This window comes from Gorilla gorilla, chromosome 1, assembly GCF_029281585.2.
Source record: "Gorilla gorilla gorilla isolate KB3781 chromosome 1, NHGRI_mGorGor1-v2.1_pri, whole genome shotgun sequence".
Taxonomy (NCBI): domain Eukaryota; kingdom Metazoa; phylum Chordata; class Mammalia; order Primates; family Hominidae; genus Gorilla; species Gorilla gorilla.
Window position 1 is genome coordinate 105,065,863 of NC_073224.2, and position 287,198 is coordinate 105,353,060.

The 287,198-nt window shown below is 44.8% G+C and overlaps 5 protein-coding genes, 1 long non-coding RNA gene, 3 other non-coding genes and 1 pseudogene across 31 annotated transcripts; 3 read left to right on the plus strand and 7 right to left on the minus strand.

Moving 5' to 3' along the window:
• Positions 1 to 11,214: 11,214 nt before the first annotated feature.
• Positions 11,215 to 11,318, plus strand: LOC115932191 (U6 spliceosomal RNA). The gene has a single exon (XR_004068513.1). It is a non-coding gene; the product is annotated as a U6 spliceosomal RNA (small nuclear RNA).
• A 17,759-nt stretch (positions 11,319 to 29,077) lies between these two features.
• On the minus strand, positions 29,078 to 45,357 carry RIIAD1 (regulatory subunit of type II PKA R-subunit domain containing 1). 2 transcript variants are annotated; one of them, XM_063695158.1, is made up of 7 exons: positions 45,220 to 45,357; positions 44,365 to 44,473; positions 39,210 to 39,302; positions 36,733 to 36,809; positions 31,269 to 31,315; positions 29,996 to 30,123; positions 29,078 to 29,400 (listed from the first exon to the last, which is right to left on the minus strand). In XM_063695158.1, exons 2-6 carry the CDS (start codon positions 44,383 to 44,385, stop codon positions 30,053 to 30,055), a joined length of 309 nt encoding a protein of 102 aa, XP_063551228.1. In that variant the 5' UTR covers positions 44,386 to 44,473; positions 45,220 to 45,357; the 3' UTR covers positions 29,078 to 29,400; positions 29,996 to 30,052. The 2 variants fall into 2 exon arrangements, with proteins under 2 accessions (XP_063551228.1, XP_018878203.1); XM_019022658.3 differs by lacking the exons at positions 39,210 to 39,302; positions 44,365 to 44,473; positions 45,220 to 45,357 and adding an exon at positions 37,275 to 37,934 and having other exon boundaries at positions 29,282 to 29,400.
• On the plus strand, positions 42,060 to 64,390 carry CELF3 (CUGBP Elav-like family member 3). Of its 11 annotated transcripts, none has more exons than XM_055359173.2 (14): positions 42,060 to 42,142; positions 42,916 to 43,021; positions 44,218 to 44,300; positions 49,502 to 49,550; positions 49,944 to 50,072; positions 50,215 to 50,294; positions 51,357 to 51,500; positions 51,644 to 51,785; positions 51,998 to 52,147; positions 52,559 to 52,624; positions 52,932 to 53,066; positions 53,325 to 53,468; positions 54,123 to 54,260; positions 55,852 to 64,390. In XM_055359173.2, exons 4-13 carry the CDS (start codon positions 49,502 to 49,504, stop codon positions 54,248 to 54,250), a joined length of 1,167 nt encoding a protein of 388 aa, XP_055215148.1. In that variant the 5' UTR covers positions 42,060 to 42,142; positions 42,916 to 43,021; positions 44,218 to 44,300; the 3' UTR covers positions 54,251 to 54,260; positions 55,852 to 64,390. The 11 variants fall into 11 exon arrangements, with proteins under 11 accessions (XP_055215148.1, XP_055215154.1, XP_055215113.1 ...); XM_055359179.2 differs by having other exon boundaries at positions 49,947 to 50,072; XM_055359138.2 differs by having other exon boundaries at positions 42,094 to 43,278.
• On the minus strand, positions 45,726 to 48,375 carry LOC109026000 (uncharacterized). 3 transcript variants are annotated; one of them, XR_010129691.1, is made up of 3 exons: positions 48,228 to 48,375; positions 47,297 to 47,456; positions 45,726 to 45,822 (listed from the first exon to the last, which is right to left on the minus strand). It is a non-coding gene; the product is annotated as an uncharacterized lncRNA (long non-coding RNA). The 3 variants fall into 3 exon arrangements; XR_010129690.1 differs by having other exon boundaries at positions 47,920 to 48,375; XR_002004996.4 differs by having other exon boundaries at positions 47,915 to 48,375.
• Positions 60,222 to 148,699, minus strand: SNX27 (sorting nexin 27). Of its 3 annotated transcripts, none has more exons than XM_055359078.2 (12): positions 148,173 to 148,699; positions 121,614 to 121,845; positions 104,751 to 104,943; positions 102,316 to 102,380; positions 100,911 to 101,015; positions 97,170 to 97,248; positions 94,864 to 95,027; positions 75,822 to 75,911; positions 66,686 to 66,835; positions 66,231 to 66,359; positions 65,789 to 65,848; positions 60,222 to 65,679 (listed from the first exon to the last, which is right to left on the minus strand). In XM_055359078.2, the coding sequence occupies exons 1-12, from the start codon at positions 148,481 to 148,483 to the stop codon at positions 65,671 to 65,673; spliced, it is 1,587 nt and encodes a 528-aa protein (XP_055215053.1). In that variant the 5' UTR covers positions 148,484 to 148,699; the 3' UTR covers positions 60,222 to 65,670. The 3 variants fall into 3 exon arrangements, with proteins under 3 accessions (XP_055215053.1, XP_055215042.1, XP_055215071.1); XM_055359067.2 differs by having other exon boundaries at positions 60,222 to 64,899; positions 148,173 to 148,658; XM_055359096.2 differs by having other exon boundaries at positions 60,222 to 64,899; positions 148,244 to 148,334.
• Positions 131,239 to 131,345, minus strand: LOC115932154 (U6 spliceosomal RNA). Its single transcript, XR_004068477.1, has one exon. It is a non-coding gene; the product is annotated as a U6 spliceosomal RNA (small nuclear RNA).
• A 27,111-nt stretch (positions 148,700 to 175,810) lies between the features above and the next one.
• On the minus strand, positions 175,811 to 219,116 carry TUFT1 (tuftelin 1). 7 transcript variants are annotated; one of them, XM_019022513.4, is made up of 13 exons: positions 218,956 to 219,099; positions 197,246 to 197,320; positions 196,729 to 196,830; positions 195,417 to 195,503; positions 194,793 to 194,882; positions 193,179 to 193,244; positions 189,648 to 189,761; positions 185,014 to 185,142; positions 184,407 to 184,501; positions 180,581 to 180,686; positions 179,662 to 179,745; positions 178,353 to 178,453; positions 175,811 to 177,752 (listed from the first exon to the last, which is right to left on the minus strand). In XM_019022513.4, exons 1-13 carry the CDS (start codon positions 219,013 to 219,015, stop codon positions 177,689 to 177,691), a joined length of 1,173 nt encoding a protein of 390 aa, XP_018878058.1. In that variant the 5' UTR covers positions 219,016 to 219,099; the 3' UTR covers positions 175,811 to 177,688. The 7 variants fall into 7 exon arrangements, with proteins under 7 accessions (XP_018878058.1, XP_055214966.2, XP_018878066.1 ...); XM_055358991.2 differs by lacking the exon at positions 218,956 to 219,099 and adding an exon at positions 197,555 to 197,578; XM_019022521.4 differs by lacking the exon at positions 197,246 to 197,320 and having other exon boundaries at positions 218,956 to 219,116.
• Positions 201,439 to 203,911, minus strand: LOC129526026 (small ribosomal subunit protein eS10-like; annotated as a pseudogene).
• A 1,570-nt stretch (positions 219,117 to 220,686) lies between the features above and the next one.
• On the minus strand, positions 220,687 to 248,783 carry CGN (cingulin). 2 transcript variants are annotated; one of them, XM_055358979.2, is made up of 21 exons: positions 248,429 to 248,783; positions 240,026 to 240,912; positions 239,150 to 239,250; positions 238,933 to 239,002; positions 238,724 to 238,819; positions 235,826 to 235,953; positions 235,029 to 235,161; positions 234,501 to 234,713; positions 233,599 to 233,747; positions 232,275 to 232,407; positions 229,818 to 230,027; positions 229,262 to 229,468; positions 228,631 to 228,888; positions 226,800 to 226,970; positions 225,241 to 225,402; positions 224,249 to 224,338; positions 223,697 to 223,780; positions 223,482 to 223,600; positions 223,035 to 223,143; positions 222,487 to 222,650; positions 220,687 to 222,178 (listed from the first exon to the last, which is right to left on the minus strand). In XM_055358979.2, exons 2-21 carry the CDS (start codon positions 240,896 to 240,898, stop codon positions 222,037 to 222,039), a joined length of 3,612 nt encoding a protein of 1,203 aa, XP_055214954.1. In that variant the 5' UTR covers positions 240,899 to 240,912; positions 248,429 to 248,783; the 3' UTR covers positions 220,687 to 222,036. The 2 variants fall into 2 exon arrangements, with proteins under 2 accessions (XP_055214954.1, XP_030858041.1); XM_031002181.3 differs by lacking the exon at positions 248,429 to 248,783 and adding an exon at positions 247,926 to 248,100.
• Positions 231,448 to 231,555, plus strand: LOC115932350 (small nucleolar RNA SNORA44). The gene has a single exon (XR_004068639.1). It is a non-coding gene; the product is annotated as a small nucleolar RNA SNORA44 (small nucleolar RNA).
• Positions 248,784 to 287,198: the final 38,415 nt, after the last annotated feature.

Sequence of the window (287,198 nt, forward strand, 5' to 3'; positions counted from 1 at the left end):
CAGGCATGAGCCACCATGCCTGGCCTGAAAGTAGATAGTTTTCTGTAAGTAAGTTCAGAGTTTCATTAGTAGAAAAAAACATTCATTTTCAGGTGGATTGTGCCAAGGTCACTCAAATACAATGTGAGGTCATGCAGTTTAGGGTAGTAAAGATGGGATCATTGACTCCTTTGCTATCCATACCAGACATTGGTTTCTTTCCTATTTGAGCTCACCTACCACTCTGAGTCAGTTAAACACTTTCATCCCATCTCAGCTAATGAGAAAGTCTGTCATCAGTAGTTGCACTGATAACTATAGCCAACTTCATACTTGACAGAGCTCTGTAACTCAAGTGTGGCACTGGCACTATCTGAAATTTAGCATTTCTCCCCTCCCCACCCTTTTCTTTTCTTTTCTTTTTGAATGGGAAAATAACATTATTTCACATTAGGGAGTAGGCAGGCATCCAGACTCAGAACTGGAATTGCTTCTTGGTGGCATTGGGGACCATGAGCATGTTGAAGTGTACCATCTTGCTCATGCTGGTGCTTACCCAACCATGATGATGTTGCTGATCTGGACATCCCTGATGCAAGGGGATGGGTGCATGAACATGTTCTTGTGCTTCTTGAAGCAACTGTACTTACACATGTAGTGGAAATAGTCTTGGTGGATGATGTTGATCTTTTGCATCTTTTATCTTGGTCACCATGCCAGACAGGATCCACCCTCAGATGGAGACGTTACCAATGAAGGGCAATCAGTGTAAATATAGGTGCCCTCATAGCCTATTTGGGCATATTGAAGCACAAACTGATTTTTTTTTTTTTTTTTTTTTTTTTTTTTTGAGATGGAGTTTCGCTCTTGTTGCCCAGGCTGGAGTGCAATGGCACGATCTTGGCTCACTGTAATCTCCACCTCCCGGGTTCAAGCGATTCTCCTGCCTCAGCCTCCCAAATAGCTGGGATTACAGGAGCCCGCCACCACGCCCGGCTAATTTTTTGTGTATTTTTAGTAGAGACGGGGTCTCACCATGTTGGCCAGGCTGGTGTTGAACTCCTGACCTCAGGTGATCCACCCGCCTCGGCCTTCCAAAGTGCTAGGATTACAGGCATGAGCCACTGCACCCAGCCCCAGACTGATCTTATGGTCCTATAGGAACTTCTCATTGCCAGTATCTCCCAGCAGGACCCTCTTGTTTTGAAAGATGGTTGACTGCTTTTGGTAGGTACACTCAGTCTTGGATTTAACAGAACTTCCTGAAAGGGTTGAGCCTCCATTAACTTGCAGAGACCCCAGTGTTTAGGAAGCGCTAATCTAGATTGAAGCAGATGCATACACTTCTGTACCCCAGTTAATCCCTAGTGAGTTGGGGACACCCAGAATTAACCCCCAAACTGAAGCACAGAGTTCTGCCATCCTGGACACGCTCCTGAGGTTTGGGGAGGACCTGCAGCCTCGGCATGAGCACCAAGCCCACTGAAATTTGCCATTTCAATGATCCCCATTCCTATTGTCCTTGAAATGGTAGGCTAATTAAACACACACAGCATCTCTCAACATGACCATCACGAAACTCTCTGAAATTGAGCAACGAGCACACATTTCACACAGCTAACCTTAAAAAGCATTTAAATACCTGCCATAGGTTGAGTTCTTGGCAAAAACACTCTGTGTTGGAGATTCACATGCAGGAAGTTTATTGGGAGGAGTTATCTGCATCAACACCTATTGGGGAGTAAAGGCAGTAGAATTGGGTAGAGGGAGAAATTGAGCTGATGCAGTCTTAACAAACGCCTCAGTCAATCAGGAGATCAAACTAGGATGGCTCTGCAGGATGCCCCAGTAGGGTAAGTGGGCTGGACCTTATCTCCCCACTTGACCAGGAAAGGGGTATGATCTTGAGTGAGGTGGCTAACTTCAGCCAAAGGCGGTCCCTGGATGGGGCACAGGTGACAGTTGTCAGCATTCTTGCAGCTTCAGTCCTCAAGGGGAAAATATGGGCAGCACACCACAGTCAACACTACAGTCCACCCTTTGCACTGCTCAGACTGATTTGTTTCATTAGTTCTGGAATGGTTTCTTCAGGATTCTAATGGATCTCTTTCTGGGGAAACTTAAAAGAGGAAGGTCTGGAACAGGCCACAGCCTCTGCTGCTGTAGCTTGAGTTTGCAACTGGCATTCACCTCCCTTCTCTACTACCTATTGTTGATCTTTCCCCAATCCCCGCTGAGGGGGTTGTACCTCTGGTTCATGTGGGTTACCAGATGAGGTACCTGGCCATCATGCCCTTCTCAGACTATGACTGCACTTGTTCATTTATCATCAAAGTTGGGCAATGAGAAACATACTCAAGTGGATGATCTGGGTGCCAGATATATTCTTCCCTGTCCCCACTGTGTAATAGCAGCCCCACCTCCTGATAATGACTCATTTCCTTGCCTTGTTTCTTGGTAGTGATTTGGAGTAATCTAGTGCCTGCCATAGCTTAAAGTTTAGTGAGATTCAGTGTGTTCACTGGTGCAAATATTCCCCTTCTGGGAACCAGGACTTCTAAACCCTTAGAGACCAGAGTTGGGATAGAAGGCACAGTTTCTTCAATTGGGTCACTGGGAGTGATGATAATGCGGGCTGCTCCTACACCCACCCTTTGTTCCCCAGAGCCATATATTTTCCTTAAGGATACACTATTCAATGGCTATTGGTCTCAGGTATGTATTGCATCATGAAGGATGATGCCTTCTCCTTACTGGTTATCATCTCCAATCCGGTGCCTTAGCTGTGCTTTTAACAAGCACTCTATCAGGGAGCAGCTTCTGCATAGTATGGTATGTGATTAAAGCCAATCCTACCATCATGTGCCCAGCATTGTACCTCCTTGCTATCAAGTGGGTCTCTTGGTTTGATGCAATGTTACACAAGATTTCAGGCCAATGGATCAAAATTTTGTAAACCTTTGGATGGTGTTGCTGACCGAGGCTGTGCAGGCAGGAAAAGCAAACCAGTACCCATAATATACATCAGTGCCCCTTCAAGATAGAACACTTCCCCTTCCAAGGTAGCAAGGATACAGTGTAATCAACTTACCACCAAGTGGCTAGACGGTTTCCTTGAGGAATGGTGACATCAGGCTAAGTGTTGGTCTCTGTTGCTGGCAAGCTGGACATTCACTGATGCAGTAGTTAGATCAGACTTGATGAGTCCGTGACGTTGAACCCTTGCATTTGCTCCACCATGGCTCCTCCATTCATTGATCACTTTGCCAGCATTGGGGTGCCAGCAACAAAGCCTGGTTAACATTATTTGGCTAAGTCATTCCATCTACTTGGTTGGTACCTTTTCTGTGGTGGATGTTTTCTGATGGGAATTAACCTGCAATACAAAAATCATCACACTGTATACCCATTCTCGGGTATGTTATGTTCCTTTTCCCCACACTTCCTGTTTTTAATCTTCCAGTTTGCCTTCCAGGCCCATGAGTCTATATATATTCTTACTTCTGGCAGGTACACAGGCCATCTAAGTGGGGCCATAGTGCAGCCACAGTGTATTTCCAGCCTACTTTCACCTAATGAGACAACCAGTACATTAACCAAGCTCAGCCTTTTTCCTCTTCTGTCATCAGGTCATGAGGGATCTCCGATCCATGTGGCTACAGATCTAAACTGAGAAAGCACCACCAGTGCATCAATAGTGGGTGACAGGGGATCTGGGTACCTGCTTATGTAGCTCACTTTTGCCTTCCAGCCCTGCTTGTTCCCAATTCTACATATGCCACTTTCATTTTATGAAGGATGACCGGTCGGCCTACCCAGCCTTATGACTTGTGGGTTTGACAGAACCCAGGTTATAATACATCATCACTTAACGTCCCATAGGTAAGCACGTTGTCTCAACTAGGCCTCAGTAGCATTCCAGGAGCTATCTTTTGAAAGGTGTATAATGCTCTGTTTCAGATGGCATGGCATTGCTCCAGCACTATAGGGGGCTGTGTGTGACTTACTATTGGGATTTATCACGAACAGTATATGATCTTTTCTCACCACTGACACCTCTAATATAATATGGTGTCTTGTGATCCAAGCCGCAGGGCCATTTGCACCACAGTCTTGACCTGCTACAGAGCTTTTACCTGCTCTGGGACCCACTCAAAGTTGGCAGCCTTTTGCGTCACCTATGATATTTGTGTCAAAGCAACATTTCCAAGTATGGAATATGCTAGCAATAGACCCCAAGACATTTGCAAGGCATTGTGCTTTTTAGTGGTGAGAAATATGAGATGCAAAATTTCTCCTTATCATCTTTGGAGGGAATGTCCTGGTATGCTTCAGACCCCTGGACTTTTAAAAACTTCACTGATCTGGCAAGATCCTGAATATTTGTAGGATTCTTGCACTACTATTTGAAGAAGATTTATCCTACCAAGGCCTCTGATACAGGTATCATTTCAGGTTCATCCTGTACAATTACCATGATGTCATCAGTGCAGTAATGGGATGTCCTATGGAATGTCCTAATGGTCCAGGTCCCTTCAGACTATATTATGACAGAGGCAGGAGAGTTTACATGGTCCAGAGGCAAAACTGGAAATGTATATTATTGCTCATCTCAGTGAAAGCAAGCTTTTATGATCTTCCTTTCTACAAGGATGAAAAAGGGTGCATTGTCCAGATCAATACATACCATGTAGGCTGCGTTAATCTTTTCCAGCAAAGATATCACATTTGGAACAGCAGATAGAATTAGCATTATTTGTTGATTGAGATTGCAGTAATCCATACTCATTCTCCAAGATCTGTCTGGTTTTAGCAGTTGCCAGACTAGTGAATTAAATGGCAATATGATGGGCACCACCGCCTCTGCATTCTTTAGGTCTTCAGGCGGGGCACTAATGGAGTAATTTTTATTTATTATATTGGTCTGGAATGGTGGAGGCAGTTCCAGACACTTCATCTTGGCCTTCCTCACTATGATATGTCCTACCTCACAAACCATAAAACCAACCTGGTGGTTCTGCCAACTGTCAAATATGTCTATTCCAACTGTCCATTAAGGACTCAGGAAATAACCACTAGGTGAGTCTGTAAACCTGGTAGACCTACTGAGAGTCAGAGCTGGAGCTGGAATACAATTATTACCTACCCTCCACACCCTGCAACTCTAACAGAGTTCCATAATGGAGTTTCCAATCCTAGGGTGTCAGTGTCAATGGACTCTATCCAACAGTGCTTTAAATGTTTGCATAGTCCTCTTTCTCTCCTGTGTCTTATGAAAATAAAAGGTCATAAGTCCCTGTGGGTTAGGATTGGGAAAATTACTACCTTATATACTTGTCATGGTGTCTCAGGGTCCTTTCTGCTAGAGACGTAGCCTCTTTAACAAGTTGTTTCCAGCTGAAAAATTGGCCCAAGAAGACTTCCACTTCTCCCAAGAAGGAAGTACAGCTACAGAAATTGCCTTCCCACTATACAACTATGAAACCAGATAAAATTATGAAAGAAATATTTATAGACAATGGAAAGCCAGTAGTGCAGAATTGTAACTGAGAAAAGGGAAACAAGGTGAGCCACATCATTGCCTCAGCTTACTGCCTAGAGGCAGTTTCCTGCACTGCAGAGAGGGGAGCCCCAATAGAGCCAGCAGTCTCATTGAGTGGAGAAAACAGAGATTAGAGTTGGTGGAGAATGCGCTGGCTAGAAATTAAGAGGGAAGGCTGGGCATTGTGGCTCATGTCTGTAATACCAGCACTTTGGGAGGCCAAGGCAGGCAGATCACCTGAGGAAGAGAGTTCGAGACTGGCCTGACCAACATGGAGAAACCCCATCTCTACTAAAAATACAAAATTAGCTGGGTATGGTGGCGCATGCCTGTAATCTCAGCTACTTGGGAGGTGGAGGCAGGAGAATTGCTTGAACCCAGGAGGCAGAGGTTGCGGTCACCCGAGATTGAGCCATTGCACTCCAGCCTGGGCAACAAGAGCGAAACTCCATCTCAAAAAAAAAAAAAAGAAAAGAAAAAGAAAAGGAAAGGAAAAAAGGGAAAACACTGGAGACGAGGGAATGACACAGAGCACTTTGGAGATCTGCCAAGAGGTCCCAGACCTCAAAACTTTGGCTGAATACTGATATGTACATTAATGAGGCAAAATTCCACAAGGCAGGGGGTTAAAAACAACAACAACAACAACAGAAAATGAAAGGCCAAACAATTCTCAGAACTTACACAGGATTGGGAATATTTTGTTTGTGTTCCTCACAGCCCATATGAATAGATCCTATAATACATGGGGCATCATATAGAGACTTTAAAAGGACTCAGTAGTGGACACTAGAATAAAGGCTACTCTGGAGCCACCATGCAAAGCTTGAAAACAAACACTGATGATCGAGCTGATACCAAGCATGCCAGAACCAAGTCCAACACTCATTAGAGAAATGCAACAAAACCTATCACTGAACAAAATAAAATTCCCAAGGTTTGACATTCAATTTAATATTATTGTACTGGATGTGGTAGCATGTACCTGTAGTCCCAGCTACTCAGGAGGCTGAGGCAGGAGGATCACTTGAGGCCAGGAGATTGAGGCTGTAATACACTATGATCACACCCAAGAAGAGCCACTGCACTTTAGCCTGGGCAACACAGTAAGACCCCATCTCTTTAAAAAATGATTATAAAAAGAGATAAGAAAACATTACCCAGAACCAAAAGAAACAGTCCCAGAAATGTCAGAAATGGTGGAATTAGTAGACAGGACATTAAAAGAGATATAAATATGTGTTGTTGTTGTTGTTGTTTTGAGATGGAGTTTCGCTCTTGTTGCCCAGGCTGGAGTGCAATGGCGTGATCTCAGCTCACTGCAACCTCCACCTCCCCGGTTCAAGTGATTCTCCTGCCTTAGTCTCCCCAGTGGCTGGGATTACAGGCACCCGCCACCATGCCCAGCTTATTTTTTTTAGTAGAGATGGGGTTTCACCATATTGTCCAGGCTGGTCTCAAACTCCTGACCTCAGATGATCCTCCCACCTCGGCCTCCCAAAGTGCTGGGATTACAGGTGTGAGCCACCACACCTGGCCTGCATGTTCTTAAGAATTAAATACAGGAAATGAAAGTAGACCCTTATTTCATACCATATATAAATATCAACTCAAAATGGGGAAAAGACTTATATGTAAGACTGGAAACAGTAAAACTACCAGAAGAAAACAGGGGGAAAGCTCCATGACATTGGTCTGAAAAATGGTTTTTTAGATATGAGCCCAAAAGCACAGGCAACAAAATCAAAAGTAGACAAACAGAATTGCATCAAAATAAAAAGCCTCTGCACAGCAAAGCAAAAAATCAACAGAATAAAGAGACAACCTATCCAGTGGGAGAAAATATCTACAAACCGTACATCTGACAAGGGGTTAATATCCAAAATATATAAGGAACTCTTAACAACTCAATAGCAAGAAAGCAAACGACCTGATTTTAAAAATGGGCAACAGGCCAGGTGCAGTGGCTCATGCCTGTAATCCCAGCACTTTGGGAGGCCGAGGCAGGTGGATCACTTGAAGTCAGAAGTTTGAGACCAGCCTGGCCAACATGGTGAAACCCCATCTCTACTAAAAATACAAAAATTAGCCGGGCGTGGTGGTGCGTGCCTGTAATCCCAGCTACTGGGGAGGCTGAGGCAGGAGAATCACTTGAACCTGGGAGGCAGAGGTTGCGGTGAGCTGAGATCATGCCATTGCACTTCAGCCTGGGCAACAAGAGCAAAACTCCATCTCTAAAAAAAAAAAAGAGAAAATAGATTTTACGTGCTCTTACCACACACAAAAAATGATAAGTACAAGAGGTAATACATATGTTAATTAGCTAGGTTTAGCCATTCCACAATGTATACATATATCAAAACATCATGTTGTACCCTATAAATATATGCGAGTTTTATTTGCCAATTAAAAAAAATAAAAACAGACCAAGTCAGGAGAAAAAGTTAAAAAAAGGAGTTTGTACTATTAACTTCACCAAGGCGTCAGAGGAGACATAGTATTTTAGTTCTGAACTTAAAAATATGTGAAACTAGGGGTTATAGAAATAAATATTTAGCCATTTTCCTAGTTGTCTTTTTGTAAAGGTTAACAGTTTCATACTGAATTAAATTTAAAATGAACATATTTAATCTATTTGTTAAATAATGTAAAGAAAAACAAAAATATAATGAGGAGAGAAATGGAAGGTATTTTTAAAAGACCAAAATGGAACTTCTTGAGATGAAAAATATAATATCTGAAATGGAAAATACACTGGATGGAACTTCTGCCTCTGGGAGGATGGGGTAATGTACTTTGACCACTCCTAGAACAACCATAAACCCTGGAAATTATTTATTAAACATAAGAAGACTTTGAAAGGTGGAGAAAAGAAAGCAGACTGGATAGAAACCTCAAGACCCAAGAAACACCACAGTGGTGAGTTCTCCGAGTTTTCTTTTTGCTTCATTTATTCCACACTTGGAGCTGAAGAAACCAGCAACCAGGAAATGTCAATGGGCACAGACCAAAAAGAAAAAGAAAAGCTCCAACAAAAGCCTGTTTCTGCTAGCCAAAGGCAAGGGGCAGTCTGCAAGACAGGAACTTTTAGCCATGCTACAGGGTGCCTAGATTAAACTTTATTCTGGGTGGTCTGTGAGGTGTTTCTGGATGAGATTAGCTTTTGAATCCATGGACTCAGTAAAGCAGATTACTCTCCCCAGTGTGAGTGGACATCATCCAATCTGTTGAGGGCCTGAATAGAACAGAAAGGCAAAGGGAGGACAAATGTCCCTGTTTTGCTTCCTACCTGCCTACTTGAGCTGCGACATCAATCTTCTCTTGCTCTTGGACTGGAATTTATACCACTGGCTCCCTTGGTTCTCAGGCTTTCAGACTCAGACTGGCATTACACCATGGACTTTCCTGGGGCTCTAGTTTGCAGATGGCAGATCATTGGGTTTCTCAGCCTCCATAATCACATGAGCCAATTTATACATATATTCCATTGGTTCTATTTCTCTGGAGAACTCTATTACCGTGGCCCTACCCCAACCCATGCCAAAACTAAGTGGGAAACCTAGACTTCCACTCTCTCAAGGTTGTAACAGGCCACCCCAATACCCTTACTAGAGTGGTGTCACACAAGGCCAAGTAGGGAACTGGGACTTTTGTCCCAGCCAGCCAGTAATGAGCCCTCCTCTCTGTGTGCATGATGGCAATAAAGACCGTGGTGTCAGTGGGGAACCTGGATATCCATCTGGCAGAAATGAGGTACCCCTCTGCTTTTCTGCTCAGTTGGTATCAGAGGAGGCCTAGTAGAGAGTCAGGACTTTAACCATCACCCAGAGGTAATGAGGCCGCCTCTACCACAGTATCAGTAGACACCATGTGGGGCTGGAACAAGCAGCCCTATCCAGCAGTAAGGAGGAGACCTGTCCCGCTTGAGTATCAACAGAGGTACAATGGGAAATCTGAACTTCTGCCTTCACCTGGCAGCAATGAAATGACACCCCCTCTCATGCCAATGCAGTGACAGACAAAGTTAGTTAAAACAAAAGTTTTAAATTAAGATCCAAAGTCTTATAACATAATACAAAAATGTCCAGATCTCAAACTGAATGAAAAAAGACAATAGAGGTCAACACTGAGATGGCAGCTATATTAGAATATCTGACAAAGATTTTAAAGCAGCTATGATAGAAATGCTTCAAGAAGCAGTTATGAACACACTTGAAAAAAGTGAAAAACTATACAACTTCAGCGAAGAAATAGAAAGTATAAGGAAGAACCAAATAGAAATTTTAAAACTATAAAATACAATAAACAAATAGAAAAGCTCAGTGGATAGGCTCAATGCCGGAATAAAGAGAACAAAGGGAAGAATCAGCATACCATAAGGTAGAACAATAGAAACTACTCAGTCTGAACAACGGAGAAAATAGAGTGAGAAAATGAATAGAGCCCCAGGGACCTGAGAGATGGTAACAAGAGATCTAACATTCCTGTCACTGGAGTCCCAGAAGAAGAAAAAAAGAAGGCAGGGCTGAAAAAGTACACCAAGAAATAATGACTGAGAACTTCCCAAGTTTGTCAAGAGACATAAACATAGTGATTCATAAACATAGTGATTCAAAAAGATGAGGAAGGCCGGGTACAGTGGTTCACGCCTGTAATCTCAGCACTTTGGGAGACAGAGGAAGGCAGACTGCTTGAGGCCAGGAGTTCAAGACCAGACCGGGAAATATGGTAAAACCCCATCTCTAAAAAAAACCAAACCAAAAAAAAAACAAAAACAAAAAAAAAGAACCACACACGCAAAATATTAGCCAGGTGTGTTGGCATGCACCTGTGGTCCCAGCTGTGAGAGGATCACTCAAGCCCAGGAGGTCAAGGCTGCAGTGAGCTGTAATCACACCACTGCACTCCAGCCTGGGCAACAGAGTGAGTCTCTGTCTCAAAAAAGAAAAAAAAAGAAAAAATGCTGAGGAAACCTCAACCAAGATAAACCCAAATAATCTGTGCCAAGACACGTTAAAATTAAACTTCTGAAATCAGACAAAGAAAAAAAACTCTTGAAAATGTCACTATAAGGAAACAAACAATTGAGTGACAATGGATTTCTCATCAGAAATCATGGAGGCCAGAAGGGATTGGTACAATATTTTTCAAGGGCTGAAGGAAAATAGCAGTCAACTCAGAATTCTATACCCAGAAAGAAATAGAATTCTATACACAGAAAGAAAAATCCTCCAGGAATGAAGAGGAAACTAAGACATTATCAGAAGTTTTCTTAGGAAAGCAAAAAGAGTTTGTCACCAGTAGACCTACTCTAAAAGTGGCTAAAGGAGATTCTCTAAACGGAAAGGAAACAATGAAAAAAGAAATCTTGGAACATTAGGAAGAAAAGACACAGTTAGCAAAAAATATCGGAAAATCAATAGACATTTCTTCTATTGAATTTTCTAAACTATGTTTGACAGTTGAAGCAAAAATAACACTTTCTGATTTTATTCTAAAGGTATGTAGAGGGAATGTTTTTAGAAATTATAAATTAGAGAGGGAAAAGGGACAAAGAGAGGGTTTCCATACTTCACTCATACTGGTAAAATAATGACAGCAGTAGGCTATAATAAGTTATGTGTATATATAATATAATACCTGGAACAACCAATAAGAAAGCTATACGTATATACTCAAAAACACTGTAGAAAGTGCTCACTTCAGCAGTACATATATTAAAATTGGAATGATACAGAGATTAGCATGGCCTTTGTGTAAGGATAACATGCAAATTTGTGAAGCACTCCATATATTTTTTAAATGCCATAGATAAATCAAAATAGAATTCTAAAAAATGCTCAAGTAATCTTTAGGAGGTAGGGAAAAGAAAACAAAGAAACAAAAATCGGAAAAAAACAAACCAAAACAAAAAATGGCAGACTTAAGCCCTAACATACCAATAACTACATAAAGATTAGTAGAATGAATTAAAAAGCATGACCCAAACTATGTACTCTCTACAGGAAACTTACTTTAAATATAATGATATGGGCAGGCTGAAAGTAAAAGGATGGGGAAAGTTATATCATGCAGACATTAACCAAATTAGCTGGGCTTGGTGGCAGGCACCTGTAACCCAAGCTATTCAGGAGGCTGAGGCAGGAGAATCACTTAAACCTTGGAAGCAGAGATTGCAGTGACCCGAGATTGTGCCGCTGGACTCCACTCTGGGTGACAGAGTGAGACCCTGTCAAAAAAAAAAAAAAGCCACAAGTGGAGGCTCACACCTGTAATCCCAGCACTTTGGGAGGCCAATGCAGGCAGATCACTTGAGGTTAGGAGTTCGAGACCAGCCTGGCCAACGTGGTGAAACCTCATCTCCACTAAAAAATACAAAAATTAGCTAGACGTGGTGGTGGGCGCCTGTAATCCCAGCTACTCAGGAGATCGAAGCACAAGAATCACTTGAACCCGGGAGGTGGAGGTTGCAGTGAGCCAAGATGGTACCACTGCACTCCAGCCTGGGTGATGGAGTGAGACTCTGTCTCAAAAAAAGACAAACATTAACCAAAGGAAAGCAAAGCGGCTATACTAATAACAGGTAAAGTAAACTTCAAAGCAAAGAAAATTATCAGAGACAAAAAGGATCATCATATAATGATAAAAAGGGTCAATCCATCAATAAGACATAATGATCCTGAATGCATATGCACCAAACAAAGGAGCTGAAAAATGTGTGAGGCAAAAACTAATGGAACTCAAAACAGACATAGACAAATCCACAATTATATTTGGAGACATCAACACCCGTCTATCAAAAATGGATAGAACAACTAGACAGACAATCAGCAGGTATATGGAAGAACTCAACAATATCATCAAACCAACAAGACCTAATTGACATTATATAGAACACTACACCCAACAACAGCAGAGTACACATTATTTAATGCTCTCACAGATCATATACCAAGGTGGACCATATCCTAGACCATGTAACAAATCTCAACAAATTAAAAAGGATTACGCTATACAATATGTTCTCTGACAACTATGGAATCAAATTAATAATAGAAAGATAGGAGGGGGCGGGAGCAGTGGCTCACGCCTGTAATCCCAGGACTTCAGGAGGCCAAGGCGGGCAGATCACCTGAGGCCAGAAGTTCAAGCCAGCCTGGCCAACATGGTGAAACCCCATCTCTAATAAAATACAAAAATTAGCCAGGTGTGGTGGTGGGCACCTGTAATCCCAGCTACTCGGGAGGCTGAGGCAGGAATTGCTTGAACCCGGGAGGCGGAGGTTGCAGTGAGCCAAGATCACACCATTGCACTCCAGCCTAGGTGTCAAGAGTGAGTAAAACTCCGTCTCAAAAATAAATAAGATAGGAGGAAAATTTTCAAATACTTATAAGTCAAACAACACACTTAGTAAAAACCCATGGGTCAAAGAGGGAGTTTCAAGGAAATTTTTAAAAAATACCTTGAATGCCCTGAGTGCAAAGGCACAAACCTGAAGTCTCAGCTTCTCAGGTGGCTGAGGCAAGAGGATTGCATAAACCCAGGAATTCTACTGGATGATTTAAGAAAAAAAAAAAAAAGAGTTTTGAAATACATTGAACTGAATAAAAATGAAAACACAACCTATCAAAATTTCTGTCACACAGCTAAAGCAGTGCTGAGGGAAAAATATGGCATTAAATGTATACATTAGGAAAATCAAAAACTCCAACATCAATAATCTAAATTCTCAACTCAAGAACTTAGAAAAAGAAAAGCAAACTAAACCCAAAGCAAGCATAAGCAAGGAATAATGAAGATACCAAAAAGAACAGGAAATCAATGAGATTTATTTTTTAAAAACCAATGAACAAAATCAATAAAACAAGTAACTGTTTCTTTGGAAAAAAATTATTAAAATTGGCAGGCCACTACCAAAACTGATGAAAAACAAAAAGATACAAATTACCAATATCAGGAATGAAACAACATATCACTATAAACATCAAAAGGATAAGGGAATACCATGGATCTATACACTTAAATTGACAGCTTAGACAAAATGGACCAAATCGAAAAACACAAATACCACAATGAACACAATATAAAATGTATAATTTAAATAGCTCTGTAACTATCAAGGAAATTAAATTCATAATTTAAAACTTCTCCCACCCCCTAGGAAAGGAAATCTCCAGGCCCAGACAGTTTCACTAGAGAATTCTACCAAATGTCTAAAGAAGAATTAACACCAATTCTACGTAATAGAAATAGAGGAGGAAAGAACACTTCCCACTTCATTTTATGAAGCCAGTATTACCCTGAGGGGGAAAAAGACAAAACAGTATAAAATAAGTACAAACCAATATCTCTCATGAGTATTGATGCAAAAAGCATTAACAAAGTATCAGTAAATAGATCTCAGTAATGTATAAAAAGCATTACACACCATACCCATCTCATTCCAAAGATGCAAGGCTGGTTCAATATTAAAAAATCAATCAATGTAATCCATCCTATTAAAACTCTAAAGAAGAAAATCACAAAATAAAATCAAGTAATGCAGAAGACTCATTTGACAAAATAACACTCATTTGTGATTTAAAGAAAAAAACAACTCTCAGAAAAATAGGAATACAGAGAAACTTCCTTAACTTGACAGAGTACCTGTAAAAAGCTTACAGCTAACATTACACTTAATGGTGAAAGTCTGAATGTTTTTATATTCAACATAGTGCTGAGGTAGTACAAAGGTACTACCTCAATTCAATGAAAAGGTACTACCTCAATTCAATTTAAAAAAATCAATTCACTGGAGGAAAGCTAGCCTTTTCAACAAATGATGTTGGAGCAACTGGACAGCCATAGGCAAAAAATGAAACTCGATCTAAGTCTAATACCTTCTATAAAAATTAGCTCAAAATGGCAAAAGACTTAAATGTAACACGTAAAACTATAAAACATATTTTTAAAACAGAAGAACACTTTCAAATTCTAGGATTAGACAAAGAGTTCTTAGACATGATACCAAAAGCACAATCCATGAAAAAAAAAATTGAGATTTTGGACCTCTCAAAATTAAAAACTTTTGCCCTTGGAAAGCCCATGTGAAGAGGGTGAAAAGACAAGGTACTGGGAGAAAATATTTGCAAATTACATATCTAACAAAGGACCAGTATCTTCAGTATATTAAAAAAGAAACCCTCAAACTCAACAGTAAAAACAAAACAAAACAAAAAAAAACTGCCTGTAATTCCAGCACTTTGGGATGCCAAAGTAGGAGGATCACTTGAAGCCAGGAGTTGGAGAACAGCCTGGATAACATAAGGAGACCCCATCTATACCAAACATTTAAAAATTAGCCAGGTGTGGCAGTGCACACCTGTAGACCCAGCTACATAGGAGACTGAGACAAGAGGATCACTTGAGCCCAGGAGTTCCATGTTATAGTGAGCTATGATCGTGCCACTGTACTCCAGCCTGTGCAACAGAGTGAACCCCTATCAAAAAAACAAAACAAACAAACAAAAAACCCCACAAACAATCCACTTAGAAAATGGGCAAAAAACATGAATATACATTTCACCCAAAAGAATATTCAAGCATATGAAAAGATGTTCAACATGATTAGCTATCAGAGAAATGTAAATTAAAACTACAATGTGTTACTACACACCTATCAGAATGGCTGAAATAAAAAATAGCAACAGCACCAAATCCTGCTAAAAATGCAGATAAACTGGTCATACATTGCTGGTAGGAATGCAGAATGGGGTAGGAACTTTGAAAAAGAGTTTGGCAATTCCTTACAAAGTTAAAACATGTACTTACCATTTAACACAGCAATCCTATTCCCAGGTATTTACCAAAGAGAAATGAAAAGTTACTAATGATATGTGAAAGTTCATTGGAGTTTTATTCATAATAGTCCCCAAATGAAAACAATCCAAACATCCATCAACTGCTGCAAAAACAGTGGAATACTACCCAACAAGAGAGGGAACAAATGATATGTACAACAGTGATAAACCTAAAAGTATAATGAAAGAAGTTGAACACAAAAGACTACATGCTATATGATTCCATTTATGTGAAATTCTTAAAAAGCAAGACTATAGTGGCAATTTATCAGTGGTTGCTAGGGGCCAGAGCTGAGGATGGGAATTGACTGCAGAGGGTAATGAGCAGCGGTGTCCTGGGAAATGTTTAACAACTGGCTCTTGGTGGAGAGGGAGCCTGGTTTGTAGCATTTGCTGATTTCCATGGTGTAAATACCCCTCCATTGCCAATTTCAAATTACCGATGTGACATGACCGAACATTTAGTAGAGAAGAAAGGCTAGTTAACAGCTGAATCTCCCAAGGTGGCATAAGTGGGATCCAGCGCACCACTGTCCACAAGGAAATTTGGGGGCATGATGGAAATGTTGCATATCTTGTGTTAATGGCTGAACAACTGTACATATCTGTAAAACTCATTAAAGTATATATTTAAAATGGGTGAATTTCAATGTAGGTAAATTGTACCTCAATAAAGATGAATTTTTTTTTAAGCTGAGCGGGTGCAGAAACAGTAAGGAATTGTAACTTTTTATCAGGGTGGCTGCCCTCCACCTCCTAATCATCCATCCTTAATTTCTTTTTTTTTGTTGTTGTTGTTTGTTTTTTAATGCATTGAACAACGTATTTGTTGAGTGCCATCTATCTTGTCCCCAGGAAGCCATGCTCTATTAATGATCGCCAAATTTCTCTGCTGGTCAGACCCTGGCTACCTCTCCAAACTTTCTGCTCAGCACAATAATTCTGCTACTTTGACTCTGGCATCCTATTGTCCCTCTGCTACTAGTAAGCCCAGCTCTGTGACTGTATACCCTATGTCAGCCCTGGCCTACAGAGAACAGCTAACCCTGAGCTTCTCTTACCAGCACATTCTTCATCACTTCAAGAAATTGAGTATTCTTTCCACGCCCAGCCTCGCATGCCCACTCTTTTGAGCCTTTTAAAGAAAGTGAATATTCTTTGGGATGTCTGATGAAACATAAGCATTTGGTGAGTTTTCTGACTTTACATATTAATTCTAGCATACCCACTCTTTTTTTTTTAAATAGAGATGGGGTCTTATTATGTTGCCCAGGCTGTGCTTGAACTCCTGGGCTCAAGCAGTCCTCCTACCTCAGCCTCCCAAAGTGCTGGGATTACAGGCATGAGCCACCACGCCCGGCCTAGCAGGCCCACTCTTTTGAGCCATTTAACACCTCTTCCACTATATGCCACAGCACTCCTCACACGCCTACTTCACTTAATGTGGGCCATGACTTTCTCCAAGCTTCCCAGAGCCATCCCACTGTAACCAAAACAGGTTCAGTTGCTTGCTGCTTACAGAGTCCAATTAACAAAAGCAAGGTCTGGTATAAAGAAAGCGACTTTTTATTCCAAAGCTAGCTTAGGGGAAGAAGGTATAGCCTCCGGCTTTTAGGGTACCACTTCGCTTTTGGAGCAGAAAACAGGTGCTTTTAAAAGGGGACCTGGCATGCTGACATGAATGGCATGCAGGGCAAGAAGCAGGCAGCTGGGGTGCCTGCATACTCGCTTTGGTGCCTTGTCTACTGGGTGGCCGAGCTGGTGACTACTGGCACCTTCATGGGCAGGACTAGGTTGCCAAAGCAGCCAAAAACTCTCCAGGTGAGAGAGTCTCATAGCAGGCATACATTGGCTTGTAGATGGACTTGTAGGTTGTCTCTTCAGGTAACCTCCTGCTTGGGTGAGAGTTCTGCTCTGGGACTTCTAAACACACAGTTAGATGAACTTGCTCTGTAGGGAGTGTCTGGTGAAGAGGAGGTAAAAGGCTATAACTGCATTTCTAAATGTAGTTATAGGGGAAAAGCAGAAAAGAGAAAAAGAGAGAAAAAAGTAAACTATCTCTTGGAAAATGGGGTACTCAGTTACACTATCAGAATGTTAGCAACATCTCTTAGGGTCTTTGTCAGAGTACTAAATCCCATATCCTAAGAATGGGCTCCCATAGGCCAGGCGCAGTGGCTCATGCCTGTAATCCCAGCACTTTGGGAGGCTGAGGCGGGGCGGATCGCGAGGTCAGGAGTTTGAGACCAGCCTGGCCAACACGGTGAAACCCCGTCTTTACTAAAAATACAAAAATTAGCCGGGCATGATGGCAGGCATGTGCCTGTAATCCCAGCTACTCAGGAGGTTGAAGCAGGAGAATCGCTTGAAACCGGAAGGTGGAGTTTTCAGTGAGCTGAGATCACACCACTGCACTCCAGCCTGGGCAACAAGAGTGACACTCTGTCTTAAAAAAAAAAAAAAAAAAAAGAATGGGCTCCCATATCCATACACTCTCCCTTATCAAACTTTATGTCCCACCCTCCTTGATCCAACACCCTCAGAATCCAGTCCCATACATCTCCAACCTGTATTTGCTAGTTAGGTCCTCTTGAACCTCCAGGGCATGGTGCATTTTTTCTCTTAGGGGAATCTTAGCTGAGTTCTAAAAGTACTTAATCCTAGTTATTGGTTTGCAGATCAGGAGAGGAGGTGGGGTAGGTTTTGAAGGGAACCTGTGTGGTCTTGCAAGCCAGAGGCTTCTCTAACATCCTTAAGCAAGGAAGTAGTGATAGCCTTTACCAGGAACAAGTGGGCACTTTTGCAGGCTCAAAAGATGGAGAATTTAAAAATTCAAGATTTTTTAAAGCATTAACCCAGCTGCCCCCACTCCTATGTCTCAGGGTCTCACTCCTTCTTGCCAGTGTTAAGAATTCAACCTTCTTTGGAGCCCTGCTACTCTTACAATTAAATATTGGACCTTATTCTCAATTTTGGGGGGCCTCTAGATACAAAAGATAAAAAATGTCTTTTAAATTGCTAAGGAGGGCCTTGGGCTTTCACTCTTAGCCTTTATTTGGTGATCAATCACCCTCAACCTTTCATTGCCTTTGTCCAATGCATTGATTGCCTCCAGCTAGCCATCCAATTCCATTGTCTTTATAAAACCTGATATATTTATCAGACCTGATATATTTCCCCCACTAAGCATTGCTTTCCCCCAGGATCACATCCCAGTTCAGCACTAGTGAAAGCTTTGACAGTTGCACTGATACCTTGCTGGGGAATCTCCATGCTCCACCTACTGCCACTGGCCCTCCCTGCCAGCGGCCAACAGGTATTTCCAGTTTAGAATCTCATTTTAGAATCTGCTTCCTCAGCACTCTTGGCACTGACTGTCAGGCTGGGTTCCTCGGGAAACATACTCTCAGATGGAGATTTGAGTAAAAGAAGTTCATTGAGTCGTGCTCTCAGGATCAACAACACTGGGAGAAAATGAAGGCCTTAGAACTGGACAGCAGGAACTCAGGAACTGTTGTGGCCCTGCAGAGTTGTCCCCCACTGAGACAAGGAAATCAGAATCATGCAGGGGAATATACTTCCACATTGACCAGTAGATGCAGACTGTCTTAGGAAGGCGCATAATCTTGAATGAATTTTCACTTAAGGGTAACTCCTGGAGGAAGCCCAGCTGGGAACTGTCAGTCACCCAAATTCTTGGAAATGCTGGTGCAACCGAGAACTGTCAGTCACCCAAAATTCCCAGAAGTGCTGGGGGGAGGACAACGATGAGTGCTTCAGTCCTGATGGGGGTGGGTATCTGGGTGGCACAACAGTATGCACTATAGTACCTTTTTTTCTTTTCTTTTTCTTTTTTTTTTTTTTTTTTTTTTGAGACAGAGTTTCACTCTTGTTGCCCAGGCTGGGCTGCTATGGTGCAATCTTGGCTCACTGCAACCTCCACCTCCTGGGTTCAAGCGATTCTCCTGCCTCAGCCCCCTGAGTAGCTGGGATTACAGGCATGCACCACCACAGCCGGCTAATTTTTTGTATTTTTAATAGAGACGGGGTTTCACCATGTTGGTCAGGCTGGTCTCGAACTCCCAACCTCAGGTGATCCACCCATCTTGGCCTCCCAAAGTGCTGGGATTATAGACGTGAGCCACCGTGCCTGGCCTATAGTACCTTTAAATATGAGAATGGAGATATATTTTTTGATACTTCTCACCTAGATAAGTATTTTTTAGATATTTCTTACAGCTCTAAACAGCTACTCTTTCTTCCTAGTTGGTTTGGTTGTGGAATTTCACAAGGTTACTTTACCATGTTACTTTGCCATTGAAGGGGCATCACAGAGGAAAAGAAATCATATAGTTTTGTATTTCAAAGCCAAACAGACATTGTGTTTGGATTTTATTCAAGATTAGTCCTGGCTAGGTGTGGTGGCTCATGCCTGTAATCCCAGCACTTTGGGAGGCTGAGGCAGGTGGATCACGAGGTCAGGAGATCGAGGCCATCCTGGCCAACATGGTTAAACCCCATCTCTACTATAAATAAAAAAATCAGCTGGGCATGGTGGTGTGTGCCTGTAATCCCAGCTACTCAGGAGGCTGAGGCAGGAGAATCGCTTGAAACAGGGAGTCGGAGGTTGCAGTGAGCTGAGATCACACCACTGCACTCCAGCCTGGCAACAGAGCGAGATTCCATCTCAAAAAAAAAAAAAAAAAAAAAAAAAAAAAAAAATTTGGCCTAACGCAGCTATAGCTATTGTATTAGTCTGTTCTCACATTGCTATAAAGAAATACCTGAGACTGGGCAATTTATAAAGAAAACAGATTTAATTGGCTCACAGTTCCACAGGCTGTACAGGAAGCATGGCAGTATGTGCTTCCAGGGGGGCCACAGGAAGCTTCTAATCATGGCAGAAGGCACAGTTGGGGAGAGCATCTTACATGGCAGAAACAGGATCAAGGGTGGGGAGAGGTGCTACACACTTTTAAACAACCAGCTCTCACAAGAACTCACTATCACAAGAAAGGCACCAAGGGGATGGTGCTAAACCATTCATGAGAAACCCTCCCCTGTGATCCAATTACCTCCCACCTGGCCCACCTCCAACACTGGGGATTACAATTTAACATGATATTTGAGTGGGGACACAGATCCAAAAATATCATTCCACCCCTGGACCCTTCCCAATTTCATGTCCTTCTCATGTTGCAAAATACAATCATGCCTTCCCAACAGTCCCTCAAAGTCTTAACTCCTTCCAGCATTAGTCAAAAGTCCAAAGTCTATCTGAGACAAAGCTAGTCCCTTTGACCTATGAGCCTGTAAAATCAAAAACAGATTTGTTACTTCCAAGATACAATGAAAGTATAGGCATTTGGTAAATATTCCTGTTTGAAAAGGGAGAAATTGGTCAAAAGAAAGGGGCTGCAGGCCCCACACAAGTCTGAAACCGGGCAGGGCAGTTATTCAATCTTAAAACTCCAAAATCATCTCCTTTGACTCCATGTCTCACATTCAGGGCACACTGATGCAAGAAGTGGGCTCCCAAAGCCTTGAGCAGCTCTGCCCCTAAGGCTTTGCAGGGTTCAGCCCCTATAGTTGCTCTCATGGGCTGGCATTGAGTGACTGGAACTTTTTGAGGTTGAGGGTGCAAGCTGTCAGTGGCTCAAACATTTCAGGGTCTGGAAGGTGGTAGCCCTCTTCTCATAGCTCCACTAGGCAGTGCCCCAGTGGGGACTGTGTCAGGGAGCTCCAACCCCACATTTCCTCTCTGCACTGCCCTACTAGAGGTTCTCTGTGAGGGCTCCACCCTTACCAGCAGGGTTCTGCCTGGACATCCAGACTTTTCCATACATCCTCTGAAATCTAGGCAGAGGTTCTCAAGTCTCAGCTCTTGCACTCTGTGCACCCACAGGCTTAACACTACATGAAAGCCACCAAGGCCTAGGGTTTGCATCCTCTGAAGCAGTGGCCCAAGCAGTACCTTGGCCCCTTTGAGCCATGGCTGAAACTGGAGTAGCTAGGACATGAGGAGTAGTGTCCCAAGGCTACGCAGGGCAGCAGGACCCTGGGCCTGGCCCCTGAAACCATTCTTCTCTCCTAGGGCTCCGGGTGTATGATGGGAGGGACTGCATGTGGAGGTCTCTGAAATGCCTTCAAGGCATTTTCCCAATTGTCTTGGATATTAGCACTTGGTTCCTTTTTACTTATGCAAATTTCTGTGGCCTGCTTGGAATTTCTCCCCTGAAAATGGGCTTTTCTATTCTACCACATGGCTGGGCTGCAAATTTTTCAAAAACTTTTATGCTCTACTTCCCCTTTAAATGTAAGTTCCAGTTTTACATCATTTCTTTGCTCATGCATATGAGACAGGTTGTTAGAAACAGCCAGTCCATATCTTGAATGCTTTGTGGCTTAGAAATTTCTTCCACCAGATACCCTAAATCATCATTCTCAAGTTCAAAGTTCCACAGATCCCTTACGGCAGGGGCACAATGCCACCAGATTGTTCACTAACATATAACAAAGGTGACCTTGCTCTAGTTCCCAATCAGTTCCTCATCTCCTTCTGAGACTTCATCAGCCTAGACTTTTTGTCCATATCACTATCAGCATTTTTGTCACAACAATTTAACAAGTCTCTAGGAAGTTCCAAACTTTCCTTCATCTTCCTGGCTTCTTCTGAGCCCTCCACACCACACTCATCCAACCTCTGCCAGTTACCCAATTCCAAAGCTGCTTCCACATCTTCACGTATCTTTATAGCAACGCCCTACTCCTCAGAACCAATTGTATGTATTAGTCTGTTCTCACATTGCTATAAAGAAATACATGAAGGCCAGGTGTGGTGGCTTATGCCTGCAATCCCAGCACTTTGGAAGGCCAAGGTGGGTGGATCACAAGGTCAGGAGTTTGAGACCAGCCTGACCAACATGGTGAAACCCTGTCTCTACTAAAAATACAAAAAATTAGCCAGGTGTGGTGGCATACACCTGTAATCCCAGCTACTCAGGAGGCTGAGGCAGGAGAATCACTTGAACCCGGGAGGCAGAGGTTGCAGTGAGCCAAGATTGCGCCACTGCACTCCAGCCTGGGCAACAGAGCAAGACTCCATCTCAAAAAAAACAAAAAAAAACAAAAAAAAACAAAAAAAAACCTACCTGTGAGCAGGTAATTTATAAAGAAAAATTGGCTCATGGTTCCATAGGCTGTACAGGAAGCATGGCAGCATCTGCTTCTGGGGAGGCCTCAGGAAGCTTCTAATCATGGCAGAAGCAAAGATGGAATGAGTATCTTACATGGCAGGACCAGGACCAATAGAGAGTAGGAAGGTGCTACACACTTTTAAACAACCAGATCTCATGAGAACTCACTATCATGAGAACAGCACCAAGGGGATGGTGCTAAACCATTCATGCGAAACCACTCCCTAATCCAATCACCTCCCACCAGGCCCCACCTCCAACATTGGGAATTACAATTTGACCTGAGATTTGGGTGGGGACACAGATCCAAAACATATTAACTATTGAATACATGTAATCAAGAATACACTGTACATCTTACATTTTACTTTTGAAACTGTACTGTGATTATCTATGTATCTATGTATCTGTCTTCACTCACTAGACCATGAGTTCCTTGAGGAGTGTGTCTTATTCCCAAAACTTTGCATCTTGAGTACATAATACGCCCTAATATTTGTTGAATGAGTGAATAAGTGAATGAATAAATGAATGAATAATCAATTTACAAGGTTTCTCTTCAGATACTTTAAAGAAGTAAACATTGAATGGGTATGGTGGCTCATGCCTGTAATCCAAGTACTTTGGGAGGCCAAGGTGGGCAGATCACTTGAGATCACAAGTCTGAGACAAGCCTGGCCAACATGGTGAAACCCCATCTCTACTAAAAATACAAAAATTAGCTAGGCATGGTGGCACATGCCTGTAATTCTACCTGCTTGGGAGGCTGAGGCATGAGAATCACTTGAATGCAGGAGGCAGAGGTTGCAGTGGGCTGAGATATCACCACTGTACTCCAGCCTATGGACTCCATCTCAAAAAAAAAAAAAAAAAGAAGAAGTAAACGTCTAAGGTACTCATTGAAGCAGCACTGCCCAGGGCTAAGGCCCTGGTCTTTGTAACATCTAAAGAACTTTCTATTACAGGAATCTGTGTGTTTGTTACTATTTTCCCACTCCCAGCCCAGCCTTGTTTCCTCTTCTCTCCCTCCTGCTGACATTCCACTCAGGCCTTGAGCAGGCATTCTCCAAACAGCATGTCAACTCTGCAGACATGCCCAGGAGAGGGCAGCAGAGACCAGTCCAGCTAGACTGAGAGTGGCCTGCTTTCCAGACATTGCCCTTCCTTCCCACCCCGTGGACACAGCAAGGCAACCACACACTGAGGCAATCCTTACTGCAAGCCTAGGGAGAGCTACTGCTCCAATTTCAAAGATCAGGAACCTGACACAGAGGGGTTGCTGAAGGTCACTAGGTGGCAAAGCATGCCTGCCTGTAGCCAGCTTATTAGCTCGTGTATTTGCTCTCTGGATATCAGATCCAATCTGAGCAGCAATTCCAAGACACTCCTAACTTTAGCTTAAAAGTAAAATATATCAGAAGAGATGAAAGCGTCCAATTACTGGATGCTCAAGCATCTCCCATTACAAGAAACCACCCTTGACCCTGCTTCCCCCTCCAACTACTGCCCTTTCTCCATTTCCTCTCCCATCCATGCTCCTAGAAAGCTGTCTTCAAGGGCAGTGTATATCTACTTCCATGTCTTCATCTCCCAGTTACCACCAAGTTGACCGCAATCTGACTTCTGCCTACCCCACTGAAGCTATTCATGTTCACATCACCATGACCCAACTGCAAACTCAGTGGAAAACTTTTGGCCAAAATTCATCTCCCCATTTCCCCTGCCCCTACCTGCTTCCCCTCTGTATTAGTGAATGATTCCAGCATTCCTCTTCTTTCCCGTGCAAGAAACCTGGAAGTCATTCTAGAATCTACAACTTCTGTAATAACTCCACCTCATTCAAATTACAGGTCCTGCCAATTCCCCTTCCTAAATATGTCTAGAATTCACCGCCTGTTTTCTTGCCACTGCATATATCAAGGCCTCATCCTGCAGTTCAGTCTTCCAACATCCCATCGATTTATCATTCAGCAAATGCGTACTGAGCAGCTGCACAAGGTCAGGAGATCGAGACCAGCCTGACCAACTTGGTAAAAATACCAAAATTAGCTGGGTGTGGTGGCACACACCTGTAATCTCAGCTACTCAGGAGGCTGAGGCAGGAGAATTGCTTGAATCCGGGAGGCGGAGGTTACACTGAGAGTGCAGGAGAGGGCATACTCTGATTTCAGTTTCTTAAAAGATCATTCTAAAAGATCGCTCTGTCACCCAGGCTGGAGTACAGTGGCTCAATCTCAGCTCACTGCAACCTCTGCCTTCTGAGTTCAAGCGATTCTCCTGCCTCAGCATCCCAAGTAGCTGGTATTACAAGTGTGTGCCACCATGCCCAGCTAATTTTTTTTTGTATTTTAAGTAGAGATGAGGTTTCACCATGTTGGCCAGGCTGGTCTCGAACTCCTGACCTCAAGTAGTCCACTGCCTTGGCTTCCCAAAGTGTTGGGATTACAGGTATGAGCCACTGCACCCAGCCTACAAAAATTTTTTTTAAATTAGTGGTGGCATATACCTGTAGTCCTAGTACTAGGGAGGCTGAGGTAAGAGGACTGTTTGAGCCCAAAAGTTTGAAGTTACAGTGAGGTACACTGTACTCCAACCTGAGTGACAGAACAAGACTGTCTCAAAAATAAATAAATAAAACTTTAAAAAAAGAATTATCCTAGCTGTTACATGGAAGATGGATCAGAAAGTGCAGGTGGGGCAGATGCTGATTTGGGGCTGACCCAGCAGTTTCCCTCCTGTTCCTGGTCTCTGTTGAGGATGGGCCGCAAGACCCTGGTCTGGCCAGTGAGGGAGAGGTGGGAGACCTTCGGAGAAAGCTTGTCTTTGCTGATAAAAAGGGACACAGTCAGCTGGTGCAGCTCTCTGCCCTTCTCCCTGCCTGAAATGTAAAGAGGACACCTGAGAGTGCAGGAGGCCTCACAGCCATGACGGGACAGGCTAAGGCTGGCAGAGTGAGGACAGAAAAAACCTGGTCTGGGTACTTGTCAACATCATTGACCCTTTGACTCTTGCCTACTGCTGAACTTGTTAGGTGAGAAAAATGACCCCGTATTTGTTTAAGTCACTATAAATTTGGTTTTCTGTTACCTACAGCTAAATACATTCTCAACTGAAATAGTGGACAGAGAGTCAGCAAAGAGACCAGGGTAAGAAGCAACTGAAGTGGTGCAGGTGAGAGAAAATGACAGCTTGGACAATTATAAACAAACAAACAAACAAACAAAAACACAGAATCTCACTGTTGCCCAGGCTGGAGTACAGTGGCACGATCTCAGCTCACTGCAGCCTTGACCTCCCAGGCTCAAGCGATCTTCCCATCTCAGCTTCCTGAGTGGCTGAGAACACAGGTGTGCGTCACCACACCCAGCTAATTTTAGTGGGTTTTTTGGGTAGAGTCAGGGTTTCGCCACATTGGCCAGGCTGGTCTCGAACTCCTGACCTCAAGTCTGCCTCAGCCTCCCAAAGTGCTAGGATTACAGGCATGAGCCACCATGCCTGACCAGCTTGGACAATTATGATCGTCTCCCTACAGGTCTTCCCATTTCTAGACTTAGTTTCCCCTAATTTGTCTTCCACGCTATTATACTTTCTCAATGCAAATCTCTTTATAAATTCCCCTCGGCTTACAATTCTTTGCTGACTCTCCATTGCCTACATGATGAAAACCTAACCTCCTTTGCCTAGTACACAGCACCCTTTGATTTGTCCTACCTTCTCATCTGACTTTTCCTCACCACCCCTACCCTTGTACTTCATACATCACCAGGGGGCACGCCACTAGCAAACACCTCCCATGCACCAGGTACTGTCCATTCTTTATCTCTAATCCAAACGACCCGGAAAGGTGGGTATTGTAGGTCTTATAGATGAGAAACCCAGTGCTCAAGGAAGTGAAGTGATTTGGACAAGGCCAGACATCTAGTAAGTGGTGGATCAGGATGTAAACTCTGGTTTGATTTTGAAACAAAAGAGATTCACTATTCTCATTTGCCAAGAAGTCTGAAGGTAGGTGGGTGATTTCTGGGCTGTTTAAGTGCTCAAAAATGCCATCAGGACCCCAGGGTCTCCCCATCTTCCCTTTCTGCTGTTTTAGAGGTCTGGCTTTCACCCTCACACTGATTACCTCATGGTCTTAAGATGGCTGCTCAGGCCGAGTGTGGTGGCTCACGCCTGTAATCTCAGCATTTTGGGAAGCCAAGGTGGGCGGATCACATGAGGCCAAGAGTTTGAGACCAGCCTGACCAACATGGTGAAACCCTGTCTCTACTAAAAATACAAAAATTAGCTGGGCATGGTGGCACATGCCGGTAATCCTACCTGCTCAGGAGGCTGAGGCAGGAGAATCGCTTGAACCTGGGAGGCAGAGGTTGCACTGAGCCAAGATCGCGCCCCCGCACTCTAGCCTGGGTGACAGAGTGACACTCTGTCTCACGAAAAAAAATGGCTGTACAGCTCGAGACATCACATTCAGGTCCAAATCAGAAAGGGAAGGGCTATTCCAACCTAATCTGTTGTCCCCAACTCCGGTTTTTCATTAAGAAAAGCAAAGGTTTTTGTAGAACCCCCAGCACACTTTTACCTCTAGCTTATGAACAAATGGCTGCCCCAAGCTGCAAGAAAGCCCGGGAAGTCAGGGAATGCCATTGTTACGGTTGGCCCAGGTCAAATTCCATCCACTACCTGGGGCTGAATCCACTGCTGCCCTCAACAAACCTGGAGTTCCATTAGCAAGGAAGAAAAGGATAAGGGCGAGCAGGTGACAAACAGGACCTGCCACCACCATCCTGCTCAGCAGAGTGGAAGCACCAAGGTGCTCTTGACTACCCTCTTCCCAGGTCTACCTGGCAAACTTTTTTTTTCTGAGACGGAGTCTCGCTCCGTCGCCCAGGCTGGAGTGAAGTGGCGCGATCTCGGCTCACTGCAACTGCCGCCTCCCGGGTTCAAGTGATTCTTCTGCCTCAGCCTCCTGAGTATCTGGGACTACAGGCGCGTGCTACCTCGCCTGGCTAATTTTTGTATTTTTAGTAGAGACGGGGTGTCACCATATTGGCCAGGCTGGTCTCAAATTCCTGACCGCTTCGGCTTCCCAAAGTGCTGGGATTACAGGTGTGAGCCACCGGGCCTGGCCAGCAAACCCTTTCTAATCCATCACGTGCCAGTTCTCGTGGGATTGACCTCACCCTCCCAGGCAAACCTGGTGCTTTTTCTTCTACCTCCCCTTATATTATGTACCTACTTCCATCAGAGGTATGTAATTGCCAATATAGCAATTGATGTAATGCGACTGCTCATTCAATTATGCAGGCATCATTTTCTCTGCAAATGCTTGCTGAGTTCCTGCTATTTGCCAAAGACTGCTAGGAGTCAGGAATTCAGTAGTGAACCAGTTAGATTTTTAGGTTTGCTCCCTGCCCTCATGGAGCTTTCAGTCAAATAGGTGAGATATTCAGACAGAAAAGAAGCCCATCTCCTCAGACTATAAACAACTCTATGGCGGGACTGTCTTTATGTCTTGCCCCCAGGACATAGCACAGCATCTCACACAAAGCAGATGCCCTATGAACATGTGCTAAATTCATTCTTTACTCAGGAAGGCATTGAAATGTACCTTAAGTGTAAATATTTTAAAAGAAATGCATTTCTTATTTCTGCCAGGAAACCACCCCAAGAATGAACCACTATAGTCTCCCAGTATTAAATCATGTGCTACAGCATCTTGGAGAACACTTCGCTCTCTCCCCACATTGTTCCAGGTCTCTTTCCCCAGGAAAGGTTCTCGCATTGTCTAATCTAACACTCCACATCAGAGATCCTTAGTAGGTGTGTGTTTTTTGCTGAGGGGTTCGTCTGGATTTTCTAAAGAAGGGTATCTTATTGTCAGTGCCATAGCTCCCGAAGTGTGACTCTGAAGGCACTAAAAATAACTCCTCAGGTTCCTATTCCATAGCTTATTATGTGTAGTTTTAATAGTTCTTTAAACACCCTGTTTTGTTGCCCTTTCTACTACTGCAAGTGATGGCAGCTAGGAACAAGGCCGACAGAGACAAGGGAAATAAAAATAATACAACCCCTGCTTTGGTCTGGGCTTCTGTTGCTACGGTGATGTTGACAAGTAACGCACACGTGAGAGGTTCTTTCTACAGTGGAGCCAGTGCATCGTGCAGGCCAGAGGGGTAGGACATAACCATGAAAGACCCCTCCCAAGCTCCTAGGCCTGAAAAGGACTTACTGAGGCCATCTGGTCCACTCCCATACCTCTTACCTGAAATCAAGTGGATGGGCAGCAAGTTCCCAAAAATCCTCAAGAACAAAGCCCACAACTCCCAAATCCCTTGTTGGGCACATATTTCACAATATCCATGACCCTGAATGGGTTTTCTGTGGCTAATCTCACATTCTCTTGATGTCCTTCCAGCCCGATTCCTCTTACAATTGCTTCTATGGAAATCAAAGTTAATCATCACCTTACACTCTGTACAGTAACCCAGGAAGTAAGATAAACAAGAAAACAAAACCACAGCTGAAGCATGGACTCGCTTGTTTCTGTGCCCCCGTGATCAGCTGTGTTCTTCTCAGGGGGTGGGCACGACAGCCCACTGACCCAGCAAGAGGCCCTTGGCCGCCCTGAAAGCAGAAACAGGCCAGCTGCCTCACACGTCAAAGTGGGGCACAGCAGCCCTCCCCTGAAGGATGGCTTCCTCCTCTTGAGTGAAATAAAGCAGAGAGAGCAGGAAGGTCCGTGTTTAATGAATATCTTTAAAAGCTTTTGCGACAGTAGACAGAGCCCAAGGCAGCTTGGAAACCCACACTGATGGCAGTAGGGCTCTCATGCCTCCAGATGACCCTGCAAAACAGAAATGGTTCCACCAAATTAGGAGTGTGACCTTTTCCCACCTCACATTTTTTTTTTTAAATCCCAGCTTTCAATATCATTTCAGGAATCATTCTGCCTGAAAAACGTGTGGTGGCCTTAATGGCACAGCCTGGCTTGAAGATGAGGCAGGAGTGGGAAAGTGCCCAATCCAAGAAGCAAGGAGGGAAACTGCTCACACCCCTTCCAGAAGCAATGGAATCGTCTCCCCTCTCACCACCAAGGTCACACAGGAAAGGCCACCAGCAGGAACATCATCTTGATGCTAATGGCCCCCTCCCCATTTCCCTGTTGCCATCTTTACCCCTGAACTACTGTACTTCCACTTCCATTCCCTTAATCCATTCCACTACATTAAGAAGCTTCCTGCTACTGACATGACAGATCAACCCTGGGCCTCTCTTCACAGTCTCTAATTCCCCAAAACAGTAGAGGAAAAACTAAACATTTACATTAAACTTCTCTTTAAATTCTCCACTTGATTTCTTTCACACCCTGGACCAATAAACCAGAGCTTATTTTCACAAGAGTAAAGAAGCCTCTGTCTGTAAGTGAGGTTAATACCCACCCCAAGGCTGGATTCTGTCTGGTCTCTCCCAACAGCTGAGCATCATGATTTTGCTAATTAAGCCGCTTTCTTGTCTTTAATTAGCTGCATGTGAATCTTGTTGGGAAGTCTTGGATCCGTGAAGTAGTCTGGGATAAAAATCAAAAAGAAGACATCATCTATACCCAAAGGGAAAAGATTTACCCATGGAAGGAGACAGCTTACTCCACCAAAAAGTTAGGATGGCTTGGTACTAGCAGGACTGCTACTACTGGTGGCCCTGCTTTACAATGTAATATGGTAAAATGAACGGTCACTGCCCCCACCCGAGCAGTTCTGATTCTGCCAGCTCCAACATTCCCAGGAAGGGCTCCCAGAGGCTGGCTGCCGCCCCTCCACGCTGTGCCTGCCCCCACCCCCCACCTATCCCCAGTCGCACCGTTTGCTCCTCCGCCTGCTGACGCACAGAGAGCCATCAGAGGGCTCAGGGATTCTCTGGGTTTTCTGCTCCAGGCCCATCTTGGGGCCCAAATAAATGCCAAGTATTATTCTTGTCTCAGCTCCGCTTGCCAGCTCCTGTCTCTGAGCTATCACGCCTTCTCTGAGAATACCCTCTCAGAGGAGAGCCAGGCTCTCGCAGGATGACGCCAGATGAGGGTTTTTATACACCCAGCATACTGTGAATCAGAGGCAGCATCTGCTGCGCTAGCAAAGGCGTATTGAGATTCTGTTAGCAATGGTTTGAGGTCTGGGATGTAACTAATTCTCAGGACTAACAGGAACCAAGAAATCGTCCAATCCATCCCTTTCCCTCTAAATACCATTGACCTTAAGGCATCTCGGGCAGCCAGTCCATTAGAATCACCTGGGGAGTCTTTAAAGCTATGTATGCTGGGCCCCACCCCAGACTAATTAAATAAAACTCTCTGGTGGTGGGGACTGAGCATCAGTAGTTCTAAAAGCTCCCCAGGTGATTCTGATGTACAGCTAGGGTTGAGAACCCTGCTTTAAGATTCCCAAGGGAAAAACTGCCGATATGTTCCTTTGGGAATCTCAAAATTCTTAACAATCCTCACCATGAGGAAGTTCTGCCTCATTTCTTGTCTGTCCTCATTTTGAGGAAATGATGATGGAGGAAAGAAAAAGCTGAAAAAAAGCTCCCTTTGGGGACATCAGGTGAAGGAGTACCCCAGACTCTGCAGGGAGAATCCTGGGCTCATTCAAGTCTAAACTCACAATCATGCTCCCTGCGCTGGCTTTGTCAGATACCCAAAACCGACGCTGCCTTACTCACCTGCAGCAAATTCTAGGATGTTGTCTGGTCTTTTCAAAAATATTTCTCTGGAAAACATTAAGGGATAGGATGGGAGGTAAAGTAGACTTTAAGGCAGGCTGTGGCTACTGCTTCAGGTCCTGTACTTTCACAGATGAACCTGAGACACAACCATCTTGGGAGTCAATAAATCCGCAGACTCCTGACAAAGACCCTTTCATTCATGATTTTCCTTCAACTCCGTATCTAAGGCAAGGAGTGAAGCATCCTAAATGGCAATACACTAGGATATTGCTTACGTCGAGAAAGAGCTGTGCTGCAGCCAAGTGGGGCTTGTCATTCCGTCAACAACCTTGTTTATGTGTGCATTTATTTATTTATTTGAGACAGGGTCTTGCTCTGTCACCAAGCCTGGAGTACAGTGGCGCGATCAACCTCCCTGGCTCAAGAGATCCTCCCATCTCCAGCCTCTCGACTAGCTGGGACTACAGGCATGTGCGATGGCTAATTTTTTTTTGTAGCGGCAGAGTCTTACTATGTGGCCCAGGCTGGTATCTAACTCCCAGGCTCAAGCGATCCTCCTACTTCAGCCTCCCAAAGTGCTGGGATTACAGGCGTGAGCCACGGCACCCGGCCTCAAGGATCATTTTCACTGAACCAGATCTCAAGCCAGGGGCAAGAGGCAAAGATGAAGAACATGCCGGCCGGCCCACGAATGGTGGGAGATATGCAGCCCCACAATGTCCTGAGTAAGCTTAACCATGAATTCAAGGGGCAGAGGGAGATACAATAAACAGAGCTAAAAGATGGACCGCAGATGGTTATTGGCCCCTCAGTCCAGCAAGGAGACACTGTGGTAACACCTGCAGGGCCAATGCCACTAGAGAGTTGAAAATGCCTTATATTGCATAGAGTTTTATGGTTCATAAAGTATGTTCACAAATATTGTCTCACTTTACAACAACCCTGTGAAACAACCATTATTATGCCCCCATTTTACATCCAAAGAAACCAAGCCTTCAAAAGATTAATGATTTGCCCAAGTTCATAAACTTGGTAAATAAAGTAAAGAGGGCCCAGGTCTTGTGACTCCAAGGTCAGTGCCCTCTATAATATGTTCTCTTGGCCAAGGCCTCCCAACTCCCCAAGAAGCCCCTCCTTCCTAACCTTCAAGAATTTTGCCCCCCTTCTCCTTCAATTCATTTTGATAATTATTGGGCACAAATTATGTGCAAGTAATTGCACTAGATATGAGTGATTGCTTTTTTCAAAATAAAATAAAATATAGCCCTACCTCAAATAATTTACAGGTAAGTGAAAAGGAACAGGTTAGTTTCCAAATGTCCAAAAGGCCAAGGAACCTCTGACAAGCGCTAAAGAGGGGTATTAAATAGTGCTCTGGGAGATCAGAGTGGGGAGAGAGGTTACTGAGAGGGGGACCCCAACAATCTTCACAGAGCAGCTGGCATTTGAGAGGACCCTTGAAGTACACATGGGATTGTAGTAGGCAGGATGAGGGTTGAGGGACAAAAACATTCCAGATCCAGGGAAACAGCAAGAGCAAAGGCCCAGAAAGAGAAACAGTTTGTGTTCTATAGACTATGACTTCCTTGAGAGTAGGAAGTGGGTTGTAGACACCTTTCTATCTTGAGTCCAAAAGAGCACTCAAGAGGCATCTGTGCCTGAGCTCCATAGGGTCAGCATGAGCAGAAATGTGGTCTGGCTTGAGTGAGGGACGCATGCAGGGAGTAGTGGGAAACAGAAGAGGTTCTATTACGGAGAGCCTTGAATGCTGGGGAGAGACATTTACACTCAATCTGAAAGACAATGGAAATAGACAAAACATGGCATAACACATGCTGGAATATTATACAGCAGTGAGAATGGAGGATCTACAAGATACGACTGAGCAAAAGAAAACAGGCACAAAAAAGCACATAGTGTAGAATTCCATTCATATAAAATACAAAAGCGCACAATAAATCCGTGCTAGTAGAAGTCAGGATACTGGCTACTGTTTTAAGGGGAGTGACTGGGAGGGGCACAAAGGATGTGAGGTGTTGGTAAGGTTCTATTTCTTCATCTGAACAATAGTACCATGTGTATTTTCACCCTCTGACAGTTCATCCAGCTTAGGATATGTCACTTTTCAGTATATTTCAATAGAATTTTTAAAAACAAACCCAAAAAAGCAACGTTGTGGAACTACTGAAGATTTTTCCAGCCAAGGAAGGACATGATTACTGCTGTATTTGTAATCCCAGCACTTTGAGAGGCCGAGGCAGGCAGATCACGAGGACAGGAGTTTGAGACCAGCCTGGCCAACATAGTGAAACCCCATCTCTACTAAAAATACAAAAAATTAGCCGGGCCTGGTGGCAGGCACCTGTAATCCCAGCTACTTGGGAGGCGGAGGCAGGAGAATAGCTTGAACCCAGGAGGCGGAGGCTGCAGTGAGCCGATATTGCGCCACTGTACTCCAGCCCAGGTGACAGTGGGAGACTTCGTCTCCAAAAAAAAAAAAAAAAAAAAGGCCAGGCGCGGTGGCTCATGCCTGTAATCCCAGCACTTTGGGAGGCCCAGGCAGGTGGATCATGAAGTCAGGAGATCAAGACCATCCTGGCTAACACAGTGAAACCCCGTCTCTACTAAAAAAAAAAAAAAAAAAAAGCAAAATAATTAGCCGGGCGTGGTGGCGGGTGCCTATAGTCCCAGCTGCTCAGGAGGCTGAGGCAGGAGAATGGCGTGAATATGGGAGGCGGAGGTTGCAGTGAGCTGAGATCGCACCACTGCACTCCAGCCTAAGCGATAGAGCGAGACTCCGTCTCAAAAAAAAAAAAAAATACTTTCTACAATTTCATACCTGGCTATCTATCATATCTGCAGCACAAAACCTGAGGTTTCTGTGTACCTTAAAATAAGTCAGATTCCTACTCTTTCCATTTTTCAGGTCCAAAACTCAAGGTGTTAAGAGTTTGGTACACTGTATTTACCAATATAGGCTGGAGAATTGTGGCTGAATGGCCATAAATCATTAGGATCTAAAAAACCCAAGTGGGGAGTTTGCTTCCCAGAAAGAACCCTTCAGAGCTTCTTTTGGCTTGGAATGTATCAACAGCAGATATCTGCAGAACAGACAAGGACAGGCACGGTGCTCAGGACTCTGCCCTCACTTCTCCCTTCTTCTTTTCTCATAGGAAGGACCATGTGAGGTGGCCAGCAGGGACAGAAGCTGATTCTGGTTCATCCTGGTACCAATCAAAGGGAACAATGACACCAAACAAACCAAAGTAAACCCTAAAACTTCAAACACTAAACCCTCTGCAAGCTCCACCCAGGAAAAGAGGTCAGAAGAATTTCAGGTAGAGTAGCTTTAGGGACAGCAAGAAGAAAAACCTGGTGGCCTACCTGGCCTTGACAGGAACATGGTAAGAAAGGAAAGGAAGTATCTGGGGCTGTTCCCACAGCAGCCAGTCCCAGATACCCAGGCTGCTCCTGGAAACTGTTCCTGGACAAAGAGAGAATCAAGGCCATCCCTGACAGGTGACTGAAACAACTCATTCTTATTCATCAACCCCAAGCATTCTAATCCTGTTGTTTGTGAGCAATGCAAATGTTGATTTAGTTTCAGCTTTTAACTTCTATCCCCAATCTCTCTGCTGGAACTACTACTAACTTGGAGAGCAAGCTCCCCAGGATAGGAACGATATCATCTTATTTCCCTTTAGAAGAAAAGTTGCAAAAGGTGACGGCCTGATCCTCAGGTCTGATATTAACAGAGGATCCCTAAACTCTCTTTTGCCCAAGGCTTATCCCTGGCCAACCTTCATAACTGGATAGGTTTCAGTTTTCTCTGTCTCCTTCCCCTATCTGCCCTCTGAGAATTTGTTGCCACTTGGAGAAACGTCTATAATATGAATAGTGAGTTTTTTTAATTTTTATTTCATGAGATAGAATCTTGCTCTGTCGCCCAGGCTGGAGTGCAGTGGCGCAATCTCGGCTCACTGCAACTTCTGCCTCCCGGGTTTCAGCGATTCTCCTGCCTCAGTCTCCCAGGTAGCTGGGATTACAGGCACGTGCCACCACGCCTGACTAATTTTTGTATTTTTAGTAGAGATGGGGTTTCCTCATGTTGGTCACGCAGGTCTCAAACTCCTGGCCTCAAGTGATCCACCCCCCTCAGCCTCCCAAAGTGCTGGGATCACAGGCGTGAGCCAACGCATCTGCCTGGCCAACATTTTTTTTGTTTGTTTGCAATGGAGTTTCGCTCTTGTTGCCCAGGCTAGAGTGCAATGGAGCAATCTCAGCTCACTGCAACCTTTGCCTCCTGGGTTCAAGCGATTCTCCTGCCTCAGCCTCTCAAGTAGCTGGGATTACAGGCATGTGCCACCACACCTGGCTAATTTTGTATTTTTAGTAGAGACGGGGTTTCACCGTGTTGGTCAGGCTGGTCTCGAACTCCCGACCTCAGGTGATACACCCACCTCGGTCTCCCAAAGTGCTGGGATTACAGGCATAAGCCACCTTGCCTGACCTTGCCAACTTTTGAGAAGACAAGGGAGGGCCCACCTCTGGCTATAAGCACACAGTCCAGAGGGGAAATAGGGACCGACTGCTTACAGCACAATACAGTGGGAAAACCAGGGGTTTGAATCCTGGTTCAGCAACTTTGGGAAGGTACTTCACCTTTCTGAGCTTAAATTTTCTCACTTATAAAATGAAAATGACAATCACCTGTCTTTTGTGGAGGTGCTGGGAGGATCAGCAAAAGTGTTCCAAGATGCCACACACTGCGTGGGCACTGGGAACACAAACACACTCCACAAGCTCGGAGCTTTGGACCAGTAACAGAAGATTGACAGCTCAATTACAATACAGTGTGGTAAGTGCTAATGTAGGGAAACAGCACAATGCCTGGAGATGGGTGCCATTATAATTATTTAAACCTTGTCTATTTGTCTATAACCAAACAGCATTTGAGATAGCTCTATTGTTTTCATCCACTGATGCTCCGTGATTTATTTGTTTAATTCTCCTTCTTCATCCCATTAGGATATGTTTCCATTCAAGCAAATGCCAGGCTGAAAGGAGGGTGGGGGAAGGAAAGAACATATTCCAGGATACGCTGGTAAATTGTCTTCTCTTCCCCAAGAAAAGAGTGGCTTCCAACCCTTGGAATTTTTCTACAGTAATGTTTTCAAGTAGGGAAGGGCCAACCAGACAACTGATTTTTGTTTTAAGTTCAACTAGTGATTTTGTTAAGCTCCTATGGTTGAGAATAGTGTTCTACACCCAGTGGATGGCTGTTGGGTTTCGCAACGCCAAATTCCCTCTTCCAAGTGTCATAAGGTATGTATTTATCCTTACGGTTAAAGTAAATGAATAGACATATTTTTAAGAATTTAGAGATAACTGAAGGAAACCTCTAGAGATAACGAAGAAAACCCTGCATGCCACAAATCCCAGAGCCTGGAAAACCACCTACCTGAAGAAACCACTTATGAGCCACTCTACTTCTTTGTGGGTCCTTAGGTACTTTTCGTTAGCAATCCGAGTCTGAATCTGGGGGGCAAGAACAAAGGGTCACTTCCATTAGGAGACAGATTCAGGGTTCAGCCCTGGAGATGTGAAGGGCTGCGGAAAACGGCGTGCGCATTTAACCGAAGTCTTTCTCCAGGATGCTTGAAAGTTTAAGCCACCCATCTTCTTACAGATAAAATATCATTCTGCCGCCTGTTCAGGATGAGGGGCCTTAACTAAGGTCGGATGTGTCTGGCAGTAATTTCGGCCCATTTCTCTGGCCGAGTCCCTGAGTTAGTTCTTCCTGCACTCTCAGATGCCCGTCGCGCTCTGTGCTGGGATCAGACGCCTAGAGGTCCGCCGGGGGTCTCCCCTGCGCCCTCCCCACTTTATCAGGGAACAGGCTCCCGCTCCCCTTCTCTCGGCGGCTCTCTTCCCAGTCTGGGGCCCCAGTCCTGGGGGACCTACACTTTGGTGGACGCTGGATGGGGGCGCGGGCGCACCCACCTTGAATTTTCGCAGCTGCTCCAGCTGCGCTGCGCTAAGCGCCCCGGGGTCCGGCCGCTGCAGCAAGCCTGGCAGCGTCTCCATCTTGCTGAGGTCGTCAAGGCGACCGGCCGCGAGCCGGCGAGGCCCCGCCCCCGGCCCCGCCCTGCCCCCAAGCCCGGCCCCTTCAGCGAAGCGGGGGCGAGGGGCTGAGGGAACTGAGGGGTGAGCTCCGGGGCGGGGGCTTGGGGGGCGGGTCTCTAAAGGATCGCCTTTCCCGGATTGGGGGACTGATTTCTGGACTTAATTGTATGTGGAATGAGCCCTTCTTGACCCCACCCAACTTCAGGGTTTTTTTGTTAGCTCTAGAGTAAAACAGGAAAAAAGGTCTCCCCGAATCTGCTTCCAGACTCCCTCACTTGGACAGAAGCTAGAGGAAGCCTAGTACTGGGGAAAGAGAACCCAAGCTTCTTCCCTTTCCACTGGCCCAGAAGCCAACCCGTCCCTCTGTCCTGTACACATTCGACACTGGAGCCGTGGATTCTTCAAACAACGTGGAAGCACCCCAGAACATAGAGTGAGCTGAGTTCTGCAAAGGAAGGAACGTTCTGTCCGACTAAAGATGCTGGAAAGGACCTGGGGAACATTCTGCCAGAATTTCCCCCTCTTGTACTGACTTTTTTGTGTAGATTAACTTTCTCTTCACCCTGGGCTCCTCATAAATTCTAAATTATTTTCTTCCACTCCCAACTGAATACGGGAGGAGAAAGGGAATTTGGTCTTCAAGATTTGTTCTTCTAGTATCTAATTAAGAAGAGAAAGTGAAACATAAAGCCAGAGAGCTGAAAATAGCCACGAGAAAGGGCATGAGCCTGTCTGTCAATACACACATGCCGAGCTCCTACCCCCACAGAGATCGTGCTCAGCAGAGGCCTTCTGAGAAGCAGGAGAAAAAAGGGAAGCTGTCTTTTCAGATTTGTGAACAACTGCCCTAAGGAGCAAGAGAATACCATGAGAAACAAGCTCAGCATTAGGCCCTGGCCGTGGAGGGGTTATCATTGGTCTGCTTCTGTCCTTTCCAGCAAAGACTGAGGAAAAGAAGTGAAAGTGTTGGCAGTTCCCAAGCAAGGGAAAACCACAAGAAGTAAATTAGGTAGTGGGCTACAAGCCACTTCCCAGGAACCCCATCTTGGTTAGTGATCATTTTGGTTGATTGTCTTTTTTTAAGAGAGAGAGTTAATAGAGTGAGAGAGAGATAAGCTGCCATCTGTCAGAAGTGATTTTTTTTTTTTCCCCGGCAGGAGCAAGAGGTTAACCAGAGATAATGGTTCCTCTTGGCCAAGATCTGTCTTTTCTCCCCACACTCCCTCCAGAGAAGCTGGTGGTGGCATCTCCAGAGCAGTGCCAGCCAGTACAGTCACCACAAGCCACCTGTGGCTCTTGAACACTTGAAAAGTGGCTGTAGGTGTTAAATGTGCAGCAAATATAAAATACACACAGGATTTTGAAGGCTTGGTGTGAAAAAAATCTCATTAATAACATGTAATTGATTTACATGTTGAAATAGTATTTTGGATATATCAGGTTAAATAACATTTATTATTAAAAGTAATTTCTCTTGTATCTTTTTGCTTTTATATGTGGCTACTAGACATTTTTAAACCATATATGTGGCTTGTATTATATTAGACAATGCCAGAGCCTGGACCAGCAAACCTACACACTCAAACACACACAGGCATGCACAGTGTTCTCTACCTCCCCACCTCCAAGTAGGAAATGATTGATATCCTCTGTCTGCCAATCTGTGATCTTCTTGTGCTTTGATAATCAATCAAGCCTTTCTTCACTGATCACATCCTATGACCCAAATGCCCATGTATGAGAGGGGCTACTCTTTGTTTTTTTAACAGCGTCTCAGTACTCACTATTATGTATTGTGTTGGCCTGTCTTACCTTCCACTTGAGGTGGAAGCCACTTGAGGGCAGGAAGGTTATAGAATCAATTCTTTGTGCACTCTCATAAATTCTGCTGCAGATGTCTTCACTCTGTATTCAATCAGGGAAGCCAGTAAGTACTTCATGACTAGCCACTCTGCCCACACATACCGCCACATTTTGCCCTTTCTGAAAAATATCCCAATTATCCAGCATTTCTCATTTCCTAAGAATCTAAAGCCAGGATCAGACTCTCCCTTTATAAATTCAATAATCTTTTTATGTAGGGCAGCCTAGCTTTGACTGCAGAGGAATAAAAAAGAGGGTGAGCTTGGGGGTGGTGGGCAGAGAAAGTATCCTGTAAGCCTCTCTCCCTCCTAGAGAGAAACTTTCCAGAATAGGCATCTGAGTCTCAGGGCTCCCCTGCCTTTACCTCACAGGACTCCCATCCCATGGCCTGAAAGAACACCAGAGATGTGTTCACAGTCACTCAGCAAGGAGAGTCTGATGAGTGGTACCACTCTTCTCCCCTAAACCCTGCCTCTTCTCTCAGACTGACACCTTTGGGGACCACAAACTAAGCAAAGGACTGGACACATTTTGCTGTCTGCAGCTGTCTCCCCAATTACTGACTGGGAGGAGGAGTGAGGGGAGTTCATTTTAATTCATTTTTGTGAATGTTTAATATTTCAATTAATATGATTAGCCCCAAGCCTGAATAAGCAGCAGGGCGGCAGATCTGCTGAGAAGACATAGAGTAATGAGATCAACAGGGCCATAGGGTCTTCCCCTTCTCCATCCTCAGAGGACATGATCTGTTTAGCATCTCCATAAATACCAAGATCAGATTAGAAGGCAAGGAAAGGAGCAGTGGGGGTGGGGTAGGTGAGTGGAAAGTTACTTTCAAGATGTGTTTGCCCTTCTTGATTCCCTGGCTCTGCCATCATTCACTTCTTCTGAGCACCCACCACTGAGTCCTCTAGCACCTCCCCCCACTCCACCCCATCTTAGGGGCCCCTACTTGGGGGACCCGGGCATCCATGTGATGAAGTGTAATCAAGTCTACACACATACACATTCACTCAAATGCAAGCACCTGCCAGAGCGTGGCTCCAGGCCACAACAAAAAAACAGGCTAAGGAAGGATGGGAGGTGGTCCACAGAATCAAGCAGTAAAAAGAAAGACTCTCTCTCATCCAGGGCTTAAATGGAGACAGAAGAGGAAGAAAGGCCAGACTTCACCACTGCTCCCATTCTCAAGAGGAATGTTTGATGTGGGAGTTAAATGCGTGGACTCAGGAGCCAGACTGCCCAGGCTCCAGTCTCAGCTAGACCTCTTTCTAGCTGCATGGCTTTAGGCAAGTTATTTCAGCTCTGTGTCTTGGTTACCTCCTCTCTATTTGGAGATGACAAAATCTACATCATAGGGGGGTGGTGAGGGTTTAGGAGTTAGTAAATATAAAGCACTTGGCACAAAGCCTGGGACACTGTAAGAGCCATGTAAGCACTGGCTGTTACTATTATTTCCCTTCCAGAAGAGAAGCCTGCCTGCCGTGATAGCTCAGGAATGGAGGCCCCTGGGACTCAGCTGGGACACAGTTTAGAGACACGAGTGCCTCTGTGGAAACAGCAGCCCTACCCCGGGGGAGAAGAAGGGAATGGCAGGAAGACAGGGTGCTCTACAAAAGCCCAGAGCCCCAGGAGAGCCCCCGTTGCTGAGCACTGACAGAAAGCAAGGGCTGCCACCACTGACAAGGTTTGATGTCCACAGATAATCCCTGCACTGAGGGCGTGCTCTGAGTGGGCCCAGTGCATGGAGGGGTCACGCTCCCTCCAGATTGTGGAGCCTGCCAATCATCCGTAGAAGTATCCATGGTCAGGGGAGCAATGGTCCCCGAATGTGCCTCCCCTGCTCCTCTGTGCTACCTGGCTCAATTTGAGTCCAACTCAAAGAACCCAACTGAAGAAAGAAGCAAAGGAAAGAGTAATTGGGTTTCTGCATCCTAAGGGGAAGCTTGACAGCTGTGGTTCTTCCCACTGAAGGAATCAGGAATCCACTGTTGTCAGAGGTTGTTTGCATGGAGTATTTGTTAAGCTCCTGCTACGCATGAGCAAGACAGGGTGCTAGACACTGTGAACAGTAAGATGCTGAATTAAACGGTGTCCTGGTCTTCAAGGAGCTTACAAGTGAGAGCGCCCGCCGCGCCGCCTCCGCGGCCTCCCTGCCCACGCACTTATACACACAAACCCCCCGGAGGGAGAGAAGGGGGCATCGGCAAATGCCAGAAAGCTATCGTTTTTCTTGGTTCCTTTTCTGGAAAATATACAGTTCTCTTTCTGCATTCTTCTCATCCTGCTCTCCCCTTCCCCACGTCCCTTTCCATTTTTCCTCTCTGCATTTTTTCTTTTTCCCCCAGACTCTGCGACCTGCTTCCCTCTCCATCTATATCTCCTTTCCCTTCAGCCTATGCAACCGTCCTTTCTCATTTTTCTTTCCCCTGATTTCTTTCCTTGACTCTCTACTCTTGGGGCTCCCCAGATGCCGGGCTCCCCTCTTTCCCCGCCACCCCCCATCTGCTGAGTCTTCCAGCACCGGGGACAGCTCCAGCCCCCGGAACAATGGACCCCACTTTAGGGTTCCTCTATAAATTCTCCATCTTAGTGCTTTGTCCAACTCCTGACTGGGGAGTAAGATGGGGGAAGGGTTATTATCAACAGGACCAGCTGCTCTTCTGGGGGCGGGAAGGGAGTCAGGGAGGATGGAGATAGAAAGAGGGCGTGGCTCGTGCCCGGATTGTGCGTCCCTCTCCAGGGTAGAGAATTTGTATTCGACCCCTGAGACTGACATCACTGATGTCAGGGGAAAGGAGGTGGGAGTGGGGAGGGGGGTGTGGAGGGGGGAGGTTTTTGTTGAGGAGAGCGCGGCCGGAGAGCAGAGCTCCGGGACCCAGGTGACCGGGAAAGCAGGCAGCCCCAGCGGCGGGAGCAGCCGGCAGCAGCCCAGGCCCGGGGACTGGGGTGGGGGTGGGAGGGGGGCTGAGGGGAGGACCTGAAGGGGGGCGGCAGGGCAAAAGGGACCCCTGGAGCCCTGCCGCCATCAGAGATCAAGCATCTGGCATCAGGGATCTTCGGACCCAGCAGAAGGATCCGCCACAGGGGAGGTGTCCTCCCAGGGAAGCCAACGAGAGATTCACCTGCCCCACATCAGGAGTGGGCCCCCCTCACTGACGCTGCTGGCAACCATAGCAGGCCCCTTAACCCCTCAGTCTCCTCCCCATCACCCTCCTCAGGCCCTTTCCCCGCCTCCAGCTCTCATCTCAACTCCCAGTTCCCAGCCCTCTAAGCCCTAGCACCCCCGGCTACCACCTAACCCTCCAGGTCTTGGCCATACTCACCCCCATCCTGGGACATTTGCCAGATCTCTGGGAGGGAGATCGTTTGTTTGGGCGATGCCCCCTGGTGGCATGACAGCGTCTGCCTAGACCCCTGACCCCTAGCACTCAACTCCCTGGGCCTCCTTTGTGTGAAGAGCCGCCCCTCTGCTTAGCAGCGTGGTTGGGGGCCAAAGGGAAAGCCAGCCCCGGCTGGACCCCCGGGCCCCACCACTTATCTCCTTGCTGGGCAGCTCCCCTTGGCCTTTGGGCCTCTCCCTGCTCCCCTCGGCCCCTCCTCCTGGGCCGCCTCAATGAAGGAGCCGGATGCCATCAAGCTGTTTGTGGGGCAGATCCCGAGGCATCTGGAGGAGAAGGACCTGAAGCCCATCTTCGAACAGTTTGGTCGGATCTTTGAGCTGACTGTCATCAAGGACAAGTACACCGGGCTGCACAAGGGTGAGGGGTCGGGCAGGCTGAAGAGGCTTCGGGGTGGGCTGGGAGGCTGGGGGAAGTTAAGCCAGGCTGGAGGGGTGGAGCCGCTGGGAAGGGCTGATGTGGAAGGAGAAGAGTTCAGGCCTGAGGAAAGTGGATGGAGGAGCTGAAAAAGAACTCAGCTAGAGTGATCAGGAAACCCCGGTGAAGGACTAAGGAGGGCCTCTTTTGGCTGAAGAGTTGTCAAGACGGCTGCAAAGATGTGGATCCCAGACATATGGGTGTGTTGATGTCATGGGATGAACTCAAGAAAGAATGGAGGGACAAGAGAGCTGGTTTTGGAGATAAGCAGCTGGGTAGGGGTGTGTGTGTGTGTGCGTGTGCAGCAAGACTGAGAATCTGAGCAGCCTCAGATAATATTGGGATGGGGTTCAGGACACAGGGTCAGGTGTTCAATGTGGAAAGCGTGGAGCTGGACTGGGCAGGGCAGCTCCAGGACTAAAGAGAGGGACTAGGAAGCAGGGCATGAAGGCTGGAGATTGGTAAAGATCTGGAAAGTGTGGGAGGCTTAGAAAGTTAAGAGAGTGGGGGAGAAGGGAGGGTGCTCCTCAGGCCTATCCAAGGGCTGTGCGGCTAAGTGGGGGCGGTCAGGGTCAGCACTTGGGAGAGCTCCACGCACCGGGGATCCCAGGGGCCACACTAGCTCCCCCTCCACCTGGCACAGGGAAGAGGCACTTCCGGCTAACTGTTCTTCCCTTCCCTTCTTTATTTCACTCTCCATCCTCCACCTACCTATGGTGGAGGTGGGGAGAGATGAGGAAATAGGGAAAATGGGAGAAGAGAGGGATGATGGTGATCAAGATGGAGGGAGGTGGAGGTGAGGGAGAGAGGGGAAAGGAGAACAGCTCAGCAGGAGAGAAAGCCACACTACTTTTACTTGTCTGGCGGTCACATGGTCCTTCTCTCCCTACACAAAGCCCATCTCCTGACAGCCCAAGTGTCCTCCCTCTCCCATCACCACCAGTATTTAGGCCTCCAGGTGTCTGCCCCACTTCTGGGGCAGAGTGTCTACCCCTTGGAGACACCTCCCTACCCCAGCAGGCAGAAGATGACAAGAAGGGAAAGCTTCCCATTTGTCAGTCTTTGGAAGGGAGCCTTTCAGAGAGGGGAGATGGAGGACTCACCCCCCGCCGTGTTTCTCTGCCCCTGCCCCTCCTCAGGATGTGCCTTCCTGACATACTGTGCCCGGGATTCAGCCCTGAAGGCCCAGAGCGCCCTGCACGAACAGAAGACGCTTCCAGGGGTGAGTCCTGCCCTTTGCAGGGCCAGGGGGCTGAGAAGGACCATAGAAGTGGCAGGAGGCTCACCACCCTCCTGACACTGAGCATATTTTCCACCTCCTCTCATCACCAGAAGTCCCCCTCTCTCTCTGTAGCATCCATCTTTCTTGCTGTAGATGCATGCATTTCTTGTTACCTGGAGAGAAGGAAAGCAGCGATTAGTGGCGTAAACATGACTTTTACCAGGAGCAGATGCAGCCCCTTCCCCACTTCCCAAGCTGCCCATGGGGCAACACTAGAGGGAGGACTCGCTGGTTGGAAGGTGTGGGGAAAAGTCTCTGGACACCAAGTGTGGATCAGGGTGAGCAGGGGGCACCCAGGCACTCTTTTGTCACTCTGGAAAGGCAGGCTGGGTGGCTGTGAGATGAGGGAGGAGTGCCCGGAGAACAGGCAGCTGGTGCCGGATAGATTGGCATCTTGTTGCTGGTTCTTGAGCTCCCATCTCCCTTCTGTCTCCCAGGAAGAGTCCCAGGAACAGAGCCACAGAGCATCAGGGTAGAGCAGGGCCTGGGCAGGCCTGGGCAGGTCTGGGCTGGAGGTAGGCCTGGAAGTAGCAGGCAAGGGCAGGGACAGACATTGTAGAGGATCAGGCCTGATGCCACCAGGTATGCCCAGGGAGGCAGGGGTGGCCTCAGAGGTGGCCCCTCTCCTGCAAGGTCCTATCTCTTTGTGTCTTCTTCTTCCCAGCCAGCCTTGCTGATTGTCCCAAGCCTGGGCTGGCAACTGAGGGCAGGAAGAAAGAAACTTGGACTGTCCCCCTCCCCCAGTCATGGAAGCTGGGGGGAAAGGATGCCCCCACTCCCTTTGCTATCTGTCTGCCCTGCCTTCTCCCAGACTGTGAATCCCAGCAAGTGCCTTCCTGAGACCTAACTCCGTCCCCACCTTCAGCAAACATTTGCTCAGCAGGGTCTGGGTGCCAGAGACACATCTGTCCTGGCCTCTACTCCTTCTCCAACATGGGAAGTGGAGAATGCTGCTGCTCACCCATCTCTTCCTAAGAGGGAAATAGAAAAAACAGATGGGGAAAGGGCAGGTGGGGACCCGGGAAAATTAGAACTGCTGCAACCACCCCCAACTTCAAACCCTGCATAGATCCATGACCCAGCCCTTCCATGGCCTCAACCTTTGAGTACTGCTAGGAAAGCAAAGCCAACTGCGGCAAATCCACCCAAACCCCCACCCCCACCAACGATCTTATCCCAGTCGGTGTCAAGAATAGGCATTGCCTGTCACAGCCAGAGTTAAGGGCCATGCACGTGTGTGAGCTGCAGGACCCAAGGCGAGCGTGTGTTTGTGCACACAGGCATGTGAGCTCTTGACAGGCCAGATGTGTGGGGTTTGGGCACACGTATCCCTGGGAAGCCTGGTCCCCATCCAGTCCCAACTTGCCTTCCCTGCTTTCCTCTGTGGAGGCCCCTCACAAATCAACAGTTTTCATCTCCATCACCGTTTGTCTTTTTCTGTTGTCTCCCTATCTCAGAGCCCCTGCAGAAATGAAAGGGGGTCAGAGGAAAAGGTAGATAAAGAGGACTGGAGTGGAGACATGGATGAGAGACAGCCTGGGGATGGGCATGAGCCCCAAGGGTCATGTGTACCAGCTGCAGGTGTCCACCCTAGGTCTGTGCCCCTCCAGCTGCCTGGCAGCTCAGGCAGAGCTCCATCCTGGGTGTGGAGAGGCACCACCTGCCCTTCTTGAGGAAGTCCAGCCCAGGGTGGGGGTGAGGAAGAAGGGCGCCTGGTTAATGATTGTCTAGCCCTGCTCCAGAGCTTCTAGGTGACGCTGAATTCTCCACTTTAGCCCTTGTCCCAGGGGACAGAATCCAGAGGGACCTGACACAGCTTCCAGTAGGAAATGAGGGTTCCATCCTCCAAGAGGGACCCCCATCCAAGGGGTTTGAAGGAACAGACCCAGGGCAGTTGTGGGGAGCAGATGTCTGTGACTCTTTGTCTTCCCTAAGTCTTCTCCTGCCACCTGCATTCTCCCCTCAGTGTGTGTTTGCACGTGTGTGTGCATGCAGTGTGTGTGTGTGCATGCATGAGTATGTGTGCATGCACACGCATGTGTGTGCAGTGTGTCAGCTCCTGCATAACTGTGTTCTTCCTACTGTTTAATCTCCATGCCTTCCTACTGCAGGTTTTTTTAAAAAATCAGACGTTTAGCCCCCTCTCCTTGCTCCCCATCTCTGTCACCCCAAAAATCTAGAAGGTGCTACCATACTAGGGTGATATTTTGGGCTGCAGAAAGAAAGAGAAAGAATGGGGGCTGGGCCTATAGCTGTTGAGCCCCATTTCCTTTTCTCTCCCCTAAGAGTTCCCAGGAGTGGCTCTGCCACAGGTCCCTGAATTTGTCCTCTGAGCAGGGTGTGGCCTCCTGGAGGTGGTGGAGCAGGGGTTGCCCTCTGTCCAGCTCTTCCCCCTTCACCCTGAACCAAAATCCCACTTGGGGGACATGGGCCTTCCCTGTCGGTCTGCAGTCAGGAAGGTGGATTCTGGCCCCACGGAGAGAACCTGTGAGTGGTCTGGGACGCCGGGAACAAGTGTGGAGCCAGGAATGGCAGGACCCCAGGCTGTACCCTCAAAAGAATTAGATTTTGTGAGAACTGTGAGGTCTTCTTGGAAGTGGGGTTTTTGCTATTGGCGAGAAAGATGAAGGCCTTAAAAGTGACCGTGGTGGAGGGGCTCGGCTATACTGGGTTGGGGTATAAATAGCCACTCCTTCTTTGGGAGGCCCGAGGGAGGGCTTGTCACCTGGTGGGTAGTAACTAGGGAGGAAAGGTGCTGCGCCTGGTTGCCAGGTAAACAGGGCACAGCTGGACTCAGGGGAGGGGGCAGGTGTGTCTGAGCTGAGCTAACGAAGCCTGAGCTCCCCACAGGAAGTGCCAGGCCACGAAAAAGGAGGCTGGGAAGGGGACACTGGGGCGCCAAGGGTCCTGTCTGTGAGGGTGTAGGGGGAGCCTACCGTCAGCACGGTCCTTGCTGTGGTCTGTACACTTGTGTGTCTCTTTGTGCGAATCCACATCAGCCGTGGGTATTTCTCGAGATGCTATTTTTGTGCCTGGGAGCCTATGCCAGGAGGGAACTGCATCCTTTCTCTCTGGGTCCCAGGTTCCCATCTCCATCTAGAACAGCAAATCCCCAGGCCTGCTGGGAAGGGGGCTAGCGCCAAGCGTAAGAATCCCCCAACCCTGGTTCTGATTCTACTTCTTTTGGCGTGGGTGTAGGGGTGGGTGCCTGGCTGCGGAGGTGCCTGTGAGGGAATTTACTGAGTGCTTTGGCTAGAGCACAGGAGAGAAGGAGGTGAAAGCCCATGCACCCTGAGCATCTGCCCCCACGACACGCTTTGCTTGCGCATGCGCACCCGCACACACATGCCTAAGGAGATTGAGCCTCCGATGGGATAATCCCAGATTGGCGGGTGATAAAGCTGGGGGCAGATTGGCTGGAGGATTTGTGTGACTGTTACCCTCCCTCCTCACCACCTGCTCTCAGATCCAGAGATTTGGGGGGCGGGGGTGGGGCCCTGGGAAAAGAGTATCAGTTGAGGTGGGGCTTAGGTTTGGTCCGAGGCCGGGAATACCTAACTGGTGGAGTCGGCCAGACTGACTGGCATGATGCGACACCTGGGTGAGGATCCAGGGTGAGAAGGGGCAGGGGCAACTGTGACTTCTGCACTTCTCGGCGCTAAGTGATGCCACACACAGGATCTCCACATGCTGGAGCCTGGAGCTGACCGGAACCTGATTAGACATCGCCCGGCCCACCCGCTTGTTTTACAGATAAGGAAGTTGAGGTCCAGAGGGGACTAGTGGCTTGTCCAAGGTCGCCCAGCTAGTAAGTGGCAGGGCAGGGCTAGTCCTCAAATCCCGGTCTCCTGACTCCCAGTCCAGTACCTTTCCTGAGGGTACCTCTAGCCTCACCCTCAGAATGTAAATGGAGGTTTAATTTTTCTGGTCACTGGAACTACTGCCCCACCATCAGATGAGTGGGGCAACCAGGTGTGGTCCCAGCTGTCAGAGTCCTCAAGAGCAAAATATTTTCAGACACTAAATACTAAGTCCTTCTCCTCTTTCTCCAGTTCCTATAATACTCCCCACCCTGGTTAAGAAAATCAACCTGCAGGAGTAATTTCCAAGTCCTCTCACCAGACAAGAACATGGAGAGTGGAACTAGGAATTTCTCCATTTCCACTGAAGACTGAACAAAGGGAGATACTGCAGGGGTCGGGGAGAGGTTAGAGCTCTGGAGGACTTCCGTGCACAGGGTAAATTGCGAAGGAGCACGGGACAGCAACTCCTCCTTTAGAGCCCTCCAGGCACCAAGGATTTGCTCTGGAGGAGGGAGGCAGGAGAAGGGATGGGATGGCCCCTGCAGGGCCTGCTCTGCAAGCCTCCCTCCAGAATCAGGAAGGTTTTCTGGGCCCCTCCCCCACCTCCCAGCCCCCACCAAATCCTCCACCCCCAGCATACCCTGTTACCACCCCCCACCCCACTCCTTCTCTGGGTGTGTGGAGCAGCAGAAGTGATGACGTCACCACGGTCGCCAGGGCGACGGGGACGGATAAATCAGGCTGAGTGGGCGGTTGCCATGGTGCGCATTCTCCCGTTGCCACGGAGACTGGGCATCTGCTCCCTTTGTGCTGCCCGAGTGCCTTCCCCCTGGGGTCAAGGGGTATAGGGGGGCAGAAAGAGAGACAGACACACCTCTAGAGGTCAGAAGGAAGTCTGGGCCTCTGTGGGGTCTCCCTCGGTCTAGAGTCCTCCTTGGGGCTTCTTCAGAGTGGCCTCTGTTGTGCCCACTTTGTAGAATTGAGGCAATTCTTATTAAATAACTCCTTGGTCGGGTTCTCTCTCAGGCCCCGGGTCCTATGTGCAGGCCCCCTTCTCCCACTCAGGACAGCAGCACCCATCCCTGGCCAAGTCATCAGGAGCCCAACCTGAGCCTGGAGCTGTGCCCATGAGCCTCTCCCTCTACATCCTGTCTCTCTGTGCCTCTGATCCCCTCAGGCCTTCATGCTGAACAGTATTAGGCCCTGTCCCTTCCTTCCCATCAGAAACTTAGAGGGCCTGGGGCTTGCCCCTCTAGTCTCTCTGCAGGGCCTGGCCTGGGAGGGCTCTTGGGTGTTCAGAGGAGGTCCCCAGCAGCTGCCTTCTCTTCTCTCCTTCAGATGAACAGGCCGATCCAGGTCAAGCCAGCCGACAGCGAGAGCCGAGGAGGTAGGTTCTGTGCCTTTGGACTCTGTCCCTCTCCTCCCACCCCCAGGCCCAGGGCCTGGAGTTGTCGAGGGGTAGCCTTTCTTGAGGGAGAAAGCCTGATGATTCTGAAGAGTTCCCAGCTGCGGTGAGATAGGAGTCAGTGTGGCCAGAGGGGGTGAGATCTGGGGGGGGTACAGATGGCAAAACTGAGGCCCAGGGTGGAGTGCGAGTCCCTCAGAGCTGGGATGAGCACCCTCTGCAACTATACCCCATTCCCCAACCATCAGCCCCTACAGCCATTGGACCCTAGGGTAGCGGAAGTAGTGTTAGGAGCTCCAGGGAAGGGCGGAAGAAGGGCTGGGAAGGCAGCCAGGAGGCCCTGAACATGCCCTCCTCCTGTGCCCTACCACCCAGAAGACCGGAAGCTCTTTGTGGGGATGCTAGGGAAGCAGCAGACAGATGAGGACGTCCGGAAGATGTTTGAGCCCTTCGGGACCATCGACGAGTGCACTGTGCTCCGGGGGCCAGATGGCACCAGCAAAGGTAGTCCACCCACTTCCCCCTTCCCCACCGGGCCCTTCCCCTTCCTGTTCCACCCCCAAGGCTCCCTAGGCATCGGGTTCCACCGCGGGGTCCCGCGGGGATGGGTGCTTACCCCTCTCCTCCTCCATCTCAACCTCTCCAGGCTGTGCCTTCGTGAAGTTCCAGACCCACGCTGAGGCCCAGGCGGCCATCAACACCCTTCACAGCAGCCGGACCCTGCCAGTGAGCCCCACTCCCCTGCCCCCAGGCCTCTCCTTCCCACCCTGCCCACCTGCCAGGCCCTGGCCCAGAGAAGCAGTCCACTCAGGATTGGCTATTTGAATTTACTGGAAAGGAATGTCCTGGCAGAAGAACCAAACTGCTTAGGGACACCCTCACATTTCAAATGGCACTTCCCCACCTCCCCACTCCTCCCCTATTCCCCATCCACCTTCAGCCAAATTCCTTCACATCCCCCTCCTTCTCCCTCCATTCCCCAGCCCTCCCTTCACCCCCATCTCTTCTCCAGCCTTCCCATATCCCCCTACCCTCATTTGCTGGGGTGCCAGGACACTTGCTTAGAGACCCCACGTGCACCCCTCTTCCCTGCCCCTGCACAGCAGCGTTAGGTCAGTGACCAGTCTAGAGCCCACCTCTAAATTGGAACTGGCTGACTCAGAAGGCTATGCACTTCCCATAACTCACAGCTCTCCAGCAAAGGCTGGGCAGACATTTCACGGGGACTTGGTGGAGGGGACACAGCATTGGGTAGAGAACTGTGTCCAATGACCCTATGCCCCTTCCAGCTTTGAGATTCTAGGATTCTACCATCATCCTTGCAAATGCTCCAATTTGGTTTTTATTCAGCTCAGACTAGTATTAAGATTTGAGGCACACCATGAGGACTGGGGTGTGGGGGCAGGAGTCGTGGTAAGGCACACAGGGCAGCTACAAGGGAAGACTAGCCCGAGATTAAACATTTGCTGTGGCGACCCAGGGTGGGGATGATTTCCAGTTCAGAGTCCTCACAGAGTAGCCAATGATGCCCTTTTCATTCCAGTAGGCCTTTCACTTTCCAAGCATGTGCCTTCACATTCCTCATTTTTTCTTCTAGGCTCTTGCACATCCTAGCATAGGGAGAGAGTGGGATTAATATCTCCCCATCTTTCATACGCAAAATGGTGGCCGCCCTCTCAGAGAGGCCAAGCCATGCCATGGGGGTGGAATGGAGACCAGGTCCTGAGGGCTTTGGGGAGGAGAGACCCTGACTCTGCACCTCTGACCTGTGTGTGGGCCCGTGCCCAGGGTGCCTCGTCCAGCCTGGTGGTGAAGTTTGCTGACACCGAGAAGGAGCGAGGTCTCCGCCGCATGCAGCAGGTGGCCACCCAGTTGGGCATGTTCAGCCCCATCGCCCTCCAGTTTGGAGCCTACAGCGCCTACACCCAGGCCGTGAGCACTGCCCCTGATGCTGGGCCAGCCCTCCTGACCCCCTGTATCTTGCCCCCACCCTCCCGATGCCAAGGCCCCGGGCTGGGAGGGAGCCAGGCTGGGGCACAGGGGGCCTGCCCCACTCTCCTCTCCCCTCCCCCCAGCTGATGCAGCAGCAGGCGGCCCTGGTAGCGGCTCACAGTGCCTACCTCAGCCCCATGGCCACCATGGCTGCCGTGCAGATGCAGCACATGGCTGCCATCAATGCCAATGGCCTCATCGCCACCCCCATCACCCCATCCTCAGGTATGGCCTGGGCAAGGCCGGGCAAGGGAGCTAAGCATGGTAGGGATAGGGAGGGGCACAGGGCATTGCTCAGGGAAGCCTCGGGGTCTGGGAGGGACTCAGGGGTCAGAGAGGCCTGCTTCCTCCCCTCTGCCCACAGACTTGCTGACTGGTTCTCTGCCTCTGTGTGTGTCTGCTCCTCTGCTCTCTCTCTGTCGCTTTCTCCTCCCCAGGAACCAGCACCCCTCCTGCCATCGCTGCCACGCCTGTCTCTGCCATTCCGGCTGCCCTGGGCGTCAACGGCTACAGCCCGGTGCCCACCCAGCCCACTGGGCAGCCTGCCCCTGATGCTCTGTATCCCAACGGGGTTCACCCCTACCCAGGTGGGACTCTCTGCCTGCCCACTCCGTCCCAGCAACCATCTAAGCCACCACTCCCATTAGGGAGGCAGGACACACCTTCCCTCCCAGCTTTGGGGGTTACAGGTGCTTCCTCCTGCCCTGCCATCCTGGACGGGGATGATCCTTCCTGTTGGGCTCGGCCAGGAAGCTGAGGTGTAGAGCGGTGAAGCGACCTGTCCAGGGTTGCAAGACAGTCAGACCCAAGTCTTCCTAATGCTGGGCTCTTTCCCCTCTTCCCACTGCTTTGTGCATTTCCGTCTTCTCACTTCACACCCCATGCCCAGAGAAGCTCTGCTCCCCACCTGCCTGGCCTCGGCCCAGAGGCCCAGAGAGGCACTGAGGGCCCCCACTGCGTGCCAGGTCCACGCTCATAGTCTGTGCTGCTCTCCCCAGCCCAGAGCCCCGCGGCCCCCGTGGACCCCCTGCAGCAGGCCTACGCGGGGATGCAGCACTACACAGGTGAGGCGCCCTAGCCAGGGCCCCTGCTCAGGTGGAAGAGGTGGCAGGAGGAAAAGAGGCCCAGTAACTGGGGCTGGGCTTCTTGGCTCCCTGCCAATCACCCTCTTCAGGCTTTACTGACAAGCCCAACTGTGGGGAGGGGTCTTTAAGGGCAGCACACCCAGGGGTCTGAGGCAGCTCCTTCCCTGACCACCTCTTAGCCCTGCAGGTGCCACTGGCCTGGGCTAGGGGAAGAGAGACAGGGTTGGCTGGGAGGGCTCAAGAAGTCAGGAAAGCCCCATCAACCTCTCTCTTCTCCCCACCCCAGCAGCCTACCCAGCAGCCTACAGCCTGGTTGCACCTGCGTTCCCGCAGCCTCCAGCCCTCGTCGCCCAGCAGCCCCCACCACCGCCTCAACAGCAGCAGCAGCAGCAGCAGCAGCAACAGCAGCAGCAAAGAGAAGGTGCTGGCTGGGGCCTTGGGAGACAGGAATGCCCTCGTTATGGGCTTGGGGACTCCCTATCACCCCGCGCTGAGCCCAGCTCTTGCCCACGTGTCAGGATGAAAGCAAGTGGGGAGGGAGTGGCTGGAGACTTGGCCCACACTGTCAAGGACTGGGACTGGAGGGCACTCCCAGGATCTGCTTTCCCTGGGACATTTGCTTCTAGGGTGTGTGCCTCCCAGTCACTGAGCTCTTTCTTCTGTCTCTGTCGCCACCCAGGCCCTGATGGCTGCAACATCTTCATCTACCACCTGCCCCAGGAGTTCACTGACTCAGAGATCCTCCAGATGTTTGTCCCCTTTGGCCACGTCATCTCAGCCAAAGTCTTTGTTGACCGGGCCACCAATCAAAGCAAATGTTTTGGTAAGAATATGGTATGGCACATTTTTTGCCATACTCCAAATCAGGACAAGGTCTAATATATTTGAAGGCATTTATGGTCACAGTGGACCCAGTATTTGAAATACTGATTATCCAAGAGTACAAAAGAGCCATTTTGACACACCCAACATGCCACACCCAGCTGCTGCCTCGGCCCATCTCTTCTTCCTTCAGTGTTTCTCTTAAAAACTGGCCAAATTCATGTCCCATGAGGTCTGAAATAGGCTTATGGTCCGGGGATGTTTGGTTTGCAAAAGGTGGGCTTGGGGAGTCAGTTTTAGCTGCCTTCACATCTTTGAAAGGCTTCCTCAGGGGGAGAAAGGGAATGTTCTTCTCTGCTTCAGAAGCCATTTAGGGTCTGGAAGTGGCCGTTTTCAAAGGGCAGGCTCAGAGCTATCCAGGCAGAGGAAGGGGTCACCGGCACAGAATGCTGGGAAGAATGTGGTAGTTGGAGTGGCTGGACTGGATTCATCCATTCAACCCATCAATCAACAAATTCCTACGGAATGCTGCTATGTGGCAGGCAGCTTTCTAGGCATTTGGGACACTTGGGAGACATAGGGTAGTGCCAGAGGTCTCCTAAGCACGGAAGAGCGAGGTGGGGCTGGGCCGGGCCTTATGCCCCTCTCACCCCAGGCTTTGTGAGTTTCGACAATCCGGCCAGTGCCCAGGCTGCCATCCAGGCCATGAATGGCTTCCAGATCGGCATGAAGCGCCTCAAAGTCCAGCTAAAGCGGCCTAAGGATGCCAACCGGCCCTACTGAGGGCCCCCAGGTGGGTCCCGCTCCTCTGTTGTGGCCTCCCTCCCCAGCTTCACACACTGCAGCCAGGGCCCTCGATTGGACTACACCCCCCACCCCTGTCCTCCACCACCCTCAGGGATGCCCACCCCACCCTTGACCCTGGGCACTTGAAGCAGGGGGCTGGGGCAGCTCCCTCAGCTGTTTTTCAATAATCTGAGTCACTCTCTCTCTCTCTCTCTCTGACACACACACCCTCCGTGACCCCAGAAAGAGCCAAGTCTTTGTATATATGTGTCCACTCCCTGGACCTTCCACAATATCTGGTCTCGTTTGTCTGGTCAGCGTCCATGTCTGTGTGTGTCTCTTTCTGGTTTTCCTTCGGGTTAGAGTGGAATTAGGGGAATAGGACTGGAGGATTAAGGGGTTGGCTGAGGGTGCCAGAGGGCCCTAGAATCCTTGGCTCCTAGAATCTCTGTTGTCCTGAGAAGTGAGGACATCAGCCCTGGTTTCCCTGGACTTCAGGCGATTTTTCCCATGTAGCAGCAGACCCATGGGGCAGCAGAGTGCACAGGACAGACTGGGGGAGCCCATTTCCAGGCCTCTTGGGAGTTGCTCTGGTTTAGGTGGAAGAGGTTGAAATGTCGCACCGCCTGTGAAGTTTACTTATCAGGTCTCCTCCACCCCATTGCTGGCCACCACCTCAACCTCATGGCCACAGAGCTGTGAGCCTTGGTTACTTTCGCACTGTTTAATCTCCTTTGGACCAAACCCTTGAGAAAACACAACCCAAGAAAAATACCCACATTTTCTGTTTCTCCCCTTTCCCCCCAATCCTGGCTGCTTAACTCCCCCCACCCTGGGGGCCCCCCCAGCCCAGGGCCCGTGTCCATTGTCGGCCGAAGCCCCCATCCCCGGACCCCTGCTCCGGGCCCCTGTAAGTTGCATGGAACGAGCGTGTTGTCTTTGGAGCCGATTGTTTGTTCTTTGGGGAGGGGCCGCGGAGGGAAGCACCCCCAAGCCCAAGGTCAGGGCCGGGGGCAGCTCGCGGGACGTGCTTGGTCTACAGTGGTTGGTGACTGTGGTCTGTGTTCTGTGCATTTCTCTCTTGCTTTCTGTGTTCCTTTCCAAAAAGGAATGAGAGCACTAACTGGGGGCCGGGGGTGGTCTCACCCCATGAGACTCCATCCCTGAGCCGTGACCTGGGCTCTGCCCTGGCCTTCTCTGCGGATGTTCCCTTTCTTTTTCCAGGTGTCTGTCTCTTACACGCACCCCCTTCTCTGTCTCTCTCTCCATTTCTCTGCCTGCCTGTCTGTTGTCATCTCTTTGCCTCTCTCCTCCTCCAGTCTTTATTTTTTTCATGGGCTGTCTGACTATTTCCTTCCTAATACCGTTTGGTTTCCTGTATGGTTTGCCCCCTCCCTCCTGTCTCCTCTATCCCTGCTCTCATGGCTGGGGGGTGGGGGCAGATGGGTCCGTTTGGACTGAGGCCTGATGATCTGCCTTCCTCAGGCAGCCCCATCCTAGATGCTGTCGCTCACTCCAGCCCCCTCCCCTCCCCCAGAGCCCGTGATCCGCATCGGCGGTCTCTTCCCCATGCTTCACCCATGTTTCTTCCTTCACAGGTCTGGAGATCCCAGAGGAAGGGGCGCCTCACACCCTCTTCCCACGACTGGCCCCGGCCCTCTCCGCACACCTGCCCTGGGCCTTGACTGGGTTCTGGGGCAAACGCTGCTTCGTGGCCCCCGGGGGCACAAGACACCGGCCCCTCCCACCCCCCTGCCTCTCTGAAGGGCCGTGGCTATGCTTCCCTGGCTCCAAGGGCCCATTTCCTCCTAGATGCCCTTTTGGCCTTTGTGAGGGAGCGAGGAACAGGCTCGAAGGTTCCGGGGTATCTGCCTTCTGCTGGGCTCCTGTGACAGGCCTTCTGTGCCCAGCGTTTGTACTTGCCTCCCCCAACAGTGGGCCTGTTCTACCCGTGCAGGCCCCAGGAGAGCCGCAGGGGCCTGCCACACACTCCCAGCTCACCCTCACCCCAGCCTCTTCCCCACATTAGGGGTTTCTTGGAAGCTGGCTCTCACTCCCCTCCACCCTCAGCTAGAGGTAGGATATCCCTGATTCCTGGGCTCCCAGCCCTAAAACTCACTGCCTCCCCCAAGGGCCCCCTCTAAGGAGGGTGTGGGGGAGCCCTGAGGGCTGCCTCTCTGCCAGCCACAGAGACCCTCCTCCTTTCATGAGGAAAAGACCTTCCCCTGAACCCCTAAAAATGTTTACAGTCTCTGCTGGTTCCCTCTGTGTAAATACCACTACCACCCGTGCGTTATCCAGCCCGCCCGGCCTGGCCCGGACGCTGCCATCTCTCTTTCTGGGAGTTTAGACAATGTTGCCCTTGGATTTTTTTCTCTCTCTTAATTTCTCCCTTTGCTTTGGGGGGTAATTGGGTATTGGGAGGAGGGGTGTGGGGAGGGGTCAAGGGGTTTATTACCTGTTCATTTTCTTTAGGAAGAGGTTTTAGGGAAAAGAAAATGGGGTGGGGGTGGGGGTGGTAAGGGGAGACCGGGGAGTCAGTTTCAGACAGTTCTCTATGCTTAACTTATTTATTTATTGCATTTTACTTTTAAAGAGTTGGTCTTTTCTGTCTAAATAAAGAAAAAAGTTTAAAAGCATCAAATAAGAGTCTTGGAAGGTTGAGGGTAGGGGATTGTTCCCTACCCACACTGGGAAGGGGGAGGGAGGTAGAGAATGAGGTTTGAGAGAGAAAATCCCATCAGGGAAGGCCGGGCCCTTGCTTTTGAGCAGCATCCAGGCCTTGTTCATGGCTTCATGATCCTGTCCTTCAGCCCTTCTTTGGGGCTTAATTCTGGAATGTCCTGCAGAGTTGGGCACAAGGAGATCTCCCCTGTCGGGGGCTCTCCCCTGTATCCAGCTCTGTCCCTCTGAAGGCTGAGGACTTGCAGTCTCACTTCTGGACCTCCATTTCTGCACAGAGGCCAGTGTGGATACCGGGAGCCAGTTGTGACACCACCATTTACTAACCACTGCTCCATATGTGATTCTGTTCCAAGTCCTTATTGTGCATTTCCTCATTTTACCTCCTAACAACCTTGTGAGGCAGGCTATAGTTTATTTATTTTACTTATTTATTTTGAGACAGGGTCTCACTCTGTCACTCAAGCTGGAGTGTGATGGTGAGATCATAGCTCACTGCAACCTTGAACTCCTGGTTTAGGGGATCCTCCTGTCTCAGCCTCCTAAGTAGTTAGGACTATAAGTGGCTGCACCACCACTCCCAGCTCATTTTTAAAAATGGTGTTTTTTTTTTTTTGTAGACAGGGTCTTGCTATGTTGCCCAGGCTGATCTCGAACCCCTGGGCTCAAGCAAACCTCCCGCCTTGGCCTCCCAAAGTGCTCAGACTACAGACATGAGCCACCACGCCCAGCCTAGGTAGGATATAATTTTATAGATGGGAAAAGGAGGCCTGGAAGGTTAACTAACTTCCCTGGAGTCATAAAGCCAGTAAGGCATGGCTGTAGGAGTTGAACCCAGTTTGTCAGATTCCAAAGCCCATGATGTTCTCTTCTTACCTGTTCTTTGACCTGAGGCAAAGATCCCAAGAAGTAGCAAGCAGGCTTAGGAGTGAGTCCTTCAGGTAGAGGGTGGACTGCATAAGCCCTAAGTCCCTCCACTTCCTAGATTCTTCTCTGTGAGCTGCTTTAGGGCAGGCTCAGGATCACACAGGTGTCTTCTTTGACTTCACAGAACATGTGCTTCTAGGCTGCTACCCCACCCTCAGTCTTCATCATTAGTAAGCAGCACCACTAGGTACCTACTCAAGCCAAAACTTGGATTACACCCTTTCTCTCATGTCTCCTCCCCAATCCAACTGCAAAGCCCTACTAAGTCTACCTCTAAAGTATTCAGCTGATTTACTTACTCATGTCTCTGCATCTCCACAGCCATCAACACTGTCCACGTCACATTGCTCTCATCTGTCTCCATGTTTCTTTTCCTGCTCTCCTACAATTTGTTCTCCCAAGAAGCCAAGAGTCATCTTTTAAAAGTTAATTCACCAACATTTACTACCCAGTCTGCTTTGTCCAGCACTGTATCCTGGTCACCCTAAACAGTGCCCCAAATATTAGACATTGCTTAGTAAATAAGAAATGACTGTTGGACATCTATACTGGATTTCCCATCCGTATCTACATCATCATAGGGCCAATGCTAAAACTTTCTCCCATAAAGTCCCGACTCATATATTTCTATTTTCTAGTCACATAGACAGAAAACCTCAAGAGTTTTTAGTACTTTCGCATAAACTCAATGGTATTAAATCATTTAAGATTTCACTTCCACAAACTTTCTCATATCATTTCCCTCTTTTCAATTATCGCTGCCTACACTTATTAACTGAGTAATCATAGCAATTTCCTAATTGGTCCTTCTGTCTATGTTCTGAAGCATCAATCTTTCTAAACTGCAGCTAATAAAAAACAAAACTTCTCTGCTGCTGTTTTTTGTTGTTTTTCATAGAACACCTCAGCCTGGCATTCAAGGCTCTTCGAAGCCTTACTTTCCACTTCATTCCTACACATACCCAAATAGAACTATTCATTGTTCTCTAGGCAAGTTTGGTCCCTTTTCTCCCATGTCTTTTCATTCCCAGTTACTACAGTGTCTGGCACATAATGGCTCAATAAATGTTTGTTGAATGCCTTCTTGTTGAAATCCTTCTCACACTAAAACAGTTCACCTTAAACACTGCTTTCTTCATGAAAATCTTAACGGCCCTCATCCACAGGTCTTTCTCCTTCCTTTTCTAGTCCTTATGGCACTTAAACCTTTCACTGCTGTGTATCATGGCCATGCGTAAGTGTCTCATTCTTCTGTGAGCCTGTAAGCTGGCAGAAATGTTTCTTTCTTTGCTTTTGTGTCTGTTGCAGTATCTCAAACAATCTCCCCACCCCACCCCCAACAGCAGATACCTAATAAATGTTTGACTTTAACCACTGTAACTCTAATTCTGGAATTCCACTTTGTTCTTCTTTATGGACTCTTTGCTTAGGAAAGTTAACACTTCCCCCCTTCATTAGCACAGTAGTGTTTCTTAGATTTTAAATATCCAAAGCTAATGGGTGGGTGAATGAATGAGCCCCTGAACAATGTCTCTTCCCAAACTGCCAAACAAAGTGCCACAATGGTCCTTGGTCTTATGGTCATCAGTTAGGGAACAAAAGCGTGTGATCGGAAGTTGTAAAAATAATAATAAATGGAGCTTTATAAAAAAATTAAAATGTCTCACCCACCACAAATGCTGAGCTTTTCAGACCAGAGTCAGCTCATAAACAAATGTGCAGAGAGGAACAGGTACTCTTGAGAGAAGGTAATTAGGCCCCAGCCCCTCAGACGCCTCTGTAAAAGCAAAAGGCAGTAGGACCACCCTTCTTCTCAGGAGTGTGGGAGCAGGGGAGAGTAAGGCCACCCACAGTGCCTAGTTTTGTGCTGGACAGTTCAGTAGTCATAATGTGTTCCTTTCAGTCCAGATCCCAAAGAGAAAAACTTTCCCGATTTACCTGAAAAAGTATATACCTGTTGCTGGGGGTGGAGAGGAGGGTCCATTGCTAAGATCTGTACCAAAGGCTCTGCCAGGCTCTATCTGCATGGCAGAGAAAGGAATCCTGTGAATCTTCAAAGGATTTTTGTGCAAGCTTGCAGATGGGAGGGGTAAGCCCAATCACCTCTGAGATCTGAAGGAGAAGAAGGAATTTTCAAAGGAGCCACTGGGAAGAGAACTGCAAACCAAGGGCCTCCTGTGGCTTCTTTCCTCACCCTTCTCCATTCCCTGTACTCAAAAAACTGCCACACTAGTTACCTGGGGAAACTGGTTAGATGTTTCTTCTTTTCAGACTGACCACTCTGACTCAAATCTCAAAGGTCCCTGTTCACTTCTTCCCACACAACCCAAAGGATTTGTAGTCTAGGAAACCAAAGAAGTGTTTGATCAATAAATCAATTTATTTAAAAGAATATGTTACAATTAATTACACTAAGTGACATTACCAAACAATTTTAGAGTGGTTAGCTCTAGAACAAGGAATGAAAGAAACACTGTTAGCCATTATTGTGTCTGTGTATTTTCTCTTCACATTTCTTAAATCACAAATAAAAAATACAAGATACTGCAGTGAAAATACAATTAGAGTTTCTCTGAAATAAATTAAATGTGCATGGCCTGGGAAAAACTGAAGCCCAGCTCACTGGCTTAAAAGGGGGTCATGATATAAAATTAATGTCCAAGTTTAGCAGGCGGCCAAGTGCCCCCACCCCGTATCACTCCCTTCTTTGATTCTATTCCTTACCACAGCCCTGACCTTCCCACATACCCTAGATTATTGCTGAGGAGTGAGCTGATGCTGTCCTGGCAGCAAAGAGGCCTGGCGTGATGTGCTCAGGTTTAGGGGAACAGGAAGTCAAGAGGTGGACCTGGAAGATGGGGAGCTAGAGAAGCATACCCACTACCTCTCTTCTCCCTCCCTCTCTCTGAGTGTTCTATCACATCATCCTCCCAAAGGAAGCTACTGTGACACAATGAAGCTGGTGAAGAAACAGCAGTATGCTGGGGTCAACGGATCAAAGAGCTTCTACTGCTGAATGAATCTAGCCAAACAGTATGATGGCGAGAAGGGAGGGCACAGCAGTCCCTCCTGGTCTGGAAAATTCAGGTCAACTAGGATGCAGTCCCCTTCAAGAAAACTACCTCCTAGGAGCCCAGCCCAGAAGTTGGCAAATTCTGAGATAGGAGAGAGTGTCATCTCCTGTCAGTGCCCTATTTTGCTGCTCCAAGTGCTGGGTTTGGAGCTACAGGAAGGGATAACCCAAAGCTACTGGCCTGGGTAACTAAAGGATGAAACTAAATGGGCCAGGCATGAGGATGTTGGAATATTTATCTAATTCCTCCCTGAGAGCTCGGTCCAGGCCTAGGAGCTGCCCTGAGCACGCACACATCTGTACCTGTGTTTAGGCCTAGGGTAAGGACAGGGTGGAAAAATGGAGAATAGAATAAACATATAAAGAGCAGAGGGCCCAAAGCATGGCCCAAGGGAACCTTTCTGCAGGGACAGGTTTCTCAGGGTCTACATTTTCTCCTGGGCCATAAAAAGCTCTGAGCTTCTACCCCAGAGGATAGAAACCAAGTGTGGAGGAAGGCCAGTGAGAGACCAGGAGGATCCTGCTGGTTCTGCTGGGATGAAGCTGGGGGCACTGGGAGACCCCCTCTTCCCAGGGACAAATTGCAAAAGAAGTCTGGGTAGAAGCCTCCCTGGGCAGAAGCTGGGACTAAGAAGAACAGTAGGGATTACAGAAAGGAAGTGCAGAGGAAGGGGAGAGAGAAGAGTCACAACTAACACTGCTTCATGCAAAGAAGGGCTTGATCCTATGGGATCCACGCAGCCACGGGGAACCCGCCTCCATCACCCAAGGCCGTGCATGGGTGGAAGAGAAGGCGCTGTCCTTTGGGGTGCTCTCCTTCCCCACCTCCTTGCTGCAGCTGGGTGCTTTGTTACTGGGACACTTTCAAGAAGGGCTGTTCCTAAATATATTCTGCCAACAGGCCAACTACCTATAGTACCCTCACCTAATCTCCAAAGCACCAAGTGAATGCTATGCCAGAAAGGGAACATAACACCATCTACCCATTCTAAGGGGCCTCCAAATCCCTATGTCTCATGTCTGAAGGTCAGCATTCAAGCTGTCGCATGGAATCCCAGCTCTGTTCATTACTGTCCCACTCTGAGCGAGTAGGGGCAAATTGCTATTTTTACAGTTTGAACAAAGCTGGTGCCACGTCTCTTTAGCATCTAGGAGTGGGAAATCAACATGTCTTCTTTTCAGGGTCCTTTGGCTCATTTTAAATTCATTTAAGTCAAAAGAAGTTAGTTCTGTGTCAAAGTCTTCAAATTAGGGATCCCTCTGAAACTTTACACATTCAGCATTCTTACGTTTTGTACTCTGTGATTTCACCTAGATTTGGAGAAGGTGAGGGAGGAAAGGCTGTCCTCTTTGATCCCATACCATGCAGGGGCAAATGGCTGCCAGCATAACAAAATAAGAAAGAAAGAAAGAAAAGTGGGCCAGGCGCAGTGGCTCACTCCTGTAATCCTAGCACTTTGGGAGGCCGAGGTGGGCAGATTACTTGAGGTCAGGAGTTCAAAACCAACCTGGCCATCATGGTGAAACCCCGCCCTACCAAAAATACAAAAAATTAGTGGGGCGTGGTGGTGTACGCCTGTAATCCCAGCTACTTGGGAGGCTGAGGCAGGAGAATCGCTTGAACCCAAGAGGCAGAGGGTGCAGTGAGCCGAGATCGTGCCACTGCACTCCAACCTGGGCGACAGAGCAAGACTCTGGAAAAAAAAAAAAAAAAAAAAAAACAGAAAAAAAGGAAGGAAGGAAGGGGAAAGAAAAGTGGCCTCACAATGATTTGCAACAACAAATTACAAAAAAGAGATGAAAGAAGGAAAGCAAAAGAAGGAAAGCAAGAGAAAGAAAGAAAGAAAGAAAGAAAGAAAGAAAGAAAGAAAAAGTGGCCTCACAATGATTTGCAATAACAAATTACAAAAAAGAGATTTTCCAACCACCCCAACACTGCTTAGTAGAACTGACTACAACCAATTATGACTGTCTCCCAATTAGAGCAAAAGATGCCATCCTAGGAAGGTTTTTGTTTAGAAAGGGGAGAAGGGAAAAAGAAAAGGCTCAAAGATGTGTTTTAGTTGCATCTGAGCCTGACTTGGTGCTTCTTATGCATTATCTACAGAGCTTAGGGGCTGGGAATATTGTCCTACCCCAATTAGCCCTGGCTTCTGATCCTGGGATGCAGCTCTTAAGTCTCAAAGGGTCTAGCTGCAAGACCAGATGAGGAGCTCTTTAACGGACAGAAAGCAGAAAGGTTTTCCTTCAGTCTCCTTTCAATTAAAACTTGGGAGATCCAATCTAATCAACCATATTCCTACTACTCCTTCCTAGGTCCTCAGCTGGCTTGGATGGGGCTATCGTTTGGTTGGCACAGACCACTGACCCACTGCAAGTTTCCCCAAGGCCTTGAAGATACTATTGGATCCCTTCCCATCACTGCTGTTTAAGGAAGTCACAGAGAATGCCGTAGTTATGGGTGGTTATTGGTCAGGAATGGAGGAGGTAAAACCTCATGTACATAGGGCGTTGCTTGCTTTCTTTCCTCTATTTAAGTCCAACCTGTGTGCCTAAGGTATCAGCTTAACTCTGGTCCTGAGTACCATCCCTGCTGCAAAAAAGGCAGGGAAGGACACAGTGGCTCATGCCTGTAATCCCAGCACTTTGGGAGGCTGAGACAAGAGGATCACCTGAGGCCAGGAGTTTGAGACCAGCCTGGGTAACACAGTGAGACCCTGTCTCTACAAAAAAATTTTAAGAAGAATTAGCCAGGTGTGGTGGTGCACACCTGTAGTCCCAGCTACCCAGGAGGGTGAGGCAGAAGGATCACCTGAGCCCAGAATTCAAGGTAACAGTGAGCTATGTTCATGCCACCACATTCCAGTCTGGGCGACAGAGTAAGACCCTGTCTCAGAAAAAAAAAAAAAAAAAAAAAAAAAAGGCAAGGAAAACAGGAAATTACTACCATGAAGTGTTTCAGGTTCAGGTTCCCATGGCATCAACCTCCTGAGCCAGGGTCGGTTGAGGGAAAGCATACCGAGGCTCTAGGAAAGCAGGAAGGAGGTGCAGAATGTGGCTAGAAAGCCAGGAGTGAGAGAAATAGATGGATCAAAAAAATTGTCACGGAATCAAGAGACCATACCAGGACTTCAGGCTCTCCCTGCAGAACCACAGCCTGTTAACCTTGAGAAACACACCTCTTTCTCCTCCCCAACACCCTCTTGGAAGATAAAGAAACTATACTCCTTGTTCCTAGACTCTATGGCAACCCATGAGCCGGAATCTATACTCAATACAAAAAAAGGGGCAAAAATCCAAGCAGGTTGTAAACTTTTCAAGTCCTTCATGAGGAGAGGTATTTTTCCCGGTAAAATGCTTTTTTTTCCTTTTTAAAGTTTGTTTCAAAAGAAAGAGAGCACAAGAGAGGTCATGGATTCTAGTGAAAGATGTGTAAAAACACAAGCTAGAAAAGGTACTGCCATCAATATGAAATTTAAAAAGAAATATATATATGTATATACGTGCAGCTAATTTGTGTATATATAATTTTTACATACATACATATATATGTCTGAACAGTGCAAATGGATGAAGTTCATAGTTCCAGTTTTAAAAATATAGTACAAGGAGAGGCTGTTGGTATGAGGCCCAGGTGAAAGGACAAAGATACCTTTGGCAAGTTGGTTGGGCTGATTTCTTTTTCCTGCCTTAACTCAGTTGACTTCTGGTGCTGACCGATCTGCTGTTCACTACCACCTCAATTCCAGAGACATGAAATTCAGAGGGGGTTATTAATAATATTTAGTTTAGGGCTTTTGAATATAACGACTTTAACTTTTTCTCTTCTTTTTTGTTAATGGTTACTCTGTCTGAAATGGGACATGAAAGGAGTAAGAGGATGGGGGTGAAGGGAAGGGAAGGGGATAAGGAAAGGCTAGGTGGCCACATCTCTCTGCTGTGACCTCGCCATCTGGAAAATGTTCTGAAAGGAAAAAAAAAAAAAGAGTTATTGGGAAGCCACATCTCCTCTTATCTGGAGACAACTCCTCAAACAGAAGCTAAAAAGGTATGCCTGGATGACTCAATCTGACTGGCCACATCTTTCTTGATATAACTTCTCATCTAGAATCATAGCCTTTTAGAGCCGGAAGGGACCTTGGATATTAATTACGTGGTTCAGTCTTCCTGTTTCACAGAAGAGAAAACTGAGAGCTAGGGAGGCTGATTTACCCAAAATTACACAGAGGGAAAAAAAAGCCAGGAGAAAACCCAGATAAAATTCCCAGAGCCCAATGTTCTTTCTACTGTACTAAGAATATAAATTTTCATGTTCTTGACTTGACCTCCTGATTCTTTCAAAGATTTTCTTTGAGAATAAGTAACTAATTATTCAGAATCTTCCAAATTCTGTTCCAGCACTGGCACGTACAGACAGCAGTAAAGCAACAGCAAACACCTTCCCTCACACAAACATTCTTGGTTCGCCTAGAAAGACTGCCAGGACTCATCCAGTCAAGACGGCTACAACTGAGGACAGCTTCCCCTGTGGGTCAGGAACAACATGGAGGGTGATCTGATTTAAAAAACTGGCAGAGGAGGGTCCATGAAGTCATGAGAGATGGAAGAGCCTGTAGCCAATGTCCACCCTCTAGACAAGGGAAGAAGCAGGGCTTTTTTGCACAGCCCGTTCACCATCCAGAGGCCAACCTTGCTGGAAGAATGTCCTGGCTCACATGAGATAATCAGTCTCTAACTAATATTCCTAGAAAGACAGAGATGGAGGTGAGGGTCCCAGGTATTTGGCCACAGGCCTATAAATTTTAAAGAAACAAAAAGATGAAAAGGTCAATTCAAGGACTGTTCAGAATTACCTCTTTTCTCCACTTGAGCTCGCAGAACACCCTCTCGAAGCACTCATGCATGTAATTGAACTGAAAAAAAAGGTGATAACACTCACTAACTTCTCAAGAGCAGGCATCTCAGGACTGTGCCTTTGAACTCCTGTCCCCAGTCATCCCATCTTCCAAACTCAGTCTAGAGAAAAACCCTGACAAGTACCATAAAACCCAGGCCTGGTTCATCCACTATTCTCTAGCTCCTTCTAGTGGTAACTACGAGACAAGTGGCATAGGAAATTGCCAATTCCAGTCAGGCCTAAAGCAAAAACAGGATGAATCTGGGGGCTCCAGGATTCAAACAGGTTCAGATCTCAAGACAACTACTAGCTCTATCTCTCTCTCCATTTATGCATTTAGCTGGAAAAAAACAAAAAAACAAACTAAGTCCCAGTTACTTTCCCCAAATTGCACTCACATATGGCGTGAAGATTTTAACCCATCGGGGCTTCTTCTCTCCTCGTGCATATTCGAAACAGAAGGCCATCCCTTCTTCATCTGTGTCCCATCGCTGCATCTCATCCCATTCAAATGCAATTACCTGGTTCTGGACAACCAAGACAAGGGAGTAAGGTACAGTCTGTGTTTCAGAGTGCTGGGGAACTGAGGTAGGGGGTTCTGAACCAGGAGACAGAAGAGAAATGAACGGATGTCTGCATCGCTTCAGAGAAAGGACTGTGATAGAAGAATACAAATCAGTGGAAGCAGCCAATGAAGTTGAGGATCAGTGTGGATTCCATGCCTGTTTATTTGCCCCAGTCAAAATACAGTTTTGATTTCATTTCCCCCTAAAATGGAATTAAAACGTCACAAGCAAGTGAGCATCAAAGTATCTCCAATCCTCGTAGCCAGAGCCCTATGCTGAAAACTCACCTCCAGCTGTCCTTCTTCAGTGCAGGCATGCAGTTTAAAGTGCGTAATGCTGATGGCTGTGATAACGTGCCCCTTCCTCCTGGAGTCACAGGCACAGTGGGGAAAGATGATTTCATTGTAGCCCTCACAAGTCCTTAGCATGTTGAGGTACTAAAAAAAAAAAAAAAAAAAAAAAAAAAGGAAGGAGAAACAGGAAACAGGATTACTATGGTATTAAACACAATAAAGAGCTATTGAGATGTGGTGCAAGAAAAAGAACAAAGAGTATTCTCACCCAACAACCTGAAGACCTGGCCTCTGGTCTCACACCCATCTCTAAGTTGGGAAAGGACTCTGAGACAATTCTTTTCTTTTTCTTTTTTGAGACCAGGTCTTGCTCTGTCACTTAGGCTGGAATGCAGTAGCATGACCTTGGCTCACTGAAACCTCAACCTCCAGGGCTCAAGCAATCCTCCCACCTTAGCCTCCAGTGATCCTCCTGCCTCAGCCTTCCAAGTAGCTGGGACCACAGGCACACACCACCATACCCAGCTAATTTTCTGATTTTCTATAGAGACAGGGTCTCCCTATGTTACCCATGCTGGTCTTGAACTCCTGGGCTCAACTAATCCTCCCACCTCAGCCACTGAAAGTGCAAGGGTTACAGGCATGAGCCACCGTGCCTGGCTAGCAATTCTTTATCCCACTTTCAACTTCTACTTTTTTTTTTTTTTTTTGCCATAAGTAAGGAAACAACACCTTCATACTTCTAACCCTCCTTTCTCTACTTCAAAAAGATACAGGCCAGGCGCGGTGGCTCACGCCAGTAATCCCAACACTTTGAGAGGCCGAGGCGGGTGGATCACGAGGTCAGGAAATCAAGACCATCCTGGCTAACACAGTGAAACCCCATCTCGATGGAGTGCAGTGGCATGACCATGTCTCACTGCAGCCTCAAATACCTAAAAATACAAAAAATTAGCCAAGCGTGGTGGCACATGCCTGTAATTCCAGCTACTCGGAAGGCTGAGGCAGGAGAATCGCTTGAACCCAGGAGGCAGAGGTTGCAGTGAGCTGAGATTGCACCACTGCACTCCAGCCTGGGAGACAGAGCAAGACTCTGTCTCAAGGAAAAAAAAAAAAAACCAGAAAAACAAAAAGATACACAGATGAAAACCAGAAGATATACTATAACCAGGACTCACAGGGCTAGAAGGGGTCTCACAATTCTGTTTAGTCTGATCCTCTATTTTCATTGTAATCAAGGGATGGGCATCTAATCTATCCTTACAATTAAGAAAGAGAGTAAATATTTCTCTTTTTTTTTTTTTTGAGACAGAGTCTGGCTCTGTCACCCAGGCTGGAGTGCAGTGGCACATCTCGGCTCACTGCAAGCTCCACCTCCTGGGTTCACGCTATTCTCCTACCTCAGCCTCCTGAGTAGCTGGGACTATAGGCACATACCACCTTCTATTTCACTTTCTCTTTTTTATTGTCCTTCCTAGATCAGTGATAAACATGGATACTGCTTAATCCTGCCATTGGCACTATAAACAAAATAAATCTCTGACTCCTATACTTTGGTAAATATGACAGGGGTGGGTGGTATAGAACAGAACTCTTCTGGGGTTATAATAAACAGCAATGCCTGAAACACAGAGGAGTGAGGAAGAGGCCCAGACTACCCTGGGCTTGAATCCTGGCCCCATTAGTTCCATTACTTCCTAACTGTGCAACCTTGCGCAAGTTACTTTAAGGCAGGCAAATTACTTAATCCCAGGTGCCTCAGTTTCCTCTTCCATAAATGGGAAATAATAATAGCATCTAAACCACAGTGTGATTTGTGAGCATTAAATACAGAGTATTTGGCTGGGCATGGTGGCTCACACTTGTAATCCCAACACTTTGGGAGGCTGAGGTGGGAGGATCACTTGAACCCAGGAGTTAGAGACCAGCCTAGGCAATATAGTGAAACCCCATCTCTACAAAAAAAAACAAACAAAAAAAATTTGCCGGGCACCTGTAGTCCTAGCTACTTGGGAGGGTGAGGTGGGAGGATTGCTTGAGCCCAGGAGGTCAAGGCTATGATGGAACCACTGTACTCCAGCCTGGCTGAGACTGCACCACTGCAATCTCAAAATAAGTGACCTGTCTCAAAACAAGAAATAAAAACAAAAAAGATATTTAACATAGTACTCAGCCATAATTAGGCATTTAATAAATGACAGCTAAAAAAAAAATTTTAAAGTATCTGGAAATTACTTTTAAAAATTCCTGGGGTGAGCTTCAAGTCAGTGACAGTAAAACAAACAAACAAATCTCCTGAGGGGAAAAAAGCATGTGAGTGAGATAGAGGCAACATGAATGGCAGAAAGTCGAAGGCTATCGAAGCTGGGTAATGGATACATGGGGATTAATTGTATTTTTCTTCCAACTTCTTTATGTATTTAAAAATTTATACAGCTGGGTGTGGTGGCTCATGCCTGTAATCCCAGCACTTTGGGAGGCCAAGGCAGGCAGATCACCTGAGGTCAGGAGTTCGAGACCAGCCTGGCCAACATGGTGAAATCCCATTTTTACTAAAAATACAAAAATTAGCCATGCATAGTGGCATGCATCTGTAATCCCAGCTACATGAGAGGCTGAGGCAGAAGAATTGCTTGAACCTGGAAGGTGGAGGCTGCAGTGAGCCGGGATTGTGCCACTGCACTCCAGCCTGCCTGGGCAACAGACTGAGACTCCATCTCAAAAAAAAAAAGTATATATAGATACAATAAAATGTTAAAAGAAAAAGAACAGCCTAGCAACCAGGCCTCTGGCACTCAATCCAAGCCATCTTCCTAACATAGTCATCAGAAACTTTACATGCTCGATAAGCAGCAATTCTGCTCCAGGACACTTAACACCTCTGTAAATGCCAGTGGGTGTTGTTGACCCTTGAAACTAGTACTACTCATGTCCTTTAACAAAATAGGATTACATACAGCATATCTGTTGAGAGTTCTCTTCGTTGAGAGGTACCACTACTGTTTTGACAAATATTTCTGCCACAATCTCTAATTGGGACTTTTACTATAATAGATCTTTTAAAAAGAGAGAAGCATGCCGACAAAGGCAGGGATTTGGGAAAAGAGATCAGAAGAAGCATGGAGCTCTGAGTATCTTAAACTCTCTCTTTGTGACCTTGAGTAAGTTACTCTACCTGGGGTCTTCTCTTCCGCCATCTGGAAATAAAAGACATTGCTGCTATCCTGTCTTCCCTGATGCAGGGAAAAATATATGCACTGGAGCCTGACAAAAATGGGTTCAAATCACATTTTCAAATTCTAGTTCCACTTCTGAGAAACTACGTCATCTTAGGTAAGAATCTTAATCTCTCAGACTTCACTTCTCTGTAAAGTAGGAATAATACCTGCAGGGTTGTTATAAGGAGATAATGAGACTTCATATAAAGTGCCTAGACCAGTCAGGCACATAATACGTGCCCTCTCCATCCCCTCTGAATCAAAAGACTAATTTATCCCTCCGTATTCAAGAATGTAGTCCTTGAAAGCAAAAGACCTTCAGGGGACTTCTTAATGGCATAAGCTCTAAAAATAACCCAAGTGAAAACTAAGGGCACCTGTGCCCTTGGTGAGCCGATAAAGGTAAAGTCTCATTGGAAGACAAGGTTTTCAGAGAGCTCAGATTGGGCAGTATTTATCAGCATTAAGTGGGCAGTCTCTACATTCTTGGGCTTGCACAAAGCCTCAAAGAAGAAACATTTAAAATTTTACAGGAGAGGATCAGAAAAAACACCCAGGTAGTATCATGCTTACTACCTGGGTGACAAAATAATCTGTACACCAAACTCCCATGACATGCAGTTTATCTATGTAACAAACCTGCACGTGTCCCTGAACCTAAAATAAGTTACAAAAATTTTTTTATATAAATCAAAAATTCGTAAAAACAGGTGAATTTTTTTTTTTTTCTTTTTGAGACGGAGTCTCACTCTGTTGCCCAGGCTGGAGTGCAGTGGCATGATCTCAGCTCACTGCAACCTCCGCCTCCCGGGTTCAAGCAATTCTCCCGCCTCAGCCTCCTGAGTAGCTGGGACTATAGGTGTGCACCCCCACACCCAGCAATTTTTTGTACTTTTAGTAGAGACGGGGTTTCACCATGCTGGCCAGGCTGGTCTCGAACTCCCGACCTCGTGATCTGCCTGCCTTGGCCTCCCAAAGTGCTGGGATTACAGGCGTAAGCCACCGCGCCTCACTGAATTTTTGCTTTTAAGTATGTTTACATAAGGATATTTAAAAGGGTATTTGGTATTTAAAACACCAAATCATCCTGCCCATTCTCCTTTCAGGGACTTCCCACTTCAAGTTGATAAATACTACCCAACCTGAGTCTCTCTGACCACCCTGTCTCCCAGTGAGACTTTACTCTGTTGTCTCACCAAGGACACAGGTTCCCTTAGTTTTCACTTTAAGTTTTGAGTAACTAAATATGTATCCCGAATTATCTGCCTTTATTCATGTATCATGTAGAAAGTGGCCCATTTAAGCCAGAGAATTGGACAGGTATAGTACAGGATATTTTATAAATGTTCAATATTCAGCAAGACAAATAAATACAGACATAGGGCAGTTTGTTTTTTTTGTTTTTTTTTGAGACAGACTCCGCTCCGTCGCCCAGGCTGGAGTGCAGCGGCGCGATCTCGGCTCACTGCAAGCTCCGCCTCCTGGGTTCACGCCATTCTCCTGCCCCAGTCTCCTGAGTAGCTGGGACTACAGGCGCCCGCCACCACGCCCGGCTAATTTTTTGTAGTTTTAGTCGAGACGAGGTTTCACCATGTTAGCCAGGATGGTTTCGATCTCCTGACCTCATGATCTGCCCGCCTCGGCCTCCCAAAGTGCTGGGATTATAGGCGTGAGCCACCGCGCCAGGCCGACAGTTTTTAAAGCAGAGACTCAATGTTTAACAGAGCAGAACACTTTAGGTGAACGGGTCAAGGTCCACTCCAGAGAACTCTCTGTTCTCCCAAACAACCTGCTAAGGGTCAAACCAGGTCCAAAATAGAAGTAAGGGACTGAGAGGAACTTCAAGAGCCAACTCTCCCAAAACCAGAATCAGAGTAGTGATTCTGAAGCACCTAACGTTCCAGAATCACCACTGTGCTTTTTAAAAATAAAGTTCCCTAGGTCCTACCCCCAGAGATTCTGGCTTAGTAAATGTGGGGTGGCGTCTAGAAATCTGCATTTTAAGCAGCTTCAAAAGTGTCTTCCATGTAAGTAGACTGGAGACCACACTTTGAGAAAAACTGACATACATGCTGCCTTGTGTGAAATCAATACAAATTATGTAGAGAAACACAAAAGCTCTTTATTTATCTGTTCAACAAGGGCAAAATCAGGCCACTTCAACATAAGAAAAGCATAATTTACACATGTCTACTGTTTGTGTGAGGAGACAGAAAGGGAGGGAGGGAGGAAGGAAGAGAATAGAAAACATTGTTTCTTGTATATTATATTCTCATCCATCCAAATTTGAGATTCAGTCTAACTTTGTAAGTAAGTAAAAAACAAAAATGTTTTTGATCACACTGGGTATTATAAACTATGCACAGACGTGAGCTCCCTTCTGTATTTGAAGATTTGGAGGACAGGGGAACTTACACAAAGCTTATTTATCTTCCAAGAATCTTGGTGTATTTTGTCAAGATTCTACTTCATAGCTGATAATCGGAATATCCCCATTTTACAGAAAAGAAACTAAAACTGAGAAGTTCATTGTGTTGCTGCAGTTCTCACAGTGATGTGACAACTACTAATTGTAGTGACCTGGCCTAATCGTAGGCCTGTTCACCACACTTAGTTGCTATGGTTAATGGCATCAGGACCTATGGGCTCAGAAGGCCCATGTGAGAAGTTTCAATGTATTGACCATGACCTAATATTGGCTAGGCTAATGCCTTTGAACACTGATACTTGAATACATATTATACTTATAAAATTCAAACTTTGATGAGCCTTTCTTCAAAATCTGACTATCATTATCATGTGGCTAGTACACAGAAATATGTTGGCACTAGGTTTTCAAGACAATCTAATTCCACAAATGTTTAAGCATATTTTATACACAATGGCAAAAGACCATGGGGAAACATATCTGTCTATCGACTATACTTGAGTTTTTACCTGGGTGATTACAAAATATAAACAAGTCTAAAAATGACTTCATAATAGATTACTGTGTTTATTAAATTCAGATTGTCTATATTTTGCCAGAGCACAATGCAAACCTATGTATTTCTCTCACACCTTGCACTGTGCCTGGCATGTACTTGGTACTCAACAAATATGTTCTGTTGAATATATAGATGGAAAGATAATGTGTTTGGAGTACTATAAATGCAAAGAAACAGATGTATTCCACACTGGTATTATCAGAAGACCTTATGAAATTATTTTGATTCTATTAACTTTACAGAAACAAGAAAACTCTGTTGGCTTTAGCAAAGGCAAAGGATTACTGCAGAAGTTGATGGCCTGTTAGTATTTGGCCCTTTTCACCAAAAAGATGCAAATGTATTGGTCAGAATCATGCATTAATATATAGAAGACAATGCCATTATCTTAAAGAACAGGTGGAAGTCATGTTTTAAAATTCTGTCTCACACATAGCAAAATTCTCCTAACCAAAATTCTGCCAAGATTTAATTACATTTAAAAGATTTTGCATTTTCTATGTCAGCCTGCTGATAGGTAGAACATTGGTAAGATGGCTCCCTGATCTTCGGCAATTTTCTAAGGTATAGAGATTTATTACTTTTCATCACGTAAATGATTAAAATAACTAACTTAGCTAGATATAAGATTACAGGCTAAGTTCAATGGCTGACTGGTTTGCATTTTTTGTTGTTGTTGTTGTTGAGACGGAGTCTTACTGTGTTTTCCAGGCTGAAGTGCAGTGTTGCAATCTTGGCTCACTGCAACCTCCGCCTCCCGGGTTCAAGCGATTCTCTGGCCTCAGCCTCCTGAGTAGCAGGGATTACGGGCACATGCTACCACGCCCAGCTACTTTTTGCATTTTTAGTACAGATGGAGTTTCACCATGTTGGCCAGGCTGGTCTCGAACTCCTGACCTCAGGTGATCCACCCGCCTCAGCCTCCCAAAGTGCTGTGATTACAGGTGTGAGCCACCGTGCCCCGCAGCTGTTTGCATTCTTATTCCAACCCAATTAATGTACATGAATCAATATTCTCTCCTGAAAAGTACACAGAAGGTACAAAAGAATTCAAATGACCTATCAGAATCACTACTAAAGAATGAAAATGATACAGACGGTCACTAACTTACAATGGTTAACTTAATGCTTTTTTGACTTTATGATGGTGTGAAAGCAATGTGTGTGCAGTAGACATTGTACTTCAATTTTTTTTTTTAACTTTTCTGCTGTCTTTACAAGTATCTCAAATTTTTGTTCAAAACTTTAAATAACTTTAGGCCTGGCACGGTAGCTTACGCCTGTAATTCCAGCACTTTGGGAGGCTGAGGCAAGCGGTTCACTCAAGGTCTGGAGTTCGAGACCAGCCTGGCCAACACGGTGAAACCCCATCTCTACTAAAAATACAAAACTTAGCCAAGCGTGGTGTTGGATGCCTATAGTCCCAGCTACTCGAGAGGCTGAGGCAGGAGAATCGCTTGAGCCCGGGAGGCGGAGGTTGCAGTGAGCTGAGATCACACCGCTGCACTCCAGCTGGGGTGACACAGCAAGACTCAGTCTCAAAAAAAAAAAAACAGTTTAAATAACTTTATTCTAAAATGGGCTTTGTGTTAGATGATGTTGCCTGACTGTAGGGTAATATGTGTTCTGATCACATTTAAGATAGGCTAGGCTAAGCTATAACGTTTGGTAGGTTAGGTGTATTAAATGCATTTTTGATTTAATATTTTCAACTTAAGATATGTTTATTGGGATGTAACCCCATCGTAAGTTGAGAAGCATGTATAATTGAAAAAACTTCGACTGCATGTGAATCTGCCAAGAGAGAAATTTTAAAATGTTATAATGAGTAGAAATTTTTATGTGTTCTTTACTAATTTTATTTTTGACAATTTCCATCCCTGTATCTATGGCAGATACAAATTGAAAATGAATTTAAAGCCATTTAAGGAATACTCTAGGCAGCCCTGTTCGGCAAAACTTTCAGTGATGATGAAAATGTTCTATACCTGCACAGTCCAATATGCTAGCTATTCACTGTGCACATATGGCTGCTTAGCATTGAAATGTGGCTAGAGCAGCTAGAGAACTGAATTTTAAATTGCATTTAATTTAAATGAATTTAAATTTATATTTAAATACCTACATGAGTCTAGTAGCTATTGAATCAAATAGCACAATTCTAGGATGATATACTAACCAAGAGCACTACGGAGCATAAATGTTTAAGCGACTGCAGAAATGGAAGCTGTAAAAACAAATGATTTTGCTATTGCTAAATCATGACTAAAATAATTCCTAATGTTAAAAAGCTAAATATCAGGTCTTATACAATCTTATCTATATCCTATTGTAATGTTTTACACAACTTTTGTTTTAGCATTTTTTAACCAAAAAATAGTTATTATTAATAATAAAATTATGGGCCAGGCTCAGTGGCTCAGTCCTGTAATCCCAGCACTTTGGGAGGTCGAGGCAGGTGGATCACCTGAGGTCAAGAGTTCGAGACCAGCCTGGCCAACATGGCAAAACCCTGTCTCTACTACAAATACAAAAATGAGCTGGGTGTGGTGGCACATGCCTGTAGTCCCAGCTACTCGGGAAGCTGAGGCAGGAGAATCACTTGAACCCAGGAGGCAAAGGTTGCAGTGAGCCTAGATCGTGACACTGCACTTCAGCCTGGGCAACAGAGCAAGACTCTGTCCCTCCCCCACCCCACCCCCCAAAATAATAATAAAATTACGTACCAATATACAGTAATTCAAGATCTTTGTGTGTTAAATGGAGAAACACAATGGACTTTGCATCAAGGTCCCTACTCCCCTCCTTTTTTAAAATTAGTTAAGCCACTAACCAGGTTGTAATCCTTTCAAAAATGACTAGGACTATACGTTTTAAAGGTAGGAAGGGACATTTTATAAAGGGATTATGGGGACATAAACTTACCATGACCATTTTTCTTTGTTCGTATAGCTTCTGTAATTGATAGGACTTTTCTTCTGCTTTGATGTAACCTTTCTTCACATCATCGACTGCCTATCACCAAAACAGAAGTAGAGAAGAAAGGAGTGTAAAAATCATTATTATGTACATTCTCGATGAAAACAGACACAGACGCATTTTCAGAAAATCTCTTATCCACTTGGACCACCATCATTACCAGTGAACTCTGCCACATGTCCAGGGATATGGTCTGGCTCTGTGCCCCCACTCAAATCTCATCTCAAATTGTAGTCCCCACATGTCGAGGGAGGGACCCAGTGGGAGGTGACTGGATCATGGTCTGGTTTCCCCATGCTGGTCTCGTGATAGTGAGGGAGTTCTCACAAGATCTGATGGGGTTTTTTTGTTTTGAGACGGAGTCTGGCTCTGTCACCCAGGCTGGAGTGCAGTGGCACAATCTCGACTCACTGAAACCTCCGCCTCCCAGGTTCTAGCGATTCTCTTGCCTCAGCCTCCAGAGTAGCTGGGACTACAGGCATGAGCCATCACGCCCAGCTAATTTTTGTATTTTTAATAGAGATGGGGCTTCACCACGTTGGCCAGCCTCGTCTCCAATTCTTGACCTCAAGTGATCTGCCCGCCTCGACCTCCCAAAGTGCTGGGATTACAGGCATGAGACACCGCACGTGGCCTAGATCTGATAGTTTTAAAAACAGCAGTTCCCCCTGCATGTGCTCTCTCTCTCGTCACCTTGTGAAGAAGGTGCTTGCTTCCCCTTCACCTTATGCCATGACTGTAAGTTTCCTGAGGCTTTCCCAAGCCATGCCAAACTGTGAGTCAATTAAACTTCCTTTCTTGCACTTTGGGAGGCTGAGGTGGGTGAATCACAAGGTCAGGAGTTCGAGACCAGCCTGGCCAACATGATGAAACCCCGTCTCTACTAAAATTACAAAAAATTAGCTGGGCATGGTGGCAGGCACCTGTAATCCCAGCTACTCGGGAGGCTGAGGCAGGAGAATCGCTTGAACCCAGGAGGCAGAGGTTGCAGTGAGCTGAGATCATGCCACTGCACTCCAGCCCAGGTGACAGTGCGAGACTCCATCTCAAAAAAGCACAAACAAACAAAAAAAAACCTTCCTTTCTTTATAAATTACCTAATCTCAGGTAGTGTCTTTATAGCAGTGTGAAAATGGACTAATACATCCAGTAACAGGTATACTTATTGGAATAACTAGCATTTAAAGAATATCTGGCACACGCTCAAGCATTGTTTTAGGTATATGTGAGAGATCTGGTTTCTCGTGTCAGAGGACTTAAATTCCAGTTATTTTATACATGTGTAAACAATTAGAGAGCACTGAAAGACAGTATATAATGCTGCATTACAATGAAATAGCAAACATGTATGGTACAGACAGTGATATAGGCAGTCAGAATGGAAGCACTTATTGATAATTACAGTTATCAGGGAAGCCTTAGGTGGATCCCCAAAGAACAGAATGAAGAAGAGAAACTATAAGCTAAAGATAGGAAACAGGAATGAGTCTGTGCTTAAATACTTTGAGAAAACAGATTTGCCTGATTTAAATTAGGGAACAGGAGACAATTAAAGATAATGCTGGATAGGCAGACTAACACCAGATTATGAAAAATCCTAAAAAGTAGGCACAGGAATTTAGACTTAAGGAAATAAACAACAGGGAGCTAAAATAAGCAATAAAAAATGGCTCCTTCTTTATTAAAGAAAGTTTGATTTGTGTTTGAAAGCCACATGAATTAACCTGAAGAGAGAATGAAATAAGGAAGATCAATGATGTTTGGTACTCAAGGTAGAAATCACTTCCCAGAGTATTTTAAGGAAAGATAGTTGGATAGGCAAATGAGTTCAAGATTAAGTCAAGAGGGCCAGGCGCGGTGGCTCATCCCTGTAATCCCAGCACTTTGGGAGGCCGAGGCGGGCGGATCACGAGGTCAGGAGATCGAGACCATCCTGGCTAACATGGTGAAACCCTGTCTCTACTAAAAATACAAAAAATTAGCCAGGGAGAGGTGGCAGGCACCTGTAGTCCCAGCTTCTCAGGAGGCTGAGGCAGGAGAATGGCGTGAACCCAGGAGGCGGAGCTTGCAGTGAGCCGAGATAGCACCACTGCACTCCACCCTGGGTGGCAGAGCAAGACTCCATCGCAAAAAAAAAAAAGATTAAGTCAAGAGACTAATTCAACTTCTAGTTCTGTCACCTACCAATGTGCACTTGCATAAGTCATGTAAACCCTTTCACTGTGTAAAACTGGAATATCTCATAGATGTACAAGAAAAAGATGACAGATGTTAAGAGTTTTGTAAAGTATATATCAGTAGCTATTATTAGTACCATTTAGCTATTAAGTTCTTCTAAGAACCGTACAAGGATATGAATGTCCTGCCAGGAAGTGACTAATAGAAAGATTATGCCGGTCTCTCCCCAACCTGGCCATACAAGTGAGGGCTCACTTAGGCACCGAGGATTATAGCCACAGAGGGGATGTTCAAGAAGAATCACGATGCAATGTCAGTGTCCTGAAGATCCTGAACACTTTCCTCTTCATCACCAAAACACTGTACTGCTCCAGCCAAATTTAAACCAATTATTGAAAAGCCAGCAGAGAAGTAGAGGGGGGAAATAAATAAACAATACTGGTCTATCCAGTTTCCAAAGAAACTTACAGTGTTATTTAGCTCAGGGAAAAGGCTTTACAACTATTTTTCTTTATTTCTGTATTGTTTCGATGAGAATAAAAATATAAGAATACTGTCTTTCTGTTTTGTTTTTACCCCTAATGCCTAGAACTATGTCTGACTCACAACAGTACTAATATTTGATGAACACCTTCCCAAGGCAGAGGTGGGTCACAGTGATTATCTACTCCAGCAATTCCAAGTGAGCTCTTTTACACATGGGGCAGTAAAAATGGTCTTCTTTCATTTCTAATCAAGAAATTGCTTACCCAGGTGTGGTAGCTCATGCCTGCAATACCATCATTTCGGGAGGTGGAGGCGGGAGGATCACTTGAGGTCAGGAGTTCAAGACCAGCCTGGCCAACATGTTGAAACCCCATTTCTACTAAAATACAAAAATTAGCCGGATGTGGAGGAGGGAGCAGGTAATCCCAGCAACTCGGGAGTCTGAGGTAAGAGAATCACTTGAACCCGGAAGACGGAGGTTACATCTCCGTGAGCCGAGATCATGCCACTGCACTCCAGCCTGGGAGACAGAGCAAGACTCTGTCTCAAAAAAAAAAAAAAGATTACACTGCTTGATTAAGTGGAAAACATAAATATCACCACCCTAGTTTCCTTTTCTTCTTAAATTTTTTTAATTAAAGTAAAAGATGTATATAGTTTAAAAAAACAAAACATATAGTACTAAAAGGCTCCTAATAAAAACAGCAGCCTCTGATCCCAGAGCGTCATTCCACAAAAGCAACTACCTTTAGGCACTTTAAGCAATTTCTTGTGATAATCCCTCCATAATTCTAAATGGCATGCTTACATTGACAATTCCTGACTTACCAATTTTAGACACTGTTGACTTACTGTGTTGAAAATATTTGGTTTTAACTCTCTTGTAGCACCCAAACACTCCCACTTCCTCTTCCCCCAACTTCTCAATAAAATATTAAATACTCAATAACTGCATTATTATAAATATGTAAACACTATTCACAACTAAGCTATATACTATGCTATGACTTCCTTTCTTGCAAAATTTTTTATTTCCTCTGAGGTTAAATGCCTCGTGTTTTTGTTTGTAACCTCCCATGTACCTACCACCAATTTTTCCTCCACAATAACCAAATATCAAAACTCTTTTACTTAGACATTCATTTTCTAAAAACTGTCAACAGTTGTCATTTGTTGTGGTATCCTCCCTTGTTCTCTTTGTCCTTGCAAGTTTACGCTTTTTAAAATTCCAATACTGCTACTTTTGTGAGCTTTCAGGAAACAGCAGCTTAAATGTGTGTACACTTTGCCAGGTTTAGCCAGAATTTAAATATAAATGATTAATTTCTACCTTATTAATTTTTAAGGAAAAGGCTCATTATTACCATTAGCAACTAACATATAATATCTCACCAATTTAAATGAATACATTATTTCATATTTTAACATTTCTGAAACTGGGATGTATCTTACAATCAATGATGTATCAGTTTAACTGACAGCTTTTTTCTCTTATCAATACATAAAATAATGGTGCATCTTATAATTGATAACATTTTAGAACTGTGAAATTCATTAAATATTCCTACCATCAAAATATGATACAAAAATAATTGAAATTAAGTAAGAGAAATTTAATATACTTTTCAAAAGATACAGTTGTTTACTTAGTCCATCAAAAAACAGCTGCCAGGCACGGTGTTTGTGGCCAGGTGTGGTGGCTCATGCCTGTAATCCCAGCACTTTGGGAGGCCAAGCTGGGTGGATCATTTGAGGCCAGGAGTTTGAGACCAGCCAGGGCAACATGGTAAAACCCCATCTCTACTAAAAATACAAAAATTAGCTGGGCTTGGTGTTACGCAACTGTAGTCCCAGCTAGTTTTATACTTCAAAAAGGCTGAGGCATAAGAGTCATTGGAACCCAGGAGGCACAGGTTGGAGTGAGCCGAGATCATCCCACTGCACTCCAGCCTGGAGACACAGCAAGACTCTGTCTCCAAAAAATAAAAAACAAAACAAAAAAATAAGTCATTTGAGATGGTGCAGTCACTATGGAAAACAGTATAGCAGTTCCTCAAGAAGTTGAAAATAGAACTGCCATATGATTCAGTAATCCCACTTCTGGGTATATTGAAAAAAGGATCTCAACAAGATATCTGCACACCCATGTTCACAGCAGCATTACTCACAATAACCAAGAAATGAAAGAAACCCAACTGTCCATGGATCAATGGATAAATTAAATGCGGGATATACATACAACATATTATTATTCAGCCTTAAAAAGGAAGGAAACCCTGTCGTATACTACCACAATATGTATGAAACTTGAGGCCATTATGTTAAGTGAAACAAGCCAGTTATTACAAAGGCAAATAGTGTATAATTACACTTACATTAAATATCTAAAGTAGTCAAATTCATAGAAACAAAAAGTAGAATGGTAGTTGCCAAGGGGGAGAGGAAAACGGGGAGTTGTTTGATGGGTACAGAGTTTCAGTTTTAATCTTTTGCAAGATTAAAAGAGTTCTGGGCCAGGAGCAATGGCTCACGCCTGGTAATCCCAACACTTTGGGAGGCTGAGGTAGGAGGATCGTTTGAGGTCAGATGTTCAAGATTATGGTGAGCTATGATCGCAGCACTGCACTCCAGCCTGGGTGGCAGACTGAGATGCTGTCCCCTCCTTTAAAAAAAAGAATTCTGGAGATCTGTTATACAACATTGTGAATATACTTAACACTATTGAACTATACACTAAAAATGGCTTAGAAATTTAAAAAATTATCAAATTGTATACTTTAAATATGTACAGTTTATTGTATGTAAACTATACCTCAATAAAGCTGTTTAGAAATCATTTGAGGCAATACGAAAGTTCAGAAAAGTTGCTGGATATAAGATACTGCTCCAAAAACATTAACTTTTCTAAATACTTAAATACTTTTGTCTTCTAGTTTTATACTTCAAAAAGCAATTTCACATGCTCTGCCCTCACTTAAATTTTGATAAGCATTAAAAAAAAAACAGCCAGGTGTGGTGGTTCATGCCTGTAATCTCAGTGCTTTGGGAGGTCAAGGTGGGGGGACTGCTTGAAGCCAGGAATTCAAGGCCAGCCTGGGCAACATAGCGAGACACCTTCTCAATTTTTTAAATAAAAAATACATTTAAAATAAAATAAACAAACCCACCTATGAGACACACCACTGTTCCCCTTTAACAGATGAGGAAACAGATCTCAGCAATGTTATGCAAAGGATTTGCCCAATGTAGAGCTTATACTTGAATCAGATATTCTGACTCCTAGCTAATGATTTTTCTACTCCAAAAATACAAAGATAAAATATTCCATTCATAATAGCAATAAAAATATAAAATCCTTGGTGATTAATTTAAGGCGGCATTGATAAAACATAAAACCATGTAACTTTTTTTGAGGAAACAAAAGTCAACTTGAATAAAATAGATACTTTATGCATCTATTATTATAATACAACATTTAATTAAAATGGTGATTCTTCTTCAGTAAACTATAAATTTAACAAAATTCCAGTTGGAATAGTAATAGGATAGATACTTTATAAAGTGTTATGAAATGAGTTAAAAATTATTAGAAAACATAAAATGGGAAAGAATATCAAGACTTTTAAAAAAGGAAGGCTTAGCCTTACCAGATATTAAAATATATTATATAGAAACAATAATCAAAAGGGAATACTGAGTCAAAAATAGAAATACAGATTAAGAGCAGAGAGATGCTAAACACAGGCCATATACACACACACACACACACACACACACACACACACACACACACCAGACAGATATAAATTTAATGAAAGACAAGTTAAGCATAATGTATTAGAAATGAATCATTTAATGTATCCTGATGTGCTATGTGGATAGCAATACCAAGAAAATTTAACTTAGACCAACCATTCATACTACACACCACAATAAACCTTGGGTAAATTAAAGCATTAAATATTAAGAATAAAATATTGTGATAAAAGCACACTAAATATAAGTGTGCTATTGTCCTCTTATATTGAGGAAAGAAAATGTTAGTAGAAATCACAATGGAAAAGATAGATAAACATTGTTATACTAAATGTTAAAACTTCTCTAAAACAAAATTTCTGGCCGGGCGTGGTGGCTCACACCTGTAATCTCAGCACTTTAGGAGGCAGACGCAGGCAGATCGCTTGAGCCCAGGAGTTTCAGAAGAGCCTGGCCGATATGGCAAAACCCTGTCTGTACAAAAAATACAAAAATTAGCTGGGTGTGGTAGTGCATGCCTGTAGTCCCAGCTACGCAGGAGGCTGAGGTGGGAGGATCACTTGAGCCCAGGAGGCAGAGGTTGCAGTGAGCCGAGATTGTGCCACTGCACTCCAGTCTTGGCAACAGAGCCAGACTCTGTCTCAAAAAAAAAAAAAAAAAAAAAAAATTAATAGCACTAAGATAAAAAGAAAAACAATGGAACAGAGTAAATATCTATTAAAATGGCAAAGACATAAAAGTTTAACAAAATACAGCAATTTTTGTACAGCAAGGTACAAAAACACAATCAATAAACAGCTGTATTCAAAAGAAAAATTATCTCGGCACAGTGGCTCACACCTGTAATCCTAACACTTTGGGAGGATTGCCTGAGCTCAGGAGTTCAAGACCAGCCTGGGCAACACTGCAAGATCCTGTCTCTATTTTTTTTTTAAAGTAAAAATTAGCTGGACATGGTGGTGAGCACCTGTAGTTCTAGCTACTTGGGAGGCTAAGGTGGCAGGATCACCTGAGCCCAAGAGGTAGAGGATGCAGTGAATTATGATCACACCATTGCACTCCAGCCTGGGTGACAGAATGAGAGCCTATTAAAAAAAGAAAAAAAAAAAGAAAAAGAAAGAAAGAAAGAAAGAAGGAAGGGAGGGAGGGAGGGAGGGAAAGAAAGAAAGAAAGACAGACACCAAAAAGTGATATTACAAGAGTTAATCACAGCATCATTTATAATCACATACTCAAAAAACACCCTGGCTCTAGCCAGGCACACATGTAGTCCCAGGCACTCTACTTGAGAAGCAGAGGTGGGAGGATTGCTGGAGCTCAGGAGTCCCAGGCCAGCCCCAGCAACATAGGGAGAGCCCATCTCAAAACAAAACAAAACAAAAAAACTCTGGAACAAATAACAGGGAATGACTAAACAACATATACTACATTAACTCAGTCATAAATGACATATAAAAAACTGTATGAAAAAGGAAAAAAGAAAAGAAAAAGGTTGTATCTGTATTAGAATTATAACTATGTAAAAATTATACATCCATATAAAGACCCAAAGCCAAATATACATGTAAATACTTGTAGGAAAAGTTCCTAAAAGAGGGCTTCCAATTAGGGATGGCAAATTAAAAACAAGTATCAACTCTTACTTCCTCCTAAAACCCCATTAAAATTTCAGTAAAGGAATAAACCCATGAGATCAAAGAGAAACAATCAGAACCAAATTTTGTAATCTGGAACACGGATATATAAGTAGTAACTTACAAAACCTGAAAAAAAAAAAATGGATTCCCTACCCAGTAGTAGGAAAAGTAGAGAACCACTCAAATTTATATCACGAAATTCCCAAAAGACCGAAGAATTTGTAGCACCAGGTGGCCATCTAGGAGAGGTGGTAGATGTGGGTGGCTAAAATAAGGAGGACTGACCGAAAGCATATTTAAGAAACAATCAGTGCCGGGCGCGGTGGCTCACGCCTGTAATCCCAGCACTTTGGGAGGCCGAGGCGGGCAGATCACAAGGTCAAGAGATCAAGACCATCCTGGCCAATATGGTGAAACCCCGTCTCTACTAAAAAATACAAAAATTAGCTGGGTGTGTTGGTGGGTGCCTGTAATCCCAGCTACTCAGGAGGCTGAGGCAGGAGAATTGCTTGAACCCGGGAGGCAGAGGTTGCAGTGAGCCAAGATCGCGCCATTGCCCTCTAGCCTGGTGACAAAGCGAGACTTTGTCTCAAAAAAAAAAAAAAAAAAGAAACAATCAAATTCTGAGATCCTTTCCTTTATTCCCTGGAACCAGATGACTGCCCTCTTCAATGCCAGTAGAAGACTAGTGATTTGGCTAGGCAAGATGGCTCATGCCTGTAATCCCAGCACTTTGTGAGGCTGAGGAGAGAGGGCTGCTTGAGCTCAGGAGTTCAAGACCAACCTGGGAAACATGGAAAATTCCCATCTCTACAAAAAGCACAAAAATTAGCTGGGCATGGTGTGCACACCTGTAGTCCCAAGTACTCAGGAGGCTGAGGTGGGAGGATCACCTGAGCCCAGGAGGTCGAGGCTGTGGTGAGCCATGGTTGTGCCACAGTCAATAAGATGTACTCACATGCTGAGCTCCCAATCAGCTGTGCAGTGTCTCAGTCTTAAATTTGAGCAGATATCTGTGTTAGAGGAACACTTCTAACATGTACAACAGAGACCAAAACAAACAAGCAAACAATAGCAGGAGGAAAAAGATAACTTCAAAATAAAAAAGTATATCAATTTTTTTTTTTTTTTGAGACAGAGTCTCACTCTGTCACCCAGGCTGGAGTACAGTGGCATGATCTTCACTCACTGCAGCCTCGGCCTCCCGGGTTCAAGCAATTCCCCTGCCTCAGCCTCCTGAGTAGCTGGGATTACAGGTGCCCATCACCACACCCGACTAATTTTTATATTTTTAGTAGAGACGGGGTTTCACCATGTTGGCCAGGCTGGTCTCGAACTCTTAACCTCAGGTGATCTGCCTCAGTCTCCCAAAGTGCTGGGATTACAGGTGTGAGCCACCACACCCAGCCTAAAAAAGTATATTCTTTTTAATATCTTCAGAAAGCCAAGAAAAAAATACCATACAAAAGAACAGAATACTATATATAAAAAAGGATATTCAGAGAACAAAAGAAAACCTTTAGAAATTAAAAATATAGGCCAGGCATGGTGGCTGACACCTGTAATCCTAGCACTTTGGGAGGCTGAGGCAGGTGGATTGCCTGAGCTCAGGAGTTCAAGTACAGCCTAGGCAACATGGTGAAACCCCGTCTCTACTAAAATACAAAAAAAGTTAGCTGGGTGTGGCAGCATGCGCCTGTAATCCTAGATACTTGGGAGGCTGAGGCACAAGAATTGCTTGAACCCGGAGGCAGAGGTTGCAGTGAACCAAGATCGCACCACTGCACTCCAGCCTGGGTGACAGAGAGAGACTTCGTCTCAAAAAAAAAAAAAAACCACACACTCACACACAAAAACTGGCATATGTAAAAAAAAAAAAAAAAAAACTTAAGAGGGCTAGAAGAGAAACCTGAGTAAGTTTTTTAGGAAGTACAGCAAGAAGACAAAAAAATTAAAAATATTAGAGAAGATAAGATGATGACGGGGCAGACCAAAAAACTGCACATCAGAATAATAGGAATGCCAAAAAGAGAGAACAGAAAATGAGAGAACAAATTGTCAATTTAACAATTCAAGAAAATTTGCCAGATCAGAAGTACAAATTTCCCACAGAAAGCCCAACATAATAAATGAAAATAGATCCACAGCAAGGCACACGATTGTGAAATCTGAGACCCATGGAGACAAAAAGACCTCAGTTTCTGGAAAGAAAAAGAGGGTCACATAAAATGGTACAGATATAAGATGGCTTTTTTTTTTCTTAAGGTCTCATTCTGTCTTCCTGGCTAGAGTGCAATGGTGTTATCATGGCTCAATGCAGCCTCAAACTCCTAAGCTCAGGTGATCCTCCCACCTCAGCCTCCTGAGCAGTTAGGACTGCAGGTGCACACTACCATGCCTTGGTAAATTTTAAAGTTTTTGTAGAGACAAGGCCTCGCCATGTTGCTCAGGCTGGTCTCAAATTCCTGGGCTCAAGTGATCCTCCCACCATGGCCTCCCAAAGTGCTGGGACTACAGGCATGAACCATCACACCTGTTGGTGGAACATAATTCTTTAAAATTCCTGAAGTTAAATCATTTTCAACCTAGTGTTCTATACAGAAATGTGACATTTACCAAGTGTGAGGGTAGAATAATGGCATTTCCAGGCATTCAAGATTTTTAAATGTTGTCTTCCCATGTACCCTCTTCTCACGAAGCTCTGAGAGGACTTGGTTCTTAGATGGCATTTCTGGACTTGCCCTGGGCCAAAGGGGAGCCCACTACCCTGAAGGGAGAGTTCCAGGCCAGGCAGCATTCACCACAAGCTGACTGAAGAGCCCTTGGGTCTTAAGGGAACACTGTCAGGAGTCTGGCAGTACTCCCCATGGGCCTGAGGTGGCAGTGTCCATGGGGTGAGGCTTCTCTGCCTTTGAAAAGAAGAGAGAAGAGTGGGAAGGACTGTCTTGTAGTGTGAATGCCCGCTCAGCTGTAGAACAGTAGAACACCATGTAGACTTCTAAGGTTTTTGACTGTAGTCCCTGGCTCCCAGATGGCACTCTGGAACCTCCCAGGGTTTGGGGGAACTCACCACCTTGAAGTTTAGGACACAGGACTGGCTGGTTTTGCCACCTGCTGACTGACTGTAGAAGCCCAGAACCTTCAGCAAACATAGGCAGTAGCCAGGGAGTAGCTACAGGCCTTAGGCAAGACTTGGTGCTGTGCTGGCTTCAGGTCTGACCCAGCAAAGTCCCAGTGGTAGTGGTTATGGGGGTGCTTGCGTACCCTCACCCCCAGCTCCAGACAGCTCAGCACAGAAAAGACAACATTTGTTTGGGAAAAAGTAAGAGAAGAGAATACGAGTCTCTGCCTGGTAATCCAGAGAATTCTGGATCTTGTCCAAGACAACAAGGCAGTACCTCTAAAAGTCTGCAAGAACCACAGCATTATTGGGCTTGGGGTCCTTCCTAAAGCAGATATAGCTTAGATCACAAGACCCAAGTCCCTTCAAATATCTGGAAAGCCTTCCCAAGAAGGACAGGTATGAACAAGGCCAGACTGCAAAGACTACAATAAATACCTAACTCTTCAATGCCCAGAGACAGACAAACATCTGCAAGTATCAAGACAATCCGGGAAAACATGTCCTCACCAAAAGAACTAAATAAGGCACCAGGGACCAATCCTGTTGAAAAAGAGCTATGTGACCTTTCAAACAGAATTCAAAATAGCTGTTTTGAGGAAACTCAAAGAAAATCTAGGTAACACAGAGAAGGAATTCAGAATTCTGTCAGATAAATTCAACAAGGATGCAGTAAGCCAAGATTGCGTGACTGCACTCCAGCCTGCGTGACAGAGCCAGACTCTGTCTCAAAAAAAAAAAAAAAAGAGAGAGAGAGAGAGATTGAAATAATTAAAAAGAATCAAGCAGAAATTCTAGAGCTGAAAAATGCAATTGGCATACTGAAGAATGCATGCATCATCAGAATCTTTTAACAGCAGAATTGATCAAGCAGGAGAAAGAATTAGCGAGCTTAAAGACTGGCTATTTGAAAATACATGGAGGAGGCTGGGCGTGGTAGCTCACGCCTATAATCCTAGCACTTTGGGAGGCCAAGGCGGGTGGATCACCTGAGGTCAGGAGTTCGAGACCAGCCTGATGAACATAGCAAAACCCCATCTCTACTAAAAATACAAAATGAGCTGGGTGTGGTGGCGTGCACCTGTAATCCCAGCTACTCAGGAGGCTGAGGCAGGAGAATCGCCTGAACCTGGAAGGCAGAGGTTGCAGTAAGCTGAGATCGCACCATTGCATCAGCCTGGGCAACAAGAGTGAAACTCTCTCTCAAAAATAATAATAATAATAATAATAATAATAATAATAATACATGAAGGAGATAAAAGAAAAAATAATAAAAGAAAACAATGAAGGAGGCCTACAGGATCTAGAAAATAGCCTCAAAAGGGCAAATCTAAGAGTTATTGGCCTTAAAGAGGAGGCAGAGAAAGAGATAGGGGTAGAAAGTTTATTCAAAGAGGTAATAACAGAGAACTTCCCAAATCTAGAGAAAGAAATCAATATCCAAGCACAAAAATGTTATAGAACACCAAGCAGATTTAACCCAAAGAAGACTACCTCAAGGCATTTAATCATCAAACTCCCAAAGGTCAAGGATAAAGAAAAGATTGTAAAAGCAGCAAGAGAACAGAAACAATATACAATGGAGCTCCAATACATCTGGCAGCAGACTTTTCAGTGGAAACCTTACAGGCCAGAAGAGAGTGGCATAACATATTTAAAGTGATGAAGGAAAAAAAATTTTTACTCTACAACAGTATATCCAGCTAAATTATCCTTCAAACATGAAAGAGAAATAAACTTTCCAAGATAAACAGTAACTGAGGGATTTCATCAACACCAGACCTGTCCTACAAGAAATGCTAAAAGGAGTACTTCAATCAGAAAGAAAATGATGTTAATGAGCAATAAGAAATCATCTGAAGGTATAAAACTCATTGGTAATATTAAATACACACAAAAACACAAAATATAACACTGTAACTATGGTATGTAAACCACTCATCTTCAGTAGAAAGACTAAATGATGAACCAATCAAAAGTAATAACTACAACAACTTTTCAAGACATAGTACAATAAGGTATATATAAATAGTAACAACAAAAAGTTAAAAAGTGTGGGGATATATTTAAGGCATGGAGCCTTTATTCGTTTTCTTTTTGCTTGCTTGTTTGTTTATGCAAACAGTGCTGTTATCAGGTTAAAATAACAGATTACAAGAGAGTATTTGCAAGCCTTGTGGTAACCGCAAACCTACAAACATACAACAAATACACAAAAAATAAAAAGTAAGAAACTAAATCATATCACCACAGAAAATCACCTTCACTAAAAGGAAGACAGGAAGGAAGGAAAGAAGGAAAAGATGATCACAAAACGACCATAAAACAAGTAACAAAATGGCAAGAGTAAGGCCTTACTTATCAATAGGAACACTGAATGCAAATGGACTAAACTCTTCAATCAACAGACATACAGTGGCTGAATAAATAAAAAAAAACAAGAACCACTGATCTGTTGTCTACAAGAAACATACTTCACCTACAAAGACACACACAGATGGAAAATAAATGGATGGAAAAAGATACTCCATGACAATGGAAACCAAAACAGAGCAGAAGTAGCTATACTTATATCAGACAAAATAGATTGTAAGACAAAAATATAGGACAAGACAAAGAAGGTCACTATATAATGATAAAGGGGTCAGTTCAGCAAGAGGATGTAACAATTTTAAATATATGTGCACCCAAAACTGGAGCACCCTGATATATATTTAATATCTAAAGCAAATATTATTACAGCTAAAGAGAGAGACAGACTCTAATACAGTAATAGCTGGAGACCTCAACACCCAACTTTCAGTACTGGACAGATCTTCCAGACAGAAAATAAACAAAGATACAATGGACTTAATCTGCATTAAGAATTAATGCAGAATTAGATTCATCTGCAAATGAATCTAATAGACATTTACAGAACACTTCATCCAATGACTGCAGAACACTCATTCTTTTCCTCAGCACACAGATCATTCTCAAGAGCAGACCATATGTTAGGTCACAAAACAAGTCTTAAAACATTTTTTAAAAATGGAGTATCAAGTATTATTAATATCAAATAATATCAATATGATCAAGTATCTGACCATAGCGATATTACAATAATATCAAGTATCTGACTATAATGGAATAAAACCAAAAATCAAAAATGAGGAATTTTGGAAACTATTCAAGTACATGGAAATTAAACAATATACTCCTGAATGACCAGTGGGTCAATGGAGAAATTGAGAAGGAAATTTAAAAATTTATTGAAATAAATGATCATGAAAACATAACATGCCAAAACCTATGGGATACAGCAAAAGCAGTAGTAAGAAGGAATTTTATAGTTATAAATGCCTACATCAAAAAAAAGACAAAAAATTTCAAACAATGATGCATCTTAATGAAATAGAAAAGCAAGAGCAAACCAAACCCAATTAGTAGAAGAAAAGAAATAATAAAGATTAGAGCAGAAATAAATTAAATTGAAATGAAAAAAATACAAAAAAAGAGCAATGAAACAAAAAGTTGGTTTTTTTGAAAAGTTAAACAGACAAACCTTTAGCCAGATTAAGAAAAAAAAAAGAAGATCCAAATAAAATCAGAGATGAAAAAGGAGATATTACAACACTGAAGAAATTCAAAGAATCATTTGTGGCTACTATGATTAACTATATGCCAATAAATTATAAAATCTAAAAGAAATGGATAAATTCCTAGACATATACAACCTACAAAGATTGAACCATGAAGAAATCCAAAACCTGAACATACTAATAACAAGCCACAAGATCGAAGCCATAATAAAGTCTCCAGTAAAGGAAAGCCCAGAACCCAGTGGTTTCACTGCTAAATTCTATCAGACATTTAAAGAAGAATTAATACCAATTCTAGGCAAACTATTTCAAAAAAAGAGAGGAGGAAGGAATACTTCTAAACTCATTCAATGAGGCCAGTATCACCTTGATACCAAAACCAGACAAAGACATATCAAAAAAGGAAACTACAGACCAATATCCCTGATGAATATTAATACAAAAATCCTCAACAAGATATTAGCAAAATGAATTCAACAATACATTTAAAAAATCATCATGAGCAAGTAGGATATATCCTTGGGAATGTAAGGATGGTTCACAAACACAAATCAATCAATGTGACACAGCATATCAACAGAGTAAAGGACAAAAACCATATGATCATTTCAACTGATGCTGAAAAAGCATTTGATAAAACTCAACATCCTTTCATAATAAAAACCCCTCAAAAAACTGGGTATAGAAGGAACCTCAACATAATAAAAGCTATATATGACAGATCCACAGCTACTACCATCCTGAATGGGGAGAAACTGAAAGTCTTTCCTCTAAGATCTGGAACACAAGGATGCCCACTTTCACCACTGTTATTCAACATAGTACTAGAAGTCCCAGCTAGAGCAATCAGACAAGACAAAGTTATAAAGGGCATCCAAATTGGAAAGGAAGAAGTCAAATTATCCTTGTTTGCAGATGATATGATCTTATACTTGGAAAAACCTAAAGACTCCACCGAAAAACTATTAGAACTGATAAATAAATTCAGTAAAGTTGCAGGATACAAAATCAACAACAAAAATCAGCAGCATTTCTATATGCCAACAGTGAACAATCTGAAAAAGAAATTAAAACACTATGAAAGAAAGGTGAAGAGAGGACACCAACAAATGGAAAAAGTATTCCATGTTCATGGATTGGAAGAATAAATATTGTTAAAATGTCCACACTACCCAAAGCAATCCACACATTCAATGCAATCCCTATCAAAATACCAATGACATCTTCACAAAAATAGAAAAAAAAAAAACTATCCTAAAATTTATATGGAACCACCAAAGACCCAGAATAGCCAAAGATATCCTAAGAAAAAGAAGAAAACTGGGTGGGGTGTGGTGGCACACATCTGTAACCCAGCAATTTAGGAGGCTAAGGCAGGAGGATCTTGAGCCTAGGAGTTCAAGCCAGCCTGGGCAACACAGCAAGACCCCCACCTCTACAAAAACTTAAAAAATCAGTCGGGAATGGTGGCATGGGCCTATAGCCCCAGCTAGTGGGGAGGCTGAGGCAGGAGGATAGCCTGTGCCCAGGAAGTCAAGGCTGCAGTGAGTTGTGATCACGCCACTGCACTCTGGTCTGGGTGACAAAGCGAGACCCAGTCTCTGAAAAAAAAAAAAAAGAACAAAACTGGAGGAATCATATTACCTGACTTCAAATTATACTACAGAACTATAGTAACAAAAACAGCATGGTACTGGCATAAAAACAGACACACAGACCGATGGAACACAATAAAGAACAGAGAAACAAATCCACATACCTACAGTTAACTCATTTTCGACACAGGTGCCAAGAACATGTACTGGGGAAAAGACAGTCTCTTCAATAAATGGTGCTGGGAAAACTGGATATCCATGTGCAAAAGAATGAAACTAGCCCCCTAACTCTTGCCATATACAAAAGTCACATCAAAATAGATTCAATAATTAAATCTAAATCCTCTAGCTATGAAACTACTACAAGAAAAAATTGGGGAAACTCTCCAGGACATCAGTCTGGGCAAAGATTTCTTAAGTAATACCCCACAAGCACAGTCAACCAAAGCAAAAATGGACAAATGGGATCACATTAAGCTAAAAAGCTTCTGCACAGCAAAGGAAACAATCAACAAAGTGAAAAAGCAACTTACAGAATGGGAGAAACTATTTGCAAACTACTCATCTGACAAGGGATTAATAATCAGAATATATAAGGAGCTCAAACAACTCAACAGGAAAAAAAAAGAAATGCACATAAAAACTACAATGAGATACCATCTCACACTAGTTAAAATGGCTTATATCCAAAAGAGAGGCAATAACAAATACTGGCAAGGATATGGAGGAAAGGGAACCCTTGTTTACTGTTGGTGAGAATGTAACTTGTAAAACCACTCAGAGAGCAGTCTGGAGGTTCCTCAAAAAACTAAAAATAGAACCATCATACGATCCAGCAATCCCACTGCTGGGTATATACCCAAAAGAAAGAAAATCAGTATTTTGAAGAGATCCACATTCCCATGTTTGCTGCAGCACAGTTCACAACAGTCAAGATTTAGAAGCAACTTAAGCATCCATCAACGGATGAATGGATAAAGAAAATGTGGTACTTATACACAATGGAGTACTATTCAGCCATAAAAAAAGAACGAGAGTCAGTCATTTGCAACAATATGGATGGAAGTGGAGGTCACTATGTTAAGTGAAATAAGCCAGGCACAGAAAGACAAACATCACATGTTCTCAATTATTTGTGGACTGTAAAAATCAAAACAACTGAACCCATGGAGATAGAGAGTAGGATGGTTACCAGACTCTGGGAAGGGTAGTGGGGAATTGGGGGAGAGTCAGGGATGGTTAATGGGTACAAAAAAAATAGGTAGAATTAATGAATAAGGCCTAGTATTTCATAGCACAATAGGGTGACTATAGTCAATAATAATTTAATTGTACATTTTTAAATTACTAAAAGAGTATAACTGGATTGTTTGTAACACAAAAGATAAATGTTTGAGGGGATGGATACCTCATTTTCCGTGATGTGATTATTACACACCATATGCCTGTATCAAAACATCTCATGTACCCCAAAATATATACACCTACTATGTACCCACAAAAATTAAAAATAAAAAATTACATATATAAAAAGAGGAACAGCTCTGAAAATGTATCCTACAAAAATATGGGAGTAAAGCAAAACAAAACAAACAATGTACTCTCACACTGGAAACAGGAGATGGTGGTAGTGAAGGGCAATCCCAGAAGGCCAGCTGTGCACCACAGTAGAGATCTGCCACTTCACACGGGGATAGAGGAAGAGGCTCCACAAGAGATTTCTTCAGAAAGTGGAAATCATGAACTACCTGATGGGTCTGAACTGAATGTCTTTAGAGGAAATTTAGACAACTGGTGAAGAGTATGGAGCTAAATTAATTGTAAGTACACAGAAAATTAAGCAAATGAAAAAGGAGGGCAATAATTAGCTGGGGAAAAATAAAATGTAAAGAAAGTGAAAAGTAAAGACAGTGTTTATTATATGGCTCTGTTGTAAATTTCACTATTTACAGTCATAATATTGTAAACACTGCATATTGACCTTACAAATATTATAATTTGACTATATTAAGGGGATGGGAGAGATGAAAAAGGTATGGGTATATGGTAGGAATGGAGAAGGAAAGACAGCTGGTGTCTCATCTTCAATAATGGGAAATGAAGAGATGCTGCTGGAATCTGAAAAATTAAGTAGGAGCAATATAACCAAGTTATAATGGAGACATAGAAGTAAATACCAAAAAACAAACAAACAAACAAACCAATAAAAAACAGAGCTAAAAGAGGTGAAGATGGTTGCCTATGGGGGGAGATGGAAATAAGTAGGGGCAACTACTGTTTTTCACAATAAACTGTGTAGAACTATTTGATGCTTTAAACTCTATGTATGTATAATATTGGTGGAAAATTTTTGAACAGGTACACAGCCACAATGCTCATTTTCTATTGTTTAAAAATATTAGAATACATATTTTAAAAATATGTATTTTTAAACTCCAGGATATCTTTACTTCTAAAACTTATCTATTATTTATCTTTCGTGAAATGGGATAGAACATTTTACAAATGTAATTCATACCCAGGAGCAAAGCAGCCTGTCTAAGGATTCACAGGGTACTGTCTAAGGATTCACAGTACCAACTATATTCAAACATAAAAAGAAATTGTGCCTTTCAAGAAGATCAATTCACCTACCTGATGAAAGAAGTAGGTAACAGCAAGGTCATTGTCATTTAAGAGAATTTCTTCTTCTGTTGTAAAAAGCCACTTTCGAATGGTCAAGCAGGTGCCTGGCACAGCTGATGTATAATTCTGAATGTAGAGTTTGTGAGGAAACTCATTAGGTGCCAATTTACGTACTAAAGGAAAGACAAAACACAGAAAGCTGGAGTGAAAAGATATAAGAAATTTCCCTAGTATAAACTATGTAAGGCAGATCAAGAATGGTATGTTATCGTTAACCAGAACATCATCTCAAATCCACCAAGGAGTTCTGCCTTGGGAGCACAAAACAGCCTTATCTGTCCAGCCAAATATCCTTTCTAGCTATGACCACGGCCAGTCAAGTCTCAAGCTAACTGAAACCTATCACTTGAATGACAAGTGCTGTGGTTTGGATATTTGTCACCCCGCAAAGTTCATGTTGAAATTTGATCCCCAATGTTAGAGGTGGGGCCTAATGTGATCTCTACACACACCATAAGTGGAAGAAAACAGCCTGAGGACCTTACCAGATGCCCAATTTTGAACCCAGTCTTAAAGATGTTTGGTAGACATCAGCTGAAAACCAGCAGAATCATGAAACAAATAGACCTTTTTTCTTTATAAATTACCCAGCCTCAGGTATTCCTTTATAGCAACACAAAATGGACTAAGACACAGATCAGTTAACATGACAACTCTGCAAACAGCACCAACTCCAAATTTAGTTAAAATATCTAATCCATTAGCTAGTTACAGCTCACGTCCACTAAACATCTTTAAAGCAAGCCTCTCATCTTACCCAGCTATGGTACATTCAGAGTCTCTCATGTGGCAGTTCTCAATGAACTGCTTTTATTGTTAAGGCCAAAAGGTTTTTTCCAGCCCACCTCCAAAAATCCTACAGCATTCCTCAAACTGAAAAGTGTCTTCTGAGTAATGTTACTTCCTCTTTCTAACAGCCACTCAAGCAGGATAAAAAAACTACCACTTTTAATTTCTAAATTGCCTTTTTGTGGAAAGGCTGAGAGGCTGAGTTTTCTTTTCTTTCCTTTTTTTTTTTTTTGAGACAGGGTCTCACTTGTTGCCCAGGCTAGAGTGTTGTAGCACAATCATAGCTCATTGTAGCCTTAACCTCCTAGGCTCAACTGATCCTCCTACCTCAGCCTCCTAGCTTGGACCACCTGCATGTGTCACCATGCTTGGCTAATTTTTAAAATTTTTTTAGAGATGGCAGTCTCACTATGTTGCCTAGGCTGGTCTCAAACTCTTGGGCTCAAGCAATCCTCCTGCCTCGGCCTCCCAAACTGCTGAGATTACTTCCTCTCTCAATGTTTACTTGACTTTATAACACTACAAAAGACAGATTTAATATTTTCCATTTTATAGAAAATGAAACTAAAGCTTAGAAAAAAAATAAGGTTAGAATCCAGATGTCCTGGTACCTTAGTAACCCTTTGTAACATAATTTACATCTGTCTAGTTACACTGCTGTGAGTTGGGAAGGAAAAAAAACATTAGGGAGATGGCTGCTTTAGGGGAATCAAAGTTATTCTACTTGGACCTGAGATAGCAAGGCAACCTAAATCTACCAAACTCTACCCCTTTCTGGGATAAGGAAGGTCTAATCAACCAATATCTATATCAATTTTGGCCTTAGCCCTGTATAAATATATATGATATGGAAGAGACCCATAAACTGTAGGAAATCTATGTCATTCAGAGAGAGCCCTCAGACTCTCTCCCCTTTGTAGTCTCAATGCAACCAATGTGACCACCATCCCTAGCTTTTATAAAATAAAATATAAATTTCCTGTCACCACACAATAAAATTTCCTTGGAAGAGGAAATTTATTCACACAGAAACTTAAATGTATGCATTAAAACAAGGCTTTTAACCAACACATATCTTCCTAACTTCTGAAAACAGACAGCTACGCTTAAGAATCTTTACAAAAATCCTATAAAGTACACTAAAACAACATGTGGCTAAATAGAACATCCCATTTTTAAGCCTGTTTTATTGGAATATATGAATTTTGAACCTCAGATTTAAAAGAACCTCATGAAAGCATCTTCCGATTCATTGCTAGTTATAACCTATACTTACAAAAGAGGAAAAAGAATCAACAGTGATCAGACATGCTTATGACCTGAGTTTAATGGGATATGCTTGGTCTGATTGTTAGAGACAGTTCTAATGAGTGGGATCTCCCCTTGTCTTCAAGCTCTTCTCTAGGTAAATGTTTCTTTCTCATAGTATTAGAAAACAAAACTTAGTATCAGCCACTGGTACTTACCAAAGGAGTGACTGATCACTTCAAATAAGGCAAAGTAGTTCACTGTCGTACTGTCCATGCCAACCTTTGCTGCAATAGCCTAAGGTTAAACAGGATAGATTGGTTTCAAGAAAATTAAGTCAGACAATGCTGTAGGAAAAAGCAGGTGTATGTCTGTGGAGGAGGGAAAGGGGAGAGGTTCTGCCATCTTGGCCTCACAAAAATTGCATTAATGGTCCATAGCTATCCTTCTTTGTATGTATGTGTACATGCATGCACGCACACATATATATGAAAGAAAAGGGAAAAAACACCTGTATCTGCCCCAACAGCTATTATCTCTAAATACGAGTTTCTCCCTTCCAGTGTAAGCTGATAATAGTCTCTCCTTAAATATCAGCTTCCCTCTCTAAAATAACTTCATTCTATTTTTAACACCACTTACAAGAAATGTACTTAATAGCACAGATCTTAAAAAGAAAACAAATTCTTAAATATCCAGTTTCACACATTCAGCCTACATTTAATATATTAACACAAAAAAACTATATATTTGATACTAGAGCGTAAAATATTGTTCGTCAATTATATGCTGGCTAAACAAAATTTTTTTGTTTACATTTTAGATGATCCATGTCTCATGTTGGGATCATTAGGCACCTTCATTTCCTAAGAATTACCATCATAATATCTACATAAAATAGCAAAATGCTGGGACAATAAAGGCATATTAAACAAGAATCACTCATTCTCTCTAGGAACTCAGGTCCTAATATGACAAATAAAAAAGAAATTGGAAAACTGTGTGCAAATAAATGACAATTACATACAAACAACAACAAAACATAAACTGGTAGTAACAAAATTTCCTTTCAAGATCAACCTCAATATAAGTAAGGTATCTCTTTTTCATGCCATTGTTTTGTTGATAAAACAAAGATAAAACTGTTGATTATTAGTATCTCAGTAAGCCAAATGTGATTATATCCCTTCTTCTCATATCTGCTCACATACGAGGCCTAGGTTCATCCATGATGTGATAGAGGAACTGCACATTACAAGCATTCTAAATTACCATTGTATATTGCACTGGATAGAAATTAAAATGCTTTCAAGGTTTAGAAAATAGTTTATAGCTAGAAGTCTCAGTAACAGAGTTGGGAGGAAAGTGTAAAAAACCTAAGCCTTGCTAGAGGAACACTGGAAAAAAGCAATCAAAACAAAACAAAAAGATCAGCAAGCTGTAAAAATAGTACTTTTCTTGAAATTCCCTACCATTGTATAATTTCGTAAATGCCTGAGATCCTGCATATATCATTTGCTATAAAATACAGTGGATGAATAAATGTATGGGGGATAGATTTTTTAATGTTTGCTACAAAAGAGAAATATAAGCATTAGTACCCAGAAACCTGCTTGTCTCCCTGAAAATTCTGATCAAGTTAGGATTAAAGGCCAATGAAAAGGCATATACAGGCAATGATTACACCCAGCACGCAGATCATGATCTCTAAATACAGTTTCTCACTAAAAGAATAGGACTCCTTAGGGAAATGTCCTATTCTAGATATCTAGGGTAAGAAATATACAAAGATGAGGCCAGGACATCTTATTGTACCAAAAAGCAAGGATAATATGAAAATACTAGGTTGCATCAAAAGCATACAGGAGCAGACATGAAGGAGCATTCATTGGCCAAAGATGGAACAATCTGAGAATCAAAAAGATAATATATGTTATCGATTAAATCACATTGAATCTAAAAACCCGAGACTAAATTATTATATATAATATATACTATTTCATAACGCATTATATATTAAATAATATATATTATTTGTATATTATTATATTATTTAGTATATTATATAATTATATATAAAGTATATATTGTTTAATATGTAACATATCTTATATATTATTAATATATAATTATATTTATATATAATGATATGTTTACTCTGAAAATCAGCAATGAAAGGAAAGGCTTAAATATGTATCCTGTATTTCCCACAAACTGGGAAATTATCTATTTCAAGATAATTAAATAGCGTTAGTTGACAAGGAAAAGTTATTTTCAGAAGAATTCTAGCTAATCAGTGGAAGAAATGAGAGTATTAGAAAATCAGCACTTTGTAATCTTTAATGAAATCACTGGTTAAGGCAATAATCATCAATGGATCGATTCATTTGATCAAAGATCAGTGGTGAATTTTACAAAGAAAAGATCAGATTTCACCACCTAAACCTACTGGTTAACCTCAGTACCACTAAAATGGGATAACCCAGTATTGTGTACTTGTTGTTGAGAAGCAATATAAAGTATACAGGACCAATTATGAAGTATTATTAAAAAAGCAGAACCTGAATCTAATTGAGCCTCTAGAGCAAACTTCCATTTATAGAAAATATACAGACACAGAAGGACATTATTAAATGACACCACCAGAAAACAAACAGATACATTCAGAATATGGGTCATTCCACAGGACACTGACCCATTTCTGCAACAAAACAATGGCATGAAAAAAAAATGGGGAGAAGTGGGGACTGTTCTATATTAAAACAAACATAAAAATCAAATGTAAGGCCGGGGTGGTGGCTCATGCCTGTAATCCCAGCACTTTGGGAGGCCAATGCAGGAGGATCATGAAGTCAGGAGATTCAGACCATCCTGGCTAACACAGTGAAACCCCATCTCTACCAAAAATACAAAAAATTAGCCGGGCGTGGTGGTGGGCGCCTGTAGTCCCAGCTGCTCGGGAGGCTGAGGCAGGAGAATAGCGTGAACCCAGGAAGTGGAGCTTGCAGTGAGCCAAGATCGCACCACTGCACTCCAGTCTGGGCGACAGAGCGAGACTCCATCTCAAAAAAAAAAAAAAAATCAAATGTGATCTAAGGACCTTGTTTAGATTCAGATTTTAACAAACCAAATGTAAAAAATCATTTTTAGACAATTGAAAAAATGTGACTATGGAGTAGTTATTAGGCAATACCAAAGCAATAGTGCTAATTTTTAAGGTTTGATAATGGCACTGTGGTTTTGTAAGAAGATGCATACTGAAGTACACACAGGTCCGATAACATGGGATTTGCCTTTAAATACTTAAAGGAAAAGAAAAAAGACATACATAACGCAAATGTGGCAAAATCTTGATAATTATTAAATATAAATGATTACTATATGGAGATTCATTATACTATTCTGTTTTCATGTGTGTTATGGTTTTTTTACAATTAAAAAAGGAGGGGTTGGCCAGTGGTGGCTCATGCCTGTAATCCCAGCACTTTGGGAGGCCGAGGTGGGTGGATCATGAGATCAGAAGATCAAGACCATTCTGGCCAACACGGTGAGACCCCGTGTCTCTACTAAAAATACAAAAATTAGCTGGGTGTGGTGGCGGGCACCTGTAGTCCCAGCTACTCAGGAGGCTGAGGCAGGAGAATCACTTGAACCCAGGAGGCAGAGGTTGCAGGAGCGGAGATTGCGCCACTGCACTCCAGCCTGGGTGACAGAGCAACACTCCAACTCCAAAAAAAAAGGAGGCGTTAATCACAACTACTACAACCTGGGATATTTACCGTACCTTTCTTTTAAGGAGGGCAAAGTACTTTCACATTAATAATAACAATAGTAGCTAACATATAATAAACGGATTATGTGCCAGACACCCTAAGCACTTTATATGTATTGACTTATTTAATCTATCTTCCTTAGCTTCACACCATCCAATGTCAAGTCTACGTGTTCATTTAATTTACCTGATATACTTGGTCTGTAGTACTGTTCTTTTTAACCCTGACTGTAACCGTTGTTCCATCTGGTAATGCTACTCTCAGCTCTACGTCGGACACACCATTGTAGTTCTGGGGGAAAAGACATAGAGAAATAATTTATGGCCCAGTATATCTTCACTCTCCCTGTAACAAGCTAGCTAGACAATAACCTAAAACGTGGTAGAGAAGAAGTGAGTTCCAATGAAAACAGGAAAAAAATCAATACATTTACAAGTCATAAAGCTGACTTCAGGGCTGCAGCAGAAGTTAATCTTTAAGATAAGCAGGAAGGAAAGAAACACGTTGAAGCCAACGTGTTCACATTTCAAAACAGGAAACTTGCGTGAAACAGTCTAGGTCAAACACAGATGAGATTTTTGATTCGCTTCCCTTTCCCCATTCAGAATTCACAAATGAGAGGAGAAAACAACTGAAAGCAGTAGTTTCGATGTATATTCTCTGGTATTAATGGTCAGGCATATAGACTGGATCAAGAGATATACTAAGTTTCTTTCTGAACCCTGAAATAATCAGGAGATTGTTAAAAGAAAAAATGGATACCTGAGTCTCATCCATTTTTCCTTTCAAAGTTAGCCTGATGCCCAATTTTCTTCTAGCAAAAGGTAAACAATTCTTACTCTCCTTAATTCAAAAGAAATCCTCTTACTGCTTTTGATGATTAACACATTCCTCTAACCTTGTAATTTTTGACCTTGTAATTTTTACTAGAGAGAAAATTATTTCAGACCAAGTCCATTTTCATTTACCACTTTTAAAAAAGTACTACTCATTGCCTGAAACAATCATAAGCATTGCTTTATTGTAAGCCCTTGCCTATAAGAAATTTATAATCTAGTGGGAAAACAAGGCATATACATATAAAATAAGTAGTGGATAACACACTACTATATTAGCATTAAATATTCATTCTTCTATTCAATTAATATTTATTAAGCACCTACAACATGCTTGATGCTGTGGTAAGGCACTGGGAATATAAAGATGGTCAAGATTTAGCTCTTACCTACAGGTAGCTCACACTCTTGTAAAAATATAAAGCGACAATCTGATTATATGTACAAAAATTAGAGAATGAGATAGCAACATGTGATCACTGAATGGAACTAATTGCAAAAGTTTTTGGTGGAATGAAAAATTGATGAAAACTCATCAGGGATGGTTTCAAAGAGAAAGTGGACCTGGCACTTCAAAGAGAAAGTGGACCTAGGTCTTAAAGGATAGATAAGTAGGATACATATAAAAAGGAAGTAGAAAAAATGGAGTCCTTTGGAGAGCTTATGGAAATTTAACGCATAATCAATACCTTTAACTTATTTTCCCCCACAAGGAGCCAAAAGGAAAATAATCACTAAAGGAGATATTCACCTACCTCATCGGATTCTGATAGGAATTCCTGCATGATGTCACTCTCACCAATTACTCGTATTGAACACACTGTAGAAAATAAAGATAAAATCTGGCATAAGGCCTTAAAATCAAGAATATAAAGTCAAAGACGTATCAAAGTTTTAAGTTTAAATCATCAGTTTTAAGTTTAAATCATCAGTAGCAGGCAATAATGAGGCAGCAAACCATGTCTGGTATATAAGATTTTAAGGCATGACAAACATTCATCTAAATATGATCAGAACAAAGAAATAATAGAAAATACAAAGATGTAGCTTGCTAAAATTAGTAAACATAACCAGAGGGAGAAATAAAAGTTCCGTAAATATAACTTTGCAGTCTTGTGTGACCTATTAACAAGCAGAACAACAGAACATGGGGTAAAGAGGTAGTGGTAGGGAAAGATTAATCAGGAATAAACCAAATATAAAATTGAAATACTAAAGGAAAAATATTTATTTGGCCTAAAAACAGGCCAGTCAGAGAACCACAAAAATTAAAAGCTATTTTGGGAAAACTGAGGTAGGTAATTAAGAATTCACATAATTTCACCTTACTGACTTTAACTTTAGCTTCAAAACAACAACCAAAAAAAAAAAAAAAAACAAAAACTGGGGGGAGGTGATGGGATAGGAAAGCAAGCCGGCAGGTAAGGTAGGTAGCTAATCCTCTAAATTTAAGAAAGTTAATTTCCTGACACTCTCATGAGAATGGTAAATTAAACTGGTGACTTTACTTCGTTTGATTTTTAAAAATTGTACCCTTTCTCATTTCCCAAGGGCTTTGTTCAGAGAGGCCAGTCCATGTTAGAAAAAGCTAAAAACAGATAAAGAAGTTCCACTACCTTCTATGGGGAAAATGGTTTCTCTTCACGATAAGGCTCCCTACAAAAGTTTTTAAAATATTCAACTAGGTCAGTTAGTTACAAGGAAATAGAATGACTACATATCACGTAAAACTGTTATTCTATAAACCAGTATTTTAGAGAAAAACCTACTGAACAGCTACCAAATAATATAACTTTATAATGTAGCAAGGAAAGGTCTCTTCCCTGAGCCAGAAGATGAGCTATCTTATTGAGGAGATCTGTGTCATTTCCCTGCCTTTCTAGACAAACAAATGTTTCACCATCCACATCCACAGACTCCTGATGTATCATTTGGAGGTACTGAGATAACAAGTAAATTTCAATACAGGGCCAGGTGCAGTGGCTCACGCCTCTAGACAAATGTTTCACCATCCATATCCACAGACTCCTGATGTATCATCTGGAGGCAGTGAGATAACAAGGAAATTTCAATACAGGGTCAGGTGCAGTGGTTCATGCCTGTAATCCCAGCACTTTGGAAGGTGAAGACGGGCGGATCACCTGAGGTCAGGAGTTCGAGACCAGCTTGGCCAACATGGAGAAACCCCGTCTCTACTAAAAATACAAAAATCAGCCGGGCATGTGGTGCGCTTCTGTAGTCCCAGCTACTCGGGAGGCCGAGGCAGGAGAATCGCTTGAACCTGGGAGGCAGAGGTTGCAGTGAGCCAAGGTCACACCACTGCACTCCAGCCTGGGCAACAGAGAGAGACTCTGTCTCAAAACAAAACAAAACAAAACAAAAAATTCAATACAGAAGTATTAGTATCTACCTTTAGCCTGCTTAGAACAAGGGCACTCTAGATTACCTACAACTCAGCAAACCTATCTATGAATACCTGTAAAATGAATAAAGTTTTCATGTAGGATACAGCAGTAAGCCAAGAATCATTTTAATAAAAATGTCTTAAATATTTAAAATGTCTTAATATTGCCCACTTAGTTCCCAAATCAATTCAGCATATTGCTGAGTCTATATGTGTTTGCTGGCAGATAATATAACCCTAAAAATAAAGGTCCATGTAATCCCAGCACTTTGGGAGGCCGAGGTGGGCGGATCACGAGGTCAAGAGATCGAGACCATCCTGGCCAACATGGTGAAACCCTGTCTCTACTAAAAATACAAAAATTAGCTGGGCGTGGTGGCATGTGCCTATAGTCCCAGCTACTCAGGAGGCTGAGGCAGGAGAATCACTTGAACCCAGGAGGCAGAGGATGCAGTGAGCCGAGATCGTGCCACTGCACTCCAGCCTGGCGACAGAGCGAGACTCCGTCTAAAAAAAAAAAGTCCATTAGGCATCAACAAATGCATCAAAAACTAAATATTCATTTTTCTGTTGTTGTTAAGCATTCAACAAACCAATGAAACAGGCTACTGATCACTGTACTGGACATTTCAGTTTTGCCTTCAAAGTTCAGATCATTCAATACTTAGTCAGAAACCTGACTTACATTCACTATTGAGGTTCTGGAAATTCAGCTATGCAGTTTAGAAGTTGCATATCTAGAACCTACGTCTACTCAATATAGTAGAGTTTGATGGTTTGGATTACCTTTTTCTAGATATTCTTCCAATCCCCGACGTCGGGCATCTAATTGTTGTTCTGATAATGAAAATGGCCACTTCCCTGGGAGTCGAGGAAATGTAAAGTTGGCAAACTCTCTCTTCAGGTTCTGGTGTAGGATAGCAAACTCCCGGTACCGCTTAGAACACAGCTGCCTCCCTGCCATGTAAACATTATATACCTGGTGAAGGAGAAGAACAAAAGAAAAGCATACTTAATACAAATTAAATCACAAAATCATCTAGTCAGGCTTAGATGATATTGGTTAGATGCATTCTGCTATGCATTTAACAAAGACTATATTCAAGGTCACTTTAAAGTAAGACTTACTTTTGACAAACATGCATAAAGTTATATGCATAAAAAAGGACTACCAAAGGAGCATGATCTTGTTTTTGTTTTTTGGGTTTTTTTTTTGAGATGGAATCTCACTCTGTTGCCCGGGCTGGAGTGCAGTGGCATGATCTCGGCTCACTGTAACCTCCGCCTCCCGGGTTCAAGCAATTCTCCTGCCTCAGCCTCCTGAATAGCTGGGATTACAGGCATCCGCCACCATACCTGGCTAATTTTTGTATTTTTAGTAGAGAAGGGGTTTCACCATGTTGGCCAGGCTGGTCTCGACCTCTTGACCTCAGGTGATCCACCCACCTTGAACCACCGCACCCAGCAGGAGGAGTGTGATCTTATTTTTGCTATTAAAATGACCTCTAGCATACTTTTAAATATCTTCAAAGGCAATTATCAGTTTTTAAAGGTGGATTTTATTTTCAGAAAGTTAAAAGTCATTTGAAGCCAATGTGGTAAATATAGTGAGTCAATAAGCAAGCAAATTTGAAGGGAGCTGAAAACCTAGGGTTGATTATAAAGCAATGTAACTGATACTCGTGTGTGGCCTAAACTGGCTCTAAAGTTGATTCCAAAGAAAAGGCTGCCTCCCTTTTCTTGCTAAAGTTGATTCCAAAGAAATGATTTAAGCGGCCTGGGCACGGTGGCTCACGTCTGTGATTCCAGCACACTTTGGGAGGCTGACAGGCAGGCAGATTGCTTGAGTCCAAGAGTTCGAGACCAGCCTGGGCAACATGGTAAAACCCTGTCTCTACAAAAAAATACAAAAATGAAGCTGGGCATGGTGGCATGCACCTGTAGTCCCAGGAGGCTAAGGTGGGAGGACTGTTTGAATCCAGGAGGCAGAGGAAGCAGTGAGCCACGATCCTGCCACTACACTCCAGCCTGGACAACAGAAGGACACACTGTCTCAAAAAAACAAAATGATTTCAGCAACAGTGGAATTTTTGTTAGTAAACAGATAATGTGAAAAGCAAAATAAAAGCTAAGCTAAGATCTTGAAAATAATTTACTTTAAACCATATAGTCTCCGCCTCCTCTATTCCACATCCTTATGTCCCTGTTTCTCTGACCGCAAAAAGTTATTGTATCCAACCATGTTCATGATTCCCTTGCTTTTCTTTTTATATATTTTTTGCATTTATATATAATCCTTAAATTTTTATTTTTATTCTAATTTTAAAGGATATTTTGGTTTTATAAAAATAGAGTATCAAGATGAATGATACTTCAAAGGACTTACTTTTTTCAGTTAATATTATACTATAGTTTCATCACAACATTATATGTCTTTGTGGTATACTCTGCTGCATACAGCATTTTGTTGTGTGAATATATCATAGTTGCTCGTTTGTTTTTAATCTGTTCTCCCACTCATGAGCACTTGGGTTGTTTCTGGATTTTAGCTACCGTGAATAATGCTGCCATTGACATTTGTATAAATGCCTCCTGCTGTACATGCAAAAGATATTCTTCTGAGTATAACCCTGAGTGAACTGCAGAGTTATATGCATATTCAACCCCAGGAGATAATGCCAAAATGTAAGCTAAAGTGGTTGTACCAATTTATTCTCTTTCAGCAATATATAAAAAGATCCTCTTAATTCTGCCAATAGAATTGGTGTGAAAAGATTTCTGTGATCCTAATTACTAATGATGTTCAATATCTCTTCATATACTTATTGACCATGTGAGTGTCATTTTTTGTAAAGTACCTACTCATGCGTTTTGCCTACCTTCATATTAAGTTTTTTGGCTTTTCTTATTGATTTGATTTATGGAGTTCTTTATATATTGACATAATCTGTTTCATTTGTGTGTATTGTGAATATCTTCTTCCAGTTTGTCACTGGTCTTTTTTTTTTTTTTTTTTTTGAGACGGAGTCTCGCTCTGTCACCCAGGCTAAGAGTGCAGTGGCACGATGTCTGTTCACTGCAAGCTCCGCCCCCCGGGTTCACGCCATTCTCCTGCCTCTGCCTCCCAAGTAGCTGAGACTACAGGCACCCACCACCATGGCCGGCTAATTTTTTGTATTTTTAGTAGAGACGGGGTTTCACCGTGTTAGCCAGGATGGTCTGGATCTCTTGACCTCGTGATCCACCCACCTCGGCCTCCCAAAGTGCTGGGATTACAGGTGTGAGACTCGTGTCCAGCCAAGAGCTTTTAATTTTTTGTTTTGTCATTTAAGTCCTTAATCCATCTGGAACTTATTCCTCTACATAATATGAAGTAGAGTTCCACTGGCATTTCTTTTAAAGCCAAGAATATTTAAAATCAACTTTTAATCAAATCATCCCTAAATAAAAAACATTCTCCATTTACAGAACAATCTGTGGACTTCCAGGTGGTAATTAACCTCCCATTAAATACAACCAGAAAACTGGACACAATATAGGCAACAACTATTTTCAGACACTGGACAACAGGCAGCTAAGAACGGTGATCCCTGAGAAAAGGGAAGCAAACAAGATGATCCCTAACATAATCTCAGCTTTCTGCCTAGAGGTAACTCCTAAACTGCAGCTCAGGGAGGGGTACCCAAACAGAGTTTGGCAACTTCACTGAGTTGAATAAACAGAAACTGAAGTTCGAGGAGGCCAAAGCAGCTACAATTTGCAGGACTAAGCATGCAAGAGGGAGCTAAAGCAAGACATAGCTCCAGAAATCTGTATTAAGTTCCCTTGAATTTTGACTGAATAACGATCTAAGGAAAGAACTATTATCAGCCAGGAGCAGTAAATAAACAATTCCCAGAGTTCACACAGGTTATGGAATCATTCAACTTCCCTCCAGCCAGAATAAAAAGACCTCCCTAAATCTGCATGGAATTTAGAAGGGAACTCAAAAAGACCATGCTTTAGGAATGGAGCTAAATTGGTTCTAGAGTAAAAGATACTCTAAACTACTCAAAAAGAGCTTAAAAACAAAGCTAAAAAGGACCAAAGTAATCTTTAAGTAGCTTAACTGTATGCCAGGAAAAAAAAAAAAAATCCAACACTCTTTAAAGAAATGTAACAAAATCTAGCACCCAATAACACTGCATTCACAATATACAATATCCAATCAAAAATTACTAGACATATAAAAAAGCATGAAAATTTGACCTATGACCAGGATAAAAATTAGTCAGTAGAAACAGGCTCAGAAGTTACCAAGACAAAACAATCAGTAGACAAGGACATTAAGCAGCTATCATGTATTAAGAAGTGGGATTACGAAGTATATTAAGAAGTGGGATCTTTAAGAGGTAATGGCAAAACTCTCATGATTAATGTCATTATTGAGGCAGTGGGTTATTTATCTCAGGAGTTTGGGCCCCATTTGCTCTCTGTCTCACATGCACTTCCCCACCAGGGAATGCCTTCCTCCATGTTATAACACAACAGAAAGGCCTTCACCAGATGTGGCCCCTTGATATTAGACTTCTCAGGCTCTAGAACTGTAAGCCAAATAAATCACTTTTCTTTATAAATGACCTACAATCTGTGTTATTCTATTAAAGCAGTGAAAACAGGCTAAGACAGGCAGTAAATCCTCTCATTCAGAGTGCACAGGCAAAGATCCACTTCTTCAGGGGAAGGAGTAAAAGTAAAATACTCTATACCCCTGGGGAGAGGCAGGAAACCATATTAGGCCCAGGTTCCTCCACTGTTAACAAGCAGAGGTTGGCTATAGCTGAGGGAGGGACAGGAAACGCCTTCCCAAGACTAACCACAGATACAAGGCCGAGTTTGGCTGCAATAAGAAGGAAGGGCAAAAGAATCAGGACACAGAGACACAGATTCTGCCTAAGGCTAAGGGTGAACTACACAACATCTACCTCTACCATGAGTCTAGCCCAAGTAAAAAGCAGGAGTAGTCTACCAGTAGCAGAGGGGTAAGAATGCAAAGAGAGAACTTGTCTGTGGTACTGGTATGCACAGGTGGCTGAAAGCCTGAGGACAGAACACTGAAAAAAACCCTCCAGGGCCGGCCGGGCACGGTGGCTCACGCCTGTAATCCCAGCACTTTGGGAGTCCAAGACGTGTGGATCACGAGGTCAAAAGATCGAGACTATCCCGGCCAACATGCTGAAACTCCATCTCTACTAAAAATACAAAAATTAGCTTGGCGTGGTGGTGTGCGCCTGTAGTCCCAACTACTAGGGAGGATGAGGCAGGAGAATCACTTGAACCCCAGAGGTGGAGGTTGCAGTGAGCCAAGATTGCGCCACTGCACTCCAGCCTGGTGGCAGAGCAAGACTCCATCTCAAAAAAAAAACAACAAAAAAAACTCTCCAGGCTGGGCACAGTGGCTCTTGTCTATAATCCCGGCACTTTGGGAGGCCAAGGCAGGAGGATCACTTGAGCCCAGGATTTTGAGACCAGCCTGAACAAAATAGTGGGACTGTGTCTCTACAAAAAGTAAAAAAAAAATTAGCCAGATGTGATGACATGTGCTTGTGGTCCCAGCTACTTGGTAGGCTGAAGCAGGAGGAATGCTTAAGCCAGGAAGTCAAGGCTGCAAAGAGCCATTATTGTGCAACTGCACTCCAGTCTGAGTGACAGAAGGAGAGCTTGTCTCAAAAAACAAAAAATAAATAAATGTAAAAACCTTCAGAACCCCAGCCCTCACTCTAAGCACAAGGTAATAGCAACCCATTGCTAGAGAAACTTGAGGCCTATGGCACAGTAAAGGTAATGATAGCTATAACAAAATTCAAGCCCAGCTTAACTGACTACATTCCCTAACAGAAGAGTATTGCCCATTTCCAAGTTCAAACACTATTTACTTCAGTCATCTCTACTATTATTCTACACATGATGCCTGACATTGTTAAATATTACAGAACAAAAATGGAAAAAAAACAAACAAACAACAACCAAAAAAAACAGGCTGGGTGCGGTGGCTCACACCTGTAATCCCAGCATTTTGGGAGGCCGAGGCAGGTGATCACCTGAGATCAGGAGTTCAAGACCAGCCTGACCAACATGGAGAAACCCTGTCTCTACTAAAAATACAAAATTAGCCAGGCATGGTGGCACATGCCTGTAATTCGAGCTACTCAGGAGGCTGAGGCAGGAGAACTGCTTGAACCTGGGAGGCGGAGGTTGTGGTGGGCCAAGATCGAGCCATTGTACTCCAGCTTGGGCAACAAAAGCAAATCTCCATCTCAAAAAAAAAAAAAAAAAAGAAACCCAATATTATGTCAAGAGATAAAACAGTCTCAGAGATGATCCAGATGTTGAAATTATCAGGCAGCATATTATTGGAATAACCGTGATTAACAATGCTAAAGATCTCATGCAAAAGGAAAAGGCAGAAAACATGTATGAACAGATACAGAATTTCAGCAGGTGTGAAAATTACAAGCAAATAACAAATGAAAGTGACAGAAATAAAACGCATGGGCTGGGCGCAGTGGCTCACGCCTGTAATTCCAGCACTTTGGGAGGTCGAGGCGGGTGGATCACAACGTCAGGAGTTCAAGACCAGCCTGGCCAATATGGTGAAATGCTGTCTCTACTAAAAAAATACAAAAATTAGCCAGGCGTGGTAGCGGCTGCCTGTAGTCCCAGCTACTCGGGAGGCTAAGGCAGGAGAATTGCGTGAACTTGGGAGGCGGAGGTTGCAGTGAGCCGAGATCACGCCACTGCACTCCAGCCTAGGTGACAGAGCAAGGCTCCGTCTGAGAAAAAAAAAAAAAAGGCGTGGTATCAAAGATGAAGAGTTCCTCTAACAGTCTCATCAGCAGACTGGACACAGCTGAGGAAAAAATCAGCAAACTTAATGATAGGTCCATAAAAATTATCTAAAGAGAAAAATAAGAGCTAAAATAGAATAAAACACCCAAAAGCTCTAGGACAATATCAAACAGTGTAAAACACAGGTAACTAGAACCTCCAGAAAGGCAAGAGAAAAAGAATGGGCTGAAGAAATGTCTGAAAACATACTGGCTGATAGTTTTCCAAAAATAATAAAAGATATCAAACCACATATTCCTCAAGCAGGACAAATAAGAAACAAACACCTAGACATGTAAAAATGAAACTCTGAAAACTAAAGATAAGGAGAAAATGCTGCAGGCCAGGTGCAGTGGTTCAGGCCTGTAATCTCAGTGCTTTGGGAGTCTGAGGAAGGAGGATTGCTGAGGCTGAGAGTGTGAGAATAGCCTGGGGAACATAGCAAGACCCCATCTCTACTAAAAATTTTTAAAATTAGGTGGCCAGGTGCGGTGGCCGACACCTGTAATCCCAACATCTTGAGAGGCTGAAGTGGGCAGATCACTTGAGGCCAGAAGTCCAAGGCCAGCCTGACCAACATGGTAAAACCCTGTCTCCAGTAAAAATACAAAAATTAGCCGGGTGTGGTGATGCACACCTGTAGTCCCGGCTACTTGGGAGGCTGAGGCAGGAGAATTGCTTGACCCTGGGAGGTGGAGGTTGCAGCGAGCCAAGATGGTGCCACTGAACCATCTTGTCGCCTGGTCAGTGTCATCTTGACACTGAACTGTGTCGCCTGGGCGACACAGTGAGACCCCATCTCAAAAAAATAAAATAATAAAATAAAATAAAATATAAAAGTTAGACAGGTACAGTGGCACATTCCTGTAGTTCCAGCTACTCGGAAGGCTGAGTCAGGAGGATCACTTCAGCCCAGGAGGTCAAGGCTGCAGTGGGCTATTATCGCACCATTGCACTCCAGCCTGGATGACTGAGTGAGACCCTGTCTCTGTTTTTTAAAAAGAGAGTAAACTTTGAAGGTAGCCAGAGAGGGTTAAAACAATCCATAGAAAAGACCAAAAAATAAAACAAGCAGGCTTCTCATCAGAAACTATGAAAACCAGAAGACTGGAGTGATTTTGTTTTAAATTGAGACAGGGTTTAGCTCTGTCTCCCAGGTTGGAGTGGAGTGGCATGACCACAGCTCACTGCAGCCTCAACCTTCTGGGTTGAAGTGATCCTCCTGCCTCAGCCTCCCAAGTAAGTGGGACTACCGGCATTGTGTCACCATGCCCAGCTATTTTTTCATTTTTTGTAGAGACAGAGTCTCAGTATGTTGCCCAGGGTGATCTCAAGCTCCTGGCCTCAAGCAATCTTGCTGCCTCAGCCTCCCAAAGTGCTGGGATTACAATGGAGTGATTGTTTTTTTCTTTTGGTACTTTAAAAAAATAAATAAATAGAAATTAAAAAAATCGTCCAGGCACAGTGGCTCACGTCTGTAATCTCAGTACTTTGGGAGGCCAAGGCGGGTGGATCACGAGGTCAGGAGTTCAAGACCAGCCTGGCCAACATGGTGAAACCCTGTCTCTACTAAAAATACAAAAATTAGCTGGGCGTGGTGGCGGGCGCCTATAATCCCAGCTACTCGGGAGGCTGAGGCAGAGAATTGCTTGAACCCGGGAGGCAGAGGCTGTAGTGAGCCGAGATCGTACCACTGAACTCCAGCCTGGGCAACAGAGCAAGACTCTGTCTCAAAAATAAATAAATAAATAAAAATAAAAAGAAAAGAAAAAAACAATCCACCCAGAATTCTATACCCTGAAAAAATCTTTCAAACATAAAGGTGAAATGAAGACTTTTGCACATCAACAAAAGCTAAGAGAATTCATTGCCAACAGACCTGCACTATTAATGCAAGAAATATTAATGCAAGTTCTTCAAGCAGAGGGAATCTAATGCCAGACAGAAACTAGATTTACACAAAGGAATAAAGTGCATCAGAAATGGTAAATATGGGCTGGGCATGGTGGCTCACGCCTGTAATCCCAGCACTTTGGGAGGCCAAGGTGGGCAGATCACCTGAGGTCAGGAGTTCATGACCAGCTTGGACAACATGGAGAAACCCTGTCTCTACTAAAAATACAAAATTAGCCAGGCGTGGTGGTGCATGCCTGTAATCCCAGCTGCTCAGGAGGCTGAGGCAGAAGAATTGCTTGAACCTGGGAGGTGGAGGTTGCAGTGAGCCAAGATCGCGCTACTGCACTCCAGCCTGGGCAAAAAGAGCGAAACTCTGTCTCAAAAAAAAGAAAGAAAGAAAGAAATGGTAAATATGTGATCAAATATAAAATAACTCTTTTCTCATGTTTAATCTCTTTAACGCCAGGCGTGGTGGCTCATGCCTGTAATCCCAGCACACCTTGGGTGGCCAAGGCTGGCGGATCACTTGAGCTCAGGAGTTCAAGACCAGCCTGGGCAACATGATGAAACCCCATCTCTACCAAAAATACAAAAAATGAGCTGGGCGTGGTGGTGCGGACCTGTGGTCACAGCTACTCAGGAGGTTAAGGTGGGAGATCACTTGAGCCTGGGAGGCAGAGGTTGCAGGGTGCCAAGATTGCACTACTGCATTCCAGCCTGGGTGACAGAGTGAGACTCCACCTCAAAAAACAAAAACAAAAAACAAAAAACAAAAAAAACCCGACTCTTTAGAAGGCAATTGTTTAAAGCAAAGATAACAATGTATCATTAAGTTTATAACACATATAGAAGTCAATGTATGACAACAATAGCACAAAGGATGGCGGGGGGAAATATACTCTTGTAAGTGTCTTAAATTATATATATAGTGTGTGTGTGTTTGTGTGTGTGTGTGTGTCTGTGTCCAGCCTGGGCAACAGAGAGAAACCTTGACACACACACACACAAAAGGTATTATGCTAAGTATCTTCTATAACTACAATGGGGTAAAGTTAGAAATTGGTAACAGAGGGAAAGCTAGAAAACTCACAAATTTGTAGGAATTAACATCTGACAGGGGGACAAAATGGCCAATACAAATATATATTATATATTTATATATTATAAAATTAGATATATTAGATATACTTACCTATATACAGTGTTATACTATATATAATATATATGTACTATATATTATGTCTATACAACTACAAATTCAAATATATAATTTGAAGGTAAATGTTCATAAATTACAGATATATACTGTAAACCAAGAAAAAAAAAATTATACCTAATAAAACAATAGTAGAGATAAAATAGAATCATTTAAAAATACTCTATCCATCCAAAAGAAGGCAGGAAATGAGGAAAAAAATAAATAATGATACAACATAGATAGCAAAGAACAAGATAGTAGATTTAGCCTAACTATAGCAATAATTATACTAAAGGTAAGTAGTCTACACATTCCAAATAAAAACATTGCCAGACTGGATAAAAAAGCAAGACCCAGCTCTAAGCTTTCTATGAGAAACCCAGTTTAATTATAAATGTATAAATAGGTTAAATGGAAAAGATAGCAACGAAAACAATAACCGAAAGAAAGGTGACATGGCTACTAGTGGCTATATGTTAGCGGCTCATATGTTATATGAGAGAAAGACTTCAGAACAAAGAATATTACCAGGGATAAAGACAGATAGATATATTACAGATAGAGACTTATATAAAGAGATAAATAATGTTAAAGGGATCAATTCATCAAGATATAATATTCATTATAAATAAAGAAAAACCTGACAGAACTGAAAACTCCATTTCAAGTAGTGCATACACTTCCTGTAGACCAACCCTTCTGCTGTAACCACTATAAATTCTGGACAAAATACAAAAACAATTATCTGAGGAGTCTGAATTACACACTAAAAGCAGGCAGACTGTGGAGGGGACTCAAAACATGGAGCAATGATGCACAGGGTGGGGTACACTCCTGTATTAAGAGGGCTTTGCCCTGCTTGTAGGCATAAGTTACAAAATAGCACAATTTAAGTAACTAAAACTCAGAAAGTGACATCTTTCTGACTCAAACATATAGGGAAAAGATTCTAGGTAACCATGGCTGCTACCAGAGTGAGCGGAGAATCCAAGACAAGAGAAAACCAGAGAAGGTGATCCTTAATTCTAAGAATAAACACCACACGTATCTCAGACTAATCCCTTCTTGGATGTATACAGACTCAAAGTAGCACAGCAAAGGCTGAAAGAATTAAACTGAGATTTGAAGTTTAACCCACAGAAGGCGACACAGCTTACAGCTTATTGCCAGCTAAAACAAAAACATCGATACTCCTCAGAGGAATATTACAGAACCCAGAGTCTCCACAATGTAACATTCATAAATATGCAAGATACAATCCAAAATGACTCAATATACAAAGAACCAGAAGAATATGACCCATTCTCAAGGGAAAAGACATTTAACAGAAACCAATCCCAAAATGACACAAATGTTCAGACACATAAGGAACAGACCAATGAAACAGAGTAAAAAGTTCAGAAATAGAACCACACATAGTCAATTGATTTTCCACAATGATGCCAAGATATTTCAATGAGGAAAGAACTTTCTTTTCAACACAGGTTGCTGTGAAACAACTGGATATCCATATAAAAACAAAATCAAAAACAAAACCTTGACCCTGGTCAAGGGCTCACACCTGTAATCCCAACACTTTGGGAGGCCGAGGCGGGTGGATTACCTGAGGTCAGGAGTTTGAGACCAGCCTGGCCAACGTGGCAAAACCTCATCTCTACTAAAAATACAAAAATTAGCCGGGTGTGGTGGCGCATGCCTGTAATCCCAGCTACTCAGGAGGGCTGAGGCAGGAGAATCGCTTGAACCCGGGAGGCAGAGGCTGCAGTGGGCCAATATTGCGCCACTGCACTCCAGCCTAGCTGACACTCAAAAACAAACAAACAAACAAACAAAAAAACCTTGACCTTTATATCACAATATACTAAATAAATAAACAAATAAATAAATAAATCCCTCAAAATGGATCACAGACCTAAACGTCAGAGTAAAAACTATGGTACAGCCACTTTGGAAAACAGTTTGGCAGTTCCTCAAAAGGTTAAACCTAAAGAGTTACCATATGACCCAGCAGTTCCATTCCTAGGTATATATCCAAGAAAAATGAAAACACATATCTACACAAAAACATGTACACAAATGCTCATAACAGCATTATTCATTATAGTCAAAAGTGGAAAGAATCCAGATGTCCATCGATTGAAGAATGGATAAATAAAAGTGGTATATCCATATAATGGAATGTTAAAATGAAGTACTGATGCATGCTACAACTTGAATAAGCCTCAAAAATATTATGCTGAAAGAAGCCAGTTACAAAAAAAACCATGATTCCATCTCTATGAAATGTCCAGAATACGCAAATCTATAAGACAGAGGATAGATTAGTGCTTTCCTAGAATTGGAGGGGATGGGAGGTTTGGAAAATGATGGCTACAAGGAATGAGATTCTTTTTGAGGTGATGAAAATGTTACAAATTTGTTTTATGCTTCAAAAGTGCTAACTTTGAGTCATAAGACATGTAAGAAGTTGAAATCAAGGTCACATCCTAAAAGTAGAGCAGACTGGATGTTGAGACCTTTTGGGAATTACCTAAAACCTTGGGAACTTGAGAAAAGGAATGAAATTACTAATTGTACTTTTATTTATCTATTTTTTTTTTGAGACGAAGTCTCACTTTGTTGCCCAAACTAGAGTGCAGTGGTGTGATCTCAGCTCACTGCAACCTCTGTGAACACACTAAAAACTAAATTGGCCAGGCGCGGTGGCTCAAGCCTGTAATCCCAGCACCTTGGGAGGCCAAGGCGGGCAGATTTCCTGAGGTCAGGAGTTCAAGACCAGCCTGACCAACATGGAGAAACCCTATCTCTATTAAAAATACAAAATTAGCTGAGCATGCTGGCACATGCCTGTAATCACAACTACTCGGGAGGCTGAGGCAGGAGAATTGCTTGAACCCAGGAGGCAGACGTTGTGGTGAGCCGAGATTGCACTATTGCACTCTAGCCTGAGCAACAAGAGCGAAACTCCGTCTAATAAAATAAAAAAATAAAAAAACCCCTAAATTGTGCACTTTAGGTGAACTTATGGTATATAAATCATATCTTAATAAAGTTCTTATGGCTGGGTGCAGTGGCTCACACCTGTAATCCCAGCACTTTGGGAGGCCGAGGCAGGCGGATCATGAGGTCAGGAGTTCAAGACCAGCCTGGCCAACATGGTGAAACCCCATCTCTACTAAAAACACATAAATTAGCTGGACGCAGTGCTATGTGCCTGTAGTCCCAGCTGCTGGGGAGGCTGAGGCAGGAGAATTGCTTGAACCTGGGAGGCCGAGGTTGCAGTGAGCCGAGATCGCACCACTGCATTCCAGCCTGGGTGACAGAGGGAGACTCCGTCTCAAAATAAATAAATAAATAAATAAATAAATAAATAAAAGGCCAGGCGTGGTTGCTCATGCCTGTAATCCCAGTACTTTGGGAGGCCGAGGCGGGCGGATCACTTGAGGTCAGGAGTTCCAGACCAGCCTGACCAACATGGAGAAACCCTGTCTCTACTAAAAATACAAAATTGGCCGGGTGTGGTGGCACATGCCTGTAATCCCAGCTACTCTGGGAGGCTGAGGCAGGAGAATCACTTGAACCCAGGAGGCAGAGGTTACAGTGAGCCAAGATCACACTGTTGCACTCCAACCTGGGCAACAAGAGCGAAATTCCGTCTCAAAAAATAAAATAAAATAAAACAAAAATAAAAAATAGGCCGGGCGCGGTGGCTCACGCCTGTAGTCCCAGCACTTTGGAAGGCCGAGGCAGGTGGACCACAAGGTCAGGAGATCGAGACCATCCTGGCTAACACAGTGAAACCCCGTCTCTACTAAAAAATACAAAAATATTAGCCGGACATGGTGGCAGACACTTGTAGTCCCAGCTACTCGGGAGACTGAGGCAGGAGAATGGTGTGAACCATGGAGGCGGAGCTTGCAGTGAGCCAAGATCGCGCCACTGCACTACAGCCTGGGTGACAAAGCAAGACTCCATCTCAAAAAACTAATAATAAATAAATAAATAATAATAAAGTTCTTACAAAAAAAGATAGCTGAAACTATAAAACTGTAAGAAAACATAAAAGATTGGTGTCCTTGGGTTAGGTAGATTTCTTAGAACACAAAAAAGCATTATCCATAAATTTAAAAACTGATAAACGAGACTATATCAAAATTTAAAATTTCTGTTCCTTGAAAGATACTGTTTTAAAAAATGAAAAGGCAAGTCGCAAACTCAAATATTTACAAAACATCTATCTAAGTCCCTTTTTTTTTTTTTTTTTGAGATGGAGTTTCACTCTTGTTGCCCAGGCTGGAGTGCAATGGCACGATCTCGGCTCACTGCAAGGTCAGCCTCTCGGGTTCAAGTGATTTTTCTGCCTCAGCCTCCCGAGTAGCTGGGATTACAGGCTCCTGCCACCACGCCCGGCTAATTTTTGTATTTTTAGTAGAGACGGGGTTTCACCATATTGGCCAGCCTGGTCTCGAGCTCCTGACCTCAAGTCATCCACCGACCTCAGGTGATCTGCCCACCTCAGCCTCCCAAAGTGCTGGGATTACAGGCATGAACCAGCGCCTGGCTTATCTAAGTCCTTTTTCAAGCTACTGGAAAATATATCATATATATCTATATCTGATATATATATATATCTCATATATATCTATATCTGATATATATATATCTCATATATATCTATATCTGATATATATATATCTCATATATATCTATATCTGATATATATATCTCATATATATCTATATCTGATATATATATCTCATATATATCTATATCTGATATATATCTCTCATATATCTATATCTGATATATATCTCTCATATATATCTATATCTGATATATATCTCTCATATATATCTATATCTGATATATCTCATATATATCAGATATATATAGCATATATATGATATATATGTATTTGATATATCTATCTGATATATCTGATATATATCATATGCTATATATATCATATATATGCTATATATATCTGATATATATGAGATATATATCAGATATATATGATATATATATCTGATACATATATATCAGATATATATGATATATATATATCTGATACATATATATCAGATATATATGATATATATATCTGATACATATATATCAGATATATATGATATATATATATATCTGATACATATGATATATATATCTGATACATATGATCTATCTATATATATATATCTGATAAAGGACTTGTAGAACCCGAATGTATAAAGAACCCCTACAATAAAATAATAAGACAAACAACCCAATTTTTTAAACAGGCAAAAGAGTTAAACAGCTACTTCATCAATGAAGACACATGAATGCCCATTAAGCACACAAAAAGCAGCTCATCATCATGAGTCATTAGGTAAATGCAAATTAAAACCACAGTAAGGTATCACTATGTCCATGAGAATGGCTAGAATTAAAAAGACTGAAAATATCAAGAGGTTATGGAACCACTGGAACTCTCCACTGCATATGAGAATGTAAAAATGATATAGCCACTTTGGAAAACTGTTTGGCAGTTTTTTATAAAGTTAAACGTACACTTACCCTGCAATTCCACTTCTTGGTATATACTCAAGAGCGATGAAAACATATGTCTACATAAAGACCTGTACATTTAATATTATTTCATGGCAGCTTTAGTCATACTAGTCCAAAACTGCAAGCAACCCACATGTGCATGAACAATGAAAGGATGAACAAACTGTAGTAAATCTATACAATGGACTACTACTCAGCAATTAAAAAGGGACAAATATTTGGTATAAATAACAATGTCTGCCAATCTTAAGCACTATACTAACTGAACAAAGCCAGATACAAGAGAGTACAAATGGCATGATTCCACTTATTTGACATTCTGGAAAATGTAAAATATGGTGACAGTAAGCTGATCCGTGGTTGACAAGGGCAGTGGTAAGGGGTGAGGACTAACTGTAAAGGGCATGAGGGAACTTTTGAGGGTATGAAAATGTTCTAAATCTTCATGGTGGTGGTGGTGGTTATAAGACTATGTACATTTGTCAAAACTTGTAAAAGTGGAGACTTAACATGGGTGAATGTTAATATAGGTAAACTATGTTCAATAAAGTTGATTTGAAAAGTACAATTAGTGGGCTGGGCGCAGTGTCTCATACCTGTAATCCCAGCACTTTGGGAGGCTGAGGCAGGTGGATTACCTGAGGTCAGGAGTTCGAGACTAGCCTGGCCAACATGGTGAAACACCATCTCTACTAAAAATACAAAACTTAGCAGGGCATGGTGGTGCACACCTGTAATCCCAGCTACCTGGGAGGCTGAGGCAGAATTGTTTGAACCCGGGAGGCAGAGATTGCAGTCAGCCAAGATCACACCACTGTACCCCAGGCTGGGGGACAGAGTGAGACTTTGTCTTAAAAAATATATATAATAAAAATAAAAATAAACAAAGGTACAATTGGTAGTATTATTCCTTTTCTCAAGTTTCCAAGGTTTTAGGTAATTCCCAAAAGGTCTCAACATCCAGTCTGCTCTACTTTTAGGATGTGACCTTGATTTCAACTTCTTACATGCCTTATGACTCAAAGTTAGCACTTAGGAAGCATAAAACTCTAAATTCTGTGTGTGGTTCTAAGACTACAGAAGTCCATGCTGAAATAAAACCTATATGCCATTATCTACAGCTAATTACAGATGCAACCAAGCATTATTTGATCCTCTGCAACTTTTTTTAGCTTCCTTGCTTTTCTTATCTCTTCACTAAAAAGAATTTACCATAAATGTTTAGTAGCTCGTTCCTATGCAGAGGATAAATCTCAGTTTTAGAGACTGTAACTTCAGTCAACTGTTAAGCTTTAAACACCTGTAGTCTGTTTGCCAGCATCTAACAGAACCCACTGCATTTTCTACTAAGAATAATGAACATTTCTCATTATATCAACACTCCACAAATAATTAAAGGCAAATAAAGCATATTGCAACCAAAAGAAAAATTAAGTAGACTGAGCTATCAGTGGCAATTAGGCTTTGAAGAACAAAGGCATTCAGCAAAGGGGCTAGCACACATCACTAAAAATTCAAGATGGGCTTTCCTGCATAGCTACAACAGCAACAGATTAGAAATGTGTGAAACAGCTCATGGGAATTGCATTCAGGAAACTCGTGGGAAAAACCACAGTTAATCATTCACACGGATATCTCCAAAGAAAATGAAAAAGAACATGATGTGGAAAGAAGAATAGAGACATCTAAGTTCTGAAATGGGCGAACCTCTCTATTACCCAAATATCTTGAAGGACACCATCCCTTTAAATTAATCTTGCCCTATAGCACCACAGAATCAACAGTAAATAAGATACTATTAGCAAAGAGATACGGCAACCAACAAAAGAACAAACAAAAAAGAAACTAAACAAACAAAAACTCACACGTTTACGACAAACCAGAATGCAAACTTGAAACTATCTAAAAATAAAATGGAATTATACTCAAGCTGAGTAGGACTCTTTTCCACTACTGTAATTCACCCCCTGCAATAAATCAGGGTCAGTGTCTTTTATTTATGTGTGAACTCATCCTCCTGGTAGACAAACTGACCTAGGTTGCAGCCTTTTATCTACCACTATAATAGTTTCATAATTATAAGACTAGGGGAAACAAAGCTAGATGTTCGAGGATCGAGTTGGGCTGACACTCACCACAAACTTCTCACCATTCTGCTCCACATGTTTGTATCTGGGGACCGATATGGGCACTGCTTGCTTTTCTGTGTAATCATAAAATGATTGTCCCAACGAGTCGTCACTGGGATCTAGGTTATCTGCCTCATGAGGAGGTACAGATAACACTGTCAAGATCAATTCCTTCTCGCCTGCTCGAATCAGGTCCACCACCTGCTTGTGTGTCGCCCCCTCAACATTCACGTGGTTCCTAAGGGGAAAAAGGGAAAAAGACAATCCCATAAACCAGAAGGGTCCAAACACCTTGTATCTCCACCCTCCTGCCCCCACTCCAGTGTCACACGGTATGAACCATGAAGTCAAAAGATTAATTTGGTTCCAGAGAAGTTGTTTATGTTTTAACAGTTTCTAATGTGAAAAACTTTGTGAACTTATGGCGGGGGAAAAAAATGGAAAGAGGTGAGAAGACCTCCCCTTCCTCTATACTAATATCCCACACATAGCTTCAGGAACGCACATGGAAAGAGGCTGAAGCTGAGGAGGAAACAAAGCTTTTTCAGTCAAACAGTCCAATTTCCTCATTCTAACTAAGCATGTATACAATTCAATCAAAGTGGCTTTTGACAGCCCTGCCACTTGAATTGTACTTTGTCCTTTTTAAACCTCAAAGGAATTCTGTTAAAAGAACCTTCACAAAATAAATTCTCTTAATTTGTAAATAGAGACTCAAAAGAAGTTATGACTGAAGATAATTCCTTTACATTTACATCCAATTTCTCTCCATATCTCAAATCAGTCAACTTAATTTTCCTTTATGCCAAGGTTCATTACTTTGGGAGCTAAATGGTATTACTCTTCACATACACTAGTTTCCAATTCAATTAACCTCTTGGGATTCCATCAACTTTTTTCCTGCTCTATGCTATCTCATTTAGAGTCCTGTGTAATCAGTCCAAACTAAAAAATATACACCCATAATTATATGGTCAGCCTACTAATTTTCCTTCCTGTTTTGCTGTGTACAAAAGACTGAAATAAGGCAAACAAAGTACAAGGTTTAGATGAAGTATTTTGTCAAGAAAGATGCTGAGTCTCACAAAACTCCCTCAGCAAACCAAACTACCTTCCAGAATGCTGATCCAGCTGCTCTCTCAGCAAAACCCACTGGGCAGCAGGCCTGGAGGTTCCCTCCCATGGCTATCCCAAGAGAGGTAGGAAATACACACCTGACCTTAATCAATTTAACATTTAAAGCTTATCTACCCTTTAGAGTTAAATTCTTTTTCAGTCCTGTTCCAAACCATTAGGGATTTTCCTTCCTGAAAAATGATACTAAATTTAGTAACAAGCCTTCCATAAACTTTTCAGTCACTGAAATTGTCTCTGTCAGAGTCTGGTATCTGAAATATCCATTTATATAAACAGAACAGTCAGGAGATCCCCCAGCTAGCCTCCTGGGATTTAATTTAGGGTTTAACAATCTAGCCAGTAAATTCAGCACTCCTGACATTTCACATCCTACAAGTCTAACTTATATACAAAAAAATCAGTAATTTTACAATAAGCTAGCTATAGAAAAAAATAAAGAGCCCCTTTCACTGATGGAAACTTGGGCTTTGAATTCATTCAGTCAGACCTGTGATCAAAAAACATGATCAGGGGCCGGGCGTGGTGGCTCAAGCCTGTAATCCCAGCACTTTGGGAGGCCGAGGCGGGTGGATCACAAGGTCAGGAGATCAAGACCATCCTGGCTAACACGGTGAAACCCCGTCTCTACTAAAAATACAAAAAATTAGCCGAACATGGTGGCGGGCGCCTGTAGTCCCAGCTACTTGGGAGGCTGAGGCAGGAGAATGGCGTGAACCCGGCAGGTGGAGCTTGCAGTGAGCCCAGATCACGCCACTGCACTCTGCACTCCAGCCTGGCGGACAGAGCAAGACTCTGTCTCAAAAAAAAAAAAAAAAAAAAAAAAAATGATCAACTCTGATCATACACCAGCATGGTAAAATGGAAAGAAAATGGGCTTTGGAGCTACTTACAGGAGTTTAAATCCTGATCCTGACTATTAGTACCAGAATTGGTCTTGACTGAGTTTTCAACCTTTCTTAGCCTTGCTTTCCACATGTGTAAATGGAGACAATAAGTTCCTAACAGAGTTGCTGTGAAGATTAATGTAATAAAACACGTAGAACAATTCCTAAACATTTATATCAGAAGGTTTAAGAAGTAAAGAGGTACTATGTATATAGATTTTGATTAAAGAAGAAATGGAAATCCTAAGTAAGGAACTGGCAAAAGATTTTATCTAAGTATTTGGCCTTACTAGTTCTGAGAAAATGATTTGATGGTATAAGAAAAAAATGAAAAAGCAAGTTTAGAAATCACCATACATTCTTATATATCCCTAGGAACCTTAGCTAACTCATGAATATCTTTTTTTTTTTTTTTTAACAAAAGTGGCAAAGACTGGCCAAAATACTAATATCTTGGATACAGGCTAGGCACAGTGTGGCTCACACCTGTAATCCCAGCACTTTAGGAGGCCAAGGCAGATGGATCACTTGAGTTCAGGAGTTTGAGACCAGCCTGGGCAACATGGTGAAACCCCGTCTCTATACAAAATATACCAAAAGATTAGCCAGGCCTGGTGGCACGTGCCTACAGTCCCAGCTACTTGGGAGGCTGAGCTGGGAAGATCACTTGAGCCTGGGAGTTCAAGGCTGCAGTGAGCTAGATCATGCCACTGCACTCCAGCCTGGGTTACAAAAGAAGATCCTGTTTTTTAAAAAATGAAATAAAATAAAATCTTAAATACCAAAACAAAATTTCTGTTAATGCAATCAATTTTATGAAATGCACATTTGTGAAAAATAAAAACTGATGCTCAAATCTTACTTTTCAGTTCCCTGATTTTTTTTCCTTTAAAGAATTTTTTATCTAGGGCACTCTGTTGGTAGACTTGAGAGTCACTGGACCTACAAAATTTGTATGTAAAATTCTTTTTATGTGCCTATTATGCGTTTTTTTCTGGGGAGTTTCCCTAGCTTTCAACAGCTTCAAAAAGGAGTATATGAACTCCAAAAAGATTCAGAACTACTGCTTTCAATACACACCTCCACCCATTCAGTTTTCAAATCAAAATACACCGTTCCTTGGGTCACTCACAAAAATAAACCCTGAAAATCGTCAGAGAAACTTAAGTGAGACTTATACCAAGAGCCATCAGGGAGCAAGGGAGCTCACTTAGGTTTCACTTCTTTATTAGTAAGACCAAGTTTCAGATTGACTATAATTCCAAAAACCTCTTTTAAAAAAAGACAGGAAAAAACTTCCAGTGTCATATTCTAAACAGACTTGCTAATATTTATCTGGTTCAACTATAGAAGGAATGCTATACATTCCATGACTTACTACAAAGTGGGAAATTCCTTCATTCTTCAGAGAATGAAATAAGGTCAGTAAAAACCCCAGGATGTCTGATTTGAAAAAGGGCCCTCCTTCCTCAAGAATTAAGAGGTCTTCACAGTCATAAAAATGTTATATAATTTTTTACAAGAAGGCTACTATACCAGACTCAAATTTGGTGTGGCCCAATACTTTGTATAATTCTGAAGACATAAATTAATGCAAAATATAAATTCTTCAATAAGGAGAAACTTTCAGCAGTACAGACTTCAGGTTCAAAGTATGGGTTTGGGAGTCAAACAGACTTGGGTTTGAATACCAATTGTGCTGTTTAATGGATGAGCCCTTAAGTAAATTACTTTATCTCATTAAATCTCAATTTTCTAATCCATAAAATGGGGTTATCATCGGCTAATGGAGTTGTTGTGAAAATTAAAATGAGAGGAAGCTCTAGAACATGGTAACTACTCAATAAATGGTAGCTATTTGTGCTATAGTATTTGTATCAATTGGGCAAACAAGTTGGTAGTATTTTCACCTCCTTGATGATACAAACCTTTTCTACCAGCAATTTCCCTTGCCTTTCAATTCTGTCTTTGTAACATAATCTAGCTGAAATTCATTTGAAAATAAATAATTAAGCTCTCAACCAATGATAATGGGGTTCACAGATAGCCAGCTTCACAAGACCACTGGATCAGTGAAGCACTAATTCTCTTATCACACAAAAGTACTGACTGCCCAGTAGGATCTACCAATATATACTGCTTTTATAAAGAAAGGCAGCAGCTTAAATACATCATCAAAAATGTCTAACACATATGCGATTAAGTAAATACAACAAAATGTAATTATAGAATCTAGGTGATAGGTATACAGGTATTCACTGTACGATCCTCTCAATTTTTCTGTAGGTTTGAAACTTTTCATAATAAAATGAAGGAAAAAATTAAGGGGGCCAAAAATTCCAACAATCCACAAATAAGATGAAAATTTGCTTTAGTTACACAGATGATATCTAATTTATTTTATGTCTTTGGCATTGTAAAGATACACTCGATAATTTTAATAAAATACTTACTTTTACATAAGACCAACATTTGGCCCCAATAGAGAGAGGCCTTAAGCTAGCTAATGGGAATGGCTTCAAATAAGACTTCTATTCAACCAAAGTTGGCCAGCTAGGGAAACTGCAAAGCTAACATAAACATTTCCAAAAGCAGGAGAAAAAGCTCTAGTCAGGATTTGTATACCACTTGTGAAGGAAGCTATATACAATGAAAACTAGGTATAAATGGAAATATGACAAACCCAATCACTATATATACCACAGCAAAAAGCCATTCTACATAGTAAGCAAAATACTATTTTGACCCTCTGTGACATGCACGAAAGTAATAAAAAAGTAATTAGTCTCTCAGAGGCAGCCCATTAAAAATGGATAATAAATTCCTATAACTGCAAGTGCTAAGACATACATTTCAATTTTGTAGATGGCTATATGCCTACACAATGGCTACATGTCTATAAGAATGGCTAAAATAGAGTGGCAATACCAAGTTTTGCCAAAGATGTGGAAGAAGTGCCATTCTTATATACAGCTGATAAGTGCATAAAATAAAAACAATCTAGCAGTTTCTCATAATGTTAATCATACATTTACTACAAGACCCAGCAATTCCACTCCTAGGTATTATCCAAGAGAAAAAAAAAAACACACACACACACATCTACACAAACAACTGTAGTTGAATGTTCACTGCAGCTTTATTCAAAATAGTACAAAACTAAAAACAACCCAATGTCTATCAAAAAGCAAATGGATAAACAAGTTGTGGCATATTCATAAAGTGGAGTATCACAGCAATAAAAGGAAAAAGGAATAAAAAGGAAAAACTACTCATCCCCAACAACATAGATAAATCTCAAAAATACACTCAGGGGGAGGAAAGTGAGACAGAAAAGAATCCGACTCATTTGACTCCACTTATTTGAAGTTCTGGAATAGACAAAACTATTCTTTAGTGGTAGAAATCAAATCACTTGTTGTCTGGAGGGGAGGGGATAGTACTGAATGCAAAGGGGCACAAAGAAACTTTCTTACGTGTCACGCCTGTAATCCCAGCACTGTGGGAGGCAGAGGCAGGGGGGATCACTTGAGCTCAGGAGTTTGAGACCAGCCTGGGCAACAAGGCGAAACCCCGTCTCTACAAAAAATACAAAAAATTAGCTGGGCATCCTGGAGCAGGCCTGCAGTCCTGGCTACTTGGGGACTGAGGTAGGAGGATTGCTTGTACCTGGGAGTCAAGGCTGTAGTGAGCCAAGATCTCACCGCCGCACTCCAGCCTAGGTGACAAAGTGAGACTCTGTGTCAGGAAAAAAAAAAAAAGTGATGGAACTGTCTATATCTTGACTGGGGTGGTGGTTAAATGGATGTATACTTTTGCCAAAACTCAAACTCTACGCTTCATATGTGTGCATTTAACTGTATGTTAATTAAGCCTCAGTAAAGTTTATTGGCCGAGCGTGGTGGCTCAAGCCTGTAATCCCAGTACTTTGGGAGGCCGAGGAGGGCAGATCACGAGGTCAGGAGATCAAGACCATCCTGGCTAACACTGTGAAACCCCATCTCTACTAAAAATACAAAAAAATTAGCCAGGCGTAGTGGCGGGCGCCTGTAGTCCCAGCTACTAGGGAGGCTGAGGCAGGAGAATGGCGTGAACCCGGGAGGTGGAGCTTGCAGTGAGCCGAGACTGTGCCACTGCACTCCAGCCTGGGTGACAGAGCCAGACTCCGTCTCAAAAAAAATAAAAAATAAAAATAAAAATTATTATATAATATCCACATCTGTAAGTGTGAAATAGGAGTCCACCATCTGGGTGAAAAGCATAACCCCTATTCTACTTTTAGATTACTCTGAATGTTTTGCTATTGTGAATAAATTTGTTAAATATCTAGTGGATGAATCTGTACATATCTGCAGCATAAAACTGCTTAAATAAAATATATGCTTTTTCCTTCACCTCCCATGTCTTGTGGAAAATAAGCTAAACTTTGGCTATTTCCAAGTCTTACAAGGTTATTTCATGGAGGTAATGAAAAGAAAATTAAGCCACAGCTAGTTTACCTCTACTTCTGCTTTGACTTTTTTGTCTTAATCTCCTATAAACAATAGGACACATATTTCAAACCTAGTATAGTTAAAAACCTCAGCAACGTGGCCAGGTGCGGTGGCTCATGCCTGTAATCCCAGCACTTTGGGAGGCTGAGGTGAGCAGATCACAAGGGCAGGAGTTCAAGACCAGCCTGGCCAACATGGTGAAACCCCGTCTCTACTAAAAATACAAAAATTAGCCGGGCGTGGTGGCGCATGCCTGTAATCCCAGCTACTTGGAAGGCTAAGGCAGGAGAATCACTTGAAACTGGAAGGCAGACATTGCAGTGAGCCGAGATCGCACCACTGCACTCCAGCCTGGGCAACAAGAGCAAAACTCCATCTCAAAAAAAAAAAAACAACCTCCGCAACAAATTATAAAGTTAAGTCAGATAACAGCAGCATCTCTCAAGTTTATCAAAGCCATAATGTAAGGGACAAAAGTTAAATTCATCAAACACTGCAAAAATACCATTATAGTGCATTACAAATATAATTCAGATTCTTTTTCTTAGGAGGCCTAGATTTCACTTGTTAGATTTTTAAGGGTCAGGCACAGTGGCTAACAACTATAATCCCAACACTTTGGGAGGCCGCAGTGGGAGGATCACTTGAGCCCAGGAGTTCAAGACAGCCTGAGCAACATGGTGGGACTCTGCCTTTACAAAAAATATTTTAAAAATTAGCTGGGCCTGGTGGTGCACACGTATTGTCCCAGCTACCTGAGAGGATTGCTTGAACCCAGGAGGCAGAGGTGGCAGTGAGCTGAGATTGCGCCACCGCACTCCAGCCTGGGTGACAGAGGAGATCCTGTCTCAAGGAAAAAAAAAATTTAAGCATTTAAGATTGTAAAGCATTTTCTTCTGACCAAGTATTTGAAAAGTAATTTGTTCAGCCAAATAATATCCAACATTAGAGAAACCTGTAAAGACACTGAGGTACATCAAACATATGGACTATAAACATCTTAAAAATATTTATGAAAACTATATGGAAACATGGAAAAGTTCTTATGTTAAATGCAAAAACGAAGATTACAAATTGTTTCTATTTTAGCCCATAAGGCACATTATGTAAAATACAAAAATAGTTGAGTTAGGGTGACTGGAACTATGTTTAAAACTTTAACACAGCTATTATATCATCTCCTCAATTATACAGAGCTTTGTAAATGAACTCCCTACCTTCTCCACAACATATCTTCTTAAAAATTAGGAGATCTCTGAAGTTGAAGGAAAAAAGACCCCTGGCATATGAGAAGAGAGACATTTCCTTTGACTTTTCACTGGTTCACTGCTGAGTTGTTCAGTACAACTGTACTAGAAACTACACTGTAAAGACAAGGAACTACTCTACCAAAATGTAAAGGTCTGTCCTTTCTAATTTTTGCAGTTAAATCATCTGACTGGTTCAGTTTGTCTCCTTTTCATCTCCGACTCTGCCTCCTTGCTATCTTACTTAGGCAAACAAGTGGAAGAATATTCTTTTTTTTGAGACGGAGTCTCGCTCTGTCGCCCAGGCTAGAGTGCAGTGGCACGATCTCGGCTCACTGCCAGCTCTGCCTCCCGGGTTCACGCCATTCTCCCTCCTCAGCCTCCCAAGTAGCTGGAATTACAGGTGCCTGCCACCACACCCAGCTAATTTTTTGTACTTTTAGTAGAGACGGGGTTTCGCCGTGTTAGCCAGGATGGTCTCGATCTCCTGACCTCGTGATCCACCCACCTCGGCCTCCCAAAGTGCTGGGATTACAGGTGTGAGCCACCGTGCCCGGCCAAAGAATATTCTTACTGACTAATTATATAAGCAATCATACCATACTTTGCCCTTAAACTCTTGAGATATAAGATTAGACATGTGTAAGCAATGAATGCAGCCAAAATAGTTGTGAAGCTTGAACAGATTTAAACAAAATTTTCATTCTGGATCACTAAATATCAAAGACATTTGGAATGTTGTTTTAGAAATAATAATATTTTGCCCCTCACATCTTAGAGCATCTTATTTATTGATGGATGATAAAAGCACAACAAGAGAAAGTAAATGGCCAAAGTTTTCCAAAATGCTTGCATTTTCTAATAAATAGTAAAATCTGGTCAACAACTTTTAAAATAAAAAATTATTATCTTAATTATTTTTAATATCAACTTTTATCATCTAGAATATGAGATGGTTTTATAAATAGGTAAAATCCTTTAGAAAGTAATTTCACTAGCAATATGCATCTAAAGATATAAAAATGGTCATAATATTTTAACTAATAATTGTATTACTGAGAATTTATCCTAAGGCAATGACCAAAATATGAGCTTCGTAAGGGCAAAAATTTTACAATGGTATGCAGAACACTCTCAAGCATTTCTTCTAAGAATAAATGAAATAATCCCAAACACAAAAAAGTTTCTTTTTTTTTTTTTTTTTTGAGACAAAGTCTCACTCTGTCGCCCAGGCTGGAGTGCAGTGGTGCGATCTCGGCTCACTACAACCTTCGCCTCCCGGGTTCAAGCGATTCTCCTGCCTCAGCCTCCTGAGTAGCTGGGATTACAGGTGCAGGCCACCACGCCCTGCTAATTTTTGTATTTTCAGTAGAGACAGGGCTTCACCACGTTGATCAGGCTGGCCTCACAAAAAAAAAATATATATATATATATGGAACAGTGGCCGGGCACATTGGCTCACGCCTGTAATCCCAGCACTTTGGGAGGCTGAGGCAGGCAGATCACCTGAGGTCAGGAGTTCAAGGCCAGCCTGGCCAACATGGTAAAACCCCGTCTCTACCAAAAATACAAAAAATTAGCCGGGCATGGTGGGACGCACATGTAGACCCTCAGGAGGCTGAGGCAGGAGAATCGCTTGAACCCAGGAAGCAGAGGTTGCAGTGAGCTGAGATTGCCCCACTGCACTCCAGCCTGGTCAACACAGTGAGACTCTGTCTCGAAAAAAAAAATTATATATATACACATATATACACACACATATATACAAACATATATATACGTATACATGTACATATATGGGTATATATACGTATACATGTATATATACGTATATATATACGTATATATACATGTGTATATATGTGCATGTATATATATGGAACACTTCACGAATTTACGTATGATCCTTCCACAGGGGCCATGCTAATCTTCTCTGTATCGTTCTAATTTTACTATATGGGCTGCTGAAGCAAGCGCCTAAACACAAAAAAGCTAAGCACAAACATATCCATTATTATTTAGGTTGTTTCCAAATTTGTTTTTATAAAAAGTCAATAGGGGGATGAAAATCTAAGAAAATTGTAGTACAATAATTTAATAAACTAGAAAGCAATCATGTAAAATTGTAAACATGAAGAACAAAATAATCTAGAAATGTTTGAGCCAATGCTGCCTAAAAGTGGATTACAAAAATACAAATCTACAAAACTTCTAAAAGATAACATAGGAGAAAACCTAGGGGTTGGCAATGAGATCTCAGCTACAACACCAAAAAGCATGATCCATGAAGGAAAAAAATTGCTAAGTTGAACTTTATTAAAATTGAAAACTTCTGCTCTGCAAGAGACACTGTTAAGAGAATGAAAAAACAAAACAGACTAGGAGAAAATATTTGCGAAACACATATCTGATAAAACACTTGTATCCAAAATATACAAAGAGCTATTAAAACTCAACAATAAGAAAACAAACAACCCAATTTAAAAATGGGCAAAATATCTGGACAGATACCTCACCAAGGAAGATATACAGATGGCAAATAAGCATATAAGATGCTCAATATCATTCATCATCAGGGAACTGCAAATGAAAACAAGATACCACTACACGCCTATTAGAATGCCTAAAATCAAAAAAACTGATAATACCAAATACCAAATGCTGGTGAGGATGTGGAGCAACAGCAATCCTCATTCACTGCTGGTGGGAATACAAAATGATAGTCATTTTGGAAGACAGTTTGGCAGCTTTTTACAGTCTTACCATAAGATCCAGCAATCACATTCCCAGGTATTTACCCAACTGAGCTGAAAACTTACTTCTACACAAAAACCTGCACGTAAATAAATGTTTATGGCAGCTTTATTCATAATTGCCAAAAAACTGTAAGTAACCAAGATGTCCTTCAATAGATGAATAAACAATCTGTGGAAGAGCCATACAGTTGAGTATTATGCCTCTAAAAGAAGAAATGAGCTATTAAGCCATGAAAAGGTCGGACGCAGTGGCTCATGCCTGCAATCCCAGTACTTAGGGAGGCCAAGATGGGTGTTTCACCTGAGGTCAGGAGTTTGACACCAGCCTGGCCAATACGGTAAAATCCCATCACTACTAAAAATACAAAAATTAGCTGGGCATGGTGGCGGGCGCCTGTAATCCCAGCTACTCAAGAGGCTGCGGCAGGAGAATCGCTTGAACCTAGGAGGTGTAGGTTGCTAGGTTGCAGTGAGCCAAGAGTGCACCACTGCACTCCAGCCTGGGCGACAGAGTGAAATTCCATCTAAAAAAAAAAAAAAAAAACAGTCATGAAAAGACATGCAGGAACCTTAAGTCCATGTTGCTAAGGGAAAGAAGCCAGTCTGAAAGGCTACTATATATTATTCCAATTATATGACATTCCAGAAAAGGCAAAGATCAGTGGTTACCAGGGGCCTGTGGAGAAGACAAGGATGAATTAGCGAAGCACAGGGAAATTTTAGGGTAGTGAAATTATTCTGTACGATACTGTAATGGTGCATATATGACATAATGCATGTCAAAATCTATAGAACTTTATAGAACAAAGAGTGAACCTTGGCCAGGCGCAGTGGCTTACACCTGTAATCCTAGCACTCTGGGAAGCCAAAGGGGGTGGACTGTTTGAGCCCAGGAGTTCGAGACCAGCCTGGGCATCATGGCGAAACCCCATCTCTATTTAAAAAAACAAAAACAAAAAACACCAAGAACAGTGTGAACCTTAATATATGCAAATATTTTAAAAATCAGTTAGTAGGTTGAAATAATCCCAGACTGTGACAAGAGAACCTAACTGTATTTCAAAGGTATTTTTAAAAACCTTACTAAAGTGAGTAGAGGAAAAGTTATGGATCTAAGTGACTGTAAAGGAAAAGAGTCCATAAGACTAAACGCAAAAAGGACTACCAATAAGTACTGTACTTTAGTCAATAAAGTTGTTTTCCACGAGGGTACTCGTTAACAATTCTGATACTGCTAAACAAGTGTATTGGAAATTGAACAATTAAGTAAATGGGTGGCAGATGGGAAAAGCCAAGTTTCTCACTGTGGAATGGAAACTCACGGAGGATCAGCAAGGGGAGGAGGCTAGAATAATCCATGTGGTAATGCAGTAGAGATGAAGAATCAGAACTCATGTTTAATTTAATATAATACAGAGGGTTACATAGAGAAGTATTTATAGATATGTATATACACAAGAGTTAATATACACACACAAATTTCTTTGCTGTCAGCCGAAATGGCCTAAAAGAAACCACACCCTAATGCCCAGAATGCCCAGATCTTGGTCTGTAAAACCAATAAAGGAACCAGGGACCTTTAAATAAATGGTTGATTCTAGGACTACAGCAGGAAATATACAAGATGAGCCTGGAGCACTTTACAGTATTAGAAAACAAAACAAAACAAAAACTATCTTGTCTCTCTTCAGTCATGATTTAGTGTAACCACTGCCCAGCCTTAGCAACTGCCTAAATACAAGTGAGCAGAAAACAACAACCTCAAAGTTATAGGGTCCCAAAATTTCAATCAATTTAAGTTTTCTCTTCTTCATTTTACATTTATTTATTTATTTATTTATTTAGACGGAGTCTTGCTCTGTCACCCAGGCTGGAGTGCAGTGGCACGATCTTGGCTCACTGCAACCTCTGCCTCCCAAGTTCAAGTGATTCTCCTGCCTCAGCCTCCCAAGTAGCTGGGACTACAGGGGCGCGCCACCACACCCAGCTAATTTTTTGCATTTTCAGTAGAGACAGGTTTCACCATGCTGGCCAGGATGGTCTTGATCTCTTGAATCTCATGATAAAACAGTATTCTCTTCCTGATTTTTAAAACCATTATCATAAAACATTCTTTTAATGCAATAATTCTGACAAATTATTCTTTTTTAGAAAGAGACAGTATAAAAGTGTCTTGGCTCAAAATAAGTCCAAAAATAAAAACAAGCCAAAAAAACCTTCATTTAATTCTAATTAGGTCTCATCTTTGGCAAATGTAGGGAAAAACAAAAAAAAAAGTTAATCACATACAGACCAAATTGAACAAATTTCCAAGATTTTATAGAGAGAGCTTTACTTCTCAAATCCTTTGGTACCTTTTTTTAAGTATGAAAAGTAAGATTCAATCTTTTTTTATTTTTTTATTTTTTTGAGATGGAGTCTCGCTCTGTCGCCCAGGGTGGAGTGCAGTGGCGCCATCTCGGCTCACTGCAAGCTACACCTCCTGAGTTCACGCCATTCTCCTGCCTCAGCCTCCAGAGTAGCTGGGATTACAGGTGTGGGCCATTGTGCCCGGCCCAATCTTTTATTTTTATTTTATTTTATTTTTGTGACACAGTCTCACTCTTGCCCAAGCTCTGGAATGCAGTGGTCTGATCTCGGCTCACTACAACCTCTGCCTCCCAGGCTCAAGCAATTCTCCTGCCTCAGCCTCCCGAGTAGCAGGGATTACAGGTGTATGCCACCACACCCAGCTTTTTTTTTTTGGACACAGAGTCTTGCTCTGTTGCCAGAATAGAGTGCACTGGTGTGGTCTCGAATCACTGCAACTTCCACCGCCCCGGTTCAAGTGATTCTCCCGCTAATTTTTGTGTTTTTAGTAGAGATGGGGTTTCACCATGTTGGTCAGGCTGGTCTTGAACTCATGAGCTCAAGTGATCTGCCCCTTCGGCCTCCCATAGTGCTCAGATTACAGGCATGAGCCACCGCACCTGGCCAGATTCAACCTTTATATCAATATTTTTTTATTTATCTTTTTTTTTTTTTGAGACAGAGTCTTGCTCTGTCACCCAGGCCGGAGTGCAGTGGCGTGATCTCAGCTCACTGCAATCTCCATCTCCTTGGTTCAAGCAATTCTCCTGCCTCAGCCTCCCCAGTAGTTAGGATTACAGGTGCATGCCACCACACCTGACTAATTTTTGTATTTTTAGTGAAGACGGGGTTTCACCATGTTGGCCAGGCTAGTCTCGAACCCCTGACCTCAAGTGATCTGCCGCTTCGGCCTCCCAAAGTACTGGGATTACAGGCGTCAGCCACAGCGCCTGGCCTACACCAGTATTTTTAAAGCACCTACGTCCAAAAATTTAACACTGAGCAAAAGCGCGTATTAATAACAATAAAGTTTGCCCCTGGCAAAGCTGAGAAACTGAGAAGTATGTTAATTGGCATCTGGTCTTCCCAAAAAGGAAAAAAAAGAATAAATAACTTGTCAAATAAGTTGCTTACCATCACTGGGACTTTTTACCTTTGACTGGGTGTTCTATTTACAAAGAATGCTGCCTGAGGCAGAAGAAGTACAAATAAGACTCATCTGTTCTTCAACCTTAATACCTCCAGCCAGAAGTAACAAGAGTTTATTACTGGGGAAGAAAGAATTACAGATTCCTCAAACCTTCTAACTCCAAGGCAATCAGTATACAAATATAATCAGGTAGATTTATTTCCAAATAAATGAATCATACTTGTCATTCAGAGAAAAAAGTATAATAAGGCTTAAGGATTTAAGATATTTAAAAAATAAATATAAAAATATAATCAAGCTGGCCGGGCGTGGTGGCTCATGTCTGTAATCCCAGCATTTTGGGAGGCCGAGGTAGGTGTATCACCTGAGATCAGGGGTTCGAGACCAACCTGATCAATATGGTGAAACCCCATCTCTATCAAAAATACAAAAATTAGCCGGGCGTAGTGGCAGATGCCTATAGTCCCTGCTACTTGGGAGGCTGAGACCAGAGAATTGCTTGAACCCAGAAGATGGAGGTTGCAATGAGCCAAGATCATGCCATTGCACTCCAGCCTGGGCGACAGAGCAAGACTCCGTCGCCAAAAAAAACAAAACAAAACAAAACAAAAAAACATATATATATATATATAAAATCAAGCTATTCAGAAAAAAAAAAGCTCATTTATTATCTGATCATTACCTGAAAAGCCAATGTAACCACTTGTCACCAAGAATAAAAACAAATCTGTCCATTTCACTCTTAGTAGAATACAAAATTCTAGTTTTAGAATTTTAGGCCAGGTGAGGTGGCTCACTCCTGTAATCCCAACACTTTGGGAGGCCAAGGCAGGAGGATGGCTTGAGCCCAGGAGTTTGAGACCAGTCTGGGGAACATAGCAAGACCCTAACTTTACAAAAAAATTTTTAAAAATTAGCTGTGTATGGTGGCACACACCCATAGTCCCAGCTACTCAGGAGGCTGAGGCAGAAGGATCACTTGAGCCCAGGAGATCAATAGCTGCAGTGAGTTATGATTGTGCCACTGCACTCCAGCATGGGTGAAAGAGTGATACCTTGTCTCTAAAATAAATAAATAAATAAATTTTTAAAAAATGTAAGCACAATGTCTTTATCACATGTGAGAGGCTAAAGAATTACCAGCGAGGTCTTAAAGTAAGTTCTGATGCTCCAAAAATATACAACACTGATTTATTTTGTCTGGATAGGATTTTTTTTTCATTTTTATCTTTAAAAACTTGATCAATATACAGCAACCCTATAGTTCTATCCTATCATAAAGTAGACATGACAATGGGTTACTTCTTTGTACTGGAAGACAATAAATGTTAGAAATGGGAAAGGGTCAGGTGCAGTGGCTCATGCTTATAATCCCAGCACTTTGGGAGGCCGAGGCGGGAGGATCATTTGAATCCACAAGTTCAAGACCAGTCTGGGCAACAAAGTGGGACCTTGTCTCTACAAAAAAAATATAAAAATTAGGTTAGGAGTGGTGGCTCATGCCTGTAATCTCAGCATTTTGGGAGGCCAAGGCGGGCAGATCACTGAGGTCAGGAGTTCAAGACCAGACTGGCCAACATGGTGAAACCCCATCTCTATTAAAAAATACTGGGCGCGGTGGCTCACGCCTGTAATCCCAGCACTTTGGGAGGCCAAGGTGGGCGGATCACGAGATCAGAAGATAGAGACCATCCTGGCTAACAAGGTGAAACCCCGTCTCTACTAAAAATACAAAAAATTAGCCAAGTATGGTGGCCCGCACCTGTAGTCCCAGCTACTCAGGAGGCTGAGTCAGGAGAATCACTTGAACCTGGGAGGCAGAATTGCAGTAAGCCAAAATCGTGCCACTGCACTCCAGCCTGGGCGACAGCGAGACTCCATCTCAAAAAAAAAAAAAAAAAAAAAATATATATATATATATATATATATATATTAGGCGGGTATGGTGGCATGCGCCTGTAATCCCAGCTACTTGGGAGGCTGAGGCAGGGTAATCACTTGGACCTGGGAGGTGGAGGTTGCAGTGAGCTGAGATCATACCACTGCACTCCAGCCTGGGCGACAGGGCAAGACTGTTTCAAAAAAAATAAGTAAATAAAATAAACAAATAATATAAAAATTAGCCAGGTGTAGTAGCACATGCATGTGGTCCCAGCTACTTGGGAGGCTGAGATGGGAGAATCCCTTGAGTCCAGGAGGTCGTAGCTTCAGTAAGCTGTGATCGCACCACTACACTCCAGGCTGGGCAAGAAAAATAAATTAAATTTAAATTTTAAAAAAAAGAAATGGGAAAGAAAGTTGCTAATAGCCATGATGATTTTCCTAAAGTAACTCATTTTCCTCCTACACATTTCTGAGGATCCCCCACTCAGTTGTTCACCACCAAAACACAACTAGTCCTAAATCATTTCCCAACACCAACTCAGTGTTTGAGAGCTGCTACATTTTGAATCATTGTCAACATGGCCAATTTAAATGCTACCCCCAGATGATTTTAACTTGGTATACTGACCACAGTGAAAGTTAATTAAAGAATAAAATATACTTGTTTTATCAATAACCTTGGTTTGCAAGTCAAGTAAATCATCAAAGGAAAAAAAATTTTGATATTTCTGAAGTTCTATTACACTACTATTTCTGAATTACTACATAATGTAATTAAAAACATTATCCCTCATGTGATCTGGTAAATTTGTTCTGGGGCCGCAACCTGAACCCTGAATCTCAACCACCCATTTCCTATATATTCAATTAATCCCAAGTGGTCCTGTACATGAATGTGAACAGATAGTGTAATCTATCATGACAACTGAAAAAAACAGCTGAAATACCTTCATTTATGAAAGATAGTCTTTACAAATTAGCAACAAGATATACTTTTGAAGGGATATGACCCCTTGACGATCAAATACCATCTTTTAATCCAAATTAAATTTGAGCAATTTATTTTGGAAATGAAAAACACAGACTACAATTTCTGTAAGTCTGTAGTCCATTCCAACATACTGAAAGAGAAGAAAGGTACAGTCGGACCTTTTCTAAATGAGGAATATAAAAGATAACTGGGTAGGACAGGGAAATCTAAAATAATCTACTAGCACATAACTCACAAACGAAACTTCAGTGTCACATTTCCTTGACACAAAACCTCAGGTAGAGAGAACAAAACTCATTGCTGTTTCCAAGTAAAGACAGGCAGGAACAAACGTTCTAGATGATTAAACTGATCAGCAAAATAAGTAGAAAAAGTTTCCAAAATTCTCAGAGGCCATCATGTTTTCCAAGATCTCCAAATACTCATTTAATCAATCTCCCAATTTTTAAAACATAATAAATAAATATAAATAAAACTAGATCAACACATAGATATAAAAGTACTGTGGTATTTGCGGGTGGAAGAGACAACCTTCCTAGTTAATAATCTTATTGAAAGTTCTTTAAGAGTAATCAGCCTCTTGAAAGCAGCTGGGAGAGCATGCACCAGAGCAGCTGACTCTCTGCAGACTGCCTGTACTTTTCCAGAGGGAAGTAAGCTAATTCCTTGTGTATCAGGCCTGTAGAAAACATAGGCCTATCATTCTGGTCTTGCTCTGAGGTTTGACACAAGAATCTAAAAAGTTTCAGATAGCTTAAGCAAAAACAGACCATTTCTTAAAAGATGTTTTCGTATCAGTGGAAGTTCACTGAGGAAGTACACATAAGAGTACTCAAATACAACTCCTTATTCAGCAACTCAATACCTTGCAGAAAGGCACATTTCCTCAATTATGAGAACCTTATTTAGTTGGCAGGGAGCAATAAATAATAAACAAGAGACTACACACATACTACCTAGCATTTGACTAATACCATACCACAAAATTTAACCCTGGAGTACGAATATTATGAAAGAAAGCAACAATTCACTTTGTGATCACCACCAGGTCTTAAACTTATTTGAAGGAGCTTCACATGAATTTTCATTTTGAAGGTAGGTATTAGTGTAAACTTTAGTACCACATTAAGTTTCCCCCCCTGTCTTCAGTCCACTCAGCTCCCAACATGCTGTATGCCAAAATAAAAGATTTAAATTAAAAGAAGCATCTTCGGCCAGGTGCAGTGGCTTATGCCTGTAATCCCAGTACTTTGGGAGGCCGAGGTGGGTGGATTACGAGGTCATGAGTTCAAGACCAGCCTGGCCAGCATGGTGAAACCCGGTCTCTACTAAAAATACAAACAATTCAGCTGGGCATGGTGGTGCACACCTGTAATCCCAGCTACTCAGGAGGCTAAGGCAGGAGAACTGCTTGAACCTGGGAGGCTGAGGTTGCAGTGAGCCGAGATCGTGCCACTGCTCTCCAGCCTAGGCGACAGAGCAAGACTCTGTCACAAAAAAAAAAAAAAAGCATCTTCAAATCAGAGGAACAGACTTGGAGGAAAGTAGAGCTAGAAAACAACAGGCTTGTAGCACACAAGGATGAAAGTTATCAATTGTAAACACAATAGTAAGTATAGTCATTTAAAACAGAAGAGAAAGAGAAAGGATAACTGAGAAGCTGGATTCGATTGTGAAATAAAATACAAACACAAGTTAAAGGCAACCAGCTCCTCACCAGCTGTTCCCAGTTCTGGGTGTCAGAGCTTAGTTGTTCTTAGTTCCCTTCTTTATATAGTACAAGACAGTCCAAGAGACTAGATGGCTCTGAAATTACTCTAATAGTGATTTTCCTCTTTCGCCTTGGAAAAGTTATTCAACTTCTTCTGGTAAATGATTATATAAAACTGAATTCACAGGAAGTCCTGGGTATTAATGCACACACAGCTATATTCTGAGCTCATAGAGAGAAAAAAATCCAAACTTCTTGGGATTACATTCAAAGCCATCTTTTTAAAATCTTACTGCAACCTTCCTTTCCAGTTTCTATCATCACAAATGTCTACAGACAAACAGCAACTTTAAGCCCCTTGCTAGCCTAAGAGCTTTTCACATTTTCCCCTCTTTGGTCACAGTTTTCCTCAACCTATAAAATCCTTGCCCCTTCTCTGAAGTTTTATTTGTTCTTCAATCCAGTTTAAAAGCCTTGTATGAGCTGTCTCCCCACCAGTCTTCTTAGGCATATTCACTCCTGCCTCTATACTTCGATTGTGCTTTTCATTTATCTCTATTACCTCGTTTAGCTTTACACACCGTAAATTGTTTACCTTCCCTACTGCAGTGTAAGCTTCTCAAAGGCAGGGATGCAGAGACCCTGTGACTCATACAAGCCAAGCAGTTCTTTATATACAGTGTGTGCTTACTTGTGGAACCAAACTGAGTATGAAGTAATATTTAGCATGCCAATATCAGGAAAAGTGATGCCCTAAATTACTGTTTTTCAGACAGTGGATCACAACCTAATGAACTGTGAAATTAATGTACCAGGCCACCACCAGCACTCAAAAAAACAGAACAAAGAAACTCAAAATATGAACAAACTAAAAAATACCAGAGTGGGCCCGGCACAGTGGCTCACACCTGTAATCTCAGCACTTTGGAAGCCGAGGCAAGCGGATCACTTCAGCCCAGGAATCTCAGACCAGCCTGGGCAACATGGTGAAACCCTGTCTCTACAAAAAATACAAAAAATTAGCTGGGCATGGTGGCATGCGCCTATGGTCCCAGCTTTCTGGAAGGCTAAGGTAAGAGGAAAAAAGAAACCAAAAAAACTGTATTTACTGGTATCATGCACTCTGGTGTATGGTTTTGTTTTATTTTTGAGACAGGGTTTCTGTCTCCCAGGCTTGAGGTCAGTGATGTGATCATGGCTCACTGCAGCCTCAACATCCCAGGCTCAAGCAATCCTCCCACCTCAGCCTCCTGAGTAGCTGGGACTATAGGCATGCGCCACCACACGTGGCTAACTTTTGTATTTTTTGCAGAGATGAGGTTTCACCATGTTGCCCAGGCTGGTTTCGAACTCCTGAGCTCAAGTGATCCGCCCACCTCGGCTTCCCAAAGTGCTGGGATTACAGGCGTGAGCCACTGTGCCTGGCCAGCAAATATAATTTTTGTGAAGCTTATTTCAGGTGTTTTTTTTTTTTTGCATATATATTAGGTTATAATGTAAAATGTATCTCTTACTATGAGCTGCAATTTTTTAAAAGATATTTTAAAACTTCCTAAAATTTTTTTCCAAATGTGGGCTGAACTGTACCAACCCATCCATGGGCTCTTACTGGATTGCCCAAGAAGCACAGAAAACATCTGTATAGCTGAGGTGGAAGAAAAGAATGAACCTAAATGGCTCTAACCTAAACCACCACAATATCCTTTTGTCAGCAATGCCATCATCTAATGAATGAACTTGCCAAAGATTATGCTCAAAAAGCATTTTGAGCAGTGATCATAAATTGTTAAGTGTCTGCTTGTCAATTAAGTCTCTTTGCTTATCTACAAGGTCATAAGAATTATTCCCAATGGGACTTACCTAGAAAAATAATGATCTTTGAGAGCATGGTAACAGTCCCTCATCTGAAAAAAACTGGTCAGTGGTGGACGGAAAAAGAACTGTTCTTCACAATAAGTTAAAAGACCCAGACAAATCGTTATGCTACTAATAAAATATATTTTCCTGGTTACAGCAATTTGTGGAAGTGATTTCTGAGGGGAAGGTAATGCTATTTTCAAATTTAGTTTTATTTGTTTGCAACCTCAACTACCTGTGAAATTAAAAGGAATTTAAAAATGATCGTTCTGCTGTCTTCACTGATAACCAACAGGGTAAAGATAGCAATAATAAAGGCAAAGAATGCCTGCTTTAGTCCCCTGTCTCTCATCCAATTTAACAATGGGTAACAGTGAGTAAATAAAGATATAAAATAGTTACATTTCACAATAGTAGAACCAAAGTTCAACCACTATCGACGTTTATACGAATGTAACTGAATTTTAAGCAGCCAGGTGCTCAAGCCTGTAATGCCAGCAGTTTAGGAGGCCAAAGTGGGCAGATCACTTGAGGCCAGGGGTTCAAGACCACACTGGGCAACACAGCAACCCCATCTCTACAAAAAAAAAAAGTACAAAAAAATTAGCCAGGTGTGGTAGTGCATGCCTGTAGTGCCAGCTACTCGGAAGGCTGAGGTGGGAGGATCACTTGAGCCCAGAATTCGAGGACAGCCTGGGCAACATAGTGAGACTCGTATCTCTTTAAAAGGAAAAAAAAAAAAAAACAGCTCTAAAAAGAGAAAATATTCAAGATCTAGAATCCAAAGATCTGGATTTAATTCTGGTTGCCATTCATTGGTACAACACTCAGTTTCCATTTCCTATCTTATAAAATAGGGATAATACTCATATATTCATTTGGCAAGTATTTATTGAAGAATACTTTCCATGTGCCACCAGACATTTGGCTAGGGATACAACAAATACATAGTATTTGATGTAGTCCCTGCCCTTGATGAGCTTATAATCTTCCTATCTCACAGGACTGTGTGAAGATCAGATGTAAAAACACTACAAACTGACTGGGCGCAGTAGCTCATGCCTGTAATCCCAGCACTTTGGGAGGCCGAGGCGGGCTGATCACCTGAGGTGGGGAGTTTGAGACCAGCCTGGCCTGACCAACATGGAGAAACTCCGTCTCTACTAAAAATACAAAAATTAGATGGGCGTGGTGGCACATGCCTGTAATCCCAGCTGCTTGGGAAGCTGAGGCAGGGGAATCGCTTGAACCCGGGAGGCGGAGGTTGCAGTGAGCCGAGATCGCACCACTGCACTCCAGCCTGGGCAACAAGAGTGAAACGCTGTCTCTAAATAAATAAATAAATAAATAAATAAAACTACAAACTATAACACACTATACATGCTGCAAAGCAGTAAAATGATTATTATAACTATTAACTTGTGCTGCCTCTTAACCATCCATCTTTATTTCAAGAGCTTAGCAAGATCTAATAAATAAAGTATAGACGATCAGATAGAACAGTTAGTATTTAACTGATTTTCCACTTAGGTTGGAATTCGAGAGCCTAACAATTCACTATTTGTTGGTATAACCTTAGCTCATTACTCTCAATATAATCATGAAGATAAAATGAACTGAGAATCCAAGGCCTACAACCTACTGCATCACCCTGGGCATGTAACTGAGTATGTGCGTTGCATTACCCACACCTGGCAAAGGAGTAAAAAAATAAAGATTTCTAGGCCCTATGAAAGATCTACTGAATCATAACCCTTAAAAGGTGAGCCTGAGAATCTGTACTTTAGATAAGCACACCCAAGTGCTTCTCATGTACCCTAAAGCCTGAGAACTGCTGCCAAATTTCCTTTGATCAATAACCATGATTTCATTATTTCAAACTACCAAAATCTACCTAGAAAATATCAGCCAAATAGAATTCAGTTGCAATTGAGAAAGCGGCTTTTGAGACAGTACTTAGTCTGTGTTACATGACTCACACTTAACTCATAAAAATACTTCTTGTGGCACCAGCCTCTTTAATTCATTTTCAAGCTCTCACATAAAATGAAGTTAAAAAACTGACTTTCAAAAAACAAATTGATATACACAGTTTTATTTTATCTTATGACTTTAATGAGGGAAAGCTGATGGGTCTATTATCTGGTGGCTATCAAAGAGGAAAGCATATATACTGACTAGCATAAATATATCACGATTTTGAATGCTTGCAAGCCAATCTTAGTGGTCCATGCTTAAACTAATCCTTCAAAAATACAGACAGTTTTATATCCATATCCACCGCACACTAAAACCTTCCAGCAGCGTCTCTCGAGAAATCAATCAAGAGTCCTTGGAACTACTTTAACCTTAAGAAAATTAACCTGAAATCAAATGTTACTTCACATACTATATAATTAGTGCAAAGACATATTTATTTTGGTTCTGTTTGTTGAAAGCATTCTTTACTCATTAGCCTCCAGGTACATACACATCAAAGGGAAAACACTCAGTATATGTTACACTGGGAAAAATTACAAGGTGGAAACCAGCGTTGCTAGTCAAAAAAACTTTCCATCTGCAGTAAAATTTAGAGCCCAGAGGGCTTGTTCATACTGCAGTACCAAGCCCTGTTAGAATCTAGACAGTTTTGAAAGGAGAAAAGGCAAACTGAACCATATGGGCTCCAATTTAGTTTCAGGACTAAAGATTAGGACAGAGCCTTAGTAAGCCGACTTTAAAAGAAACAAAGAAACTGAAGCTCTTGTGTCCAAGTTTGTATGCCCTTAAATTTCAAAGTTACTCTGTTCTTTCACACCTCTGTCAGTTGTCCAAACAACTGAAAAATACGAAAATTGCTACAAAAACAATTTGTAAACACAATAGAAGAATCTAAAATAGGGAAAAGTCTTAAATAGCAATTATCAAGGTCCATACATTCACCTATGACTTGATACAAACTATATCCACACAATGATAATCCACCTATCCCTAATTCTGACCCCACCTGGCTCTTCAGCAACATGCAAAGCTTTCCTGGCACAACAGAGGTAAACTTTAAGAACTTGGAGGACAGACAAAAGCTCTAAGGAGTATTGCCTAAAAAATGCTTTAGGAAAATTAGCATCAACCTAACCAAGATCGAGACAAGTAGCGGGCACAGATATCCCTCAAGAACCACATCTATTTGGTTGCTGATTTCCCCTCTCACTTGAAACCCTAAAGAGAAGGCGCAGACTATCGAAGAAAGGAAGAAAAAAAAAAAAGAAAAGAGAAAGACACTGTATAGTTGGGGTCTCAGAGAATGTACCACTAGCTTGGCTTTGGGCTGTAATTATCATTACTTCCCCTATAGTACCAAAGAAGGTTCAGAGAATTTGGAAATCAAAATACAGATAGTTGGAAGAGTGAGAAACCAACGCCAGGAAGATTTCTGATTATCACAACCTTCCAGAGAGGTCTTCTAGGCAGAGTATTCTTTTCCCCCGCCCATTAAAAGTGACAAAGTTCTCTACTTACCACAAAGGATGTGCCAAAAAGTAATGTTTTTTCTCTAGAAGGCAAAGATTTCCCAGCTTCCTAGTCTGGAACCTGAGCCTAAGGCACGTCCTTCTACCTTTCCTAGGGGATTATCTGAGGTCTCCTTTACAGTTTATATCTAGGCTCTTGGGCAGAAGCCACAATAAAGGCAAGAAGCCACTAACTATGTATGTTGGGATGTGTGTGTGTATCTGCAAAGATAGATCATATTAACTATAGTCTCCTACAGAATTATTCTTTTTGGTTTAGTTCCTTTAGATCCTGTGAAGAGTAAATAATGTAGAACTTCATCATAAATTTATAATTATAAATGCTTTAGTTTTAAATTTAAAAATAAGAAGCTGAGTCCAAAATTAACTTCCAAAGGGAAAGGAAAGTGACAATTCCGAGACCCTCTATTGGAAGAAAACATCAGCCACAAATTTTGAGTTATCTAGAAAGAAAATAATTAGGTGCCCAAGTATAAGAAATCTGAAAGTCATTATTGTAATCCCAGCACTTTGGGAGGCCGAGGCGGGCGGATCACCTGAGGTCAGGAGTTTCAGACCAGCCTGGCCAACATGGTGAAACACGTCTCTACTAAAAATACAAAATTAGCTGGTCATGATGACACATGCCTGTAATCCCAGCTACTCAGGAGGCTGAGGCAGGAGAATCGCTTGAACCCGGGAGGCGGAGGTTGCAGTGAACCGAGACCGCGCCACTGCACTCCAGCCTGGGCGACGATCAAAACTCCATCTCAAAAAAAAAAAAAAAAAAAAGAATATATTGTCAGAGAATACTAGGAATACTAGGAAACAGTATGTAGGACATTAATGAAACAAGAAAGCATCTATTTACAGAAAGGACAGAGGAAAGGTATACTGTCTCCAAACACTGGCCTAGGTGAGCAACTATTTCTTTTTTTTTTTTTTTTTCAATCAACTCTCCCAGGTTAAAACCAACTATTGCTTGAGGTGGAAGAGGTGAGGAAACAGAATGAGTGGACACCATAGAGTAAGAATGTCAAGGATAAGGGTAGATGGCACGAGATGAGTAAGAAGGAATGGATTTCTCTATAAGGCAGATTTTCAAAAAACTATCCCCTTTGCAAACCTACTGTTTTACAAGAGGCAACAGAAGGTTGCGGAAATTACAATTAAAATAAAATTTATAAAAAATGAGAACGATTTCAAGTGGGCAAATCGAAATATGGAGGGAGAGAGTAAAAGTGTAAAAAAGGAATGCACAACATAGATTCAGTAAGCAGAAACACAGCACTGAAGACTGCTGAGGAGAACGGAGACAACGCGAGCACACACCACCTGCAAGTCAACCGGCAATCACTATCCGAATTTCAATACGAAGTACAAAAAGGCAAATGTAACACCTAGATTAGGGTAATGGAGGAGGTGTGCACAGAGATTGCAAGACAAGGCAGCATCCCGCAAGAGCATGGAGGGATGTGGTGGGGGAGGCGTATGAAGGGGGAGGGACTGCAGCAGGGGAGAGAGGGTGGGCTGCAGCAGCAGAAGGCGCCTTAAAAAACAGAAGAAAGGAAAAGCAGCCTAGGGGAGGGAAAGACTAGGACAAAGTCAAGTGTGGGATCACAGGAGGATAGAGTAGAAGAGGCAGCAGAGACGGGCATGCCCTAAAAAAGCAAAGCGGTCAAAGACCCAAAAAGGGCTTGAAGTAGTTTTGAAGGAGGAGGAGTTACAAGGGGTCTACCATAAACCTGACTAGGAGGAGGCATGAGTATACAGCAGGAGTGAAGGCAGGAGGCCAGGGAAGGGATGCTCTCAGAGGGGTGTGCTGATGGAGACGCTAGATTCCAAATTAGGGTGTGATACGGGGCCAACCGAGAAGAGAAACTACAGTGTCAAATCCCACGCCCCCCACCGCAAAGGCATGCAAGGGTCAGAAAGCAAGGTAAACTCTTGGAGTAGAAATACAAAAAGGAGGGGGAGGAAAGGGGCACACGGTGGGATGGAAAAATTTAGGGGCAGCGTAACCATAAGGAGAGGGTAACTAAGGAAAGAAAAAGGAGACGAGCGGGGAGGGATGGTGTTTCCGGAGGAAAAGTAGGAGCAGACCAGAGGTCCTGCCTACTTGGTCTGGAGGGCAGAAGGGGCAGTCCACGGGGGCGGAGGGGAGTGGTGGAGAACGAAACTGCGATGCTGAAGATGAGAACTTGGGGAGGACACGGTACTGGCTGGATCAGAAAACGAAACGCCGTCAGTAAGGAGCAGATGAGGTTCCTTCTGAGCAAGACGAGGGGGAGTGAGGAGCAGAATGCAGCACGCCAAACGGGAAGGCAAAGGGGCGGAGAAGAGCCCAGAGTAATCGGGGCACAGGGAGGAGCACTGGGGGCGCAAGGGCATCAGCTGGAGACGACGGGGTGGGAGACCGGCGTCGCAGAAGCCCCGGGGCGGGTGGTGGGAGGGCAGCCCACAAGGAGGGGCCCGGCTGAGGAGGCCTGAGGGGCGGGGGTCCGGAGGCCGGCTCGGGGCTCGGGGGAGGTGCGGCCTGGGGGTGACAAGGGCAGCGAGGAGTGCAGGGGCAGGAGGGGCGCGGGGAGGATGGGGCGGCGGGTAGCCCCGATACTCACACCTCCAGGATGCGGTCCCCCTTGCGCACCCCGGCCCGATCGGCCGCCCCCCCGGGCAGCACGGCGCTCACATGCTGCAGCGGCGCGTACAGCTCCCCGTTGATGCTCCGCAGTTGCCCGCCCTCGCTCACTTGGCCCCGCACGTTGAAGCCGTAGCCGGACTCGGACTTGACGATGCGCACGACCCGCGGGCCGCCGCCTCCCCCGCCGCCGTTCCCGGCGCAGTGGAGCCCAGACCCCCCGCCGCCGCCGCCACCTCCGTTCCTGTGAGGGGCTGAGGGGTGAATCCCTTCCCCGTCCTCGTCCGCCATCTTGCGAGCAGGCGAGCCGTACCCCCGCCCCCTACGCCTCCAAGGCCTCCCGGCGCGTGCTCGCCCTGCCCGGCAGCCGCACGACCCCCGACGCGCGCGCCCGATCCGCCGGCCGCGGGACCGACTCGGCCACCGAGCTGCTGGCGCAGGGTGAAGAGGAGGCAGGGGGCGGGCGAAAAGCGGACAATCGGGCACCGTGGGGCCTCCTGGGAGATGTAGTTTATGGGCGGCGGGGGCGGGGAGCGGTCTGGGCCCGGGCCTGAGCCGAGGTTATAAGACACAGTTCGGAAGCAAGGCCTGCCGGGAGTTGTAGTTTATCTTTCATGCTGGGTTAGGAGTTTGATCTGCTGGGTGGGGAGAGTATAACCCAGCACCCAGCGTGGTAAAATGATTCAGTTCTTGATGCGGGCCAAGTTTTCGCCCCCCCACTTTCATTTCATAACCTCTAAAAAACAATAATGTTAGAATAACTTAACGTTTATGATTCAACACAGTCTTAAATTATATCAACTCATTTTTTGGCACAGTAACTTATATGTTGACCAGGGCCCAACAACCTGTGAGGCAACCGGATCACGATTAGCTTCCCTATTTTACGTTATTAGGAAACAACCTTAGAGTGCTCAAAGTCATCCAGCTACTAAGTATCAGGAACTAAGGCCCAGTTATTGTGCAACTTTCTTGTCCTGTATTGCAACTACAGTCATGTGCCACATAAGGACGTTTTGGTCTACAATGGACTGCAAACACGAGGGAGGCCCCCTAAGGTGATAATGGAGCTGAAAAATGTCTATCACCTAGTGACACAGTAGCCACCATAAGGTCATAGCACAAGCATTACTCACATGTTTGGGGTGATGCTGGTGTTAACAAACCTGCACTGCCAGTCATGTGAAAGTATAGCACATATGATTATGTACAGTACATAATACTTGATAATGGTAAGAACTATGTTACTAGTTTATGAATTCACTGTAGTTTTTATCACTATTTTAGAGTGTACTCCTTCTACTTTTTTTTTTAAGTTAACTGTAAAGCAGCCTCAGGCAGGTCCTTTAGAAGGTATTCTAGGTATTCTAAGTATTGTGATTTTTTTCCACGTATTCCAAGTATTGTGTTTTTTTGTTTTGTTTTGTTTTTTTGTTTTTTGTTTTTTAAGATGGAGTTTCGCTCTTATCGCCCAGGCTGGAATGCAATGGCATGATATCGGCTCACTGCAACCTCTGCCTCCCAGGTTCAAGTGATTCTCCTGCCTCAGCCTCCCAAATCCCTTGCAATTAAAGGCATGCGCCACCATGCCTGGCTAATTTTTTTGTATTTTTAGTAGAGACGGGTTTCACCATGTTGGCCAAGCTGGTCTCGAACTCCCGACCTCAGGTGATCCACCCACCTCAGCCTCCCAAAGTGCTGGGATTACAGGTGTGAGCCACTGTGCCTGGCCCCAGTTATTGTTACCATCAGATGACAGCTCTGTGCATGTTATTACCCATGAAGACCTTCCAGTGAGACAAGAGATGGAGGTGGAAGACAGTGAAATTGATGATCCAGATCTGGTGTAGGCATAGGCTATGTTTGTGTTTAAGTCTTAGTTTTTAACCAAAAAAAAAAGTTTAAAACATAAAATTTAAAATTGCCTTAAATAGAAAAAAGCTTATGGAATAAAGATATAAAGAAAGAAAATATTTTGTACATCTGTACAATGTGTTTGTGTTTTAAGCTAACTGTTATTACAAAAGAGTCCCCCAAATTTTTAAAGGCTGGGTGTGGTGGCTCATGCCTGTAATACCAGCACTTTGGGAGACCGAGGTGGGAGGATTCCTTGAGCCCAGGAGTTCAAGACCAAACTGGGCAACATAGTGAGACCCCATCTCAACAAAAAATAAAAAATTAGCTGGTGGCTGAGCGAGACTATATCTAAAAAAAAAAAAAAAAAAAAAAAGCAGCTGGGCATGATGGCACATACCTGTAGTCCCAGCTACTTAGGAGGTTTAGGTGGGAGGATCGCTTCAGCCCAGGAGGTCAAGGCTGCAGAGAGCTGAGATCACACCACTGTACTCCAGCCTGACCATCAGAGTGAGATCCTGTCTCAAAAAAACAAAGATGAGATCTCACAAAATATGGGATGAGGACTCAAAGTCATTATAATCAGAACATAAAAATTAATGTGACCTTATTTTACAACCAAGCTAATGAAGAAGGATCTTGACTAGTTACACAATAAAGTTGGTATAAGAGTTTTGCTCCAGCTCTCCCTCTCCCTCTCCCTCTCCCTCTCCCTCACCCTCACCCTCTCCCTCTCCCCACGGTCTCCCTGGGATGCCCAGCCGAAGATGGAAGGTACTGCTGCCATCTCAGCTCACTGCAACCTCCCTGCCTGATTCTCCTGCCTCAGCCTGCCGAGTGCCTGCGATTGCAGGCGCGCGCCGCCACGCCTGACTGGTTTTCGTATTTTTTTGGTGGAGACGGGGTTTCGCTGTGTTGGCCGGGCTGGTTTCCAGCTCCTAACCGCGAGTGATCGGCCAGCCTCGGCCTCCCGAGGTGCCGGGATTGCAGACGGAGTCTCGTTCACTCAGTGCTCAATGGTGCCCAGGCTGGAGTGCAGTGGCGTGATCTCGGCTCGCTACAACCTCCACCTCCCAGCCGCCTGCCTTGGCCTCCCAAAGTGCCGAGATTGCAGCCTCTGCCCGGTCGCCACCCCGTCTGGGAAGTGAGGAGCGTCTCCGCCTGGCCGCCCATCGTCCGGGATGTGAGGAGCCCCTCTGCCTGGCTGCCCAGTCTGGAAAGTGAGGAGCGTCTCTGCCCGGCCGCCATCCCATCTAGGAAGCAAGGAGCGCCTCTTCCCGGCCGCCATCCCATCTGGGAAGTGAGGAGCGTCTCTGCCCGGCCGCCCATCGTCTGAGATGTGGGGAGCACCTCTGCCCTGCCGCCCCGTCCGGGATGTGAGGAGCGTCTCTGCCCGGCCGCCCCGTCTGAGAAGGGAGGAGACCCTCTGCCTGGCAACCGCCCCGTCTGAGAAGTGAGGAGCCCCTCCGCCCGGCAGCCGCCCCGTCCGAGAAGTGAGGAGCCCCTCCGCCCAGCAGCCACCCCGTCTGGGAAGTGAGGAGCGTCTCCGCCAGGCAGCCACCTCGTCTGGGAGGGAGGTGGGAGGGTCAGCCCCCCGCCCGGCCAGCTGCCCTGTCCGGGAGGTGAGGGGCGCCTCTGCCCGGCCGCCCCTACTGGGAAGTGAGGAGCCCCTCTGCCCGGCCAGCCGCTCCGTCCGGGAGGGAGGTGGGGGGGTCAGCCCCCCGCCCGGCCAGCCGCCCCGTCCGGGAGGGAGGTGGGGGGGCCAGCCCCCCGCCCGGCCGGCCGCCCTGTCCGGAAGGGAGGTGGGGGGGTTAGCCCCCCGCCTGGCCGGCCGCCCGGTCCGGGAGGTGAGGGGCGCCTCTGCCCGGCCGCCCCTACTGGGAAGTGAGGAGCCCCTCTGCCCGGCCAGCCGCTCCGTCCGGGAGGGAGGTGGGGGGATCAGCCCCCCACCCGGCCAGCCGCCCCGTCCGGGAGGGAGGTGGGGGGGTCGGCCCCCTGCCCGGCCAGCCGCCCTGTCCGGGAGGTGAGGGGCGCCTCTGCCTGGCCGCCCCTACTGGGAAGTGAGGAGCCCCCCCGCCCGGCCAGCCGCCCCGCCCGGGAGGGAGGTGGGGGGGTTAGCCCCCCGCCTGGCCAGCCGCCCCGTCCGGGAGGTGAGGGGCGCCTCTGCCCGGCCGCCCCTACTGGGAAGTGAGGAGCTCCTCTGCCCGGCCAGCCGCCCCGTCCGGGAGGGAGGTGGGGGGGTCAGCCCACAGCCCAGCCAGCCGCCCCGTCCGGGAGGGAGGTGGGGGTTCAGCCCCCTGCCCGGCCAGCCGCCCCGTCCGGGAGGGAGGTTGGGGGGTCAGCCCCCCGCCTGGCCAGCCGCCCCGTCGGGGAGGGAGGTGGGGGTGTCAGCCCCCCGCCGGCCAGCCGCCCCGTCCGGGAGGGAGGTGGGGGGGGGTCAGCCCCCCGCCTGGCCAGCCGCCCCATCCGGGAGGTGAGGGGCGCCTCTGCCCGGCCGCCCCTACTGGGAAGTGAGGAGCCCCTCTGCCCGGCCAGCCGCCCCATCTGGGAGGTGTGCCCAGCAGCTCATTGACAGCAGGCCATGATGACAATGGCGGTTTTGTGGAGTGGAAGGGGGGGAAAGGTGGGGAAAGGATTGAGAGGTCGGATGGTTGCCGCGTCTGTGTGGAGGGAGGTAGACATGGGAGACTTTTCTCTGTACTAAGAAAAAATTCTTCTGCCTTGGGATCCTGTTGATCTGTGACCTTACCCCCAACCCTGTGCTCTCTGAAACATGTGCTGTATCCACTCAGGGTTGAATGGATTAAGGGCGGTGCAAGATGTGCTTTGTTAAACAGATGCTTGAAGGCAGCATGCTCCTTAAGAGTCATCACCACTCCCTAATCTCAAGTACCCAGGGACACAAACACTGCGGGAGGCCGCAGGGTCCTCTGCCTAGGAAAACCAGAGACCTTTGTTCACTTGTTTATCTGCTGACCTTCCCTCCACTATTGTCCTGTAACCCTGCCAAATCCCCCTCTCCGAGAAACACCCAAGAATGATCAATAAAAAATAAATAAATAAATAAATAAAAGGAGAAAAAAAAAAAAAAAGAGTTTTGCTCCAAAATAATAGTGGCATTTGGATTGAATATGAATCATTTGGTTTGAACTGAGCACTGGATGGGGAAAGCAAGGCATCAGAGAAAGGAAAAAGAAGGGAGCCTCCCCTGAAAGAGTTATTTTTTCATTGGTTTATTAGATAAAAATATACTGAATGCCTACTCTGAATTAGATAAAAATATACTGAATGTCCCTGAAAGGCAACAGGACATGGTCAAACTTACGAATACACATATTCCTCAAACTGAAGGTGATTCCACTTCCAGGAGTTCATTCTACTGTTACACTTGCACATGTGTGAAGTGATGTTTTTATGAAGTTAAGTCATTGCAGCATTGTTTGTATTCACAAAAGACTGAAAACAACCTAATGTTTATTCGTTAAATCATAATGTATCCACAATGGAAAATTGAATCAATGTAAACACAGAATAAGGAAGCTCTGTATGCACTTATATGGAATGATCATATCATCAATACTATATATGATTTGGTGAAAACAAAGTGCAGCACAATCTATACAACATGATACTATTTGTATATAAAACGGGAACCATGGGCCAGGCACGGTGGCTCACACCTGTAATCCCAACACTTTGGGAGGCCGAGGTGGGTGGATCACCTGAGGTCAGGAGTTTGAGACCAGCCTGGCTAACATGGTGAAACCCCGTCTCCACTAAAAATACAAAAATTAGCCGGGTGTGGTGGTGCACACCTGTAGTCCCAGCTACTCGGGAGGCTGAGGCAGAAGAATCACTTGAACCTGGGAGGTGGAGGTTGCAGTGAGCTGAGATTGTGCCACTGCACTCCAGCCTGGGCGACAGAGCGAGACTCTGTCTCAAAAACAAACAAAACAAAACAAATGCAAAAATTAGCCAGGCATGATGGCAGGTGCCTGTATTCATCAGAAGGCTGAGGCAGGAGAATCGCTTGAACCTGGGAGGTGGAGGTTGCAGTGAGCCAAGATCACGCCACTGCACTCCAGCCTGGCGACAGAGCAAGACTCCGTCTAAAAAGATAATAATAAAATAAAATAAAAGGGAACCATATATATTTTTATATCTCTAGAAGTATTCACAAGAAATTGATAACACTGATTGCTGCTGGGGAGGGAGACTGGATAGCTAGGGTGTCAGAGGTGGGGACAGGGGTAGGAGAGAGACTTTTCACTTTATACCTTTATGTAACTTCTGAATTTTCAGTCACATGAGTGTTGCCTATTCAAAAAATAAATTTAAAAATATTTAGAAAGGATCAGGTTGGAAGAAAAGATGATCAGAGCATTAAAATAACAAAAGAAAATAAGACACCATTACTGCTGGTGAGAATTCACAATCTAGCAGGAGAGAAAACAAAAGAAAAAACCATTGCAATAGAGCGTGATGAGAGCTGTGAGGAGAGTCCTGCACAAGCTGCTAGGAGTGCACCTCGGAGGGACTTCCACGTATCCAGAGGGAGGAGTTAGGGAAGATGACTCACGAAATGGGAGAGCTGAGCTAAGTGATTACAGATGAGAAGAGTTAGCAATTGCCACAGAGAAGGATAGTGGTGGAAGGGCATTTCTGACAAAGGAAACAGCATATTCAAACACACAGAGATTTGAAAGAACACAGTACAGTGTGAGACCACACAGTTCAGTAGGACTGGAGCAGAGGAGACAGGAAGTGGACAGGGGAGGTGGGCAAGAGTCAGATCCAGGAGGGCTTAAAATATCGAATATCGGCCGGACGCTGTGGCTCACGCCTGTAATCCCGGCACTTTGGGAGGCCGAGGTGGGCGGATCACGAGGTCAGGAGATCGAGACCATCCTGGCTAACATGGTGAAACCCCGTCTCTACTAAAAATACAAAAAATAAAAAATAAAAAAATTAGCCGGGCATGGTGGCAGGCACCCGTAGTCCCAGCTACTCGGGAGGCTGAGGCAGGAGAATGGCGTGAACCTAGGAGGCAGAGCTTGCAGTGAGCCGAGATCGTGCCACTGCACTCCAGCCTGGGCAACAGAGCAAGACTCCGTCTCAAAAAAAAAAAAAAAAATCAAATATCATGCCCAGGAGTTTGAATTTCATTCCTTATTAGTGAGGGGCCTCTGATTGCTTTTAAGCAGAGCACAGGCATTCACAAATCTGTGCTTCAAAAAGTTCATGCTGCAGGGTGTGTGGAGAATGAAGTCAGATAGAAAGATCAGTTATGAAGCATTTGCAGTGATTCCAGTGGGAATTAATGAGGTGCCAACTAGGGCAGTAGTGGTGGGAATACAAGGAGGGGGATGCACAGGAGAGAAGGGACTTGGTGACCACTAGGATCTCGGGTGCAAAGGTAGGGGAGGAAGGAATGACATAAGATTCCTGACATGGTGATGTGATTCCCCAAGACATGGCATAAAAAGGAAGCGGAAGAGGTTTGCAGGGAAAATTAATTTAATTTGTTTAAATTTGTTTGATTTAAACAAGAAGAAGATTAGTTTAATTTGGGGCCTTTGGGAAAGCCCAGAGGAATTGTCCAACAACTGGTTGAACACTTGAGTGTGGACCTGGGGAAACGAGTCTGGGCCAGAACTTAGATTTGGGAGCCATCAGCCCTGGGTGGTGGTAGATGAGAACCCCAAAACATACTGTGCAGTCAGATGAGAGGAGTGCCAAGTCCAGAACCTGGAGAATCTGCTCCCATGGTCACCCCATTTAGGAGACTGAAAGAGGGAGAGCATCCAGTGAAAGAGGAGCCAGGGGGCTGGGGGACCCAGAGAGAGTGGGAGTCAATGATGCTGCTTTCAGAAATAGGATCTGGACCATTTACAGAGCACTTTGCATCCAAGAGCTTGTTTCGTTCTCACAATAACAAAGTCAATCGAAATGGTCACAAGAAGCTAGGCTCAGATAACCAGCAGGTCCCAGTCACACTGCTAGTTAATACCAGACCTGAACCTTGAACCCAAATTTTCTGACACCAAGCCAGGACATTCTCCTTCCCCTACCCAGCTTCCCTTTGGTTCAATAAGAAAAAGTTCCTCCTACCCCTTGTGATCTGCAAGGTCGTCAGGTTTCTGTTACCTTTTTGTGTAGGAATTACTTAGGTGAGAATCCCACTTCCATACTTTTGCTCATGGAGTTCTTTGGTCCTAGATGTTCTGCCTCTTTATTTCCCTTTGCTGAACTAAATTCTACTCTTCCTTTAAGACCTGGCTGAAGTCCTTCCATAAAGCCTCCCCTGGGGACTCCAGTTCACTCCGACATCCCTCTTTTCTAAATTCCTGAGACAAATATACCTTCAGGTGACCCCCCTCAGTGAGTCATGCTCTTGTGTAATCCCTTCCTCTTGAGTGTGGGTAGAACCTGTGACTTGCTTCTAGGCAATAGAATATGGCAAAGGTAAGGATGTGTCACTCCCATGATTATATGACATTATATAACACTTCTTAGCAGACTAGAGCAAGAGACTTGTGCCAGCCTTGAGGAAGCAAGCTGCCATGTTGTGAAGTGCCTGTGGAGAGGGCCACACAGTAGGAACTGCAGGGCCCTCTCTAGGTGCTCAGTGTGGCTCTGGGCTGACACCAAGAAACTGGGGTCCTCAGTCCTACACCCTCAAGAAATTCTCCCAGCAACCACATGAACTTAGAAGAGGATCCTGGGCTCCACAAAGAAACACAGCCCAGCTGGCACCTTGAAAGCAGTCTTGTGATGCCGTGAGCCAAGGACCCAGTTAAGCCCAGCCCAGACTCCTAACACCAATAGAAACTGTGAGATAGTATATACTTGTTGCTTTAAGCTGCTAACTTTGTGGTACTGTGTTACACAGCAATGGGTAATTTAATGTAACTCTTACTGCATTTAGGTCAGTACCACTCCATTTAATTTTTTTTTTTTTTTTTTTTTAAACAGAGTTGCCGGGCATGGTGGCTCATGCCTGTAATCCCAGCACTTTGGGAGGATGTTTCAGGAGGATCTTTTGAGCCTAGGAGTTCAAGACCAGTCTGGGAAACATAGCAAGACCCTGTCTCTACAAAACAATTTTAAAATTAGCCAGGCATAGTGGCACATGCCTGTAGTCTTAGCTACACAGAAGGCTGGGATGGGAGGATCCCTTGAGCCCAGGAGTTGGAGGCTGCAGTGAGCTATGATCCCACCACTGCACTCCAGCCTGGGTGACACAACAAGACTCTGTCTTTATTTTATGTTATGTTATGTTATTTTATTTTATTTATTTATTTTGAGATGGAGTCTCGCTCTGTCACCCAGGCTGGAGTGCAGTGGCACGATCTCGGCTCACTGCAAGCTCCACCTCCCAGGTTCATGCCATTCTCCTGCCTCAGCCTCCCGAGTAGCTGGGACTACAGGCGCCCGCCACCACACCTGGCAATTTTTTTTTTTTTTTTGTATTTTTAGTAGAGAGGGGTTTCACTGTGTTAACCAGGATGATCTCGAACTCCTGACCTCGTGATCCTCCCGCCTCAGCCTCCCAAAGTGCTGGGATTACAGTCGTGAGCCACTGCACCCGGCTATTTTATTTATTTTATTTTATTTTTTTTTTTGAGATGGAGTCTCACTCTGTCACCCAAGCTGGAGTGCAGTGGCATGGTCTCGCCTCACTGCAACCTCTGCCTCTGAGGTTCAAGCTATTCTCCTGCCTCAGCCTCCCAAATAGCTGGGATTACAGGCATGTACCACCATGCCCAATTAATTTTTGTATTTTTAGTAGAGACAGGGTTTCACCATGTTGGCCAGGCTGGTCTCGAACTCCTAACCTCAAGTGATCCGCCCACCTCGGCCTCCCAAAGTACTGGGATTACAGGCATGAGCCACCATGCCTGGCCGAGACACTGTCTTTAAATAAGTGAATAAGTAAATAAATAAAGTTTCTAGAAGAACTATGATTATCCAAACCTGGATCCCATGCCCAGGTCATGTGCCTAAGAAGAAAGCTTGCTGGGTAGACGCTAAACAATAGCTAATACAATCAGCACAGGTTTAACTTGAAGGAGAATTTATGTCAGCTTAGCTTGTAATTATCATTCTGTTGGCTCTCTATCAGCATTCTATAGCTGTAGTGTTCCCTTTCCCTGGTCACCTTCATATCATGCCCCTGTCTTCCACTTTGCCATAACATCACCTCTCTGAGGTTCACTGGGTTTCCCATCGGGAAGAAAAGTTCCCTGGCTTTGGCTGAGCGCGGTGGCTCACGCCTGTAATCCCAGTACTTTGGGATGCCGAGGCGGGCAGATCACCTGAGGTCAGGAGTTCGAGACCAGCCTGACTAACATGGAGAAACCCTATCTCTACTAAAAATACAAAATTAGCCAGGCGTAGTGGCACATGCCTGTAATCCCAGCTACTCAGGAGGCTGAGGCAGGAGAATCGCTTGAACTCAGGAGGCAGAGGTTGCGGTAAGCCAAGATTGCACCATTGCACTCCAGCCTGGACAACAAGAGGGAAACTCCATCTCAAAGAAAAAAAAAAAGAAAAGTTCCCTGGCTCTTACAGCCACACTGGCTGGCTTTTTTTTCTGTCATGCCCTCTCACTGCATCAGACTGTCATGCTTCAAAGGCCACTCCCAAATATCATTATCATTTTTCACTATCCTTCCAGCAGCAACTATCTAGGCAATTGTCACTCTATTAACTGTGTTTCTCCCTCTTTTCCAGTGCTTCCCCCACTTTTTTTTCTTAAAATCAAACTCAATTTTCCAAGGGTCCCTTTTCCTAGAAATTACCTCCCAGGACCAACACTACAGAAATAATACAATAGATCAGGAGACCTCATAACAAATAGACCAATGAGGTTTCTGCATTGTTAGCATTGTCCAATGGGAAAATGTGTGAGACTTGGGTCCTCTGCTTTGGTTCCTGTTTAGCTTTCATCTTTAATACGTCCTTAGAATGCTTTTGGCTACAAGCACAGAAAATTCAAAAGTGTAAATAATAAAGAAATTTATGGTCCCACATAAATGTCAGGATTAAAGGTAGAGAGCTCCAGAGTTCGTTAATTTTTTTTTTTTTTTTTTGAGACAGGGTTTCTTTCTGTCACCCAGGCTGGAGTGGAGTGGTGCGATCTTGGCTCACTGCAGCCTCAACCTCCTGAGCTCAAGTGATCCTCCCACCTCAGCCTCCCCAGTAGCCGGGACCACATGCACATACCAGCACGCCCCACTAATTTTGTAGTTTTTGTAGAAACGGGGTTTCGCTATGTTGCCGAGGCTGGTCTTGAACTCCTGGACACAAGCAATCCAACCTGCTTTGGCCTCCCAAAGTGCTGGGATTACAGGTGTGAGCCACTGCACCCATCCCCAGAGTTGGTTAATTTAGTGACTCATTCACATAGAAGATCCAGATTCCTTTTCATCTCTCCCCTCTGCCATCTTTGGTGTATCATCTGGGCCATTGGCCAACTCCTCTCACGGTGGCAAGATGGCTTGCTGAACTCCAGGTATCACCAACACACATGGCCACAACACTGAGAAGCAGAAAATGGGAAATTTCATCCTGAGTCTATTGGAAAAGCAAGAAACCCTTTCCAGTAGCTTGCATCAGCTTTCTCTCATGTCTCATGAGACAAAAGTATATCACATGATAATCCGCTAAACTAATCATTGGCCAAAAAATGCCATGATTGACTTAAACTAATCAAAACTTACTCCTGGGTCAAAGAGTAGACCCATCCCAGTGTGAGGAGCTTGCCAGTGAATACCAGAACAAAACCGGGGGTCAAAGAAGGATGGGAGTGAGGGGGACAGGGGAGGATGGAGTTGGACAAGCAGCCAATTACATTCAATGCACTTCTCTTTAGCTTGGTCCCTCCAACTATAAACTACAGATGGAGAAATTTCAATAAATAAGATTTTGCAGGACATGCTTATCAAAATTGTTTAATTAAAAAACAGTGAGACATGCTGGGCGTGGTGGCTCACACTTGTAATCCCAGCACTTTGGGAGGCCAAGCGGGTGGATCACCTGAGGTCAGGATTTCAAGACCAGCCCGGCCAACATGGTGAAACTCCATCTCCACAAAAATACAAAAATTAGCCGGGCATAATGGCGGGTGCCTGTAATCCCAGCTACTCAGGAGGCTGAGGCGGGAGAATCGCTTGAACCTGGGAGACGGAGGTTGCAGTGAGCCGAGATCGCGCCACTGCACCCCAGCCTGGGTGACAGAGCAAGACTCCGTCTCAAAAAACAAAAACAAAAACAAAAACAGTGAGACACATGCTACAACATGGATGAACCTTGAAGACATTATACTAAATGAAAAAGCTAGTCACAAAACGACAACTATTGTATAACTCCTTTTATATAAGGTTCATAGAGTAGCCAGATTTATACAGACAGAAAGTAGAATGGCTGTTGCCAGAGGGAAGGAGGAGTGGGCAATGGAGAGTTATTATTTAAGGAGTTCAGAGTTTCAGTTGGGGAGATGAAAAAGTTCTGGAGATAGATGGTGGTGTTGGTTGCACAACAATGTGAATGTACTTAATGCCACAGAACTGTATGCTTAAAAATGGCTAAAACAGGCCGGGCACAGTGGCTTACACCTGTAATCCCAGCACTTTGGGAGGCTGAAGCAGGCAGAATCACAAAGTCAGGAGATCGAGACCATCCTGGCTAACACCGTGAAACCCCGTCTCTACTAAAAATACAAAAAATTAGCTGGGCGTGGTGGCGGGCGCCTGTAGTCCCAGCTACTCGGGAGGCTGAGGCAGGAGAATGGCGTGAACCTGGGAGGCGGAGCTTGCAGTGAGCCGAGATCGCGCCACTGCACTCCAGCCTGGGCAACAGAGTGAGACTCTGTCTCAGAAAAAAAAAAAAGGCTAAAATAGTAAATTTTATGTTATGTATATTTTTCCACGATAAAAAATGTTTAATACAATGGTGAGGCTATTTAAGATATAGAGCAAAGAAATTGTGCTAAACTTGAAAAAATTTTCACTAATAACCCTAATGTTGGGCTTTTGGGCTATTTTAATATGTGAGTGACAGCCATTTCCCAGCCTCAGCGATCACTTCTGTCCTACTCATGTGCCATCCTCTCCTCTTTCCTCAGACCCATGGTTGTTTTGACTAAAGCACAAGTCAAAAAATTCCACCCCCAAGGAACGCCCTGCAAGGGAGTCCCCAGCATGGAATGGAATCAACCATGACACCCACTTACCTTTCCCCTTGAAGGTGACCCTCACCTTTCTTCTTTTGTTGTGTAGTCATCCTTTTTCAATACAGCTGGCTATCCCCATATCCACGCCAAGAGCCTTTGGGACCAGGAGGCAGAGAGAGCCAAAGAGAAGCACAAGCACAGAGCACCAGCTGATACTGGCAGCTCTGGAAAAGTCTATTTACTGACAACACATATGTACTCATATGGACTGATCCCTCCAAAGTTTGCAGATGAGGGTAAGCTGTGGGGAGCAGTACAGAGAAGTGGCAGCCGTGTGTCCAACCTCAACACTCATTCATGGAGGGCCAGGTCATTCCACCTGAAGCTACCAAAGCCCCACACCATATCCAATGCCCAGAGCGAGCAAGAGACCTATCCAATCCCATTACATAACCTTAAAATCAGAGGTCATCTATTCACATTTCAGCTACTCACTCCACACAGTCTTTTCTGAAAAAAATCAGAGACTATAAAGACCTTCAACATTGCAACACCCACCACCCCTTTAACTCATGTCCCAGAGCTTAATCACACTATCAGAAAAATTCTCCTTACATGTCATCTTCTGGGATTAAAATAGATTCTAAACAGCCTCCATCAAATTTTGAATGATGTGTGCCCTCCAGTGCACAAACATTAAACATTAGCATTCAGTTCTCTGCGTTGAGCTCCTGATGCCAGGCAAGTGCCCCAGGGCTGCCTCACGGAGTGATTGTCTTTTGTTCAGTGATCCTGGTCAGCCACCTGGAAAAACACTCTGCTGGTTACAGGAAGGAGAACTTACTTCAGTTCTGCCAGCACTGACCGGGTCCCTACTACCTGCCAGGCACTGGGCCAGGGCTGCAGACATGAAGATGAATAATCAACCCCTTCCCTTAGGAATTCTCAGGCCTGGGGGAGAGGCAGACATGAAAACAAACAAGTAGTGTACATTGTGATAAGTTTTGTGCCAGCTGCTGTGGGAGCCCTGATAAGGGATGATTAACTCTGTCTGGGGATTCTCTGGGGAGTCAGAGAAGACTTTGCCAAACAGATGTCATTTGAGTGGGGTTTTGAAGGATGACTAGGAGCTTCTCAGAAGGATAAGGCAGGGAAAAGAATTTCAGGCCGAAGGAAGCACACATGGAAAGGCAGAGAGGTGAAGAAGGACATGGTGTGTCTCAGAAACAACTGGCAAGGTAGCAGAGGTCCAGAAATGAGACTGAACGAGTAAAGCCACAGGCAGCTTAATCCCGACCACGACCCCTCCGTGGCCCAGGGAGAAGGAAGGCAAAAACAAATTGAAGTTCTAGTCCTATTGCTGCTGAGGAAGCAACATTATTTTTCTAGATGAAGATGATATCCTTAAGTCTTTGTTCCATGAGTGTTCTAGATCTTCTACAAGATTATAATCTACTAGCGAGAACTGTCTTCTCAAGGGATCCAGGCCTTCTACATTTGGAAAGGCCATTGGACAGGTCATCTGGAATCTTTTGGGAAGCTGCATTGATTTGAAATGTCATTATTGCTGATTGGAGCTCTGAAGAACCTGCCATTTGACAGAGGAGGGAACCAGGACTCAGAGAGGTGAAGGGGCCACTTGACCTCATCATCGTAGGATGAGCCAGGCCAGCACCCAGCCCTCCTTGCCACCCTCACTGAGCTTCCTGTCCTACCATTTTTTTTTTTTTTTGAGACAGAGTCTCCCTCTGTCACCCAGGCTGGAGTGCAGTGGCGCCATCTCGGCTCACTGCAAACTCCGTCTCCCATGTTCAAGCGATTCTCCTGCCTCAGCCCCCCAAGTAGCTGGGATTCAGGCATGCACCACCACGCCCAGCTAATTCTTGTATTTTTAGTAGAGATGAGGTTTTGCCATTTTGGCCAGGCTGATCTCGAACTCCTGACCTCAAGTGATCTGCCTCAGCCTCCGAAAGTGCTGGGATTATAGGTGTGAGCCACCGTACCTGGCCTGTCCTTCCTTTTATCCCCTTAAGGAGCCCAGGTTGGTGCTCTTTTATTCAGTGGATATGTAATAATTCTGGTTATTTCATCCTCTCCAGAAAAAAAAAAAAAGTGTATGGTTTGGTGGACTTTCTGGAAACTTCCAGAACCAATTCTTCCTGAGTAAGGGCTTATTAAACATGAGCAGGCCGGGCGCGGTGGCTCACGCCTGTAATCGCAGCACTTTGGGAGGCTGAGGTGGGTGGATCATGAGGTCAGGAGTTGGAGACCAGCCTGACCAACATGGTGAAACCCCGTCTCTACTAAAAATACAAAAATTAGCCAGGCATGGTGGCATGTGCCTGTAATCCCAGCTACCCAGGAGGCTGAGGCAGGAGAATCACTTGAACCCAGGAGGCGGAGGTTGCAGTGAGCCAAGATCGCGCCACTGCACTCCAGTCTGGGCAACACAGTGAGATTCCGTCTCAAAGATAAACAAACAAACAAACAAGCATGAGCAAAATGAACTGAAACTTCCCAAGGAACTCTAGGAAAAGCTGGTCTAACACATGAGCCTTATAAATTAGTTTTTTTTTCAATCACCTTTCAGTCTACCAAAATTTTTACCTGTCTTAAAATGCTCCCAGTTCTTTTCTGTTTTTTGGGTTTTGTTTTGTTTTGTTTTGTCTGTCTGTCTGTTTGTTTGCTTTGAGACAGGGTTTAACTTTGTCACTCAGGCTGGAGTGCTGTGGCACGATCTCAGCCCACTGCAGCTTCAACCTCCTGGGCTCAAGCGATCCTCCCACCTCAGCCCCCCAAGTAGCTGGGACTACAGGCATGCAGCATCATGCCCGGCTAATCTTTTTGTATTTTTAGTAGAGACAGGGTTTTGCGATGTTGCCCAAGCTGGTCTTGAACTCCTGACCTCAAATGATCCGCCCACCTCGGCCTCCCAAAGTGCTGGGATTACAGGTGTGAGCCACTGCACCCGGCCTAAAATGCTCCCAGTTCTTCTCAAAACTCTGCCTCTGATGATGTGAGCTGTAAGGCAGACTAAACTAGGACACGGACACATTTTCAATTTTTCATAAAATATTTGCTTTCCTAGAATCCAGTATCTTTTTAGGCCTCTTTTTTTATCCTTCTGGTGCTAGGCCTAATTTACAAAATTGCTCCCTCATCTCATCCTAATTTGGCTGGCTGCTCTTTGCTAAAGAACTGAGTTTAGGATTTACAACATGAAAACTACAGAGACCCAGGCAGGTCTGAAGAGACAACTTGCTTGTCTTCCTGTGGGGCCCGGCGGCGGCCACCTGCACAGGTGCTGGAAGACTTGCTGCCCTCTAGTGACTGCATCCTGGGCGCGCAGGAGTACCTCCACTTCGCAAATGAAAAAAAATCCTCGTTTTCAGGTTCACCGGCTAAACGTGCTCTGAAAGCATTGTCTTCCTCTCCGAAGACCCATGGAATTTTAGAGCTAAAAGGGAACTTAGTCCATCCCCTACTTTTCTGGTTTCTCGTTTTGTTTTGTTTTGGTTTTGTTTTGTTTTGTGTTGTTTTGTTTTGAAGGAGCCTGAGGATCAGAGAGATTGGGTCCTTCAGCTAAGAACCTGCAACAGTTAGAGAAGTAGACAGGAATAGAATCTCCCCGCTACCCCACACCCTTATTAAAAGACAGGGAAGGGAGAGGAAGTCACCATTTGAAATTTAGAAGTACACAAGATGCAAAAGAGTTGTGTACTCGAGTGAGCCAAGTGATCCCAGGGGATCCCGGAGGGTCTGGCTAAAGGCTGAGCTCTCCCCATCAGCCACTCCCCTGGCCCGCCCCCTCCCCAAACCGCTTCTGCTTCCCCAGGAAGCTACTTTGTAAGTGCACGCAGGCCTCGGATAGGGACCATCTCTCTGCCGTTTTTTGAACTTTCCTTAGGTCAAGGACACTGCACTCCAGTGTAGATCTAGATTTTTGTCCAAATTTCAACCTAAAGTAATTCACTCCTCCACCCCCGCCATTGGGCCTCGGTTTACTCATCTGTCAAATGAGGGAGTTGGATCGGACGCTTTCTAAGGTTTCTTTTAGCAGTGGTAGTTTATGATTGTCTGCCTCTTGGCATACAAGTGTCAATGAAAAGAGACTATAGAATATTTGAAGAGATTTATTCTGAGTCAAATATGAGGGACCAATGGCCTGTGACATAGCACTCAGGAGATCCTGAGAACATGTGCCCAAGGTGGTCAGGCCACAACTTGGTTTTACACATTTTAGGGAGACATAAGGCATCAATCAGTACATGTAAGGATGTACATTGGTTTAGTAAAGAAAGGTGGGACAACTGGAAGGGGGTTGGGGGAGCTTCCAGGTCATGGGTAGATTCAAAGCTTTTCTGACTGGCAATTGGTTGAAAGAGTTAAGTTATTGTCTAAAGACTTGGAATCAGCTGGGCGCGGTGGCTCACGCCTGTAATCCCAGCACTTTGGGAGGCCGAGGCGAGTGGATCACCTGAAGTAAGAAGTTCGAGACCAGCCTGGCTAACATGGTGAAACCCCGCCTCTACTAAAAATGCAAAAATTAGCCAGGCATGGTGACGGGCCCCTGTAATCCCAGCTACTCGGGAGGCTGAGGTGGGAGAATTGCTTGAACCCAGAAGGTGGAGGCTACAGAAAGCTGAGATCGTGCCACTGCACTGCAGCCTGGGTGACAGAGGAAGACCCTGTCTCAAAAAAATAAAATAATAAAAAATTATTCCTTTCTATTGGAATCAATAGACACTTCGCTATTAGAAGGTTGGTCTATTAGAAGGTTGGAATCAGCGCCCAGCTGATTCCAAGTCTTTAGACAGTAACTTAACTCTTTCAACCAATTGCCAGTCAGAAAAGCTTTGAATCTACCCATGACCTGGAAGCTCCCCCAACCCCCTTCCAGTTGTCCCACCTTTCTTTACTAAACCAATGTACATCCTTACATGTACTGATTGATGCCTTATGTCTCCCTAAAATGTGTAAAACCAAGTTGTGGCCTGACCACCTTGGGCACATGTTCTCAGGATCTCCTGAGTGCTATGTCAGGAATCAATAGAATTAGAATCAATAGAAAGGAATATCTGAGTGAAGATAAGGGATTGTGAGACCAACCTTCTATCATACAGATGAAGCCTCCAGGTAGCAGGCTTCAGAAACAATAGATTGTAAATGTTTCTTATCAGACTTAAAGAGTCTGTTCCATCAGTAATTCCAAAAGGGATGAGGGTATGATGAGGTATGTCCAGCTCCTGCTTCTAATCAGGACCTGAACTAGTTTTTCAGGTTAACTTTGGAATGCCCTTGGCTGAGAAGACCGGTCCATTCAGATAGTTGGGGAGGCTTAGATTTTTATTTTTGGTTTACACAAGTGTCTGGTGGCACTACTAGATTGGTGGCAACTTGAGAGCAGAGTCTGTGTATCTTTTCCTCTTCACATCCTCAAAGCCATGCCCTATATCTTCTCTGACATTGAATGCTAAAAAAATTTATTTATTTATTTATTATTTGTTTTTGAGATGGAGTTTCACTCTTGTTGCCCAGGCTGGAGTGCAATGGCGTGATCTCAGCTCACTGCAACCTCTGCCTCCCAGGTTCAAGCAATTCTCCTGCCTTAGCCTCCTGAGTAACTGGGATTACAGGCACATGCCACCACACCCAGCTAATTTTTGTATTTTTGGAAGAGATGGGGTTTCACCATGTTGGCCAGGCTGGTCTTGAACTCCTGACCTCAGGTAAAATGCCCGCCTCGGCCTCCCAAAGTGTTGGGATTATAGGCATGAGCCACTGTGCCGGGCCAAAAAATACTTATTGACAATTATTAACATATTTAGCATGTGCTGTACGCCAAACGTGCCACATAGGATCCCCTCATATGGCTTTGTGCCAACCACTGCCACACCCATGAGATTGTCAGGCATGGCACTAAGCACTAGGGCTCTGGAATCGAATCACCTGTGACCTAGAACTGGTTTGACACTTTCTACCTGTGCATCCTTGGACAAGTGACTTACTATGTCTCAATTCCCTCATCTGTAAAATGGGGATTAAATGACAGTGCATGTAAGCACTTGGTAAATGTTCTTATTAGATAGGCATTATTATTTTGGTTTTATAGATTAGGAAATTAAGGCTTAGAGAACTTAAATAACTTTTCCAAACTAGCATGGCCAGTAACATATCTAAGATTATGAGCAAGATCCAAAGCCCATGCTAACTCCTTAAACTCTATGCTACACTATTCCCCTATTGTTGAATGACTGAATACAAGAACAAGTGAATGAATGCATGAATAAGATTATTTATTGCTGATGGCAATGATAATAGCTGGCATTTGACTCTCCCATAAGGAGGATATTGGTCCCAGAATCTGTCTCTTCCTCATTCCCTAGGGCCAACTAAGAAAGAAAATGAAAACAATAATTAAAAAAAAAAAACAGAAATGCCTCTTTATGACGAAAAAAATACAGGTTTCTTCTAAATCAGGGCTGTTCAATCTTTTGACTTCCCTGGGCCACAGTGGAAGAAGAAGAATTATCTTGGACTACACATAAAATACACTAACACTAACAATAGACAATGAGCTTAAAAAAAAAACTGCAAAAGAATCTCAGTGTTTTAAGAAAGTTTACAAATTTGCATTGGACCACATTCAAAGCCATCCTGACGCGGCCCAGGATGGCTTGATTGAATAAACTTGTTCTAAATCAGTAAGCACTTATTAACCATCTACTTTGTGGCACTATTAGGGCTAGGCACTGTGGAATTAGAGATATCCCTGACCTTTAAAAGCTTGCAGTCTCTCTGGGGAAACAAACACATGCAAAGTCTGAATTATAATGGAAGACAGTACACTATGACACCCTACAACAGGGTAATACAGATGATCTGTGTTGAGCAGAAAGGGAACACAACACAGGCTTGAGAATTCTGGGAGGGCTTCATGAAAGAGAACACAGGCTAAGTCTTGAAGAATGAGGAACTTTCTTTGATGTTATCTTTCATTATTTCCTCTCCTTTTCTCCTACACCAGTTGGTCAGTCACCAAGGCCTATCAGTTCTTTCCCAGTGACTCTCACACCACCAGTCCCTTTCTTTCCAGTCCAGTGGCCATTATCACAGTTCAGCCCCTCATTGCTTCATGCCTGGAGGTGCCCTAATATCTATTACTTGTTTCCTTGCTGCCAGCCTTTACCTTTTCAATCCATGCTCTTTGCCTCTTTGGGATTAGCCTTCTTATTTTATCATGTCACTCTAGTGATTCATTCATTCCAACTTCTCTTCAGCTAATATTTATTGTGCATCCACTATGTGCCAGGGGCCACTCTTCTAGATACTAAGGATTCAGTGTTGAACAAGACAGGCAAGAAAAATCCCTGCCTTGACAGAACTTACATACTAGTTTAAACAAAAACAAACAAAAACCTCTAATGGAGACCTTTCACTTTAAAGATTAGAGTCCAGGCTGGGTGTGGTGGCTCATCCCTGTAATCCCAGCACTTTGGGAGGCCGAGGCAGGCAAATCACTTGAGGTCAGGAGTTCAAGACCAGCCTGGCCAACATGGTGAAACCCTGTCTCTAAAATTACAAAAATACAAAAATTAGCCAGGCATGGTGGTGTGCACCTGTAATCCCAGCTACTTGGGAGGCTGAGACAGGAGAATCATTTGAACCAGGGAGTAGGAGGTTGCAGTGAGCTGAGATCACACCACTGCACTCCAGGCTGGGTGACAAAGCAAGACTCTGTCTCAAACATAAAATAAAATAAAGTAAAAATAAGAATAAAGATTAGAGTCCAGACTCTTCCCAGAAGGCCCACTCCATTTGTCTCTCCTTGCCCTCTTGCCACTTTCCCAAAGGTCTCTTCAGCTGGGCTCACCATCCCCCACATATGCCACATTCATTTCCAACTCAAGCTTTCTTCCTGCCGATCTACCTGCCCAAAACCTTCAGAGCCTAGTTCTAGCTCCACAGCCTCCCCACCCTTCTCTCATGTTAGCATTTCACATGTTCCATGACTATTCACCTATTTCACATGCTGCTGTTTTTCTCCCATCCATCTGATGAGTGCAAACTTCTGGAAGGCTACAACCCTGTTCTATATTTTCCATCCAGACATCCCCTACGGTACCTGGCTCAATATCATGCAAATAATAGGTTCTCTTCCTCCTCCTCCTCTTTTTCCACCTAACAATAACAATTAACATCTGTGAAGCACTTTACAAAAGTGTTTTCAAATACATTATCTTGCATAAGCTATACAATACCCTTGATTCGATTATCAGTAAATATTTAATGGATTAATAGGTCAAAAGAGGAAGGCATTGCTGGTAAAAGAAATAACACCAGCAATTGTACAAAGACAGGAATGATCCCAGTATGTGCAGAAGGCAGTGAGAACACAGCCTAGCTGGAGAGAGAGTAAACACTCTAGAAAATTTAGATAAAAGAATAAAGGTAACAGAAGACAAAAACAAAGGCAAAACCCACCCCACTAACATGATTAGCATTTAGGTATATTTATTTCTAGGCTTTCCAGAAACATTTTGTTTTGCAAAGCTGTCATAAATGTTCATAAAATTTTGTGTCCTACTTTTTTCATTTAACATTCTAAGCACTGTTCCCTGATGCGACATAGTCTTCATAACAGCCATTTGTAGTGAATGCATAATGTCCCAGAGTAACTGCATCCTCATTTACTTACCCGTTTCTCTATTGTTGGACACATGTTGTTTCCCATTTTATACGATTATAATAAGCACTGCAACAAACCTCTTCTGCAGAGAGAAGAAATGAAAAGAAGCTGGATATTTGGTGAGACCTCAAGCTTCTCTATGCAGGCTCACTTGAGTCTAAAGTGTCTCTGAACTTTTCTGTCACCTCAACCAGTAACACTGGTCCTTTGTTGTTTAAACCAATTGCAGTCACATTTTCTCCAACTTTTAGCCCATGTTATCCTACCTAACACAAGATGTTTGAGGGCAAGAGCAAAGTTGTATTGTTCGCTGCTGTGTCCCTACCTGAATCCTTGGTCAAAGACACGGTGGCCTGTAGAGAGCAGGAGCTTAATAAATACGTGCATTAAAAATAATACAAATTTATTTACTTATTTTTGAGATGGAGTCTCGCTCGGTCGCCCAGGCTGGAGTGCAGTGCCACAATCTCGGCTCGCTGCAACCTCTGCCTCCTGGGTTCAAGCGATCCTCCTGCCTCAGCCTCCTGAGTAGCTGGGACTACAGGCACACACCACCACGTCCAGCTGATTTTTGTATTTTTAGTAGAGACGGGGTTTCATCATGTTGGCCAGGATGGCTTCGAACTCCTGACCTCAGGTGATCCACCCACCTTGGCCTCCCAAAGTGCTGAGATTACAGGCGTGAGACACCACGCCTGGCCAGAATATGAATTTTTTGATGAACTATTCTTTTCCTGACCACTGATCTAGTAGAATCTTAGTAATTGTATCAATTTGTTTGAGATGATCAATAAAAATGTTGCCTATTCACCACATTTGTCACTAATAATTCTTCATTCTTTGGGCCTTTAGTTTAATTCAGAAATTTTACATTTTTATGAACTAAAAATATTTTCCTTCATGACCTTCAATACTAACATTCTAAATGTATTTCCTTTCGGATTTGATATTCAATTTTATTTTCTTGTAGTTTTTCTACAATTTGTAATATTTAATTAATTTATATAGAATTTAGGTATGCTGTTTAGTTTCTTTTTCCCAATTATTATTATTATTATTTTGAGATGGAGTCTCACTCTGTTGCCCAGGCTGGAGTGCAGTGTCACGAACTTGGCTCACTGCCACGTCTGCCTCCTGGGTTGGAGCAATTCTCCTGCCTCAGCCTCCTGAGTAGCTGGAATTACAGGTGTGCACCACCATGCCTGGCTGATTTTTGTATTTTTAGTAGAGACAGGGTTTTGCCATGTTGGCCAGGCTGGTCTTGAACTCCTGACCTCAGGCGATCCATCCTCCTCGGCCTCCCAGGGTGCTGGGATTACAGGCATGAGCCACCGCGCCCAGCCTTTTCCCAAATTTTTAACCAACTGTTCAAATGCCTTTTTCCCCGTTAAGTTGCAATGCTTCTTTTATCCTTTTTAAATGCTTATACTGTATAATTGAGTCTATTTCTGCCTAGCTAGTCTCTTAAATTGATGTATAAGCTATATAATGTTTTGCTATTTGCCAAGGCTAATAATCCTCCCAAATTAGCTCTGCCTTCAAAATTTTCTTTACCATTTTCCTATTTATTCTTCCAGATGGAATTTTAAAGTAATTATATCCAGTTCTAAAAAGACTCTATTGAATTACAGTGTAACTCACTGTAATTACACAAAGCCTAAAAATAAAGAATTGACATCTTTACAATTTTAATTTTCCATCCAGGAAAATTTTTCTTCATTGTTTTCCCAACTTTCTCCACAAAATCTGGTCATTTTCTTCACATAGGTCATTGACATTTCAAATGAAGGTTATGCCTAGGTATTTTCTATCTCTTGTTATATTTTATGTTGTTTTCTAATTGAGATACTGCTGGTGTGTGTAGGAAAACTTGCTACTTACCAAGACAGCCCACCCTCCTCGAATTGTCAATGGATTCTTTTGTTTCTTGGCTATCTCCCTGCAACCACCCCACACCATCCAGATTCTGCCCTCTGGAGCAAAACTGCTGCTGCTCCTCCCAAGAGACCAACCTTCATCTCTTTGGAAACTGCTATCATCCTCCTTTTGTCCTGGCTAAATAGCCCTGACTGACAGAAAGAACACTGCATTCCAGGAAGATTCAAATGACAGTGGTGGGGAGGGTAGATGTGGGGCAGGTAAGAGGCTAGAGGTAGAGATCAGCAAGGACTGGCTTCAGTGGTCATCTAGGCTTCAAGAGATGAGTTGAGACTGTCAACATGGGAAGGCGCACTTCTGAAATATATTCTTTTTTTTTTTTTTTTAGCAGAGTCTTGCTCTGTCTCCCAGGCTGGAATGCAATGGCACAATCTCGGCTCACTCCTGGGTTCAAGCAATTGTCCTACTTCAGCCTCCAAAGTAGCTGGGATTACGGGCATGCGCCATCACACCCAGTTAATTTTTGTATTTTTAGTAGAGATGGGATTTCGCTATGTTGGTCAGGCTGGTCTTGAACTCCTGACCTTAGGTGATCTGCCCGCCTTGGCCTCCCAAAGTGCTGGGATTACAGACATGAGCCACCACGCCCAGCCCCTGAGAGATATTTCAACAGAGAAAACGTGAGGACTTGTTGACAAACTGGATATAAGGGATAAAGGGACACGGAGCAGTTTGGAAGGAAGTCCATTTTGGACCTCGACCCTGAGATTACAATACAGCCAAGGACAGAGGTCTGTCCTCTAAGCCAGTGTTCTTCAGATTTGTTCCCACAGTAAGAAATATATTGTACATAGCAGGCCAGTTCACACACAAGCACATATGGACAGATATAAAACAGACACAGGGCCGGGCGTCATGGCTCACACCTGTAATCCCAGCACTTTGGGAGGCCGAGGAGGGCAAATCACCTGAGGCCAGGAGTTCAAGGCCAGTCTGGCCAACAGGGTGAAACCGTGTTTCTACTAAAAATACAAAAATCAGCCAGGCATTGTGGCGCACACCTGTAGTCCTGGCTACTTGGGAGGCTGAGGCAGGAGAATTGGTTGAACCCGGATAGCGGAGGTTGCAGCGAGCCAAGATCATACCACTGCACTCTAACCTGGGTGACAGAGCGAGACTCTGTCTCAAAAAAATAAATAAAATAAAAACAAAACATACATAGGGTGATAAAACTCCTGCAGACATATACAAGTTTGGGCCTGGAATCCTAGTGGGAGGAAGGGCTGGGTGTGTAATCAGCACTGAATTGATAGATTAAGTCACGAGTACTCATGACTTCCTTTCCCTCAGCTGTCTGAGGTCCTGTGGTCTAAGACTTGGCGGCCAACACCTTTTAGGAAATTAATTATCCTGCTACTATCTACCCTCGATTCTGTGTCCCAGGGGGCTCCAGGAGAAGAGAAATTCCAGCAGAAAGGCCACACACATTTTGTGTTTAAAGTAGGTCTCACTGCCACAGAGCATGCTGTGCTAGAAATTACCTTTAAGAAACATCTTTATCTTCAGCCTGGGTATGGATTTTCCTTGGAGAAAGAGGGAATAGAGAATATTTAGGTCTCCAACTTTGGAGTTTCAAGGCCATCCTGCTTAGAACTTGGACAGGGAAGACAGGAAACAATTTCTCCTTGCAAAGCTAAAGTCCTAAATTGAAGTATGAAAAAAGAGGCCAAGGGCCCTAGGCTAACACCTGTTGTTGAGTCATAGCCTGAAGGAGCTCAGGCCCAAGCTCAGTGATGCTTGGCTCTGAGGAATGAGGAAGCCAGGGGATTATTAGAGGCCCTGCAGAAAACAGCAACACACACTAAAAAGCTGGTTAAAGATGGAAAGCTGCTTGCTTTTCCAACCCAAAGGCTGTTACCCTCCTCAAATTAAGTTGCTTTTCTTTTGTGTGTGTGTGTGTGTGTGTGTGTGTGTGTTTGTGACGGAGTCTTGCTCTGTCGCCCAGGCTGGAGTGCAGTGGGCGATCTCTGCTCACTGCAACCTCCGCCTCTGGGGTCCAAGCGATTCTCCTGCCTCAGCCTTCTGAGTAGATGGGACTACAGGCACCTGACACCACATCTGGCTAATTTTTGTATTTTTTGGTAGAGACGGGGTTTCACTGTGTTGGCCAGGCTGGTCTCAAAACTCCTGGCCTCAAGTGATCCGCCCCCACTCAGCCTCCCAAAGTGCTGGGATTCCAGGCGTGAGCCACTGCGCCCAGCCTAATTAAGTTGCTTTAACTCCTGCCATGTCAGAGCACCTTGCCTTTCCAAAGTGGAAACACTTCCTAGTGGGACATATCATAGCAAAAGGTACGTTTAAATAGAGATGAAAATGAGCCAATCAATTCTTGGCCTTAGAAATTTAGTTTGAAAAAGGTTCCAATGCATCATTTGGTTGAAATACTGTGTCACTGCCAGGCTTTTTTCCATGCAGGGGAAAGAACAGACGAAGATGGGGAAGACGGGGCAGTTGTTCGGCAGGCAGGGTGCTGCTGCTTCTTTTCCCGTGCTGGGCTGACGCTCCAGGTTTACAGGACGCTGTTGATGACGGCTGCATGTCTGAGCAGCTCTCAACACCCAGCTCAAAGAAACAGACCTTCATGGCAGAGGTCCCAGGGAATCACTCTATCCTCCCTCCACAAAATATTAAGGCAGCACAGAGGAGTTGGCTTAAAAATGACAAAACATAGGCAATAAACAGGCCACTAAAGCCAGGAGCACCTTCCTCGCCACACCTTTTCTTTAGGCCCTGAACACTATCTCATTCTCCTCCAGTCCCCCTTTCTCCGTCTCTAATTGACAAGATCACCAAGATACAAACTGTATTTCCCTGACTACATTCCCTTTCCAAACCCGTGCCCCCCACTCCCCTGTGGCATGCCCCTACTCTCCTTGGTTGTGGCATAACTAAACTCTAGGAAATATACACCAGTGGCATGTTTTTGTCCAAGGACTCTCTTAGACCCCTGGTTCGAGTCTCTGGAATGCCTCCAGACTGCTCCATTATCTGCAACCCAAATCTTGGTTCCTCCCACTGAGCACAGGAGGCCCGGCGGGAGCCTCCCTTTCATGTACGGCAGCACACTCACTCCAGTATTCCTCCAGCCCTGTGAGTCTTCTTGGCACCTTGGTCAACCCCGCCCTGCTTCCACCCTGTTAATATTCTAAGAGCAAGTACAGTCTAGATCTAGCCATGCCAAACAAGACTGCCAGAGAAAGAAGAGAGCCACGGGTGTCAGAAGACAAATCCGGGTCTGCAAAGGAAAGAGGTTTCCAATGTGTTTGAAGCCTGTGGTGTGAATTGGCTGAGAAGCAGGAGAAGGCGGAAGAAAAGAAATCAGAGAAAAATGTACACTCTTTCAATTGAAGAAGAGAAATGGGAGCTAGAAAGGAAACAAGCCAGGGATGAGGGGTTGTTGTGTTTCTGGTTTCTTTGGCCCAGAGAAGATTCATGTAAATTCAGCTGTGTCTCCATTTGGCCCTGCAGTCAACTGCCTTCTTGGCAGAAAGGAAAAAAAAAATCATGAGATTAATTGAATGATGCCCAGAGACAGCCAGAAACGAACCCCCTTGAACAGCTGCAGTCAGCATTTCCAGAGTGCTTTTCATTTCTGCAGAAGGCATGTAGTTACTCATCTACCTCCAGTGCTGCTGTTCTATCTCTATGTAATTACAGGACTCTACCTCTATCTCTTCCAAATGAGACACAATGCGGCCAGGCTTAGGGATCCTACAAGGCCACTGCTCCAGAGAGAGTCAAAGCTAAAGTTAGGGGCTGCCTCCTACAATCACGACTCAGACCACGGAGGTGAGCTTCTTCTAATACCTCTATAAATGCCACGAAGTCCTCATATCATGGCATTTGGGATGTTTGGACCACACCTCCCACATGTGGATAACAGGGTGACCATCTTCCAAGAAGCACTAAAATGTTCTTCTTTCATCCTCCATGAAAAGTGAAAGGAAACCAGACCAGGAGGTCAAAGAGACACATTAATATAATTTATTAAATTCGTCATACAAAGAATATGCCACAGACAACAATATCAGAATGGGAAGAAACATGGAGATCACCTGCTCTGACCCCCCTCATTTTACAAATGAGGGAACTCCCTGAAATCCCAGAGCATTGTTATGGACAAAGCCAGAATGTGAGCCCAGTCTTAAGACACAGAAACACACAGACTTAAGGATTCTGGTTTTGAGCCACATAGAGCCTAAACACTTAATCCACATTTGTTTTGAATTTTTCTGATTCCTATAGTACCACACTCTGATGCCTATCTACTTCTCAAGGCTGTAGGAAGAGCCCTAAAGAAAAACACCATGGGCCGGGCGCAGTAGCTCAAGCCTGTAATCCTAGCACTTTGGGAGGCCGAGGTGGGTGGATCACCTGAGGTCAGGAATTCGAGACCAGCCTAGCCAGTATGGTGAAACCCCATCTCTACTAAAAATACAAAAATCAGCCAGGCGTGGTGGCACACCTGTAGTCCCAGCTACTCGGGAGGCTGAGGCAGAAGAATCGCTTAAATCCGGGAGGCAGGGGTTGCAGTGAGCCGAGATCGCGCCACTGCACTCCAGCCTGGGTGACAGAGTGAGACTCTGTCTCAGAAAAAAAAAAAAAAAACAATAAAAAAAGAAAACCATGATGACCTGCAGGGTCATTCAGAGCCAGGATAAAAGACCAATTATGGAGCAAGGGGTTCAGAAGGGCTAGTGAAGAACTCATCTGGGTCCCAGAAGAGTCCTGATTGCCCTCTTTCTCCAAACAACATATACTCTGACCCCAAAGCCTCAGGGAAAGTAGACTCACCTTCCTTAGCTGCAGAGCAAGTTTGAAGGAGAAAGAGAGAAGAAACAGGCAGAGGAAAGGGAGAGAAAGATTTATAATAGTGTCACTCTGACATTAACAAGCCTAATGGGAACAGTTTTCCCAGTTTCAAGCAAATCCAAACACTGCAAGAGAAGGCTATAGAACTTTGGTATTATATCAATCATGAGATGTAAGCAAAACCACCAATAACTTAGCAAAATAAATACAAAGAGGATTTTGCTGGGACTGGTGGAACCCAGTGAAAACAGCTTTCAGGCTCTGGGTCAAGAAGACTGAAGTGTGCCTGGTGGTACACCTTAGGGAAAATCCCTAAAGAGACTCTGGGAGTTTTCACAGCAGAGAGAAGTCACACATGACTGTCTGTAGCCCTAGAGAATTTTTCCGCAAAAGGCTACTCCCTGAATGTACATTCCCTCCTCCCCAGAAAGACAAGGCCACCCAGTCAAAGCTTAGGTTCACTGGCTCTCACCAGGCCTTGCCAGGTAACCCCACTATCTGTCTGCAGGAGGCCAGGGCAGCGTAGGCTGCAGATGGAGCAAGTAGAAAAACAAACAGTTTGTTGCTAAGAACTGAGCTGTGTTTGTGGAAGGAACTTCCTTCCCCCAGGACATTCTCCAATCACTCTGGACATCTGTGTCTTCAGCTTTTAGGGCTGAGGCAAATCTTGTCACCTCTCCCAATCTGATGAAGGCCTGGCTTATGGGGCAGCCAGAGTCCAGTCTACAACAGAAGGGAGGCTCTCTACAGAGAAAAATAGTCACTGTAGGAATATAGATACTGTCCTGGCTCCTGCTCGCAGGACAATGTCGTCCAAAGGGCTGCAGTGCCTTGAATAGGTGCTCGTGCTCCGTCTGCCCAGCTTAGAGTGGCCAGGAGCTTGGGAATGGTGAGACACAGGAGCCCTAAGTCCTGGGTGCAGCCAGGAGACAGTCAGGAAGTCAAAGTCAGTGTTAACAGCCAACAGGGGCAGTGGACTTCTCCGAGGCAGAGGCAGCAGCAATGGCAGCATCCATCTCCAGGCAGCTCAGGTTTCCACCACTCGGATGACAGGCATGGACTTCGGGCTAGGGGGCTTGGATATCCTAATACTGAAAAGAAGGTTGGAAACACTGAGTTGTGCTGGGAACAGCTGTGTTGTGGCCCACCCTTCACAGAGCCCCTGGAATCTTCACATTGGCCTCTGGAATCTTACACTGCAGTGCTGGCTGATCACTTGGGTTCCAAGTGCTTTAAAACAGTAATTACCAGTGACAACTAGGAGAATTTTTGGGGCATGATACATGTGTCTTATAGCAAGGGTGAAAAAAGAGAGGGGCAGTTAAACAACTGAGAAGTGGATATAGCTGTGATTCTCGATTTTGTCAAGATCATGGGTCCTTTTCTGAATCTCTTAGAGGCAAAATACCCTCTCCCTAGAAATATGCAAATATTATAACTAAATTTTCCCTACCATTTCAGGTGGTTCATACATCTCTAGAAGCCATTCATGGACCTCCCTGGGCTTGTGGTAACAGGTTCTACTCTAATTGGGCTAGAAAATGGTTCTGGCAAACAATGGGTCAGACTGAGGGAGGAAAGTTGGATTTAAAGGAGCCTTGTTCTTGCCTTAGCACTAAAGGTTCTACAGAGCTCTGTCCCTCCTTCTCCCCTCCTCCCTGGCCCCATTCTATCTACACATGCTCACTCACCTGCCCGGGTTCTCTGTCTTGGCACGGGCCTGGGTGCTGAAGTTGCCGTGACTGATTTGTTTTTCTATCAGGTGTTCCATCCGGTCATGCATCTCTAAATTCTGTAACACAAGCTTAGGGGTTAGAGTTGGCCTTTTTCTGGCTTCCCGGGTGCCACGTTCAGCTAGTGTATTCTGGTCTCTCTGCCTGTGTTTATGCTGCTGTTGCCTCTACCCCCACCATGCGTGCCACCACCTGGATACCCACTTGCCTCATCTTCATTACCATAGATTGCACTTATCCTCCAATACCTGCTCCTCCATAACTCTGTACAACACTGACAGACTGATGGTTTCCTATATGTCCTCTACATACAGTTTTTTGTTTTTTGTTTTTTTTTTGAGATAGGGTCTCACTCTGTTGCCCAGGCTGGAGTGCAGTGGCGTGATTATAGCTCACTGCAGCCTCGACCTCCTGGGTTCAAGTGATCCTCTCCCTTAAGTCTCCCAAGTAACTGGACTACAGATGCATGCCACCACATCTGGCTAATTAAAAAAAATTTTTCTTTTTCAGAGACAAAGTCTCACTATGTTGCCTAGGTCTTGAACTCCTGGCCTCGAGCAATCCTACCGCCTCAACCTCCCTAAGTGCTGGGATTACAGGCATGAGCCACTGCACCTGGCCCCTATATATAATTTTTTGTCCTCAGTTGAGATACTCACTTGCCTTTGTTGATATGCTATTCTATTAAGCATTCTTTGGTCTTTTTAAAAATACACATTTTATCTCTGACTATAGACTGCAAACTCTCTAAAGATAACCCTTTCTCCCATTTTTCTCCCTCACTACAGGGGATCTTCACAGAGCGTTTGCAAAGTGATCTTCAGGTAGTCAACAGACAGGTAGGGCCCTGTGGCAAAGTGGAAATTAGACTAGGAAGGCAACTCGTTAGGTAATCTAGCCCTGGAAAAGACTCCATCTGTATGAATGCCTCCTCCTCCTTCACAGCCCAGCACCACTGCCAGCTCCTTTGCAAAGCCTGGAGGGTCAGAATTAGCCGTGTGCAGCCATGGCATGTGGCTTGCACCATGATGACATGTCCGTTGAAGGCGGGGCCGGGGGGGTGGTCATCTCATCATTGTTAGCAGCTTCCTGAAGGTTCTCAGAAAATGTTTATTCAACTGAACTGAAAGTCAACCAACCACCCTAGGTATTCACTTCAGAGCAACAGCAAGACATGACAAAGACCCCTCCCATAACCTCTGTCTCCCTTATGTCCACCTTCTCTTCAAGAGTCCTGTTCCCCTGCTGGGCTGCCCAGCACACACACCTCTGCCTCCAGATAGGCGATTTTCTCCTTGAGCTCCTGGATGGTGGTGTCCTTTGACTGGATCACAGCTTTTGAATTCTGGAGCTGCAAAGGTGTGGGAGACACTGGAGTTCATTTTGCAATGACTCATTACACACTCACCAGACTTTACCCCAGCTGCTGGGGAAGGCAGCAGAGCCCTGCAACTCCATATGACTTCATTAGCTTTTCTACAAAGGCCTCCTTTCAGTCAATATTAGACTCTTGATTATCCCAGGGGTGGGAGTGAGGAGTGGGAGTGAGGAGTGTGTGAGGGGAATACCACCCTGAGAATCCAAAATAATGAATGACAAAACCCATTCCATATGGCTTTGGAAAATACAAATTATTTTTTCATTCAAGACATATTTATTGAGTACTTACTATATGACTGACTCTGTTCGAGATAATGGAAAACAGCACTAAATAAAACAGACATTAATGGAGCTGACATGAAGCACATACAGCCTCCCAGTTATGGGGCCTTAGGCTCTCAAAACAATTCTGCAAATAGACAAATCCTAAGTATGCTACCCTCAAGCTCAGGTGGGGTAAGGCAGGAAAGCAGCCATGAGGCTCAAAGACTGATAATCTGCACAGATAACAGAGTTTATTATGACTTAACTACTCATTTACCCACACTCTTCACAGAGTATACGACAAATTAACCTTTTCCTTCCTTTCCTATTGGAAAGCAGAGGCCAAATGGCAAACAAACAAACAAAACAGTAGGGGAAAGATGGGAGAAAAGCAAATCCTAATAACCTGAACCTGGTAATTGGTAGCTATAAATGTTTGACATGGGAAATGCATGAATATAAGTCAAGCTCCCTAGGAAACAAATAAGAGCATAGACTTGGGGTGACTCCCCAAGGGCAGGTTATAAACCAGCCCAACTTACCTGCTCTATCATTTGCCGGACTTTCCGCTGCTGGCTCTTGAGCATGTCATCCAAGTGGTGGATCTTCTCCCGCAACCCGGCCACTTCCTTTTCCAGGGTAGCAGCCCTGGGGATAAAGACCAGAAGGCTGAGGCAATGGAACAAGATCACTTATTTACCCAGTCACAGAAAGAGCCTTGAGCTTGGGAGGTTCCCATTAATATGATTCCCTTTGCCTGATTCCTCGGTAGGCTGCCCTGAAGAGTAGGTGGTGGGTACCTTAGAATATCACATTGGAAGCACTGAGGTCAGGAGTTCAAGACCAGCCTGGCCAACATAGTGAAACCCCACCTCTACTAAGAATACTAAAATTAGCCAAGTGTGGTGGCGTGTGCCTGTAGTCCCAGCTACTCAGGAGGCTGAGGCACAAGAATCGCTTGAACCCAGGAGGCAGAGGTGGCAGTGAGCCAAGATGGCGCCACTGCACTCCAGCCTGGGTGACAGAGCAAGACTTTGTCTCACACAAAAAAAAGAATATTACATTGGAAGCATCATCAGGGATCACCTAGTCTAAGAGAGGAAATTGAGGCTCGGAAAGGTTAGAAGGGATAAGTCATTCTGGATAACTCTGGAGGGTAAATCTAGAAGCAATAGGTAGATGGTTCCAGGGAAGCTGTTTTTATATTAACACAGGAAAGACTTTCTTAGTATTAAAGCTGTCAGAAAGTGGCCAGTCTCATGTGTAATGAACTCCTCGTTACTGGAAAGATTCAAGTAGAAGCTAGGATTTCCCCCTCCGACCTTTTTTTTTTTTTTTTTTTTTTCCCGGAGACAGGGTCTCACTCTGTAGCCCAGGCTGGAGTGCAATAATGCAAACATGGCTCACTGCCAGGTTGACCTCCTGGGCTCAAGCAATCCTCCTACCTCAGTCTCCCATGTAGCTGGGACTACAGGCACATGCCACCACATCTGGCTAACTAAAAAAAAATTTTTTTTGTAGAGACAGTCTCAGCATGTTGGCCAGGCTGATCTCGAACTCTTAAACCCAAGCAATCCTCCTGTCCCGGCCTCCCAAAGTGCTAGAATTACAGGTGTGAGCCACCATGCCCAGTTGGAGCTGGGATTATTATACTCAACACCATCAAGCTGTTGGCAGGGATTTGGAGGAGAAAGACAGAATTTGAGGCTCCTTAAAGCCTCTTCACACAATTTTGTTTCTAGGTCTCCTGATTCCCAAACCACTGTTGCTTCCTTTGCATCTTCTAAGCAAACTGAGCCAAGATCCCCCAAAGGGCAGTGTAAAATAATAAGAAATAAATAATGGGTCTCTGTCCCGGTTCCTGACATACAGCGCCTATGTTTTGTTATATTTGGTCACATTCCCTGGTTCCTGAGCCTTTGCATCTCCAAGACTGATGAGTGTCTTTTTGTATGCTAATGATGACTGGTGGCTGGGGTCCCTAGATAGCTTCAGGATGGGGCTAGTGAAAAGACCAAGGCATGATTAAAGGGTTGAAACTTTCAGCCCCACAACTCCCCCTAACCTCTGGGAAAGGGACAGGGGATAGGAGCTAGAGACTAAACTAATCACCAGTGGCCAATAATTTAATCAATCATGCCAATGTAATGAACCACCACAAGAACCCTAAACAAAGGGGTTGAGAGCTTCCAGCTTGGTTAATGCATCCACCTGCTGACCTTGCCCTATGTACCTCATCTGTTTGTTCATTTGAATCCTTTATATTATCCTTTATCATAAGCCAGTAATAAGTGAAATGTTGGCCAGGTGCAGTGGCTCATGAATATAATCCCAGCACTTTAGGAAGGCGAGGTGGGAGGATTGCTTGAGCCCAGGAGTTCGAGACCAGCCTGGGCAACATGGCAAGACCCTGTGTCAATGAAAAACTTTTTAAATTAAAAAAATAAGTAGTCCAGGCACGGTGGCTCATGCCTGTAATCCCAGCACTTTGGGAGGTCAAGGCGGGCGGATTGCTTGAGGTCAGGATTTGAAGACCAGCCTGGCCAACATGGTGAAACCCCATCTCTACTAAAAATACAAAAAATTAGCCGGGCGTGGTGGCACACGCCTGTAGTCCTAGCTATCCAGGAGGCTGAGGTTGAACCCAGGAGGCGGAGGTTGCAGTGAGCCGAGATTGCACCACTGCACTCCAGCCTGGGCGACAGAGTGAGACTCCGTCTCAAAAAATAAATAAATAAATAAGGAAAATGTTTACCTGAGTTCTATGACAGCAAACCCATTACAGCAAGTTATCAAACCTGAAAAGAGGATATGGGAACCCCCAATTTATAGCCAAGTTGGACAGAAGTGTAGGTACCCTAGACCCCACTACTTGTTACTGGCATCTGAAGCAGGGGCAGTCTTGCAGGACTGGCCCTTAATCTGTGGTTCTGCACTAACTCTGGGTCATCTCAGAATTGAATTAAAGTGTAGGGTGCCCAGCTGGTATCAACTGAGAATTGGAGAAGTGCTTGGTATGGAAAACCCACATATTTGGTGTAAGAAGTGTTATGAGTAGAGGAACAGTCTTCTTTTAGTCAGGCTACTTGGGAGAGTATCCTGGGGTTTGGGCCCCTGAAGAATCCATCACTCCCCAGTTCTGCCTGAGGAAGCTGACAAGCGCATGCTGCTTGGGGTACGATGCAACATGAGCTACCCCTTATCCTTCCTAAACTCCAAGCATTCTAAATTTCCACCTTCAGCTCTCCAATGCCCTACTTCTCAGTCTCCTTTTAGGTAGAAAATCAGCACATACATGGCACAGCTGTCACTGCCATTCCCAAACCCTGGCTTCCGATTATCTAGTCCTTTTTCTCTCTCTTGCTCTGCCCATGCGCACCTACCCACCGAGGAAGGAGTGCTGACTAATTCTGATATTAATTCTGATATAAAGTCCAGTCAGAAAGGAGGCTGCAATATGACACGTGTATTTTCCATGCCAGGAAGGTCAAATCTAGGTTATCCTAAAGGAGAGAAAATGCCTCCAGAAGACTGAGGGGCCCTGAAGGGCAAGAATTGTGTCTGTTCATCTTGGAATTCCTTAAAAGGCCCTTCAGATAATGTCTTGTTGAACTAAAAAAGGTCCACCTTACACAATGAAGATCAAACCAAATATGCTGATGTTAAATGTGATTTACCATTTGAGGTCTTATTTATTAATTGCCAACAGCATAATTTCCAAATTCCTGAAGTTCTAGAAGGCACAATCTTTGCTCTGTAGGCTTCATTGGTTGTCTGGGGCCTCTGATTTCCTCTGATCAGAGGGAATTTGCAAAACCCTCTCACCTCGGAGGTAGAAAGGATCTCAGTGATCACCTACGGGACCCTGCTGACGGGTGGTTCTCAGCTTCTATCTGCATTGCTTCAAGTAACAGGAAGTTCAGTATCTCCTCATGAAGCTGCTCATTCCATTTTTCATCAGCATGGCTGTTAATCAATTTTACCCTCAAACAGTTTACAGTCAGTTTTTGTTTCGGTGGGGAGGAAACAAAGGCATAACATATCCACTGCACTAATCTGTAGAATGACACACAGCAACAGCAGATGCTCCACCAGCTCTTGCTTGCCCTTGGCTCTAAAACTGTGAAAGCCTTTTCTTTAGGTTATTACCCCATGGAAAATGAACTCCCTGGAGATGGCGGCCTCCCAAATGGTATCTCTTGGGTGGGGCTCCACCCCGAGCAAGCTCACGGTGAGTCAGAGCTGGAAGATCTGACATCAGCATCAGCTTCCTCCCCAGACCAGGCCACCACAGAAGCAACAGGCTGTATGGCCTGCCCTCCCCTCCCTGCAACCCAACTTCACCGTGAACAAGAGCCAAGCCCTTACTTTTCTCGTTCTGCTTGGCAGTCAGCATTGTTGCTCCGAAGTTCCTCTAGGGCCACCTCCCCTTCCCTCACTTTCGCCAGTAAGGCCTGATGCTCCTGGGTGGGCCACAAAAGAAAATCTAGGATGAGAAGATGGCAACAGTTTCTGCATTTGGGCTAAGATGGGCGCCAGGCTGGGACTCAGCCCCTACTGGGCCTGGACAGCTGCCAAAGAGCAGCAAGATGAGCTGGTTTGATGGGGCGCTCTCCCTTGATGAGGAGAACCCTTCCCACTCTCACTCAGCCTCACCCAGCTGCCCTGAGGCAGAACCCAGCCCTGCATCATGCAGGCCCACTCGCCAGCTATGGCTGCCAGTCCCTGAGAAACCAGGACTTCAAAAGGGGCATCTGTACAGGAATCTAATGTGGAAATAGGATCAACTCTAGTTAGGGGGAGGCTAATTCCTTGAAGGCTAAAAGGTATTCCAAGGGATCTGCCAAAGGAAGGTGCGAAGTGTGCTTTTCTGGAGAGGCTTGGTAAAGAAGGGTCTCGGCAACCATTTCGATCCACCCGCAGGCCCCTTCCAGCCCAGGAGTCCAGGCACTGACAAGCAAGATCCCCCAATCACCGTCTCCATCCCTAGCAAGCGCCTCTGCAGCTCTCCGACTTCTGCCTCTTTCTGCTCCACTCTGTCCTCCTCTCTCTGAAGGGCCACATTACTTTGTTCTGCTTCTCTCTGGTACCGGCTGAGTGTGACCTAAAACACGGAGCAGGAATATGTTAAATGGTGTGGAAAAAAGAGCAAACATGGAAAAAAACCTTAGAAAAGAACCCAGGAACCTGGGCGGCTCTGGAGCCATGACGGGAGAAAGGTGGTGACACTGATGGGCATACCACCACCTCCCCTTCACTGCACAGGACCACCTCAGCACTCCAGCAGAGTGTCTATTTCCAGGGTTAACTGGCTCACAGTTGATTGAGGTCCACTTTAAAGTGACACCTGGAACCCACAAGCACCACTTTTCAGATAGGTGACTCCTTCAACATCCCCATGAACCCTCCACCACCACCCAAGCTTAACCCAATGTTGTGGCTTTCCTACAAATTCAAAAGCAAATAATCCCAGGGAGGATACCTCCAGTTCCTTTCTTCTGTCTCCTCAACACCTCCCCTCTCACTTCCAGCAATAGAGCCCACACACAACAGCCAAAATGGCACCTGGAAGGGCTACTAAGCATCAGGAAGAATTTGTCTTATTTATTTATTTATTTATTTATTTTTTGAGACAGAGTTTCACTCTTGTTGCCCAGGCTGGAGTGCAATGGCGCAATCTTGGCTCAATGCAACCTTTGCCTCCTGGGTTCAAGTGATTCTCCTGCCTCAGCCTCCCGAGTAGCTGGGATTACAGGCATGTGCCACCACGCCCAGCTAATTTTGTATTTTTAGTAGAGACGGGGTTTATCCATGTTGGTCAGGCTGGTCTCGAACTCCTGACCTCAGGTGATCCGCCCGCCTTGGCCTCCTAAAGTGCTGGGATTACAGGAGTGAGCCACCGCGACCAGATGAATTTGCCTTTTATCAGAGATGAGAAACCAATTTAGAGGATAGAAGCAGAATGTTAGAATGAGAAAGCAAAGAACTTGCCTCCTTTCTTCCAACTTGCGTCTTTCCAACTCCTACTCATCCTCCAGGTCTCACTTAGATGCCCCTTCTTCCAGAGAGCCTTCCGAGCCTGGGGGAGGAGCCCTTCCTTTGTGTGCCCAGGGAGAGGACACACAAGGAACACACGGCCTTCCCTCTCATAGCATTGAACAGATTTTGCCCAGTCACTCTGTGCACCCCGAAGTAGACTGTCAGTGTCCTGATGGCACAGACCTGAGCACCATTACACTTCCAGAGCTCCCACAGTACCTCATGCAGTAACTACTCAATAAAATAATGAGTGGAACTGACGTTCTTCTAATCCAACCCTCTCCTTTAACAAGTAAAGGTCAAGTGACCTAGTCAAGGTTACACAGCTAGTGAATGACAGCCAGTGCTAGGACCCAGATACTTCACCATCCATTTCAGTGCTTCCCAGGTGCCTCACACTGACTGCTCATCATTTATTAAAAAAGAATCCAGGTAACTTCTGGAAAGCCTAGCAGCCAGCCCTGGGAAAACAGAACATCAGCAGCCAGTTTGTCCGGCCCCTCCCAAGGTCAGAACTGGGGAGGAGAAAGTACCACACAGGTGATGTGTGATGGGACGTGTCCATGCTACACACCAGCCATGTCCAGAGCAAACTCACTCTCACTGCAAATCCTTCTTGACAGCAAGCAGCCAGTAGAACAGGAAACCCATGCTTAATGGCAAGTTATTTTCATGGTAATTGATCATCTTGCCCTTCCTACCCATAGGTTCAGAAAAGTAGACCAAGGAGTCCAATTCACTAGGAGAGCCTGAGACAAGCCTTCATATGACCCATATTAACCTGAAATAGGCCATCCCCATAGGCAGGAACTTAAAAATAAGGCCTTTTAAAAAAATTTTATTTATGTACATTTATTTATGTTTAGTTATGTACATTTCTGTACATAAATAAACACTGCACCTAGGTTGATGTGAGCTCAAGCACAGTGTTAATAAGGCCATGGTCTGATTCTTGCACCCCACTGTCGGAGCAAAAGGTTAAAAAAAAATAGACTCCCCTTCCACATTTGACTCTGTAGCTCCAGCCAACCCTGCCCGCAAGGGAACCTCTTAATTATAAAAAGGTGTGCCAACCTAGCCCAACAGTGGGAATGACCCGAGGAGCATCTCCTTTTTTTTAAAAAAAAATTATTTATGTACTATATTTATTATTTTTTAGACAAAGTCTCAATCTGTTGCCCAGGCTAGAGTGCAGTGGCACAATCATAGCTCACTGCAGCCTCCACCTCCTGGGCTCCAAAAATTCTCCCACCTCAGCCTTCCAAGTAGCTGGAACCACAGGCATGCTCCACCACACCAGGCTAATTTTTTTATGTTTGTAGAGATGAGATCTATGTTGGCCAGGCTGGTCTCAAACTCCTGGGCTCAAGGATCCTCCTGCCTTGGCCTCCTGAGGGATTACAGGTGTGAGCCACAGCGCCCAGCAAGAAGAAGCATCTCCTACTGCTGCAGGTGGTGCTGCATACTATGGGGTTAAGAAAAATAACCCCTTCTAAATTCTGGGCAGTGGGCTATAGCTGTCAGGGCACTTTTGCTCAGGCTCTGAAATCCAGAGCAGCAGACTCCTCCATGTGTGATTAAAACCAGCAAATATTTCTATAATTTCCACAACTTCATAATGCCTCTCAGTGCAGAAATTTTTTTCCAAAATTCACAACCTGGTCAGTGCTAGAGCCTCAACCTTCCTTTCCTCCTGTTTTGTTTGGAAAAGGTAGGAAACTGCTGGTCACCAACTGATACATCACCAACTAAATTATACAAATTGTGGAATCTGAAATAGATGCAACATACCTCTTCACCACACAGCTACTTTGTTCTGAGATGACAAACTAATTTTAATATTACCCTAAGTCCAAGCTATTTAAATAGGAAAATCTCCTTGTTAAACTGATTGCTAAGAAAAATATAGACTATTTTATATTTCTAAAACCCTTCAGAATAATAAAGTGCCCTCACATATATTACCTCACTCGATCTACACAGCAAACTTGTAAGGTGTATTTCATTAACCCTTTTTCCAAAAGTTGAAACAGATGCTTGGAGAAGTTAAACTACTTGTTCAAATAATACTTCGGCTAACATAGAAGCAGTTTATCATCCTTGGTGCCCTTCCTCCTCACCGCCAAGCCTCTTCTCAAAAATTCTCCTTCTCAGTTCCATGAAAATGAAGAGTTCAAGCTGGCCTTTCTCTTTTTACCAGCTCCCAGCATGCCTAGGCAGGCTATAACCCTATCACAACATATTTATGACACAAAGAATACATTACTTGTGGAAGAACAAAAGCAGGTAACAGATGGTTAACCTCACACAGAGCAGTTGGAAAACTGCCCATGGGCCAGGTGTGGTGGCTCATGCCTGTAATCCCCACATTTTGGGAGGCAAAGGCACGCAGACTGCTTGAGCCTTGGAGTTTGAGACCAGCCTGGGCAACATGGCAAGACCCTGTCTCTACAAAAAACACAAAAATTAGCCAGGCATGGTGGTGTGCACCTGTTGTCCCAGCTACTCAGGAGGCTGAAGTGGGAGATGGCTTGAGTCCGGGAGATGGAGGTTGCATTGAGCCAAGATCGTGCCACTGCACTCAAGCCTGGCAACAGAGTGAGACCCTGTCTCCAAAGAAAGAAAGAAAACTGCCCATGTACCTTGTTTTATACTCAAAGAATTTTCTAGAAAATATGGAAGACCTCACATATAGCAGGGGGCTTTCACTCTCCATTTATAGATTTCTGTACTATAACAATAATTAATATACTCATTCCAGGCCGGGCATGGTGGCTCGCGCCTGTAATCCCAGCACTTTGGGAGGCTGAGGCAGGTGGATCACAAGGTCAGGAGATCGAGACCATCCTGGCCAACATGGTGAAACCCCGTCTCTTCTAAAAACACAAAAATTAGTTGGGCATGGTGGCGCGTGCCTGTAGTACCAGCTACTCGGGAGGCTGAGGCAGGAGAATTGCTTGAACCCGGGAGGCAGAAGTTGCAGTGAGCCAAGATTGCGCCATTGCACTCCAGCTTGGCAGCAGAGTGAAAAAAAAGATACTCATTCCAGACCACAAAGCTCTGCATAGCAAAGCTGAGTTTAGAGCCCAAATCCTCCAACTCGATGGGTGCAGTTCTTTCTACAACAACACAGATTTAGTCACTCATCCAGTCCATGTTTATGAAGCACCTATCTAATACCAGGTATTGCACCAGACACTGGAGACTCGGGGGTGACATGCCAGCAGCAGTCCTTGCCTGCACGGAGTCTCAAGAGCCCAGGGATTCTTACCACAACACAGACAGAAATGACTTCTGAATCACCGGCTGCCCCAGATGGGCACCACCCTCAAACTCATCAGAGCAGAGAATCCCGAGCTGACCTTTGAACTATGGGCTGGCCTTGGACAGTAAACAGTGTAAACATCCAGGAGAGGGAAAAGCAGACAAGCGTTCCAGGCTTCACAGCCTTGCCTTTCCAGTTTGTGGCACTCAGCCAGAGAGACAGGAAGTCCAAGCTGAGACATCACTGGCACCTGTGTTCCGTAGCCCATCCCTTAGGGCACCTTCTCCCCAAATCCCAAATCTCACCTCAAAAGCCACACGGTCTGACTGGTGTTGCCGCTCAGCCTCCTGAAGCTTGGCCAGCAAGTCCTGCACGGTCTTCCTCAAGCTCTCTACATCCTCATTTATACAGGTGTCCACCTACAGCCAGAGCAAGGAAGGGAAGGGGAAGCCATCAAGTTTCTGACTCGGTAAGAAAAGGTCCCCCCTCCCAGGCACACACTGGTTTGGACCATCTCGTCCAGACCACCCTCAAAAAAGAACTGTCATCACACAAGGGGAGAGTTACCTTAGGTAGCCAGGAATTCTGAGTTATTCAATGAAACATTGTCCCTTCATACCCTAAAGAACCCTGCTAGCCTCAAAACACCCAATTATTTTAGGACATGCTCAGTAATATTTCATGTACGTATCCACTAATCGATTTCTTGGTGAATATGTGGATGCTGTCTGTAGGTGTGCGTCCTGCTTCCCTCTATCTGCCTACAGCTCTCTGAGAGCAGAGACCATGTTCCCCTTTGGACTAGAGTTCCCACAGGACAGAGACTATGTCGCGCCCATCACAAAGGGAGTGGTCCAAAAGCACATCCTTTACCATTCTCAGCTTTTGGCACTGACAGCAGCATATAAAGGGTTACTGATGGATGGACAGGTTTAGGGCAAAAGCATGCAATGAGTCCACGAATCTGATTCGATGTGGAAAAAGGTGTCTCATCGAGGTAACTGCTCAGTCTCTCCCAGACACACCCAACTGTGGGCTGGTAGTTAGAGATGAGCTAACATGTAGGGTCTCGTCCCCGTCTCTGCTGCACAGGCACCAGACACTGGAGGAAGACAGGGTCCCAGTCTCTGCATCATCATCCCGTGGGTGACAATGAAGAAGTGAAGTCCTGTGGGCCTTCATTTCTTTATCTGTGAGGCAGTCAGTACACTCCCTACCACACCCTGCCTTACAGGCTGCCTCAAAACTAGGTAAGATAACATCCGGTACAGCTTTGAGCTTGTGAGAAGAAAGAGGCCAAACAGATATTACCAGGTGTTATTATAATTTGTTGCCAACAATGTATTTGCCAAATATGGTGATTCAAAAGAAGGAGAAAGTCCAAGCTGCACATCTAAAGCAAGTGGTTAGAATCACAGCATTCCAAATCTAGATGTCATGAGTTATCCAGTCAATTTCCCTAAATCCTCACCCGAGCCAATGGCCTTTAAAAGGTTCCTGGAACACAACTATTATGCACTTATTTCAAAGAGTGTTCTCATAAGACTGTTTAATGACATGGAAAACTTTCATGAAAATATTATTTCATCATATGATATGATGATATGATATGATGAAGCAAAAAAGTAAGTTATAAAAGTACATGTAGGAGGCAGAAGCAATGAACTAGATTTTAATACAGCAATGTAGATAGATCCTAAAAAACACGGTACCAGGGAAAACAAGAACAAAGAGGGAAGAAGATATAGCACAAGTTCATCATGTATACTGAACATTTTACAGGCATATTTAAAGCCATATATTGAATTCATTAGAGTGAGTGCCTCTTGCAGGAGGTGGAGAGGCAAAAAAAACAAAAAACAAAAAACTGAAACCAGTGAGAGGCCTTGACAGGACCCATGAGGATGATGTGTCATGAACTAATGGGTGGGTCTGATTCAACCTATACTTGAGGGCCAAAAACACCGAATGCAAAAACATACCCAACTAAAGAAACAAAAAAAAAATTATAAAGAAATGCTACATACTGTACAATGTATTCACATGGTAAATATATATTTGCATTCGGGGAAAGATGAAATTTCACTGCGGTTTTTCTCTGAGTAGATTACAAGTGATATTTGTTTCTTCTTTCACTTTCCTGTGTTTCTGAATTTTCCAAATTTTCTACAATATGAATGTTTTGTATTATATAATCACAAAAAAACATAATAACACACTTTTTAAAAATACAGTAATGGTGGCTGGGTGCAGTGGCTCATGCCTGTAATCCTAACACTTTGGGAGGCCGAGGTGGGAGGATCACCTGAGGTCAGGAGTTCGAGACCAGCTTGGCCAACATGGTGAAACCCCATCTCTACTAAAAATACAAAAATTAGCCAGGCGTGGTGGCTCACACCTGTAGTCCCAGCTACTCAGTACGCTGAGGCATGAGAATTGCTTGAACCCAGGAGGTGGAGGTTGCAGTGAGCCAAGATCATACCACTGCACTGCACCCTGGGTGACAGAGCGAGACTCCATCTCAAAAAATAAAAAATAAAGTACAGTCATGGAGGCCAAGCATAGTAGCTCATGACTATAATCCCAAAACTTTGGGAGGCCGAGGTGGGCAGATCACTTAAGCCCAGGAGTTTGAGATGAGCCTGGGAAACATGATGAGACCCTGTCTTTACAAAAAATACAAAAATTAGCCAGGTGTGGTGGCACGTGTCTATAGTCCCAGCCACTCAGGAGGCTGAGGCAGGAGGACTACCTGAGCCCAAGAGGTTGAGACTATAATGAGCCATGACTGCACCACTGCACTCCAGCTCAGATGACATAGGGAGACCCTGTCCCAAAAAATAATAATTATAAAAATTTAAAAAGTAGGCTAGGCACAGTGGCTCATGCCTATAATCCCAGCACTCTGGGAGGTGAGACAAGCGGATCACTTGAGCCCAAGAATTCAAGAGCAGCCTGGGCAACCCCATCTCTACAAAAATTAGCCAGGCATAATGGCGCGTGCCCTATAGTCCCAGCTATTGGGTAGGCTGAGGTGGGAGGATTGCTTGAACCCTGGGGGTCGAGGCTGCAGTGAGCCATGATTGCCACTGCACTCCAGCCTGGGTGACAGGGTGAGACTCTGTCAGTCAGTCAATCAATCAATCAATCAGTCAATCAATCAAGTACAGCCATGGAAGGAAATACTATGTAGTTATTCAAAAGAATGAGGTAGATCTATATGTACTGACATGGAAAGAAGGTTATAATATACTCTTTAGTTAAGAAAAAAAGGCAAGCAAAGAATAATGTATTTACCATGATCTTATAGTTGAGAAAAGCACATGTATATTATATACATATATTTATCATGTATATATGGTGTGTATATAACATATACATGATATTTAAATATGGTTGTCTATGTATATAAAAATATTCTAGAATACTGGCACTCAACTTTAGCTAAACATTAGTATCACCTGAAGAGCTCTTAAAAGTCCTGATGCCCAGGCCACCTATTGGAACAATGAAATGACAAGCTCTAGGGATGGGACCCAGGCATCATATCCTTTAACGCTTGCAAGGCCATTCCAATGAACAGCTGAGGCTGAGAAGCACTGCCCTAGAAAGACCCACCCACTTCAATCTGTTAACAGTGGATACTCACAAGGAGTGAGATTGGGGAAGGAGAATTTCTACTCTTTATATTTCTCTGTTGTTTGAATTTTTATGTCAACTACTACTCTTGTATTTAATGAGAGAGAGAGAGAGAGAAAGCAATAAACAAAAGGATGGGGAGGAGGCAATCCTGCCCCTGGCTAAGCGGAGCCACCGTGGTGTCCTCTGTTACCTACCTCAGGTGGGCTGCTGTACAGGGCTGTGGGACTCTGACTAAAGCCATTTGGCTTTTCTAGCACCACCTGTTCAAAGAAAAATAAAATTGGTAGTTAAAACAGATGAAAGCAACCAACTTTGAAACATTATTCTCCTAACACTCAAATCTTAGAAAGAGAAGGACAGGGAGAGGGAGAGGAAGGTGAAAGGGAGGGGGGAGGGAGAGAGAAAAAGAAAGGGAGGGAGAAAAAGGAAGGAATGAAGAAAGGAGAAGAGGAAGAGGGAACGAAGCGAAAGAAAAAAAGATTTCTAGTGTTCCATGAGAAAATAGAAACAAGAGGGGGTGGAGAGATGTTATGTGGCCTTGAAAGGGCCTTGAAAGTCTTATAGGGAGGATGAAAAAAACCTCAGGCTAAAACCTTTCAGCAGATGGAAAAGTATGTGTAGCCCATTCTTCTTCACCAGCAAATACATGCAGCTGCCTGCCACAAACAAAGAGTTTCCCTTGCCCCCAGGGATCCTGATAAAGTTTGACAAAGCAAAAATTACAAAGGGAAGCCCTTTTTCAATTATTTCTGACCCAAAGCCTGATTATTCATCATATGACAGCTGGTTTGTGCAAACAAGGGGGCTGGACTTTGGGCCAGTCTCTGCACACATTAGGTTCTTCTGACACCTGACAAAGTAGCTCCCAACAGCCAGATGTGAGCTCAAGCACTGAAAGACCTACCTTCAGCCAAAGCAAAAATTAGGGAATGTTCTACCACACAAGTGCATGCCCAAAACAAAGAACTTTCCTTGCACCAGCTGCTGGGCCACTGTTCCCCTCAAGGGAATGAAGGCAGGGGCTGCTGCTGGAGCAAGACACTCTGCCTGAACCAAAATGCAAATCAAGGATACAACTCAGAATCTAAAGGATGAGGGCGAAGTCACAAAGAGACAGCTCTGCTCTCCTGAGGACATTTCTGTCCTCGAGTTTTGGAAAAACTGAAAAGCAGGATCCCAGGATTATCCCTCCCAGGAAAGACTTACCCAATCTGTTCAGTCTAACAAACATTTACTGATGCCTTCTACATCCCAGATCTGGGGGGAATGGGAGGGTGAGGATACAGACACGGGGTGGGGTGGGGTGAACTCCTAACCTTGAGGAGCTTCCCATCCCAGGTTAGACATAACTATATACAAGATTAATAACAGGCTAGGGCACGGACTTCAATTTATGCTACAGGTATCACCCAAACTAAGGAAGATCAGCTTATGAGAAGTGTGGATTTACAGGTGATTGTCTGCTTTACAAAATTCTATTATTATAAGAAGCTTAATCACAGAATCCTTATAGATAAGAGGCTTTGCTAACAACTGATGATATTTAATTTATATAAGTTCAATTTCTGTACAGTGTTTCAGGAGCAGGTGTACTTATGTTTAAGCTGACATATGTAAATGTAAGTGCTCATCGGCTGGAGAGTCCTAACCAGATTGTGAGTGCTCCAGAGAAGCCAGCATCACCTCTATTTTCTCCATTCCTGGCAGGGATGCTAGATTTAGCACACACTGGGTAATTGGTAAATGAGACTGCCTGGCACAACCCCACCTCCTCGGTGGGGACCCAACCATGGACCATTTCCTATTACCTGTATCTCCTGTCGATGGAGAGAATCTCCTAGGTCCCTGTCAAGCTTGCTACTTATATCCTCCCGGAGCTTCTGTAGGCAGTTCCTGGCCTGGGAGGGGAGGGGAAGAAACTTGAGCTTTAGGGTGGAGAAAGAGAGCATGCCAACTCACCCAACTCTGTGCCCCATCCCTGGCCTGTACTGCGAGTCAGGCACTGTCCTAACGACTGGCTGCAGGATGGAGGGAGGGACCTTGGTCAAGTGGAGCTACAGCTGACATTCTTGTTGGGGAGACACACGACACAAAAGACAAATAAGTAAAATGTGTAATATGTTATATGGGCATAAGTGCCAACGAGAAACACGAGCCAGGAAGGGAGTTAAGAAATGCTGTGAAAAGTGGCTGGTAATTTTCGATAGGTGGCTGGGACAGTGCTGGGCCCATAGTACTTAAGTATTTGTGGATTAATGGATCAGGTATGGTCAAAAGTTATATATTTGACACACGGGAGGGCATGGTGGCATTTCAGAGACACAAAGGAAAAAGAAGGGGAAAAACCAGAATCCACATAAGAAGACAGTCACAAAAAATGTGAGATTTAGAGAAATGACCTAGGCACTGCGTGAGAGGGAAGGGGTGCCCACCTCCTGGATGTACTGGACCTCACTCTTCAGCTGGTTAATATTCTTCTCGTGTATCATCTTGTCTCCAGACCTCCCCTTCAAGTACACCTGAAATAAGAACACCATTTAGTTAAGAAACCTCAAATTAAATTAACTATACAAAAATAGGCAGCTTCATATAGTGCTGGTGGGAGGGTAAATTGTTACCACCAATTTACTGGGTGGAATTTGGTGATTCAGATCAGAAGACCTAAAAATATATTTACTTTTTGGTCTATCAATTCTACTTCTGGAAATTTACCCTAATGCAATAAATTTAGCTCAATGCTATATAGCTGTATTGGCATAAACACTCACATATATACAGTCATGCATCACTTAATCACAGGAATACATTCTGAGGGATGCATCATTAGGCAATTTCATCCTTGTACAAACATCACAGAGTGTACACACACAAACCTAGATGGCATGGCCTCCTACACCCCTAGGCTGTATGGTGTACCCTATTGCTCCTAGGCTACAAACAAACCTGCACAGCATGTTACTGTACTGAATATGGTAGGTGATCATCACACAACGGTAATGTATCTAAACCCAGAAAAAATACAGTAAAAATGGAGTATAATAATCTTATGGGACCACTGTTGTCTACGCAGTCCATCACTGACCAAAACGTTGTTATGCAGTTTTGTTATGCACTGACCAAAACTATAACTGAGTCAATCATATGGTATGGCATTTATATCTAAAAAAGCTGTTTTATAAAAAAAAAGAGAGAGAGAAATAACAAAAATCATTTTATTTTTTAAAAAATAAGTTCCATCAGCCAGGTGGGCTGGTGCATGCCTATAATACCAGCATTTTGGGAGGCTGAGACAGGACGATTGCTCGAGCCCAGAATTTGGAGACCAGCCCAGGCAACAAGGTGAGACTGTCTCTACAAAACTAAAAATATATAAATAAATAAATAAATAAATAAGTTCCATCAGGATGAACCCATTATAGGAGAATATAAGTTCCATAAACACACCTCCTACCTGTCTCCACAACCTCTAGTAGCAAAACATGCTCAGTGGATAGGCCCCTAGTAAGGTCATCCAGTCCATCCCCTTGCCTGGGGCCAGGCTGCATCAAAGTTGCTAACAGGCAGACTGTAGTCTCCTGGTATTAATTAAGATATTTCTAGGAGATTGCCAGGAACTAGCAGCTCAGGTCTGGTTCCTTCCATCAAACAACAAGCTCCCTTTGGCAACAACATCAACTGCTCCCTCTCATATACGTGCAGGGAGGAAGAGGACAGGGAGAAAAGTTGGAGGTGAACTAAGCTTACCTTAATGATCTCCTCATGTCCATCATGGGACTCCACCAGTTCTGAAGCCAGAGAATGACCAGCTGAGTGGCTGGACACCATGGCATAGGTCTTCCTGCCCGCCTGGCCAAAGAGAGATGAGAGAGACAGAGAGAGAGATGGCTCAGAAACCACACGGCAAGCCCAGAACTCCTGCCTCTCAGCTAATGCAGTAGACCTGTTTCTCAAAAGAGTTGAAGGATTAGTCTGACTTTCCTCTCCAAAAATTCGTTTCAGAACTTCTAACAGAAGCCACACAGCAGCAAGAACATCGGCCAGGGAGAATGGACAGAAGTAGCAGCTTAGTTTTAATTTTAGTGGGGGAATCCTCCTGCCCCAAAGCAGTGCAGAAGGCTGAGGCAAGCTGGATGTTGTTGAAAGGAGGGGCTCCCAGGCTCGCATCACCAGAGTCAGCTCCAGGCAGTACTTGGGTAAGAGGCCAGCAGCAAGGAAGCACTGGTGTGGGGAGGGGGCCTTGCCCACCAGAATTCCGCAGTACCTTCTGGGCTATGTGTTCAAGTTCATCTCCTGTCAGTTCACCCTGGAGAGTCAGCCTGAGAATGTCCACGCTGCCCTAATAATGACAATGACAGCAACAATAACCCCTCACCTTTACAGTCTACAGGTACAAACTGCTACCAGTATAGGGGTGCTTCTGCCAGCTCTGTGGAACGGGCCTTATCATCACCACTTCACAGACTAGGAAAACTGAAGTCCAGGGAGGCAGCATTACCTTGCCCAAGATCAGGTGTTTGGGGTGGTGACTCTGGGACCACCCAACAGTTTTTTCTTTCACAACAAAGATTACCTGGCACATGGCTCTGTAGAGCTCCAGCAGGGCTACCCTGGTTCTTGGACTACAGGGAACACATTGCATGCACTCTTCTTTCTCTAGTTGTGGAGAGGTCATTCCTGGACTGCTCGTCCTCAATCCAGAATTTCTGCTCCTGACAACCAGCCAGCAAGTTATTGATGCACTTTACAAGGCTAGCATATTCTTCCTGAACTAAACTATAGGAAAGTACCTGAATTCAAACTCCCATTTCTATGAGCCACATGGAAATTATCCAAGTGAAAACAGGCAAGATAATAGGTATTCATCTAGAGATCAACCTAATTTCAAAGAATGAAGCAGGTTCTTTCATAAGTCAAAGAAGTGTGTGTGTGTGTGTGTGTGTGTGTGTGTGTGTGTGTGTGTGTGCGTGACTGCAGCCTCAACCTCCCAGGCTTAAGTGATCCACCCACCTCAGCCTCCCAAGTAGCTGGGACTACAGGCGCACCAATACGCCCATCTAATTTTTGTATTTTTTGTACAGATGAGGTTTTGCCATGTTGCCCAGGCTTCAAAGAAGATTTTTTTAAAAAGGCCGGGCACGGTGGCTCACGCCTGTAATCCCAGCACTTTGGGAGGCCGAGGCAGGTGGATCACGAGGTCAGGAGATCGAGACCATCCTGGCTAACACAGTGAAACCCCGTCTCTACTAAAAAATACAAAAACAAAATCAGCCTGGCGTGGTGGCAGGCGCCTGTAGTCCCAGCTACTCGGGAGGCTAAGGCAGCAGAATGGCGTGATCCTGGGAGGCGGAGCTTGTAGTGAGCCGAGATTGCGCCACTGCACTCCAGCCTGGGTGACAGAGCAAGACTCCGTCTCAAAAAAAAAAAACAAACAAAACACAAACACACACACACACACACACACACACACAATACTTTGCAGGGAAAATTAAAAACCTGAAAGGAAAAACGTGGTAGGAGGGAAAAGTAAGGGCCTGCAGATTGGGAAGATGATAACGTTGAGAGAAGACTAACAAGGCAGAGTAGATCACCTGTACTATGCATGGAGGTGAATGAGGGGCTTAGCCACTATGGATCTCTGGTTCCCACTGGAAAAATAAGGAGTTGGACCAAGTATATCTCAGGCTCCTTCTGGATTCCATTCTGTGACAGCATGAGGATGGAGTATATGCCTCCCCCAGACAATGAAGAGAAATAGGTGCTGGGCTATCCAAGAATGAAAGTGATCTTGAGGTCATCTGGTCATCCCCTGCCTTGAGGCCCAGCTGCATAAATGACATCTTACTGGTAACAGGTTTTAAGGAACCCTCTTAACCTTCCAAATGTCTAGAGAAGATAACGTTCCAACTTGGTGGAGAAGAAATCAGTCTTTGGTGAGATACTTAACTCTTGATGTTTTTATCTGTAAAAAGGGTATATTACCATCCAACTGAGGGTTTTTTGTTTGTTTGAGATGGAGTCTTGCTCTTGTCTCCCAGGCTGGAGTGCAGTGACACGATCTTGGCTCACTGCAGCCTCCGTCTCCTGGGCTCAAGCAATTCTCCTGCCTCAGGTCCCAAGTAGCTGGGATTACAGGTATCTGCCACCACACCTGGCTAATTTTTGTATGTTTAGTAGAGACAGGGTTTCACCACATTGGCCAGGCTGGTCTCGAACTCCTGACTTTGTGATCCTCCCGCCTCAGCCTCCCAAAGTGCTGGGATTACAGGCGTGAGCCACCACACCCGGCCCCCAACTGAGGGTTTTTTTGTTGAATATTACTTAAAAATATTGCCGGTGTGCTGGCTCATGCCTGTAATCCCAGCACTTTGGGAGGCCGAGGTGGGAGGATCACCTGAGGTCAGGAGTTCGAGACCAGCCTGGCCAACATGGTGAAACCCCATCTCTACTAAAAATACAAAAAAATTAGCCAGGCGTGGTGGTGGGCGCCTATAATCCCAGCTGCTCAGGAGACTGAGGCAGGAGAATCACTTGAACCAGGGAGGTGGAGGTTAAAGTGACCTGAGATCACGCCACTGCACTCCAGCCTGGACGACAGAGTGAGATGCTGTCTCAAAAAGAAAAAGAAAATGAGAAAATGTATGGAGGTTACTCTCTGCCACACAGGAGGGTGGCACTGAAACATCAGCATCCTCCCACTTTTTGGATTGGAAAGACAGAAGACACTGTCACAATGGCCCTTAAACCTTCCCAACCCTAGCAAAGTAGCTGGTTTTATGAAAACACTTAATTCCTATGAAATAAAAGCCACATCCTTAGAGTGGCATGCAAGGCTTTCCACAGTCTGGGTAAACTCACACCTCTTGCTACCATCTCTCAGTGCCCTATCCAATACATCCCATGGTTTCCAACTTCAGTGCCTTCGCTCCCATCATTTCCTGTGCCTTAAATATCTATTCTTCCCATTTTCACCTAGGGCGTCTCCAAATTCCTCAAGTTCATGTTCAAATGCCTCATATTCCAAGATGCTACCCCGCATCCTGTGGGAAACACATCTTCCCCTCCCTCAGCTCCCACAGCATCACAAGGCCTCCCATGGCATCTGCCTCTCAGTTATTTGTGTTTTGTGAAGAATTACCCCTTCTGTTAACTCCTCGAGAGCTGTTGTATGCCACAGCCCTTAGCAAAGGTATTTTCTGAATGCACAGAGAATGCTCCATGACATCTAGGTCAAGAAAATATTACAAAAGAAAAAAGAGGAAATGATTTCAAAATAGCCAGAATGGCTGCCAATTCTTCCTTCCCAGGACATACCTGAACTTTTATTAAAACACTATCTCGACCAGGGGCAGTGGCTCATGCCTGTAAACCCAGCACTTTGGGAGGCCAAGGTGGGTGGATCACCTGAGGTCAGGAGTTTGAGACCAGCCTGGCCAACATGGTGAAACCCCATCTCTACTAAAAATATAAAACTCAGCTGGCTGTGGTGGCAGGCACCTGTAATCCCAGCTACTAGGGAGGCTGAGGCAGGAGAATCGCTTGAACCTAGGAGGTGGAGGTTCCAGGGAGCCAAGATCATACCACTGCACTCCCGCCTGGGCAACAGAGCAAGACTCCATCTCAAAAAGGAAAAAAAAAAAAAAAAGAACACTATCTCCCCATAGTGTTCTATGGAGGCAGGCTGGGAAAAGGCAGGGCATCCTTCAGTCAGAACAAAGGGGTTATTAGCTAATGAAGGTCAAGTCTGGTCTGTTTCATAAACCTAGGCATTCCAATTGGAAGAGCATAGACAACTAGGCTGGGTTGGGGCACTGAGAGATGATTCCATCCAGCCATCAGAATTCCAGGTAGAGAGGAGAAAGAGGGTCAGTTGAAAATGTTCTCAAAGAAATAATGACCAAAAATTTTCAAAATTTGGCAAAAGACATAAATCTATAGATTCAAGAAGCCAAGCAAACTTCAAACAGAATAAACATGAAACTCATGCCATGATAGATCATAATTAAATTTCTGATAACTAAAGACAAAGAAAAAATCTTGAAAGCAGAGAAAATAACCTTTGAGGGATCCCCTCAAAGGTTATTTTCTCTTCGGAAATGACAGAGGGTAGAAGGAAGTGACATACTATTTTTCAAATGCTGAAAGAAAAGAACAGTCAATTCAAAATTGACAAAGGAAAATATCCTGTAACAAAGGAAAATATCCTTCAGAAATGAGGGGGAAATCAAGACATTCTCAGATGAAGGAAAACTAAGAGAATTTCTCACCAGCAGACCTACACTAAAAGAATGGCTTAAAAAGTTCTCTAAACAGAAAGGAAATTATTTTTTAAAAAAAGGAAACTTGAAATAATGGGAAGAAAGAAACATGAGTTGAAAAAAGATGGGTAAATACAACAAGATTTCCTTCCCCTCTTAGGTTTTCTTTTTTTTTTTTTTAAGTTTTTTTGCTGTAAGTTTATTCAATGCAAAATAATCCTCTCCAATTTTACTGAGGTGGCTGACCACATCCACAACCAAATCCACCTCTAAACTGGAATTCGGTTGCTGACCCAGCCCCAGCCTCGGCTTTGCTGTCGGCACCAGGCGGCACAGCACTCCGTCTGTAGGTATCTCTGTCCGCTTTCCCTCTTGTGAGTCTTGCAGGTCGCTCACCCTTCAGACCTTTAGGCTGAGGACTTCCAGTCTCTGGACGGCTGCAGCATAGAGTGACAGGCACAATCTCCGGGGCAGATGAAGGTAATCACGGAGATACTGGATGCCCTCGTTGGTAACGTACCAGTGGAAATGTCTCCAGGCAAACTGTTCCTTCACGTAGCCTCGGGACTTGAGAGGCTGCATGGCCTTCATGACATGAAGATTGGGCACATCCTTGTCTGCCAGCTCCCGGTGCTTAGGCATGTGGACATCCTTCTTGGCCACCATGACTCCCTCCTTAAAAAGGAGTTCATAAATGGCAATCCGGTTCTTAGGCATCAACATCTCGGTGGCTGTAGGGGCCGGGGCTGGGGCTGGAAAGCCCCTCTTAGGTTTTCTAAGTTACATTTGATGATTAAAGCAAAAAGTATAACAATGTCTGATGTGGTTCTAAATGTATGCAGAGAAAATATTTAAATATGATAATATTATACTATTAAATATTTAGTATCATAAATGGGACAAGGTAAAGGGATGTAAAGGAAGGAAAGGTTTCTCTTCTTCACTCAAACTAGTAAAATGCCAACACCTACGTATACATAATGTGATAACCTACGTATACATAATGTATAATACCTAGAGCAACCACTAAAAAGTCTATACAAAGAGATAACACTCAAAAACATTATAAATGAATAAAAATGGAATCCTAAAAAGTGTTCAGTTAATCCACAGGAAGGCAGGAAAAAGAAAACAGATAAATGAAAAACAGAACCGGGCATCATAGCTCACATCTGTAATCTCAGCATTTTGTTTTGTTTTTGAGACGAATTCTGTTTCTGTCACCCAGGCTGGAGTGCAGTGACGCAATCTCGGCTCACTGCAACCTCTGCCTCCCGGGTTCAAGCAATTCTCCTACCTCAGCCTCCCACGTAACTGGGATTACAAGCTCCCATGACAATGCCTGGCTAATTTTTATATGTTAATATAGAGAGGGTTTCACCATGTTGGCCAGGCTGGTCTCGAACTCCTGACCTCAAGTGATCCATCTGCCTTGGTCTCCCAAAGTGCTGGGATTACAGGCGTGAGTCACTGTGTCCAGCCTGTAATCTCAGCATTTTGGGAGGCCAAGGTGGGAGGATTGCTTGAGGCCAGGAGCTTGAGACCAGACTGGGCAACAAAGTTGCCCCTCTCTTCAAAAAAACGTGTTTTTTTCTTATCCAGGCATGGTGTTGTGTGCCTGTTGTCCCAGAAACTCAGGAGGTTGAGGTGGGAGGATTACTTGAGCTGGGGAGGTTGAGGCTGTAGCTAGCTGCTATCATACCACAGCACTCCAGCCTGGGCTACGGAGTAGGACCCTGAGGAGAGGAGCTGGGGGGGTGGGAAGGGAGGAGACGGGGAGCGGGAGGAGAAAGGAAGGGAAGGGAAGGCAGGGAGGGAAAGGGAAAAGGAAGGAAAGGGAAGGAAAGGGGAAAGGAAAGGGGAAAGGAAAGGGAAAAAGCAGCTTTATTTGTAACAGCCAAAAACTAGAAACAACCCAGACGCCTTCAGTAGAGAAATGGTTAAACAAACTGTGGCACATCTGTTATTGTGGAATACTACTCAGCAATAAAAAGGATCAAACTATTGATACATGCAACAACACTCTCCAGAGAATTTGCTGAGTCAAAAAAGCCAATCACAAAAGTTTACATGCTGTATAATTTCACTTGTGTAACATTTTTTAAATAACAAAGTTATAGAAATGGGAAAAGGACTGGTGGTTACTAGGAGTTAAGAAGAAAGTGGGGGGAGGAGGGAAGTGAGTGTGGCTCTCAAACAGCAACATGAGGGGTGCTTTTGGTGATGGAAATGTTCCATAGCTTGACTATCAATGCCAATATCCTGGTTGTGATAGAGTACCACAGTTTTGCAAGATGTTACCACTGGAAAAAATGGAATAAAGGATACGGGGGAATTCTATTATTTCTTATAACTGCATGTGAATCTATAATTATCTTTTTTTTTTTTTTTTTTGAGACGGAGTCTCACCTTGTCACCCAGGCTGGAGTGCAATGGCACCATCTCAGCTCACTGCAACCTCTGCCTCCTGGGTTCAAATGATTCTCCTGCCTCAGCTTCCCAAGTAGCTGGGACTATAAGCGCCCACCACAACGTCCGGCTAATTTTTGTATTTTTAGTAGAGAAGGGGTTTCCCCATGTTGGCCAGGTTGGTCTCAAACTCCTGACCTCGTGATCTGCCTGTCTCGGCCTCCCAAAGTGCTTGGATTACAGGTGTGAGCCACCATGCCCGACCTATAATTATCTTTTTTCTTAAAAAAAAAAAAAAAGGAATTAATATTCCTTCAAGTACTTGCAGGGACAAAAAGAATATAATGAAGAAAATAAGCATTTATAATCCTGCCACCCAGAAACAGCCACTATTAAAATGTTAGTGTATGCCTTATAATTTTTTTTTTTTTTTTTTTTTTTTGAGAGGGAGTCTCATTCTGTTACCCAAGCTGGAATGCAATGGCACAATCTTGGCTCACCACACCCTCTGACTCCCCAGTTCAAGCAATCCTCCTACCTCAGCCTCCTGAGTAGCTGGGATTACAGGTGTGCACCACCACAGCTGGCTAAGTTTTTGTATTTTTGATAGAGACGTGGTTTCGCCATGTTGCCCAGGCTGGTCTTGAACTCCTGACCTCATGTGATCCACCCGCCTTGGCCTCCAAAAGTGCTGGGATTACAGGAGTGAGCCACCATGCCCGGCCTTAAAATTTAGAACTTTTATTCATCAAAAGACACTGCTAAGAGGGCTGGTGTGGTGGCTCACACCTGTAACCCCAGCACTTTGGGAGGCCGAGGCGGGTGGATCACCTGAGGTCAGGAGTTCAAGACCAGCCTGGCCAACATGCTGAAACTCTGTCTCTACTAAAAATACAAAAATTACCCGGGAGTGGTGGCACATGCCTGTAGTCCCAGCTACTCAGGAGGCTGAGGCAGGAGGATCGCTGGAACTCTGGAGGCAGAGGTTGCAGTGAGCCAAGACTGTGCTACTGCACTCCAGTCTGGGCAACCGAGTCAGACTCTGTCTCAAAAAAAAAAAAAAAAAGGGCCGGGCACAGTGGTTCACAGTCCCAGCACTTTGGGGAGGCCAAGGTGGGTAGATCACGAGGTCAGGAGTTCGAGACCAGCCTGGCCAACATGTTGAAACCCCATCTCTACTAAAAATACAAAAATTAGCCGGGTGTGGTAGCACGTGCCTGTAGTCCCAGCTACTCAGGAGGCTGAGACGGGAGAATTGCCTGAACCCAGGAGGCAGAGGTTGCAGTGAGCCAAGATCGTGCCACTGCACTCCAACCTCGGCAACAGAGCAAGACTCTGTCTCAATAACAATAAAATAAAATTTAAAAAAACAGTGCATGGCAACCCACAGAGCAGAAGAAATTCACTATATGTATATCTGACAAAAGATGTCCAGAATATATAAAGAATTCCTACTAAACAAAATGATTAACATGGGATCCTGGACTGAATCCTGGATCAGAAAAAAGATATTAGTGGAAAAAGTGGCGAAACCCAGATAGTCTACAACTTTGTTAACAGCATTGTACCAACATTAATTTCTTTATATGACAAACGTGCCATAGTGACATAAGATGTTAACATTGTGGGAAAACTGGATGAAGGGTATATAAGAGTTCTCTGTACTACTTTGCAACTTTTCTGTAAATTTAAAATTATTTCAAAATAAAATGTTTACTTAAAGAAAGAGAGACAGGCAGCCAGACATGCAGCCCAATAGAAAAACAGGCAGAAGACGCCAACAGACACATCATTATGAGGATACCCAAACAGTCAATAAACATATGACAAGGGATTCAACTTCATCAGGCATTATCAAAGAGCTGGAAAGTAAAACCACAAAACAATGCCACAAAATACCTATCAGAATGACTAACATGAAATGGATAAAAAAAAAATACGAAGCGTTCAGCAGATGTGGAACAACCGACACTCTGAGACACTGATGCTGGGATTGCGCAGGATCACAATCGCTGGAAAATTCAGAAGCATCGACCAAAGATAAACACAAAAGTACTCTAAGGCACAGCAATTCCACCACTAGTTACTCTACCCAACAGAAATGCAAATGTAGGATCTCAGAATATGATACCCCAAAATGAAGGCCTTGGAAGAAAAAAGTTTTCTCTGACTTTCTCCTGACCTCTTTTCTGGCCTTTCATTCCTCCCCTCCCCATCCCGGGGCTAGCCATAGAAACTAGAATCCCTCTTCTCAAGGTGGGTCATAGAAACCAGAACCCCTTTTCCCCAAAGCCAGCCATAAAACCTAAAAATATTACTCTGACTTTCCACCTCTCTTTCTATTAAAAGCTAGCTATAAAGAAATTATCTGGCCAGGTGCAGTGGCTCATGCCTGTAATCTCAGCACTTTGGGAGGCGTGGGCAGATCACGAGGTCAGGAGTTCGAGACCAGCCTGGCCAACATGGTGAAACCCCATCTCTACTACAAATAGAAAAATTAGCCAGGCGTGGTGGCAGGTGCCTGTAGTCCCAGCTACTCAGGAGGCTGAGGCAGGAGAATTGTTTGAACCTGGGAGGTGGAGGTTGCTGTGAGCCAAGATCGTGCCACTGCACTCCAGCCTGGGGACAAGAGCAAGACTCCATCTAAAAAAAAAAAAAATTATCTGACCCACCTTGCTTGATTTGAAGTCATAAGACCCCCATTCCAGAGAGGGCCCTGTCTCATACCTGGAAGGAATGCTTAGAGAGGTCAAGAAGAATCTAGACAGACAGGCCTTGCTGGGTTTCCCCATTTAGTGTCTCAGCATTAGATCATACCCTTTTTGTCCAATCATATTTGTACACAGCTGCCTATACTTTTTCAAATCTAAGAATGGACTGCTTCTGATTCAGTAAGGCTAGCTTTTAAAAAATAATAAAAATTGAAAATTAAAAAAGAATGGATGTTTTCCTCTGTATATTTGGGTCTTCATTCAGAAGGTTCCTATGTCACCTAAAACTATGATCAAATAAATCTGTATGCCTTTTCTTTTTTTTTTTTTTGAGACAGAGTCTCTCTCGCTCTGTCGGCCAGGCTGGAGTGCAGTGGCATGATCTCGGCTCACTGCAACCTCCGCCTCCCGGGCTCAAGCTATTCTCCTGCCTCAGGCTCCCGAGTAGCTGGGATTACCGGCGTGTCCCACCACACCCAGCTAATTTTTGTATTTTTAGTAGAGACGGGGTTTCACCATGTTGGGCAGGCTGCTCTCGAACTGCTGACCTCAGGTGATCCACCCGCCTCGGCTTCCCAAAGTGCTGGGATTAAAGGCGTGAGCCACCGCGCCCGGGCCTTTTTCCCTATTTTCTTTTGTCAGTGATTTTCAGCAAAACTTCCAAGGGTGAAGGAGAGGCTTTCCCTTTGCCCCGGCACATACATATGTTTCCTTCCCATAAAAGCATGTGTACTAGAAAGTTCACAGTAGCATTTTTCAAAATAGCCTCAAACCAGAAATTACCCACATGTTCAGCAAGAGTAGAATAAATTGTAATATATTCATACAATGGAACTTTGTACAACAATGAAAAAGAATGAAGTACTGTACATGCAACATCAGTAAATCTCACAAAGATGTTAAGCAAAAGAATCCAGACACAAAAGTATACTATATGATTCCACTTATATAAAAAGCACAAAAATAAGCAAAACTAATATAATTTGCACTTTAGAAGTCAGGATAGTGGTTACCCTTGAGGTGGAGGTAGGTGGTAATTAGAAGAGGACATGAGGGGACTTCTGCAGTGCCCGTAATGATTTGTTTCTTGATCTGGGTGCTGCTTACAGGAATGTGTCTAGTTTGTGAAAATTACTTGACTGGACATTTGTGATGTATATATTTTTCTGTATATATGTTACTATTAGATGTTTTTAAAAACAAAAAATCAAAAACTCCTTATTATGGTATTAGAGTCCCCTTATGATCAGGACCATCACAGTCTATACCACATAAAATGTTTTGACTCCCTCCAGTACCCCCATGTACCCTGAACTCTATCCCCAACTTTTTCCTGATCCAATTGTAGAAGGCATCCAAATCCAAGTCTGTTTCTGCTAACGGGTCTTCCAGTGCAATACGTGCTCCCACCTCCCCAGAGGTGCGCATGTTGCTTTCTCCCACCAGGGTATCCTCTCCTCCCTTGCCTCCTTGGAGAATTCCTGCTCAGCCTTCAAGGTATCTCCTCTCTGAGGGTCCGACCCTTATCCCAGCACTCCTCCCTCAGTCAGAGCACCTACTGCAACCTACATATCCTGCACTTTAACAAGGAGCCCATTCTTTTGTAACCATTCATTCATCTCCCCTGATAAAATCATAAGCTCCTTGAAGACATGGATAGCTTATTTAGTACAATGCCTGGCCTAGAATAGGTTCTCAAAAAAATATGTTGTTGCATGAGTTCCAGGTGATATGTTCAGGGATTTTCCCAATTCCCTTTGAGAAACTCCAGCTCTTCAGTTTAGAGAAGCAGTATGGAATACTAGAAAAAGCAGACACAGAAAAGTAGCAGAGGAAGGTCAAGGAAAAACTGAGCAAAGACTAAGAAGGCAACTCTAAAAAGAAATAACAAGTGGCTAATGGAATAGGAAAGATGCTCAACCTCACCAGTAAAGGCAAATGCAAATTAAAATGCTAATGAGCTATTTTGGGGGGATTTCATTACACTTATAGAAATATAAAGATAAGACATGTAGAAATATGTTCACAGTAGCATTGCATGCAATGGCAAAATACCAGAAACCACCCAGATGGCCCACTGACAAGAAAACAAATTTTTAAATTATATATTATTTTTGAGACAGGGTCTCACTGTGTCACCTAGGCGGGAGTGCAGTGGCATGATCATGCCTCACTGCAGCCTTGACCTCCCAGGTTCAATTGATCCTCTCATCTCAGCTTCCTAAGCAGCTGGACTACAGGCGTGCACCACCGTGCCTGGCTAATTAGAAAATGAATGAATAAACCCTGACATATTAGTACAATGAACTACTATTCAGCTGTGAAAATAAACGAACTATGCAACATGCATTGACATGAATAAATCTCAAAATAAGTGTTAAGTGAAAAAGCAAGCTGGGGCCAGGTGTGGTGGCTCACGCCTGTAATCCCAGCACTTTGGAAGGCCGAGGCAGGCAGATCACTTGAGGTCTGGAGTTTGAGACCAACCTGGTCAACATGGTGAAACCCTGTCTCCACTGAAAATATAAAAATTAGCTGGGCCTGGTGGTGCATGCTTGTAATCCCAGCTACTCGGGAAACTGAGGTGGGGGAATTGCTTAAACCCAAGGGGCGGAGGCTGCAGTGAGCCAAGATCACGCCATTGCACTCCAGCCTGGGTGACAGAGTGAGACTCTGTCTCAAAAAAACAAACAAACGAAAAAACTATTTGGGCCAGGCACAGTGGCTCACGCCTATAATCCCAGCACTTTGGGAGGCCAAGGCAGGTGGATCACCAGAGGTCAGGAGTTCAAGGCCAGCCTGGCCAACATGGTGAAACCCCCTCTCTACTAAAAATACAAAACACTGGCCAGGTGTGGTGGTGGGCACCTGTAATCCCAGTTGCCTGGGAGGCTGAGGCAGGAGACTCACTTGAACCTGGGAGGCAGAGGCCCCAGGGAGATAAGGAGAGAGGTGCAGTGAGCCCTGTGGCACTCCTATAATAAAACATATAAAGAGAAGGAAAGAAAAAGTACTAAACTTGGCTAGGCATGTTGGCTCACGCCTGTAATCTCAGCACTTTGGGAGGCCCAGGAGGGCAGATCGCCTGAGTCCAGGAGTTTGAGACCAGCCTGGGCAACATAATGAGACCCTGTCTCTACAAAAAGTACAAAAATTAGCCTGGTGTGGTGGTGCACACCTGCAGTCCCAGCTACTAAGGAAGCTGAGGTGAGAGGATCAGTTGAGCCCATAAGGTCAAGGCGGCAGTGAGCCAAGACTGTGCCATGCCCTCCAACCCAGGTGACAGAGCGAGACTCTGTTTCAAAACAAAGTACTAAACTTGAAGTCAGAGGCAGGATGTCTGAGTCCTGACTGATGACCATTAATCCTTGAGCAAATCACTTAATCTCTCTGGGCCTCAGTTTTCTGTCTGTAAAATGAGGGTGATAATTTCACAACCGACATTTTAGGAAGAGTAGATAGATATGCAAGAATGATGTAAAAGTGATTTGCAAACCATACATCTCTTCACAAGGGTGAAGCAGCATTACTTTCCCAAGTAGCTCTGGAAAGTCTGCAAGGGAAGAGGGTGGATGAGGTAAATTGTCTAATGGAGCTGATGAAAAACCTAGGGCTCTCTCTGGCACCTCATCCTCCAGAACTGGAGAATGCATCTTAGTCAGCAAGGCCAAAGACCTCGGCCTGCACCCCCAACCCAGAGTCAAGGAGCAAATCCTGGGGCTCCTCTCTGCCTGGTGCACTTAGTTGTTTTCTAGAGCAGGCTTACATTTCCTCAGGACTATGAGCAGGCTCCAGGGAGCTTTAGAACACCCCAAAAATATCCGGCATGGGGGTTTCCACTGGGGACTCTAAAAGGCAAGATGAGAAGTGGAGCCTTCTTCTGTAGGGAAAAAGGAGCAGTACTAATCACAAGGTAAGCAGCCTCTAACCTCATAAACATTTTTGGGAGAAGCCCAGCTACCTCCAAATTATAGCAGCCTCACCACTCTGTTCAAACAAATCTCTAACTGTGACTCACTCCTCAAAGCAGGGAGGGGGTAAACACATAGCTGAGGGGTTAGAGATCAAGACGCCATAGCAGAGATAAGGAGATAAACAGGGAGGCCCCAGGGAAATAAGGAGAGAGGTGCAGAGTTCTCACACCACAGGCTCATGTGAATAGGGAAAAGCCTGCGTTCCCCCAGCTCTCACTCCCCAGGTTTTACAGGGGTCACTAGGACTGGGTAGGAGTCAAGTGTAAGGTTCTTTCTAAGAGGAAGTAAACGAAGTGGAGATTGCCCCTGAGCTGGAAACCAGCAACCTTAATTCATCTTCACCCTGTATCCCACTCTTCCCTCACTTTGCCCCTCAATCCCACCCACTTTCCCACCCCAAGTGTACATGGCCTCTCAAGCTGCTGGAGGAGCAGTCACCTCAGCTTCCCCACTTTGAAAAATGGGAGGCTGGGCATGGAGGCTCAAGCCTGTAATCCCAGCACTTTGGGAGGCCAAGGCAGGTGAATCACGAGGTTAAGAGATTGAGATCATCCTGGCCAACAGGATGAAACCCCGTCTCTACTAAAAATACAAAAATTAGCTGGGCGTGGTGGCGCACGCCCGTAGCTCCAGCTACTTGGGAGGCTGAGGCAGGAGAATCACTTGAACCTGGGAGGTGGAGGCTGCAGTGAGCCAAGATTGGGCCACTGTACTCCAGCCTGGTGACAGAGCAAGACTCCGTCTCAAAAAAAAAAAAAAAAAAAAAAAGAACAAGAAAAAAGAAAAGTAGGAATAGCCAGCCCCTTGTAACAATGGCACCCAAGTGATCAGGATGAAGGAAGTCCCATAAACTCAAAGAACAGAGCCGGATGGGATAGGTGGGTGCCTACCCTCTCTACCCTCTCCTTGAGTGAGGCTTGCACCCGACTCAGCTCATCAGTCTCAGGTACATGGTCCTGCCTTCTGCAGTGCTGCCTAGGCCAGAGATGGTCCTTTGTGGAGTATGACACAAAGAATCACTCCCTTTCTTCCTCCCCAGATTAGCCAACAAAACAGGTGTTTGCTTTTTATGTGGCTGCCTACCCAGAGGCATGGGCTGGACAGGCACTATGTATAGGGCTCACCAGGGTTACTGTGAGGTGAAATGAGAAAAAGGATTTGAGGTGGCACCCTACATGGGGCAGCCTTTCTCATTACTTGGAGCCCTAACAAAGGAAAACACTAGGGCCTAGCAGTGACAGTGTGTCCGTAGAGGGAAGTGAGCTCCTGAACCAACTCTGAAGGAGACACCCACTTGCTAAGCCAGTCTCTCTCTAGGACACCTGCCTAGCGACCAGCAAACCTGGAATGAAAGGGCAAGTTCCTCAGTGCCCCCTCTGCATCAAAGGGAGTGGCTCTGCCCTCTCTAGTCTCTGACTACCTGCTTAGTGATTTTTGCTTCTGTGCCCCCAGACCCAAGAAAACCACGTCCCTTTTCTTCCTTCATCGACTCATCCCCTTCCTACCCTATATTGTCTCCTTCACTTCCTGCCTCTGCTGGCCAGGCTTAAATCTGGGCCACCAGCCTTCCTGGCACATACCTATTTCCGCAACTGAACCTTCCCAACCCCTAGAAAACAAAGGTATTTCACAAGCCTCTGCACCTTGACCCAAAGAGGCATGCACCATAATTACTAGCAGGCAAGGAAGCTCATCCCACCTCTCTGAGCACACGTGTCTGGAACTGAAACCATCTGGGTGCACGCCCCCCTCCACCCTGGAGAACTATGGGCAAATGTTAGCGCCAAATGCCTGATGATGAGGTAACTCTCCTCACTCAGAGGAGATCCTTCCTTCTCTGGCAAAGCCCAGCATTCCCCAAATTCCTGGCAGCCTTGGTGACATCAGAAAAATGCAGTGCTCCTGAAAGTAAGAACCTGGCAATAAATGGGAGAGATGGGATGGTGTGAGGAGAAATTTATGGGCTGAGTTTAGGACAAGTTTCATGAGTAGAAGGAACAGGCAGCCACCAAACTTGAAAGGCTCCTCTGCCCAGCAGTTTTTCCCCACACTCAGATGTCACAGAACCAGGACTTCCACGTTTTAGAATACATTCAGTCCTCTGGAGTAAGCAGCAATGGCTACAGATGAATCCTCCTTTAAAATGCAAATATTCTGACCCAGCAATCCCACTCCTAGGTATTCCTCTCCAAGAGAAATGAAAATATATTTCCACACAAAAACTTGTACACCAAAGTTCGTAGCAGCATTATAAATGATAGTCAAAAAGTAGAAAGAACCCAAATGTCCACCAACATTTATCCATGACGAACACAGTTGTAATACATCTAAATAATGGAATATTATTCAGCCATAAAAAGGAATGAAGTACTGATTCACATTACAACATGGATGAACCTTGAAAACATCATTCTAATAAAAGATGCCAGTCACAAAGGATCACATACCGATGATTACATTTATATTAAATATCCACAATAGGTAAATCCATAGAGAAAAAAAGTAGACTGGTGGCTGCCTAGGGCTGAGAGAGACTGGGGGGAAATGGGGAGTGACTGCTAATGGGTCAGGATTTCTTTATAAGGTAAGGAAATGTTCTAAAATTGATTTATTGATGATTGTACAACTCTGTCAATGTACTAAAAACCACTGAGTTATATACTTTAAATGGGGTATATGAATTATATCTCAATAAAGCTATTCATAAAAAATTATATGAAGCTCATGGTAAGGCTTCAATAAATCACAGTTCTAATTTAAAAAATAAAAGAGAGTGAGGCTCTGGAAAGACTTGGTATTAAACTACTTGAGCTTCTGAGGCCCTGAAAGAATGTCACCTATTCCACAGTAAAGACAAGTCTTCAGATTGCAGCTGATAAAAAAATTCCAAGTCCACCCGGGTGTTGACAGAACCTCTTTGGCCAAGACAAATCCAAAAAAAGAAAAAGAAAAAGAGAGAGAGGATGAAAAAAATGCAAATAGTTCCCAATTAATGTAGATAAATTTTAAAATGCATTAAAGTAATGGTAAAGACAATAAAAAGATGCTGTAGAAAAAAAAAGAGAGAAAAAAATGCAAATATTCTAAGGAAAGATAAAACTGATATATTACTTAAAGAAACCAGAGCAGCAGGGGACACCAGCTGCCTTGGTCATGAGGTCTAAAAAAGAAGAGGAAAGACGCCCAGAGAGAGATGCCAAAATATGAACCCTGACCCATCACCAGTCTAAGACCAGTACTGGCTGAGTCAGGACTAGCAAAGGTTACTCAGGTCTTCACCCTGGGTCTATCTGTAGGCCTTCCTCTCACCTCTGGGACTCTCCACTGGTTGAGGGACCTGGATCATCATGGAAACGAGAAAGAAACAGGAATAAACAAAAGTCAGCATAATGAGGAGGAGCAAACCTTGCCCAAACCAGAGAGTTCCCAGACTCTTCCTCCATCCCTTGGTTGGTTGCTTACAGGAGGTTAAAATAGTATAGTCTAAGCCAGTAGAAATAGAAAATAATAGCTAACCTCTGAGTACTTACCACATGCCAGGCACTGTGCTTCATATTTTATGTGTATTATCTAATTTAATCCTCATAACTACCTTATGAGAAGGGTGCAATTATTATCCCAGTTTTACAAGTGAGAAAACTAAGAATGAAGAAATTAAGTAATTTGCCTAAGTGAGCTTGGGCAAAGCAGACATCAAAGCCTGATTAGAGCCCACCTTAGTCAGATTCCCAGAGCCATGCTCTTTTTTTTGTTTGTTTGTTTGAGACAGAGTTTCACTCTTGTTGCCCAGGCTGGAGTGCAATGGTGTGATCTCGGCTCACTGCAACCGCCACCTCCCGGGTACATATGATTCTCCTGCCTCAGTCTCCCAAGTAGCTGGGATTATAGGTGCGCACCACCACACCTGGCTAATTTTGTATTTTTAGTAGAGACAGGGTTTTGCCATGTTGGTCAGGCTGGTCTCGAACTCCTGATCTCAGGTGATCCACCTGCCTCAGCCTCCCAAAGTGCTGGGATTACAGACGTGAGCCACTGTACTCAGCCCAGAGCCATGCTCTTGACCACAATGCTATTAACAGAAACTATAGTTTATTACATTACCAAAAATTGTAATACAATTACACTGGGAGGATGGGAAGGAAGCATGTCAGGGGTGGGAGTATAGATTTTCCTATAATTCCTACAACAGAAGTCAATAGATGTCTAAAACTGATAAATCAATTAAAATCACTGTAAGCATATTATTTAGAAACATGGAGGTAAACACAAAACAGCTCAAAGAGTAGAAAGTGGTTACTTCCATGGAGCAGAACTTAGAGCAGGGTACTGCTATTTTCTTTTAAAAGCCTTTTGATATTATTGATACTTTGATACTTTAAAATCATGCACATATGTGATTTTAAATGGCCGAGATCACGCCATTGCACTCCAGCCTGGGCAACAAGAGTGAAACTCCTTTGATAAAAAGTGATTTAAGAGGCCAGGCACGGTGGCTCACGCCTGTAATCCCAGTACTTTGGAAGGCCGAAGCAGGCAGATCATTTGAGGTCAGGAGTTTGAGACCAGCCTGGCCAACATGATGAAACCCCATCTCTAGTAAAAGTACAAATATTAGCTGGGCATGGTGGCCCATGCCTGTAATCCCAGCTACTCGGGAGGCTGAGGCAGGAGAATTGCTTGAACCAGGGAGATGGAGGTTGCAGTGAGCCAAGATTGTGCCACTGCACCCCAGCCTGGGTGACAGAGTGAGACTCCATCCTCCCCCCACTGCCCAAAAAAAAGGTGATTTAAGGCCAGGTGCAGTGGTGCACACCTGTAATCCCAGCACTTTGAGAGGCCGAGGCAGGAAGATTACTTTAAACCAGGAGTTCAAGACTAGCCTGGGCAACATAGTGAGAACCCGTATCTACGAAAAATGAAAAATTAGCTAAACATGTTGAGTATGCCTGTGGTCCCAGCTACTTGGGAGGCTGAGGTGAAAGGATCCCTTGAATCCAGGAGGTCAAGGCTGCAGTGAGCTATGATCATGCCACTGCACTCCAGCCTGGGCAACAGAGTGAGACCCTGTCTCAAAAAAAAAAAAAAAAAAAGTGATTTAAAGAAGGATGGAAAGAAGCAAGAGAGGGAAGGAGGGAAATGAAATCAGAGATCATCCATGGTAAAGTCTAATGTCATAGACATCCGTTCTTTTGCCACACAGCTTCCATTCCCCTCCACTGATAACAACACTTGGGTCTTTGGAGAATCTCCTTCCATCACTGCAATCTGGGGGGGCCTATCAATCAAGGAACCCTGTCCTGCTCTGGACAACTGGGGGCCAAGGGACAATGGTACTCTCTCCCTGGAATCTTGAGCATAATGGTGCAGAGACCTAAAACAGCTAGAACCAATTCACCAATAGTAGTAAGCCTCCATCGTTCCACTTACCCAGGCCCCAGAACATCCTTGGTTAGGGCTTTCTAAGCTTTCTCTTAAATTCTGTGAACTGCTCTATTTCCTTCTAATAATTTCCTCATCTGCTTAGTTTAGCTGGAGTCATTCTCTGTGGTTTATAACCAAAGGAAGTTAATGGAAATATCTAGTAAAAAGGAGTTTGGTGTTTATTTGTTCTTTTATTTGCCAATATAACTTACCACAGTGTCTTGCAAAACTTTTCAATCTCAAAAACATATTTCACATCAAGACCCAGTAAACAAACACATACATATATAATACACATATACACACACACATATATATAACTGAAATAAAAGTTCTACCAAAAATGTCTATCCTCACTAACACTCTAAGAGTGTTAATTCTATTTCTTTTTTAATGCTGGTCTGACCTACTAAGTTGATCTCAGACCCACTAGTGGTTATGGTCTGCAGTTCTGAAAAACACTGGCTGCTTGTACCTGCTGCATCTGCCTCCAACAATAAAAACATCCCAGAGAGTGTATTGGCCCTATGTCCATGTCCACATGTGATACACTAAGGCACACTGTCTGGCTAGTGGGGAAACACCAACAGAGTCCCAGGGCCCTCTCTTCCAGTAGGATCTCTAATCAGTTCAACTGTCTACATTCTGACTCCGGAAGAAACATCTGTTCATTTATTTATTGACTCACTTTGCACATGAATTGAGCACCCATTCAGCGGTGTGAATATATGACAGATTCCTGGGGGTTGTCCAGAGCCATAAATTCTGTCTGCAAGTTGGCTCAGAGAAGAGGAATCCAGGACAAGGCCTGTGTCCTGACTGTTCACCATCTCCTCCCCTCCCTTAAGGGCCCAGGAATGTCTCCAAGATCAGATCTGGGCAATGATTACTTCATTCCCAGCTCTGGAGTAAAATAAGTCTCAAGTTCAGCCTAGAAAAAAGGAATAAAAGGGAATTTCTGTCTACCCCTTGCTCTAGAGGTCTCTGGTTAGCTTCAAACTAACCTATGATGGAGACCATCTGAATTCCTTGTCCATTATTTTCTCTTAGTAATTTTTTCTGCCCCACCAGACAAACAACAAAAACATCAAGAAAGAGTAAAAGGGGCCAGATGTAGTGGCTCATGCCTGTAATCCCAAGCCTTTGGGAGGCCAAGGTGGGCAGACTGCTTGAGCCCAGGAGTACGAGACTAGCCTGGGCAACATGGTGAAATCCCATCTCTACCAAAAAAAAAAATTTTAGTCAGGTGTGGTGGCGTGCGCCTACAGTCTCAGCTACTTGGGGAGACTGAGGTAGGAGGATCTACTGAAACCAGGAGATGGAGGTTGCAGTGAGCTGAGATCGTGCCATTGCACTCCAGCCTGGGCAACAGAGCAAGGCCCTGTCTCAAAAAAATAGAAAAGAAAAGAGAAAAGAAAAGAAAGGAAGAAAGAAAAAAAAATAGTAGAGGTTAATGATTCATTAACACTGCCAGTGCCAACTTGGTCTTAGACTTCTTTCTGGATCTCTTTTCTATATAGCAAGCAAGCAAAAAGCAGCCCAAACATCCCTCTCCTTTATTTATCTCATACCCTTTTCCCTCAACTATTCCAAAAGAGAGAGCAAGAGCATGCAAGAGAAGCTATAGGTGGTGTGCACCTGAAGTCCCAGTTACTCAGGAGGCTGAGGCAGAAGGATTGAGGCCAGGAGTTCAAGGCTGTGGTGTGCTATGATTGCACTCGTGAAGAGCCACTGTACTGCAGCTCCGGCAACATAGCAAGACACTCGTCGCTTAAAAACAAAGAGCAGGGAGTAGGACTTGTGGCTGACACATAATGGATAGATTTCTTCCATCTCTTCAGAGTCTCATAGCTGGGGATGTGGCAGGCTACAGAAGAATGGGGTTTGGGCAACTGGGGTTGGCCAATAGCAACATCTGTATTTTAATGTGGCAAAAACACTCACAGCCCAGGCAGAAATGGAGAGGGGACTGGGAAAAGAACTAAATGACCATCTGTATTCTAAACCTGAAATGAGTTTGAAGAAGAGCCATAATCTAGCTGCAGTTGGGTTAGCTCTACCTCAAGAGCAGGATGAGGCAGGCAGAGAGTAAGGGAATCAGATGTGGGAGGGGGGATGATACACAAGTTCCCCATCACCTTAGTTTTCATTTCACTCCCACCCACAATAGCTTGGAAATTGATGAAATAGTACACACCTAATCTGGGTTAAGTTCCCCAAAAGAGCCTAGAAACACTCAGCCACAAATTACCCTCCTCAGCCTCTGGAGAGGAAAAACCATATGGTCAGCTAGGGTGGGGAGAACTGGGACTGGGAGCCAGAGAAAGAGGAGAGAGGGGTAGACCAGCCTGCACTGGAGAACGCCCTCTTTCTCCGCAACCCTCTCCCCGTCCAGAAGCCTTCGCTTGGGTCACTTCCCTCCCCTTCTCGGCCCGGGTTCTGCATCCCCTTCCTCCACTATCCCAGGGCCTGGCGGCTGGAGACGGAAGCAAAACTAACACACCGTCCCAGGAAGCTATCGGCAGGCAGATAGAGGGAGGAAAACAGGAGAACTACAAGGGGGAAGAAGGAGAAATCCAAGACAAGAGGTGACCCCCGGGCGGAAAGCCTTATCCCTTAGCGAAAGGTAGAGTCCCTAGCCAATCTCGGAATAGTTTGAGTCCTACCGTCCCCTACTTGCCCCCCACCCTCCAGTCCAAGCCCTGTAATTTACTCTACCCTTTTTCTTGTTACTGATCATCCAAAGCACCATGATGAAATTCTTTGGAGGGCCTCGGAGGTCACCAGGACCCTCGACCCACGGGAAAGCCTAAGCCTCCTCGGCAGGACACAACGTCCAAAGGCGCTCAGGGACCCAGTCGCTTGAGCTCATTCTCTTATGACCCAATGTGGCTGCCCACAAGACGCCTGAGACCCGCGGCCCAAGCACGGGCTCGCCGGCGCCGAGTCCCAGGCAGGAGCCGCAGTGTCCTACCAAAGGGCAGGGACGCCCCGAACCCTCCAGCCTCAAAGGAGTCTTCACCCCGCGACTCCCACTGCCCGTCGCAGGCAAAAGAATAAAAAGAGAGAAGCGCCGCGCAAGGCTGACCGCGCGAGCCGGGCACCAGGTGATGTCAGCGAACCCGGCGCAGGGCACGGAAGGGGCGGACTTAGAAACCGGGAATACAAAACGGAGAAGACAGCGAGGGCGCTTTTTCTTACCGCCGCCTGGTCCTCTGGGTGCACGTCCACCAGGGTACACCAGTTCCGCGTCCCGTTCATCTTCCCTCGGGGTCGCAGCACACACGCCACTTGTCCACCCCGCTGTCTGGCTCCAACTGGGCGGGCGCGCGCGGAACCGCCCCCTTGTATAGGCCCATCAGGGGCGGGGCTGAAGATAGGCCGCGCCCCCAGTTCGCGGTTTCGCAGAGAACTAACGATAGGCGAGGAGGTGAGGTGGGCGGAGCCAATGGGTCTGGGACATGCCCCATCGGTGCTCGCATAGATTTACACAAAGGTGGGGCTTGGGAGCGACATGGGGCTGCTTTAACTGAACAGCTTTATCTGGAGTATGTGGTTGCACTTCAACATTCTTCATTAATCTTGTCGCTTTCCATCTTTCCAAGATCAGTGTTGGTCAGAGGGAATCACCCTGCCTGCTCCTAGTGGATGAGGAGTTGGAACCTGCAAAAGCTTCCTTCCATACATGCTCCTCTCCCTATACGTAAGCCACCTGTAGGCTTTGTAGAGCTGAGTAAACCTTTCCTCCACCGCAGAAAGGCAGGCACCAAGGTCCAGCTCACTCAGACTGGCCTAAGCCAGTCTGGCAGGTGCACTTCCTTGGCAAGAGGCCCAGGAGGCCCAGTCAGCTTAGGCTCTGGGTGGGGCTTGTTTTGCAGAAGCTCTTTTACTGACGCTGCCCTTATATAGTTGGGAGAGGCGGGACACATTGCCTTAAAAGGAATTTGTGTTCGTGAGAAAGGGTGAGCCTTGACTTCTCCAGTTGCATTTTCTCCCCAAGTCTAGGCTGGGATCTTGAGGGCCTAGAAGAGAGGGTTGGCCAAGCAGGACCCTGGAGCTTTGTCCCCGCCCAGCTGCTCTTGGCAGATGGCTTCTTCACTTGGCTGTGGTCCACAGAGACAGCAGACAGAATACTTTAGGAGGAGGTCTGACCCACTCCTGAGGGGATAGTACTCCTATACCTGGCAATAGGCTCTAGTGAAGGGCCAGCTCCCTCTTCAAGGCAACACTAGGGCAGGAACAGCAGAAATGTCCCTACCTCCCAGTTAGGGACTGGGTCCTATGTCAGTTAGGAATGAATGAGGATTTTTCTACCTGGGAAATGAATGCTTCAGTTATCACTATGACCCAAGGGAATAAAACCCAGTTCTGGTCTGTTCTACTCTAACCCTCAAAAAGGCATTTACTGCTGGCCAGGCGCAGTGGCTTATGCCTGTAATCCCACCACTTTGGGAGGCCGAGGTGGGTGGATCACGAGGTCAGGAGTTTGGGACCAGCCTGACCAACACAGCGAAACCCCATCTCTACTAAAAATACAAAAATTAGGTGGGTGTGGAGGCACGCGCCTGTAATCCCAGCTACTCAGGAGGCTGAGGCAGGAGAATCGCTTGAACCCGGGAGGCAGAGGTTGCAGTGAGCTGAGATCGTGCCATTACACTCCAGCCTGGGTGACAGAGTGAGACTCCGTCTCAAAAAAAAAAAAAAAAGGCATTTACTGTCCTTGTTCTTCCCAGAAGGTTGTTCAGGAGAGAATGGGGCTGCTATAAACATCTCCAGGTTTCATAGGTCCCATCTGCTCTGTTGTAAAGGGCCTCTGAAAAGTAAGGTGAAGAAAACTCTAGCTTCAGCTCCTAAGCTGTACAGTAAATATGACTTCATAAAACCTGGACCTCCAAATATGCCAAGAAAAAGAATGAGAAGACAAACCAAGGATTTCAATATAAATGTGTAATTTTAATATTTAATTTAAAATAAAACCAAGGCTGGATTGGATTGGGAAAGAATGTTTGATTTGCAGAAGAATATAGGAATTTTTTAAATCACGACATTACAAGTCATTCGTGAAAACAGCCTTCCTCCTGCCACCGGCTCCCTATACAACCTGCTTAGGAAATATGGAGATGAATCATCCCCCTTACCTCTTCCCTACCAGGGCTTGGTTCTCCCCAAAATCCAAAGGAGAAATAAATGTCTTCCGTTGCCTCTTCCCATTTTTACAGTCAGCTTCTAACCCCTTGCAAAGCCCTGAATCAGAGCCAAGCACCTCAGAAAATGAGGGTCCCTTGGTTATCTTATTGAAGTTGGGCACATGTGGTCAGAGAAGCCCCAAAGAAGGCCACAAGGACTGACACCTTTACTTTTGGAATTTGTGCAGACAGTTGTCAGGGCTCCCAGGTGCAACCACCTTATAACCATATCCACAGTCACAGAGGAGGGAGAGGAGGAAGGATGAAAACCCTGAGCAGGACCAGACCCCCGCCACTTTATCATGACCCTACCAAAGTCCCTCTCCCGGGGGTCATTGGCAGAGAAACCCCAACAGCTCTCTCAATCAATCACTGGGGCAGCAGGGAAGGCTGAGGGCCCTGGCTGGGGAAAAGCTGGTCTTTGGAGAGGTATGAATGTGCAGATATAAAAAGCAAGAAGAGCATCCTTATCTCCTTGCCTTGGCTAAGGCACTGACAGGAAAAATGCAAGGTAGGAATGGCGAAGAGGGGAAAGGAAGAAGACAAAAATATAGGAACTGGAGGGGTATGGGGACTACCACATGGGCCCCATACTTGTGCAAAGAAATGGGTAGAGCCATGCCTGCATGTCTGTTACCCATAACATTCCCCTCACCCTGCTCCAGAGTGGAAGGAAAATGAGTTGCAGGAATCCAGGGAGCACAATAACATAGGGTATTTCCCTGAGCCTTAGGGTTAAGGGCTAAAGAATAAAGCTTTATACACATGGCAATTTCTATCCCTTCCTATCCTTCTCAGTCCCCATCAGCCTAATGCTGACCATCCTTCCACTATAAGAGAGATGAGGGAGGTGTCGGCACTTGAGGAAAAGGCTCAGTTGGCTTGAAATGTCCACTCCTACAGTGGAAAGTCCATCTATCAGCTTATTGCTGATGTGTTTTTGTTTTTTTTTATCACCATCACTCTGACCCCTCCCTGTCTTAGGTCTGAATAGTTGGGTCACCCATAGGAATGCAGAATCCAGGGTGGGCAGAGCAGAGCAGCACTTGCTGGGATAGGCCTCGAGCCTGGTTTCTGAGTCCTTGAGGAACACGAGCTAACAGGAGCTGGTCTGTAGGTTGCTCTCCGTAAGCAGTGATGCAATGGACGAGGGATCGTAGACACTGTCGAATTCCTCATCTGAGCTCAGCCCTTCGTTTTTGAGAGCTGACTCAGCAGCTGAGCGGGAAGCTTTGCGCCTGACTCAGAGAGAAGAATAATGATTGGGGAGGGGAAAATAGAAATAAGACAGCCACCCTTTTTGTACAAAGGAAACCCCAATTCTTCTAAGGCCTAAAGTTTATTCACAAAATCCCCAACTAATCAGATTTGGGGAGGTACAGGATGGTGGCTGAGATACTAATAAATAAATATACTGGCTTCCAACCAGAAACAAGTGACTACACCGTACCATCTTAGAGATTCTCCTCCTTATTCAGCACAGGAGAGACCATTCCCTCCTTGCTCTAGTGTCCCTATGGAGCAAGGGCAAAAGGGCAGCCCATACCAGGAGTCCTTCTCCAGAGACTTGATCCGGGCCTGGAGCTGTTCATTGACCTCATGCTGCTCCTCCACCTCACGCTGGGCCTTCTTCCTCAGGCCGTCCAGTCGCTCAATTTCCTCTTCTGCTTCATCCACCTGACGCTTCAAAGCCTTCACCCTCAGGCTTAGCTGGGCAGGATACCAAGTCCACACATTTGAATAGCATCTACTACCACGGCCTGGGACCCTCCTCCATAACAATCTTGACAAGGTATAATTGCCGCTGGAAAAATGTGGCCTTGGGCAAGTTCCTTAACCTCATATGGTTGTCTTAGGGATTAAATGTATTAACACATGTGTAATACTTACAGAACCTAGCACATCATAAGCACTCAATATATACGCTTACTATGACTTCTCTAGTCTAGTCTTTTCAATCTAATCTCTGTCCTTATACAAGGAAAGTCTAAGTTTGGAGGACCTATAGGAGATAAGGGCCTCCCTTGGCTTTCAGGAAAACATATAATATATACCTGCCCCACGTTGCTTGGCTCCAGGGTGCCATGTCCTCACCTGGTCTTTCTGGTCATTGACATGCTGCCGCTCGTCTTCAATCTGGATGGATAGTTCTTTAACTTTCCGCTCCAGTTTTCGATTGGTAGACTGCAGAACTGTCTTCTCCCTAAGGTGAGGTAGAAGAATGTCTATGAGTGTCCCCATTTCTAAGGGAATCCTAACTTGGCCCACTACTGTCCCCAAGGACTCCTCTCAGTCATGAGCTCCACCATTAGACTGGGCAGGATCCAGGGCAGATTCAAAGAACAAGGGAGAGTGACGTCATTCACATTTCAGAATTTCTGCAACACTCTTTGCTCTCTATCAGGAGAAAATGTTCCCTAAAGATCAGGCCAGGCTGGCCATATCTGAGGTGGAAGATGGAGGGAGCCGCAGAGGAGAAAAGCCAAGAGGGAGGGAGGAAGAAAAGGAGGGAGGAAGGGAGGAAGGATAGGCTTATGTCACCTCTCTTCAGCCTGTAGCCGCTCCTGCAACAACTGATTCTGGGACTCAAGCTGAGAGAGGCTGGCACTGGGCTTCTGGAAGCCTTCTGAGCTGGCCAACCGGGTCTTCAGGTCCTTGTTCTGAGAGGGACAGGAAGCCTCCACAGTTAGCACTCCACTGGCCATTTTACTCACCTCCTGGGGTCCATCCCTAAGAATCCTCCCCTCCTCCATCACCTGTCTCTCCAAGGAGATTTTGTCACACTCCAGGTCCTGCCGAGCAGACCTCTCCTGCATGAGCTCTGTCCTCAGCTGATCCACCTAGTGGGGATGGGTGAGAGGACCAGACTTGGGGAGGGCTAAGGATGAACCAGCAAGCTGAACAAAGTGAGGCTGAGTCATGGGAGGATGGTCTCTGAACCCTGAATCCAAAAATTCCCAGGCAACTAAAAAATCACAGCCTATTCAAATGGGAGGGGCCAGAGAACGCAAACAGAGCCTCCTTCATCCCTCCAGGAACTAGTATCCCTTGTAAACCAAAGAAGCCCCAATTCAGGTCAGAGAATAGCCCAGGCCACCAGGATCCCTTCCTCCATGCAAATCATTGGCTTCTTTCCACCCAAGGAAACTGGCTAACCTTTCCCAAAGCAGACAAAACCCTGAAGGAGACCCAGCCATGCACAGATTCGGCAGCCAGATGATGAAAGATGGGAGGGTAGAGTTGTTTTTGAGAGAACCAAGAGGTGATGCAGTCAGGGGTAAACAGAGATGAGGGGTGGGGGCGGTTACCTGGTCCCGGCCACGATTCACCCGATCTGTTAGCAGCTCCACGGTGTTCTTCTCCTCATCTAACTCTGTTTCCAGCCGTGAGACTTTTTCCTAGGACAGAAGAACAAGTAATTCTGTCCCAAATGCTGGACACCAGAATGCCAAACTCAGACCAGGAGCCTCTCAAACTCCAGCATTAACAGACTTTTCTCTCTTGCACATCCCAGTAACCTTTTGGTACTTGCCCGGACCCAGAGCCACTATGCAGCCAGTGCCCTCTACTGACCAGATGTGGCATCACGGGCAGGTCGGGGCCATGCTCTGGTGACGGCCCTTTGACAGAAAGGCAAACCCCAGAATCTACTCTTCATTGGAAAACCTTATTTCTCTAATGGGAAAAGAGAGAGAAACCCAAGTACCTGGGCCAAGGCTGAGGTGAAGAGACTCAGAAACTGAGGTACTGGAGGCAGTACCACGTAGAGGCTAAGAGTATGTACATGGGACCAGACTGTCCAGTCTGAAAATCAGATTTACCACTTCCTGGCAGTAGACCATGGACAAGCTCATCTCTCTGTGCCTCAGTTTCCTTCATCTGTAAAATGGAGAAAACAAGACTACCTACCCCACAGAGTTATTCTGAGGATTAAGTCTTAAGTGCCTATCACACAGCACAATATGTTTGCTGCTGCTATTATTATCAAATATAGCAAACTGAAGAATACTGTTCACTCTAAAGGGGAAACCCACTGCTCAGCTCCAGCCAACTGTTGCCATGCAGACTCAGGACAAGACACTCAGTATTACCATATCTGCCAAATACAAAAGAAACTAGAAATCCAAATTTTTAGGTGACCTCTATAAATTTCTAAACATTGGCAATTGATTCAAAGTTGTTGAAAATACTGCAGCCAAACAAAACTCATCAACTGTGGGCTGTCGGTTTTGACCGCTAGTACAGAAAGAGGCTTGGAAGTCCCACCGCTTTTCCACAGGTCACACCTCAGTGCCCTCACCTCGAGACCCTTCAGCTGCCGGGCCCTGTCGTCCTGGGAGCGCTTCTTGTTCTCTGCCTCTTGTTCCAGCCCCTGCAGTCGCTGGGCCAGTAGCTCTTTGTCCAGCCGGGCTGTGTCCCGCTCAGCCTGGGATGACTGCAGGGCCTGCCGCAGCCTCTGGATCTGGGCAGGGGGTAAAAATGCCACAGCTCAGTGTAGTGAGAAGGTGAGGGTTGAGGGGCAGGAGCAGTCCAGCCCAGTGGGCAGAAACATTTCATCACTGTCACTCTTTAGAATTGCCAGTGGCATGATGACAATAAAAAGCAAACTGACTTTTCATCCATTTTCTTTTTTTTTCATTTTTTAGATGGAGTCTCGCTCTGTCGCCCAGGCTGGAGTACAGTGGTGCGATCTCAGCTTACAGCAATCTCCACCTCCCAGGTTCAAGCGATTCTCCTGCCTCAGCCTCCTGAGTAGCTGGGACTACAGGCATGTGCCACCACGCTTGGCTAATTTTTTGTAATTTTAGTAGAGACGGGATTTCACTGTGTTAGCCAAGATGGTCTCAATCTCCTGACCTCGTGATCTGCCCGCCACAGCCTCCCAAAGTGCTGGGATTACAGGCAAGAGCCACTGCACCTGCCCTCATTAATTTCCTTTACTGTTTTTGTTTTTGTTTTTTGAGATGGAGTCTTGCTCTGTCACCCAGGCTGGAGTGCATTGGCACAATCTCGGCTCACTGCAACCTCCACCTCCCAGGTTCAAGCAATTCTCCTGCCTCAGCCTCCTGAGTAGCTGGGACTACAGGCATGCACCACCACGCCCGGCTAATTTTTGTATTTTTAGTAAAGACAAGGTTTCACCATGTTGGCCAGGCTGGTCTTGAACACCTGACCTCATGATCTGCCCGCCTCAGCCTCCCAAAGTGCTGGGATTACAGGCGTGAGCCACCGTCCTCAGCTTCTTTATTGTTTTTAAAGTCTCTGCACAACTTGGAATCACCTGAGGAGTTTTTTTAAATATTGATCCAGGATCCTATCCCCAGAGATGATGACTGAAGTGGTATGGGATACAGCCTGGGTGTGGGGATTGTTAAAAAATCTCCTCAGGTGGCTCTAAGCTACAGAATTTGAAAATCACTGCTCTACAGACAATATATTCCTCCACGCTGCAAGTCATTAGACCTAAACCTGGGCCCCAGGGACCCTTGGCCACAGGTTCAGTTAAGAGGCAAGGACCGGGCTGGGCGCAGTGGCTCACGCCTGTTATCCTAGCATTTTGGGAGGCCGAGGAGGGCGGATCACGAGGTCAGGAGATCGAGACCATCCTGGCTAACATGGTGAAACCCCGTCTCTACTAAAAATACAAAAAATTAGCCAGGCATGGTGGCAGGCACCTGTAGTCCCAGCTACTTGTGAGGCTGAGGCAGGAGAATGGTGTGAACCCGGGAGGCAGAGCTTGCAGTGAGCCAAGATCGCGCCACTGCACTCCAGCCTGGGCGACAGAGTGAGACTCTGTCTCGGACAAAAAAAAAAAAAAAAAGGCAAGGACGTTCAAACCCAAGGATATTAGACTTCTACCTCATCCTGAAGTCGGCTCAGTCCTCCAGAGGTCTTCTCAGCCTCACTGGCCCAATCCTTGGCCTGGCGCTGGGCATCTGCCACCTCCCGCCGGGCCTTTTCCTTATAATCCTCCAGCTGGGCCTGGAGCTGCTGCAGGGCTTGCTTAGAGTCCTCCCCGATCTTCTCCAACTGAAACACAGAGAAAAGGGTCTTCAGCACTGTACATAAATGACCCTCTCCAGGCCCAGACTCCCAAGACTCTCCCCTAAGGGTCTCCTTCCTGACAAGGCAGCCCTCTCTTGCTCTTTCCTGGGCCTAGGTTCCTAGTATAGCTAATAGTTATATACAGATGTCTGGGTTCAAATCCTGGCTCTACCACTTACTGGTGACCATGTGCAAGTTACTTATCTCTCTGGGTCTCAGTTCCCCATCTGTAAAATGGGATTAAAAATAGTAACTATATCACAAGGTGTTGTGAGAATTACATTAGTTAATTATGTGAAGTTCTGTACTTACAACAGTGCCTGATACAAAGTAAGCCTTAAATGACCATTTCAGCAAACCCAAGGTGCCAATGATTATAAGGCGTACCACTAAGAAAAATATGCCAATTAAACTGTAACATACCATAAGGTATAAGACACAACTCTATTTCAGAAATGATAAAATGTGCATTTTTCATTGACAAATAAGATGTGCATTTTTCATTGACAAATGATAAGATGTGCATTTTTCATTGACAAATGATAAGATGTGCATTTTTCATTGACAAATGATAAAATGTGCACTTTAGAATTGATGTAATATATTATGTGTTTGCTCTTGCTTTACAAAAAGATTGGGAGGAGAACCTTAACAGCAAAAGCAATTTATTTCCTTTTCTTTTTTCTTTCTTTTCTCCTTCCCCTCACCCAAATTTAAAATTCTACCAATGAAGATTTTTTTTTTTTGGACAGGCTCTTGCTGTAGCGCAGTGGGGCAGTCACAGCTCACTGCAGCCTCAACCTCCTGGGCTCAAGCAATCCTACATCAGCCTTCTGAGCAGCTGGGAATACAGATGTCTGGGTTCAAATCCTGGCTCTACCACTAATTAGCAACCATAGGCAAGTTACTTATCTTCTCTGGGTCTCAATTCCCCATCTATAAAGAGAAACTGAGGAACAAGCCACCACAGCAGGCTAATTTTATTTTTAAGTAGAGATAGAGTCTTATTATGTTGCCCAAGCTGGCCATTGAAGATTCTTGTATTTAGGTTTTGTAGACTTCTAAGGGAGAATCCCAGGAGATGCTCTCCAAGAATGAAGACCATAAAGGAATAGGATGTAAGGGAAAGAGCAAAAACATGGAGGGGAGGTAGGAAGGATGCCCCTTCCAGAAGATTTGGTCTTGGTCTTCCTAACAATGAACTTGAGGAAAGCAAACATCACACATTCTTTTTTTTTTTTTTTTTTTCTTAAGACAGAGTCTTGCTCTGTCACCCAGGCTGGAGTACAGTGGCATGATCTCGGCTCACTGCAACCTCCACCTTCCGGGTTCAAGTGACTCTCCTGCATCACCCTCCTGAGTAGCTGGGACTACAGGCATGAGCCACCACGCCCGGCTAATTTTTTGTATTTTTAGTAGAGACAGAGTTTTGCTATGTTGGCCAGGCTGGTCTCAAACTCCTAACCTCGGGTATCTGCCTACCTCAGCCTCTCAAAGTGCTGGAATTACAGGAGTGAGTCACCGCACCTGGCCATAATCATCACACATTCTGACTAACCCCTCTCCCCCAAGCCCCTGTCCTCTCAGGCCAGCTTCTGGATGAGCTGGGCCTCTTCCTAAAGGCCCAGAATACCCCATGCCCCACCTCCTTGTTCAGTCGGTCCACAGTCCTGTCCAGCAAACGCTTCTGCTCCTCCAGCTCAGCCTTGCCTCGCCGGAGCACCTCCCGCTGCTTCCCTTCCTCCTCCAGGGCCCGGTTCAGTGTCTGCTGCTCCTGCCCCAGGCGGGCCAGCCCCCGCTGAGCCTCCTCTAGGCGTGCCTCCAGTGCCCGCTTGGCTGCTGCCAGACTCCCCTCCTCTTCCTGGGATGCATTCAGGGCCTCCTCCAGCTGCTGTTTCTCTGCCTGGGAGGTAGGGAAGCAGGGTTGGACTGGGAAAAGGTAAAACTTCGGTTCAAGTCATTTGGAGGTGGGTAGCTGGGCAGGAGAAAGGAGGTATTTATGAAAATGATACGCAATGAAAACAGGCTCCTAGCAAAGAAATCAGGACACATAGAGCAAGCAAAGGGTGAGAGATAAGAAACAAAAATACCAGTGCAAAGACTGAACATTGGCGCCAAAGTATACACCAGGAAATAAACCCAAGGTTAACAGAGCAGGTTTGGGGAGGCAAAACAGATGCACACTAAGGGCAAAGTGAAACTGATGGCTAACTACTTAGCATAGGAGTATTTCACCAGGGCTGAGCAGAGAGGGCTGGGAGGGCAGAACCACTGACCTCCAGCCGCTGCAGCTTGTCCCGTAGCCGTGCCTCCACCGCTTCCCCACCATCCACCAGACCTCGAGTCTCCTTCAGCTGCTGCTCCAAACCCAGGATGCGCCGGCGGAATTCGTCATTTTCCTCCTGGGTCTCCCGAAGCGTCGTCTCCACTGTGGCCCGCCGCTGCCCCAGCACTGTTGCCTCTGCCTCGGCCACCATCTTAGCCTAAGGACGGTTCAGGGGGTGGCAGCTCAGACCCCAGGGCGTGGCAGCTCAGACCCCAGGGCTTGGGGCCATTGACCACACCCAGGAAAGCCATCCCAAAGACAGCCCATAAGAATGAGGCTTAAAGAGAGCAGCTGCCACCAGCCAGACGCTTCTCTGAGAATCCCACCCCTACAGAGACACAGGTATCCTCCCCCTGCCAAATCCTGGCTTCTTTGAACCACATGCCTAGGACCCAGGAGCTGGTCAGTACATACCCATGACAGGTAACTTTCCACACCCTCTGGCTCCTCAGCCCTCCAGACACCCTCAGCCTCCACCTCCTAAGCCCTGTGCCCACTCCCCTTGCCTTGGAAGCCTCTTCACAGTCCTGTCGCAGTTGCTGGAGGGTCTTTTGTAGCTGCAGGTTCTGTTCTTCCAGCTCCCGACCTCGATCAGCCTCGACCCTCAGGACCGCCAGCTGCTTCTCCAACTCCCGGTCCCGGTGTCGCCCAGCCACCTCCTGGCTCTGCCGTTCTGCCTGCAGTTCCTTAAGCTCCTCCTGTGTCCGGAGCAGCTCCTGGAAGGAAACGGGAATGGTGATGGGGCACCCAGAGCCAGACTAAGATACCTGAATGTGGAGAAGCTGAAACTCTCATACACTGCCAGGGGAATAAAAACTGATGTGGCCACTTTGGAAAGTAGTTCGGCAGTTTCTCAAAAAGTTAAACACAGATTTACCATTTATATCACCAGCAATTCCACTCTTAGGTAACCCAAGAGAACCGAAAATATGTGTTCACAAAAAAACTTATACGTGAATGTTCATAGTAGCATTATTCATTATAGCCCAAATGGATAAACAACCCAGATGTCCACGAATTGATGACTGGACTAAACACGGTATACCCACAGAGTGGAATGTTATTCAGCCATAAAAAGGAATGAAGTACTCATACTTGCTACCACATGGACAAACCTTGAAAACACTATGCTAGGTGAAAGAAGCCAGACCCTTAAGGCCCATATATTATAGGATTCAATTATATTAAATATCCAGAATAGGTAAATCCAGAGACAAAAAGTAGATTAGTGGTTGCCATTGGGTGGGAGGAATTACTGCTAATGGGTTTGGTGCCTTTGGGGGGGTAATGAAAATGTTCTGTAATTAAATAGTGATGATGGTTGTACAACTTTGTTAATATAATAAAAACCACTGGGGGCCAGGCGCCAGTGGCTCGTGCCTGCAGTTTGGGAGGCTGAGGCGTGTGGATCACCTGAGGTCAGGAGTTCAAAACCAGCCTGGACAACATGGTGAAACCCTGTCTCTACTAAAAATACAAAAATTAGCCGGGTGTGGTGGTGTGTGCCTGTAATCCCAGCTGCTTGGGAAGCTGAGGCAGGAGAATGGCTTGAATCAGAAGGCAGAGGTTGCAGTGAGCCGAGATTGTGCCACTGCACTCCAGCTTGGGTAGCAGAGTAAGACTCCATCTCAAAAAGAAAAAAAAAACCCATTGGGTTGTACACAAAGATGACTTTTATAGCATGTAAAATATAACTCCATAAAAAAAAAATGCCATGAAGGGAGAGTACATGAAGGTATGGCTAGTAAGGCTGGTTGTTTAAAAAAAATACAGTGTGAGGCTGGGCGCGGTGGCTCACGCCTGTAATCCCGGCACTTTGGGAGGCCAAGGAGGGCAGATCACAAGGTCAGGAGATCGAGACCAACCTGGTTAACACGGTGAAACCATGTTTCACGGTGAAACACTGAGTACCTATATTTTTTTTGTAAAAATACAAAAAAAATTAGCCGGGCGTGGTGGCGGGCGCCTGTAGTCCCAGCAACTCGGGAGGCTGAGGCAGGAGAACGGCGTGAACCCAGGAGGCGGAGCTTGCAGTGAGCCAAGATCACGCCACTGCATTCCACCCTTGGTGACAGAGTGAGACTCCACCCCCAAAAAAAAAAATAAAATAAAATAAAATAAAATAAAATATATATATATAGTGTGGCCATGGGATCTCCAACTGCATGCAAGAGCAACCTGGAGAGACTTTGACAGAACAGGTCAGCACAATCCCTGCAGCTGCCACTTGTCTTTCGTGTGTGTGTGTGTGTGTGTATAAAACCAAAATACGTGACACAATAAATGCTGGCACAGCTCTGATTTCTTTTAAAAAGAAAATTAAAATAGGAGTTCTGGTTCTAATTATTAGCTATTAGCTACTTCTGAAATTCAGAAAGTACCATAATTAGGCTAAAGGGTTATATAATATGTAGTGAATCTTCAATGTAATACCATACACTCTGCTATTTTTCTTTTTCTAATTAGTTTTGTTACATTAGTAACCAGGCCATGCCAACACAAGTATTCCAGTCCATGTGATGATATTTCTCAATGTAAATTAATAAACTGAAATTCTAATGGTAAACATTTTTTCATAAATGTAGTTAGAGACCCCTCTGAAAGACAAAGCAGCTTTTGCCATGCTGACCAAATTAGATTTCTGAGCCTGCAAAAATCACCCTGGAATTTCACAAATCCACCTAAATGCTGCTACCCATGACGTCTCTTGGGAGTCAGCCAGCAGCCTCTGGCTATACCCCAACCTGGGTTCTGAGAGCACTTTCCATTAGAAACCGCTATGCTCAATGAGGAGACTGGTGCTGCTGCGTTGGAAAGAGATCAAGCTGAGCAGGCAGGATGAGGCCTGGAAACCAAGCACACAGGAGACAGCCCCACTAGCAAGAAGGCCCTCATGGAGAGGTAAGGCCATGAGAGGTGTTCATCACCTCTACCTACCATTCTGCCCCCCAATTCCCAAATACCTTCTTGAGCACCTCAACCTGGCGAGTATCTCCAGCACTAGCTCGGGCCTGCTCTAATTCCCTCTGCAAGACCTCTATCTTCTCTCCAAGCTCCTCTTCCATCTCCTCCTTCTCCATTCGCAGCTGCAGGAGTCTGAGCGAGGCAAGGTGAAATAAAGGGGAAAGGGAACAGAGTAAGGCCACATGCCTCGGGGAGGTTAGCATGACAATAAAAGCCACCTCTCTGGAGGCCAACACACTGGGCACCAACTCTCAAGAGGAAGGAAGGTGAACGTGGAAAAGAGCAGTTTGCGAAATGGGAGAGTAAGAGCATACCATAGATAGAAAGGAAGTGGGCCAGGCATGGTGGCTCATGCCTGTAATCCCAGCACTTTGGGAGGCCAAGGCAGATGGATCACTTGAGCCCAGGAGTTCAAGACCAGCCTGGGCAACATAATGAAACCCCGTCTCTACAAAAAATATAAAAATTAGCCAAGTGTGGTGGTGCATGCCTATAGTCCCACCTATTCAGGAGGCTGAAGTGGGAGGATGGCTTGAGCCCAGGAGGTGGAGGTTGCAGTGAGCCCAGACTGTGCCACTGCACTCCAGCCTGGGCAACAGAGCAAGACCCTGTATCAAAAAAAAAGAAGAAAGGGACTGGGTGCAGTGGCTCACGCCTGTAATCCCAGCGTTTTGGGAGGCCGAGGTGGGAGGATCACAAAGTCAGGAGCTCAAGACCAGCCTGGCCAATATGGTGAAACCCCGTCTCTACTAAAAATACAAAAAACCCGGGCCTAGTGGCAGGCGCCTATAATCCCAGCTACTCGGGAGGCTGAGGCAGGAGAATCGCTTGAACGCAGGAGGCGGAGGCTGCAGTGAGCCAAGACTGCACCACTGCACTCTAGCCTGGGCAACAGAGTGTGACTCCATCTCAAAAAAAAAAAAAGGAGAAACGGGGCCAGGCGCAGCAGTTCACACCTGTAATCCCGGCACTTTGGGAGGCAAGGTGGACAGATCACCTGAGGTCAGGAGTTCGAGACTGACCTGGCCAACATGGTAAAACCTCATCTCTACTAAAAATACAAAAATTAGCTGGGCGTAGTGGCATGCGCCTGTAATCCCAGCTACTTGGGAGGCTGAGGCAGGAGAATCGGTTCAACCCAGGAGGCAGAGGTTGCAGTGAGCCAAGATCGTGCCATGACACTCCAGCCTGGGAAACAAGAGCGAAACTCTGTCCCAAAAAATAAATTAAAATTAAAATTAAAATTAAAATTAAAAAATTAAAAAAAAAGAAAGGAAGTGGCATATGAATCATGGGTATTTCTGAGAGGGCCAATGTCCTTACTCCTGCTTGGTGGCTCTAAGATCCTCCTTGTTCTTCTGGAACATACTCTGCCAATGCCCTGTCTCCTCTGAAGTCTCCTCCAGCTCCCTCTGCAGCCCTCGCACAAGGGCTGACATCTTCTGCCTCTCGGCCTCCAGCACTGCATGGTCCTAGAGAAGGGGAGAGTTGGACACCAGAAGGCTCAGAGGGAAGAGGTCACTTCAAATCAAAGTGTGAGTGTGTACAAGGAAAGGCTTAGACCCAGAGGGCACCATGTCAGCTGCACCCCCTGACACTCTTGTGGTACCTGGTACAATGCTAGCAGAGGTTCTCTCAAGTCACAGTCCACCCCTCTATCATCTACAGGAAACCTCCCCAGTTATTTCCCCTTGGGACTTTTTATTTTTAGGGGGACAGAGTCTCGCTGTGTTGCCCAGGCTGAAGTGCAATGGCATGATCTCGGCTCACTGCAACCTCCGTTTCCTTGGTTCAAGCGATTCTCCTGCCTTAGCCTCCCAAGTAGCTAGGACTACAAGTACGCATCACTACACCCAGCTAAGTTTTTTGTATTTTTGGCAGAGATAAGGTTTCTCCATGTTACCCAGGCTGGTCTCTAACTTCCTGAGCTCAAGCAGTCCACCCGCCTCAGCCTCTCAAAGTGCTGGGATTACAGGCATGAGCTACCGCACCCAGTCCCCCTTGGGACTTTTGTCACACAACCTCAAGGTACTTCTGGCCTGTACTCCCTCCCTCTGCCCTTATAGTTTTCCTGCCCAAGGTTTTCAGCAGATCTCACTGTGTCCTTTAGGAGGAGAAGGGGAGTTCCCAGTTGCAACCATGAAAAGTCCAAAAGTCCAAGATCCCAAGGCAGCCTTGTTCTCCAGCAGTGCCCTCCTCTCTCAGACCCTGCTCTTGTCACATGCCTGGGTTGCGTCTTGCATGCTCCTGCGGAGCTGCTCTGTGTCTCGCTGGTACTGCTGCCGGACATGTTCCACCTCCTGGTCACGGGAGGCTACCTCCTCTTTCAGGGCCCCCTTCAGGGCTGTCAACTCCCGCTCCCGCAGCCTCAGCTGCTCCTCTACCCGCTGTTTCCCCTCCAAGACCTCTTCCAGAAGTTCCCGGGTCTCTAACAGGTCCTGGAGAAAGTAAAGGAAGAAGTACAGGGGTGACCATATTAGAATCCATCTATTTATCAATTCACTGAGTCAAAAAATATTTATCGTATTAGGCACAGTACCAGGTGCTCTAGTACCAGTACTAGAGCCCAGAATGATAGGTTTCCTTTATCCTAACTCTAGTCCCAACACACCATTGAATCTACCTGAAGGCACACTGAGTACCTGTAATCAGCCACCCACTCCTCATGCTTTGGGGAAACCATGGATGAGCAGACTTGAGGATGCTCCAACTAAGAAAAAGCAGAGGCTGGTGCATATGACCCCAGACCCTACCTTCAGTAACACCTCCTTAGCAGGCTCAGGACCCTGGACCTGTTTCAGCTTGTTCTGCAGCTCCATCACCTGGGTCTCCAGCCCATGTCGTAAACCTTCACCCTGGTCCAAGAGGCGCTTCATGTTCTGGAGCCTAATAATAGATAACATTATTGCATACTATGTGTCAGGCAATTTTCTAAACACATCATATATTTTAATTCATATTTATTAATGCATTTAAACTTCCTTCCTTCAAATCTTGATGAGGCCTCCCCTGATTTTTGCAACCTGCCCCCCTACAACCTGGCCCTCCTGATCTGCCTTACCCTGTTGTATTTACTGCCTTCTCGTGTGTTACAAATTTACTTGCAAAATATGTTTGTTTACTGTCTGTTCCCTCTCAGTAGAAACTAAGCTTCTGGAGAGCGAGCCCTTCATCTATAGGGTTCACTGATGTGTCTTGGGAACCTAGATTAATGCCTGTCACAGCATTCTTGATGAAACATCTGCTGAATGGATGACTGTATCGTTACAATGATCCTGTGAGGTAGGTACTATTATTAAGTCTATTTTATAGCTTAAGAATCTGAGACAGAGGCAAACCCAGGTAGCTTAACTCCAAATCATGCACTACCACCATTATTGATAAAGAAGGTAGAGAGAAAGGCCCTATCCTGTCCTTAAACCAACACTGCCCCTTTCAGCTTCTGGAGATTTCCTTCTGTCTCCTTCAACCCTAGGGGCAAAGAGGGAGTGGCCTCTAAACCTGGCCTAGGCCCCCAAGCAGCCTGAGGTGCGCCACCAGCTGCACTCACTCCTTGTTGCTCTGCTGGGCCTCCCCCTTCCTCCTCTCCAGCAGCTCCTGCAGTCGGCTGCACTCTTCTGTTTTCTCCTCCAGCTGCCGCTCCAGCCCAACTTGGGATGGCTCTAGCTTCTGCCGCTTCTGAAAAAGGGAATGAGAGTACAGCAGGTGGAGGGTAGGGAAAGCCTCTCAGAAAGACTCAGAATAATGGGAATGTCTAACACTCATTGGACGCTTGCTGTATGATAGACACTGTACTTAGGACCTTATGTGTATTATCCACATCTAATCCTCATAACTAGCCTTGGTACTTGTGATGATGTAAAATATGTTCACAAATTATCTGACATTTCTTTCAAAAGATAAAGCCTAATTCTGTTTGCCTCAAGCACGGGCTTGACTTAGGGGCTTCCTTCTAACAAACAGAAAAAGGAGGACGTGATGAGTAAATTCTGATGTTAGGTCATAAAAAGGCATTGCAGCTTTTCTCTTGGATCCCTCACTCTGGGAAAAAAAATAGCTGTTATATTGTGAGGATACTCAAAAGTAGCTCTGTGAGGAAGGCCAAACAGCCAGGAACTAAGGTTTACAACCAACAGCCATTTGATTAAGCTGGGTTTTTATTATTTTTATTTATTTATTTATTTATTTATTTTTGGTGTTTTGTTTTGAGATGGAGTTTTGCTCTTGCCCAGGCTGGAGTGCAATGGCGAGATCTCAGCTCACCGCAACCTCCACCTCCCGGGTTCAAGCGATTCTCGTGCCTCAGCCTCCTAAGTAGCTGGGATTACAGGCATGCATCACCTCACCTGGCTAATTTTTGTATTATTAGTAGAGACAGGGTTTCTCCATGGTGGTCAGGCTGGTCTCAAACTCCCGACCTCAGGTAATCTGTCCACCTCAGACTCCCAAAGTGCTGGGATTACAGGCATGAGCCACAGCGCCCGGCCTGGCTTTTTGTTTTTTTTAAATGGAGTCTCGCTCTGTTGCCCAAGCTGGAGTGCAGTGGTGCAATCTCAGCTCATGGCAACCTCTGCCTCCCAGGTTCAAGCAAGTCTCCCTGCCTCAGCCTCCCAAGTAGCAGGGATTACAGATGCCTGCCACCACGCCCAACTAATTTTTGTATTTTCAGTAGAGACAGGGTTTCACCATGTTGACCAGGCTGGTCTCAAACTCCTGACCTCAGGTGATCCACCCACCTCAGCCTCCCAAAGGGCTGGGATTATGGGTGTGAGCCATTGTACCCAGCCAATTAAGCTGGTTTTGTCTATCTTATTCATTAAGCTGGTTTTGTTTGCTTCATTCATTTATTTATATTTTTTTGAGACAGGGTCTTGCTCTGGCACCCAGGCTGGAGTGCAGCAGTGCAATCACAGCTCACTGCAGTCTTAACCTCCTGGGCTCAAGAAATCCTCCCACTTCAGTCTCCTAAGTAGCTGGAACTACAGGTACATGCCATCACATCTGGCTAATTTTTTTTATTTTTTGTAGAGGTGGGTTCTCACTATGTTGCCCAGGCTGGTCTCAAACTCCTGGGTTCAAGTGGTCCTCCCACCTTGCCCTCCCAAAGTGCTGGGATTATAGGCATAAGCCACCATGCCTGGCCCTGAGTAAGCCATTTTAGAAGCAGATCCTCCAATTTACTTCTTTTGGCCACAGCCAGAAGCTGGACTGGAACCTTGTAACAGGCTCAGAGCCACAATTACCCTGTTAAGCTGATCCCAGGTTCTTCATCCTCAGACTCTGGGAAATGCTTTTTTTTTTTGAGAAAGAGTTTCACTCTTGTTGCCCAGGCTGGAGTGCAATGGCAGGATCTCGGCTCACCACAACCTCCACCTCCCGGGTGCAAGTAATTCTCCTGCCTCAGCCTCCCAAGTAGCTGGTATTACAGGCATGTGCCACCATATCAGGCTAATCTTGTATTTTTAGTAGAGACAGGGTTTCTCCATGTTGGTCAGGCTGGTCTCAAACTCCCAACCTCAGGTGATCTGCCTGCCTCAGCCTCCCAAAGGATTACAGGTGTGAGCCACCGTGCCTGGCCGGGAAATGTTTGTTTTAAGCTATTGAGTTTTGGGTAATTTGTTACACAGCAATAGTTAATTAATATAGTACTATCATAATCCCCACTTTACAATTTAGGAAACAGAGGCTTAGAACATTTAAAGAACTTGCCCAAGGTCAGTTTCACAGCCAACAAGTAACGGAACCAGGATTTGAACCCAGTTAGTTTGGCTCCACAGCCAATCACTTAATCATTACACTACAGTGATTTCCAAAAGACAAGGGAAGTTACAATCCAACATTTATTGAGCACCAACTACACACAAACCAATATGGTGAAAGGCAGAAGACATGTTTTTAAAAAGGGTACACTGGCTTTAGAATAAGACTGACCCGGATTTTTTCATTCCTCTCTGCAACTTACTACCATAGGCAATTTACTTAGCCTCTCTGATCTTCAGTTTTCTCATCAGAAAAGGGTCCAGAATAGGTATTCACAGGGTAACTATAATGATTACAGTACCCAGGACAGTACATACTACCAAAATTATACTCAATAAATGATAGCTACTACTATTGCCATTATGATGATGATGATAAAAAAAATTGAGGCACAGAGAATGTAAGTAATTTTCTTAAGTTTTATATAGCTAGTAAGGGGCAGAGCCAGGATGGGAACTCCCAAAGGGAGTGGAATGGAAGGTAGGTAGATTCCTAACGTGCTCTGCCTCCCTAACCCCCACAGAACCCCAGAAGTCCTTCCTGGAATTAGTACACATTCTTGTCTCTTGTCTTATAAGACACAAACATGCTTGTTCCATTGCTTAGAAGGGTCAGCTCAGCCCACCTCCAGGCCAAGGCTTTTTCCCTGTTTTCCTTCATGCCTCCGGCACCTCTAACCTTTCCTTACCTTCACCTCTTCATCCAGCTTTCGCTGTAGCTCCTCCACTTTTCGGGTAAGCTCGCCCTGCCCTGCCACGGCCTTAGTAGAACCAGAAGAAACCATCTGCCAGAGATATGGGGGGTGTGGGGGAAGGGAGTGAGTTGGAAGTCTGGATCCCCTGAGGCCCTCAAAGCTCTAACCTTGACCCTTGCTCCCATCCAGAGGAGGCCACTCACCACTAGAGGCTGCATCTTCTCCAGCACCAAACTAACCTTCCTCCTCACAGAGGTTTCACTTTCTGAGCTTCTAGATGATAAAAGGATAGAAGCAAGGGTTAGGGGAGGAAAGAGGTAGCAGAGATCAGGAAAGGGTAAAATCAGGGAAGATGGGGAACAAAGCTAGAAGAAAAAGAAGGAGGGGTATGCCTCTGTTGTTGGGGGGGCCCCCACTCACCCCTCCCTCAGGATGCCATAGATGGTGGCCTTCATATGGTCCACACTGCCTGGTGGGGCTGCCTCCTGCTGGTCTCGAAGGAGGTCTGGAGTTGATTTGAACTGTTAAAAAAAAAAAAAAAAGAAAAAGAAAAAGAAAGAAAGAAAGAAATAGGAAGATTAGGCCAGAAGCATGCGTGGGGTTCAGATGGAGGAGAAGTGGCAGTCTCAGGTCAAGTCCCTTCAAGCATGATGAACAATCCTGAAGTGCAGCAAGGAAAACATGCTGTGGAGGTCTGAGCAACAGGCCAGGGAGAGGCCAACACAGGATGCACCTCTGCACTGTTGCTGTAAACCAGATTTTCCTCAACAAACATCTCAACCAGCTGCAAACTGTGCCACAAGTGATTTGTCACTAATGGTAGTTAACATGCTAGAGTTTATAAATAATTTACTTTTAAAAGGGACTTACGTTTCTCTCAAAGTAAAGTCACTCCCTCACTTACTTACATTCCTGAGTAGGAGAGAAAGATGTGGAATTTTGGCAAGAGCACCAAGGAAACTGCTCTTATCCTCCAAGCCCACCTTACATATTCTGCAGACCTTGCAAATGCTGGTGACTGAGGCATAGTTAATGGTTGTGGCAATGACAACTAGGTCCAAACTTGTGAACAGTGATTTTATAGCTTGCTCCATTTTCTTTAGAATTTTACCCATGGAAATATCCTGTGCATGTGAATATCACCTATTTTGTGGACAGATACAGTGGAGAACAAAAGGCAGAGAGTTTCTGCCTAGGCTATTTGAATTAGCAAGGAGGCTCATGGCTGGTGGGTAAAAGCTGATGAGAAGGGAGAAGGGGCTGACATTTAGAAGTCAGGGAGGGGCTGGGTCTGACCTGCAGCATGGTGGGGTCCTGTGCACTCCCCCGCGGCTCCTCAAAACTCTGAAGGACCCAGTCCTGAGTCTGACGGGAACGGCTAAAGCCACTGAGAGGGCTCGGGGTCTGGCTCTGGGCTGGCTGCTTCGAAGTGCCCACATGGTTGTCATATTTTGTGCTAGAGGTCCAGTGGTTGGTGGACTGGCGCTCCCGTTCCTCAAAGGTGTCCCGTGGGAGGCGGCTGTCCAGGCTCTTGCTCCGTTTGCGCTGTTCAGGGGGTAGCATCCGTGTTCGGCGGCCAGTCCGACCCCGGGCCTGGCCTCCAAGTTGACTGTCAAACTTGTTGATGAGTGAGTCCACTGAAGACAGGGGAGCAGTGTCAATGGTGCTACCTGGGGAAGCCACTTTCGGGGCTAGCTCCAGCATGCTGTTGCTTCTGTTACTAGGATCCATTGGGCCAGGGCCTGCCAGTGAGGCCTGGGAGTGGGAACGGAGTAGCTTTCCATTCCAGTAGGCCCCAGGCTCCTCATCAGATGTGCTGCTCTGCGAGGGGGCAGGAAATCCCTTGACCTGAGAGTAGGGGTTCTCAGGGAGTTCCAAATCTGAGCTCAGAGCTCCTGAGGCTCCTTGGTCATTGGCCCCCTTGATTTGGACCCCAAAGGAGTCACCACCTTTCTCCCCACTGTTGAGCACCACAAAGGGCTGCCCAGCGATTCCCTGCACACGCACAGCAACCCCGTAGGTACTGGCTCTTGCATCCTTAGCTGGGCGTCGTCCACCTCGACGTAAAGTGCCCATCTCTGCACCACTCACTGGCTCTGTGATGAAGCGAATCTGGACTCCATGGTCTACGGGGCCCCGGGGCTCAGCCATGTTGGGTGCCTGCTCCATAAATAGGAGGAGTCCTAGAAGATGAAGAAATGAGTTCAGGCTGAGAGACTTCACTAGAAACTATGAAACTTCTACCTGGGGGCTGACTTCCCTGTCAGTTCCTACTAGATAAACCACTGATTCTCAGACTAACAGAAGGCCCCTGGAGAGCCTTTTAACATACCGGTTGCTGGACCTAACCTCCAGAGCTTCTGATTCAGTAGGTCTGGGTTAGGACTTGAGAATTTGCATTTCTAACCAAGTTCCCCAGGTGATACTGATGCTACTGGTCCAGGTACCACACTTTGAGACTCACTAACCTAAAAGAATCCACTTCCTCTGATACAGCCCTGGGGAGCTAGGCTTTGTTAAAAGTTTAAAGATTTTGCCTGATGGCCAGGAGCAGTGGCTCACGCCTGTAATCCCACCACTTTGGAAGGCCAAGGCGGGTGGACTGCTTGAGCTCAGGAGTTCAAGACCAGTCCGGGCAACATGGTGAAACCCCGTCACTACAAAAAATACAAAAATAAGCTGGGCCTGGTGGTGCACACCTGTAATCCCAGCTACTTGGGAGGCTGAGGTGGGAGGATCACTTGAGCTTGAGAGAGGCTGCAGTGAGCAGTGATTACGCCACTGTTCTCCAGCTTGGGCGACAGAGTGAGACCCTGTCTCAAAAAAAAAAAAAAAAAAAAAGATTTTACTTGATCTTCATACATACATATAATACCACCATGTGGCCAGGTACAGTGGCTCACGCCTATAATCCCAGCACTTTGGGAGGCTGAGGCAGGTGGATCACCTGAGGTCAGGAGTTCAAGACCAGCCTGACCAACACGGTGAAACCTTGTCTCTACTAATAATACAAAAACTTAGCTAGGCGTGGTGGCGCATGCCTGTAATTCCAGCTACTCAGGAGGCTGAAGCAGAAGAATTGCTTGAACCCGGGAGGTGGAGGTTGCAGTGAGCAGAGATTGCGCCACTGCACTCCAGCTTGGGTGACAAAAGCAAAACTCTATCTCAAAAAAAAAAACAAAAAAAAAAACACTATGTGCCTTCGTCCCTTCCTCCCCTCAAGGGAAGGCAGAACCCACACCCTGCTGAACAGATACCTCCATCTCACTGGAGAAAAGGGGACCTTCTCTCCCAGAGCTCATTTAAAATATAGAAGACCTCAAAGTATATCATCCCACTTCTGGAAAGAAACTTAAAAACACCGATAGCAGTGATGCCTTTGAGGTGGAGGAACTGAGGACTAGGAACAGGGATGGGAGAGTTTCTATTCTCTGGAAGAGCAGAAAGGAGTGGACATTCTACTGTATATCTCTTATGTCCCTTTTGAATTTGGAACCACGTAGATGTATTATCTATTCAAGAAAAGGTTGTGGTTTTTTTGAGACAGAGTTTTGCTCTTGTTGCCCAGGCTGAAGTGCAATGGCATCATCTTGGTTCACTGCAACCTCTGCCTCCCGAGTTTAAGCAATTCTCCTGCCTCAGCCTCCCGAGTAGCTGGGATTACAGGCACCTGCCACCATGCCCGGCTAATTTTTGTTTTTAGTAGAGATGGGGTTTCACCATATTGGCCAGGCTGGTCTCAAACTCCTGACCTCAGGTGATCTGCCCGCCTCAGCCTCCCAAAGTGCTGGGATTACAGGCATGAGCCACTGCACCCAGCCAAAAATATTTAAATGTGGTTTAAAAACTGTGCCACTCGGCCGGGCATGGTGGCTCACGCCTGTAATCCCAGCATTTTCGGAGGCCAAGGTGTGTGGATCACCTGAGGTCAGGAGTTTGAGACCAGCCTGACCAACATGGTGAAACCCTGTCTCTACTAAAAATACAAAATCAGCCGGGCGTGGTAGTGGGGGCCTGTAATCCCAGCTGCTCGGGAGGCTGAGGCAGGAGAATCGCTTGAACCTGGGAGACGGAGGTTACAGTGACCCAAGATCACGCCATTGCACTCCAGCCTGGGCAACAAGAGTGAAACTCTATCTCAAAACAAAACAACAACAACAAAAAAAAGTGCCACTTTAAGGGGCCCCAGGTCAGGTAAACTTGTCTCAGCTGAGAGCCAGAGCCAACACCATCCATAGGCCAGCTTCCCAGGTCCACATTGCTAAAGCTCAGAGTCAGCAAATGGAATGTATTCCAGGTATGCTGTGGCTCCAGGAACTTGGTGGGGAGATTGTCTTCCAAGCAAATAAAAAAATTCAGCTTCCCCACCCCTTCTGCTAGTCTCCACCAGAGCCTAGCACCAAACTGGAGGATGAGCCTCTAACGTGCCAGACAGAAACACAAACATACCCAACTCAACCTCCCCATGGAGTTCTGGGCCAAGGAAACTTGGCAAGGCCCCTTTCAGGGACTGTAAAGTGCTAGCAAGCCAGGGTGAGATGAGAAGGGAGGGGAAGGGATGGGAGAGGCAGAGCTACAGGTGACAAAGGGCTTGGTGGGGAAGGTCTCCTATCTGAAGAAGAGCATTCTTAGAATTTCCAGCAATTCTCAAGAGAAAGGAACAGGGAGAGAAGAGCCCTTTATCAGGAATTGTTCTTCATCTTTTTGGCCCTGGGACTCCATGAGAAAATGATGAAAGCAATACACTCTCCCCGAGGAGACAGCGCATCCAAACTTTTATCACCCCATCTTAAAAGGCTTGTGAAGGCAGACAGGTAAAGTAGTTCTCCAAACCACTCATCCAGTAGAAGAAAATGCACTGGGCTAGAGTCAGGATCTGGTTTGGAATCCTGTCTCTGCTCTTCACCTGATGTATGCAACCTGAGGCAAATCACAACTTTTCTGGTGTGGTGGCTCACGCCTGTAATCCCAGCATTCGGGGAGGCCAAGGTGGGTGGATCACTTGAACTCGGGAGTTTGAGACCAGCCTGAGCAACATGGCAAAACCCCATCTCTACAAAAAATACAAAAAAACTAGCCGAGTATGGTGGTACACACCTGTAGTCCCAGCAACTTAGGAGGCTGAGGCAGGAGGATCACCTGAGCCCAGGAGGTTGAAGCTGCAGTGAGCTGTAATCGCACCACTGCACTCCAGCTTGGGCGATAGAGTAAGACTCTGTCTCAAAAACAACAACGACAACAAAAACCCCACAATTTTTCTGTGCCTCAGTTTCCTCATCTGTAAAATGGGTATAATGATAATACCCCACAATGTTATTATCTGTGAGAATGAGATAATAAATAATTATATGGGCATATACAACGATAAAAAAGTACCAAGGTATACCCTTAAGATCTTTGTACTTTATTTAGGCCAGGCACAGTGGCTCATGCCTGTAATCCCAACACTTTGGGAGGCTGAGACAGGCAGATCACCTGAAGTCAGAAGTTCAACAACAGCCCGGCCAACATGGTGAAACCCCATGTCTACTAAAAATACAAAAATTAGCTGTGCGTGGTGGTGCACGCCTGGAATCCCAGCTACTGGGGAGGTCGAGGCAGAAGAATTGCTTAAACCTGAGAGGCACAGGCTGCAGTGAGCCGAGATCCACCAGCCTGGGTCACAAAGCAGGACTCCATCTCAAAAAAAAAAAAAAAAGATGTTTGTACTTTATTGAACTTGGGTTCTAATTTAATAAAAAGGAGAGAAAAACAAGATATTAAACATGAAAACATTTAGCATGTGACTCTCACAAAGCTGACAACAAATATCATTCTTCACACATGCTACTTCGTCCAACAGGCACTTTTGGCTTCACCTGGTTCATAGAAAGATGTCACTTCTTCAGAGAAGCCTTCCCTGACCACCACTCCCACAAACAAGGTCAGTTCTCACAAATCAGCCTCCCACAAACCAGGTCAGATCCATGTTATACGCTCTATAGTTGTCCTTCAGCAGGTTTACTCCAGTTTATATTTATACATTTATTGGAGTAATTATTTCCTGTCTGTCTCCCCTACTAGATAATAAGCTCCTGGAGGGCAAAGACCATGGCTAGCAGCTAACCACTGTGTCCCCAGGTGTTTGGACACGTGGTAGATGTCAACAAATATTTGTTAAAGGCTGTATCCTGAACTAAAGCCCACTTGCACAGCAGTGGGGAGATTTACCCAGGACAAATCTACTTTGCCTCAGTTAACAGGACCTCTTAGCAACAGGACCTCCTCCTGGTCCAGACTTGCTGCCCTATGTAGTCATGATCTTAGAACCAGATGTGCCTAGATTGCCAGCTCTCAGAAGCCACATGATTTATTCATGATGCAGTCTACCCTGTCAGTACATCTACTGATCTTCTAGATCCAGGTCAAGGAGTTCCCAGCCTAGGCCCAGCAGAGGGCACAGACCCTTGAGCAACAGCACTAAATTGTTCAGAGGCAGTGTTGAACACTCCCCCAGGTCCCAGGTTAGGTTAACTCCCTAACCTCAATCACCTTCAGTCCAAGGACACGTGGATCAGGGGCCAGGAGGGCTGAAGGGATCTTTGGGGTGGGTCAGAAAGCAGGGCTCTAAATGATTCAACACGGAAAACCCGAAACCTACCCGCCTTTGGTTACAGAGGACAGTGGGGCGGGACCAAGGCAGCAGGGCAGCTCTGAGGCCTTGCGTAAGCCCCAGAGACAGGCAGGTAAACAGTGATCAAGGGCCAGGCAACATGGAGTCCAGGGCCTGCGCCCTCACCAATGCCTGACCCTACTTTTCTCTCCCCTATCACATGTCCAGGGCTCTCCTCACCAACTGTACTCCGGGAAGAGACCAGACCACAAGTTAATTCAGGTGCATCTGTCTGCTTCTGCCTTTCCTGCCTGCAAGGAGTGGGAGAACACTCTACACCTGTACCAGACAGCCACTTCTCCCTGAGTTACTCATTAGCCTGCCCTGCCCCAATTCCATCACCTCTGGCCCAGCCATATGCATCTGGTTTCCAACTAGGAGTGACAGGGTATCTGGACTTCTGGCAGGAAGTGGGGGTGGGGTGGTTTCGGGTGTGTGGAGGAAGGACTGATTCACACAGGGCCAGGCAATATGCTTGATGCTAAATAATTGGCAGATTTAGAAAACGGGAGAACTTGAGGTATAGAGATTAGAATCCCCTCAGAGGAAACAAGGAAAGCAAATGGTCGAAATAGAAAAGGACAGCTCAGTGACCTTGATGATTTGGCACCTTTTTCTCATAGTTAGAGATAAGAAGGTTCCCCATAGATCCAAAAAGAATCCCTCAAGTGGACTCCTGCCCAGGTCCACTGAAAAAGCAGAAACCTGAGAGCCAGGCTACAGCTGCTTGGCCAGTAGGGGAAAAAACACAATGAGGAACTGGGCCCCTGCAAACTGGCTGGACTGGTTTGAGAGGCAAGGGGAAGGGGAGGGCCGGGGAAACTACACTGGCAGCTTGTAAAGCAGACCAGAGAAATTCCACACCACGGAGGAGGCAGAGGGGCAAGACCACAGGCAGGGGCTCTCCAGCCTTGATGGCAAAGCCAAAGCTCTGAAGGAGAGGACAGAGGGCAGGGAGGGAACAGGCAGGAGGAGCAGATGAACAGGAACCTGGTGACAGGCCAGTATGTGACAGGGAGACTTTGTCTCCCTCCACCCCTCCCTTTGAGGTTCCCAAAGTTGCATTCCTGATCCCACACTTGCTTTGGCCACCTCCCTGGTCCTCAGTCCGCCCGTCCCTGGCACAAAGAGAAGAGCCCTACACGCCCATCACCTCCCACAAGGGGAATGGCATGCAGGCCAGCCTGGGAAACACAGGAAGGGTTCTAGGAAGCCAGAATCCTCTTAGAGTCGGGCAAATCTCTGGATTAGCAGTCCCCCAGAGCCAGCCCCCAGACTCCCAAACATCCAGGATGAAAGAAGAGATGCATAGGCATGTGTAGGCAGCCCAAACATAGCGGTTGCTAATTATTTCCCAATTACAACAACCTTCCTCAGGCAGGGCTTCAAAGGGGCCAAGCTAAGGTTGACTCTAGTTCCCTTACCTGCCTAAGGCAAAGAAATTTGCCTCCAGTCTTGTCTGGGCCCCAAGGTGCACCTTTCATCTGTCCTGGGGATTTGGAGTTGTAATTTCCCTAGTCTCGTGGTCTCCTGATGAGTCCTGCCTATTTCCTGCCCCAATAGTGCCTGCTGCCATTCTGACAGCCACCGCAGTTCAGGAGTCAGGGATGCCTGGGGGGCGTTCAGGGAGTAACGGGGATTCCTCCAGACATCAAGGAAATTGGTTGGGCTCCCAAACCTCATCCAATGGTCCCCATCTAGAACCACAGAAAAAATATGTGGGTACTTGGAGAAAGGGTTTGACATCCGCCCCCAGAAAGGGGCCTCCTGAGAAATAAGTATTAATATTTATCAATATTTTGCAGGACCAGGCAGGGCTCTTTGCTTCCTCATATCCCTCTCTTGGGGAGTACTCTCTCTCTCTCTCTCTCAATAGGAAGAAGGAACGATTCTCCCTGGCACGAAAGCAAAGGACAGAAAGTGAAAGCCTAATGGTTGTACACCTGGCGAAGAGATGAGGGTGCCTCTCATCTGCCCCTCAGTGTCTCTGATTCGCAACTGCCTTCGGCCGGAGGTGAAGGGCTGGGGAAGAAATCCCACACCTCAGAGTCATCTCAAAGCCACCAGGGTGCTGACAACGGCCAGCTGAGACCGCAGGACGCGGGAAAGAACCTCAGGCAAGCAGCACCTGCAGATGCCCTCCCCTGGCGAGTCTGCACCTCAGGCAGCAGCAGTTCCCGACTCAGCTGGAACTAACTCCCTCCCCGCGCCACCGCTGTCTCCAAGAGAAATTCTGCCCCTAGGGCTGGCGTCTGACCTCCAGAGACATCTGGCGCTGAAACGCTTTCATGCCCTGGGAACAGCCTTCGCCCCAGGTGCCCCTCGCCTGGCACCTTCCTAGCCACCTGCATCTGGCACCTCAGGGTAGGGGTCGGCTCTTAATCAGTACCCCACCCTGCCCCAATCTCCCCTCCTCCCGTCTCCCACTCGGCACCGGTGCCCTGGAGAGGGGCATCTCACACCGCCTCGATGCCTGCCCCTCAAAGGTACCCCTGAGGGCTCGCTTTCCTCTCGGGTGCCCTGGCCCGCACCGGGTCCACTCACCCTAGCCGGGCTCCGCGCTCCCAGGCTTGCGTTCGGGCTCGGGCTCGGGCTCGGGCTCGGGCTCGGGCAAAGCAGCACGCGCAGCTCCGGCCCTCCCCCTCGTCCTCGGCGCTCCCTCCTTTCTCCCCCTCCCACCAACCTGTTACTCCGCTGCGGAGCTCCACCCCCGCGGGCCGTCAGTGCCCGCCCCGCCTTTCCCCGCTCCGGTTGGTCCGCTTCCCGTAGGGGGCGGGGCCTCCGCTGCGGGGACCGGGACCCGGGGTCTCCAGCCGCTAAGGGCGGGCCGGGTCACGTGGAACCGTGGGCTGCGGAGCGTCGGGGCGGGGCGGCGAGGGGCACGGAGGCCATTTTGGGGGCGTCGCGGATGGTCGCGAGTGACCGCCGGCCAAGACCCCGGGAGCCGTCGGCCAGAGCATCTTCTGGGCTCTGCTAGAAAACAGCCTCCTGCCTCCCGTTTACTTCAAGGGAATCGCCGGCTAGGGCCCTTTCTGTCCTTCACCTACCTCTGCAGGAACCAGAATGCTCTTTCGTCACTTTCTGCAGAAAATATCTCCGTTGTCCCTCGACGTCAGAGCCTCCTGCACCTCAGCTCGTCTCCCTTTTCCCTGACCCGAACCAGAACCCTGATCTTGGATTCTCTTTTATCTTGTGGCCTCCGCAATCATTTTCCAGCCTGACATCTTTTTCTATGTAATATTTATCACCTTCTAGTTAATAACATAATTTTAAAAATCATTTTCATCATTTTGCCTCCCGTCCTACGATAAGCTTCACCAGAGCAAGGATCTCTTGTTCTGTGCCTTGCTTCACCCCAAACGCCTACAACAGGGACTGGTACATACTACATGCTTAATAAATATTTGTTGACTGAATGAATGGAAACCGGGGACGCAAATTTACCAAAATAGGAATGACCTTCGTTCTAAACTGAAAGGGGCTCAGTTGTAAATTCACCTCAGAGTTAGCCTCTCAAAAAGTAGGGATGCTGATCCCAGTTCCTAGAAAAGAGTAAAAACTAGGGGCTCTGCAAACTGCAGGACCGCTCATACCAGCTGCAGTTAAAACAACATTAAAGCTGGCATCCTAGCTGTTAACCGTTGAGATATGTAAAAAAGAGATTGACTTAGTTTACGTTGCTGGGCTCCGGATTTTGTTCTCATTTAGTTACAACAAATATTTACCCTGTACCTATTGGAGTAAAAGAGGAATCTTTGATGCAGCACAGATTCCGGTGTATTCTCCGGAGCTGGTTTCCGCCCCTCCCCCAGCCTTCAAAAGCTAGGTGTGGGTCCTACAGAGTAAAGTCCACTTACCAGCTCCTCAGCTGGGATGCAAAGTCTCTGCATTCCAGAGCAAGCTGTATATAAGGATTAGGGCCATCAAACCGGCCTGTTCCCTGGGGAGGAACAGCAAAAAAGATGTAGTGGGGGTGGGGACAGAAGAGGAAATGTCCTTCCAGGAGCGCACCTCCTGAACACTGGGTGGCTTTTAAAAGACTTTTTTTTTTTAATTTTTTTCTTATTTTTCTTTTATTGTGCAGCTTCCTGAACCAGAATAGGTTCAGAGACACTCCCATGGGATGGTTTTTGGTTTGGGTTTTTTTGTTGTTGTTTTTTTTTTAAGACGGAGTCTTGCTCTATCGCCCAAGCTAAAGTCCAGTGGCGCAATCTCGGCTCACTGCAACCTCCCCCTCCCAGATTCAATTGATTTCCGGCTAATATTTTGTATTTTTTAATAAAGACAGGGTTTCACCAGGCTGGTCTTGAACTCCTGTCCTTAAGTGATCTGCCCACCTTGGCCTCCCAAAGGGCTACGATTACAGGCGTGAGCCACCACACCCAGCCTGTTTTGGGTTTTTTTGTTTTTGTTTTTGCTTTAGTTTTGTTTTTTTCATTGAGACGGAGTCTCACTCTGTCACCCAGGCTGGAGTGCAGTGGTGCAATCTCTGCTCACTGCAGCCTCAGCCTCCAAAGCTCAAGCGATCCTCTCACCTCAGCCTCCTGAGTGGCTGGAACTTCAGGCACACACCACCACACCGGGCTAATTCTGGCATTTTTAGTAGAGATGGGGTTTCCATGTTGTCCAGGCTGGTCTTGAACTCCTGAACTCAAGCAAACCGCCTGCCTTGACCTCTCAAAGTACTGGGACTACAGGCGTGAGCCACCACGCTCGCCCCCACCAAGTTTTTGTAAGGAGATTTTTTTTTTTAATGTGGGATATTAAATTGACTCAGATATTGGAAAGGCGGAAGCGCCTAAACTTCCCTAGATAACACCTTAGCAATTAGGATACTTAGTATATTTGTAGTAAATACCAATTTGGGTGGTTACCCAGCACCATGAACACGAATTACAAGGATAAGTGGGAGCCTCTGAGTCACCGCCTTCATCATCTGTTCTTCAAGGAAGCACTCAGTCTGAGAGGTACATCCAGGCACAAGTGACAAAGGCGACACCCTGGTCTTTTTCCAGAGTTCAGAAGACAGGTGATCCCTCTCCTTAAGAAATGCTACAGGGCCAGGCGTGATGACTCATGCCTCTAATCCCAGCACTTTGGGAGGCCAAAACAGGAGGAGAGCTTGAGCCCTGGAGTTGGATCACTTGAACCCAGGAATTTAAGACCAGCCTGGGCAACACAGTGAGACCCCCATCTCTATAAAAAATAATAATAATAAAATTTTTTCAAAAAAGAAATGGCAAAATTGGCCAGTTTATAAATACAGCAAAAACAGAATTTATAGCAAATATAATACCCAGAAAGAAGAAATAACACTGATAGATGTTAAAGAGAGAAGTTTTATTTTGTGAAATGGGATAATAGAGAAAGTTTTAGGTAAATCGGAGGTTTCATCAAAGAAGTGGATTTGCCATCCTCGCTAACATGGTGAAACCCCGTCTCTACTAAAAATACAAAAAATTAGCTGGGCGTGGTGGTGGGCGCCTGTAGTCCCAGCTACTTGGGAGGCTGAGGCAGGAGAATGGCCTGAACCCGGGAGGCGGAGCTTGCAGTGAGCTGAGATCTAGCCACAGCACTCCAGCCTGGGCGACAGAGCGAGACTCCATCTCAAAAAAAAAAAAAAAAATAGAAGTGGATTTGGAGCCAAATTCCTCTCCTGCAATTCTTTCCTGAATTCTCCAAGATTCACTGATACTACTAGCAACTCTACTGAATTGTTCTCTCAAAGATCACCCGTTTAAGGCCGGGCACGGTGGCTCATGCCTGTAATCCCAGCATTTTGGGAGGCCAAGACAGGCGGATCACATGAGGTCAGGAGTTCGAGACCAGCCTGGCCAACATGGTGAAACCCTGTCTCTACTAAAAATACAAAAATTAGCCAGGCATGGTGGTACATGCTTGTAATCCCAGCTACTCGGGAGGCTGAGGCAGGAGAATTGCTTGAACCCAGGAGGCTGAGGTTTCAATGAGCCGAGATTGTGCTATTGCACTCCAGCCTGGGCAACAAGAATGAAACTCTGTCTCAAAATAATAATAATAATAATAATAATAATAATAATAATAATAATGGAAATGAGGTGATGCCACTAGCTGAAATGGAAAGGACAAGAGACAGGAAGGATTTGAGGAGGACCTAGAAGAAGAAGAATATGATAAATTAACTCTGGAACCTGCTATTTTAAAGAAGCATGTGATGCCGGGCGCGGTGGCTCACGCCTGTAATCCCAGCACTTTGGGAGGCTGAGGCGGGCGGATCAACAGAGGTCAGAAGTTCAAGACCAGCCTGACCAACATGGAGAAACCCCGCCTCTACTAAAAATACAAAAATTAGCTGAGTGTGGTGGCACATACCTATAATCCCAGCTGCTTGGGAGGCTGAGGTAGGATAATTGCTTGAACCTGGAAGGCGGAAGTTTCAGCGAACCAAGATTGTGCCATTGCACTCCAGCCTTGGCAACAAGAGCGAAACTCCATCTCAAAAAAAAGAAAGGAGAAGAAGAAGAGACTTGGTTATGTTTTAATAAGAAGCTAGAAAAGGAGACAAGATTCAAGAACTAAGATGAGATGGGAGAAAGAGGAAAAGAGAAAAAGAGAACAGCCAAATAGTCAAAACTTGGAACTTAGAGGAGAAGGTGAAGTCTCTGTTCTGGAACTTAAATTGGAAGAACAGATGTGAAAGAGTGAGGAGTTGAGAAAGTTGAGGCAGGTAACTAGTTCACCAGATTACTGGACCTACCAAAGAGAAGTGATTCTCAGGGCTGGAGCATTTGTTAAAAGGTTTTGGAACTGCTGGTATTATCTACAAGCCTAAGGAAGAATATGATAAATGCCAAATCAATGGCACAAATGAAGTGTTACTGGAAAGCTTCCCTTTCAACTAGAATAGAGTGATTTATAATCTGGGCCTTGAAAAAACAGGCAGGGGAAAGAGAGGAAGAAAGACAGCAAGAAAACGTGCAAAGGCCCTAGGGGCAGAAAAGCATCACGTCAGTTTAGTGAACTGGAAGGTTAGCCTGTAGAGCAAAGGGACAGAGAATAGTGGTAAATAAGATGATAGGTAAATTCTGGGGTAGATTGTATAAAGCCTAGAATATCAGAATAAGAAATGTGGGCTTTCGGCCGGGCTCAGTGGCTCACACCTGTAATCCTAGCACTTTGGGAAGCTGAGGCCGGTGGATCACCTGAGATTAGGAGTTCAAGACCAGTCTGGCCAACATGGTGAAACTCTGTCTCTACAAAAATACAAAAAAATTAGCCAGGCATGATGGCGGGTGCCTGTAATCCCAGCTACTCAGGAGGCTGAAGCAGGAGAATCGCTTGAACCCGGGAGGCAGAGGTTGCAGTGAGCTGACATCGCTCCATTGCACCATTGCACTCCAGCCTGGGTGACAAAGAGAAAATAAAAGAAATGTGGGCTTTCACAGTTTCTAGCCTGAGCAACAGAGCTAGACTATGTTTCTTTAAGAAAAAAAAAAAGAAGTAAAAAGAAATGTGGGCTTTATTGGTAGGTAATGGAGAGTTATTAAATGTTCTTGAGCAGGAAAGAGGCAGTACTTCAGAAAGTCTCTATGATAAATGCAATGGTAAGGCTTGATTGAGGTAAACCCTAAAAACCACAGTGGTTGCCGGGCGCAGTGGTTCACATCTGTAACCCCAGCCCTTTGGGAGGCTGAGGCAGGCAGATTACCTGAGGTCAGGAGTTCAACAACATGGTGGCCTGGCCAACATGGCGAAACCCCGTCTCTACTAAAAATACAAAAAATAGCTGCACATGGTGGTGGGCGCCTGTAATCCCAGCTACTCGGGAGGCTGAGGCAGGAGAATCGTTTGAACCCAGGAGGCGGAGGTTGCAGTGAGCCGAGGTCGTGCCATTGCACTCCAGCCTGGGCAACACGGCAAGACTCTGTCTCCAAAAAAAAAAAAAAAAACAAAAACAAAAAAAAACCCACAGTGGTGGCAAAAGGAGGGAAAAGCAAGGACCACTCACCCTGATGCTCTTTTAGCATATTACTCATCATTTCTCTCTTGAGCTTTATTTACAAATACTTTGCTCTTCAACAGCAATAATAATATGTAATTATACTAACACTTGGGGCTTTTCCTGGCTAAGTACAATTTCTATTCTGGTTAGGAAAGATAAGAAATGGTCACTGCATATACTCACTTTATATACACGTCCAATCTTTGAGTACAGGACTTCCAAGAGTCCCCAAAAGATATTTCATTCTTTGTGACCCATGTCGTCCACTCTTTTCTCAGTTTGACTAGGGAGGCAGAGCTACAGAGATTTCGTGAATGGACATCACTGAGGCAGCGTACCAAGTCAGGAGTCAAGATATCTGTATTCTAATTCTACTTCTGGGAAAGCTGTACTCCTAGCCAAGTCTTCAAAATATTTGGGGCTCTGTTTTCTCTGAGAATTATGAAGATGATCCCAGATTTCATAACTGTATTGTTTCCTTTGGGTTTCTTGAAGAGGAAAAAGTCATGTTCTGCCTCCCACCTCTTCCTTTTGTTATCAGCTAGGAACGTGAGTAAGTGTAACCAAATCTAGTACATAAAGGATAATTGTTTGGGACAAAGCATTCCAAGCAGCTTTTTTCAGTTTAATCAGAGTCACTCCCCGACAAGGGAAAGACTCATTTCCAAGTTCCTTGTATCTCACCACACCCTGTAGCCCCTATTGTCCTAGCTGCGCATCTCTAACTCTCTGAGCAGCTAAATTCCAGTAAGTTCAAAGTCTCTAGTATATATTCATTTTTTTGTTTGTTTTTTAAATAGTAGAAATGGGGTTTCCCTATGTTGGCCAGGCTGCTCCTGAACTCCTGGGATCAAGCAATCCACCCACCTTGGCCTCCCAAGATGCTGGAATTACAGGCGTGAGCCATAGCACCTGGCCTTCAGTCTACATTCAAAATAAGAATATCATTTAAAAGGAAAAAAAAAAAAAGAGCAAGACAGGCCATATATTTCCAATTCCCAGGCCGGGCATGGTGGCTCAAGCCTGTAATCCTAGCACTTTGGGAGGCTGAGGCAGGTGGATCACCTGAAGTCAGGAGTTCGAGACCAGCCTGGCCAACATGGTGAAACCTCGTCTCTACTAAAAATACAGAAAAAAAATTAGCTGGGCATGGTGGCATGTGCCTGTAATCCCATCTACTTGGGAGGCTGAGGCACGAGAATCGCTTGAACCCGGGAGGCAGAGGTTGCTGTGAGCCGAGATCGCACCACTGCACTCCAGCCTGGTCAACAGAGCAAGACACCATCTCAAAAAACAACAACAAAAAAAGAAATTAAAAGGAACAGATTCCTTCTGTGTAATTCTTTTTCTGGGTTGTTAAAACGCCATTCTGAGGAGAGAGCCAGTTTTCCTCCACACACCCAAACAACGGCTGATTCTACTTCCCATCTCGCTTTCCTCCTCTCATCAATGAAGGGGACAGAAGCTTGGCAGCTCAAACCTATACACACATCCCGCAAGCCCTGAGATTCCTCCAGTTCTCTCACAGTCCACTGTGGCAGAGAGTTTTAGCAGAATCCCATTAATTGCCTGATTTGCTCAGGTTTTTTATCTGACTCTTTTTCAAAGTATAAGTCTCATAATACAGAGGCAAAATGACATATGGAAATAGCACTGAACTCCAAGACAAAAATACCTGATGTGGCAGCCATGACATCTCTTAGAAAGAATCTGCCATTCAACTGCCAGAAAGCAATTCACTGTCAGCCCACAGCTGCATCACCTTTGGGATCCACTACCATGTCAGAGCTAAGGCCACACTCTTCCTGAACAGCCCCAAGCCAATGACTGACAGTGTGGTTACTGGGACCTGGCCGTTTCTGCCCACTGTTGATTTCTCTATGTGATAACCTTTGCCCTGGTGCTTTCCACTGGGTAGACTGCAACTTGGAAGGATCTGCACCATAGCTTGAGGTTTTTCTTGCCCGATTTTGCTTCTGCCTTCCTTTACTTTATCAGGATAGGGAAGCCTATCCAAAGTCTTTCTCTGCCCATTCCTGCCTCCTTCTTTATCTTTCACAGGTGTTGCCAGCCAGTAAGCCTCGTGCACTCCTAATTTTGTCTCAGTATCTGCTCCCCAGACCACCTGAACTGACTCAGGTGACCACTCCAGAAGTGGTCTGAAAAAGCGAGCAGTAAGATAGGTTTAGGGAACTGCAGTACTCACTGCCTGGCTGGCAACAAGAACCCCTCCTGGATGTTGTGGGGTACAGGTAGTCTCTGGAACAAGATGGTAGCCAAGTTGCTAAATTTTCACTGATGTGAAATGAGAGAATGTTCCTGTGGTGGAACAGTTCAGGCATAGGGGGTAGGCGGAGGGACAGCAGTGAGTACAGGGACAATGGAATTGGCTGGCTGTTATTAAGTTGCACTGGGCCCTGCCAGGAGATAATGAAAAGCTGAGAGTAGTTAACAAACGTTGGAAATTAACTGTGAAGGTCAGAGGGCCTTTCTGATGGCTTACAAAGAGGCCCTTATCTATAGCAGTGAGAGAGCAAAAAAATCTGAAGACCAAACTTGAGGACTTCAATAGAGCTCCCAGAGGCAGATCTGCAATCAAGGTCAGGACTCTGCTTGGGAAAACCTGGGACCCTAATACGTGGAATAGAAATATCTGGGCGAGTCCCCCCAAAGATTCTGGCTTTCTGCACTCCTCTGAACCCTCAGAGCCTTAAGACACTGCAGAGGCCTCTCCCCTCCCATGATCTCCTGACTGTGAAGATCTTAATCTTAAACTCTCATGGGTTAAATTACAGCATAGTCTGGTAGCTAAGGACATACTAGGCCTAATAAGGAAAGAAAGGGACTATAACCCAAAGTATCCTGCAAGAACTGGCCAACGTTTAGTGGTAAGAGTAGGGAAGTACCCATGGGATTGGATTTTGATAGTGCTTAATCAAGGGGATGAAATATAAAAGTGGATGAAGGGCAAGTTTTTTTGCCTGGGGACCACTTTCTTGGGATAGAATATAACTTCCTGGCCGGGCACCGTGGCTCACACCTGTAATCCTAGCACTTTGGGAGGCCGAGGTAGGCGGACCACCTGAGGTCGGGAGTTCAAGACCAGCCTGACTCACATGGAGAAAGCCCGTCTCTACTAAAAGTACAAAATTAGCCAGGTGTGGTGGCGCATGCCTATAATCCCAGCTACTCAGGAGGCTGAGGCAGGAGAATTGCTTGAACCTGGGAGGCAGAGGTTGCGGTGAGCCAAGATCATGCCATTGCAGTCCAACCTGAGCAACAAGAGTGAAACTCCGTCTCAAAAAAAATAAAAATAAAAAGGAATTTAACTTCCTGGTAAGGACCTGCCCCTAGTGGCTCCTAGGAGCATGGAGGAAATGATAATGGTTGCTGAGTGAAGGTCAAATGTCTGTATTGCCATAGCAACTGGGGGAAGAAAAGATTAAATGGCTCAGCAAAACGGGCATGATACAGTGAATTCTAAGAATGCTCCATAGAAGGCCTGGAGGAATCCCTTTTTTTTTTTTTTTTTTTGAGATGGAGTCTCGCTCTGTCACCCAGGTTGGAGTGCAGTGGTGCAATCTCAGCTCACTGCAACCTCTGCCTCCCGCGTTCAAGTGATTCTCCTGCTTCACCCTCCCCAGTAGCTGGGATTACATACACCACCACGCCCGGCTAATTTTTGTATTATTATTATTATTATTTTTGAGACGGAATCTCGCTCTGTCACCCAGGCTGGAGTGTAGTGGCGCGATCTTGGCTCACTGCAACCTCCGCCTCCCAGGTTCAAGCAATTCTCCTGTCTCAGCCTCCCGAGTAGCTGGGACTACAGGCGCATGCCACCACGCCCGGCTAATTTTTTTTTTTTTGTATTTTTAGTAGAGACGGGGTTTCACTGTGTTAGCCAGGATGGTCTCGATCTCCTGACCTCATGATCCACCTGTCTCAGCCTCCCAAAGTGCTGGGATTACAGGCATGAGCCACCGCGCCCAGCCTAATTTTGTATTTTTAGTAGAGACAGGGTTTCACCATGTTGGCCAGGCTGGACTCAAACTCCTGACCTCAGGTGATCTGCCTGCCTTGGCCTTCAAAGTGCTGGGATTACAGGTGTGAGCCACTGCGCCAGCCAGGAATCCCATTTACCAAGGCCATCAAAAATGTGCTGGTGAAAGTGCAAGCATCACACAGAAGCTTAGTTGTGGCTTTCTTCTACAAGCCAGTGCTAACAGGAGGAGACACTGTCACAAGCTTGGCTCTGTTATAGTGACAAGGATGATGGGTGTACTGAGGTAGTAGAGGCTGGTGGCAGCACTTAATTGCCAGAAGCCGTGGGATGGGGGTTACAAGTATCAGAGAGACTGGCAAGGGGCTTGACATGAAGAGTTGTATCAATGGTTAATAAAACATGCTATCCTTAGGGGGCAAAATAGATGTGCAGTCAAAACAAGGATATTGCTGAAGATGTGTAATTAACAGAGAGCAAGAATGGATGAGCAGGAACCTGAGGATGGAGCTCTCAGTTAAAAAGCATGCTCCTTTTTCTGGTTCCAGAACCTAAGTCAGTTTTCAGACCCAAAACTCATTGACTATAGAGATACACAGGTCCCCAAAGACTGGCATCACCATGGTAATTATATACTATAATGATTCCCCAGTCCTTCCAAAAGGGGACTTGTAAGTATTTATTCAGGTGACTGTGCACAGATGACTGTTGGGCACAGGATCTGAACTGACATTGAAACATAGTCCCAAAGTGTCATCTTCACTCCCCTATTGGAGTGGGAGCTTATAAGGGCTGGATAAAAGAGTACTAGCCAAAGTCCAGCTTACAGTGGATCCGCCCCATCTAGTCAGAAGCAATCTAGACTGTTCAGACATCCTGCAGAACATCACTTTGATCCATTATATCAATGACATCATGCCCGTCAGTCAGGATGAGCAAGAGTAGCTAGCATACTAGAGGCTTTGGTAAGACACATGTCCTCCAGATCATGGAAGAGATCCCTAAGATTCAGAGGATGATCACTTCAGTCGGTGTTTTAGGAGTTTGGTGTTTAAGGGACATGCCAGGACATCCTTTCTAAAGTAAAAGACAAATTGCTGCATCTTGCATCCCCTACCACAAAGACGGAATCGAAGTACCTGGCAGGTCTCTTCAGGTTCTGAAGGCAACACTTTCCACACTAGAAACACTGCTCAGACTCATATACTAGGTGGCACGAAAGACTGCCTGCTCTGAGTGACATCTGGAGCAGAAAAAGTATAGCCCCACTTATCATCGCTCTCAGTGACCCACTGAGGGACTTTACGCTTCCTATTCTGCAGCTCTGGGCTCCGCATGGTGAGACATTCTGATCCCCAAAGGGCCATACTCTTCCAGGAAAGGTCACATTAAGTTACATGGTATGGCTACCACTTGGGCACTTTGAACTCCTTGTATTCAGGAATCACCAAGTAAGAAGAGAAATTATCATTATCATATTGCCAGTGTAATTGACCCTGATCAGGGAAGAGGTGGGGCTGCTGTTTTACAATTGGGGCAGGGAAGAATATGTGTGGTGACTCACTTGGGCATTTCTTTCTTCTTTTTTTTTTTTAGATGGAGTTTCACTCTTGTTGCCCAGGCTGGAGTGCAATGGCGCCATTTGGCTCACTGCAACCTCCGCCTCCCAGGTTCAAGTGATTCTCCTGCCTCAGCCTCCCAAGTAGCTGGGATTACAGGCATGCGCCACTACACCCTGCTAATTTTTTGTATTTAGTAGAGATGGGGTTTCACCATGTTGGTCAGGCTGGTCTCGAACTCCTGACCTCAGGTCATCCGTCCGCCTCAGCCTCCCAAAGGGCTGAGATTACAAGCATGCACCACTGCGACTTGGGCATTTCTTGGTACTCCTTTGCTTAGTTATGACTATGAATGATAAATGCAGCAACCCTGGCCTGAGAAAGGGGCCGGCCTCAGACCCCTGAGGAATTAGGGTTTGGGCCACAGCATCAGTAAGCCACTGAGACTAGTAGAAGTGATAGCTGAGGGCAAGAGGGATTTAGAGTAGAAGAAGGAAACAATGAGTACCTGTTGCACCTCCAAGAACAACTGCAGCAATGGGGGCTATATATTATTCCACTAATCACGCTCATCTAAGTTTTTCACAGGAAGAGAAGCCCTTCCCAATTATGTTTGGAGAAGTGAATCCGCATGATACAAAGGGTGGACTGGAGCAGCCATGGAGGTACCCCATTTGGATTCCTTTCACGAAAGAACTTTCTGTTCAGCTGTAGGAGTGCAGTTATCTCACGGCTTCCAGCTACAGCAACTTCAGGATTCACGATCATGTTCATGTTAAGACCACACTCTTCCCAGGCAGCCTCCAGACAATGATTGAGCATGGTGTGCATGCTAAAGCCTGGCCATTTCTGCCCAACTTTGCCCCTCGTCTCCCGCGGAGTTGACTGAGACTTTGTCAGAACCGCATCATGACTTGAGGCTCTCCCTATCCATCCTGCTTCCTCTCCCTATATCTTTCACAGGCATTACCCCCAATAAACCTCTTCTGCTCCTAACTTTGAGCATCTCCTTCTCAGAGAATCCAAACCAATGTACTGGGTGATAAAATAATATTGAACAGAGAAAATGAAAACTGTATATATATGCACATATAAGGTTTCTGTAGTTTATATATAGTTATATATATGCATATATTTACACATACACAATGTAGTTATAATTTTTTTTTTTTTTTTGAGATGGAGTCTCACCTTGTCACCCAGGCTAGTGTGCAATGGTGCGATCTCGGCTCACCGCAACCTCTGCCTCCCAGGTTCAAGCGATTCTCCCGCCTCAACCTCCTGAGTAGCTGGGACTACAGGTGAGTGCCACCACACCCGGCTAATTTTTAAATTTTTAGTAGAGATGGGGTTTCACTATGTTGGCCAGGCTGGCCTCGAACTCCTGACCTCGTGATCCGCCCACCTCGGCCTCCCAAAGTGCTGGGATTACAGGCATGAGCCACTGCACCTGGCCATAATTTTTTTTTTTTTTTTAAGACAGCGTCTCACTCTGTCGCCCAGGCTGGACTGCAGTGGCGCCATCTCGGCTCACTGCAGGCTCTGCCCCCCCGGGTTCACGCCATTCTCCTGCCTCAACCTCCCAAGTAGCTAGGACTACAGGTGCCTGCCACCCAGTAAATTTTTTGTATTTTTAGTAGAGACGGCGTTTCACTGTGTTAGCCAGGATGGTCTCGATCTCCTGACCTCGTGATCTGCCTGCCTCGGCCTCCCAGAGAGCTGGGATTACAGGCATGAGCCACTGCGCCTGGCCCTTTTTTTTTTTTTTTTTGAGACGGAGTCTTGCTCTGTCACCCAGGCTAGAGTACAGTGGCGCAATCTCAGCTCACTGCAACCTCCACCTCCCAGGTTCAAGCAATTCTCCTGCCTCAGCCTCCCAAGTAGCTGGGACTACAGGCACCCACCACCACGCTCGGCTAATTTTTGTATTTTTAGTAGAGACGGGGTTTCACCATGTTGGCCAGGCTGGTCTTGAACTCCTGACCTAAGGTGATCCGCCTGCCTCAGCCTCCCAAAGTGCCGGGTTTACAGGCATGAGCCACCGCACCTGGCATAAATTTTTTTTTTTTTTTTTTTGAGACGGAGTCTCGCTCTGTCGCCCAGGCTGGAGTGCAGTGGCGCGATCTCAGCTCACTGCAAGCTCCGCCTCCCAGGTTCATGCCATTCTCCTGCCTCAGCCTCCTGAGTAGCTGGGACTACAGGTGCCTGCCACCATGCCCGGCTAATTTTTTTTGTATTTTTAGTAGAGATGGGGTTTCACGGTGTTAGCCAGGATGGTCTCTATCTCCTGACCTCGTGATCCGCCCACCTTGGCCTCCCAAAGTGTTGGGATTACAGGCGTGAGCCACCGCGCCTGGCCTGGCATAAATATTTTTAATGTGTATTTGTATGGATGAGACCTCGAAGACATGGAAAAATAAAACTGGTTGATCTATTAAATAGAGTCAAAGGATTGTGAGTGATTTTTTTTACATGTCATTTATTGTTGACACAATGTCATTAAAAGAGAAAACTAGGATATCGATTCTAAATCTACTTTTTGCTTCTTAAAATATATGGGATTTCAGCCGGGAGTGGTGGCTCACGCCTGTAATCCCAGCACTTTGGGAGGCCAAGGCGGGTGGATCACCAGAGGTCAGGAGTTCAAGGTCAGCCTGGCTAACATGGTGAAACCCCATCCCTACTGAAAATAACAAAAATTAGCTGGGCATGGTGGCTGGCACCTGTAATCCCAGCTACTTGGGAGGCTGAGGCAGGAGAATCACTTGGACCCAGGAGGCAGAGGTTGCAGTGAGCTAAGATTGTGCCACTGTACTCCAGCCTGGGTGACAGAGCAAGACTCTGTCTCAAAAAAAAAAAAAAAAAAAAAAAAAAATATATATATATATATATATATATGACTTTGGGCAATTGATTTTCGATTTCCTTATCTATAAAGTAAGGCTAATAAGTGTGACAACAAAATGAGATTAAGAATTTAAACACATTTTGCTATTGTGAAGGTTTTTAGTTTTTTTGTGTGTGTGTTTTGCTTTTTTTTTTGAGATGGAGTCTCACTCTGTCGCCCAGGCTGGGGTGCAGTGGCACTATCTCGGCTCACTGAAACCTCTGCCTCCTGGGTTCAAGCAATTCTCCTGCCTCAGCCTCCCAAGTAGCTGGAACTACAGGCGCCCGCCACCATGTCCAGCTAATTTTTTGTAATTATAGTAGATATGGGGTTTCACCCTGTTAGCCAGGATGGTCTGCTTCTCCTGACCTCGTGATCCACCCGCCTTGGCCTCCCAAAGTGCTGGGATTACAGGCGTGAGCCACCGCTCCTGGCGTGAAGTATTATTTTTATTATTGGCTGAAGTACCAGATATAAGTTGGTCAAGTAACAAATGCTTATTGATTATCTACTGTGTGTCAGGTAACGTTTGTATTAGTTTCTATGGCTGCTATAACAAAGTACCACAAATTTAGTGGCTTAAAAAACACAAATTTATGCCTGAGTGCAGTGGCTCATGCATGTAATCCCAGAACTTGGGAGGTCAAGGTGCGGGGATTGCTTGAGATCAGGAGTTTAAGACCATTCTGGGCAATGTAGTGAGACCCCATCTCTATAAAAAGTACAAAAAGTAGCCGGGCATGGTGGCATGTGCCTGTATCATTTTAGAATAAGGGAGTTGAGAGACTTGATAGACTTGTGTCTCTCAAGTTTTGTAGCACATCAGGGGGACTAAGAAATAGAAGCCTCGGGCCAGCAGAGTGGCAGAACAACTGGCTTCCCTAGGAGAAAGTTGTCTTTCTCTCTATAGGAGAGGGAGGATTTCCTGTAGATTGAAGCGGAGAAGGAAAGGCTGGTCTCAAGGAGAAAGTCAACTAGATAAACAAAGAATTACAAAAAGCTTACAAAAGAATGCAACATTCTCACTCCAGCTAAGCAAAGACTTTTTCCTCATTTCTCCCCTCAGGAGTGGGAGAGGCTAGTTTATTCTGGTGTGTGGCTAGAAATTCTACAATGACACTCTTTGTATCTAGTCTCCCTAGGCTGTCCTTTGTTTTCCCCAAAATGATTATTCAGTTTTTTTTCTAGAAATGACTTTCTCTTTGACTGCAAAGATGAATCAGATAAATTTATATATGCAAGTTAATAAATTAAGTATCCAAACTCTGTGATTATAAAAAGTTTACATATAAGATTTTTCCTTTTCATAAACAGCCCTACTGAGGTGTAACTGACAAACAGTAAACTGCACAAATGTAAAGTGTGCAATTTGATAGTTCTGACATATGTATGCATCCATGAAATTTTTACCACAATCAAGATAATGAGCATATCCATCTACCAGAAACTGGGTGTTGGAGAGTGGGGGTGGATATGTTCTCCTTAGGTTTTGACCTCTTATTACCAGCTCACAAATTTGTATTCTGAGTAATGAGACAAGATGAGTCATTCATAAAAAATTTTTTCTACAGAAGTGGGCAGAAAAAAAAAAAACTTCCCACCCACTTGGCAGATGATCAGTAGCTCATTAACCTAAATCATGTCACCACACTGTCACTCTTTCTTCATTGTATACAGGCTGGAATGCAAAGGGCTGGGAAAAGCACCCAGCTGGTGTCCCAGGCCAGCTCTTGGCTGCCTATATGGAAGCAGGAGGGGATTTCTGCCCTCAGTCCCCTAACAGGCCTGCCCTCCAATAGTCTATCCTCACTGGGTACCATAGCATTCAGCCCAGGGCTAGCAGGCCTAAGTCTCTTCCTTATCTCTAGCTCATAAATCTTCCCCATGGTCTAAAAGAAAGAGATACTTATCCCTAATTCTATTTTTTAAAAATATATTTGCCAGATGTGGTGGCTCATGCCTGTAATCCCAGCACTTTGGGAGGCTGAGGCAGGTGGATCACTTGAGGTCAGGAGTTCGAGACCAGCCTGGCCAACATGGCAAAACCCTGTATACTAAAACTACAAAAATTAGCTGGACATGGTGGCGCGCACCTGTAATCCCAGCTACTCAGGAGGCTGAGGTGGGAGAATCACCTGAACTCGGAGGCAGACATTGCAGTGAGCCAAGATCGTGCCACTGCACAACAGAGTGAGACTCTATTTCAAAAAAAGAAAATTATATAGATAAAAAATGTTTTTAGTTTAGTTTTTTTTTTTTTTTTGGTACAGATGGGGGCTCATTATGTTGCTCAGGCTGATCCTGAACTCCTGGCCTTAAGTGATCTTCCCACCTCGGCCTCCCAAAGTGCTAGGATTACAGGTATGAGCCACCACACCCAGTGTATCCTTATTCTACAGCCAGCCTCTCTTCCTAGTGTCTAGACTTAATTCCTGAGCTCTATTATTCAGCAATATTTATCGAACACCTACCAGGTACCAGGCACTGTTCTAGGCTCTTGGAATATAGCAGAAGTCAACAATAGGCAGCAATCCCTGCCTTCATGAGCTTACTTCCTACTGAGTGAGGAAACTAAAGGCCAACATCTTAATTCCACCTTCTGGAAGTAACATCTGAGTTACCTTCTGCCCTCAAAAAGGTGTAGAGAAGAATCTTATCCTTATCCTAACCCTTTTGCAACTTGTAACTTGTAGCTGCTCTGCTTTTTTTTTTTTTTTTTTTTTTTTTTTTTTGGAGACAGAGTCTTGCTCCGTCGCCCAGGCTGGAGTGCAGTGGCGCAATCTTGGCCCACCTCCTGGGTTCAGGAGATTCTCCTACCTCAGCCTCCCAAGTAGCTGGGACTACAGGTGTGTGCCACCACACCTGGCTAACTTTTGTATTTTTGGTAGAGATGATGTTTCACCATGTTGGCCAGGCTGGTCTTGAACTCCTGACCTCAGGAGATCTGCCCGCCTCAGCCTCCCAAAGTGCCGGAATTACAGGTGTGAGTCACCGCACCTGGCCATATTTCTTTCCTTTCTATTCACCATCTTCAAGCAGTTTATATGCAGTAATTCCACGTTCCCTTGTCCCTCACCTGCAGTTGAGCTTGGAAACTGAAGGCTTTTCTGAGTCCTCCTTCTACCGGATGTCTCTTGTGCTTCTGCTCCCTATTTTTTCACACTCTTTTCTCCTTGGATTTCTATACCACTGCTCTATTATTTTCTACAGCTCTAGCCCTCCCCTGTCCCTGTGGGTACTTTTTTCCTTTCTCAGCTATTCCCCATAGCTGTGAAAAAGCTCTTTCCTTTCCTCTGCCCTCCACTCTTCCCCTTCAGTGGCTCATTCACTCTCATGCTTTCTCCTGCCACCTCCAAAAGCAGACAACTTTCAAATCTCCACTTTAAACACCGACCTCTCATCCATGTACTGAATCAGTATTTAACTTTCTCCAGAACTTTTGCACTTGTGCGTCTCATCTCTACTTAGGACACAGACAAACCAAGCAAATTAACTTCCCCCGTATAACAGCACTCCTTCTCAAATTCTCTGTCTTTACTTTTTGCAGCCCCCAATATTTTTTTTTTTTTTTTTGAGACGCAGTCTCACTCTGTTGCCCAGGCTGGAGTGCAGTGGCGTGATCTCTGCTCACTGCAAGCTCCACCTCCCGGGTTCACACCATCCTCCTGCCTCAGCCTCCTGAGTAGCTGGGACTACAGGCACCCACCACCACGCCTGGCTAATTTTTTGTATTTTTAGTAGAGAAGGGGTTTCACCGTGTTAGCAGGACGGTCTCGTTCTCCCGACCTTGTGATCTGCCCGCCTTGGCCTCCCAAAGCTTTGGGATTACAGGCGTGAGCCACCGCGCCCGGCCTGCAGTCCCCAATATTAGAAGGAGCAACTTCTTGCTTAGAGTTGCACTGGAGACTCGGTACTAATAATACCTGCCAGCTACCCTAAATAGGAAAGAAATTTAAATAAATTAATAGACACAAAACAAGTTTATGGCCATAGGTGGGGGTAATCTCAACCTTTGGCAAGGAAGGCTAGAAAGTAGCATCAGACTTCAAAGAAAACTTACCATTGTTAGGTTCAAGTCAGAGGGCAAAGAAGGAAAGTGCAGGACACTGGAGGGGATATAGGAGGTGGGAGGGCGTCTGAGAACCTCATAGAAGGAAGACTGAAGCAGGAGGGAGAATGGAGATAGGGATCTTGTGTGTGGGAAAACACACAAACTCAGAGTGTTTGTTCCTGTTATCTCACTCAACAGTAACAATCAACACAGACAGAAGACTCCTGTGACCAAATATGGAGGATTTCTCCCCACCAGCAAACAAGCAATCAGTTCTGCAGCAGACACCAGCTGGGTGTCCTCTAATTCGATTCTGACACCATCTACCAAGAGGCCACAGGTTGAGGGCTCAAACCCCAAAACTGCCCCCACCCACCCCATTCAGACACCAGTCAAAACCCAAGACTCCAGAATTTCTGACCCAGCAGCTTCAAGTTGGGGCTCCTACAGCCCCCTCTTTGGACTCAATTCATTTGCTAGAGCAGCTCACAGAACTCAGGGAGACACTTCGTTTACCAGCTTATTAGAAAGGATATGACAAAGGATGTGAATGGAGAGATGCATGTCTGTTAGATTCTTCTTGGTCTCTCTATGCAGCCTTCCTTCCTCCAGGCTATGGGGTAGGACCCTCTCTGGAATCAGGGTCTTATGACTCACAATCAGATTAGAGTCCTGCATCTGGCAGGTGCAATGAGAACAGGAAGTCCCGGTGTGGTGGCTCATGCCTGTAATTCCCACACTTTGGAAGGCCGAAGCAGGTGGATTGCTTGAGCTCATGAGTTTAAGACCAGCCTGGGCAACATAGGGAGAGTGTCTCTACAAAAAATAAAAAATTAGCCGGACATGGTGGTGCACACTTGTAGTCCCAGCTACTCAGGAGCCTGAGGTGGGAGGATTGATTGAGTACAGGAGATCGAGGCTGCAGTGAGCAGTGATTACACCAATGCACTTCAACCTGGGCAACAGAGTGAGACGTTATCTCAAAACATAAATAAATGAATAAATAAATAAGAGCAGGAGAAAGTCAGATAGCAAGAAAGTCTGTTTTCTGAGGCCGGCCTCTGAATCCTAAAGTGTCCTAACATTATAACAAAAGACTGTAGGCCGGGCACGGTGGCTCACGCCTGTAATCCCAGCACTTTGGGAGGCCAAGGCAGGTGGATCACCTGAGGTCGGGAGTTCAAGACCAGCCTGACCAACATGGAGAAACCCCGTCTCTACTAAAAATACAAAATTAGCTGGGCGTGGTGACATATGTCTGTAATCCCAGCTACTTGGGAGGCTGAGGCAGGAGAATCACTTGAACCCAGGAGGCGGAGGTTGCAGTGAGCCAAGATTGCGTCATTGCACTCCAGCCTGGGCAACAAAAGTGAAACTCCATCTCAAAAAAAAAAAAAAGAAAAAGAAAAAGAAAAAAAAAAGACTGTAACAGGGGCATTGAGAGATATGAGCCAGGAGCTGTGGCCACATAGACTTCACATATCTACACTTAACTATTAATATTTGCTGATTCTGTATACTGTGCATGGTTAGCTCAGATAGAGTTTTGCTCCCATTAGTCAGTGAATTGACATGGGATGACAATGATAAAAAGCGGAGACAACTGCTACAGTCAAGAAGAGCCTAAGAAGACACTATGAATAAATATAATGTGGTGTATCCTGGATGGGATCCTGGAATAGAAAAAGGATACGAAATTTAAAACTAAGGAAATCTGTTAAAGTATGGTCTTCAGTTAATAATAGTGTGTCATTACTGGTTCATTAACTGTGACAAATGTACCACACTAATGTAAGATGTTAATAATAGGAGAAACTGGTCGGACACGGTGGCTTACACCTGTAATCCCAGCACTTTGGGAGGCTGAGACAGGTGGATCACCTGAGGTCAGGAGTTCAAGACCAGCCTGCTCAACATGGTGAAACCCTGTCTCTACTAAAAATACAAAAATTAGCCAGGCGTGGTGGCGGGTGCCTGTAATCCTAGCTACTTGGGAAGCTGAGGCAGGAGAATTGCTTGAACCTGGAAGGCGGAGGTTGCATTTAGCTGAGATCACACCATTCCACTCCAGCCTGAGAAACAAGAGCAAAACCCCATCTAAAAACAAAAACAAAGTAATAGGCGAAACTGGGTTCTGGGTATATGAGAACCCTCTGGACTATCTGTGCAACTTTCTGTAAATCTGACACTATTTTTTTTTTTTTTTTTTGAGACAAAGTCTCTGTCGCCCAGGCTGGAGTGCAGTGGCGTGATCTTGGCTCACTGCAACCTCCGCTTCCCAGGTTCAAGCAATTCTCCTGCCTCAGCCTCCCAAGTAGCTGAGTTTACAGATGTGCATCACCACACCTGGCTAATTTTTGCATTTTTAGTAGAGATGGGATTTCACCATGTTGACCAGGCTGGTCTCAGACTCTCGACCTCAGGTGATCCACCCACCTCGGCCTCCCAAAGTGCTGGGATTACAGGCGTGAGCTGCCTGAAACTATTCTTTTTTTTTTTGAGACGGAGTTTCACTCTTGTTGTGCAATGGCACGATCTCGGCTCACTGCAACCTCCACCTCCCAGGTTCAAGTGATTCTCCTGCCTCAGCCTCCCGAGTAGCTGGGATTACAGGTGTGCACCACCACAGCCAGCTAATTTTTTGTATTTTTAGTAGAGACGGGGTTTCACCATGGCCAGGCTGGTCTTGAACTTCTGACCTCAGGTGATCCTCCCGCCTTGGCCTCCCAGAGTGCTGGGATTACAGGTGTAAGCCACCACGCCCAGCCCTGAAACTATTCTTAAATCATTCATTAAAGCCTGCAGACACGATGGCCCACTCCTGTAGTCCCAGCTACTTGGGAAGCTGAGGCAGGACCATCCCTCGAACACCAGCGTTCCAGGCTGTAGTGAGCTATTAGCATGACTGTGAATAGCCACTGCACTCCACGCTGGGCAACATAGTGAGACCCTGTCTCTAAAAATAAATAAATAAATAAATAAATAAATAAATAAATAGGCAATAAACAGTAATGAATTATTGATTCTGAAACTTTCGCTCCCTAAACTCACCAGGAAGGACCTATCACTGGGAGGATCCCTGCTGGAGAAGCCTGGGAAGGACACTACTATTATTCCCTAGAAACCTTGGGGTTCCTTTTGATGACTTCCTCTTCCAGGTCCTCTATATCTAAGCTGTCATTAAGGGCTGTTGATTGAAATTTAAAATATCCTTCAGCTAGAGTTTTCAGTTTATAAACCTAAAGGCTTGTTTTCTTTTTTTTTTTTTTTTTTTGAGATGGAGTCTCGCTCTGTCGCCCAGGCTGGAGTGCAGTGGTGCGATCTCGGCTCACTGTAACATCTGCCTCCCAGGTTCAAGTGATTATCCTGCCTCAGCCTCCCGAATAGCTGAGATTACAGGCACGTGCCACCGCACTCAGCTAATTTTTTGTATTTTTAGTAGAGACAGGGTTTCCCTATGTTGGCAAGGCTGGTCTTGAACTCCTGACCTCAAGTGATCTGCTTGCCTCAGCCTCCCAAAGTGCTGGGATTACAGGCGTGAGCAAACACACCTGGCCTAAAAGCTTTATTTCTGTATAGGAAAAAATGCTGCAAATAAAATCAAAAGATTCATAAATTGTGGGTATTATTTATAACTCATATGATAAGCATAGGGCTAATTGCATTAATTTATATAAAGAAATATTAGGACCAGGCGTAGTGGCTCACATCTATAATCCCTATGCTCCAGGAGGTCAAGGAGCTCAAGACCAGCCTGGGCAACATAGTGAGACACCGTCTCTACAAAATAAAATGCTTTTAATAAGCTGGCATAGTGGTGAGCACCTGTAGTTCTAGCTACTTGGAAGGCTGAACTGGAAGGATCACTTGAACCCAGAACTTGAGGTTACAGTGAGCTATAACTGCATCACCGCACTCCAGCCCGGGCAACAGAGCAAGACCGTCTCCAAAAATAAAAATGAAAAAAGAAATAGTAAAGACAGACAACCTAATAAGGAAATGAACAAAGGATAGAAACAGGCAGTTCACAAAAAGAAAACAAGAAAATGACCAAATACATAGGGAAAATGTTCACACATACTAAATAGATGCAAATTAAATAGATGTAAATTATAGGCCGGGGGCAGTGGCTCAAGCCTGTAACCCCAGCACTTTGGGAGGCTGAGGCAGGAGGATCACTTGAACCCAGGAGTTCAAGACCAGCCTGGGCAACATAGCAAGATTCTACAAAAAGTTTTAAAATTAGCCAGATATGGTGGTGCATACCTGTAGTCCCAGCTACTTGGGAGGCTGAGGTGGGAGGCTCCCTTGAGCCTGGGAGGTCAAGGTTGCAGTGAACCATGATTGTGCCACTGCACTCCAGCCTGGGAGACAGACAAAGACCCTGTCTCAAAACAAAGCAAAAAAATTAAAATGACTACAAGATATCATTTTTTGCCTATCAGACTGGCAAATTTTTTAAGGTTTGGAAATTCCTGGAGTTGACAACCTGTGAGAAAATAGGCACTCTCAAATATTCTTTATAGGAGCAAAACTCAGTACAAACTTTTTGGAGAGCAACTATGCAGTAACTATTATTTGAAATACAATTATCAGCCAGGCACGGTGGCTCACACCTGTAATCCCAGCACTTTGGGAGGCTGAGGTGGGCAGATCACGAGGTCAAGAGATCGAGATCATCATAGCCAACTTGGTGAAACCCTGTCTCTACTAAAAATACAAAAATTAGCCGGGCGTGGTGGCGGGCACCTGTAATCCCAGGTACTCAGGAGGCTGAGGCAGGAGAATCGCTTGAACCCAGGAGGTGGAGCTTGCCGTGAACTGAGATCACTCCACTGCACTCCCGCCTGGACAACAGAGTGAGAATCCATCTCAAAAACAAACAAACAAACAAAACAAAACAAAAAAACAGATATCTTGGCTAGGCTCAGTGGCTCACGCCTGTAATCCTAGGACTTTGGGAGGCCAAAGCAGGTGGATTGCTTGAGCTCAGGAGTTGGAGATCAGCCTGGGCAATGTGGCGAAATCCTGTCTCTACAAAAAATATAAAAATTAGCCAAGTGTGGTGGCATGCACTTGTAGTCCCAGCTATTCAGGAGGCTGAGGTAGGAGGATCACTTGAGCCTGGAAGGTTGAGGCTGCAGTAAGCAAAGATCACGCCACTATACTCCATCCTGGGTGACAAAGTGAGACCCTGCCCAAAAAAAAAAAAAAAGAAAGAAAGAAGGAAAGGAGGGAAGGAAGAAAGAAAAGAAAAGAGGGAGGGAAGGAGGGAGGGAGGGAGGTAAGGGAGGAAGGAGGGAGGGAGGGAAAGAGAAAGGAAGGAAGGAAGGAAGGAGAGAGAGAAAGGAAGGAAAGAAGGAAGGAAGGAAAAAAATAAAAGAATACTCAAGGTGCTTTCATGGTCATCCACAGACATGCAGAGAGCAGCAAAAGAAATTTTGCTGGGACTACCAGCACGTGCCAAAACACCTGGCTAATTTTTGTATTTTTTGTAGAGATGGGATTTTGCCATGTAGCCCACGCTGGCCTTGAACTCCTGGACTCAAGCAATCCATTCGCTTCAGCCTTCCAAAGTACTGGGATTACAAGTGTGAGCCACTGTGACCACCCAAAACTTCCCTTTCATCACGTCATTTCCCTCTGGAAAATCTCAACAATTCTCCATTGCCTATTACAGCAAATCTAACTTTCAAAGTCTTACATAATCAGGTCTCCACCTATGTCTCCCTACTCTCCAATTCCAGTCCTATTGGCTAGCATTCCTTCTCACTCTCCACCTTATCTGGCCCCAGCCATGCCAGTTGCTGCCTCCATACTTTTGCCTGTTGATCCCCAGATCTAGGCCACACCTCTGTGGCTACTCAAATCCTACCAATTGTTCAGTTTCACTACTTCAGTGAAACCCTTCTTGATTTCTTTTTTTCTATAATTTTTTTCAATTATAAATTCTTATGAGGCTAAACCACAAGATGAATGTTTCACTTATATGTTATTTATAAATTATAACTGTAAATTTATAATTGTTTTGTATATATTTATTTAAAAGCACTTTAGCACTTACTATTACTATTTTAATTACTTTACAAATATTACCTCATTTGATTTTCATAATGACCTTATGAAGTATTATCATTTCCATTTTAAGTGAGGAAATCAAAGTGCAGAGATGTTAAGTAACTTGCCCAAGGTCATACAGTAAGTAGCAGGATTCACACCCTGACAGTCTGACTCTAGAATCATGCTCATAGTCATGCATGTAATAAGAATATACAGTTCTGCCTTTTGATTGCTTAAATGGATTAATTATATGATGAGGTCCTTGGGAGGGGACTCCCATTTCTTCTCTTGAGAGCCTCATATCATGTACTTAAAAGTCTCATCAACTGCCTGGAGTTTTCTAGGTTTCATTTTCATGGGAGGCTGATACTTCTAGCTCTGGGAATGGACTTGCGATTAGGATGCTGGGCATTAAGCCAAGCATGGTTCCCTTGAATTTGCTAGCTGTCTCCTTTCTATTTGAATTCCCCATCTTTCTTCCATAGATGGGCCATGCCAAGCCCTTTGCTGACTTTAGTCCTCCCCTCTGGCTTCCCTCACTGATTGCCAGGAGATCACAGTGAGTCCTATGGCCATGAGAGGGCGAGATGGACCTCAGCGCCTCCATTGGGAAGACTCACTGAGTTACACAGGAGCAACAGGCAGTATTTCATTTACCCATCCCAGCTCTAGTCCCTCCACCCTGCAGTTGACCCACATTGAGTCCTTCCCAGGTACAATGGGGAAATGCACAGTTTTAAAAGTCAGACGGCTCTGGGTTTGAATCTTGGCCCTACCACTTAGTATGTCACCACTTAAACAAATTACTAAAGCTTTCTGAGCTATAATAGGCCTCTGAATATGATTGTGTTATTGCAAATTCAATAATGGCTAACACTGAGCACTTACCATGTGGCAAACACAATTCTGAATACTTTACCTACATGAACTTGTCCAATCTTCACAGCTCTAGAGGAGATGCTATATTGTCTTCATTTTACAGATGGGGAAATAGAGGCACAGAAAGGTGAAGTAACTTACCTAATGACACATAGCTAGCAAGGTGTAATCTGGCCAATTTTTGTAGCACTGTCATGAAGATAAAAAGAAGTATATGTATAAAATACCTAAAATATGGAGTTACTCTGTTAATATTCCCCTTGTATTAATTAGGATTTGGTTTGGCTTCATAAAACAGAAAATTTGGCTGGGCACAGGGGCTCATGTTTGTAATCCCAGCACTTTGGGAGGCTGAGGCAGGTGGATCACTTGAGGTCAGGAGTTCAAGACCAGCCTGACCAACATGGTGAAACCCCATCTTCACACACACACACACAAAAAATAGCCGGGCATGGTGGTATACACCTGTTGTCCCAGCCACAGGGGAGGCTGAAGCAGAAGGATCCCTTGAGCCCAGGAGGTCAAAACTGTTCACACCACTCTACTCCAGCTTATATTTCTCGCCGTTAGACTATGAGTAAATGAGGCCTGAGAACATTTTCTTTTTTCTTTTTTTTTTTTTTTTTGAGACAGAATCTCACCCTGCCGCCCAGGCTGGAGTGCAATGGTGTGATCTCAGCTCACTGCAACCTCCACCTCCCAGGTTCAAGCAATTCTCATGCCTCAGCCTCCCGAATAGCTGGGATTACAGGCCCACACCACCATGCTCAGCTAATTTTTTGTATTTTTAGTAGAGAAGGGATTTCGCCATGTTGCCCAGGCTAGCCTTGAACTCCTGAGCTCAGACAATCTGCCTGCCTTGGCCTCCCAAAGTGCTAGGATTACAGGCGTGAGCCACCATGCCCAGCCTGAAGACATGTTTTTTTATTGGTGTGTCTCAAGTGTGTCATGTGGTTTCTGGCCAATAATTGATACTCAGTGAATAGTTGTCAGGTAATAAATGAATTGTTTTCAACTTTTAGACTATCAGGAGAGTAGAGACTCTCTTTCTTGTCTATCCCCTAACAATAAAAGGTTTGAGAAAGGCTGGCGCGGTGGCTCACGCCTGTAATCGCAGCACTTTGGGAGGCCAAGACGGACCCAAACTCCTGGGCCCAAGTGATCCTCCCGCCTCAGCCTCCCAAAGTGCTGGGATTACAGGCATGATCCACTGTGCCCAGCCTAGAGATAGCTATTCTTTACCCAACAATTATGATGCTTATGGAGGAAGGGGTGCTTCACCAAACAAAGGAGAATCAAGAAAGCTTTCACAAATGAAGAAACATTAAATGGAGAGCTAAAAGACTAGTGGGAATAAACCCAGTGAGGACTCACAAGTCCAAGGCAAGGAAGCATGGCAGTGTATGGAGTGCTAAGGGGGTGGTGAGGAGGTCTGCAAGACTAGGGCATGGGATGCCAATGGCACAGTGGGGAGGTGAGGCCTAGGAGGTGGCAAGGGACTAGATTGTGAATAGTCTTACAGGCTTTCTATGACAAAAGTTTAACTCAATCCTGTAAGTGATATGGAACTATTGAAGAGTAACATGGTGAGAGTCACAGGCTACATGGAGGTGGATGATGTGAAGTTAACGGTAGGGACCCCTGTTATGAGGCTACTTTAATGCTTAAGTAGGAAATGGTAAACTAAGGCATGGTGGGGAGGATAGAAAGAAAAGCCAGAATGTGAGATAAATGAGCACAGTAAATACAGACAACATCTGTCCTCCTGGCTTTTGCAGCCAAAGCCTTCTGGACGGTAACTAATACCAGCAGCTGGCAATCTTCTCCAGGCTGGATGAAAGTAGCATGGATATACCTCCTGCAGCTCAACCTCCCCTTGGGCACTTAGTCCTCTCTCTTCCATTTCACACATTATGCTGTGCTTGTGAGTGTGCAAGCTAAGCATGCCAGAGACTTCTAGCGTTCACCAAGGTCTGTGTTCTTCTCTTTTCCCATTGCATATAGCTAGATCACATTTCCAGTTTCTGCTACAGTTAGATGTGACCATGAGATTGAGTTCTAGCAGAACAAATATGAAGAAATGTAACACATACTAGTGCTTCTCAAACCGTATGTGGTGAGGAACAAGATTTTTTTTCCTTGTAATGCATTATGGGCCAACATTTTTGTAAAATACGCCAAAAATTAGTTACTAGAACTACAAAATAAAATAAAATAAAATAAAGACATTAAAAAACAAAGCCCAAATTGCTTTTTCAATTTTTTTTTTTTTTTTAGACAGGGTCTTGCTCTGTCACCCAGGCTGGAGTGTAGTGGTGTGATCTCAGCTTACTGCAACCTCTGCCTCCCAGGCTTAAGCCTCTGGAGTAGCTGGGACTATAGACATGTGCCACCATGCCTGGCTGATTTTTTTTTGAGACAGAGTCTCGCTCTGTCACTCAGGTTGGAGTGCAATGGTGTGATCTTGGCTCATTGTTTTTTTCTTTTTTTTTTGAGACGGAGTTTCACTCTGTCACCCAGGCTGGAGTGCAGTGGCACGATCTCGGCTCACTGCAACCCCCACCCTCCGGGTTCAAATGATTCTCCTTCTTCAGCCTCCTGAGTGGCTGGGACTACAGACGCCTGCCACTGCGCCCAGCTAATTTTTTGTATTTTTTTTTAGTAGAGATGGGGGTTTCACCATCTTGGCCAGGCTGGTCTTGAACTGCTGACCTCATGATCCGCCCGCCTCGGCCTCCCAAAGTGCTGGGATTACAGGCGTGAGCCACTGCGCCTGGCCGATCTTGACTCATCATAACCTCTGCTTCCCGTGTTCAAGCCATTCTCCTGCCTCACCCTCCCAAGTAGCTGGGATTACAGGTGCTTGCCACCATGCCCGGCCAATTTTTGTATTTTTAGTAGAGACTGGGTTTCACCATGTTGGTCAGGCTGGTCTCTAACTTCCTGAACTCAAGCAATGCACCCGCCTCAGCTCCCAAAGTGCTGGGATTATAGGCATGAACCACCACGCCTGGTCAGAGCCACCGCGCCCAGCCAAAATGTTTACATTTTTTGTAGAGATGGGGTTTTGCCATGTTGTCCAGGCTGGTCTTGAACTCCTGAGCTCAGGTGATCTGCCCTCCTTGGCCTCCCAACGTGCTAGGATTACAAGCGTGAGCCACTGCACCCAACCCAGAATTTTTAGTGAAGAATTTCTGAAATTGGGACTTTGGCAGAAGAGAAATCAAGGTAGCAGGGCCCTGTCCCACTGGCCAGATGGCTTTGGTGACCAAGAAGACCTAAACTCCTGATAGTCATCTCCTATCCAGTAGTAGCAGGATACTTAGCAGTGTTGGGGTTAAACCTTCCTTGCCTTCAAGTTTGTTCTCTCCAATATTAGCAGGCTCAACTTAGTCTTCAGTGATTTGAAATAGCATCTCTGACATCCTTTTTCAGAAACAGTAATGGGGGAAATATTTTGGACCAAGCTGAGGTACTGTCCATAGAAAAGTAAAAAATTTTTTCAGACTAAGGCAGGCCTGAATCAATTGCTTTTTTTTTTTTTTTTTTGCCCACTCCCCTTTTTTTTCTTTTTAAAGTCAGGGTCTCACCATGTTTCTCAGGCTGGCCTTGAATTCCTGGACTTAAGCAATCCTCTTGCCTCGGCCTCCCAAAGTGTTGGGATTACAGGTGTGACCCACCATGCCCATCCAATTAACTACTTTTAAATAAAATTGTAAAATGATGCTGAATTAGATAGAAACAATGTTGAAAATCCTATAATTTAGAACAGTAAAAAGTGTCTTTTGATTATCTGACTTTTTTTTTTTTTTTGAGAAAGAGTCTCATTCTGTCACCCAGGCTGGAGTGCAGTGGTGCAATCTTGGCTCACTGCAACCTCCGCATCCTGGATTCAAAAGATTCTCCTGCTTTAGTCTCCCGAGTAGCTGGGATTACAGGTGCCTGTCACCATGCCCAGCTAATTTTTGTATTTTTAATAGAGACGGGGTTTTCACCATGTTGGCCAGGTTGGTCCCAAACTCCTGACCTTAGGTGATCTGCCCACCTCAGCCTCCCAAAGTGCTGGGATTACAAGCATGAGCCACCACACCTAGTCAAGATTACCTGACTTTTTAAGCTGAATGATGAAGAATCATAAACAGAGAAAAAGAAAAAAGGAAATTTAATTGACTTTTTACATTACCATAGGGAAAAAAATTACCCTGTTTACAGAGTTGGTCCTGTGGCCAGATCATATTTAAGGGAAGAGTGAGTTATTTATTTATTTATTTATTTGAGTTGGAGTCTCACTCTGTCGCCCAGGCTGGAGTGCAATGATGCAATCTCGGCTCACTGCAACCTCCACCTCTGAGGTTCAAGCAATTCTCCTGCCTCAGCCTCCCGAGTAGCTGGGATTACAGGCACCCACCACCACGCCTGGCTAATTTTTGTATTTTTAGGAGAGACAGGGTTTCACCATATTGGCCAGGCTGGTCTCTTGGCCAGGCTGGTCTCAAACTCCTGACCTTGTGATTTACCCACCTCAGCCTCCCAAAGTGCTGAGATTATAGGCATGAGCCACCACGCCCGGCGGGAAGAGTTATTTAATATAATGTTCTCTTAGTCCCTGCTTTCCAAGTTGTACTTAATTTCCAGGCCCCTTCCAAGAAAAAGGTGATGAATTTTGGGTAGGGTGGTTGCCCTCATCTCTTAAAATTGTCGGTGTTGTTCTCTGTGCTGCTCCTGTCTTTTCCTCTGATTGCACTGTTTGTTAACACAGTTTGAAACATTTCATCTATCATCTTTGCCTCATTTCTGGGGGTTCTGAATCAGAGTTTTTTAGTGCTGGTTCCTGAGAACTAAAGGTCTTTTAAATTCTTGTTGTCTTCTTAATATCAGGGCATCTATTTCCTTTGTCATAAAAACTTTATGACCCTTTACCAATGGTGAGTTCAATTTTTTTTCCTTATATTCTTACAGTCCAAAGACAGTTCAGTTTTTTTATATTTTTAAAAAATATAAAATGTTAATTGTAAAAAAAAAAAAAAAGAAAATTAAGCCATATATATAAAGTCTCACTCTGTCACCCAGGCTGGAGTGCAGTGGCGTGATCTCAGCTCACTGCAACCTCCACCTCCTGGGTTCACTGTCTCAGCCTCTTGAGTAGCTGGGATTACAGGTGGCTGCCACCATGCCCAGCTAATTTTTGTAATTTTAGTAGAGACGAGGTTTCACCATGTTGGCCAAGCTGGTCTCGAACTCCTGGCCTCAAGTGATCTGCCTTCCTCGGCCTCCTAAAGTGCTGGGATTACAGGCATGAGCCACCGCACCCAGCCCCAATTTTTAAATTTTAGATTCAACAGATAATTACTGTATCAAAATTGCTATAAAACTTTTTTTTTTTGAGGCGAAGTTTTGATATTGTTGCCCAGGCTGGAGTACAGTGGCGTGATCTTGGCTCACTGCAACCTGCGTCTCCTGGGTTCAAAGCGATTCTCCTGCCTCAACCTCCTGAGTACCTGGTACTACAGGCGCACACCACCATGCCCGGCCAATTTTGTATTTTTAGTAGAGACGGGGTTTCACCATGTTGGCCAGGCTGGTCTTGAACTCTTGACCTCAAGTGATCCGCCTGCCTCGGCCTCCCAAAGTGCTGGGATTACAAGCATGAGCCACCGCGCCTGGCCCCAGATTGCTATAAAGCTTTCTAAAGGTTTACTTTCCATTTCTATTCTTATATTGTCAAGTACCAGTAACAAACTATTTGCAAACCAACACCAATCTGTGGAGCCCATTTTGAGTGATATACCCTACTTCTAGGCCTATAAAATTTTCCCACATATGCTCTTCCATGCCTTTTGCATGGCAGGCCTTCATATCCTGAATTCCTGAAATAGCTGTATGGAGAAGTGCCCTGCCACCCAAAGGGCAAGAAATAAATGTCTATTGTATCTGAGTCATTATTCTTTTTTCTTTTTTCTTTTTTTAGAAACAGAGTCTTGCTCTGTCACCTAGGCTGGAGTGCAGTGGCACGATCTCAGCTCACTGTAACCTCAACCTCCTGGGTTCAAGTGATTCTCCTGCCTCAGTTTCCCAAGTAGCTGGGATTACAGGTGCCAGCCACCATGCCAGCTATTTTTTTTGGATTTTTAGTAGAGATGGGGGTTTCACCATACTGGCCAGGCTGGTCTCAAACTCCTGACCTCAAGTGATCCTCCCACCTTGGCTTCCCAAAGTGCTGGGATTACAGGCGTGAGCCACCACACCTGGGCAAGCCATTATTCTTATTTGGGTCTATGTGTTATAGCAATTAGTCTATCCTAACTAATATAACATGCTGCTACTGCTTCTTTCACAAGAGTAATTCTATTCAGAAAGAGCTCAGTAAATCTCTGAAGTGAGAGATTAAGAACAAGCTGTTGGAATGGAATGTGGTAAACAGGCTCTGGATGTTCACAGAGCAATGGTCAAAGCTAGGAAAAATGTTTCAGCGTGGGTGGCACCTTAATACTAAAGTGTTTCTGTATTTGGTTTAAGTCTACAGAGTCTCATTTCAAGATAAGACTTCATTTGGGAAAACATTGGAAGGCTTCTCTTAGATTAAAATGGTATAGAAGAAGATGTATATGGAGCTGTCTTGTATGCAGTATCTGCTCAACAAATGTTAGTGGATTCTGAATGTGAACGCCCAAGCCTTACGAGAGGGAGGCCCTCCCTTGGGCCAGACCTGCGATTGGGGGGGTGGCGGGGGTGGCGGGGGGGTCTTTTTTCCACAGAGACATATTTTCTAGGCTAAAATCCTCCCTCATTTGTTTTGTATTGTTGCTACTGTGCCTTGGCAGCAAGAAGTCCTTCTTGAATTGTAACTTCCTTTCTTCCTTCTGTAATTTCAGGATGTCTCCTTGCTTTCAGCGGAGGTAGAAGGAGTGCTGGCACCTGGCAGAGTTGTCTATGTCAGAGACAGAAACAGAAAGATGAGTACACAGAGGGTCATAAAACCACCTTCTCAGAACTAAAAGGAAACAGCCCATATGGCTAGATTGGCTGTTCTTTCAAGGAAGAGAACTGGTCCTCCAAAGGAAATGTGTTAAGTTAAGGAAACTGCCTGCTCTCAGCACTCCAAAAGTTTATTTAATTAGGTATTTCATTTATTTATTGACCTCCACAGACACTGAATAATTAACTTGCCTCACTGCTGTACTGCCAGGAGGCAGAAATTTGCCTAAGAGAGGAAGGGTTGTGGCGAGAGCCTGGGTTCTTCTGACTTGTTTCAAATCACCACCACATGACCCTTTCTAAGTGACTGCACCGTTTTCTCCCTATAAAATGTGAAGGGGATTGCTTTCCTCCTTCTGGGAAACTATATGCATTTTTCTAAAGAAGCTCTCCAACCTACAAAAAAAGTTAACTGAAGACCATGCTGAAGTAAAAAGCATCTTAATTTAATCCTGATAAAAGGTCAAGTTTTTTGTTTGTTTGTTTGTTTGTTTTTGACAGAGTCTCACTCTGTCACTCAGGCTGGAGTGCAGTGGTGTGATCTTGGCTCACTGCAACCTCTGCCTCTCAGGTTCAAGTGATTCTCCTGCCTCAGCCTCCTTAGTAGCTGGGACTACAGGTGTGCACCACCACACCTGGCTAATTTTTGTATTTTTAGTGGAAACGGGTTTTCACCACGTTGGCCAGGCCAGTCTGGTCTTGAACTCCTGACCTCAAGTGATCCACCCACCTTGGCCTTCCAAAATGCTGGAATTATAGGTGTGACCCACCGCACCTGGCCAAGCTCTTTTTATTATTTTTATTTTTATTTATGTATTTATTTATTTTGAAACGGAGTCTCGCTCTTGTCCCCCAGGCTGGAGTGCAATGGTGCAATCTCGGCTCACTGCAACCGCCACCTCCTGGGTTCAAGCGATTCTCCTGCCTCAGCCTCCTGAGTAGCTGGGATTACAGGCCCCTGCCACCACGCCTGGCTAATTTTTGTATTTTAAGTAGAGACAGGTTTTCACCATGTTGGCCAGGCTGGTCTCGAACTCTTGACCTCAGGTGATCCGCTCACCTCGGCTTCCCAAAGTGCTGGGATTACAGGTGTGAGCCACAGTGCCCAGTACTCTTTTGATTTTTAAATGAAGAGCTTGGAACTCAGAAGTAAATAATTAAAGAATGAATTTCTAAATCTATTTAAATTCTATATTAAAATAAACTAAAGCAGAAAGGAGAGAAAGTAAAGATGGAAGAAAAAAATGGAAAGCAAGAGAGAAGGAAGAAAGAAAAAAGAAATTCAGATGATAAGAGACTGATAGGTGATAAGAGGAAGGAGCTAGGGAGGAAAGTAAGAGGAAGAAAAAAGAGAGTGAAAGGAAGAAACGAGGAGAACTAAACTCAGTGAGCAGAACCTTTGGGCTGGGCGCTTTATGTACATCATCTCACACTTGTCCAATGTGTTCATTATATATTTAAGGTTTTAAACAGAGGAATGACATGATCTGATGGGCGTTTTTAAAAGCTCACTTTATCTGCAAACAGGGGCAGGGATAGATGCAGGTAGACAATTTCGGAAGCTGTTGTGCAAGTCTAGGAGAGAGATAATCTGGCTTAGATTAGAGTCGTGGCAGGCAGGATGCAGAGAAGCAGAGAGAATTATGAGATTTTAAGGATGAAAAACTGGAGGAACTAAGCCCCTTTTATATGCTTTCATTGTATGATGAGTGTACTTTTCTCATCATAGCCTTTATTACATTTAATTAAAATTATCTAGTCTGGGTAACATGATGAAAACCTATCTCTATAAAAATTAGTTGGACATGGTGGTACCCGCCTGTAGTCCCAGCTGCTGGGGTGGGGAGTTGGGGAGGTTAGCTGGGAGGATCGCTTGAGCCCAGGGGGTGGAGTCTGCACTGAGCCTCTGCACTCTGGCCTGGGAGAGTGAGAATTTGTCTCAAAAAAAAAAGAAAAAGAGAAAAAGAAAAGAAATTATCTGTTTACCTGTTTACAAATTACACATCTGTATTTCTCTCTAGACATGGACTGCCCAGTATGGTAACCATTAATCACATGTAGTTTTTTAGTACCTGAAATGTGGCTAGTGCAATGTGAGATTTGCTGTAAGTAAATTCGAGAAACTTAATTCAAAACAAAGAATGTAAACCAATTTGTTAATAATTTCTAGTGGCTCATGCCTGTAATCCCTGCACTTCAGGAGGCCAAGGCGGGTGGATCGCATGAGCCCAGGAGTTGGAGACCAGCCTGGGCAACATGGGAAATCCTGTCTCTACAAAAAAATACAAAAAATTAGCTGGGGGCAAATGCCTGTGGTCTCAGCTACTCAGGAGGCTGAGGTGGGAGGAGCATCTGAGCCCAGAAGGTTGAGGCTGCAATGAACCATGATAGTGTCACTGCACTCCAGCCTGGGTGACAGAGTGAGACCCTGTCCCAAAAAAATAAAAATAAAAATAAAAAATAAAAGTATATTAATTACATATTAGGATAATATTTTAGATATATTTTTAGATATGTTTGGTGAAATAAAATATATTAATATTATTAACATTAATTTTATCAGTTTCTTTTTAATTTTTTAATGTGGCTACTAGAAAATTTTAAATTATATATGTGGCTCTCATTACATTCCTATGGAATGGCACTGTTACAGACTATAAGAACTGAGGAAACTCTAAGGCCTTGTACTCAATAAATACGCATTAAGTGAATAAATAAATTGCAATCGGCCAGGGCACATTCAATTTCTGACTACATGGATACATTAATGATATCTTTTCACTTCAATGTTGCTATTTTCATAAAACAGAATGTACTTTCTGTACCAGCTAGACTCAAACATTCCCCAAAATCTGGCCAAAAATTTTAGAGTACTTCCACAATTCATCTACAAATGTCTCTACAGGGATATTTGTTTTCTTATAGGTATAGTCACTTTCAGCTAAGTTACTTGCTCTAGAAATGGCGTGGCATAGATATAGCATGATAACTGAGAACCATCTTAAGGCATGCATTCTAAAAGCAACAGCTAAAACGTGAAACAATACCTACACATCGAAATCCGTGAAGCTCTTCCAAAATTGTGACTTCATTTTCACCAAATAGTTCGGCACCTTGTGAAAGTCTGTGCTTCTACTGAGCTCATGGTGCTAAAGCAAAAGGAAATGAGTCCAGTGCCTGGCTGACTCAGTTGTCACGGCCAGTTCTCATCTGAACACCTGCATGTCTTAGAACACATCAGCACTGCTCTTGTATTACTCCCCAGCAGCTTCACATATACTGTGCTCAGCTATCACATCATATCAGTAAGAAAGTACACTCTTAGAGTCAGTAGGGGTCTGGCATGTTGTATCTCTCAGAACCCTGTTAATTAATTCTCTAAAGTCTTCAATCTAAGGAAACAGCTCAGTAAATCTCTTCAACAAGTTTCCACCATTTAGCCGTCTGACAGCATTAAAATAAACTAGATCTTCATGTTCTGCTTCAGCCTTTTCCAAGCATACTAAAAACTGAATATGGCCAAGGGCAGACACACAAGAAACCCAGTCTCAATGCCTCCATCAAATCATGTGATTTGCAGAGCTCCCAGCACACATTTTCCTAATGAATGATGTAATGGAAGCTGGGGCCCCCTAATCGCTTTTGACGTGAATAACTTGAATAACATGCAGAAATCTTTCTTCCCGTGATCTGTGTCAAGTGAGCTTAGCTTTTCCATACTTAGACAAACTTCTCAAGTTCCATCTTGACAAGAGGTTAGGCCCTACTAGCTAATTAGGCACACTTTTTCCCTGAAAATTTTAAGCGGTCCACAATCCAAGGTCAAGGGAGCCTGCATCTGGTAAAAGGGCTGCAGGAGGGACACTTCCACACAAAGCTTCACTGATGAAATGAAATCACTGTGCTAGTGTCCCCATCCTGGTCTTTTCTCTGTGTATACCGCAGTATAGGACATGGCACCTTCATTCATTCAACCAATATTTCTTAGTGTTAGCCATGTGCAAAGCCCTTTGGAAGATATCAAGATAAATAATACTAACAGCTATCATTTAATGAGCTTCTTACATCCTAGATCCTTCTAAATGCACAACACCAAAAGGAGATTAACTCCCTTTCGCTGAAGAATAAAACTGGGTCCCTATATTTAAGGAGTTTATATTTACAAAGATTTCTGATATATAGCATGGTACAGACTATATGTATATGAAATCCTAACTGCTGTTTGTAATGAAATTAACAAGTACATCAGATTGTTTAATTTGTAGTACTCAACAGCATTCTGATCTAAGCACTTCTCAAATGGTTGTTGACAGGGCCAACTAGGAGACAGTGACAGGTTGTTTTCTATCTACACTAAGAACACAGCAAAAAAATACTTAAAATGCATGCGCAATAAAGCAAAATTTCCTAAATCTTAATAAAGAGAAGCTCGTAAATTACTTGCCACTGAAATTTTTTAAATAATCTGAATTAAACCTGGGCTGAGCTAGGTATAATTTTACCCACTTGAAGCAGGGACATGTATTAGAATGAAGTAAAACAAAAACTCCAAGTCATCACCTACAGAAATGTTCATCATGCACCACGGTGATGTTTTGGGGAGTAGGCCTCCATTTGGCAAAATTACTAGCACACCAAAATCTTATTCTGGTGTCAAGTGAGACCAGCAGCCAGAGCCTAGGAGCCTGATGTTGGGCCCTGTTAAAATGTTATTTACATCTAAATTAATTTGAGAGAGAAAAAGAAAGTAGGAAAAACTATATTTTAAATATCACATTTTTTTTTTCCTCCACTTCATTTTCTGCACTCCTACTATGGCTCCCTTAACTCAGTCTGAGGCCAAGAGATTATGATGACAAAAGAGACATGATCAATAAGAAAAGGCGGCTCCTGAAAACCCAAGCCCACTCGAGGGTTCAGACCTCGAATCCCACCCTCCGGAACCTCGCCGCTCCCTCCCGGGTTGCGGGCGCCAGCAGAGGAGCGCAGGTCGGACACTGCCCTTTTCTGGACTTCGGTGCTCTTCACCCCGCTTCCCAGTGCCTCCTGCCGCCCCGCGGCCTCCACACCCACGCGCCGCGGACCCCCGCGCCTTCGCGGCTCCAGCTGTCCCTTCCCGGTATACCCACCCACCCGCACGTCCAACGCCCTTTTTTTCCCCCCCCGAAAACTTTCTAGACGGTAGGGACTATTTTCTTCTAATGTAACCTTCCACCAAACTGGAGGGAAAAGTTACCCGAGGCCAGAGAAGGGCTGGGGACGTGGGAGGGACTCACAAGAGCCCTGGTTCTAAAAACAGAGGTCTCTTTCCATGAAAGTGAGTAACTGGGCCCCCAAGCCAGAGTTTTGTTTGTTGGATTAATTGGTCAAGGTGCACGTTGAAGCTAAATATCTTAAATGGAGATTTTTTAAAAATGGATATAAAATAGACTCCACTAGACAAATGGTTCTTGTCTTCAGACCTTGCAGTTCTTTCTATTGATTCTCATGTTATCTGTCCCTCCCTACCCGGGCTCCCACGTCATGAGGTTCACGTATAGGGAAATCCAGGTCACTTGAGAATGATGACTTCATAAACCCTAGAGGAAGAAGTCAAATCTAGAAACTGCTCTTTGAGGCAGTTTGCTGAATTCTATTCTGTATTCTGGAAAGGTAAGCTAACCCGCAGAAATAGTTAATGATTGGGATAATCCACTAGACCTTCTTTTTCAAACTGGGTGGCAAAATCAGTTTGACAAGCAGTATTAAGAAGGAAGGAGAGGACGGAATGATGGAAGAAAGGGCTGGGCACAGTGGCCCGAGCTGTAATCCCTGCACTTTGGGAGGCTGAGGCAGGGGGATCACTTGAGGCCCCAGGTTGAAGACCAGACTGGGCAACATAGGGAGATCCCATCTCTACAAATAAAAATAAAACTAGCCGGGTGTGGTGGTGCACTTCTGTGGTCCCAGCTACTCCAGAGGCTGAGGCAGGAGGATTGCATGAGCCCAGGAGTTCAAGGCTGCAGTGAGCTGTGTTTTATAAGCCACTGCACTCCAGCCTGGGCAACGGAGCAAGACACTGTTTCAAAAAAAAAAAAAAAAAAAAAAAAAAGAGGTGTAATAAAAGAGAATAGAAAGCTATCACATAGTGAATATCAGTAGTCTTTCATGCAATCTGAATCATGAAAAGTACTGTGTGTTTGTGTGTAGCCGGTCAAGATGTAGAATATGCTTTTTACTGTGGGTGGCTGTCAAAAAATGTTTAAAAACCACTGTGCTAGACAGTGGAACTTTTTAAGGATGCTTAGATTGGAAAGGTTGAAAAGTCATCTAATTTATTCCTCTATACTTAGACAGTATTTCATTTTAAGAATAGTACAGACTTTAATTACCTTTCTTGCTTATCATCTCAACATTTCCTACTAATGATTTGTGAATAATTTGTCTCTTTAAAGCTATTATTTCAGTAAAGAAAGCTATAACTTAAAATACAAAGGCAATTCTGCCAAGTTCCCTTTTTTTCTATGGCTATTCTATCCTGTCCCCTGGGCAGTGGACATATTACAAATGTGCCTGAAAGATCTGTCTCCAGTGGAGTCCCAGAGAAATCTGAGTTGCTGGAATATCATGTCATCAGATACCCCCATGGATCTATTTTACTTTATTTTAAAATTTGAATTTTTATTTATCTTTTTTCCCCTTATTATTTATTTCTAAAATTTTATCCACCCATATAGGGTATATGAAAGCCTGAAGGTCTTTGTTTGTTTGTTTGTTTGTTTGTTTGTTTGTTTGTTTTGAGATGGAGTCTTGCTCTATTGCCCAGGCTGGAGTGCAGTGGCGCAATCTCAGCTCACTGCAACCTCTGCGTCCTGGGTTCAAGCAATTCTCCTGTCTCAGACTCCTTAGTAGCTGGATTTACAGGCGCACACCACCATGCCCGGCTAATTTTTGTATTTTCAGTAGAGACGGGGTTTCACCATTTTGGTCAAGCTGTTCTCGAACTCTTGATCTCAGGTGATCCACCCGCCTTGGCCTCCCAAAGTGTTGAGATTATAGGCATGAGCCACCGCATCCAGCCAGAAAGCCCAAAGGTCTTGAATTGACTTTGTCCCTTCTCAAGTAGGGGAGCTTTCTGTCATGCTAACAAGTTTGTGACTGAAACTTTCATCTTTACACCCATTTCTTCCCCCCATTACACACACTCCAATCTGGCGACTTTCATTAGCTTAACATTTGGATTAAAATGCCCAAATTGGGCCTGGTGCAGTGGCTCATGCCAGTAATCCCAGCACTTTGGGAGGCCGAGGCAGGTGGATCACTTGAGGTCAGGAGTTCAAGACCAGCCTGGCCAACATGGCGAAAGGGGTTTAATAGAGATGGGGTCTCTATTAAAAATACAAAAGTTAGCTAGGCTTGGTGGTGGGCACTTGTAATCCTAGC

What these genes read in the sequence shown, in the direction of transcription:
- TUFT1 (XM_019022513.4), bottom strand. Translation starts at nt 219,015, where the DNA reads ATGAACGGGACGCGGAACTGGTGTACCCTGGTGGACGTGCACCCAGAG. An exon ending in TCCATCGACAGGAGATACAG is followed by an intron (nt 193,245 to 194,792) that starts GTAATAGGAAAT and finishes TTCTTTGAACAG; the next exon opens with GTGGTGCTAGAAAAGCCAAA. An exon ending in TCCGGCAAATGATAGAGCAG is followed by an intron (nt 179,746 to 180,580) that starts GTAAGTTGGGCT and finishes ACACCTTTGCAG; the next exon opens with CTCCAGAATTCAAAAGCTGT.
- SNX27 (XM_055359067.2), bottom strand. Translation starts at nt 148,483, where the DNA reads ATGGCGGACGAGGACGGGGAAGGGATTCACCCCTCAGCCCCTCACAGG. An exon ending in TCCTATCAGAATCCGATGAG is followed by an intron (nt 101,016 to 102,315) that starts GTAGGTGAATAT and finishes CTTTTCCCCCAG; the next exon opens with AACTACAATGGTGTGTCCGA. An exon ending in AGTGATCAGTCACTCCTTTG is followed by an intron (nt 95,028 to 97,169) that starts GTAAGTACCAGT and finishes TCTTTCCTTTAG; the next exon opens with TACGTAAATTGGCACCTAAT.
- RIIAD1 (XM_063695158.1), bottom strand. Translation starts at nt 44,385, where the DNA reads ATGCTCAGTGTCAGGAGGGTG. An exon ending in GCTTCCACCTCAAGTGGAAG is followed by an intron (nt 36,810 to 39,209) that starts GTAAGACAGGCC and finishes CTTGCCCCCCAG; the next exon opens with ATTCAGACTCGGATTGCTAA. An exon ending in CATCCTAGAATTTGCTGCAG is followed by an intron (nt 30,124 to 31,268) that starts GTGAGTAAGGCA and finishes TTTTTATCCCAG; the next exon opens with ACTACTTCACGGATCCAAGA.
- CGN (XM_055358979.2), bottom strand. Translation starts at nt 240,898, where the DNA reads ATGGAGCAGGCACCCAACATGGCTGAGCCCCGGGGCCCCGTAGACCAT. An exon ending in AGAAGATGCAGCCTCTAGTG is followed by an intron (nt 238,820 to 238,932) that starts GTGAGTGGCCTC and finishes TATCTCTGGCAG; the next exon opens with ATGGTTTCTTCTGGTTCTAC. An exon ending in CTTAGAGCCACCAAGCAGGA is followed by an intron (nt 232,408 to 233,598) that starts GTAAGGACATTG and finishes TGCCTCGCTCAG; the next exon opens with ACTCCTGCAGCTGCGAATGG.
- CELF3 (XM_055359118.2), top strand. Translation starts at nt 42,877, where the DNA reads ATGAAGGAGCCGGATGCCATCAAGCTGTTTGTGGGGCAGATCCCGAGG. An exon ending in AACAGAAGACGCTTCCAGGG is followed by an intron (nt 44,301 to 49,501) that starts GTGAGTCCTGCC and finishes TCTCTCCTTCAG; the next exon opens with ATGAACAGGCCGATCCAGGT. An exon ending in CAATCAAAGCAAATGTTTTG is followed by an intron (nt 53,469 to 54,122) that starts GTAAGAATATGG and finishes CTCTCACCCCAG; the next exon opens with GCTTTGTGAGTTTCGACAAT.